This window comes from Chlorocebus sabaeus, unplaced genomic scaffold (genome assembly GCF_047675955.1).
Source record: "Chlorocebus sabaeus isolate Y175 unplaced genomic scaffold, mChlSab1.0.hap1 unalloc_scaffold_255, whole genome shotgun sequence".
In the NCBI taxonomy this organism is placed as follows: domain Eukaryota; kingdom Metazoa; phylum Chordata; class Mammalia; order Primates; family Cercopithecidae; genus Chlorocebus; species Chlorocebus sabaeus.
The window spans coordinates 79,518-337,098 of record NW_027327543.1 but is presented as its reverse complement, the minus strand read 5'-3'; the positions used below and the strand labels follow the sequence as shown (position 1 = coordinate 337,098).

At 49.4% G+C, this 257,581-nt stretch overlaps 4 protein-coding genes, 3 long non-coding RNA genes and 2 pseudogenes across 30 annotated transcripts; 4 read left to right on the top strand and 5 right to left on the bottom strand.

The window, feature by feature from the left end:
* Nucleotides 1-44,993: 44,993 nt before the first annotated feature.
* Nucleotides 44,994-51,200, bottom strand: LOC140711181 (uncharacterized; annotated as a pseudogene).
* Nucleotides 51,201-53,541: 2,341 nt separating this feature from the next.
* LOC119622944 (uncharacterized) lies at nucleotides 53,542-210,838 on the top strand. 12 transcript variants are annotated; one of them, XR_012092324.1, is made up of 11 exons: nucleotides 53,542-55,210; nucleotides 62,895-62,967; nucleotides 64,370-64,521; nucleotides 64,847-64,968; nucleotides 65,116-65,233; nucleotides 70,856-71,085; nucleotides 99,430-99,514; nucleotides 101,309-106,862; nucleotides 107,797-107,914; nucleotides 124,606-124,807; nucleotides 159,256-164,311. It is a non-coding gene; the product is annotated as an uncharacterized lncRNA (long non-coding RNA). The 12 variants fall into 12 exon arrangements; XR_012092325.1 differs by lacking the exons at nucleotides 101,309-106,862; nucleotides 124,606-124,807; nucleotides 159,256-164,311 and adding an exon at nucleotides 115,196-124,599; XR_012092333.1 differs by lacking the exons at nucleotides 99,430-99,514; nucleotides 101,309-106,862; nucleotides 107,797-107,914.
* LOC140711177 (uncharacterized) lies at nucleotides 70,801-75,425 on the bottom strand. Its single transcript, XM_073014086.1, has 4 exons — nucleotides 75,397-75,425; nucleotides 73,600-73,763; nucleotides 72,864-73,349; nucleotides 70,801-71,712 (listed from the first exon to the last, which is right to left on the bottom strand). Exons 1-4 carry the CDS (start codon nucleotides 75,423-75,425, stop codon nucleotides 71,438-71,440), a joined length of 954 nt encoding a protein of 317 aa, XP_072870187.1. The 3' UTR covers nucleotides 70,801-71,437.
* On the top strand, nucleotides 172,769-176,855 carry LOC140711180 (uncharacterized). The gene is made up of 2 exons (XR_012092314.1): nucleotides 172,769-175,496; nucleotides 175,696-176,855. It is a non-coding gene; the product is annotated as an uncharacterized lncRNA (long non-coding RNA).
* LOC140711183 (SH3 domain and tetratricopeptide repeat-containing protein 1-like) lies at nucleotides 193,142-198,324 on the bottom strand. Of its 2 annotated transcripts, XM_073014093.1 has the most exons (3): nucleotides 198,088-198,324; nucleotides 196,214-196,389; nucleotides 193,142-193,537 (listed from the first exon to the last, which is right to left on the bottom strand). In XM_073014093.1, the coding sequence occupies exons 2-3, from the start codon at nucleotides 196,244-196,246 to the stop codon at nucleotides 193,184-193,186; spliced, it is 387 nt and encodes a 128-aa protein (XP_072870194.1). In that variant the 5' UTR covers nucleotides 196,247-196,389; nucleotides 198,088-198,324; the 3' UTR covers nucleotides 193,142-193,183. The 2 variants fall into 2 exon arrangements, with proteins under 2 accessions (XP_072870194.1, XP_072870193.1); XM_073014092.1 differs by lacking the exon at nucleotides 198,088-198,324 and having other exon boundaries at nucleotides 196,214-196,514.
* LOC140711184 (SH3 domain and tetratricopeptide repeat-containing protein 1-like) lies at nucleotides 197,942-200,062 on the bottom strand. The gene is made up of 2 exons (XM_073014094.1): nucleotides 199,705-200,062; nucleotides 197,942-198,161 (listed from the first exon to the last, which is right to left on the bottom strand). The coding sequence occupies exons 1-2, from the start codon at nucleotides 199,897-199,899 to the stop codon at nucleotides 198,084-198,086; spliced, it is 273 nt and encodes a 90-aa protein (XP_072870195.1). The 5' UTR covers nucleotides 199,900-200,062; the 3' UTR covers nucleotides 197,942-198,083.
* Nucleotides 201,038-237,046, bottom strand: LOC140711182 (SH3 domain and tetratricopeptide repeat-containing protein 1-like). 12 transcript variants are annotated; one of them, XR_012092315.1, is made up of 4 exons: nucleotides 228,240-229,572; nucleotides 207,305-207,346; nucleotides 204,490-205,743; nucleotides 201,038-201,212 (listed from the first exon to the last, which is right to left on the bottom strand). XR_012092315.1 is itself a non-coding variant. In XM_073014088.1 (4 exons), exons 2-4 carry the CDS (start codon nucleotides 228,277-228,279, stop codon nucleotides 205,220-205,222), a joined length of 606 nt encoding a protein of 201 aa, XP_072870189.1. In that variant the 5' UTR covers nucleotides 228,280-228,404; nucleotides 236,837-237,046; the 3' UTR covers nucleotides 204,413-205,219. The 12 variants fall into 12 exon arrangements, 3 of the variants coding, with proteins under 3 accessions (XP_072870189.1, XP_072870190.1, XP_072870191.1); XR_012092316.1 differs by having other exon boundaries at nucleotides 204,863-205,743; XM_073014088.1 differs by lacking the exon at nucleotides 201,038-201,212 and adding an exon at nucleotides 236,837-237,046 and having other exon boundaries at nucleotides 204,413-205,743; nucleotides 228,240-228,404.
* On the top strand, nucleotides 218,673-224,945 carry LOC140711185 (uncharacterized). Its single transcript, XR_012092336.1, has 3 exons — nucleotides 218,673-218,779; nucleotides 220,894-221,183; nucleotides 224,846-224,945. It is a non-coding gene; the product is annotated as an uncharacterized lncRNA (long non-coding RNA).
* A 6,999-nt stretch (nucleotides 237,047-244,045) lies between the features above and the next one.
* On the top strand, nucleotides 244,046-247,043 carry LOC140711179 (uncharacterized; annotated as a pseudogene).
* The last annotated feature ends 10,538 nt before the right edge of the window (nucleotides 247,044-257,581 follow it).

The following is a 257,581-nucleotide window of genomic DNA, read 5'->3' as shown; positions in this document are numbered from 1 at the left end:
AGTGGCCGCATATTTTCACGTGTATCACCTTTTGGGCATCTTCTAGGTTTGCTAGAGCCGGCGGCTACTTTTATTCCCCACAAAACACACAGAAATGCATGAGCATTATCTCCTCTCATGGAGCATCTACACTAATAGGAAGAAGAATGTCGTGCTCCAAGTGTACCTGCAAACACGGTTTTCTTCTGAAAACCCAAGTGCATGCAAAGCAAACACGGCATATCACTAAAGCGCACAGGAGAGCAGAGCACCTCTGAGTAGAAAGCATGTAAAGGATAGCTAGTTGGGAACCTTATTTTAAAACGTTTCTATGGATATGAGTTATCCCAGGGAGCCCGTTTGGTACCTGCATTCAAAGGCAATTCATTATTCGACATCCAACCTTTAACAGAAGGTTCACAGTAAGATCCCCGGAAACGGCATTCCCCTGGTGACTTTTCAATGCTCAGATTTCAGTATCGATACAGCTTGGTAAGCAGTCAGGAGAGGGGCGGCTCAGAGGCTGAAAGCACACAGGTCAGGGCCCTCCTGTGTCCGACAGCCTCACCTGGGCCTCGCTTTCTGCACTGCCCAGGGCTGCTCATGAGATTGTGCCGAAACGGATCTGTGCACGCCAAACAGCTCTCAGCAGGGGCTCAACAGCCAGAAGCCGTTCCACCACACCGTCATCCCCCTTCTAACCAGAGAACACCCGATACAGAAACAGGAGAAACAGGTATTAAGTGAGTTGGCAAAGCCAAAATCCACCCGGATCTACCACTCCAAAACAAACATACACCACACTGCCCAATATTGATGGGAGCCAAAAACATGGAAGTCCTGAGAGCCCACACTGACCACAGCCAGACACCACTTCTGCAAGAACCAAGCACGCGCCTAGAGATCGCCCGTGATGACCCAGGAGAGCAGCTTGGAGCAGAGACAAACGTGAAGGAGAGGCACAGGGGCCAGGGTGCTGGGTGTGCCCGTCTGTGTGACCTCACTGAGATTGCTGACCTCTGGCCCTTGGTGTCCGTCCTGTGGAGGAGGTAGCCCCCAAATCCCTGCCTCCCTTCAGCGCTGACGGAGGCTGCCCTGAAGCCTCCCCAGGGCTGAGACCGCTTCGAAATCCTGTCAACTGCACACCCACATAAGCACACAAATAAACAAAGTGTCAAGTACGCAGACAGGAAAAGAAAAGTATGCCAATCCTCCCCTATCCAACAGGCATTGAAAAAGGAACAGGAAAATTGTGGTAGTCTTGAAACCACCACCAGCTATCACGTCCTGTTGAGATGTTTTAGCCAATCAGGAACATCTCTTTACCAAGCACCTGTGTGTTTAGGAAGTCCGTTGACAGATTCCAAACAACCTCGGAGCCTGCGACCTGACCCCCATTCTACGCGCATCACCTCTCCGGCGGAACAAGCCCTGGACACCATTCAGATGGCGAGGAACAGGAACAAGGGTAGCTTGCCCTGACCACCACCAAACAAGCTCGACCCCGAGGAGCCCGGAGAACAGCGACGTTTGCTTAGACGCTTTCCCACTGACCTTGTCAGAGCGAACGTTCCCATCCCACGCCACCCAGTGTTTGACTCTCCCTGGGATGCCAGCAGCCGCCAACCCTCACAACTCACAAGCTGGAAACAGAGGCCAAGCTGACAGGAGGGAGGCCTCTCTCCATCCCCTACTGAATTCGCTCAGGACACAGAGGTTCCCAAACACACACGGCCCCGGGTATTCCACACCTGGAGAACATTCTAACAACAGACGCTGCAAAGACGTTCCCCCTAAAGAGAAACTCTGTTTCTAACTTCCCTTAGGGAAAAATAGGAGGCCCAGAACTTTCCAGAAAATCAAGCCTGGGAGGAAGCCCCTCACCTCTGGCACTTCCTAAACCTGCCTTCCCGCAGGTGCTCAGGGATGTCCCCGCGCCAGCCCCGTCCACCCAGGACGGCAGCAGGGCTCAGGCAGCCAGCACCTGGGCAGCAGGCGAAGCAACCCCAGGGTGAAAACGTCATCCCAGGCACCACTTCCCGGAGCCCCTCAGCAAGAAAAACAGAGGCGGGACCAGAACCGGGGGCTGACTCGAGGCTGGGGAGCCACAGACCCGCACAGCTCAATCATCGGACACGCTCTGCTGTGGACAGAGGAGCCCAGCACAGAGATCCTCGTGCCGGCTCCACGGGCCAGCGTCCCCCAGGGCTGCAAGTTTGCGATCACAGCTTCAGAATCGGGTTCCAGAATCTTCCGGAATCAAAGACACACCCAACTGTAAAGCTGCCAGGACAGCAGGGCCCAGGAGCAGGCTCAGGGGAGGAGCAGGTAGAAACCCCACACACAGCACACACGTGTGCATGCTTACTCCACACATGCCACCCCTTCACCCGATACTATACACGCAAACGCCTCTATGCACTCCATACATACCCTCAAATACACTCACCAAATGTGATGCGTGTACACACTCCACACACCCTCCAACATACACGACACACGCATGAACACGCTCACTCCACACACACCTGCTAAATACACTCACCACACACGCACAAACGTGACACACGTGCACACTCATTCCAGACCTCACGCCCCTCACCAAGTACACAGGTGCACACATCCCCAAGTCCAGCACCTGCAGACTCCACAAGCTTTGGTTTCCCCCACTGTTTCTCTCATCACATGAGATCCACACACACACGTGTCATTTACTGACATCTAACACCCGGGGAGGCCCTTAGACAGAACTGCAGTCACAAGTCGGCTTCATTCAGGCATTCATCACCAGCCCCCGGAAGCCACCTCTCCTGTCCCCATGGGGAGGGGGGGGCCGAGACCGCAGGCGTCGCTGGGCTTACAGATCCCCAGGCTGGCAACCCAGCGAAATCAGGAGGGCTCGGCCACGGCCCTGGAGGGAGACGGGTACTGGCTCAGGTATGCGGCACACGGGTCCTCATTTCCATGCGGCGTCACCTACGACAGCGTCGGGTGAAAGCCAGTGGGGCTTGGCATTCCTGGGATAGACGGTCCTGGAATTACAAGGGAAGCTTTTTCACTTCTCCCCTCCGAACACATGAGGTCCATGGTCCCCGCTCACATCTAACCCTGGGAATCGGAATCGGTGACTCCTTGTCCACCTGAGGACCACCCAAGAGGATCCACACACCTGCTGCAACAGCAGCACTGCACCTGGTCCGCAGGGTAGCAAAGCAAATCCCACCTTTTGACGAAAACTGGATTACCCCGACACTGGCAGCCTGCAGTGTGTATATATCGTCAGGCCCCCACATCTGCGGCGCCACCTGCAAGAGGAACACAAACCCTTAGTCCCGGGTTCTCACGATGGCCTGTGAGGTGGATGCTGGCACCTTCTCTCCTCCCAGTGGAGAGGAGAGAAGGCCAGGGCCAGAGCTGGCGTGTCAGGAGGGTCAGGGTTCAAAAACCCCATCATCCACCTCACACAGCAGCCCTGACCGTTCAAGTGACTTCTATCATCAGCCTGAAAATGGACCACAGTTACCAGTAATTCTGAGTGCTGTTCCTTCTGACGTCAGACATTTCGCTAGAAAGATTTTGCCAGATCTGCTTTCAAAATCCTATGCTATGAAATGTCTAACGAAAATCTGAGCTGTGAAATAAAGCACACATTTCAATGAATCCCAAAATGACTATCCCGAAGGAAGTTGTAACTTGAAGTGAAAAATACCCTCTAAAAGACATCAGCCAGAATTACCTGCCATCATTACTGATCCCATATGATTAATGAATTCTACAGCATCCTCTCAGATATAAACTTAAAACCATGAGCTGAATGCACATGTTAGCACAACCAAAGTTCTGCTTTCATAAGCAGCACAGGCGTCTCTGGAGAGGATTTTAATTGGGACTACAATGCGCACGGTGGTGGTAAGAGGTTTCATGCCGGCTGTTCTCCAAGGTGCAACACAGAAACACCACTAACCTCGAAGACACCTTTGTAACGAGATGATGAGAGACGATGTGGACAGAATACTGGAAATATTTGAAAAGGAGAAACAATGCAAGGAAAGAATCTTATCAGTTACCCTTTAACACGCTTAGAAAAACCCGATTTCTCTTTTGGGATGATTAAAGAAGAAAACGACATTTCTGGATTTTTCTTTTTCTTGTCTTTTTTTACATTTTCCTTTCTGAGACAGGGTCTTGGCTCTGTCACCAAGACTGGAGTACAGTGGAGCAATCACAGCTCACCGTAGCCTTAAGTGTTCTTCCCACCTCGGACTCCAGAGTAGCAGGGACCACAGGCACGCACCACCATACTCAGCTAATTTTTCTGTTGTGAGAGAGATGGGGTGTCTTGCTCTGTTGTCCAGGCTGCTCTTGAACTCCTTGGCCTCACAAAGTGCTGCGATTACATTACAGGCATAAGCCAGCGTGCCCAACCAACCTTTTTCTTAATTCTATAACAATTACGCCGCATTCAGAGGAAGGATAACTATTAGTGAGAAGAGACTTGGCGAAGCAATATGTTGATACGAAAACAAAATGGTAACAATTCCTCCTTGTGACATTTGAGTTTGAAACTGTTAACATACCAAGCAAAAATGATAGCTCAAATCAGGTTTTACAAAGAAGTCCAATAGATGATGATTCCAATTGTATGTTTGTTTCTAGATCTGAGAAAGTCAGTCATAGCCAACTTCTACAGTTTTGTTGCCATAGACCCAAGATTAAATCACAATGTGCGTGCGAACGTGCCCCAGGGTGCGGCAGGGAACCCCACGCCCACCAAGCACGCATATGCAGAAATATTTTGCCCAAATCTATTTTCCAACATAGAATTAAAGAGGTCCCAGATATACTTCTCTCTCTCCCCACCAAGTATGTGAGGTCAAGTTTATCCTAGTATTCGATAAAAAGGCTCATGTGAAAAAGGGAACAGCAACGCTCAGGCGACCCACGCAGGCCCCGGCAGACGCTCTATAGCAGAAGGGACGCGGCACCGGCAGGGCTGTGGGTGCACCTGCACCCTCGCTAACCTCATGGTGCAAGCACCCGAGGCTCTACAGATTCCACTCCCAGAGTTAGTGGGGAAACTCCATCCTAGCACCGGGATGCTCTGCGTTGCTAGATGTACCTGCTTTAAGATATGCATGAACTGTCCTTACTCTACACACGAGACTCACTAGGAGATACTTTCAGATTTATCGGAAAAGAGACATTCCAGCAAATGCATTTCTGTAAGATTCTCTACCTCTTTTCACTGGGGGGGGGGGGGGGGGTGGGGGAGGGGGGAGGGGGAAAAGGTAACTTGCCTCCAAGGGTTGGAGACAAAGCCGTTACTGCAAGACAAGAGTGCTGCGCACCCCGGGAACCGCTGCGCCACGAGGCACGAGGCACGAGGCACGGCCGTGCACCCCGGACGCAGGAGTAGCACACGAGGCTAGCACAGGTTGACGCCAGCCCTCTCCAGAAGCAGGCCTGTCCCTTCCTCCTCCCCCTCAGCCCCCAGCTCCCTCCAGGCCTCAGTGGCTGCTGACAGGGCAGAGGCCACAACTAGAGGAGGCTCTCAACTCCACCAGGGACAGGAGCCCCGGACGCTGGGGACTCCGCTGCTGCCCTCCGCGCCCACCTCCCTCTGCTCCGCCCTATCTCAGGAGCCAGGCGTGGCCACTTTGACCCTCTCCTTCCCTTCTGTGACTCCTACAAAAACCAGTCCAGCGAGTCCAGGCTGCCTCGCACGCCACGGATGCCCGGCACAGGCCACATGTCCTCATCCAAGCTCCTGGGGCAAGAAGGCTCTTGCAGTATTTCGCTTTCTGGTTGAGCATCCCCAGCCTGAAATCCAAAGTGCTCCGAAGAGCATTTCCTGCAAGTGTCATATGAGGGAGAGCTCGGAATGTTTCAGGTTTCAGAGCATTTTGGAGTAGGGACGCTCAGCCTGAATTTGAACGTCTTTTCAAGGAGGCCACACACTGAAGCCCCCGATGTCCGCCCCACACAATCCCAGCACACCCTCTGAAGTCCCCAGCAACAAGATTTTCTTTCTTCAAAAAAAATAAAAAATAAATAAATAAATAAAAAACCCCAAGTCACATAAACTCACACGCAACCACTGAAGGGGGTTGTGGACACCTGCACAGACTGGATGAAATGGAACTGTCACATCTTTACCAGGGTAATTTCAAGTCATTCCTCAAAACACACACCTGTTTTACTGAGCTGCATTTTAAGGTGAACACACACAAATCATTTCGGGGAAACAAATGTCACTTTGGGCCGTGTGTGGTTTCTTGACTCCTGGGAATAACTCAGCGTTCACACCCTCACTTCTGGATAAGGGAGAAGATGCAAAGAAATCTGTTAAAACAAAGACATGGAAACAAGTTTAAGAAGGGTTTGAAAGGTTCCTCCTGTCCCCCTGGAGGGGAGAGGAGGACGCCTGGAAGGCTTACGGGGGACAGGAGCACAGCCTCCTCGGTGTGCCATGGACGTCGCCTCGCTGAGGGGAGAGGACGATGCCTGGAAGGCTCACGGGGGTGGGAGCACAGCCTCCTCAGTGCTTTCTACACTCAGCAGCTTCAGAGATTCCCGTAGAAGCAGAACGCGTGAGAACCGAGTCCGGAACACACCCCAAGGAAAGGGGATGAGGGGTCAACAAAAGCATTCGCTCATTACCAAGGAGCACGGGCATGACGCCGCTTCAAAGAACGTGTGAAAAAGTCACTCACGGGTGTTTCAGAAAATAAGGGTAGCGTGAGATTGCTCGATCAGTTCAAACAGGCTGCCATCCCCCAGGCCATGAAGCCCCTGAGATGAGCCTCTCACAGTGAACAGAAGTCACTCGCACCTCTGCCAGAGAAAGTCCTACAAGCCGACACGTGACCTCACGAAACCTGGCCTACAGCCCGTCGACCACAGTGAGTCTGACACGGTACATCCCTCCAGATGGTTAAGGACCCCAGCCTTCTCGGCACCAGGGATGGGTATCGCGGAAGACAATTTTTCTGAGGGGTGGTTTTGAAATGCAACTGTTCCACCTCAGGTCAGGCATTGGATCCTCATAAGGAGCACCTCCGAGATCCCTTCACATGCCGTTTACAATAGGGTCCCAGCGCCTAGGAGAATCTAAATGCTGCCGCTGATCCAAGAGGAGGCAGAGCTCAGGCGGTCATGCTCACTTCGCCCGCCACTCACCTCCGGCTATGACCCCGGTCCCTAACAGACCATGGACCAGCACCAGTCTGCAGTCCAGGACTAAGCCCTACTGGCCAGCACACACACACCAGCCCAGGTGGAGACACTACTCGTGACCCTGGCTGGGCAGGAAGGAAGCCTGAGGGCCATTTCCTGACCAGGATGCCACACCCCCGACCCAAATACAGAGGTTCCCCATAAAAACCCACTGTACACTCACCAGAAAACAGAGCCACCCCTGGGCAACACAACAAGACCCCCCCCATCCCTGCAACAAAGAAAAGAAAAATTAGCCAGGCATGCTGGTGCGCGCCCCAGGTCCCAGCTGCTCGGGTGACTGAGCGGGGAGGATCGCCTGAGCCAGGGATCACGCCACCGCATGCCAGCCTGGGTGACAGAGCAAGACCCTGTCTCGGAAAATATAAATAAACTAAAAACCAACAGAAACTGGGTGCATGTAGGGTGGAAGAAACGCCGCAGGAGACTAGCGAACGGCACCACAGGGTTTCTATCAGGAAGAACAGCACGTCTCCCAACCAAGTGCTCCCGCCCTCATGAGACCCTGTGCTTGGGAAGCACCAGCGAGGCCACGTGGCTGGCCTCTTCCTGCTTTAAATCAAGTGGAACCAGACGCTGTGATGACACACAGGGACTATGACAAACCCTGGAGGTTCTAACTGAGAAAACAATGACATGTGTGAGTTCCTATGACAACGTCTCAAAACAATGGAAGGAGGGTACCGTTTGCAGATAAGACAACTTCTGAAGTCTATTCAAGTGTTACCTCTTGGGAAAATAGGGAAGACTCATTTTCTCCATAGACAGCGCACACACAGCACTTTGCCACACATAATACAAGGCGGTTTATGGCAGTGGCCGCATATTTTCACGTGTATCACCTTTTGGGCATCTTCTAGGTTTGCTAGAGCCGGCGGCTACTTTTATTCCCCACAAAACACACAGAAATGCATGAGCATTATCTCCTCTCATGGAGCATCTACACTAATAGGAAGAAGAATGTCGTGCTCCAAGTGTACCTGCAAACACGGTTTTCTTCTGAAAACCCAAGTGCATGCAAAGCAAACACGGCATATCACTAAAGCGCACAGGAGAGCAGAGCACCTCTGAGTAGAAAGCATGTAAAGGATAGCTAGTTGGGAACCTTATTTTAAAACGTTTCTATGGATATGAGTTATCCCAGGGAGCCCGTTTGGTACCTGCATTCAAAGGCAATTCATTATTCGACATCCAACCTTTAACAGAAGGTTCACAGTAAGATCCCCGGAAACGGCATTCCCCTGGTGACTTTTCAATGCTCAGATTTCAGTATCGATACAGCTTGGTAAGCAGTCAGGAGAGGGGCGGCTCAGAGGCTGAAAGCACACAGGTCAGGGCCCTCCTGTGTCCGACAGCCTCACCTGGGCCTCGCTTTCTGCACTGCCCAGGGCTGCTCATGAGATTGTGCCGAAACGGATCTGTGCACGCCAAACAGCTCTCAGCAGGGGCTCAACAGCCAGAAGCCGTTCCACCACACCGTCATCCCCCTTCTAACCAGAGAACACCCGATACAGAAACAGGAGAAACAGGTATTAAGTGAGTTGGCAAAGCCAAAATCCACCCGGATCTACCACTCCAAAACAAACATACACCACACTGCCCAATATTGATGGGAGCCAAAAACATGGAAGTCCTGAGAGCCCACACTGACCACAGCCAGACACCACTTCTGCAAGAACCAAGCACGCGCCTAGAGATCGCCCGTGATGACCCAGGAGAGCAGCTTGGAGCAGAGACAAACGTGAAGGAGAGGCACAGGGGCCAGGGTGCTGGGTGTGCCCGTCTGTGTGACCTCACTGAGATTGCTGACCTCTGGCCCTTGGTGTCCGTCCTGTGGAGGAGGTAGCCCCCAAATCCCTGCCTCCCTTCAGCGCTGACGGAGGCTGCCCTGAAGCCTCCCCAGGGCTGAGACCGCTTCGAAATCCTGTCAACTGCACACCCACATAAGCACACAAATAAACAAAGTGTCAAGTACGCAGACAGGAAAAGAAAAGTATGCCAATCCTCCCCTATCCAACAGGCATTGAAAAAGGAACAGGAAAATTGTGGTAGTCTTGAAACCACCACCAGCTATCACGTCCTGTTGAGATGTTTTAGCCAATCAGGAACATCTCTTTACCAAGCACCTGTGTGTTTAGGAAGTCCGTTGACAGATTCCAAACAACCTCGGAGCCTGCGACCTGACCCCCATTCTACGCGCATCACCTCTCCGGCGGAACAAGCCCTGGACACCATTCAGATGGCGAGGAACAGGAACAAGGGTAGCTTGCCCTGACCACCACCAAACAAGCTCGACCCCGAGGAGCCCGGAGAACAGCGACGTTTGCTTAGACGCTTTCCCACTGACCTTGTCAGAGCGAACGTTCCCATCCCACGCCACCCAGTGTTTGACTCTCCCTGGGATGCCAGCAGCCGCCAACCCTCAACTCACAAGCTGGAAACAGAGGCCAAGCTGACAGGAGGGAGGCCTCTCTCCATCCCCTACTGAATTCGCTCAGGACACAGAGGTTCCCAAACACACACGGCCCCGGGTATTCCACACCTGGAGAACATTCTAACAACAGACGCTGCAAAGACGTTCCCCCTAAAGAGAAACTCTGTTTCTAACTTCCCTTAGGGAAAAATAGGAGGCCCAGAACTTTCCAGAAAATCAAGCCTGGGAGGAAGCCCCTCACCTCTGGCACTTCCTAAACCTGCCTTCCCGCAGGTGCTCAGGGATGTCCCCGCGCCAGCCCCGTCCACCCAGGACGGCAGCAGGGCTCAGGCAGCCAGCACCTGGGCAGCAGGCGAAGCAACCCCAGGGTGAAAACGTCATCCCAGGCACCACTTCCCGGAGCCCCTCAGCAAGAAAAACAGAGGCGGGACCAGAACCGGGGGCTGACTCGAGGCTGGGGAGCCACAGACCCGCACAGCTCAATCATCGGACACGCTCTGCTGTGGACAGAGGAGCCCAGCACAGAGATCCTCGTGCCGGCTCCACGGGCCAGCGTCCCCCAGGGCTGCAAGTTTGCGATCACAGCTTCAGAATCGGGTTCCAGAATCTTCCGGAATCAAAGACACACCCAACTGTAAAGCTGCCAGGACAGCAGGGCCCAGGAGCAGGCTCAGGGGAGGAGCAGGTAGAAACCCCACACACAGCACACACGTGTGCATGCTTACTCCACACATGCCACCCCTTCACCCGATACTATACACGCAAACGCCTCTATGCACTCCATACATACCCTCAAATACACTCACCAAATGTGATGCGTGTACACACTCCACACACCCTCCAACATACACGACACACGCATGAACACGCTCACTCCACACACACCTGCTAAATACACTCACCACACACGCACAAACGTGACACACGTGCACACTCATTCCAGACCTCACGCCCCTCACCAAGTACACAGGTGCACACATCCCCAAGTCCAGCACCTGCAGACTCCACAAGCTTTGGTTTCCCCCACTGTTTCTCTCATCACATGAGATCCACACACACACGTGTCATTTACTGACATCTAACACCCGGGGAGGCCCTTAGACAGAACTGCAGTCACAAGTCGGCTTCATTCAGGCATTCATCACCAGCCCCCGGAAGCCACCTCTCCTGTCCCCATGGGGAGGGGGGGGCCGAGACCGCAGGCGTCGCTGGGCTTACAGATCCCCAGGCTGGCAACCCAGCGAAATCAGGAGGGCTCGGCCACGGCCCTGGAGGGAGACGGGTACTGGCTCAGGTATGCGGCACACGGGTCCTCATTTCCATGCGGCGTCACCTACGACAGCGTCGGGTGAAAGCCAGTGGGGCTTGGCATTCCTGGGATAGACGGTCCTGGAATTACAAGGGAAGCTTTTTCACTTCTCCCCTCCGAACACATGAGGTCCATGGTCCCCGCTCACATCTAACCCTGGGAATCGGAATCGGTGACTCCTTGTCCACCTGAGGACCACCCAAGAGGATCCACACACCTGCTGCAACAGCAGCACTGCACCTGGTCCGCAGGGTAGCAAAGCAAATCCCACCTTTTGACGAAAACTGGATTACCCCGACACTGGCAGCCTGCAGTGTGTATATATCGTCAGGCCCCCACATCTGCGGCGCCACCTGCAAGAGGAACACAAACCCTTAGTCCCGGGTTCTCACGATGGCCTGTGAGGTGGATGCTGGCACCTTCTCTCCTCCCAGTGGAGAGGAGAGAAGGCCAGGGCCAGAGCTGGCGTGTCAGGAGGGTCAGGGTTCAAAAACCCCATCATCCACCTCACACAGCAGCCCTGACCGTTCAAGTGACTTCTATCATCAGCCTGAAAATGGACCACAGTTACCAGTAATTCTGAGTGCTGTTCCTTCTGACGTCAGACATTTCGCTAGAAAGATTTTGCCAGATCTGCTTTCAAAATCCTATGCTATGAAATGTCTAACGAAAATCTGAGCTGTGAAATAAAGCACACATTTCAATGAATCCCAAAATGACTATCCCGAAGGAAGTTGTAACTTGAAGTGAAAAATACCCTCTAAAAGACATCAGCCAGAATTACCTGCCATCATTACTGATCCCATATGATTAATGAATTCTACAGCATCCTCTCAGATATAAACTTAAAACCATGAGCTGAATGCACATGTTAGCACAACCAAAGTTCTGCTTTCATAAGCAGCACAGGCGTCTCTGGAGAGGATTTTAATTGGGACTACAATGCGCACGGTGGTGGTAAGAGGTTTCATGCCGGCTGTTCTCCAAGGTGCAACACAGAAACACCACTAACCTCGAAGACACCTTTGTAACGAGATGATGAGAGACGATGTGGACAGAATACTGGAAATATTTGAAAAGGAGAAACAATGCAAGGAAAGAATCTTATCAGTTACCCTTTAACACCCTTAGAAAAAACCGATTTCTCTTTTGGGATGATTAAAGAAGAAAACGACATTTCTGGATTTTTCTTTTTCTTGTCTTTTTTTACATTTTCCTTTCTGAGACAGGGTCTTGGCTCTGTCACCAAGACTGGAGTACAGTGGAGCAATCACAGCTCACCGTAGCCTTAAGTGTTCTTCCCACCTCGGACTCCAGAGTAGCAGGGACCACAGGCACGCACCACCATACTCAGCTAATTTTTCTGTTGTGAGAGAGATGGGGTGTCTTGCTCTGTTGTCCAGGCTGCTCTTGAACTCCTTGGCCTCACAAAGTGCTGCGATTACATTACAGGCATAAGCCAGCGTGCCCAACCAACCTTTTTCTTAATTCTATAACAATTACGCCGCATTCAGAGGAAGGATAACTATTAGTGAGAAGAGACTTGGCGAAGCAATATGTTGATACGAAAACAAAATGGTAACAATTCCTCCTTGTGACATTTGAGTTTGAAACTGTTAACATACCAAGCAAAAATGATAGCTCAAATCAGGTTTTACAAAGAAGTCCAATAGATGATGATTCCAATTGTATGTTTGTTTCTAGATCTGAGAAAGTCAGTCATAGCCAACTTCTACAGTTTTGTTGCCATAGACCCAAGATTAAATCACAATGTGCGTGCGAACGTGCCCCAGGGTGCGGCAGGGAACCCCACGCCCACCAAGCACGCATATGCAGAAATATTTTGCCCAAATCTATTTTCCAACATAGAATTAAAGAGGTCCCAGATATACTTCTCTCTCTCCCCACCAAGTATGTGAGGTCAAGTTTATCCTAGTATTCGATAAAAAGGCTCATGTGAAAAAGGGAACAGCAACGCTCAGGCGACCCACGCAGGCCCCGGCAGACGCTCTATAGCAGAAGGGACGCGGCACCGGCAGGGCTGTGGGTGCACCTGCACCCTCGCTAACCTCATGGTGCAAGCACCCGAGGCTCTACAGATTCCACTCCCAGAGTTAGTGGGGAAACTCCATCCTAGCACCGGGATGCTCTGCGTTGCTAGATGTACCTGCTTTAAGATATGCATGAACTGTCCTTACTCTACACACGAGACTCACTAGGAGATACTTTCAGATTTATCGGAAAAGAGACATTCCAGCAAATGCATTTCTGTAAGATTCTCTACCTCTTTTCACTGGGGGGGGGGGGGGGGGGGTGGGGGAGGGGGGAGGGGGAAAAGGTAACTTGCCTCCAAGGGTTGGAGACAAAGCCGTTACTGCAAGACAAGAGTGCTGCGCACCCCGGGAACCGCTGCGCCACGAGGCACGAGGCACGAGGCACGGCCGTGCACCCCGGACGCAGGAGTAGCACACGAGGCTAGCACAGGTTGACGCCAGCCCTCTCCAGAAGCAGGCCTGTCCCTTCCTCCTCCCCCTCAGCCCCCAGCTCCCTCCAGGCCTCAGTGGCTGCTGACAGGGCAGAGGCCACAACTAGAGGAGGCTCTCAACTCCACCAGGGACAGGAGCCCCGGACGCTGGGGACTCCGCTGCTGCCCTCCGCGCCCACCTCCCTCTGCTCCGCCCTATCTCAGGAGCCAGGCGTGGCCACTTTGACCCTCTCCTTCCCTTCTGTGACTCCTACAAAAACCAGTCCAGCGAGTCCAGGCTGCCTCGCACGCCACGGATGCCCGGCACAGGCCACATGTCCTCATCCAAGCTCCTGGGGCAAGAAGGCTCTTGCAGTATTTCGCTTTCTGGTTGAGCATCCCCAGCCTGAAATCCAAAGTGCTCCGAAGAGCATTTCCTGCGAGTGTCATATGAGGGAGAGCTCGGAATGTTTCAGGTTTCAGAGCATTTTGGAGTAGGGACGCTCAGCCTGAATTTGAACGTCTTTTCAAGGAGGCCACACACTGAAGCCCCCGATGTCCGCCCCACACAATCCCAGCACACCCTCTGAAGTCCCCAGCAACAAGATTTTCTTTCTTCAAAAAAAATAAAAAATAAATAAATAAATAAAAAACCCCAAGTCACATAAACTCACACGCAACCACTGAAGGGGGTTGTGGACACCTGCACAGACTGGATGAAATGGAACTGTCACATCTTTACCAGGGTAATTTCAAGTCATTCCTCAAAACACACACCTGTTTTACTGAGCTGCATTTTAAGGTGAACACACACAAATCATTTCGGGGAAACAAATGTCACTTTGGGCCGTGTGTGGTTTCTTGACTCCTGGGAATAACTCAGCGTTCACACCCTCACTTCTGGATAAGGGAGAAGATGCAAAGAAATCTGTTAAAACAAAGACATGGAAACAAGTTTAAGAAGGGTTTGAAAGGTTCCTCCTGTCCCCCTGGAGGGGAGAGGAGGACGCCTGGAAGGCTTACGGGGGACAGGAGCACAGCCTCCTCGGTGTGCCATGGACGTCGCCTCGCTGAGGGGAGAGGACGATGCCTGGAAGGCTCACGGGGGTGGGAGCACAGCCTCCTCAGTGCTTTCTACACTCAGCAGCTTCAGAGATTCCCGTAGAAGCAGAACGCGTGAGAACCGAGTCCGGAACACACCCCAAGGAAAGGGGATGAGGGGTCAACAAAAGCATTCGCTCATTACCAAGGAGCACGGGCATGACGCCGCTTCAAAGAACGTGTGAAAAAGTCACTCACGGGTGTTTCAGAAAATAAGGGTAGCGTGAGATTGCTCGATCAGTTCAAACAGGCTGCCATCCCCCAGGCCATGAAGCCCCTGAGATGAGCCTCTCACAGTGAACAGAAGTCACTCGCACCTCTGCCAGAGAAAGTCCTACAAGCCGACACGTGACCTCACGAAACCTGGCCTACAGCCCGTCGACCACAGTGAGTCTGACACGGTACATCCCTCCAGATGGTTAAGGACCCCAGCCTTCTCGGCACCAGGGATGGGTATCGCGGAAGACAATTTTTCTGAGGGGTGGTTTTGAAATGCAACTGTTCCACCTCAGGTCAGGCATTGGATCCTCATAAGGAGCACCTCCGAGATCCCTTCACATGCCGTTTACAATAGGGTCCCAGCGCCTAGGAGAATCTAAATGCTGCCGCTGATCCAAGAGGAGGCAGAGCTCAGGCGGTCATGCTCACTTCGCCCGCCACTCACCTCCGGCTATGACCCCGGTCCCTAACAGACCATGGACCAGCACCAGTCTGCAGTCCAGGACTAAGCCCTACTGGCCAGCACACACACACCAGCCCAGGTGGAGACACTACTCGTGACCCTGGCTGGGCAGGAAGGAAGCCTGAGGGCCATTTCCTGACCAGGATGCCACACCCCCGACCCAAATACAGAGGTTCCCCATAAAAACCCACTGTACACTCACCAGAAAACAGAGCCACCCCTGGGCAACACAACAAGACCCCCCCCATCCCTGCAACAAAGAAAAGAAAAATTAGCCAGGCATGCTGGTGCGCGCCCCAGGTCCCAGCTGCTCGGGTGACTGAGCGGGGAGGATCGCCTGAGCCAGGGATCACGCCACCGCATGCCAGCCTGGGTGACAGAGCAAGACCCTGTCTCGGAAAATATAAATAAACTAAAAACCAACAGAAACTGGGTGCATGTAGGGTGGAAGAAACGCCGCAGGAGACTAGCGAACGGCACCACAGGGTTTCTATCAGGAAGAACAGCACGTCTCCCAACCAAGTGCTCCCGCCCTCATGAGACCCTGTGCTTGGGAAGCACCAGCGAGGCCACGTGGCTGGCCTCTTCCTGCTTTAAATCAAGTGGAACCAGACGCTGTGATGACACACAGGGACTATGACAAACCCTGGAGGTTCTAACTGAGAAAACAATGACATGTGTGAGTTCCTATGACAACGTCTCAAAACAATGGAAGGAGGGTACCGTTTGCAGATAAGACAACTTCTGAAGTCTATTCAAGTGTTACCTCTTGGGAAAATAGGGAAGACTCATTTTCTCCATAGACAGCGCACACACAGCACTTTGCCACACATAATACAAGGCGGTTTATGGCAGTGGCCGCATATTTTCACGTGTATCACCTTTTGGGCATCTTCTAGGTTTGCTAGAGCCGGCGGCTACTTTTATTCCCCACAAAACACACAGAAATGCATGAGCATTATCTCCTCTCATGGAGCATCTACACTAATAGGAAGAAGAATGTCGTGCTCCAAGTGTACCTGCAAACACGGTTTTCTTCTGAAAACCCAAGTGCATGCAAAGCAAACACGGCATATCACTAAAGCGCACAGGAGAGCAGAGCACCTCTGAGTAGAAAGCATGTAAAGGATAGCTAGTTGGGAACCTTATTTTAAAACGTTTCTATGGATATGAGTTATCCCAGGGAGCCCGTTTGGTACCTGCATTCAAAGGCAATTCATTATTCGACATCCAACCTTTAACAGAAGGTTCACAGTAAGATCCCCGGAAACGGCATTCCCCTGGTGACTTTTCAATGCTCAGATTTCAGTATCGATACAGCTTGGTAAGCAGTCAGGAGAGGGGCGGCTCAGAGGCTGAAAGCACACAGGTCAGGGCCCTCCTGTGTCCGACAGCCTCACCTGGGCCTCGCTTTCTGCACTGCCCAGGGCTGCTCATGAGATTGTGCCGAAACGGATCTGTGCACGCCAAACAGCTCTCAGCAGGGGCTCAACAGCCAGAAGCCGTTCCACCACACCGTCATCCCCCTTCTAACCAGAGAACACCCGATACAGAAACAGGAGAAACAGGTATTAAGTGAGTTGGCAAAGCCAAAATCCACCCGGATCTACCACTCCAAAACAAACATACACCACACTGCCCAATATTGATGGGAGCCAAAAACATGGAAGTCCTGAGAGCCCACACTGACCACAGCCAGACACCACTTCTGCAAGAACCAAGCACGCGCCTAGAGATCGCCCGTGATGACCCAGGAGAGCAGCTTGGAGCAGAGACAAACGTGAAGGAGAGGCACAGGGGCCAGGGTGCTGGGTGTGCCCGTCTGTGTGACCTCACTGAGATTGCTGACCTCTGGCCCTTGGTGTCCGTCCTGTGGAGGAGGTAGCCCCCAAATCCCTGCCTCCCTTCAGCGCTGACGGAGGCTGCCCTGAAGCCTCCCCAGGGCTGAGACCGCTTCGAAATCCTGTCAACTGCACACCCACATAAGCACACAAATAAACAAAGTGTCAAGTACGCAGACAGGAAAAGAAAAGTATGCCAATCCTCCCCTATCCAACAGGCATTGAAAAAGGAACAGGAAAATTGTGGTAGTCTTGAAACCACCACCAGCTATCACGTCCTGTTGAGATGTTTTAGCCAATCAGGAACATCTCTTTACCAAGCACCTGTGTGTTTAGGAAGTCCGTTGACAGATTCCAAACAACCTCGGAGCCTGCGACCTGACCCCCATTCTACGCGCATCACCTCTCCGGCGGAACAAGCCCTGGACACCATTCAGATGGCGAGGAACAGGAACAAGGGTAGCTTGCCCTGACCACCACCAAACAAGCTCGACCCCGAGGAGCCCGGAGAACAGCGACGTTTGCTTAGACGCTTTCCCACTGACCTTGTCAGAGCGAACGTTCCCATCCCACGCCACCCAGTGTTTGACTCTCCCTGGGATGCCAGCAGCCGCCAACCCTCAACTCACAAGCTGGAAACAGAGGCCAAGCTGACAGGAGGGAGGCCTCTCTCCATCCCCTACTGAATTCGCTCAGGACACAGAGGTTCCCAAACACACACGGCCCCGGGTATTCCACACCTGGAGAACATTCTAACAACAGACGCTGCAAAGACGTTCCCCCTAAAGAGAAACTCTGTTTCTAACTTCCCTTAGGGAAAAATAGGAGGCCCAGAACTTTCCAGAAAATCAAGCCTGGGAGGAAGCCCCTCACCTCTGGCACTTCCTAAACCTGCCTTCCCGCAGGTGCTCAGGGATGTCCCCGCGCCAGCCCCGTCCACCCAGGACGGCAGCAGGGCTCAGGCAGCCAGCACCTGGGCAGCAGGCGAAGCAACCCCAGGGTGAAAACGTCATCCCAGGCACCACTTCCCGGAGCCCCTCAGCAAGAAAAACAGAGGCGGGACCAGAACCGGGGGCTGACTCGAGGCTGGGGAGCCACAGACCCGCACAGCTCAATCATCGGACACGCTCTGCTGTGGACAGAGGAGCCCAGCACAGAGATCCTCGTGCCGGCTCCACGGGCCAGCGTCCCCCAGGGCTGCAAGTTTGCGATCACAGCTTCAGAATCGGGTTCCAGAATCTTCCGGAATCAAAGACACACCCAACTGTAAAGCTGCCAGGACAGCAGGGCCCAGGAGCAGGCTCAGGGGAGGAGCAGGTAGAAACCCCACACACAGCACACACGTGTGCATGCTTACTCCACACATGCCACCCCTTCACCCGATACTATACACGCAAACGCCTCTATGCACTCCATACATACCCTCAAATACACTCACCAAATGTGATGCGTGTACACACTCCACACACCCTCCAACATACACGACACACGCATGAACACGCTCACTCCACACACACCTGCTAAATACACTCACCACACACGCACAAACGTGACACACGTGCACACTCATTCCAGACCTCACGCCCCTCACCAAGTACACAGGTGCACACATCCCCAAGTCCAGCACCTGCAGACTCCACAAGCTTTGGTTTCCCCCACTGTTTCTCTCATCACATGAGATCCACACACACACGTGTCATTTACTGACATCTAACACCCGGGGAGGCCCTTAGACAGAACTGCAGTCACAAGTCGGCTTCATTCAGGCATTCATCACCAGCCCCCGGAAGCCACCTCTCCTGTCCCCATGGGGAGGGGGGGGGCCGAGACCGCAGGCGTCGCTGGGCTTACAGATCCCCAGGCTGGCAACCCAGCGAAATCAGGAGGGCTCGGCCACGGCCCTGGAGGGAGACGGGTACTGGCTCAGGTATGCGGCACACGGGTCCTCATTTCCATGCGGCGTCACCTACGACAGCGTCGGGTGAAAGCCAGTGGGGCTTGGCATTCCTGGGATAGACGGTCCTGGAATTACAAGGGAAGCTTTTTCACTTCTCCCCTCCGAACACATGAGGTCCATGGTCCCCGCTCACATCTAACCCTGGGAATCGGAATCGGTGACTCCTTGTCCACCTGAGGACCACCCAAGAGGATCCACACACCTGCTGCAACAGCAGCACTGCACCTGGTCCGCAGGGTAGCAAAGCAAATCCCACCTTTTGACGAAAACTGGATTACCCCGACACTGGCAGCCTGCAGTGTGTATATATCGTCAGGCCCCCACATCTGCGGCGCCACCTGCAAGAGGAACACAAACCCTTAGTCCCGGGTTCTCACGATGGCCTGTGAGGTGGATGCTGGCACCTTCTCTCCTCCCAGTGGAGAGGAGAGAAGGCCAGGGCCAGAGCTGGCGTGTCAGGAGGGTCAGGGTTCAAAAACCCCATCATCCACCTCACACAGCAGCCCTGACCGTTCAAGTGACTTCTATCATCAGCCTGAAAATGGACCACAGTTACCAGTAATTCTGAGTGCTGTTCCTTCTGACGTCAGACATTTCGCTAGAAAGATTTTGCCAGATCTGCTTTCAAAATCCTATGCTATGAAATGTCTAACGAAAATCTGAGCTGTGAAATAAAGCACACATTTCAATGAATCCCAAAATGACTATCCCGAAGGAAGTTGTAACTTGAAGTGAAAAATACCCTCTAAAAGACATCAGCCAGAATTACCTGCCATCATTACTGATCCCATATGATTAATGAATTCTACAGCATCCTCTCAGATATAAACTTAAAACCATGAGCTGAATGCACATGTTAGCACAACCAAAGTTCTGCTTTCATAAGCAGCACAGGCGTCTCTGGAGAGGATTTTAATTGGGACTACAATGCGCACGGTGGTGGTAAGAGGTTTCATGCCGGCTGTTCTCCAAGGTGCAACACAGAAACACCACTAACCTCGAAGACACCTTTGTAACGAGATGATGAGAGACGATGTGGACAGAATACTGGAAATATTTGAAAAGGAGAAACAATGCAAGGAAAGAATCTTATCAGTTACCCTTTAACACGCTTAGAAAAACCCGATTTCTCTTTTGGGATGATTAAAGAAGAAAACGACATTTCTGGATTTTTCTTTTTCTTGTCTTTTTTTACATTTTCCTTTCTGAGACAGGGTCTTGGCTCTGTCACCAAGACTGGAGTACAGTGGAGCAATCACAGCTCACCGTAGCCTTAAGTGTTCTTCCCACCTCGGACTCCAGAGTAGCAGGGACCACAGGCACGCACCACCATACTCAGCTAATTTTTCTGTTGTGAGAGAGATGGGGTGTCTTGCTCTGTTGTCCAGGCTGCTCTTGAACTCCTTGGCCTCACAAAGTGCTGCGATTACATTACAGGCATAAGCCAGCGTGCCCAACCAACCTTTTTCTTAATTCTATAACAATTACGCCGCATTCAGAGGAAGGATAACTATTAGTGAGAAGAGACTTGGCGAAGCAATATGTTGATACGAAAACAAAATGGTAACAATTCCTCCTTGTGACATTTGAGTTTGAAACTGTTAACATACCAAGCAAAAATGATAGCTCAAATCAGGTTTTACAAAGAAGTCCAATAGATGATGATTCCAATTGTATGTTTGTTTCTAGATCTGAGAAAGTCAGTCATAGCCAGCTTCTACAGTTTTGTTGCCATAGACCCAAGATTAAATCACAATGTGCGTGCGAACGTGCCCCAGGGTGCGGCAGGGAACCCCACGCCCACCAAGCACGCATATGCAGAAATATTTTGCCCAAATCTATTTTCCAACATAGAATTAAAGAGGTCCCAGATATACTTCTCTCTCTCCCCACCAAGTATGTGAGGTCAAGTTTATCCTAGTATTCGATAAAAAGGCTCATGTGAAAAAGGGAACAGCAACGCTCAGGCGACCCACGCAGGCCCCGGCAGACGCTCTATAGCAGAAGGGACGCGGCACCGGCAGGGCTGTGGGTGCACCTGCACCCTCGCTAACCTCATGGTGCAAGCACCCGAGGCTCTACAGATTCCACTCCCAGAGTTAGTGGGGAAACTCCATCCTAGCACCGGGATGCTCTGCGTTGCTAGATGTACCTGCTTTAAGATATGCATGAACTGTCCTTACTCTACACACGAGACTCACTAGGAGATACTTTCAGATTTATCGGAAAAGAGACATTCCAGCAAATGCATTTCTGTAAGATTCTCTACCTCTTTTCACTGGGGGGGGGGGGGGGGTGGGGGAGGGGGGAGGGGGAAAAGGTAACTTGCCTCCAAGGGTTGGAGACAAAGCCGTTACTGCAAGACAAGAGTGCTGCGCACCCCGGGAACCGCTGCGCCACGAGGCACGAGGCACGAGGCACGGCCGTGCACCCCGGACGCAGGAGTAGCACACGAGGCTAGCACAGGTTGACGCCAGCCCTCTCCAGAAGCAGGCCTGTCCCTTCCTCCTCCCCCTCAGCCCCCAGCTCCCTCCAGGCCTCAGTGGCTGCTGACAGGGCAGAGGCCACAACTAGAGGAGGCTCTCAACTCCACCAGGGACAGGAGCCCCGGACGCTGGGGACTCCGCTGCTGCCCTCCGCGCCCACCTCCCTCTGCTCCGCCCTATCTCAGGAGCCAGGCGTGGCCACTTTGACCCTCTCCTTCCCTTCTGTGACTCCTACAAAAACCAGTCCAGCGAGTCCAGGCTGCCTCGCACGCCACGGATGCCCGGCACAGGCCACATGTCCTCATCCAAGCTCCTGGGGCAAGAAGGCTCTTGCAGTATTTCGCTTTCTGGTTGAGCATCCCCAGCCTGAAATCCAAAGTGCTCCGAAGAGCATTTCCTGCGAGTGTCATATGAGGGAGAGCTCGGAATGTTTCAGGTTTCAGAGCATTTTGGAGTAGGGACGCTCAGCCTGAATTTGAACGTCTTTTCAAGGAGGCCACACACTGAAGCCCCCGATGTCCGCCCCACACAATCCCAGCACACCCTCTGAAGTCCCCAGCAACAAGATTTTCTTTCTTCAAAAAAAATAAAAAATAAATAAATAAATAAAAAACCCCAAGTCACATAAACTCACACGCAACCACTGAAGGGGGTTGTGGACACCTGCACAGACTGGATGAAATGGAACTGTCACATCTTTACCAGGGTAATTTCAAGTCATTCCTCAAAACACACACCTGTTTTACTGAGCTGCATTTTAAGGTGAACACACACAAATCATTTCGGGGAAACAAATGTCACTTTGGGCCGTGTGTGGTTTCTTGACTCCTGGGAATAACTCAGCGTTCACACCCTCACTTCTGGATAAGGGAGAAGATGCAAAGAAATCTGTTAAAACAAAGACATGGAAACAAGTTTAAGAAGGGTTTGAAAGGTTCCTCCTGTCCCCCTGGAGGGGAGAGGAGGACGCCTGGAAGGCTTACGGGGGACAGGAGCACAGCCTCCTCGGTGTGCCATGGACGTCGCCTCGCTGAGGGGAGAGGACGATGCCTGGAAGGCTCACGGGGGTGGGAGCACAGCCTCCTCAGTGCTTTCTACACTCAGCAGCTTCAGAGATTCCCGTAGAAGCAGAACGCGTGAGAACCGAGTCTGGAACACACCCCAAGGAAAGGGGATGAGGGGTCAACAAAAGCATTCGCTCATTACCAAGGAGCACGGGCATGACGCCGCTTCAAAGAACGTGTGAAAAAGTCACTCACGGGTGTTTCAGAAAATAAGGGTAGCGTGAGATTGCTCGATCAGTTCAAACAGGCTGCCATCCCCCAGGCCATGAAGCCCCTGAGATGAGCCTCTCACAGTGAACAGAAGTCACTCGCACCTCTGCCAGAGAAAGTCCTACAAGCCGACACGTGACCTCACGAAACCTGGCCTACAGCCCGTCGACCACAGTGAGTCTGACACGGTACATCCCTCCAGATGGTTAAGGACCCCAGCCTTCTCGGCACCAGGGATGGGTATCGCGGAAGACAATTTTTCTGAGGGGTGGTTTTGAAATGCAACTGTTCCACCTCAGGTCAGGCATTGGATCCTCATAAGGAGCACCTCCGAGATCCCTTCACATGCCGTTTACAATAGGGTCCCAGCGCCTAGGAGAATCTAAATGCTGCCGCTGATCCAAGAGGAGGCAGAGCTCAGGCGGTCATGCTCACTTCGCCCGCCACTCACCTCCGGCTATGACCCCGGTCCCTAACAGACCATGGACCAGCACCAGTCTGCAGTCCAGGACTAAGCCCTACTGGCCAGCACACACACACCAGCCCAGGTGGAGACACTACTCGTGACCCTGGCTGGGCAGGAAGGAAGCCTGAGGGCCATTTCCTGACCAGGATGCCACACCCCCGACCCAAATACAGAGGTTCCCCATAAAAACCCACTGTACACTCACCAGAAAACAGAGCCACACCTGGGCAACACAACGAGACCCCCCCATCCCTGCAACAAAGAAAAGAAAAATTAGCCAGGCATGCTGGTGCGCGCCCCAGGTCCCAGCTGCTCGGGTGACTGAGGGGGGAGGATCGCCTGAGCCAGGGATCACGCCACCGCATGCCAGCCTGGGTGACAGAGCAAGACCCTGTCTCGGAAAATATAAATAAACTAAAAACCAACAGAAACTGGGTGCATGTAGGGTGGAAGAAACGCCGCAGGAGACTAGCGAACGGCACCACAGGGTTTCTATCAGGAAGAACAGCACGTCTCCCAACCAAGTGCTCCCGCCCTCATGAGACCCTGTGCTTGGGAAGCACCAGCGAGGCCACGTGGCTGGCCTCTTCCTGCTTTAAATCAAGTGGAACCAGACGCTGTGATGACACACAGGGACTATGACAAACCCTGGAGGTTCTAACTGAGAAAACAATGACATGTGTGAGTTCCTATGACAACGTCTCAAAACAATGGAAGGAGGGTACCGTTTGCAGATAAGACAACTTCTGAAGTCTATTCAAGTGTTACCTCTTGGGAAAATAGGGAAGACTCATTTTCTCCATAGACAGCGCACACACAGCACTTTGCCACACATAATACAAGGCGGTTTATGGCAGTGGCCGCATATTTTCACGTGTATCACCTTTTGGGCATCTTCTAGGTTTGCTAGAGCCGGCGGCTACTTTTATTCCCCACAAAACACACAGAAATGCATGAGCATTATCTCCTCTCATGGAGCATCTACACTAAAAGGAAGAAGAATGTCGTGCTCCAAGTGTACCTGCAAACACGGTTTTCTTCTGAAAACCCAAGTGCATGCAAAGCAAACACGGCATATCACTAAAGCGCACAGGAGAGCAGAGCACCTCTGAGTAGAAAGCATGTAAAGGATAGCTAGTTGGGAACATTATTTTAAAACGTTTCTATGGATATGAGTTATCCCAGGGAGCCCGTTTGGTACCTGCATTCAAAGGCAATTCATTATTCGACATCCAACCTTTAACAGAAGGTTCACAGTAAGATCCCCGGAAACGGCATTCCCCTGGTGACTTTTCAATGCTCAGATTTCAGTATCGATACAGCTTGGTAAGCAGTCAGGAGAGGGGCGGCTCAGAGGCTGAAAGCACACAGGTCAGGGCCCTCCTGTGTCCGACAGCCTCACCTGGGCCTCGCTTTCTGCACTGCCCAGGGCTGCTCATGAGATTGTGCCGAAACGGATCTGTGCACGCCAAACAGCTCTCAGCAGGGGCTCAACAGCCAGAAGCCGTTCCACCACACCGTCATCCCCCTTCTAACCAGAGAACACCCGATACAGAAACAGGAGAAACAGGTATTAAATGAGTTGGCAAAGCCAAAATCCACCCGGATCTACCACTCCAAAACAAACATACACCACACTGCCCAATATTGATGGGAGCCAAAAACATGGAAGTCCTGAGAGCCCACACTGACCACAGCCAGACACCACTTCTGCAAGAACCAAGCACACGCCTAGAGATCGCCCGTGATGACCCAGGAGAGCAGCTTGGAGCAGAGACAAACGTGAAGGAGAGGCACAGGGGCCAGGGTGCTGGGTGTGCCCGTCTGTGTGACCTCACTGAGATTGCTGACCTCTGGCCCTTTGTGTCCGTCCTGTGGAGGAGGTAGCCCCCAAATCCCTGCCTCCCTTCAGCGCTGACGGAGGCTGCCCTGAAGCCTCCCCAGGGCTGAGACCGCTTCGAAATCCTGTCAACTGCACACCCACATAAGCACACAAATAAACAAAGTGTCAAGTACGCAGACAGGAAAAGAAAAGTATGCCAATCCTCCCCTATCCAACAGGCATTGAAAAAGGAACAGGAAAATTGTGGTAGTCTTGAAACCACCACCAGCTATCACGTCCTGTTGAGATGTTTTAGCCAATCAGGAACATCTCTTTACCAAGCACCTGTGTGTTTAGGAAGTCCGTTGACAGATTCCAAACAACCTCGGAGCCTGCGACCTGACCCCCATTCTACGCGCATCACCTCTCCGGCGGAACAAGCCCTGGACACCATTCAGCTGGCGAGGAACAGGAACAAGGGTAGCTTTCCCTGACCACCACCAAACAAGCTCGACCCCGACTAGCCCGGAGAACAGCGACGTTTGCTTAGACGCTTTCCCACTGACCTTGTCAGAGCGAACGTTCCCATCCCACGCCACCCAGTGTTTGACTCTCCCTGGGATGCCAGCAGCCGCCAACCCTCACAACTCACAAGCTGGAAACAGAGGCCAAGCTGACAGGAGGGAGGCCTCTCTCCATCCCCTACTGAATTCGCTCAGGACACGGAGGTTCCCAAACACACACGGCCCCGGGTATTCCACACCTGGAGAACATTCTAACAACAGACGCTGCAAAGACGTTCCCCTAAAGAGAAACTCAGTTTCTAACTTCCCTTAGGGAAAAATAGGAGGCCCAGAACTTTCCAGAAAATCAAGCCTGGGAGGAAGCCCCTCACCTCTGGCACTTCCTAAACCTGCCTTCCCGCAGGTGCTCAGGGATGTCCCCGCGCCAGCCCCGACCACCCAGGACGGCAGCAGGGCTCAGGCAGCCAGCACCTGGGCAGCAGGCGAAGCAACCCCAGGGTGAAAACGTCATCCCAGGCACCACTTCCCGGAGCCCCTCAGCAAGAAAAACAGAGGCGGGACCAGAACCGGGGGCTGACTCGAGGCTGGGGAGCCACAGACCCGCACAGCTCAATCATCGGACACGCTCTGCTGTGGACAGAGGAGCCCAGCACAGAGATCCTCGTGCCGGCTCCACGGGCCAGCGTCCCCCAGGGCTGCAAGTTTGCGATCACAGCTTCAGAATCGGGTTCCAGAATCTTCCGGAATCAAAGACACACCCAACTGTAAAGCTGCCAGGACAGCAGGGCCCAGGAGCAGGCTCAGGGGAGGAGCAGGTAGAAACCCCACACACCTGTGCATGCTTACTCCACACATGCCACCCCTTCACCCGATACTATACACGCAAACGCCTCTATGCACTCCATACACACCCTCAAATACTCTCACCAAATGTGATGCGTGTACACACTCCACACACCCTCCAACATACACGACACACGCATGAACACGCTCACTCCACACACACCTGCTAAATACACTCACCACACACGCACAAACGTGACACACGTGCACACTCATTCCAGACCTCACGCCCCTCACCAAGTACACAGGTGCACACATCCCCAAGTCCAGCACCTGCAGACTCCACAAGCTTTGGTTTCCCCCACTGTTTCTCTCATCACATGAGATCCACACACACACGTGTCATTTACTGACATCTAACACCCGGGGAGGCCCTTAGACAGAACTGCAGTCACAAGTCGGCTTCATTCAGGCATTCATCACCAGCCCCCGGAAGCCACCTCTCCTGTCCCCACGGGGAGGGGGGGCCGAGACCGCAGGCGTCGCTGGGCTTACAGATCCCCAGGCTGGCAACCCAGCGAAATCAGGAGGGCTCGGCCACGGCCCTGGAGGGAGACGGGTACTGGCTCAGGTATGCGGCACACGGGTCCTCATTTCCATGCGGCGTCACCTACGACAGCGTCGGGTGAAAGCCAGTGGGGCTTGGCATTCCTGGGATAGACGGTCCTGGAATTACAAGGGAAGCTTTTTTACTTCTCCCCTCTGATCACATGAATAAGGTCACCTGACGCCCGCCCTTCGCACCAAACATACAAACTGTTTTTCACACAAGACTGTGATGGAGCTAGCTCTCAGCTGAAAGCAAATACGTGAAACTTTATTTTCCCCATTTTGGATGGAGTGTGAAGACTGTCAGCAATCCAGGGCCCCAGTGTGAAGCAGAGAACAGGTGATCTGACTCCCGCCTGAACATTTTCTTCCCTCCCCTCTCTTGGATATTGAACACCCTCAGAGCTACTGAGTCACCCACATTTGCAGGTCATTTATCCAGCCACCAAGATAACGTAATTATGCAAGAAAAATGCCTTCTCAGGGCTTTATCATACTCAGGAAGGAAGCTCAGAAGGCTAGGGAAGGCCAAGAAAGGGGGAGCGTCCTCCAAACAGACAAAAACCGAGGAAACCTGTGCAGAGACTCTCTCAAGAGAGCAGAAACAGAGCCCGCGGTAGCCTTTTAGGCCCTGTTGGCCGCAGCCCTGCATTAGGTGACACACTTTCCACAGATGCATCCTGCTGGACCCATTTGAAAAGTCCCGCTGGCGAGACACTGACACCCACTTCCAGCTCCTGCAAGACCGGCTGCAGCCCCACTCCACCCCGGGGCCAAGTCTCATTGGTTGGGAAGGGGATCTCACTGCTCAAACACTCCCTGCAAACAAAAAATCCAAAACCCCTCTTAAAGAATGTTTACTATAACCTCAAAAGACGACTCATCCCAAGACCATGGAAGATACACACACCTGACATCTGGTGGGCATCAGTGTCCAACGCCACGGCTTCCGTGTGGCGTGTGAAGCTGGAGTCCTGTCACGGTGACTCAGGCTGGGGTCTGAATAGGGGTCTTAAAAGCAACTAAGCAACTAGGACGTACACCCCAAAACCCAAGTCCCCACACTCATGTACCTGTCAAATGCTGCGTGGCCATCACCACCAGATGTGAACCAAGATCGATCTGTATCCTGTGGCCCTCATAACCTCCGTACATGCCTGGGCCCAGCACAGGCCTGCACGGTACCCTGCTCACCTCCAGTGGGGCTCTCTCCTGCCAAGGGGGATGGCCCTGAATTAAGTTGAGATTTCCAAAGCTCTACAAAAGTCATCCTTCCTCCTGCTGGTTCAGAAGGCCTAAAGCCCTGAAGACACCAGTGAGAATTGAGCTAGCCTCTTAAGACAGCTCAAACACCTACACACAGGAACGCTGGACCTCTCTGCCCTGGAGAGCAGCCGATAACCCACTGGGCTAAACAGAAGGCACAGACATCACACACCCAGAAGCAAGTGGTGCTCACGTTTGCATTCCAGGAGCCGCCCATGTGAGTCCCCCCCTCCAAGGCTTCCAAGTCCCACTTGATTGTTTTCATCATATCTCTATAACATCAGAGACATTATATCTTGTGGTATCTATGAGATCGCCTCTAGTTTTACGAGCACATATGCTCCCTGAGTTACCATGGGATGAAACTGTTCCAATAAACCCAGCGTAAGCTGAAAATATCCTAAATAGAAAGTGCATTTGACATAATAGTTTCAACTTACAACGGGTTCATCCAGAGGCAGCCCATCTCGATTCGAACAATGCACCGAGTGTGACTAGTTCACACCATCACAAGGTTGAAAAACAATCACAAATGTAACCATTGTGAGCCAGGGACCATCTGTATTGTGGCTCCTGTCTTCAGAGACAACAGAAACCTCTTCTTAGACAAGAATCACGATTTATAATCCTCAAAATGTTTAACTAAAATTAGTTTAACAATCTACAGGTTCAAACAAAGCCGAAGTAGGCCCACAAGGCCGTTTGTGCCATTCACTAAGACACATGACTCTGTAGTAACCCTCACCACAGCCCCTCATGGTGGGTCCCACAGGTGGCTGAGGCTTGTGGCTACGGACACTAATGAAACCAAAATCAGTATGCAGGTGCAGTCAAGTCATATGACTTCTCCACTAGAATATGCACAAATATTCATCAGCAAATCTGATCTTTGCTTTACCTCCCCCTCCCATGACCTAAAAAGGAGTCCACCACACACACACCCCACTTGAAAAAAAATTCGTCCTTGCATTCAATTCTGGGCATTTGGAATAGACCTAATGGGGGATTAAACCTTTCCTCCAACCCATTGATTAGTCTTCTTAGAGGATGAAGGATTTTGCATAACACAAGTCAGCATGTAAAAGATCTTGTATAGAAACATACTTTCGAGTGGTCGTCATAGTGATTCAATATACAAAGGACCCAACACACAGCACAATGTCTATTAGAAGAATGATTAATTTGTTCCCCTAAAAATCCTAATATCTACATAGAAAAAATACCCTACACACATTTTATCATTCTTTACCAGTATAGTCATACAAAGGAGTATCACAAAAGCAAAAGAACACATTTGGTTTGACTCACAGTTCTAAATTTAATATAAAATTGCAAAAACCACCAAGACAAACATGACTATGAAGTATTTAACGATCTTCACCTAAATTCAAGTCACCATTCAACCACCAATACCTCTGCTCTCCTTACAGGAACTTTCCAAAAGTCAATTCTGGAATTAACAGGACAAATTTTTCTGGTGATAGAAATTAGGAAGAAATTGGTTGAAGACTGTTCCTTGGCTGTCAAATTTTTCTCAATAATATTTTGTAAAATAAAAGCGTCAAACAGATCTTTACATTAACTTACAATCTATCAAGCAATACTGGAGCAAGCTTTAAATATTAGCCACATTCTCACAAGACAGGGATGCCCTCTCTCACCACTCCTATTCAACATAGTGTTGGAAGTTCTGGCTAGGGCAATTAGGCAAGAGAAAGAAATCAAGGGTATTCAGTTAGGAAAAGAAGAAGTCAAATTGTCCCTATTTGCAGATGACATGATTGTATATTTAGAAACCCCCATTGTCTCAGCCCAAAATCTCCTTAAGCTGATAAGCAACTTCAGCAAAGTCTCAGCATACAAAATTAATGTGCAAAAATCACAAGCATTCTTATACACCAGTAACAGACAAACAGAGAGCCAAATCAGGAATGAACTTCCATTCACAATTGCTTCAAAGAGAATAAAATACCTAGGAATCCAACTTACAAGGGATGTAAAGGACCTCTTCAAGGAGAACTACAAACCACTGCTCAGTGAAATCAAAGAGGACACAAACAAATGGAAGAACATACCATGCTCATGGATAGGAAAAATCAATATCATGAAAATGGCCATACTGCCCAAGGTAATTTATAGATTCAATGCCATCCCCATCAAGCTACCAATGACTTTCTTCACAGAATTGGAAAAAACTGCTTTAAAGTTCATATGGAACCAAAAAAGAGCCCGCATCTCCAAGACAATCCTAAGTCAAAAGAACAAAGCCAGAGGCATCACGCTACCTGACTTCAAACTATACAAGGCTACAGTAACCAAAACAGCATGGTACTGGTACCAAAACAGATATATAGACCAATGGAACGGAACAGAGTCCTCAGAAATAATACCACACATCTACAGCCATCTGATCTTTGACAAACCTGAGAGAAACAAGAAATGGGGAAAGGATTCCCTATTTAATAAATGGTGCTGGGAAAATTGGCTAGCCATAAGTAGAAAGCTGAAACTGGATCCTTTCCTTACTCCTTATACGAAAATTAATTCAAGATGGATTAGAGACTTAAATGTTAGACCTAATACCATAAAAGTCCTAGAGGAAAACCTAGGTAGTACCATTCAGGACATAGGCATGGGCAAAGACTTCATGTCTAAAACACCAAAAGCAACAGCAGCAAAAGCCAAAATTGACAAATGGGATCTCATTAAACTAAAGAGCTTCTGCACAGCAAAAGAAACTACCAGAGTGAACAGGCAACCTACAGAATGGGAGAAAATTTTTGCAATCTACTCATCTGACAAGGGGCTAATATCCAGAACCTACAAAGAACTCAAACAAATTTACAAGAAAAAAAACAACCCCATCAAAAAGTGGGCAAAGGATATGAACAGACAGTTCTCAAAAGAAGACATTCATACAGCCAACAGACACACGAAAAAATGCTCATCATCACTGGCCATCAGAGAAATGCAAATCAAAACCACAATGATACACCATCTCACACCAGTCAGAATGGCAAACATTAAAAAGTCAAGAAACAACAGGTGCTGGAGAGGATGTGGAGAAATAGGAACACTTTTACACTGTTGGTGGGATTGTAAACTAGTTCAACCATTATGGAAAACAGTATGGCGATTCCTCAAGGATCTAGAACTAGATGTACCATATGACCCAGCCATCCTATTACTGGGTATATACCCAAAGGATTATAAATTATGCTGCCATAAAGACACATGCACATGTATGTTTATTGCGGCACTATTCACAATAGCAAAGACTTGGAATCAACCCAAATGTCCATCAGTGACAGATTGGATTAAGAAAATGTGGCACATATACACCATGGAATACTATGCAGCCATAAAAAAGGATGAGTTTGTGTCCTTTGTAGGGACATGGATGCAGCTGGAAACCATCATTCTTAGCAAACTATCACAAGAACAGAAAACCAAACACCACATGTTCTCACTCATAGGTGGGAACTGAACAATGAGATCACTTGGACTTGGGAAGGGGAACATCACACACCGGGGCCTATCATGGGGGAGGGGGGGAGGGATTGCATTGGGAGTTATACCTGATGTAAATGACGAGTTGATGGGTGCAGCACACCAACATGGCACAAGTATACATATGTAACAAACCTGCACGTTATGCACATGTACCCTACAACTTAAAGTATAATAAATAAATTTAAAAAATAAATAAATCATGCTGCTATAAAGACAAAAAATATATATATTAGCCACATTCTGTCAGGGCTGACATTAAATCAGCCTCAGTCTCATGTCTTGCAGCATCCACAGCTCATTTTCTCAAAACCACTTAAGATTTCAAAATTAACTCAGTTAAACAATGTAAGTCATCTCCTTGATCTTTGACATGAAGGGGTAATTTTCCCCCAAAATAGTACCTCTTTCCTTGACATGATTTAATCTGCAGTTAGAGTATTTAACAGGGTTTTTTTCCTTCATAGAAAATAAAATATACACCTTTCCAATATGAAAAACACTAACTGATAACACTTTTGACCTGGTTCAGCTATAGTTTGTTTTTTTTTTTTAAAGTTTAAAAAAGGAACCTAACTACATCTTTGGACCTTATGTGAGGTCGTGTCCAGGGTCACTGGGACCCCCGCTTGGTTAGTGCAGCCAGGTACCAATTGAAGACAGAAACCCAAGAGTTCACTCAAAGCCCCTTCCCAGTGGTTCATCCTAGTGGAATCCATGGGCACAAAGGAATACAGCATTCCACGGAGGGCTTTGGGGATAGGCTGCTTGAGAACAAAGAAGTGGCTCACGTCCCCCAAGTATAAAAGTCAGTGACTGCTCCCAGCTTCAATGCAGCATCATCCACATCAGCCAAGGTCTGGAATCACCCGAGACCCCATCAACAGGGGATGAACGGAACGTGGCCCGAACATACACAGAAGCAATACTCCACCACACAGCAGAGAGCCCTGTCATCTGCGGCAGCATGGATGGAGCTGGAGTACATTACGTTAAGCAAATGAGCCAAGCAAAGAAACAGCGCATGTTCTCACTCAAGCAGGAGCTGAGAGATCTCATGGAGGCCAAGAGTAGGTGGTGAACAGGGCCCAGCAGAGCCCACTCATAAGCAGGATGGGCAGAGGCTGGTAACGGGCACTAACAGCCTAATGGGAGCACAAGACCTACTATTGACAAATCAGCAGGGGGATGGCAGTGGGTCATCTACTGTGTATTTCAAAACAGCTAGGAGAGAATAATTTGAACATTACCAGCACAAGGAAAAGAAAATGTTTGAAGTGAAAGACATCCCAAGTACCCAGATTTAATCAATATAGGGATGAATCAAAATATCACATGCATTCCGAAAATATGTATATATATTATGTATCAACAAAAAGAAAAACTAATGACAGAACCATTTGCGAAGCACGTGCAGGAGAAGAATGGGAAGCCTGACATGGTGGCTGTGTGTCCCCACCCAAATCTCATGCTGAACTCTAACCCTGTGTTGGAAGTGAGCCCTGGTGGGAGGTGATTGACTCATGGCGGTGGTTTCTAATGGTTTAGCAAAATCCCCCCCAAGTGCTGTCCTCGTGACAGTTCTCCTGAGATCTGGTTGTTTGGAAGTGCATGGAACCTTCCCCTTCCAGCCATGTGAAGGCATGCCTGCCTCCTCTTCACCTTCCACCCTGATTGTAAGTTTCCCCAGATGTAGAAGCCTGTACAGTCCACAGAACTGTATGCCGATTAAACCTTTTTTTCCTTATTACCCAGCCTCAGGTAGTTCTTTTATTGTAGTGGAAGAACAGTACAGTTCTCAGGACCAGCAATGTTTTCCTTCTACCCAGTGGCCAACAAGGTCCCACACCCTAGCTGGTTTTCTGAAGCCTTTGCCAGAACACTGAGGCTGTTTTGGGGATACTAACTCCCCATCTCTGGCAAACCAGATGGGGCATCCTATTTCCCTTTTACCACCTTTGAGAGAGACCCCACCTCTGAAATGACCTCTGCCAGGGGCCTCCTTCAGCAGCAGCAAAGCTGAGTATTCCTTGCACTTCCCTTCTTCTGAACAAGTGAACATTTTAAGCTTGTTTTTCCATCTTCCCAGCTCATTGGAAAAAAAAAAAAAATCTTATGCTTTTTATACACACACACACACACACACACACACACACACACACACACACGAGAAATGCCATGAGGGCAGGGGCTCTTGTTTTCCCAGATCTGAGCCTGGCCCTCAAACACTAGCTGAATTCCTACTAACATGATATCCAGAGGCAGAAATGCAAATATCCCCACGACTTCAAATACCCTAAGGATCTAACAGGCCTAGTGGCCCATGTAACTATGGTTTGTGCAGGGCCATTCAACTGGTGTCCAAATCCCTATCCAAGTGAGCTCTTTAATTTTAGGACTTTTCAGACAGCTTTTTTTGGTTGTTCTGTTTTGTTTTTGTTAAAGGGATCTATTACAGTTACAGTCAAGAATATCCCAGGCCAAGTATGGTGGCTTATGCCTGTAATCCCAGCACTTTGGGAGGCCAAGGTGAGTGGATCACCTGAGGTCAGGAGTTCAAGACCAGCCTGGACAACATGTTGAAACCCCGTCTCTACTAATACAAAAATGAACCAGCCATGGTAGCAGGCACTTATCTCAGCTACTCAGGAGACTGAGGCAGGAGAATGGCGTGAACCAGGAGGTGAGGCTGCAGTGAGCCAAGATCATGCCATTGCATTCCAGCCTGGGCAACAGAGTAAGACTGTCTCAAAAAAATAAAAATAAACCAATATGCCCACTTACTTCTTCACCAATGTCAGATATATCAGTTAAAACAAAAATGTGAAACATGTTTTTAAATTTCAGTGTTGAATTTAACCATATCTTTTGAGATATGGAGATAGAAGTTCCCCAAGGATCAGGGGAGAAAAAAGTTAAGAAAATTTCAAAACCTCAGGAGAAAAACAAGTATGGGGTAAGACCTCAAGGCAAAACTTTTTCTTTGTACTTTGATTTCAAAAGAACAGAGATACCAAAAATATGAAGTCTCCCATCTGCATTTTATACTCCTCTATGTCCTTTGAAAAGCTGGAGATGGGATCCCAGGTTCCAAAGTGCCCGGCCACGGCTCACATCAGGTGGATCCCTCTACATCCTTTGAAAGGATGAAGATGGGATCCCAGGTTCCAAAGTGCCTGGCCACGGCTCACATCAGGTGGCATCTTTCACAGCCGTTTACTCCCCTGTGTCTAGAGAGCTCTGTGGCCCAATTTACACAAAAAGGTCCTAATTTACACACGTTCATCACTTTGAACAAAGTCTCAAGAAATGAGACAAATATTGATACTCCACAGAAGTATTCTCTTCCGAAAAGTCAAGTGTCAGGCTTCCATGAGCCAGGCAGCTTGGTTACAGAAAGCACTGGCTGACTTGCTGGTTTAATGTTAAATGCATTTAAAATGCTAAGTGATCCGGCCCCCCCCAGTGGGTGTGTGTGTTGAGCTGGCTGTCGTAGTGATGCACACAGGACCATGTTCTTTCCTTTGGTTTTGCTTCAAGCAGAGCACCCCACACCCAGGAAGAGGCCATAGGATGGCATTGAGGTCTAGGACAGTTCTAAGGAGAGCTGCAGGTTGACTGCCTCATCCGTAAATAGTCTCTCATTTCAGAGGAAATCATTGAACAGAGTTCATAACACGTGAATGTTAAAATTTCTTATTTCTAATTTCATCGCATTAGAACTTTTGAATAACAGATGTGCACCTGCTCCAAGTCAATGAGGATGCTCGGACAGTCTCTCACAGGTCCTCCGCCTCTACATCCCACCTAGAAAACGTCAGCTCAAGCCGATCACAGCGCAGTGCGATTTTCTATAATGTGCACGCCTGCATCTCAGCAGAGATGTGAATGTCTAGAATGTGCCTGACAGGCCCAGGAGGAACTGCAGCAGCTGTGGGGACACACTCCGCTTAGGAATCCGATTTGGAGGGAACTCAAGGCAACTAAAACTAGTTCCACTGTTTTTTCTTGGCAAGGTTTGACCAGGGAAACTTATCACTGTTGCTAATTCATGGTAATTGGGATGGGGACTTAACAGTAATTAGAGCAATTACAGAATTTGCTAGTCAATTACAATGGCACAGATTCCTGAGAATGGAAGAACTGTTGCCCAGGAATAGAGTTCAAGATGTCCTCCCCATGCCCCGGGAAACATGGCATTTCCATGCACCCCTGCTTTGGTCCCCCAGCCACCACCCTCCTGATCTCAGCCATCTGATGGCATCACTCCCCACAGCTGGAAACACCTGACCTCTTGTCACCCTCCCATCTCCCCTGCCTTCTTCCAGCCCGGGGTCTTCAGGGATGCCCACAGAAGGGACCAGGAAACCAGGGCCTGCATTCAAAGTCCTCCACGGCAGGACAATCACCAACGGCCAATACTCCCAGAACCTTCCACCTCTAAAACGCTGCATTCTGTTTGCTATGTACACACGGAAGCATGTCAGGTTCCACCTAAAGGTATCATCAGGTTCCACGCTGGTCAGGAACCCAAGCCTAGTCTCTCTGCGTGACTCAATTCACCATCCACCGAGAAGCCTGCAGTTTGGATGGTGGATGCATTTCCCCTGAAGACTCAGAGACGGGAGCCTGGCCAAGGAGACCCATCAACCCCAGTCCCTACAAGGCCCGGATATCCCCTCTGCTGTCTGCACAGAGTACCACAAGTCTAGCAGTGCTGGCTCTGTGGTGGGATCCATCTCAACCTGCAGAGGACCCGGGGCAGAACCGTGCAGCCTAGCTGCAGCCAGAGGCCTAAGGGATTCCCACAAGGCTCTCCAGCCAAGGTGCCCTCACCACAGGCAAAGCCATGCAAGAGAACAGCCTGCTGAACTGGAAACGTCCCAATCTGCTCAGCCAACACAGAAAGACAACAGCCACCTACAGCTGCTGAGCCCCGAAACGTGGCCACTGGGTCTGAAGGGCTGAATCTGGAATTTAATCTGTGAAGTTCTTTTCAAATGTGTTTAGCTATGTAATCAAATCTTTATTCTAATTAAATTTAAAGGAGCCTCTGGATATGGGCTCCCTTGTCAGGCATCACAGCTCCAGGGAATAATGGGAGAGAGAGGCCCAGAGCCTCTCTGCATTCTCCATGCTAATTCAACACGTCATCATAAGGAAAGGCACTCCAGCAGGAGAGGTGTGCACAGGAAGAAATGGATTGGCCCTGACACAAGCATGACCCCCATGGCATCACAGCTGCCTCAGCCAACAGGCAAAAGACAATGATGCCCACCTGGACAGGCCACCGGATGTGATGACGCAACCCAAGCCCTAGGCCCACAGCAGCCAGAGACCACCCGCTGTTCGTCCCGGGTGAAACACAAGCCCTGGTCCCACAGCAGCCAGAGACTACCCGCTGCTCATCCGGGTGAAATAGGCAGAGCTGCCTGAGCCCTCAAAAGCAGGAAGAATTAAGGAGGCAATTCCCGCGATTCCCAGGACACACATGACACGCCTCGGAGACAGACACAGGCTTCGCTGTGAAAGTGCAGAGGATGGTGCAGTCCCTAGGTGGGCTGCTTCTTCCAACGATCGGGGAAGAAACCAGATCCATTTCCTTGTAGGAGAACCATTTGTACCGTGATTAGACAGGAGACAGAAGGTGGCTGATGTTATCAGATCACCAAGCACCGCACGGCTGCTTCTCCAAGGAGAGCCTGGAAACTTGCAGCCACCCGTGTAGGGGCTGCAGTGTTTACAATGGAGACATGGGTGACTGAGGTCTGGCTTCCTCAGGGAAGCTAAATTTGAACTTTCACCACTGAGGAATCGGTCATTTACAGTCACTCTCCCTCAGTGCAGAAGAGGGCTCAAGACACTGCACCAGACTTCAACACTCAGGGACAAATTCACAAGTTTTACAAAATGTCTATTTACTTGGGATGCCAGAAGAGATGTAGCTTCACACACACACACCCCCGGGTTTGCTTAGCCCCTCCACCAGTGGACCTCACCAACGGATGACACATCTACGCCTCATCCATGGCAGCACAGAAAACCACTTGGAAGACAGCCACTCCCACCAATCTTCCTGGTTTTGGTGTTTAAAACCTGCATCTCATACGTGAGATTACACTTCTCCGAACAACAGACATTGCGACTGTCATTTCACCCAAAAGGGCTTTAAGAAATGACACACGGCCCAGATGCCACAGGTCGCAGGCCACCGTACTCTAGCCTAATTCCTTTGTACCTGTATGGAGGCTTCACAGATACAGCCCCATCACATTAATGACCGTATGAGAAGCTCAGGGCAGAGACTAACTCAATGCTGAATTTTTACATATTTATCGCCCTTTTATCCAGAAGACAATGGAGAAAGGCTGGGGCAGATCACCTCATTGAGTGTAATGACTCCAGCCACTTCTCTTCATCCCAGGTCACTCCCTCAAATCACACGCTTTTGAGAAACCAAAGTCATTCTGTTCTCTTCACTCTGGGTTCCAAGTACTAAATTCCTCCATTTTATATCTGGACTGCAATCTGATACAAAATTTAAAGCTAATTTAGGTTGCGGTAATAGCTCCTATTTACGTTATAGAAAAGGCATGAATGAAAACTTTAATCTGTTCATAGGACCAATTTTGTAAACAAACCAATTATTCAAGCAATGATTGTCTACAGTTAGATGCAAATTACTTTGCTCATAAAAGATTTTCCAATAGGCATTTTTAAATCCATGGTCTGTATTTCCTGAGCCTGTCTCTGCACCTTCCCGAGTGCACAGGACTTCTCAGGGCATCCCATCAGCAGGCCCACTGAAGAGAACAAGCCCGCAGCCCCCAGCCCAGCAATCAAGTCCGAGCCCCAGCAGCCCCTCATCCAGCTGGGGCTTCCTCACCAGCACAGCACCCAGAGGACTCCAGGTTTAATGCCACGTGTGCATGGAAAGTCGAGTGCTGGAAGGACCACAGTGGACATTCTACAAATGCAAATTCCCTCCTCAAACAGCCCAGCAACCCTCTACCTTCCTCAAAGTACCCATGCCAGGCAGGCATAGAGTCTAATGGGGTGCCTAGGAATCAGCATTTAATATGATTCTGATGAATAAAAAAGTTTGAGAGGCCGGTCAGCGAGAGGCTGCCATGGTCTCCACTGATTTGCAGGCTCTGAAGAGACACATCCAGGTAACAGGTCAGACAGGACAAGGATGGGGAGGTGGAGGGCAAATCCCATAGGCCACCAACCACCCCGCCATCCCCAGAGACTCCGTGATTTAAGGAGAGGCAAAACCAGGGAGAAAAGATGCCTGCACCACTCGAGGGACTGAGCTTTCACCTAAAGCATGCAGCATGTGGCTGAGGGTCAAAGTTGGGCAAGCCAGGAGCACAGAACGGGGTTCACAGGCCCAGAGGTGCCCCCCACACCCAGACCTCCCAAGCACTGCCTGTCTCCTGCTCCCCTCTATTGTGTTGGTTTCTCAGCTGCCCCCCACCACCTTACACCTCTCTACAAGCTTGGTGAACTGAAAATAGCACGGGGGTGTAAGAGCTGGGCTCTGGGGCCAACATCCTGCCTGAGACATTAGTTCCACCCTACCCAGCTGTGATATGAGCCCGAGATTTCTCAAATGTGAGATGGGAAGGAACTGAACCCACTTCCCAGGGCGGCTGTGGAGACTGAGATCACATATAGCCACACCTCGGCGTCCAGCACACGTGGGACCCCAGCCGCGTTGACCCTGATGGGAATCCCTCTATGCCCCCTCTGCTACCAGAGCCAACTCCCACCAGTAGCTGTGGAGGGTGCGTCCTCTATTCCCCCGCCACTCACCTCCCATCACTCCACACAGTGACCTGCCGCGCAGCAGCCACCAGCAAACCCAGCCCCACTATCCAGGCTCCTGTGGATAACCGAACCCTCACCTTGGGGCGTCTTCTACTTGCGGTTCCAAAGGGGGCCGAGAAACCGCCCTCAAGGGCACTCACCTGTTCCTTATTGCACGTAATGACGTGTCACGCAGGTCCACCAGCAAACCCGGCTCCACCATCCAGGCTCCTGTGGATAACCGAACCCCCACCTTGGGGCGTCTTCCACTTGCGGTTCTGAAGGGGGCCAAGAAACCGCCCTCAAGGGCAGTCACCTGTTCCTTATTGCACGTAATGACCTGCCATGCAGGGCCACCAGCAAACCCGGCTCCACCATCCAGGTTCTGGTAGGTAACTTCCCCCACCCCGGCTTCTTCCTAGGTGTCTGGGAGGCTCAGAAACTGCCCTCCAAGGGCACTCATCTGTTCCTTATTGCACTAATACCTCGTTTACAGAAACCCACTTTGACTTCCAGCACTGCAGGTGTGACAATTTAGGAATCCTGCTTGCTTGCAAGCTCCAAGAGCTTGAGATCATGTCCACCCCACCAGCATCCCAGAGACACAGCACTGTCCCACTGTTTAAAATTCCAAAATACTCTTTCAAAATGCTAGTGGCATTTGGTTTGCACATAAAATGCTAAACACCTTCAAGTGAAACAAGTATCTTCAACAGTTTGATTCAATCATAACATGTGAGTTACACATCTGCGAAGTTGTAAAGCCTCATGCATTTATAACATTTTATGCATGGTCAAATGATTAATATAAATTATGAGAATCTCTAACAGGTTTTTTTTCTGACATTAGATGACCAAAGGAAAACTGGGTTCTGGCTGGCTTGTGGGCCTGTAGAGGCAGACATCGGCTGACACAACCAAGCTCCTTCCCACTGACATGGCCTCATCCCAGGCCCCTCACCCGGACGCCCGTAGGCCCCTGGAGGAGCAAGCTGACCTGCCCACATTTCTCAAATGCACAGCTGTTGCTCACACTGCAGATGGAGCTCAAGGCACGAGCAGGCCACCACGCTAAAACTACCACGCAGCGTCCACGCCAGGTGATGGCGGTTTTCACTCCATCCCAAAGCCCCATATTTGAGTTTACAGCTATGACTACTAAATGGATTTTTAGACCCTCAAAAACATACTTTGTTTGCTTTTATGCAACAAAGTTAAAAGATTATCCCTCAGATACAGGCTCTGAAACTGTGGAATAATTATTTCGGAACAGAGCCTCTGCCAGATCAGGATAAGCACTTGGGACAACACCCCGTGACCTCAGCCCACACAAACCCATCCAGAGACCTCCCGCACTGCTCTGTAATTTCTGTGGATTTCTGTAAACGCGGTATTAGTGCAATAAGGAACAGATGAGTGCCCTTGGAGGGCAGTTTCTGAGCCTCCCAACCACACGGCCATGTTCAGGCTGAAGCCGCACCACCTGCAGAAACACTGTCCCTCCCCGAGGTGTGCCTGGCTTCTCCCTTTTTCCAGAACTTAACAAAATCTGAAAGGACAGGTCTGTGTAGAAAAACACAAACTACTTGCGATTTCTTTTCCCAGTTCAGGCTGTAGGAAGCTCCTTTCAGCCCTCACCGTTTTCTGACTGTGGCTTGGTTCCCATAAGAAATAAAGTCAGAAGCCGGGCGCAGTGGCTCAAGCCTGTAATCCCAGCACTTTGGGAGGCCAAGACGGGTGGATCACGAGGTCAGGAGATCGAGACCATCCTGGCTAACACGGTGAAACCCCATCTCTACTAAAAAATACAAAATATTAGCCAAGCGTGGTGGTGGGCGTCTGTAGTCCCAGCTACTTGGGAGGCTGAGGCAGGGGAATGGTATAAACCCAAGATCCGGGCACTGCACTCCAGCCTGGGCAACAGAGCGAGACTCTATCTCAAAAAAATAAAAAAATAAAATAAAGTCAGAATTCTAGTCCCCGTCTCCTGGGCGGTGTGGCAGGCATACATACCTTCAGTTACATGAGGAAAGGCGTGGCAAGCCCCCTTCCTTCAGTAAAACTGCACAGTTCCCAGAACCCTGATGCCATCCCCCTCAAGCCACTCTGAACACCTGGACAGAGCACATTTCAATGCGTGCACCTTTGTAGGCTAGTTTTCTATTTCTCCACTAAATCACCCCAAATTTAGCGCCCTAAACACTGACTTATTTTCTCACAATTCTGGAAGCTGGAGTCCAAAACAGGTCCCACCAGCTAACGCCCAGGTGTCAGCAGGGCTGGCTCTGGGGGAAGCGAACATCTCCTTCCCTCCTGTGGCCTCTAGAGGCTTCACACATCCCCTGGTCCATATGGCACCCACCAGTCTTCAGAACCCACAACAGCCCTGATGGCCCAACAGGAAGACGCAGAACGTCAGGAACCCAGGCTCCAGTGCTATGGCCAAGCCTCCACAACCTCCCAGCATCTCACGCACTCCCGTGCGAGCTAGTATAGATTCCACTTTAACTAGTGTCACCTGTGTAAGGGGTAAGTGCCCAGCTGTGAACTGGTTAACCTCACCCACACAGACGCCGGGAATAAACTCACAGGCCATGGACCACTGCACAAGCAATGAGCGACCACCTGTTCGGGGACCTCCATGGCCCAGCAGAGCCCTCCGGTGCCTCCCCATGGGCTCAGGGACCGGCGGCCAGGGTCTGCAGAGCCAGAGGGCCCTGGATTTAAAAAAAAAAAAAAAAAAAAAAAAAAAAAAAAAAAAAAAAAAAAAAAAAAAAAAAAAAAAAAAAAGGCAGCTCCTATGTTGGGACGCACCCGCCCGTGGTTCAGTTCCCGGTACTTTAAGTAGCCCAGGTGGACAAGCCGCTCCGCGTGCAACCCCATCACCAGAATAACGCCTGCACGTGGCGACTGCACGGGTGTCCACCCCTCAGCCCAGCTGGCCGCGCTAAGCACATCGCCGCCGTGATGCCCAATCAGACTCAGCTGCTGGCACAGCCCAGGCATCGGACCCCAAGAACATTCCGGATCACAATTCACAGTAGTGATTGCGATCAGGGCCACATGTGGCTGAATGTATTTACAGGAGGACGCCACAGCCGATCTATCTGGACTGAGAGCATTTCCCACTGTACATTCTTACAACACCATTTTATTTGCACTTTATTAAACTTTTATGGCTTTTTCTGCCTATCTACTTTATGGGAGTGTTCTTGTTCTTATGACTGCAGTGATACTTCAAGCTACAGCTATCAATGTGTAAAATTAGTTTGGAAGGCGCCTTATCATTAAACATTTCACAAGCAAGCAATCAGAGGCACCTAACCTGGAGGCCCGTTTTCTTCTCTGAGCCAAACCTACGTTGGACTCAAAGAAAACAGCACACGGAGAGGGGCTGGATCTCCAGCACTCATTTCTAGGGGGCCTCCTGGGGAGCAGATATGGAGGGAGAAGCCCTGGGCTACGGCACTGTTGTACTAAAGAAAAGTCCATTTGGGTAAATGCAAGCACCAGACTTAAGAGATTAAGCAAACCATGAAAAGAAACCACTAACTACAGCTTCTCCAAAACAGAACTAAACTCCCTTTAGTTTGAATTGGAAAAGCAGAAGTGATGATCAGGATACAAAAGAAATGACAAAGTATCTGAACACAGGAGAATAAACAAGGGCCACTGTCTCTTCCTGTGTCAGTGGGAGCCTCACATCTAAGCTGGATTTAGAAGGTTGCTACTTTGGACTGAAAGTTATCCCCAACCCTAGGTTGTAAGCAAGTGGAGTAGAACGCTTCAATTATTTCAAAGTTTAGAAGTAAAGTTCTGCAACTCTCACAACCATTTTAAATGGTGTGAATTTTAAAGTGACTCAATCTGTTGGCTGGAGTATCTAACGGCTTAACCACAGGGTCATGTTGGAAAATTATTCCAGTTGCTTTTGTTTTTCCTACTGAAGATGTATTTGAACGTTCTTGTAGTTTGCAGTTGGCTGGTTCTGATGTTTGGTCCTGAGGAGGCCCAAGTACCCAGAGAGGAAGAATCTGAAACCTCAAGACACTCCAGTGCTATCTGGGGAGATGGAGACCCCAACCTAAGGGCTACTGACAGACTCAGCATGGGCGCAATCCCGCCTGACGCAATGGGCCACATATTTTCCGCTTACAAAACAACATAAGCACATACCCCCAGGTGTGCACCCATGCTCTGTACACGCTCATGTCTGTCCATGCCAATACCAGTACACACCCCCAGGTGTGCACACACGCTCTGTACACATCTGTCCCCGCCAACACCAGCACACACCCCCGGGGGTGCAAACACACTCTGTACACGCTCACGTCTGTCCATGACAACAGTACACACCCCCGAGGTGTGCACACATGCTCTGTACACATCTGTCCCTGCCAATGCCAGCACACATCCCCAAGGTGTGCACACACGCTCTGTACATGCTCACACCCCTTCCTGCCAATATAAGCACGCACCCCCAGGGGTGCACACACGCTCTGCACATACTCACATCTGTCCCTGCAGTCTGAATTAAACAGTCACGGAGAGGCAGAAGAGGAGGAGGAAAGATGCAATGGGCACTGAGGTCCTGGGCCGGCTCCCCTCCCTACCTCGGGAGACACCCCTCATGTGATCCTGCTGTCACTCACCCTTCTGCCTCCATCCTCCATCCTCCCATATGGATCAGGAGGACGCCCACTGCACAGAGCTGTGATGAGCATGAACAGAAGATGGCAGGAGCTCATGCCAAGGTGCTGAGCACGGGGCCTATGGAGTGCTTCTTTCTGCTGTGGCTGATATCATTAAACAAGAGGCTGACACAGCTTCCGGAGAGAATGTCACTCACTGAGAAACTGAAACGTGTGACCTAGGAGCCTGTGAAGGTCTAAGAACCAACAAACCAAATGATTTTGTTTGTTTTTCAAACACTGTAGCCTGTTTTTTCTTTTTTTAATGCTCTACCTTGGGTATCATTTAGTTTAATTTCAAAGTAAGTCCAATAAATACACAAAATCACAGGACTGAGCATGGAGCATTGTTTCACTTCATGTCCTCCAGCCTTTAGGACACATTAAGGAAAGACATGATTCCAGGATTCCCATTAGAAAGGCTGCCCTGAGGCACCTGCTGGGACAGCCAAATTGCAGCTGTTGATGTTGCCCCCAAGCTGCTTGGATGAAGCAGAAGATTCCTGAGGTCTCTTCTCTTCTGTGCCTCACCCAGGAGAGAAGGTGGAGGGAGAAAGGTGAGAGAAGACAGGAAGAAGGAGGGGGGAGGGAGGGAGAGAGGAGGGGGGAGGGAGGGAGAGAGGAGGGGGAGGGAGAGAGAGAGGAGGGGGTAGGGAGGGAGAGAGGAGGGGTAGGGAGGGAGATAGGAAGGGAAGGGAGGGAGAAAGGGGGGGAGGGAGGGAGGGAGGGAGGGAGGGAAGAGGGGCATGTTCCATCCACCAAGGCAGCTGCACTGCAGAGAGAATGGAGGGTGTGTTGCCTCTCAGGACAGCAAGTTCAAGCTGTTTATAATTGTTAGTGTAAACAGTGACCAGCTGAGGACAGGGCTGTAATTGGAGTTGACAACATTTTATTTTCATAGTTGATATTGCGGACCTGGATCTAAAGCACCGTGCCTTGCCCTTTTGCCAGATGGGCCAATGCCTCTCTATACTTAAGTCTATTTGACTAAATACCTGATATTGACTAGGAATTATGTTGTGTAGGATACCCCTTACCACAGTAACGTCAAACTCACGTTCTCAATGCAATTTGCTCAGGGACTGGCTTCTAACTCTGGGTGGGAATGTTAAACTCAGTCCAGTTCAATTCAATAAGCATTTATCAAGAAAATCCTAGACCAAGAGCTGTGTTAGACACTGGGTAGGGGGTAATGGGGATACGAAGATGTAGAATTAGGACTCAAGAAGCTCAAATGCTCTCATTTAATTCCCTAATGCAATTACCCAGCTTCAACCTGAGGGCTGTAATGTCTAAATTCACTTTTTCTTCATTCCAGTTCTACATAACAAAGCATAAATAATAATAGAGGAATGATTCCGTGTTGGACTATTCAGTGGACAGAGAAGAGCCTTCTGACCGGCGTGAGACACTGTCTCCATTTCCAGGGAGCCTGTGACGTGGCTGCACGGAGCACACGCGTGAAGATTCAGGAGCACGAGCGTCAGGTGACGGGAGGAGCACGGAGGCAGCACCAGACAGATGCCTGCCGAGGGGCCGCTGCAGCCGAGCTGGCCGGGAAGGTCACGGGAGCGGGCGCAGGCGTCTCCCTCCAGCCACACTTGGTTTTCATGAGGACGCGTGCAGGGAAGGGGATGACACCGAAATGCTGTGGCGCTGAGGGGAGGAGGGGAGGAATGCAGGGTTGAGGGCTGGCCACCACCCCTTGCGTCCCTGCCCCTATGAATGCTGCCAAAATCAGCCCCAATGGGGAGAAGTGAGGTGGCTGAAAGAGGTGGACAGACTTGGCTTCCATGGAATTCACAGATTCCAGTCATTAAAATTACCTTCTGAGTTTTCATTTGGAAAACTTTGCAAAGGTACTTAGGGACAAAAGGCAGAAGATGAAACCAACACAGTTGGGCTCAAACCGCCGCCCTTCTCCTCTCTGCATCCAACACCCACCCTGAGCCCCTGAGTGCGAGGACCCGGAGCTGCCCAACCCAAGGGCGCGGCCCCTGACCAGAGGAGGGAGCGGCACAGCGGGGCCCCCAGCATGTGGATGGCAGGATCTGTGCTATCTCAGTTCCAAGGCCCCAAGCAGAGAAGGCCTGGGGCTCCCAGCTGAAGCTTTGCTGTCTCCTCTGTCACCAAAGTCGAGAAGGACTGAGTGAGACCAACGCCGGACCTGCCGGCTCCTCAGTGGCTGCCGATGTGGCCCTCAGGCTGCGGGTGAGACTGTCTAGGGGAGCCCAGACAGCGGTGAGAATCACAGCCACGAGTGCTCCAGGGGACCCAAAACACAAGCGCAGCCTGAGGAAGGCAGCGACCGCTCAGATCCCCGTCCAGGCTTGTGTGCCACACTCCAGAGGCACACGGCATCAGAACATGGCGCTTTAAGTGGCTTTGTGGGGTGCAGGAACACAAAGTGGGGCCTCGAGTGGCTCAGAAGTCACTCCCACCAGACAGCGGGGACCTGGGCGGCCCCTCTGGACGTGGCTGGAGTCTCTCCAGGGCGGGCTCCAAAGTTCCACGGAGGAGGTGAGAGTCCGTCTTGCTCTGACCTGAGAAAGGCCCCTAATAGGTATCCTGAACATGCAGGCACACAGCTGGCTGACTCATCTGAAGGGACCTGCTGTTGCCACAAGCCAGGGAAGGCTGGAGAGAACTCGACTAACACAAGAACCTTGCCCAGGCACCCACCTGGGGCGCCCACGAGAAAACTAGGGAAGCTGTGAAGACGGAGGTCTGCACGGGGCTGGGAGAACACAGGGAGGAGCCGCACTGGGGACCAGGTGGGACGGAGGGCTGGGCCTCACAAGCAAAGGACGGAGGCGCTCAGTGCCATGAGGATCCCGCTGCACCCACAGCTGCAGGCGTGGCTGGCAGCACGAGCTTGGTTGCAGGGGCCCAGGAGCACGTGTGTTTGGCAGGAGCTGCCCTCCTGGAGCCGCACTACGGGTACCGTCATTTTAGAGGCAGGCACCTGATATCAACGATGACAATCAACCATGCCACCCTGAATTATAGCCGTGTCCTCAGCAGGTCACTCTTTACGCTGACAATTACGAAGAGCTTGAACTCGCTGTCCCAAGAGGCGACAAGCCCTTCATTATCACGGCGGCAAGCCTCTGTGCGGCCCTCCACCCCCGCCGCTTCCCGTTGGGGGCAAGTGAAGTCCCGTGACGGTGACTCAGAGCCAGCCCAGTAGCTTCAGTGCAGGAAAAATCACAAACACTCAAACACATCCTAAACATGGGCAGTTGGTAGGAGCCGATTCCTCAATTCAACCTGTTCGGAGGCTTTCTGGGCTAGCACAGCTCTGATCACAGGCTTGCGCTTTCTGCTCCCTGTGAAGGGCGGCGAGGAGGCCGGGCTCTGCCATTCTGCAGGCTCCACTACGTGAAGTCTGCCCGGTGGCCTGTGCCAGACAGTGTGACCGTTGCCCGCAGCGAATACTCGGCACAGCAGAGCCGGCGTGGGGAAGAACAGAAAGTGCCCTGTAAACCCGCAGAAGACGCTAAGCCACGCACGGCCTCACGTGCACTGCGTGTCAATCACGGGAAGCAGGAAGGAGCTCTTAATAGTTCCAGTAAATGCAAAGGCCGCCCTGGAAAACTGCGTGAAACTTTCTGACGACTCACAGGTGAGGAGCCACTGCCTGAGACACAAAGGTAAAGAATTAATCTGAAACTGCATATTATAAAACTTATTTTTAAATGACGGTGCTTAATTGAAAAGACTCCCAAAGAGTACTGCATTAGAAAGTGACAGAGTGAAACCGTGAGGCTGACCACAGGAGTCCCTGGAAAATTCACCAATGGGGACATTGTTTCCCAGTGTCAAAACTAGGAAACAGAAGAACCGCACCTGATAAAACATTCAATTAATCACTTGAGTCCTCCCCACATACGAAGCTATGTTAAAAAGTGTTCCCAGAAGCTAAAGTGAGCAGGAGGGCTGTGAACACACAAAGAAAGAGCCACTTCGTCTGCGGACCACGACAAAAGAAACGCTAATGAGTGCCTATGACATGCTGGAGTCCAGGGCTCTGGGTACAGCTGTGACGGGGACACTCAGGGTTCCACTGTCCAGATGGGAAAACAGGGTGGAAACACCAGGGAGCCTGTCCCAAGGTGCAGAGCCAGTGAACGGTGGTTCATACTGGGCCAATCCCAGCTGCCAGGCTCTGGGGCTCCTGGGGACAGAAGCCTGTTGACTTCACTCTGGTGTGTGAGAGGCGGCAGCATCCCCCAAAGGAGCCTGGAGAAGTGGTGTTACCCTCCATCCCTCCATCCCCTGTCCCCGGTGTTACCCTCCGCCCTGTTCCCAGAGTTACCCTCCGTCCCCCCATCCCCGGTGCTACCCTCTGTCCCCTGTCCCCAGTGTTGCTCACCATCCTCCTCACCTCCGGGCCCCTCTCCCTGTCCTCCCTCATTTTCCTGTTCACCCAGAGCACGTCACATGACTCTTCCCTTTTCAAGAGGCTCAGCTATACCCAGAGGCATTCCAGCCTATTCAGGACAGGACACACACCCTGGGGAAATGCTAACACAGGGTCGGAAGGGCCTGAGACCCTCACTGTCACCCAGGAAGGATGGAAGAGCCCACGGTCATGCTGCTTGTGAGGCAGGATGAAAACATCTGTGTCCAAAATATTATTTTCACTAGAACTGTTCAGACCATCCGTGAACGAATCAGTTAAATACCAGCAAGGGCCATTCCCACTTATTCTCTGGCTACAGTTTTCCACCCACCAGCAACCACACTTCTAGGAATTATCCCTAATGCAGTATCAGCGCCTTGTGCCTTTAGGAAAACCTCTTTCTCTCCAGCTTTGTCCTCCTTCCACAAAAGGTGCCTCTGACTGCCTCACTCACCGTACCAGGATTTCGCTCGGCTACAGAGGAAAATCTGCATGGGGCTCAGAGGTGGGTGGTCCCCTCATGGGCAGCAGCTCTGTGACATCCTCCGAGGAGCCTGGCCCAGGCCTGCCCCACACACCAGGACTCTGCCTTCTGGCCCTCGGGCCCCCGAAGCTGCTTTCCCTCCAGGGGTCATGCCTCGGGCAAGAAGGCCGGACAAGAGCCCAGGGCTGCTGTGGGTCGGGAAAGTCTCCTGACACCTCCCACTCCAGGACCCCCCATCAGCATCCCAGCATCTGGACCTGTGTCACCAGCCGCTCTGCCGTGCAAGAGAATTGGATTTTCAGCTGGGTGTGCTGCTTCCCTAAACAAAGTAGGGTGTTGTTACTGAGGAAAAAGGAAAAAGCTAGCATCTTCCTGGCAACCCCACGACATCCAGCCACTGGTTCTCACCACCCCAGAGATGTCCATCCAGGGCAGATAGTGTCTTCAACCAAGCGCCACTGACCCAGAAGTGCAGTAATTAGTACACTTTCACCAGAATCACCCACTCCTTCACCTTTACACCCAAGAAAAACATGTTTGCCAGGCAAATTAGATGTCCAGGAGGTGTAAGGAAACCCCAAGCCTGCTTTAAGCCTCAGACTTTTGAGACCGTTGAGGGCTGTGCGCACAAGAGCAAGGCTGCACCCGAAAGCTCTGCTCCTGCCGGACGTCATGGACAGACCACACGGCTCAGCCACATGGACCCTTCCAGGACTTCACGAGAGGGACCTCCGTGGTACATGCAATGATGTGCACTTCGTTCAGCCTCGAACAGACCACGCCCTCGTTACAGGGTCGGTGGTCCACCTCCTGCCATCAGTCCCCCACCTCACCGAGGGTCTGTGTCTGCATCTGAAATAACTTTGCTGTTTTACCTGGGTACCAAAATGCGGCATCGCGATGTTTAAAGGTCTTTAAATATCAACACTCCGGGTGCAGTCCTTGTCACTTTAATGCGGTCACTCGATGCAGGCCTCACTCACAACTCTGAGGTAGCTCATACCTTCCCTACCTAACCAAGGAAGAAACGAAGGCATGGAAGGTGCAGCTCCTAAGGAGCAGATTAGGATTCAAACCAGTGAACTTCGTCACATGCTGACCTACCTCTCAGGCTGAGATAACGTTGAAAATTAACCAGGTAGAACAGCGTTCCATAAATCAGCCAGAAATGGTCCTTGTGGATGGGCCTCTGGTTATTCCCTGAAGAACAAGACCATTCGCCCAAAAATCCACCTGTGTCACACTCAAATGTTTACATATCCAATTATTTTTAAAATACCCCAATCAAGCATGTTCACAGCCATTTAGAGCCATACAAATTGTCTGCTTTGCTTACAATCAACCCAAGACCTCTGTCGGCAAAGGGCACGGTGCCAGGTCCAGAGAAGGTGGGACAGAGACACAAACAGGAACCGCTCCGTTTCTTTGGGAGCCTCGCTCTGATGGGCCCGCGAAGACATGGCGCAGACGGCGGGGCACAGGCAGAGGGCAGGCCAGGAGAAGGGGCTGCATTGCCGGGAGGCAGTGCTTTGAGCTCTAATGGATGGAACACTGCTAACCAGCGAAGGTGGAGAGAGGGCAGCCGTCTGACAGGACGAAGAGGCAGCAAAGCACAGTTGGCCTCGGGGAACCGGAAGCCACAGGGACATCAGGCTGGGTGCTGCTGTCTGCTGGCCACCGGCTGGGAGACTGTACTGGGCCTGGAGGGACATCCCTGACACTCCCCACTGGATGCCAGGGGCACCCCCAGCCCCAGGTGAGAACCACGGATCCCATGGTGAATGAGGACAGCCTGTGGGAAGTAGGGCTGGGACAGCTCTGCACGGCTTAATAGGAAAGTTGGGTTCTATTTTGTGGGGTTTTGGTCACGCCAATGGCCGGTCAGTGCTGTCCATCAGGAAGTGATTTGAGGATAGATTAGAGAAGGGGCTGCCAAGGCCAGCTGGGCATTCGCTGCCTGGGTCCAAGGAAAAGGAAATAAAGGCTGGCGATGTGACAGTGTGGGGGAGCACAGAGGGAAGGAACTGGTGGAGACACAGGACTGGCTCCGCACAGGGCCACGAGCAGCTACCCGGGGGTCGTCCTATTAATTCTCCTTAGGGTCCAAGAGGCGGCTGTGAGGATCCCTCTCCTGAGGACAGAACTGCTCCAGAGCCACACAGCGAGGATCCAAAGAACCAAGATCCCGGCCAGCTCCAAAGTGGGCGATCTTGACCCCTCACCCGTGGTCCTGAGGCAGGGATCAGAGCCCCCTGGACACACAGACCCTCCCAGGAACTGCAGGAAGGGGAAGCAGACGCCCCGGACCAGCGGCAGGACCCAGGGTTTCTGCCCTCCAGGGCACATTTGGACCAGCCACTGCACAGGTGGACACACGGTGCTTTAACCCGCGCTGGGGAAAGGAGCCCTCGCTGTCAGGATGGAAGGGTGGAGACCCCACCCTCGATGGGGACCGGCCTCCCTACTTTAACCCGCGCTGGGGGAAGGAGCCCTCACTCTCAGGGTGCAGACGGCAGCTCGATCGGGCTGGCCTCCCTGCTAGGCACAGCCTGAGCCACATGACGAAGTCCAGAGAGGATTACCATTGTACACCTGGCCCAGCTTCCGGCAGCCCCCGACCAGGCCACTACCCTCACTCCAACAGCCCGGTCCATCACCAAGCCCCACCCTCTTCTGCCAGCCCTGCCCCCACAAGGCCCCTCCTCTCGCTGCAAGTCCCGCCCCCAAGGCTCAGCTTGCCTGCAGCCCCGCCCCACTGGCTCCACCCCATCGCCTGCAAGCCCCATCCCCAAGGCCCAGCTCATCCCCGCCTACGAGGCTTCACTCCTCACCTGCAAAGAGCCACCCCTTACTAAGCTCCTCCCATCACTTGCACAGCCCCGCGCAACATAGCACTACGCCCTCCAGGAACCCCTCTTTTCACCCGCGCAGCCCCGCCCTTCACCAGGCCCCACTCATCTGCATAGACACGCCTCTCGCCACGTCCCACTTCTCCCTTGCCCACTTCCCCCTCCTTCTACTGTCCACATCCTGCTGCTGGCCCCACCCCGCCCCTTTCGTCAAGCCGGCCGCGCCCCTTTTACCCGTGAGCACGCTTCTCCCCTTGCCGCCTCCTTCGGCATGTCGGCCCCGCTCCTCCCGCCCATCGCCCTCTGCACCGCCCTCCCGCCCGTCCCAGAGCAGTGGAGGCCCGCCCTTTTCATCTACAGCCTATCGCAGAGGACGTTGCCGTTCGCGCTGACCAATAGGAGTGGTGGCCGTCACAGCAAGCCCCGCCCCACGCCCTACGTCGCGTTAAGTGGGGTCCCTCGCCAGCCCCGAGCTGGTCTTATGCCATGTGGCGCTGTGGCGCGCGGAGGGGGTTGAGTTCTCTGAGGCGGCTGGGCGGCGGGTGAGGCGCTGCGGTCGGCGGCTAGAAGTGCTCGGCGTGCTGGCTCCCGGGAGAGGAAGGTCCAGGGCGGGCCGGAGACGTAGGGGTCCCTGCGCCCAAGCCTTGCAGCTCCCCGCACTGTGGGCGCCCCGCACCCCGAGGCCCTGCCGGGGCCTTCCTTGGGCTCCCACATCCGGGGTTCTGAGGCCGGAGGACCCCGGGGCCGATGCCCCGGGCTGGGGGCCGGGTCTGCCCGTGGCGCTCCCGGCAGGGCCCTCCTTTGGAGTGGGCTTTAATGGGGGTAGTAAATGGGGCCGGCAGTTGCGGTTCTCGCTGGTGTCTTTGCTCCTAGTTCATTTTTGTTGGAGGCCGAGTCCTTAAGAGACCCGAGGCGCCCACAGCCCACTCTTAAAGTCCGGCTGTGTTCAGAGAACTGAAGCCTCCCGGAATTTAACTTTTTTTGGTTTTTTAACGACTCAGTTTATGGGGGAAAAAATTGACGAAGCGGTTTAGTGCTCATGGTAATCCACGAGCCAGTATTTAATGTAACAGTTCAGCGCTGCCGGCCCAGGCCGGGGGGAGACACGGGGCGTCCGTGGCGTGAGTTTGGCAGCAGGTTACTGGAAAGTTCGGGGGAGACCCTGGCCTTACCGCTCATGGGTTTCCTATCATGTCCTTGCTCATAAGTAACTTCTTAAAATGCGTCTCTGTCCCATAATTCTGAAATTTGCTAAATCAGTAAGCAAATGTTGACTACAGCATATCTTCATAATGTTGACAGTGACCGAATAGGTGTTTTCTTTTCCCCTGTATATATCTTTAAAATATTTTGGTGGGATATATTAATGTAGAAAAGCCCGTAAGACATATAGTACAATTTGAGAAAATAAAGTGTTTTTTTTTTTTTTTTTTTTGAAGAGACGGGATCTTGCTCTGTTGCCCAGGCTGGTTTTGAACTCCTGGGCTCAAGTGATCCCCCTCCTCAGCCTCTCACATTGCTGGGCTTACAGGCGTAAGCCATCTCATCCAGGTGAGAATAATTAGAAAATAAGTAGGTTGGGCGCGGTGGCTCACGCCGGTAACCGCAGCATGTTGAGAGGCCAAGGCGGGCGGACCACTTGAAGTCAGGAGTTTAAGACCAGCCTGGCCAACATGGTGAAACCGCGTCCCTACTAAAAATACAAAAATTAGCTGGGCGTGGTGGTGAGCACTTGTCGTCCCAGCCACTCAGGAGGCTGAGGCAGGAGAATTGCTTGAACCCAGGAGGTGGAGGTTGCAGTGAGCCGAGATTGCACCACTGCACTCTAGCCTGGGCAACAGAGCAAGACTCTTGTCTCAAAAAAAAAAAAAAAAAGTGTCCGCATGACCAAGCTGAAGATTTCCCCTAACTGCTCATAACCCTCTCCCTCCCGCTTAGATTAGCACTATCATACAGAAATGTCCTTGCTTTTTAAAAATATTTTACCATCTCTATGCATTCTGACAGTATCTTGTTACCTGTTTGAATAATACCTGTTTAGGATAATACTGTATCGTGTGTATCTTTTGTTTAACATTATGTGACCTTCATCTTTGTTATATGCAGTTGTAGGCACTTTTGTTGGTTAGTTTTTTTTTTAATTGAATGATTAGTCTGCAGTTTATCCATTCGCTGTCGTTACACCTCCAGGTGAGTTGAGTTTGGGACTATCAGAGTTTGTGCTGACAATCTTGTCTGTGAGTGCTGGTGCAGCAGTGTAAGGTGTGGAGGATGTAGACCAAGAGGTGAACGGATTTCCAGTATTCAGATTTTTTTTTTTTTTTTTTTTTTTGACGCCCAGGCTGGAGTGTAGTGGCGTGATCTCGGCCCACTGCAACCTCTGCTTCCCGGTTTCAACGATTCTCCTGCCTCAGCCTCCCAAGTATCTGGGACTACAGGCACCTGCCACCACGCCTGGCTAATTTTTGTATTTTTAGTAGAGACTGGGTTTCACCATATTGGCCAGACTGGTCTGGAACTCTTCGGCTTCCCAAAGTGCTGGGATTACAGGTGTGAACCACCATGCCCTGCCTGCTTAGCTTTCTAAAGAATGCCAAGTGTTTTTCCAAAGTTGTTCCACTTTGTACTCCCTGTGGGACAGGTAGCAGTGTACGTAGCAGTATGAGAGCAGTATGACTAGCAGTGTGTGAGAGCTCCTGGTAATATTAGGCTTTTTAAAAAGTTTTCACCAATTCGGTAGGCATGTAATGGGATTTAACTGTAGTGTGAATTTCTTCCAATATTTTGAAGGCTTGTGAGGATTCTGTGAGGAAAAGAAGCCCTTTTGTTTAAGAGTTTCTTAAGGGGAATTTAAACCATAATTGTATTATAGTTATTTTTGAACATGTATAAAGAAAAGGTTTCCAACACTGAAGCTTTAGGTAAGATAAAAGGTCATTAAAATGGGAAGGGTCTTACCAGAAATTAGTTTTCTGGAATGTGCAAGATTTTGGAAGATGCAGTATTTAATTTTTATCTAATTAATGATCTTTATCATGTAAGAGTATTTTCACTATGTGGCTGAATAATGTTAGCCAGATAATTTTCCTGCAGCTCATCTAACTTAGATGACCTTTAGTCTAGACATGCACACCACAGAGCGTGGCGATGGAACAGTAACCGGGCTTGTGAGAGGGCTCTACACTATCAACTAGGAGACAAGATCCACGGATTCACCATAAACCAGGTATGGGTCCTTCTCGGCACCTCCTCATAAATCCACATACATTGCAGGTGTGGTTTCTGGCATAGGTACGGGCCCTTTAGGGTGGAGACTAGCCTTGTCCTCGTGTCCCAAGGCCCTGGCCCAGCTCCTGTTGCATGATGGCTACTCGGCTGAACAAAGCTTGTAAGAGAAATGACCCCCGGTCCCTTCCTGGAATCCCGCGAAGCCTGATTCTTGTCAGATTTGAGAGAGTAACACTTCCAGCTGGGTCTGTCATCAGACACACTCAGGTTTCTGCAGCCAAACCTGATGATTCGCTGAGTGTGAGCACGAAGACTCAGTGCCCTGATCTGTTCAGTCAGGTTTTGCCATCAAATAGTTTGCTCTAAACTTCTGCAGAATCTTTCAGTTTTCTGAGCCTTTTGGGTTTCAAAATTATAAAGAAGAAATTGTGGACTTATACTTACTTGGGTTTATATTAAAATGGATTCATTTTTGTTTTGTTATTTGCTTAAGTCTTTTCCTTTTTTTTTTTTTTTTTTTTTTTAGCATAGTAACTAAAAATGACCACACTTCACATATTTGGCCAGCTGTTGGCTCTGTGCTATGCTTGATGTTGTAGCAAATTTAAAAAACAACTTACCATCTAGAAAGACTGATGCAGCTGTGACTGGAAGCACATGGTGGATGCCATGCGGAGGGCCAAGGACAAGGGTGGGAGCTGCTGCTGCTGCTGCTGCTGCTGCTGCTGGGGGGAAAGGGAAGAGCTCCTGGAGAGGGTGGTGTAAGAAAGCAGCTGCCTCTGGGCAGGGCTCCAGCAAGGGAACCAGCGCAGTGACTAGGGGGTCCCAGGCAAGGTCCAGGCATGGGAGTCCTGACAACAGACTCAGAGCATTTGTGAAATCCTGCAAAGTGAGGGCAAAGACACCTCACTCTGGGTGAGGTCCTTATTAATAGTAGCCAGTACTATAAACTCACTCCTTTATTTTTCAAATTTTATAGAAATGTACTTATTTTTGAGACTGGTACTCACCATGTCACCCAGGCTGGAGTGCAGTGGGATGATCTGGGCTCACTGCAGCCTCAAACTTCTGGGCTCAAGCGATCCTCTCACCTCAGTCTCCCAAGTAACTGGGACAAGGTGCCCCCACGCCTGGCTCATTGTGTGTGTGTGTGTGTGTGTGTAGGTGGAAACTTGCTTTGTTGTCTAGGCTGGTCTCAAACTCCTGGGTTCAAGTAATCCTCTTGTCTTGTGTATTAGTCTAATCTCACACTGCTATGAAGAAATACCCAAGACTGGGTAATTTATAAAGAATGACCTAAAGAGTAAAGAGGTTTAATTGACTCACAGTTCTGCATGGCTGGGGAGGCCTCAGGAAACTTACAATCGTGGTGGAAGGCACCTCTTCACAGGGTGGCAGGGAAGAGAATGACAAGTGAAGGGGAAAGCCCCTTATAAAACTGTCAGATCTCGTGAGAGCGTACTCACTGTCACGAGAATAATATGGGGGGAACCGCTCTCATGATTCAATCACCTCCTACCAGGTCCCTCCCACAACATGTGGGGATTATGGGAACTACAATTCAAGATGAGATTTGGGTGGGGACGCAGCCAAACCATATCACCTTGGTTTTCCAAAGTGCTGGGATTAAAGGTGTGAGCCACTGTGTCCAGCCATAGAAACTTACGATAAGTCATGTTTCTTGTTTGAGAAATAGCTACCATGAGCGCTATTATTATTAAAGCTATATATTGTTAGAAAGCAGACATCTCACTGTATCTGCTGATTTTAAATGCATTGATCATCTGTTACAAAGTACGGTAAGCTTGGAAACGAGTAATTTAACAGCGGTAGATGATGCAGGTCGTAGTGGGCCACTTATGCATGGTGGTTGGATGGCAGGCTCCCTAGATTGGGCTGAGGAGACCCGAGGTCTCACCTCTGCCAGCGACTTGCTGTGTGTGCTTGGCCAGGTGACTCATGGCACCCGGACGGAGTGGGTGGCAAGTGTTGTGATCACAGGGACGTGGTATGTGATTGAGGGAGAGGGCCGGCTGGCATGACTGAAAGAGAAGACAGTTTCTTTCATACCGAAAAGTATGGACACTTACCAGGAGGCTTACCTAAAGTAAGGTCGGGGGCCAGAGTATGGAGCCACTGCCCCATCTCAAGAATAGCTACAACTTACTGTCCTAGGACAAAGGGGAAATGAGGCTTGAGACTCAATAATTTTAGTAGAAATCTGTTATATTTTACAATTTCACTTTTCATTTGTACCCAGCTAGTGATTATACTCTGTATCCATTTTCCACACAAAATCCCAAGGACCTTCAGAATCTCCTCTCAGTGTATTTGGACGCCACCTTTTTCCCATGTTTACACGAGCTGGATTTCTGGTATGTCATGAGTGATTAACTAGTTGATGCAGACTTTAGTATTTGAGTCACTGTCAGCTTATAATTATTTGTCCTCAGGCAGGAAGGATGGCGGCTGGAACACGAGAATCCTAGCGACCCCAGACACCCTTGGTCTTTAAAGGAGTCGTCTTTAGTGAGATGAAGGGAGGGTTTGTAAGTTTTCTTTCTTTTTAATGTTGTGTTCAGCTTACCTTACCCATGTACAGAACCATGATACAGACACATCTGTAAGGTGGTTGATTTTTATATAATATTCTCATTATAGGTGACATGTTCTTGGATTAGCTAGGTCAGTGCTGTGAGCAGAAGCCAGGGGATTAGCGGGGCCAGGATGCTGTCTCAGACCATGTCTGACGACCCCCGTGTATGATCTGCAGCGAGAGAAAAGCTCTTTTCATACCACTATCAACACATTGTCTTTTTCACTCATTCTTGCCCAAGTACATGGTGTACTTTCTAGAGGCTGCGTGGCGAGGTGTGTGACACGCACCAAGCTGCATACAGAGCAGATGGGGGAGTCCAGCTTCACCTCTGACCCAGACACTACAGAGGTTTGCAAAAAAGGCAACACAGCATCACTCTAAGTAGTCAGTTTTTTACTTTGTTATGAGAAATATTTTTCAAACATATTTATATTATCATGTAATGATGGCTTACCTTAATGCATAAGTAGTTTGTAAATGTCTCAGCTTTAATTTAGAATATAGAAAAATTATATAAACACACACAGGCACCTACACAGGCAAAAAAGCCCACATAATCAAAAGCTGCTTGGGTCCTCATTAAAACCCTTTTATGCCTCGTGTTCCATTATTGGAATCCTAAGCTTGTGGGAGTTATTTGTATCCTACAGCTCAAGGTCATTGCCAAGGTCTGAATTTTTACAAAAAAAATTGCAACCTCAGGCATAAATGGGTTAATTTTTCAGAGTGTAAAGGAGCCTTGAGACCATTCTGGATTAAGAGCTGCTGTCCTGGGCCCGTGTCTTCATGTCCCCTTGTGACTTTGACAACCTGCCTGTGCTGGTGTCCCTGGGGCTCGTGGGTGGCCTGCTCTCTGACTCCCGTAGCCCCCCTCAGCTGGTGAACTATTTCTTACCTTTCATTCTCAATTTGGTGGTCTTTTCTTCCAAGGAGCCTTCTTAAAACTCAAGTTAGGGTGAGAGCTTCTCCCCACTTCCCTCCTGGCTGGTGGGCAGACCTGGTGATCCCTCCAATTTGCAACACACATCAAAAAGTCCATTGTTCTCAATCCTTGGGTCCTGTGCATGGGTGATGAGTGATTGAATACGGTGTTAAACAATGCCTGCAGGGGTGTCTTTTTTTTTTTTTTTTTTTTTGTTACCATTAGAACAGTTTTATTTGCAAAGTATTACAGGCATATGCACCAGAATGTGATCAATTGGCTATATTGTAAGTAATGTAGTATGTGTGTATTATTTTAAATGTATATATTCTTATTTATTTCACATTTCAAGACAGACAATGAGAGGATATTCCCCCAGCACCTTCAAAATAGACTTCTTCCCGACCACACGTACTCAGTGGTCTCCAGGGGTGACCCACTGTGCATCCCGGAGCTTATGTGGGAGAAGCTTAAGCAATTTCATACCACTCACTATCACCCAAGCAATGCTAGCTAATATTTTGTTGGAAAAGTTTGATGGTGGATTGTGGAAAGTTAACTTGTTTGTGTTCTTCCAATTTCATGACATGGCGTCTCTCACATTTAGCAATGCTTAGCTTCGAGCCTCTCCTTGGCATGGAGAAGTGCTCTTCCGATAGTGGATGCAGTCACAGAACCTTCATCACATCCTCACTTTCTGATCTATCGCTTGTTTCTTATGTCACTAGTATAAGGTCATTATAGTAATAATATAGTTATACGTATCCTATAAAACACTAATAATTTACATATAAATGCTAATGTAAAAACATATTTGCAAGGTTAGTTTATATAAAAACAATTATGAAAACTTTCAAGTATACAGAAAAGTAGACTAGGATAATGAGCCCCTAAACACTTATCACATAATAGATATCCTTTTCCTTGTGAAGTTTTTGGAAGTAAATTATAAATGTCATCATTTACCACTAAATATTTGAATTTGTGACCTGAAAACATGATTTTTTCTTACATGAGCTAATGCCATTTTCAGTTTTAATAGAATAAAACATACTTTCATAAAACTGCCTATTTCTTATTCCATATTCACATTTTCTAGTTGGCCCCAAAGTGTTTGCTGCACAGGGTCCCACAGATCACACCTGATCAGCCCGGGTCTCTCCTGGGCACCCTCTCGGGGACGGCAGAGGAGTGTGCAGGCCGGGTTTCCTCCAGGCGCTCTCACTTTCCAGGTGTCCTGGCTGCTCCTGTGTGGTGTTGGGTGCCATGTTCCTGTGTTTCCTGAGAACTGGAACTTAGATCCAAAGCCTTAGTTTGAGTCAGGCTGCGCCTTTTTAAGCAGAGTCCCTCGTGGGGAGTTCTGCATTGATGGCCACATCCTACCATCGTGTGAGGCCTGCTTGCCTCCACCGGGGGGTCTCACACCAGCAGGGTGCATGCTGAGAGTCGGCCACCGTCTTGTGAAGATCTGCTTTCTCCCTTCAGCCACAGACCATCTGGTGCACTTGAGTTTCTGGTGTCCTGTGATAATTCCTCATCAACCTATTAATGGTTTTCATATTCATTGAGGATTATTGCCTGAATCATTTATTAGAGTTTGTGAAGTTTTCAAATTCTGTAATTCTTCATTCGTTTGCTGGACTTCTTCAAAGAAGAGTTCCACATCAGCTGGGGCTCTTGGGTTATCTTGAAATATGGTTCTGTGGAAAAGGCAGGGGCGGCTGCTCTCCCTGGGAAGTCCAGTTTGAGGAGGAGGGGTGGTGCAGGAACTACCTCTAATGTTGACAGAAGAAGCTGTCTTTTTTTTTTTTTAAAGACAGGGTCTGGTTCTGTCCCCCAGGCTGGACTACAATAGCATGGTCTTAGCTTACTGCAGCCTCAGCCTCCTGGGCCACCTCAGCCACCTGAGTAGCTGGGACTACAGATGTGCACCCCCATGCCCAGCTAGTGCTTATGTTTTTTTGTAGAGACAGAGTCTCGCCGTGGTGCCCAGGCTGGTCTCGATCTCCTGAGTTCAAACAGTCTGCCCACCTTGACCTCCCAAAGTGCTGGGATTACAGGTGTGAGCCACTGCGCCCAACATGGAGAAAAGAGTTCTTTCTTTTCTTCTTTTTTTCCCCCCAGTCGTCTTTGTTTTGTTTTTTAGTACCACTGTGACCTCACAAATATTTCTGTATATGTATATATTTGAGACCATGTGATCAGATGGAATTTATTTATTTTTATGCCGACATTTGCCACAGCTGTTGGCCCATTTTGGTCTCACTTCTTTGGTTTGTATGCCCCCATCCCCACCTCCCTAACGCAGGCACAGCCAGGCCTTCCTCCTCCAGAGGCTCAACTGTCTGTTTCCCAGGGAGCTCTGATTTCTGTGGCTAGTGGGGAAGGGCCTTTGGAGAGTAGCATCGGGACACTAGGGGTGGTGATTGCTCCTGGATTCTCTCAACCCCAAGAGTGTAAAATTTGTTTCTAAATTCTAGAATGAGAAATTTCTGAAGGTTCTTTAAGATACTAGTTCCCCAAACCTTAACCATAGCTCAGACAACATAGTAAAGAAAAAGATAAATTCTGTCATTGTACCCTTTTTCTTCTGGTTGAATAAATGTGTTATCTTTATTAACATGTATAACCTTGAACTTGTTGCCAAAAATTGACTTTTGTGAAATTGTCAGTTGGATTACTCTATTACTGTACCTAGGGTTATAAAGTATTTTAACAAATACTTCGTTTGGTTTTTGTCACATCTCTAGATGAAGTTTAAAATGAAAGATCAATTTCTGGCTAGGTGTGTTGGCTCATGCCTGCAAATTCAAGCACTTTGGGAGGCTAAGATGGGAGAATTGCTTGAGGCCAGGAGTTTGAGACCAGCAAGAGTAACCGTGAGAACCCATCTCTAAAACTTAAAAATTAGCCCACTGGGCATGGTAGCTCAAACCTGTAATTCTAGCACTTTGGGAGGCCGAGGCGGGGAGATCACCTGAGGTCAGGAGTTCAAGACCAGCCTAACCAACGTGGTGAAACCCTATCTCTACTAAAAGTACAAAAATTAGCTGGGTGTGGTGGCAGGCGCCTGTAGTCCCAGCGACTCAGGAGGCTGAGGCAGGAGAATGCTGTGAACCCGGGAGGAGGAGCTTGCAGTGAGTGGAGATGGCGCCATCGCACTCCAGCCTGGGCGATAGAGCGAGACACTGTCTCAAAAAAAAAAAAAAAAAAAAGCTGGACATGATACACAAGGTGACCCCAGGAGACTCCTGTGCAGAGTAGAAACACACCCCAGCACTAAACTCAGTCCCTGAAGTCCCTGTGGGATTCTCCCCACCCCCCACCCCTGGGTCCACCTGTACCCACCTGGAAAGAACAGTGACACCGCCCCACAGCAGGAGCACCATCAGCGGCCGCGGCACCCCAGGTAGCTGGGCCACCCCCAGGGTTTCACAGGTGGAGAGGGAGCCTGGGAACCTGCATTTCTAGCAATTTCCAGGTGATGGGGCACCACACTTTTAAAAATACACAATACTAGGTCTTGAAAGGACTTCTATTCACTTGCACGTTGGTGGGATGGAGCCCTACATTGCAAAGGGCTTTTCTTCACGTGTCCTCCTTGAGCTCAGGGGCTGGCAGCACTTGGTGGGACCTAGTAGGGCGTCCCTTGCTGACTGCACACCCACAGCTAGAGCCCAGGCCCGGATTATTCTCACAGGAAGCCCGCAGAGCTCCTGACACCTCCCTGGAGGTATGAGAAAGCTGAGGCTCTGAGGGGGATAAACTGATTACTGGAAGGTAACGACCTTAGTGAAGTGGTGAAGCTACAGGGTAAACCCTAGTTTTATTTCCTTTTAACTTTCAAGACTTCCTGATTTCCTCTATTATGATACCTGTGCCTTAGAGTCACCAATGGGAACTTGAAGGAAAATAATGCCTGCTGAGGCCAGATGCTCATTTAATTGCCTGGGGGTGGAGCCTGTTTGGTTCTAAGCCCTCCCTCTGAACTTCTGAATGGTGAGGACTGCAAATCAGCTGCCTCCTGCTGGGCCCTGCAGGGTGAAACCTGATGAAGCCCCAGGAACATTCAGTGAGGGGTTAGGAGGGAGGAGAACACGGGTGGATGAAAAGCAAGAAGGAAATGCACCAGCATTCACTGGCAGGCTCTGTCACCCACAGGACAGGGATAAAGACGTGCACACCTGCAGTGCGGACTTTCACAGCCTGGCAATGAGGGCTTTCAGCCTCACAGGTAAATGTCACCTGTTTCACCACCTCCTTAGGGCTGTTCTAGGGCCCCGGCACACAGCCATTTGGGACAAAGGGCAGTTTCAGTGTCTTTCACTCCACGCTCAAGCTACAGATTGTCCTTATAGCTCAGGTATCCTGGGGATAATCCATCTTGTTTTGTTTTGGTTTTGGGAGCCCAACCCAAGAATCAAATAACTTTCCTAAGGATTTCCAGGAGAAAACATCTTCCCACCAAAGAAGAACCTTACCATTTGGAAAAACACCTCCTGGTAATTTGCAAAAAAACCCAGTTTTCTGGGAAGTGATAATCTTGTCATGAGAACCAAAGATAAAGTTGGAGATAATGAGGGAGTGGTTACATAGGAAATATGTGGTCATTACTCTGATCAATTAGTAAATCACTTTCTTCATATGATATACTTTTTAACAGCTTCTTCCTTGAGTCAGTCATCCCCGGCCCACACCAGGGCCTAGCAAGAATGACTTAGGTCACCTGGCTTATTTCCTGGCTACTTGGAGGAGATGGATTTCCCAGTTTACAAATCTCAGCTTCCTAGGATTCTATTCTGATAAAATCTAAATTGTATTTTTTTAAAAAAAGGAATAGGCTGGACACGATGGCTCACGCCTGTAATCCCAGCGCTTTAGGAGGCCAAGGCAGGCAGATCACGAGGTCAGGAGATTGAGACCATCCTGGCTAACAGGGTGAAACTCCTCTCTGCTGAAAATACAAAGAAAACTGAGCCGGCCGTGGTGGCATGCGCCTGTAGTCCTAGCTACTTGGGAGGCTGAGGCAAGAGAATCGCTTGAACCCGGGAGGCGGAGGTTGCAGTGAGCCGAGATTGCGCCACTGCACTCCAGCCTGGGTAACAGAGCGAGATTCCCTCTCAAAAAAAAAAAAAAAAAGAATAGATGAACTCTAGTGAAATAATCTAGGTCTATCCTTTTACCTCCTCCGTTGTCTGGAGTAATAAAGCTCCCTGCCTCGCCCTCTCTCACAGCACTGAACTGCTTTTCCTGAATTTTCCCACACTGCTGATCACTCACTTGCTAATTTCGATGCATACATTCTTTTTGAGAAAGTCGGTTTGCCAACTCCTCCCACTGGTTTGTCAGAAAATGAGCTTACACTGCGCTGATCTCACTCCTGCTGCCAAACCTCCTTCTAGGGGTCTCTCCTTTGATAATGCAGGGATTATGTAGGCATGGGGAGGTGGGATACCAAGGGGGGTTTCTGTCGACGGTGCTGTTCCCCCCTCCCCACCCCCGCCGGTTCAAAGTCATCGAGCCGGGGGGCCTCTCTGACTATCTGGACTGTGCAGACCACCGTGTCTTCCGGTAGGGTCAGGGGAGGGCTTGAGATAAATCTGTAGGGCTCAACCACCAGCCACTGTCCACCTCAGGTGCCCCAAGCGCCATCTCTGCCGGGAGCTATGTGGATGCATCGGTGACAAAATGGAAAGCCTCTGGTCCTGGCGGAGCTTGTTCCAATCAGGAGAGACCCGAAAGCAAGAAACACAGTGAACAAATGCATGATGCCCAGGGGTGGATGGCCGTAAGCACTGAGGAGAAAAATAGCAAGTGGGGTGGGGGGTGTTAAGAGGGTGGAGGATGGAGATGGGCTGCCATTGACAATCGGAGAGCCTGCAGACCTGCCTGAGAGTGACGTTTGGGGAAAGAAGGAAAGGGAAGAAGGTGAGGGAGGTTAGCTAAGTGGACATCTGGGAAAGAGCTCAGGCAGCAGAGCGGCTGGGGTGGGGGCGCGCTGGCAGCCTGCTGCATTCCAGGGTCCTCTGTGTGGCTGGGACGGTGTCGGCCCTCCCCTGCCCATCCCTCAGGGCCTTCGCAGAAACACTCACACGGGGACCTTCTATGTACAGGCAGCACACGCCACCCATCGCCGTGACCACACTGTCCCTCAGAGGAGCCGCTGGCCACGTGTGTCCCGTCCACATGGAGATGTACTTGAAGATTCTTTACACACTGGGTTTCAAAGACTTAAGTATGGAAAACAGTGTAAAATATTAATAACACAATAACTGATTGTTATCAAAATAGTGGGCTGAATAGAAAATATAGTTTGTTTATTTATAGATAGGGTCTCACTTTATTTATTTATTTATTTATTTATTTATTTATTTATAGATAGGGTCTCACTCTGTTGCCCAGGCTGGAGTGAACCGGTGCAGTCACAGCTCACTGAAGCCTCCAACTCCTGGGATCAGGCAATCCTCTCACCTCAATGTCCCACGGGGCTGGGACTGTAGGTATGCACCGCCACATCCGACTAATTGTTTTGTATTTTTTGTAGAGACTGGGTCTCGCCATGTTGCCCAGGCTGGCCTCAAACTCCTGGGCTCAAGTGATCCACCTGCCTTGGGCTCCCAAAGTGCTGGGATTACAGGCGTGAGTCATGGCACCCAGCGTCCCCCCCTCCGGACCTGCCTTTCTTTAATGTGGCAACTAGATCATTTAAAATTGCATATATAACACAGGCCACCCATGCAAGCCTCAATCCTGGGAGATGCTCCCGTTGGAGAAACCTTCAAGAAGCGGATCTGCCTGGATTTGCAAACGGCCCCTCTGGCCCCAGGGGGATCTGCTGTGCAGAGCTGCTCTGGACTCAGCTCTTCAATACTGCCCTTGAGTGTACTGGGCACCTCCTGACTTTCGACCAGCACAAAGCTCCTTATTAAACGCTGACAAAAATTCCTTCCATTCTAGGTGCCATAATGGATTCATTAATCTCCTATTGATAGCTTTTTGCTGGTTTTCCCACTTTTTGCTATTCTAAGCACTGCTGCGAAGACTCTCCTTTTACCCCACCTGCCTGTGTCTGCTGCAGCTCACATGCTCCGCCTTCCAGCTGTCATAGCTGAGTCCCTGGGTCTCCTCGGCGGGGTGTGTCTGTGGGCACAAGGCTGCCCTGCCACACGCCCCACCCCATAACCTTGCATCTGTGGCCGCTCCTTGTGAGACCCTAAACTCACGACCTCCCCTCCTGTCCTCTCCTCTCCACAAAGCCACCCTTATCGGAGACAGTCAGTCTGCTTCCCAGTTCCCCCAAGGCGAATCCAAAGTCCTCCACTGGCCCACCCACCTCTACCGACTCCTCCCTCACCTTCCGGTCAGGTCAAACGGCCCCAACCAGAGGCTCCCCGGGCCCTTTCATAAGACAGGAGCTTTTCTTCTCAGGTCCGGCTACAGGTACATTGTACCCGCACCTCACCGCAGGAGTGAGAGCCGCAGGGGCGGAGAGGGCTTAGTTCTTTTGCCTAAAGCCTGCCCTGACTCACCGAAGGCGGTCGTTAATGTGCGCAATGATTACAGAAACACAGAAATAAGGCTGGGGGTGGTGGCTCAAGCCTGTTATCCCAGCACTTTGGGAGGCCGAGGCAGGTGGAGCGCTTGAGGTCAGGAGTTCGAGACCAACCTGACCAACATGGTGAAACCCCATCTCTACTAAAGATACAAAAAAAAAAAAAAAAAAGGTGGGCATGGTGGCACATGTCTATAATCCCAACTACTTGGGAGACTGGGACAGGAAAATCACTTGAACCCGGGAGGCAGAGGTTGCAGTGAGCCCAGATCAAGCCACTGCACTCCAGGCTGGGCAACAGAGCGAGACTCCATCTCAACGTCCCCCACCCGCCCCGCCACACACAGAAACAAAATCTTAATCGTAGTAAGACACAGCTGAAAAGATATGACGGAATGACTCCCCGAGGCTACTGGATGCCACTCCTTCAATCATTTTCCATTCAGAAAACTTCAGATCAGATCATTTACCTATGTACGTTAAGACAAGGGGTCCTATATTAATGAATCTTCTCCGTCAAAATCCTGGTCAAAGTCAGAAAACAATCCCACCGGACTCCTGGGAGCATCTGATGTTGGAGAAACCTGGAGAAGTGGAGAAGCTGATCTGCAGGATTTGCAAACCGCGGCACTGCCCCCAGGGGGACCCGCAGCACCGGCGCCTCCCCGTGAGAGTCGGAGCCTCACTGAGACCCACACAGTCAGGATCTGCACCTCCAAAGGCTCCCCCAGGCGGCTCTGGGCACACGGAAGCTGGGAAGACAGCAAATGGGCCCCGGGGTTGGGGGGGCCCAGCACAGTCCAGCCTTTTCTCTTTTGCCTCCTGAAGACTTTCACTGTGGATGTGTGTTAGGGAAGGGGGGAGTGAAGAAAGAGACAGGGAGAGAAGATAGAGACTGAGTGATGCCTCCATTCTGCAGAGAAAAACACCGAGGCCCTATCTCAGCACTCGAGACAGTGGGGCCACGGCGGGACTTATTAAGTCTCTGCCTCTCAGTGCTCTGATCTGCCATGTGTCTGGCTGCCTCTTCCATCCTGACAAACACAATGACTGTAATTCCAAAGTACTGGGAGTTGGGGGTGAAGATGCAGAGAACGGAGGAGTGGGGAGGGAAACGGCAGCCTCTGGGCAGCTACTCTCTAATAAACACAAACACAACACCAGAAAGGGCTTGTAGAAAAGAAACATAAAATGCAACCCAACTACTGACACATGGCCCTCTGTTCCATATTCACCCGCACGTTCTTAACAGAAACGCAACTGTGAACATGCAATCTGGTATCCTGACATTTGCCCTGACCAGGTTGTTACCGCATCTTCATCTTTCTAATTTTAATTGCTTCTGACGGCCCATCCGACTGGTCGAGCTTATTTAAAGAGCCCTGATTCTCCCTGATAAAAGGTTGGAGTCCTGTATCAAAAGCTTTTAGTTTTCTGTAACCAAGGGGGAAAACATGCTTCTTTTGAAAGATGACAAAATGTCTAGCTTCGAAGGGTCATCCGAGTATGGCACAGAAGGTGGTCTGCATTCATAGAAAATGATGCCATCATATAAATCTCCCACTGTGTGACGGGGTGACACCATCACTCATCATCTGCCTCCCAGACCCAGTAAGTTTTGCAAAATTAATTACTGCACTTTACACTGAAAAGATCCCATCAAAGAATGTGTGTGCACAGGATGGTGAGGGGCGCCGGAGCTGTGTGAGGAGAAATGGCACTGTTCTCAGTTTCCTCTTCCATCCTACTGGGCTCTGAAGCATTGCTTCGGAGATTTTCAATTTTATCTTATAATTAAATAATATGAACTCTACTGGGGGAAGAAAAGCAGCCCATCACATTGGTATTAAGCCTTAATATCATTTTTGCCATCTTGACTCCTATCGCTATAAAAAGTCATTTTCTATTCCCCTCACAAAACCACCCAAGGAATATTGCTTCAGATACCAAAGGTGCCCATGTGGGGCTCAAGCCTGGTGTCCAATAAATATGTGTGTCATTGACCTAATGCATGTCCAGTCAATTGAAACCTCACACTTCTGACTTCGGTTTTTAGGTTGTGATCTTGAAGTCTTAACAGTTTATACGCATTGATCTGAGGATATTGGAAACTTTTGATTAGAGAAGGTTGAATTCCTCTAAAGGACTTCATGAATGAAGAAGACAGCTAGAACCCCTGGTTTCCTGCTCCTCAGTGGAGATTCCAGGCGGGAGGCAGGCAGCAAACGCTTGTGTTCCTGTCAAGCGCCAGGCGTGGTGCTGGGCACGGGATGGACACCAGTGAAGACACAGCTACACGCAGCCCTGAACATCCCTGCAGCAGCCACAGGGCCTGGCCACACCAGGGAGCTCTGTGAACTCAGGGAAGCCGGTACACCTCGGGCATCCCTTGCTCATGTGTAAAGTGGGGATAAGTCAGTGCCCAGGATCACTGAGGGCCTGCCACATAACAGAGTCACTAAACGCTAGCTATTCTCACTAGGATTGGAAAGGTTGAAGCTTACTACATTTCTGTGAACTTTCTATAAATACTGTATTGATGTTCACGTCACCACAGGCAAAAAGGACGCCGCTTTCGCATCCAGCCCACCCTAAGAATGCCCCTGGACTTCCCAGTACACTCAGCTCCACCAGGCACCAGGCCCTGCAGAAGCCACAACCTGTGACGAAGACAATGAGTCACTCTTGGTGTGTGGCACAGCGTGATGTGGCGGTGGGTACTTAGTCATGGTCAGTCCGCGATCCAGAGCTGTGGAGCTTATTTTAGGTTGGGTGAAAATCAATTTAAGTTTCCAGATATGTCTTGGGACAACAGAAGATACCCAAAGAAGCAGGGAAAAAAAAAAATAAAAAACAAAAACCCACAGCCTGAGACAGAAGATACCCAAAGAAGAAGGAAAAAAAAAAACAACAAAAAAAAACAAAAAACCCAGCCTGAGAAATACTTTCTTCATTCAAGGCCTGGGGAGTCAGGAATACAGGAAAGATATTTTCAATTTTATATTATAATTAAATAATATGAACTCTACTGGGAGAAGAAAAGCAGCCCATCGCGTTGGTATTAAGCCTTAATATCATTTTTGCCACCTTGACTCCTATCGCTATAAAAAGTTATTTTCTGTTCCCCTTACAAAACCACCCAAAGAATATCTGTGTAATTTTGAGCAAGTTGGGTTTTGCTCACTTTTGAGCATTAACTAGAATAAGGAGCTCCACCAAGAAAGGCCCCTGAAAAGCATGGTGGAGGCCTGACATGACGGCTCAGGTCTGTAATTCCAGCTCTTTGGGAGGCCAAGGCAGGAGGCTCACTAGAGGAGGCCAGGAGTTCAAGACCAGTCTCAGCAGCATAGTGAGATCCTGTCTCTACAAATAATAATAACAATTAGCCGGTCATGATGCTGCATTCCTGTCTTCCCTGCTACTCAGAAGGCTGAGGCAGGAGGATCACTTGAGCCCAGGAGTTTGAGGCTGCAGTGAGCTGTAACGGCACCACTACACTCCAGCCTGGGTGACAGAGCCAGACATAAGTACTCTTCGTGGTCTAAGGGAGAGTACAATATTTGGAATTAGGATCTGTTTTGCTCCTACCACAATCGCGTATGCACCTCACTCCCTTACCTAAGTTATTTTTCTTTGTGAGTCTTTCTCCCCACTTCCAAAATGAGGGCATGCCTCTCTTGGGACCATGTATCTAGGCTTGGAGATAAGAATTGTAAAGCTCCTAGTATACAAAATATTTTCAACAAATGGTAGCTATGGTCATTTTAATATATTGAATTGTACCATAATTTCACATCTGACAGATAATTCCCCTGAAATTGATACTTGAATGTGAATGTGTTCTCTGACCTCCAGCTACAGGCAATAGTCTTCTATGTCAGGGAAAATCAAGTACTAATATAGAATCAGAATAAAATGGCAAAAAGAATGGGGGCACAACAGATAAATTCTCGAGGAATAACTTACTTAAAGGATTTGTAAATCTGTGGCAGCTAAGACCAGGCCCTCTAAGCACATCTGGAGGTGAACTTCCTTAAAAGAAATGGGTCCAAATGCTCCAACAGGTTCAAGATCATACCTCGGAAGGGTAAAGCTCTTTACAGAGTTTACAAAAAAATTGTGACTTCGGCTCTGCCAGGGAAAGAAAGCCCAGGCGACCCGCCATGGCGGGCTTTCCCAGGGACAGCCCAGGTGTGACCCACGTGGGCTCAAGGCCACCGTATTTGATGCCATCTGCAGAGCTGAGAGCAGCTGTCTCCCATTAACCCGAGGCTGTACCAACCAAGCCACGTTCCCACATAATACTGGTTTCCAAAGTACCTTTTTCCCCAGAAGAGAAGAGGCGTGGACTTACTAACCTCCAATATGTGTAACTCCTCCCAGGTGGCAAAACCAGGGCAACAGAGAACACGGAGATTCTGCCAATGTATCCTAATTTCACGTACCTGTACACAAACTCCCAAGCATTTTAGCAAGCTTTTGGACATGGAGCTCAAAAGAATGACCCATAAATACTTTCCAATACATACAGCATCTTAATGTGTTTTTCTTTCTTTTTTATTTTTTGTAGACACAGAGTCTCATGATGTTGTCCAGGCTGCTCTGGAACTCCTGGGCTCAAGCGACCCTCCTGCCTCAGCCTCCGAAAGCACTGGGATGACAAGCATGAGCCACTGTGCAGGACCCACAGCACTTAAATTCCAAAATCACCTTGAAACCCTGACCTTCCACCTGCCCTGGTGGCTTCCAGAGGTCAGTTCCTCTTCCCGTGCCGAAGGTTTCTTGTCTTTCGCGGCCCAGGTAAGGTCACTCCAGGTGCTCCCTCTGCTTCTGAAGGCCTTTGACTGAGAAGCCACTCTGGGTCCTATTAGGACCCCAAGGCGGCTCCATTCGTACTCGCACATCTCCCGGCCGGTTTAAGTCACGCTGGCCAGGCTATTTCCACTTCACTCTCCTAATTTCTCCAATCCCATCCTCTGCTGCATCACCTTTTCTTTCTCTGAGAACCCAACCCTGCAGGAGGAACGCTGATGCTGGGGTCCTTTAACTAGAACGCTAACGCCAGAGCACTTCCCCGGGCGCTGGGGGGCGGGCTGCCGGGCGGGGCCTGGCGCTGCCACCGGGGTGTCCCGCGGGGGCGGGGGCGCTGGGCCTAGGGAGGCTGCGCTGCTGGCTCGGGGAGCGCGCGGCGTACTGATGTCAGGGCCAGGGCGCATGGAGACGACGGGCCGGGCATCACGTAGGCGCTCGCGGCGGGCGGGGCGGCGCTGACAGCGCCCCAACATGCAGCACCCGTGCCGCCCCGCGCGCTCAAGGGCGAAGGGAAGGTCACCGGGACCGAGGGCGGGGGCCCATTCCCGCTCCATCCTTGTGCAGTGCGCGGTCCCGAAACGGGAGGAAATCCGCCATCCGCGCCTTTCCACGCATCTGCGGCAGGAGGAACCGGGAAAATAAAAATCAAAACCCAGCCCCGGGCGCGTCGCGTCTCCAGCCCGCGCTATCACTAAGGCTCCCAGGTGGCGTTCGCCTGGGAAGCGCCGATCTACCCGCCAGGGGCTGCGCGGCCTGGGGCGCTCCACCGTCCGGGCACCGGCGCCCTCACGTGCACCCGGGGCCTGGGGCGCGCAGTCTCCACCACCTCCGGCTCTTCAATGTTAAATGTCCTCCTGGCGCGCCCGCGTCGTGGACCCAGACTCGGGTCCCTCCTGGAGAGCCGCTTCCACATTGCAGGGCAGGGGAAACCCAGAGCCCGCGCCGCGGCGCCGCTGACGTCCCGGAGTCCCCGCTTCCTGGTCCTTCTCGTCCGCGGAGGTCTGCGGGGAGGGCCTGGGACCCATTTTAGTTTTCGGTTTTCTCACGAGCCGAAAGGCAACAGCACATGCGAGCGCAGGAAACCCATTTTTAAAATCTCCCAGCGGAAACGCGAGGGGCTGCCGGACCGCCTCGGAGACGCCAGGCGGGAACCCAGAGCACTCCCTCCGCGTCCCGCATTGCAGCAGCCAGGACCCCGCCCACGCCGCGCGGGGCACGAGGCGACAGGAGGCGCGCGGGGACCCGGCCGTTTCTTCCTCGACATGCTGGGGGGCGGCGTGGGGCGGAGTTGAAGGGCGGGGGGCCACTTAGGAAGTGATCGCGCTGTACCCACGCTTCGGAGGGGAAGCCCGGCCGGGTCCTACAGCTCAGAGGCAGAACGACTCCCGAGGGTCCTCCAGGCGACCCCCTCTGTCAGGCTCAATTTAAAACATAAACCGGAGGGGGTGGAAAGCTCACTATCTTCCGGATGGAGGTTCCTACCGCCATGTCCCTTCCTCCTCCGCCCCACCCGGCAAGGACCCGGGGGCTGCCTTGATGGCTCATGCCGCCCCGCAGGTACCCCTGCCGCTGCCGGGCACGGGCTTCTCCCCAGTTCTCCCCATCGCTTCCCCGCTCTTCTCCCTGGTTCTTCCCATCGCTCCTCCACCTTTCCCCGCGTCCTCCCATCGCTTCCCCCCTCTTCTGCCCCATCCCCCAAATCCCCTTCGCCTTGTTCTCCTCGGCTCCGTCCGCCCCTCCCTCGCCGCCGGGAGGGGGGTGCGCACCTTGAGCATCCTCGCCTCTGGTCAGCACGCCGACTGCCTTGCCGGCCCCGGAGAGGTGCTCCAGGAACTTCCGCAAGGAGCCCTTAGGGGCCTGGGAGTCGTTAGTGTCCATGGCGAGGAGGTCGAGGGGAGCCGCTAGTCCCGGTGCGCAGTAGGCAATGTGGACCCTGCCCGCGCGCGCGGGAGTCGGAACTGCTGCCCCGCCCCGCCCCAGGGCCAATGGGCGGTGACGGGCGGGGCCCGAGCGCACGGGAGGGGCTGCGGGAGCGGGGGCGTGGCTAGGTGCAGGGAAAGGGGCAGGTGCGGGCGGGGTGCGGGAGTGGGCAGGAGCACCTACGCCGGGGTCGTCGTAGGTGGGGGCCGTGCTAGCGGTGAGGTGGGCCGCAGACGTGGGGATAGCGCCACAGGTAGGCGGGGTCCCTGCGGGTGGGGCCGCGTCTCTGGTGCTCGAGACTCGCGGGTGGGCTGGAAGGCTCTGGTTGGGGACTTCAGGGATACCCGGAGTGCCACAGGTGGGGGCAGGGGCAGCGTCCGGGGGAGGGGAGACCACAGGGGGGCGGGGGTCACATCGTTTGGGGGGCGCGCCAGGGTGGGGCGGGATAGAACGCGGGGAGCATCTCCCGGGCCGGGTGAGGGAGACCTTGAGTGGGCGCGAACGTCTGGGCGGGGGGAAGCCCTGCACTTGCGGGGAGCGCCGATGGCGGGGCGGGGTGGAATTGGGGCGTGGAGACCCCACCTGGATGCGGAAGTTCGCAGCAGGCCCGGCCGCTCCGGCGGTTGTTGGCGCAGAGCCCCGCTGCGCGCACAGCTTCTAGTTGCCGGCAGGATTCCTCCTGGGGCTGCGCTGGGAGCCTCCGGGCGTGGCTTCCTCGACCTTCGCCCCCAGGTATTCTCTGTAGTCTGAGGTCGGGAAGGACGAACGGAGAGTAGATCCTCCAGGTGGTGGGAAAAACTGAGCGCGGCGGGCTTAGCTATGACGAAGCTGCGATTTCCCGGGCCCACGGGGGCTGTGGCGTCCACTCGGTTCCTGCTAATCCCACTGTATTATAAGGTGGGGAGAGTCAGCTTGCATAGTGAAACCAAAGAGAGCTGCGAGATGGAGAGTGAGAGTGAGAAACCAAGAGAGTGAGACACACACACACACACACACACACACACACAAACACACAGAGAGAGAGAGGGAAAGAGAGGGAGAGTGAGAGAGACAGAGAGAGAGACAGAAAAAGTCAGAGAAGCAGAGACACAGAGAGACATAGAAAGATAGAGAAAGATGAGGGGAAGAGAGAAACAGAGACACACAGAGTCTTAAAAAGAGACACAGAGAGACAGAGCAACCAGGAGAGAGACACAGAGAGGGAGAAACAGAGACAATTTAAACCAAAAGAGAAAAACAGACCAGAAAAGAAAAACAACTAGTAGAGCTCGGAACTGCGAAGGTGGCATCATTCCGTTAGTCTCGGGTTTTGCTTCCTGGGTTTGTGACATGGTCAGAGTCCTTGTCTTTGATTTCCTAACACAAGTTGTTAAAGTTGGAAGTGAGTGTGAAATTGAGTTAGTCTAGCTTTATTCTTTCACGGATGAGAAGTGAATTATCTTCAGCAAGGTGGGTGCAGGCGTGGTCCCCGGGGGTCACTGTGGTGAACAGGCTGCCCTTGTGGGCAGCCAAGTTCGTCATCACTGGGACAGAGCCCAGGACACTTCCCCGGCTGGCCAGCCTTTTCCTAGAACCCCACACATTGCAAAGGATGGAGTCCAGATCTATACCATAAAGAAACGAGGGTGGTTACAGAAAGCACCACGATCTCAGCTGAGTGGCTCTGAGCACCCCAACGTTGGGGCACCTCAGTACAGGTTGGGGCAGCTCAGGCTGTGCCCAGCAGGGAGGCCGGCCCGATCAAGCTGCGGTCTCCACCCTGAGAGTGTGGGCTCCTTCCCCCAGCGCGGGTTAAAGCATCGTGTGTCCACCTGTGCAGTGACTGGTCCCAGTGGCCCTGGAGGGCTGAAACCCTAGGTCCCGCCACTGGTCCAGGGCATCCGTTTCCCCTTCCTGCAGTTCCTGTGTCTGTGTGTCCAGGGGGCTCCGATCCCTGTCTTAGGACCATGGCTGAGGGGACAAGTTCACCCGCTTTGGAGCTGGCCCGGATCTTGGTTCTGTGGATCCTCGCTGTGTGGCTCTGGAACAGTTCTGTCCTCAGGAGATGGATCCTCACAGCCGCCTCTTGGGGCCATGAGGAGAATTAATAGGACGACCCCCGGGTAGCTGCTCAAAGCCCTGTGTGGGGCCAGCCCTGTGTCTCCACCAGTTCCTTTGCTCTGTGCTCCCCCCCACTGTCACATCGCCAGCCTTTATTTCCTTTTCCTTGGACCCAGACAGCGAATGCTCCGCTGGTCTTGGCAGCCCCTTCTCTAGTCTGTCCTCAAATCACTTCCTGACGGACAGCCCTGACTAGCCATCAACGTGACCAAAACCCCACAAAATAGAACCCAACTTTCCTATTAAGCTGTACAGAGCTGTCCCAGCCCCACTTCCCACAGGCTGGCCTCATTCGCCATGGGATCCATGGTTCTCACCTGGGGCTGGGGGTGCCCCTGGCATCTGGTGGGGAGTGTCAGGGATGTCCCTCCAGGCCCAGTACAGTCCCCCAGCTGGTGGCCGGCAGACAGCAGCACCCAACCTGATGTCCCTGTGGCTTCTGGTTCCCCGAGGCTGGCTGCGCTTTGCTGCCTCTACATGCTCTCAGATGGGTGCCCTCTCTCCACCTTCACTGGTTAGCAGTGTTCCATCCATTAGAGCTCAAAGCACTGCCTCCCGGCAATGCAGCCCCTTCTCCTGGCCTGCCGTCTGCCTGTGCCCCGCGGTCTGTACCGTGTCCTCACGGACCGATCAGAGCGAGGCTCCCAGGGATGGAGAGGTTCCTGCTTGTGTCTGCTTGTGTCTCTGTCCCGTCTTCTCTGGACCTGGCACCGTGGCCTTTGCCGACAGAGGTCTTGGGTTGATTGTCAGTGAAGCAGACAATCTATATGGCTCTAAATGGCTGTGAACATGCTTGATTGGGTTATTTTAAAATAATTGTATATGTAAACATTTGAGTGTGACACAGGTGGATTTTTGGGCTAATGGTCTTGTTCTTCAGGGAGTAACCACAGGCCCATCCACAAGGACCATTTCCAGCTAATTTATGGAACGCTGTTCTACCTGGTTAATTTTCAACGTTATCTCAGCCTGAGAGGTAGGTCAGCATGTGACGAAGTTCACTGGTTTGAATCCTAATCTGCTCCTTAGGAGCTGCACCTTCCATGCCTTCGTTTCTTCCTTGGTTAGGTAGGGAAGGTATGAGCTACCTCAGAGTTGTGAGTGAGGCCTGCATCGAGTGACCGCATTAAAGTGACAAGGACTGCACCCGGAGTGTTGATATTTAAAGACCTTTAAACATCGCGATGCCGCATTTTGGTACCCAGGTAAAACAGCAAAGTTATTTCAGATGCAGACACAGACCCTCGGTGAGGTGGGGGACTGATGGCAGGAGGTGGACCACCGACCCTGTAACGAGGGCGTGGTCTGTTCGAGGCTGAACGAAGTGCACATCATTGCATGTACCACGGAGGTCCCTCTCGTGAAGTCCTGGAAGGGTCCATGTGGCTGAGCCGTGTGGTCTGTCCATGACGTCCGGCAGGAGCAGAGCTTTCGGGTGCAGCCTTGCTCTTGTGCGCACAGCCCTCAACGGTCTCAAAAGTCTGAGGCTTAAAGCAGGCTTGGGGTTTCCTTACACCTCCTGGACATCTAATTTGCCTGGCAAACATGTTTTTCTTGGGTGTAAAGGTGAAGGAGTGGGTGATTCTGGTGAAAGTGTACTAATTACTGCACTTCTGGGTCAGTGGCGCTTGGTTGAAGACACTATCTGCCCTGGATGGACATCTCTGGGGTGGTGAGAACCGGTGGCTGGATGTCGCGGGGTTGCCAAGAAGATGCCAATTTTTTCCTTTTTCCTCAGTAACAACACCCTACTTTGTTTAGGGAAGCAGTGCACCCAGCTGAAAATCCAATTCTCTTGCACGGCAGAGCGGCTGGTGACACAGGTCCAGATGCTGGGATGCTGATGGGGGGTCCTGGAGTGGGAGGTGTCAGGAGACTTTCCGGACCCACAGCAGCCCTGGGCTCTTGTCCGGCCTTCTTGCCCGAGGCATGACCCCTGGAGGGAAAGCAGCTTCGGGGGCCCGAGGGCCAGAAGGCAGAGTCCTGGTGTGTGGGGCAGGCCTGGGCCAGGCTCCTCGGAGGATGTCACAGAGCTGCTGCCCATGAGGGGACCACCCACCTCTGAGCCCCATGCAGATTTTCCTCTGTAGCCGAGCGAAATCCTGGTACGGTGAGTGAGGCAGTCAGAGGCACCTTTTGTGGAAGGAGGACAAAGCTGGAGAGAAAGAGGTTTTCCTAAAGGCACAAGGCGCTGATACTGCATTAGGGATAATTCCTAGAAGTGTGGTTGCTGGTGGGTGGAAAACTGTAGCCAGAGAATAAGTGGGAATGGCCCTTGCTGGTATTTAACTGATTCGTTCACGGATGGTCTGAACAGTTCTAGTGAAAATAATATTTTGGACACAGATGTTTTCATCCTGCCTCACAAGCAGCATGACCGTGGGCTCTTCCATCCTTCCTGGGTGACAGTGAGGGTCTCAGGCCCTTCCGACCCTGTGTTAGCATTTCCCCAGGGTGTGTGTCCTGTCCTGAATAGGCTGGAATGCCTCTGGGTATAGCTGAGCCTCTTGAAAAGGGAAGAGTCATGTGACGTGCTCTGGGTGAACAGGAAAATGAGGGAGGACAGGGAGAGGGGCCTGGAGGTGAGGAGGATGGTGAGCAACACTGGGGACAGAGGACGTAGGGTAACACCAGGGACAGGGGGATGGAGGGTAACGCCGGGGACAGGGGCATGGAGGGTAACGCCGGAGACAGGGGATGGAGGGTAACACCACTTCTCCAGGTGCCTTTGGGGGATGCTGCCGCCTCTCGCACCCCAGAGTGAAGTCAACAGGATTCTGTCCCGAGGAGCCCCAGAGCCTGGCAGCTGGGATTGTCGCAGTATGAACCACTGTTCACTAGCTCTGCACCCTGGGACAGGCTCCCTGGTGTTTCCACCCTGGTTTCCCATCTGGACAGTGGGACCCTGAGTGTCCCCGTCCCAGCTGCGCCCAGAGCCCTGGACTCCAGCGTGTCGTCGGCACTCATTAGCGTTTCTCTTGTTGTGGTCCGTGGATGAAGTGGCTCTCTCTTTGTGTGTTCACAGCCCTCCTGCTCACTTTACCTTCTGGGAACACTTTTTACATAGCTTCGTATGTGGGGAGGACTCGAGTGATTAATCGAATGTTTCATCAGGTGCAGTTCTTCTGTTTCCCAGTTTTGACACAACATTTGGTGAAATTTCCAGGGACTCCTGTGGTCAGCCTCACGGTTTCACTCTGTCACTTTCTAATGCAGTATTCTTTGGGAGTCTTTTCAATTAAGCGCCATCATTTAAAAATAAGTTTTATAATATGCAGTTTCAGGTTAATTATTTACCTTTGGGTCTCAGGCAGTAGCTACCTACCTGTGAGTAGTCACAAAGTTTCACGCAGTTTTCTCTAGGCATCCCTGGCTCGTAGCTCAGCAGGTCCCTTCAGATGAGTCAGCCAGCTGTGTACCTGCATGTTCAGGATACTTGTCAGGGGCCTTCCTCAGAGCAAGACCGACGCTTACCTCATCCTTGGGACTTTGGAGCTCACCCTGGAGAGACTCCAGCCACGTCCTAAGGGGCCGTCCGGGTCCCACAGGCTGGTGGGAGTGACTTCTGAGACACTCCAGACCACACTTTGTGTTCCTACACCCCACAAAGCCACTTAAAGTGCCGTGTTCTGGTGCTGTGTGCCTCACCAGTGTGCCACACAAGCCTGCACCGGGATCTGAGCGGGCGCTGCCTTCCTCAGGCTATGCTTAAGTTTTGGGGCAACTGGAGCACTCGTGGCTGTGATTCTTGCCACTGTCTGGGCTTCCCTAGAGGGTCTCACCCGCAGCCTGAGGACCACATCGGCAGCCACCGAGGAGCCGCCAGGTGCGGCCTTGGTCCCACTCAGTCCTTTTCGACTTTGGTGAGAGAGGAGACAGCAAAACTTCAGCTGGGAGCCCCAGGCCTTCTCTGCTTGGGGCCCTGGGACTGACATAGCACAGATCCTGCCATCCACGTGCTGGGGGCCCCGCTGTGCGGCTCCCTCCTCTGGTTAGGGGCTGCACCCTTGGGCTGGGCACCTCCTGGTTCTCACACTCAGGGGCCCAGGGAGGGTGGTGGATGAAGAGAGAAGGAGAAGGGTGGCAGTTTGAGCCCAATTGTGTTGGCTTCGTCTTCCGCCTCTTGTCCCTAAGTACATTGGCAAAGTTTTCCAGGTGAAAACTCAGAAGGGATTTTTAATGACTGGAATCTGTGAATTCCATGGAAGCCAAGTCTGTCCACCTCTTTCACCCACCTCATTTCTCCCCGTTGGGGCTGATTTTGGCAGCGTTCATAGGGGCAGGGACGGAAGGGGTGGGGGCCAGCCATCGGCCCTGTGTCCCTCCTCTCCTCCCCTCAGCGCCACAGCATTTCGGTGTCATCCCCTTCCCTGCACGCGTCCTCATGAAAACCAAGTGTGGCTGGAGGGAGATGCCTGCGCCCACTCCCGTGACCTTCCCGGCCAGCCTGGCTGCAGCGGCCTCTCGGCAGGCATCTGTCTGGTGCTGCCTCCGTGCCCCTCCCATCACCTGACGCTCGTGTTCCTGAATCTTCACACGTGTGCTCTGTGCAGCCACCTCACAGGCTCCCTGGGAACGGAGACAGTGTCTCACGCCGGTCAGAATGCTCTTCTCTGTCCACTGAATAGTCCAACACAGAATCATTCCTCTGTGATTATTTATGCTTTGTTATGTAGAACTGGAATAAAGAAAAAGTGAATTTAGACATTACAGCCATCAGGTTGAAGCTTAGTAATTGCATTAGGGAATTAAATGGAAGCATTTGAGCTTCTCGAGTTCTAATTCCACATCTTCATATCCCCATCACCCCATACCCAGTGTCTAACAGAGCTCTTGGTCTAGGAGTTTCTTGATAAATGCTTATTGAATTGAACTGGACTGAGCTTAACATTCCCACCCAGAGTTAGAAGCCAGTCCCTGAACAAATTGCATTTAGAATATGAGTTTGACGTTACTGTGGTAAGGGTTATCCTACACGTCATAATTCCTAGTCAATATCGGGTATTTAGTCAAATAGTCTCAAGTATAGAGAAGCATAGGCCTATCTGGCAAAAGGGCAAGGCACGGTGCTTTAGGTCCAGGTCCCCAATATCAACTATGAAAATAAAACATCAACTCCAATGACAGCCCTGTCTTCAGCTGGTCACTGTTTACACTGACAATTATAAACAGCTTGAACTTGCTGTCCTGAGAGGCAACACACCCTCCATTCTCTCTGCAGTGTAGCTGCCTTGGTGGATGGAACATGCCGCTCCTCCTTCCCTCTCCCTATCCCTCCCTCCCCCCTCCTCTCTCCCTCCCTCTCCCCTCCTCTCTCCCTCCCTCTCCCCTCCTCTCTCCCTCCTTCCCCCCTCCTTCTTCCTATCTTCTCTCACCTTTATCTCCCCACCTTCTCTCCTGGACAAGGGGCAGAAGAGAGGAGACCTCCGGAATCTTCTGCTTCATCCAAGCAGCTTGAGAGCAGCATCAACAGCTGCAATTTGGCTGCCGCAACAGGTGCCTCAGGGCAGCCTTTCTAATGGGAATCCTGGAATCATGTCTTTCCTTAATGTGTCCTAAAGGCTGGAGGACATGAAGTGAAACAATGCTCCATGCTCAGTCCTGTGATTTTGTGTAATTATTGGACTTACTTTGAAATTAAACTAAATGATACCCAAGGTGGAGCATGAAAAAAAAGAAAAAACAGGCTATGGTGTTTGAAAAGCAAACAAAACCATTTGGTTTGTTGTTTTGTTCTTAGACCTTCACAGGCTCCTAGGTCACACGTTTCAGTTTCTTAGCAAGTGACATTCTCTGCAGAAGCTGTGTCAGTCTCTTGTTTGATGATGTCAGCCACAGCAGAAAGAAGCACTCCGTAGGCCCCGTGCTCAGCACCTTGGCGTGAGCTCCTGCCATCTTCTGTTCATGCTCATCACAGCTCTGTGAAGTAGGCATCCTCCTGATCCCTGTGGGAGGATGGAGGATGGAGGCGGAAGGGTGAGTGATGGCAGGATCACATGAGGGGTCTCTCCCGAAGTAGGGAGGGGAACCGGCCCAGGACCTAACTGCCCATCGCATCCTTCTTCCTCCTCCTCTGCCTCTCTGTGACTGTTTGACTCAGGCTGCAGGGACAGACATAAGTATGTGCAGAGCCTGTGTGCACCCCTGGGAATTTGTGCTCATATTGGCAGGGAGGGATGTGAGGTTGTACAGAGCGTGTGTGCATACCTTGGCGGTGTATGCTGGCGTTGGCAGGGACAGATGTGAGCGCGTATGGAATGTGTGTGCACACCTTGGGGATGTGTGCTGGCATTGGCAGGGACAGATGTGTACAGAGCGTGTGTGCACACCTCGGGGTGTGTGCTGTTGTTGGCATGAACAGACGTGAGCGTGTACAGAGCGTGTGTGCACACCTGGGGGTGTGTGCTGGTGTTGATAGGGACAGATGTGTACAGAACGTGTGTGCACACCTGGGGGTGTGTGCTTATGTTGTTTTGTAACCGGCAAATACGTGGCCCCTTGCGTCGGGCGGCCCTGCGCCCATGCTGAGTCCATCAGTGGCCCTCGGGTTGGGGTCTCCATCTGCCCAGACAGCACTCGAGTGGCTTGAGGTTTCAGATTCTTCCTCTACGGATACTTGGGCCTCCTCAGGACCAAACATCAGAACCAGCCAACTGCAAACTACAAGAACGTTCAAATGCATCTTCAGTAGGAAAAACAAAAGCAATTGGAAAAATTTTCCAACGTGACCCCGTGGTTAAGCCGTTAGATACTCCAGCCAACAGATTGAGTCACTTTAAAATTCACACCAATTAAAATGGTTGTGAGAGTTGCAGACCTTTACCGCTAAACCTTGAAATAATTGAAGCATTCTGCTCCACTTGCTTACAAACTAGGGTTGAGGATACCTTTCAGTCCAAAGTAGCAACCTTGTAAATCCAGCTTAGATGCGAGGCTCCCACTGACACAGGAAGAGACAGTGGCCCTTGATTATTCTCCTGTGTTCAGATACTGTGTCATTTCCTTTTTTTTTTTTTTTTTTTTTTTTTTTTTTTTTTTTTTTTTTTTTTTTTTTTTTGTATACTGATCATCACTTCTGCTTTTCCAATTCAAACTAAAGGGAGTTTAGTTCTGTTTTGGAGAAGCTGTGGTTAGTGGTTTCTTTTCATGGTTTGCTTAATCTCTTAAGTCTGGTGCTTACATTACCCAAATAGACTTTTCTTTAGTACGACAGTGCCATAACCCAGGGCTTCTCCCTCCATATCTGCTCCCCAGGAGGCTCCCTAGGAATGGGAGCTGGAGATCCAGCCCCTCTCCATGTGCCGTTTTCTTTGAGTCCAAGGCAGGTTTGGCTCAGAGAAGAAAAGAGGCCTCCGGGTTAGCTGCCTCTGACTGCTTGCTTGTGAAATGTTTAATAAGGCGACTTCCAAACTAATTTACACATTGATAGTTGTAGCTTGAAGTATCACCGCAGTCATAAGAGCTAGAAACACTCCCATAAAGTAGATAAGCAGAAAAAAAGCCATAGAAGTTTAATAAAGCGCAAATAAAATGGTGTTGTAAGAATGTACAGTGGGAAATGCTCTCAGTCCAGCCAGATCCAGCTGTGACGTCAGTCCAGCTGTGGTGTCCTTCTGTAAAAACATTCAGCCACATGTGGCCCTGATCGCAATCACTACTCTGAATTGTGATCCAGAATGTTCTTGGGGGCCGATGCTGGGACTGTTCCAGCAGTTGAGTCTGATTGGGCGTCACGGTGGTGATGTGCTTATCGCAGACAGCTGGGCTGAGTGGTGGCCACCCGTGCACTCGCCACGTGCAGCCGTTATTCTGGTGATGGGGTTGCATGCGGCGCGGCTTGTCCACCTGGGCTATTAAAGTACAGGGAACCCAACCGCGGGCGGGTGCCTCCCGACATGGGAGCTGTCTTTTTTATCCAGGGCCCTCTGGCGCTGCAGACCCCTGCCGCCAGTCTGAGCTCACAAGGAGGTACCGGAGGGCTCTGCTGGGGCATGGAGGTCCCTAAGCAGGTGGTCACTTATTGCTTGTGGAGTGGTCCATGGCCTGTGAGTTTATTCTCGGGGTTTGTGTGGGCGAGGTTAACCAGTTCACAGCTGGGCACTTACCCCTTACACAGGTGACACTAGTTAAAGTGGAATCTATATTAGCTCACACAGGTGTGTCTGAGGAACTGGGAGGGTGGGGAGGTTTGGCCCTAGCACTAGAGCCTGGGCTCCTGACATTCTGCGTCTTCCTGTTGGGGGGCCGTCAGGGCCGCTGTGGGTCCTGAAGACAGTAGGTGCCATATGGACCAGCGGATGCAGAAGCTTCTAGAGGCTGTTGGGGGTAAGGAGACGGTCGCTTACCCAGAGCCAGCCCTGCCGTCACTTCGACGTTAGATGGTGGGAACTGTTTTGGACTCTAGCTTCCAGAAATGTGAGAAAATAAGTCAGTGTTTAGGGTGCTAAATTTGGGGTGATTTAGTGGAGAAATAGAAAACTAGCCCACAAAGGTGCACGCATTGAAATGTGCTCTCTCCAGGTGTTCACAGTGGTGTGAAGGGGATGGCATCAGGGTTCTGGGAACTGTGCAGTTCCACTGAAGGAAGGGGGTTCACCACGCCTTTCCTCATGTAACTGAAGGTATGTATGCCTGCCACACCGCCCAGGAGACAGGGACTGGGATTCTGACTTTCTTATGGGAACCAAGCCACAGTCAGAACACAGTGAGGGCTGAAATGAGCTTCCTACAGCCTGAACTGGGAAGAGGAATGGCAAGTAGCTTGTTTTTTTCTACACAGACCTGTCCTTTCAGGTTTTGTTAAGTTCTGGAAAAAGGGAGAAGCCAGGCACACCTCGGTGAGGGACAGTGTTTCTGGAGGTGTCACGGTTTCAGCCTTAATGTGGCCGTGTGGTTGGGAGGCTCAGAAACTGCCCTCCAAGGGCACTCATCTGTTCCTTATTGCAGTAATACTTCGTTTACAGAAATTACAGTGCGGGAGGCCTCTGGTCTGGATGGGTTTGTGTGGACCGAGGTCACGGGGTGTTGTCCCAAGTGCTTATCCTGACCTGGCAGAGGCTCTGTTTCCAAATAATTATTCTACAGTTTCAGAGCCTATACCTGAGTGATAGTCTTTTAACTTTGTTGCATAAAAGTAAAGTATGTCTTGAGGGTCTAAAAACCTATTTAGTAGTCATGGCTTTAAACTCATACATGGGGCTTTGGGATGGAGTGAAAACCACCGTCACCTGCGTGGACGCTGCGTGGTATTTTTAGCGTGGTGGCCTGCTCATGCCTTGAGCTCCATCTGCAGTGTGAGCAACAGCTGTGCATTTGAGAAATGTAGGCAGGTCAGCTTGCTCCTCCAGGGGCCTGCGGGCATCCGGGTGAGGGCCTGGGATGAGGCCACATCAGTGGGAAGGAGCTTGATTGTGTCAGCAGATATGTCTGCCTCTACAGGCCTGAAAGCCAGCAAGAACCCAGTTTTCCTTTGGTCATCTAATGCCAGAAAAACCCGTTTCTTGGAGATTCTCGTAATTTATATTAATGAACCATTTGACCATAAATAAAATGTTATAAATGCATGAGGCTTTACAATTTGGCAGATGTGTAACTCACATGTCATTATATCAAACTGTTGAAGATATTTGTTTCACTTGAAGGCTTTTAGCATTTTATGCGCAAACCAAATGCCAGTAGCATTTTGAAGGAGTATTTTGGAATTTTAAACACAGTGGGACAGTGCTGGGTCTCTGGGATGCTGGTGAGGTGGACGTGACCTCAAGCTCTTGGAGCTTGCAAGCAGGATTCCTAAATTGTCACACCTGCAGTGCTGGAAGTCAAAGTGGATTTCTGTAAATGAGGTATTAGTGCAATAAGGAACAGATGAGTGCCCTTGGAGGGCAGTTTCCGAGCCTCCCAGACACCCCAGGAGGAAGCGGGGTGGGAGGCAGTTACCCACCAGAACCTGGACGGTGGACCGTGTTTGCTGGTGGCCCTGCTTGGCAGGCCATTACGTGCAATAAGAAACAGGTGAGTGCCCTTGAGAGCGGTTTCTCGGCCCCCTTCAGAACAGCAAGTGGAAGACGCTCCAAGGTCGGGGGTGGGGGTTCGGTTATCCACAGGAGCCTGGATGGTGGAGCTGGGTTTGCTGGTGGTCCTGCGTGGCAGGTCATTATGTGCAATAAGGTACAGGTGACTGCCCTTGAGGGCGGTTTCTCAGTCTTCTTCGGAACTGCAAGTGGAAGACGCCCCAAAGTGAGGGGGGGCTGGTGGTCGGTTATCCAGTGGGGCCGGGTTTGCTGGTGGCCACTGCGTGGCAGGTCACTGCGTGGAGCGATGGGAGGTGAGTGGAGTGGGAATAGAGGATGCACCCTGCACAGCTACTGCTGGCAGTTGGCTCTGGTAGCAGAAGGGGCATAGATAGAGGGATTCCCATCAGGGGCAACACGACTGGGGTCCCACGTGTGGTGGATGCCGAGGTGTGGCTATATGTAATCTCAGTCTGCACAGCCGTCCTGGTGAGTGGGTTCAGTTACCTTCCCATCTCACATTTGAGAAATCTCGGGGTCTCACATCACAGCTAGGTGGGTTGGAACTAATGTCTCAGGCAGGACGTTGGCCCCAGAGCCCAGATCTTACCCGCCCCCATTCTTTTCAGTCCACCCAGCTTGTAGAGAGGGTTGTGTGGTGGTGGGTGGTGGCTGAGAAACCAACACAGTAGAAGGGGGGGAGGAAATAAACCAGGCAGGAGACACAGGCAGTGCTTGGGAGATCTGCACGGGGTGTGGGTGTGGGAGGCACCTCTGGGCCTGTGAACCCCGTTCTGTGCTCCTGGCTTGCCCAACCTTGGCCCTCAGCCACATGCTGCGTGCTTTAGGTAAAATCTCAGTCCCTCGTGTGGTGTGGGCATCTTTTCTCCCTGGCTTTGCCTCTCTTTAAATCACGGAGTCTCAGTGGGGATGGCGGGGTGGTTGGTGGTTCACGGAATTTGCCCTCCACTTCCCCATCCTTGTCCTGTCCTGTCTGGCCTGTTACCTGAATCTGTGTCTCTTCAGAGCCTGCAAATGAGTGGAGGCCACGGCAGCCTCTTGCTGACCGACCTCTCAAACTCTCTTATTCATCAGAATAGTGTTAAATGCTGATTCCTAGGCAACCCCATTAGATTCTACGCCTGCCTGGCATGGGTACTTTGGGGAAGGTACAGAAGGTTGCTGGGCTGTTCCAGGAGGGAATTTGCATTTGTAGAATGTCCACTGTGGTCTTTCCAGCACTCTACTTTCCACACACACATGGCATTAAACCTGGAAGACCCCTGGGTGCTGTGCTGGTGAGGAAGCCTCGGCTGGTTGAGGGGTTGCTGGGGCTCAGACTTGATTGCTGGGCTGGGGGCTGCGGGCTTATTCTCTTCAGTGGGCCTGCTGATGGGATGCCCTGAGAAGTCCTGCTGTGCGCTCAGGGGAAAGTGCAGAGACAGGCTCAGAAAAGACAGACCATGGATTTAAAAATTCCTACTGGAAAATCTTTTATGAGCAAAGTAATTTGCATCTAACTGAAGACAATCATTGCTTGAATAATTGGTTTGTTGACAAAGTTGATCCTATGAACAGATTAAAGTTTTCATTCATGCCTTATCTATAATGTAAATAGGAGCTATTACCACAACTTATATTAGCTTTAAATTTCGTATCAGATTGCAGTCCAGATTACAAACGACTGCTTGATAATCTAATTGATAAAATGGAGGAATTTAGTGCTTGGAACCCAGAGTGAAGGGAACAGAATTGCTTTGGTTTCTCAAAAGCGTGTTGACTGAGTGGTGACCTGGGGTGAAGAGAAGTGGCTAGAGTCATTACACTCGAGGAGATGATCTGCTCCCGCCTTTCTCAGCTGTCTTCTGGACAAAACAAAAGGGTGATAAATGGAAAAAAATTCAGCACTGAGTTCGTCTATGCCCTGAGCTTCTCATACGGTCATTAATGGGCTGTATCTGTGAAGCCTCCATACAGGCACAAAGGAATTAGGCTAGAGTAAGGCGGCCGGCGACCTCTGGCGTCTGGACCGCGTGTCATTTCCTAAAGCTCTTTAGGGTGAAATGACAGTCGCAATGTCTGTTCGGAGAAGTGTAATCTCACGTATGAGATGCAGATTTTAAATGATGCAGATTTTAAACACCAAAGTCAGGAAGCTTGGTGGGAGTGGCTGTCTTCCAAGTGGTTTTCTGTGCTGCCATGGATGAGGCGTGGATGTGTCATCTGTTGGTGAGATCCACTGGTGAAGGGGCTAAGCAAACCATGGAGGTGGGGGGGTGTGAAGCTGCATCTCTTCTGGCATCCCAAGGAAATACATTTTGTAAAACTTGTGAATTTGACCCTGACCCTAACCCTGAGTGTTGAAGTCTGGTGCAGTGTCTTGAGCCCTCTTCTGCATTGAGGGTGAGTGACTGTAAATGACCGATTCCTCAGTGGTGAAAGTTCAAATTTAGCTTCCCTGAGGAAGCCAGACCTCAGTCACCCGTATCTCCATTGTAAACACTGCGGCCCCTACGCGGGTGGCTGCAAGTATCCAGGCCTTCCTTGGAGAAGCAGCCGTGAGGTGCTTGATGATTTGATAACATCAGCCGTCTTCTGTCTAATCACGGTACAGATTCTCCTACAAGGAAATGGATCTGGTTTCTTCCCGATCGTTGGAAGAAGCAGCCCGCCTAGGGACTCTACCGTCCTCTGCACTTTCACAGCGAAGCCTGTGTCCGTCTCCAAGGAGTATCACGTGTGTCGTGGGAATCGCCTCCTTAATTCTTCCTGCTTTAGAGGGCTCAGGTAGCTCTGCCCGTTTCACCCGGGATGAGCAGCGGGTGGTCTCTGGCTGCTGTGGGACTAGGGCTTGGGGGTGCATCATCACATCCGGTGGCCTGCCAGGTGGGCATCATTGTCTTGCATGTTGGCTGAGGCAGCTGTGATGTCATGGGGGTCATGCTTGTGTCAGGGCCAACCCAGTTCTTCCCATGCACACCTCTGCTGCTGGAGTGCCTTTCCTTATGATGATGTGTTGAATTAGGGTGGAGAATGCAGAGAAGCTCTGGGCCTCTCCTTCCCATTCTTACTCCCTGGAGCTGTGATGCCGGACAAGGGAGCCCATAGCCAGAGGCTCTTTTAAGTTTAATTAGAATAAAGATTTGATTACATAGCCAAACACATTTGAAAAGAACTTCACAGATTAAATTCCGGATTCAGCCCTTCAGGCCCAGTGGCCACGTTTCGGGGCTTAGCAGCTGTAGGTGGCTGTTGTCTTTCTGTGTTGGCTCAGCAGATTGGGACGTTTCCAGTTCGGCTGGCAGTTCTCTTGAATGGCTCTGCCTGTGGTGATAACACCTTGGCTGGAGAGCCTCGTGGGGATCCTTTAGGCCTCTAGCTACAGCCAGGCTGCATGGTTCCTGTGTCCCGCGTCCTCTGCAGACCCAGAACTATCCCACCACAGAGTCAGCGCTGCTAGACTTGGGTACTGTGTGCAGACAGCAGAGGGGCACGTCTGGGCCTTGCAGGGGCTGGGGTGACTGGCCTCCTTGGCCAGGATCCCGTCTCCAAGTTTTCAGAGGAAATGCATCCACCATCCACACCGTGCACCAGAGGAAAACTGCAGGCTTCTCTGTGGATGGTGAATTGAGATCATGCAGAGTGACTAGGTTTGGACTCCTGACCAGCGTGAAACCTGATACCTTTCGGTGGAACCTGACATGCCTCCATGTGTACAATGCAAAGAGAATGCAGCGTTGTCAGCTTGAATCCAGATGTGCTCCCGTTTTGAAGTGGAAGGTTCTGGGAGTATTGGCCGTTGGTGATTGTCGTGCCATGGAGGACTTTGAATGCAGGCACTGGTTTAGGATAACCCTGGTTTCCTGGTCCTGTATGTGGGCATCCCTGAATATCCCGGGCTGGAGGAAGGCAGGGCAGATGGGAGGGTGACAAGAGGTCAGGTGTTTCCAGCTGTGGGGAGTGATGCCATCAAATGGCCGAGATCAGGTGACCAGGGACCAAAGCAGGGGTGCATGGAAATGCCATGTTTTCCGGGGCATGTGGAGGACCTGTTGAACTCTATTCCTGGACAACAGTTCTTCCATTCTCAGGAATCTGTGCCATTGTAATTGAGTAGCAAATTCTATAATTGCTCTAAATACTTACTGTTAAGTCCCCATCCCAATTACCATGAATTAGCAACAGTGATAACAGTTTGCCTGGTCAAGCCTTGCCAAGAAAAACCAGTGGAACTAGTTTTAGTTGCCTCAAGTTCCCTCCAAATCGGATTCCTTAGCAGGTTATGTCCCTACAGCTGCTGCAGTTCCTCCTGGGCCTGGCAGGCACATTCCAGACATTCACATCTCAGCTCAGATGCAGGCGTGCATACTATAGAAAATCGCACTGCACTGTGATCAGCTTGAGCTGATGTTCTCTAGGTGGGAGGCGGAGGCCGAGGACCTGTGTGGGACTATCCGAGTGTCCTCTCATTGACTTGGAGCAGGTGCACATCTGTTCAAGAGTTTTTTTTTTTTTTTTTTTTTTGAGACGGAGTCTCTCTGTCGCCCAAGCTGGAGTGCAGTGGCCGGATCTCAGCTCACTGCAAGCTCCGCCTACTGGGTTCACGCCATTCTCCTGCCTCTGCCTCCCAAGTAGCTGGGACTACAGGCGCCGGCCACCTCGCCCAGCTAGTTTTTTGTATTTTTTAGTAGAGACGGGGTTTCACCGTGTTAGCCAGGATGGTCTCGATCTCCTGACCTCGTGATCCGCCCGTCTCGGCCTCCCATAGTGCTGGGATTACAGGCTTGAGCCACCGCGCCCCGGCCTCTTCAAGAGTTCTAATGGGATGAAATTAGAAACATGAATTTTTAAATTTCACGTGTTACGAACTCTGTTCAGTGATTTCCTCTGAAATGAGAGACTATTTGCAGACGAGGCAGTCAGCCTGCAGCTCTCCTTAGAACTGTCCTAGACCTCGATGCCGTCTTTTGGCCACTTCCTGGGTTGGGGTGCTCTGCTTGAAGTAAAACCACGTGGTCTGTGCATCACTACTGCAGCCAGTTCAACGTACACACCCACTGGAAGGGGGGCCGGATCACTTAACATTTTAAATGCATTTAACATTAAACCAGGAAGTCAGCCAGTGCTTTCTGTAACCAAGCTGTCTGGCTCATGGGAACCTCACACTTCACTTTTCGGAAGAGAATACTTGCTTCTGTGGAGTGTCAATATTTGTCTCATTTGTTGAGACTCTGCTCAAAGTGATGAACGTGTGTAAATTAGGACCTTTTTGTGTAAATTTGGCCACAGCTCTCTAGGCACAGTCAGGGGAGTAAATGACTGTGAAAGATGCCTCCTGATGTGAGCCGTGACCAGGCACTTTGGAATCTGGGATCCCATCTCCAGCCTTTCAAAGGACGTAGAGGAATCGGCCTGATGTGAGCCCTGGCCGGGCACTTTGGAACCTGGGATCCCATCTCCAGTCTTTCAAAGGACATAGATTAATATAAAATGCAGATGGGAGAGTTCATATTTTGGGCATCTCTGTTCTTTTGAAATCAAAGTGCAAAGAAAAAGTTTTGCCTTGAGATCTTACCCCATGCTTGTTTTTCTCCTGAAGTTTTAACATTTTCTTAACTGCTTTTTTCTCCCCCGATCCTTGGGGAACCTCTATCTTCGTATCTTCTTAAAAGATATGGTTAAATTCAACACTGAAATTTAAAAACATGCTTTCATATTATTTTTCTTTAAACTGATGTATCTGACATTGGTGAAGAACTATCTGGGCGTATTGGTGTATTTTTATTTTTTGGAGACAGTCTTGTTGTGTTGCCCAGGCTGGAATGCAGTGGTGTGATCTTGGCTCACTGCAGCCTCACCTCCTGGTTCACGCCATTCTCCTGCCTCAGCCTCCTGAGTAGCTGGGATTATAAGTGCCTGCCACCATGGCTGGTTCATTTTTGTATTAGTAGAGATGGAGTTTCAACATGTTGGCCAGGCTGGTCTTGAACTCCTGACCTTAGGTGATTCGCTCACCTTGCCCTCCCAAAGTGCTGGGATTACAGGCATGAGCCACCACACTCGGCCTGTGATATTCTTGATTGTAACTGTAATAGATCCCTTTAATAAAAACAAAATAGAACAACAACAACAACAAAACAACTGTCTGAAAAGTCCCAAAATTAAAGAGCTCACTTGGACAGGGATTTGGACACCAGTTGAATGGCCCAGCACAAACCATAGTTACATGGGCCACTCGGCCTGTTAGATCCTTAAGGTATTTGAAGTCATGTGGATATTTGCATTTCTGCTTTTGGGTATCACGTCAGTATGAATCCGGCTAGTGTTTGAGGGCCAGGCTCAGATCCAGGAAAGCAAGAGCCCCTGCCCTCACGGCACTTCTCTTCCTTGTGTGTGTGTTTGGAAAATAGAAAGCATAAGATATTTTTTTCAATGAGCTGGGAAGATGGAAAGACAAGCTTAAGATGTTTACTTGTTCAGAAGAAGGGAATTGCAAGGAATACTCAGCTTTGCTGCTGCTGAAGGAGGCCGTTTCAGAGGTGGGGTTTCTCTGAGAAAGGTGGTAAGAGGCAAATAGGATTCCCCATCTGGTTTGCCAGAGATGGAGAAAGTTAGTATCCCCAAGACAGCCTCAGCATTCTGGCAAAGGCTTTGGAAAACCAGCTAGGGTGTGGGACCTTGTTGGCCGCTGGGTGGAAGGAAAACATTGCTGGTCCTGAGGACTGTACTGTTCTTCCACTGCTATAAAGAACCACCTGAGGCTGGGTCATAAGGAAAAAAAGGTTTAATCGGCATACAGTTCTGTGGGCTGTACAGGCTTCTACATCTGGGGAAACTTAGAGTGGAAGGTGAAGGGGAGGCCAGCATATCTTCACATGGCTGAAAGGGGAGAGAGTGAAGGGGAAGGTGCCATGCACCTCCAAACAACCAGATCTCAGAACTATCATGAGGACAGCACTTGGGGGATTGTGCTAAACCATTAGAAACCACCACCATGAGTCAGTCACCTCCCACCAGGGCTCACCTCCAACAGAGGGTTAGAGTTCAGCATGAGATTTGGGTGGGGACACACAGCCACACCATGTCAGGCTTCCCATTCTTCTCCTGCACGTGCTTTGCAAATGGTTCTGTCATTGCTTTTTATTTTTGTTGATACATAATATATGTACATATTTTCACAGTGCATGTGATATCTTATTCATCCCTATATTGATGAAATCTGGGTACTTGCGGTGTCTTTCACTTTAAGTATTTTCTTTTCCTTGTGCTGGCAATGTTCAAGTTATTCTCTCCTAGCTGTTTTGAAACACACAGTAGATGACCCGCTGCCATCCCCCTGCTGATTTATCAATAGTAGGTCTTGTGCTCCCATTAGGCTGTGTGTTTGTGCCCGTTACGAGCCTCTGCCCATCCTGCTTATGAGTGGGCTCTGCTGGGCCCTGTTGACCACCTACTCTTGGCCTCCGTGAGATCTGCTCTCAGCTCCTGCTTATGAGTGAGAACATGCTCCGTTTCTTTGCTTGGCTCGTTTGCTTAACGGAATGTCCTCCAGCTCCATCCATCCTGTCTTGGATGACAAGGATCTCAGCTGTGTGGTGGAGTATTGCTCCTTTGTATGTTCAGGCCACGTTCCCTTCATCCCCTATTGACGGGCACTCAGGTGATTCCGGACGTTGTCTGCTGTGGATGGTGCTGCATTGAAGCTGAGAGCAGTCACTGGCTTTATACAGGGGGGACGTGAGTATACTCGGGGGACGTGAGCCACTTTGATGTTCTCAAGCAGCCATTCCCCAAAGCCCTCCGTAGAATGCCGCATTCCTTTGTGCCCATGGCTTCTACTAGGATGAACAGCTGGGAAGGGGCTTTGAGTGAACGCTTAGGTTTCTGTCTTTAATTGGTACCCAGCTGCACTGGCCAAGTGGGGGTGCCAGTGACCCTGGACACTACCTCATATAAGGTCCAAAGATGCAGTTAGGTTCTTTTTTTTAACTTTAAAAAAAAAAAACAAAAAAACACTTTTGACCTAGTTAAGCTATAGCATTATCGGTTAGTGTTTTTCATATTGGAAAGGTGTATATTTTATTTTCTAAGAAGGAAAGAAATCCTGTTAAATACTCTAACCACAGATTAAATCATGTCAAGGAAAGAGGTACTATTTTGGGGGAAAATGACCCCTTCATGTCAAAGATCAAGGAGATGACTTATATTGTTTAATTGAGTTAATTATGAAATCTTAAGCGGTTTTGAGAAGATGAGCTGTGGATGCTGCAAGACATGAGACTGATGCTGATTTAATGTTAGTCAGCCCTAACAGAATGTGGCTGATATTTAAAGCTTGCTCCAGTATTGCTTGATAGATTGTAAGTTAATGTAAATATCTGTTTGATGTTTTTATTTTACAAAATATTATTGAGAAAAAGTTTGACAGCCAAGGAACCGCCTTCAACCAATTTCTTCCTAATTTCTATCACCAGAAAAATTTGTCTTGTTAATTCCAGAATTTACTTTTGGAAAGTTCCTGTAAGGAGAGCAGAGGTATTGGTGGTTGAATGGTGACTTGAATTTAGGTGAAGATCGTTAAATATTTCATAGTCATGTTTGTCTTGGTGGTTTTAGCAATTTTATATTAAATTTAGAACTACGAGTCAAACCAAATCTGTTGTTTTGCTTTTGTGATACTCCTTTGTATGACTATACTGGTAAAGAATGATAAAATGTGTATAGGGTATTTTTTCTGTGTAGATATTAGGATTTTTAGGGGAACAAATTAATCATTCTTCTAATAGGCATTGTGCTGTGTGTTGGGTCCTTTATATATTAGTTGAATCACTATAATGAGGACCACTTGAAAGTCTATTTCTATACAAGATCTTTTATATGCTGACTTGTGTTATGCAAAATCCTTCATCCTCTAAGAAGACTAAGCAATGGGTTGGAGGAGAGGTTTAATCACCCATTAGGTCTATTCCAAATGCCCAGAATTGAATGCAAGTATGAATTATGTTTTTGAAGTGGGGTGTGTGTGTGTGTGTGTGTGGTGGACTCCTTTTTAGGTCATGGGAGGGAGGTAAAGCAAAGATCAGATTTGCTGATAAACATTTGTGCATATGCTAGTGGAGAAGTCATATGACTTGACTGCACCTGCGTACTCTGATTTTGGTTTCATTAGTGTCCGTAGCTACAAACCTCGCCTGCCTCTGGGACACACCCTGAGGGGCTGTGGTGAGGGTTATGACAGAGTCGTGTATCTTAGCGAATGACACAAACGGTCTTGTGGGCCTACTTTGGCTTTGTTTGAACCTGTAGATTGTTAAACTAAGTTTAACATTTTGAGGATTATAAATTGTGATTCTTGTCTAAGAAGAGGTTTCTGTTGTCTCTGAAGACAGGAGCCCCAATACAGATGGTCCCTGTCTCAAAATGGTTACATTTGTGATTTTTTTTTCAACCTTGTGATGGTGTGAACTAGTCACACTCAGTGCATTGTTCGGCCCGAGATGGGCTGCCTCTGGATGAACCCATTGTAAGTTGAAACTATTATGTCAAATGCACTTTCTATTTAGGATATTTTCAGCTTACACTGGGTTTATAGGAACAGTTTCATCCCATGGTAAGTCAGGGAGCATATATGCTCATAAAAGTAGAGAGGATCTCATAGATACCATGAGATATAATGTCTCTGATGTTACAGAGATACGATGAAAACAATCAAGTGGGACTTGGAAGCCTTGAAGGGACTCACAAGGGTGGCTCCTGGAATGCAAACGTGAGTGCCACTGGCTTCTGGATGTGACATCTGTGTCTTCTGCTTAGCCCAGTGGGTTATTGGCTGCTCCCGAGGGCAGAGAGGTCCAGCGTTCCTGTGTTTAGGTGTTTGAGCTGCCTTAAGAGACTAGGTCAATTCTCACTGGTGTCTTCAGGGCTTTAGGTCTCCTGAACAAGCAGGAGGAAGCACGACTTTGTAGAGCTTTGGAAATCTCAACGGACTTCAGGGCCATCCCCCTTGGCAGGAGAGAGCCCCACTGGAGGCGAGCAGAGTGCCGTGCAGGCCTGTGCTGGGCCCAGACGTGTACGGACATTGTGAGAACCACAGGACACAGATCGGTCTTGGTTCACAACTGGTGTCGATGGCCACGCAGCATTTCTTCCAGGTACATGAGTGTGGGGACTTGGGTTTTGGGGTGTGCGTCGTGGTTGCCTAGTTGCTTGGAAGACCACTATTCAGACCCCAGCCTGAGTCACCGTGACAGGCCTCCCACTTCACACGACACATGGAAGCCGTGGCGTCGGTCACTGATGTCCACCAGCTGTCAGATGTGTGTGTGTATCTTCCCTGGCCTCAGGATTGGTCTTGTTTTGAGGTTATAGTAAACGTTCTTCAGGAGGGGTTTTGGATTTTTTATGTTGTTTGCAAGGAGGCAGCAGGGAGTGCTTGAGCAGTGAGATCCCCTTCCCAACCAATGCAATTTCAGATCACAGCAGGTAATTAGGGCTGCGGAGCTGTGGGATCACCTACCCAACCAATGAGACTTCAGATCACAGTAGGTAATTAGGGCAGCCGGGTGGGTGGCAGAACCCTGAACTGTGGCTGTTTCTGGTGTCTTGCCCCGGGCAGAGAGTGTTGGGGCCTCCGTGGTCCTCTGTGGGGTGGGTGGAGCACATGAACTGGGTGCTGCAGGGCCGTGGCTGGCTCCCCAGCCTGGGGTTTATGCAGGACTCGTTCTGAAGACAACTTGGAACCCAGAAAGCAGCACGAGGAGAATGGGTTTGTGCGTTTCTGGATCCTGGGTGCTTCCCAGTCTCAGACGCTGTGCAAGCTCTGAGGGGTCTCGCCAGGAAAACTTGCACAGTCGGCCCCCAGGGTGGAGTGGGGCTGTAGCAGGTCTTGCAGGAGCTGGAAGTGGGGGTGAGTTTCTCGCCAGCGGGACTTTTCAAATGGGCCCAGCAGGATGTATCCGTGGAAATGGTGCCACCTAATGCAGGGCTGCGGCCATCAGGGCCTGAAAGGCTACAGCAGGCTCTGTCTCTGCTCTCTCTTGAAAGAGCCTCTGCACGGTTTTCCTTGGTCTTTGTCTATTTGAGGGACGCTTTCCCCTTTGTTGGGCTTACCTAGCCTTCTGAGCTGCCTTGTTGAGTATGACGAAGCCCTGAGAAGGCATTTTTATTGCATAATTATGTTATCCTGGTGGCTGGATAAATGACCTGCAAATGTGGGTGACTCAATAGCTCTGAGGGTGTTCAGTATCCAAGACAAGTGGGAAGGAAATGTTCAGGCAGGCGTCAGAGGATCTGTTCTCTGCTACACACTGGGGCCCTGGTTTGCTAACAGTCTTCACACTCGATCCAAAATGGGATAATGAAGTCTCACGGATTCGGCTTCAGCTGAGAGCTGCCTCCAGCACAGTCTTGTGTGAGTCACAGTTTATATGTTTGGTGCAAAGGGCGGGCATCAGTTGATCTTATTTGTGGTGGTGCTTATGGTGGCTTTTCCGTAAGGAATTTAGACTTTATTAGCTTTGGCAAGGGAATCCTGAGTGATAAATTGGAAGAATGTTTCAGGAAATTCTGGAACCTGCAGTGAATCTGGAATCTGTATGAAATTGAGATTTGGATTCTCACGATTTCCTAATGCTACCCCGAAACCCAGTAGTTGACATAGTCGTAGAGCTTCAGTTGTGCTGCACCAGTTCCCCAATTTGAAAGGAACACGTTGCTTTCATCTAGAATGTTCTGAGCTCTGAGTGCTGCCGGCGGAGTGACCAGCTCTCTGCATCAGAGGGGAAGCCAGGGCTGCGTTCACGGCGTCGCGGCAGCTGGGAGCTGACCCCGGACCTCAGACACGTGTGATGTTGACCATTTTCTGTAAACTCCAAGGGTGTAGTGGTCTCCTTGGTGTTTTACAGTCTTCTGAAGCTTTTGATGTGTCTGCACTTTATAGATTTTTCAGAAGTAGATGGCCTTTTCCCACACCCTTGGGCTGAGTTTCATCAGAGGCTGGTGTGTGGGAAGCACCACACCCACATTCTGACAGGGAAGACTCTGGTGCCCAACTGAGGTCAGAGTGGAAATTTGTTTTTCCTTCCCTCCAGTCTGGTCCAGCTGCTCCCTGCTTGGCCAGAAGAAAATCATGCTTATCCAAGTCGTAGGCAAACCCCTAAATCAAACATTTGTCTTTTTTCTTTAATATGCCCATTTAGTTTATATGGGATAATAGATAGAGAAATGTCTTTTAGGGAAAAATTAATTTCTTTAATTACAGAGAACTTTGGATAAAAACTGCAATCAGGAGTCTATTTTGTAATAAGATCTAGTTAAATACCACAGTGGAAAGCTCCTTATATTTGATCTTATACTTGGGCCTGGTGTGTGTGGCCGCACGCTCGTACTCATGACGCCACGCTCAGCTGTGAACTACAGGCACGGTACATACTTTGTTGTTGCTTTTTTGAAAGTCTTATTGCTTGGCCTCTCCAACTCAAATGTTGAGTTACGTTGATTCTGTTCAGAATGTTCATCCCTCCGTCTAGGGTCCAGTCGTCCATCTCAGAGGAGGAGACCTGAGGATGAGATAGAGGCCAGAGGGCTGTGGGGTGAGGGCGGGTATGGGGTGGGGGCCAGAGGGGCATGGGGCCAAGGGTGGGGCAGGGGCCTGAGGGGTGCAGGGCTGAGGCCGGGGCAGTGGGAGAAGCGGTGTTGGGCTGTGAGCCAAGCTGCATGGTGGCCTCTATGAATTGGGAGACTCCAGGCAGGAACACAACCTACTGACCCCTTGACTTCAGCCCTGGGACTCCTGAATTCCTGGGCTGAGAGGAGGTTTGCATTTGTGGTAATTTGTTGCAGCAGCAATAGGAAGTTAATGCATTGTATCTGTTCTTCACCTCCAAACCTTTGAAAGGTAACCCTGTTGTATCGGCCTTTTGTGTGCCATAAATTCTAATGAGATGGTTTGTAGGAAATAATGGACACAAACGATGGCAGAACAAAAAGTTGAACAGAAGCAGTGTCTTCTGTGGTTCTGTAGTTTGGGTCTGTGAAGTTAGATTTCGGTCAGAGAGTGTGTGGTCTTGTTCAGTGTATACCTGGAGTACTTGTTCAGAGCTCCTGGGGGAGTGGTCTTTAACACTGTTAGCATTAAAACTCCAAGCACATCAGGGCCAGAGTTCCTGAGTCAGTGTTAGGCGACCTTTGAAGAAGAGTGGGCATGTAGAATCTGCCCACTTTACTAGTATGAAGCAGCAAAATCTTTTTTTTTTTTTTTTGAGATGGAGTCTCGTTTTGTCACCCAGACTGGAGTACAGTGGTGCGGCCTTAGCTCACTGCAACCTCCGCCACCTGTGCTCAAGTGATTCTCCTGCTTCAGCCTCCAAATTGCATGATTTATTTTCCTGTTTTATATACTTAGTATATGCAAACTCTGCAAACTTTATTAATACAAATGACATGCCAGAACTTATGAGAATCCAGCATTTTCCCATGCAAATTAGTAGTGATGTGGAATTCCTGGGCTGGTTTGGTTTTATAAGACATAGGGGTGGATTCTTTGCCTAATTTCTGTGGAACTAACAATTGTTAATCACCCAGCACTCTTACCTCCCCCAACAGCTCAGGTGAGGGTGGTGTTACCCCCGCTGTCATGATGAGAGGCAGGAGACTGAGGCTTAGGTAAGCAGGTGACACATTACTGTCCAGCCCCACCCACCCCGTAGTTTCCTGCCATGGCTCAGCTATCTTCCCGCAAGAAAGGATAGACACCCTGATGCTGGGTAGAATTCCTTGTGAACCCCTTTGCATCCTCCAGGGAGTTCTTGTTTCACAGTGGTGGCTCATGGGAAGGCCTCTGGCCCACTGAGAAAGTGACTTATGTTGTGACATTACTGTCTCTCTGTCCGGTTGCTGTCGATTGGGTGATTTGTAAAGAAACATTTATTGCTCACAGCTCTGGAGGCTGAAAAGTCCAAGGTCAAGGCAGTCCAAGGTCAAGGCACCTGCACATCTGGTGTCCCGGGGCCTGTGGCTTACAGACGGCAGCATCTCACCGGGTCTTGCGTGGCAGCAGACGTCTCGTCAGGACTCACATGGTGGTGGAGCAGGAGGGCTCCTCCAGACCTCCAACAAGGATACCAACCCCAGTCCTGAGAGCAGGACCTCCCAAAGTCCCCATCTCTTAATGTATCCCACCGGAGATGGTTTCAGCATGAGGTTTTGGGGACATTCAGGCCAGAGCCATTGCTCTGCTGTGGTGTTAGGGCTACATGGCATCATTACTGCAGCAGAGCCAGCTTCTCATCTGTATTTGCTGCAGGAGGAAGACGCAGGTGCCTGTGCAAGTTGTAGTTCGGTGCAAGAAGTGGAGACCCTCTGGGAAATCTTAGCAGGAGGAACTTGAGGTATTGAGAACTGACACCTTAGGACTGTAGTTTTCTTCAGACTGTAAAAACCTTGGTGTGTGATAATACTGAACATTTCCTGAGCCCTGTGATCCTGTAAAACAGTGGTGGTTAAGACATTCCCCCTCCCCACAACTGCGCCCGCACTTTTACTGCAAGAAGCCCCTTCCCACGTGGTTTAGGCTGACTTGCAGATGATCATTTACCGAGGACAAGGCCAGACACAGGCCTTCAAACCCCCGTTCTGTGCCTTATAAGTGATTAGCTAAACTGCCTGTTCCCACTGATCAATCACCTCCCACCTTGAAATGGTTCTTTGTGGTGCAGTTGTGCCTAGGGGGGTGGACTTGTCTTTGACTGTTGCCTTCCACAGAGGACGGTTAGGGTGGGCAGGAAAGAATTCTCTGCTACAGGTCTGCATTCCAGGCTGTTTCCAGAAGTGGGAATTCTTGCGCCCTGGAGTCTGGGAATGGATTTCTAGTGTCCCAGCTTCAGGTGGAGTTGAAATTGAGTGAGACAACCCACCACACCCATCTGGAGCCAGGAACTAGAGCCATTTTTAAAGTGGCAGTTTCTCCATAAGATTACCCAAAAAATGCACTCAGTAGGTTTCTTTCTTATATGCATTTGGCCATCTAAAATGGGAATGGTGGTTTTTTGAAGCATAGATGTAGTTTTAAATTTTGAGTATTGTAAACCTTAATGTAGCTTCTTAAAATGTTTGCCTGATGATCTGGAGATTTACTAAACCTTTGGAGTAGCAATAATGAGTTGATCTATATGACTTTGCTTACTATGATGCAATGAAAGTACTCTAATTAAAACCTCTGCAGTTGGGTCAGCAGACGATTGGCCAAAACAAATTCTGCCTTTTGAGTTTCTTTAACCAAACGAGGGAGTAGAGTGTAGGCTGAAGTGGCAAATTCATTTCAGAGCACGCCAGAGCCCTCAGTGACTGAGCAGCCTTCTCAGGTGAACGTGTAACGTGCCGTGAGTCTTGGCAAGCCTGGCTACTGATGTGTGCACCTGACACCACAGAGCCACACCTAGGAAGATGTGGTTTCTGTAACAAGCTTTGGAAAACCAAAGTTCAACTTAATTATCCAACTTTGTTACAGAAAAAGCTTAGACCAGATGGCCAAAGACCTGATTGTTTCATGGTTGAGACATGGTTATAAAATTGCCCTTACTTGGTGCCAATCAGTGTTGGTCCACAGTGATACTCCTCCAACCTCACTGAATAGTTTGGAGACTGATATGAGACTGTGAAAATCTCCTTAAGATGAAAAGGGCTCTGGGGCACCCGGGAATATCCGCACACCCGTGGCCATTCCCCTATAAGGTGGAAAGGACGGCTGGGTCACGCGGGAGCATCCGCACACCCGTGGCCGTCCTCTTTAAGATGGAAAGGGCTGCTGGGGTGCCCTGCAATATCTGCACACCCGCGGCCATTGTTCCTGTCCCCCTTTCTGCTCAGTCACCTCTGTGTTCCTGCTCATGAATAGCTCGTCCCCTGGGCTGGTGAGGAAGGAGTGGGAGGTTGTTCTGAGGCTCTGTCACTGTCTGCCATGTCATGAGCTGGGCAAGGCAGTGGCAGTGACCCTGGAGGAGTCTGGTCAGTGAGAGCTCCGGCAGGAAGTGCCGAGGCTTGAGGTGGCTCTGCCAGTCGTAACCAAATGTCTTCCCTCTTATTTCCATGATTTCTTCTAGTTCTGCACCTTGCACTGCAGGGTCTCTGTGTGTCTATAAATACACATGAGTTATGATACAGTGTCTCTTTCCCCTCTGGAGCAGGGCCCGGAGAGTGAAGTGCAAGAGCCCCTTACTGTTGGATGCCCACCAGCACGAGGCACTGCCTGCCCTGCTAACGAATGCCTACAGCGAGTCCTGGAAGCCCTCTTCTGAGCACCTGGCCTGTTGATGGTGTACACAGGAGACAGATGAGCTCCCCTTGCCCCACCCTGAGCAGAGACTGGGCAGGCGGTGGCAGCACTGTCCGCCATGGTGCATCCTTGGTGCATGGAGGAAAGTGTGTTCACCCTTAAAACACAGCCCATCCTCTCAAAGGCAGGGTGACAACCACATTTACATCTGGAATCTTAAAAAAGGGCCCGTCTCCCTGAGAGAAGAATGTGGATGCGTGTGTGTACCTCCTTTTTTTTTTTTTTTTTTTTTTTTTTGAGACAGTTTCCCTCTGTCACCCAGGCTGGAGTGCGGTGGTACGATCTCAGCTCACTGCAAGCTCTGCCTCCCGGGTTCATGCCATTCTCCAGCCTCAGCCTCCCAAGTAACTGGGACTACAGGCACCTGCCACCACACCTGGCTAACTGTATTTTTAGTAGAGACGGGGTTTCACCGTGTTAGCCAGGATGGTCTCGGTTTCCTGACCTCGTGATCTGCCCAACACGGCCTCCCAAAGTGCTGGGATTATAGGTGTGAGCCACCGCACCGGGCCGTATGTGTGAACCTCTTTACAAGTCTTGCTTGACCTTTACATTTAAAAATTATTGAAAAACTTAAGGATGTAACTGACAAGAACTTTATAGGTTTCTCCAAGTAACAATTTGGAAAAGTTAAGTGAACCCATAATGTGTTTTATTTCTGTGAGTCCCACACTTGGATTTTTAAATGTGGGCAAAACATCTGTATGTTCTTCAGTCTGATTTCCGTGAAATCGTGAATGAAACGTGCTGAAGTTGCCGTGCGGATTTTGTTATGTGGCGGTGACATATGGGGGCTGGTCATTAAACAACTGGAGGGATCCCTGTCCTTTCTGTACTCCTGTTGGACACTAGGCACGTGCTTGGGTGTTTTCTGTGTGTGTGAACAAGATGAGGACAATTTCCAGATTCACACGGTGGTATCTTCTCCCTTTTCTGTTAAAACGTGTCTTCTGCTGCTTCTACATAGACAAAATGTTTCTTTCTCTTGCCTGTCTACATAAACGCTGTTTAACAAAAACTGTATTGTAGACATGTGAAGCTGAATTCCACATGATAAAGCAGATAGAGATGACTGAGTATACTGTTTTGTGGGAGGAAGGTTTAAAATGATTTTTAGCTTTTTCCCTGAAACAGGGAATAATTTTAACTTTTTCCCTGAGATAGGAAATAATAAAATGGGAAAATAATTAAATTTTCCCATTTAATTGTTAGACTATATTTAATAGATTATTCATATATTGCAAGGGAAAAAGGAACTCGATCACCCCATGTACCCAAATGAAAATTTAAAGGGTATGGGTGAATTCATTTGAACTCCTTTAATTTGTTTTTATTTGTTTGTTTTTGACAGTCTCACTCTGTTTCTCAGGTTGGGTGCAGTAGTACAATGACAGCTCACTGCACCCTCAACCTTCTAGGCTCAAGTGATTCTCCTGCCTCAGCCTCCCCAACTGCTGGGATTTACAGGCGTTAACCACCACACACAGCTTATCACCTCTTGGAGACTAGCTTTGAGTTTGGGCATTCACTGAACTATATTTTGGTTAATTCTCAAAGTTTGTCACTGTTTATCTTTAATTTGATAAAAATCTACATGTGTTGTGAAATGCATTACATTTCCTTAGCATTTATGGATTCCCTGTTAGTGGGGCAGAGACATAGAAGGGCAGAAGGCATTCGGGCATCATCAGGGTTGCAGTTGAGTGCTTGCCCCGAACACACTGGGGCTCTGGGCTCTGTGGCCCTACGGGGGTCCTCTGTCCACTGAGGGGCCGGGTTACCTGGAAGGTCCCTCCAGCCTCTGCCATTTTGCCCTTTTCAGGTTAACATCTCATCGTTGTCCTGGACAGCACTGCCATTCATTCACTGACCCACGAGTGAACAGCTGGTCAGTGGCCAGTGCTGCTTCCTGCAGCTTGGAGGTGGTGATGTGATAACACTTCCTTGGAACTTGGTTCTTGGTGTGTATTAAGGGTTCAGTTGTATGTTTCTTTTTAATCTGCACCTCTGAATTGGTCTTTTGATTGCAAAGAGATTGCTTAATGGATTTGTTTCTGAATATTTCGTGGATAACACGAGAACCTTGTTTATCTGCGTGTTCATTTAATGTGTTTTTGCCAGGCATTTAAATGGGTGTGTTAGCCCTTAGCCCACTTTCTGTGTGTGGTGGAGTCATTGAAATCATTTATGTGAAGTCTCTCTTCTATTAAGGCCGGAGGACGTGGGGTGGTGTCTCCCTAAACTAGGGGGAAATGACTTGTTCTGCCCTCCCCACTGGGAACGCTGGTGTTTCCAGGTCTCTGAACTTGGCTCCCACACTGGGAGAGTGGCTGTGGCTTCTGGAGCCCGTTTTGTGTGGGACTGACTCCTTCACTTGCTTTGTTCCCCACCGTCTTTGCTGCTTTATGATGCAGGGATGAGGAAGTTGGGCCCGGGGGCCTTGCCTGTGCCTGAAGGGCCCGATGCAGAAACACCTCGTGGGAAGGATGTTCCTTGAGGGCAACTTTTGGAGTCTTTTCCTACTTTTAACTGAGAAGTAGCTATTCACATGGTTCTTTTCTGCTAGTGTGTTTCAAAATAATTGGTGTAGAGTTACGAAGATGTCCGAAACACCCATGATCCACTCCGGGCCAGTGCCAGACATTGAGCTCAGATGCATTCAGACCACATTCAGATGCCAAAGATTCTTGCTTGGTTATTCTCAAACTTATGAGAATCTAAAACGCGAGCCACGGTATGGATTTTCTCTTGAGCCCCCATGACTTTGCCTTGTATTTTGGGCATGAATGACTTCATCAAGGGGAAAGAATTTGAGGAAGGAGCCTCTGAGGCTAGGAGGGGGTGGGAAGGGGTGGTGGGAAGAGGAGGGAAAAGGAGCTGTAGAGGGAAGAGCCAGGCTGGGGCTGCGGCATCTCCTCATGTTGCTCCCCCATCCCTGGCGCGAGGCCCCAGGGACTGACTGATTTTCCCACAGGAAACGTGTTTGATTGCGTGTCTGTTTTGTGGGCTGGCCATTTGGATTGAGGGAATGTCCGTGTTGTGATTCCTTATTGATTCGAAGGTTGAAAAGGTTTGTGCTCAGTACACGGGTCTCTTGGTGCGATGAGAAATGTGATCGCAGCCGCCTTCAGGGTGGGGAGAGCCCTTGAGGCCCTCAGTGGTGGCCGGTGTCGGCCTTCGTTTCCCTGGGTGAGCTGCCCTCAGGGTGGGAAGGGAGGTCCTCGGTGGTGGCCGCTGTTGGCCTTTGCCTCCGTGGGTGAGTATTGCTCCATCCCCGCCTCTCCGACTCCTTGCCTGGCATCTTCTTCGTTGGAGGCCGTGATCCATCAACCTTGTCCACGCGTGTCCTGTAGACTAGTGCTGACTGTAGGTTCAGGAGTGGTCAGAGAGGCCCTCGTGATGCGAAGCTAAACGTTTAATGATGGCGCTGCTGAGTGCATTAGCCGCGTCACCCCAAGTGTCTGGGTAGGAGGGAACCGCGGGGTGGAGGGAAGACTGGACAGATGCGTGCTTTCCTCGGCCCCTGGGAGCACGGCCAGGTCCGTGCTCAGACCTCCTGGTTTCTCCCATATTTCCATAAATAGCAAGGGAAGGACTCAGGGCACCCAGGGACCTCAGGGGGTGTAAGCTGTGTCCTCGCGTGGCCCCAGCTGTGACCAGTGATGTTATTCTCTTTAACCTCAGGCTTATTTTGTATAAAAACACAAAGGGACACAAGTAGTTCAAGGGCCTCTGAAGACTTATGTAGTTGTTAATAGGCCTACTTTTATGCTTTCTTATGTATTAAGAGCAAATCATGAAACAAACTCATTTCTGTTTGAAGAAATCTTGACGATTCTCATTTTTGTGGCAAGCAACATTGATTCTTTGCTTAGTGAGCATTAGTGCCCTCCTGCCCAGTGCTGCTGCCTGGCGTGTCCTCGCACACACCTCTGTCCATTGGTCTCCATTCACCTTTCCGCCTAGAATTGTAGGAGGGGCGCTAGGATCTTAGGGCTAGAAAGAAACTCTGAAGACCACTTTTAGGGGTGGCTTCTGGTCAGGGCTTTCCAGAGAGACAGCCAGCCGGGTGTGTATGTGTCTCCAGCGGGAGGGCTGTTGCAGGGGCTACAGAGTCCAAGAAGCCCCAGGACCCACAGCCTACAAGCTAGAATCCTGGGAGAGTGTGGCTTGAAGACTTGAGAAGCGGAGGGTGCAGATCCCACCCGGGTCTGAGGAGCTGAGACCCAGGAGCACGGGCTGCAGAAGACAAATGTCACTGGCCCGTCAGCCAGACAGGTGGAGTGAACCCAGTTTTCCCCGCCTTGCTGTTTCACTCGGGCCCTGGGTGGATAGGGTGGTGCCCCCCACACTGGCGAGGATGGGTCTCCAACTCAGTCCAGAGGCAAACATGCATCTCACAGAAATAATGCAGAACCAGCCATCTGGGCACCCTGGGCACGCTCAGGTTGATGCACAAAACCAACGCCGCGCGTGGCCCTGACGTCTGCGTGTTCGCATCACTCCACGCACATTGCTCGGTCATCGCCTCGGTGAGTTTGTAAGCTCGTTGTGTGGTTCTGGGGCTCTTGGTCCCGGTGGTGGTGGTGGTGGTGATGACAGGCTCCCCACTACCCCAGCTCAGGTATGGAAGGTGATGGCATCAACGGCTCCTTGTTTCTCAGACACTTGAGCGGGTGCTCTGTGCAGCCATTTCCACCTGCAGCAGCATCTGTTCCCTATGCCGATTCCATTCGGAGTGTGCGCCTCCCTTCTGTTGAGGGTGCAGCCTTCTTTCAGGGAAGAACTGTGTCCTGTTCGCCTATATCTCCTGTGGTATATCTCATGGTTGAATAAGTAGCTATAGTAAACCTCGGTGGCTGAATGATAGGTTCATTAGAAGGAAAACTTTATAATTTTTTTTTCTTTTTGGGATGGAGTTTCACACTCAATGCCCAGGCTGAAGTGCAATGACATGATCTTGGCTGATTGCAAACTCTCCCTCCCGGGTTGAAGTGATTCTCCTCCCTCAGCCTCCCAAGTAACTGGGGCTATAGGCGTCTGCCACCATGCCTGGCTAATTTTCGTATTTTTGTTAGAGACGGGGTTTCACCATGTTGGCCAGGTTGGTCTTAAACTCTCGACCTCAGGTGATGCACCCACCTCGGCCACCCAAAGTGCTGGGATTACGGCCATGAGCCACCACACCCAAGAACTTAATACCTTTTTTTATTTTTTAATCATAATGGGCTTGTTAAATGCTTACGTTAATGTTTATTTTTAAAAATATTATCTGTGACCTTTCAGCTTTTCATAGCACTTCTTGTGTGAATATTTAAAAAAGGCCCTTTACTCGTGGAGGAGAAGCGGTTATCCCTTTCAGCAGAGGGAGATGGAGGAATACGCCCTGGTGGGTCTGAGCACAGGTAGTCACCCCAGCCTTGGTGCTTGCTTAGGTCTGTTCTCCGTTCACCGTAGCACATCCACTCTCATTGTCAGCTTAAAAATAAGCTTTTTTCTCTTTCTAATCAGAACAGTTAGTTTGTTAACCATCACGTTAAGGTATCGAGAATGATAGCTTTCAGGCCTCAGATATGATACAAGTAATAAATGCAGCTGACCCTGAACAACATGGGTTTTGAGCTTCGAAGGATCACTTATGTTAATTATTTTCCAACCAATCCTTACTGAAAAAACCTGGCTTTGTGGAGGGCTGATGTTTCCTACATGCGGTTCCATAGGGTGGCCGCCGAGTCCTGTGGATACGTAGATTTGGGTAAACTCGGGGGGTGTTCTGGAATCCATGTCCCTGTGTATACAGAGGAACAACTGCAGCTTTTTAAAAGTTTGTGTCCTGCCTTGTCCTAAAAAGGCTCCAAGGTGGATGCAAAATTATTTCATCCTTTTGGTTTTCTTGGTGGGATACTGATGTTTATTCTTCAGTGTCTAAAATCCTGAGTGAACAGAGTTAGTGCTTCAGGAACAAAGCCAGTCTGGAAACACATATTGAGATATCCACCTTTTTGTCATGGTTTCACAAAAGGCCATGATCATATTTTATTCGGTTGAACTGTAGGAAACTGCCAGTATTTGCTGTTTTTGGCCTACAAAATGTCAAGTTTGTACGATATTAAAAACCAAGGATTCCTGGATGGGGAAAATAGGAATCGGTGAGAACCTGAAGTTGTCTGTCATGGCCTCTGAGTCACAGGTAAATAAACCTGTGTGAGGGGAAGTTGGCTGTACAGTATTTTCCTTCTGTTTTTGAGACTGTCAGAAAAAGGAAAGTTCCATTGCGTTGGGTCCCTTTTCCTCACCTTTGCTGCAGAGGGGACTTGCCATTATTCCTCTTGTTTCCAGTGCTCAGGAGGCTGATGCCACAGAGAAGACCTGCAGGTCGATGGATGTGAAACAGGCAACGGACACGCTGTGCACCTTGGGACGCATCTGAGAAGTACGTGCTTGCAGCAGGTCTGAGGTGAGGGCGTGTTCCATCTCCTCTCCCTTCTCTGGCTTTGCAGGCCTTTGAAGTTGGTCCTGGAAAGTGAAATTAGTTAATGCTGATTAGCTCCAGGTCAAAGCCAGGGGGCCGAAGAGACCCGCCCTTCACTCGGGGCGTGAAGCATTGGGCCCTCCCATCAGGAGGCAGCAGGGACTCAAGAAAGCCGCACATGCCCTCAAGTTCCCTTATGTTGAAATTTTTTGTACTCGGTCATGCAAAGTCATTTGGGAGGTAAAGGGGGTTTCACATGGGGGTGTGCAGTACTGTTAGGTGTCAGGTGCGAGAGTTGAATTTGTAGAAGCTGTGCGGATAGGAAAGGGCCTCAGGGAGTGCTGTTTACACGGAGCCAATTTAACGCGAGATCTGTGCTCTGCCTGGGTCCGTGTCTGACTGGTGTCTCCCAGTCTGCAACAGGACGTTGACGTGACTCGGCGCCATCGTCCCACTCTGTGTAGACGTCTGAGGATCTGTGCGCTGCTGCTCTGTGAGAATGAGTTGTGATAATGAACTGAGAAACAGTGAACAAACCCTGAATTGGTTAGCACTGGTTCCACGGCCACTTCTGCCGTGGTTGGAGTCATTCATAATAAAGTGTGCTGGACTCCTATGCAGAGTTCTGAATTTCAGAGGCCCTTTAACTCGGCAGCTAACCAGCCGCTTCCTTCAGAAGACATTTGAGTCCCCTTTACCTACCAGGGTGACTCTGGGAGTTTGAAGATGAGTGAGACAAGCCCTCCCTGCCGTGGATTTTACTGTCCAGAGGGGAGACAGATGTGGATGGTGAAGGGGGCCCTATCAGAGGTCAGCGCACGTCAGTTTGATTTCCTCAGCACTTGCTGTGTTCAGGCGGTGCCCCGGGCCACGTGCAGTGCATGTGGGGACACTGCCCATGGCATCCCAGGCACAGCTAGCATCTGCGCCATCTTCATACTTGGCTTGAGTTTTGGGGAAGTACCGAGGATGGCTTCTGCCTTTGCTGGAGAGAGTTGGAAGTCAGGGCAGCCCTCCACAAGGAGATGATCGCCAGCTGATTCCTCAAGAAAGAGAGGTGGTCCCTACATGGGCAGAGCAGGGCAGCATGCACAGACCAGGGTGTGGGGTCTGGGGCATGTGCATCTGAGTGGGGTCTGCTGGGAAATAGCAGGGGTGAGGTGTGAAGGCAGTTGGAATTGACGGGATAAATTATCACTAAGGCGATGCTGGGAAAATATAAAACTGGGACTCTGTGGTAAACGTGGACTTAGGGTGACCCTGGGCGTGGGTATTTTCAGGCTCTGAAGGCAAAGATTTAGGAAATTGGGGCAGAGCTGAGTCCCAGATGAGGATGAAGACCACCCTTGGGATGTTGAATGAGACAGGGGTGGAAACCCAGTGAATGTCGTGGAGTCAGTCCAGGAGGAAGGCAGTAGAGGAGACCGGTGTCCTCAAAGGCCCCGTGGGGCCTGCTTCTCAAAGTGCTGGGATTACAGGCATGAGCCACTGCTCCCTGCCAATACTTTTAAAATTTCTAAGCTACTCTCTCTCATACCCACTCCGGTATTTTTTTTTTTTTTAGACTAGGTTTATGGCTATATTTTTTCCAAGGGAACCAAACAGTTACCTGTTTGAAGTACAAATAACACCGTGTTTAAAAACCGAAAATGCCAATTTGCATAGAAGTTTCCAAATACCCAGTTGGTTTGAGCCTTGCATTGCAGTGTCACTACCTGCTCTTAAATTTCTACATGATGTGTAGATAGTGAGGCAGGGACGGCTCGTACATCTTCAGGTTTCGATTCTACTAACTTGGGCTATATTTTCATTTATTTTGGCACATCTGTGGGTGTGGCAAGCAAGGCCAGGGTATTTATTTTGAAGCTTGTCCAATAGCAGTTGGGAAGATTTTCACATTTTTAGAATTTTCATAGTAATAGTTATAATTTACAAAGAATTTAAAATTGTGTAGTCATTATTTTGCTTTTTTCTAGATATGCCCTGAAACGGGGTTGCTAACTATCATTCTACATCACAGGATTCAGAACAGGACCATTTTGGAGCAGACGCCTATAATCGAGGAATTCCGCCTAGTCAGTTCACTTTAAACTTGTTTAAAAGGTTTTCTTTATCCTAGTTGGCACCTGTGGCTATAGTTTGTTTTCACTGCTGAGGAATATTCCAGGATGGAAACTGTAATTCATCTGTTTTTCATATCGGTGGACATTTGGATTATTTTGGGAGGGTGTGTTTGTCTATTCAGCCTTCGTTTTTTCAGGATTTTTTGTAGAAGATAACGTAACAGTGTAACATCCTCTGCTACGGAGCCAACACGAACCCTGATTACAGCCACACAGACTCTCACACAGACTCTCAGGCCTTGTTACCAACGCACAGAATCATTTTCTTAAGTTGAAGCACAGTAGCAGAACCTGAAGCCATGTGAACGGGTCCTCCGATCTCACACTTGGAATTCACTTTTTATTACTATGTCTGCTAATTAGGAAGCATATCAATTATACAGAAATCTGAGAATATAAAATTATATGTTTATGACAGAAAAAAAACTTATTTAATACTCCAGAACACATGGCTATGTTTTTCCCTCATGGCCCACCACTGTTTTCTTTGCTTGAAATCGGAAATGACACTTGAAGGCGGTTTTCTAGCCACTGTTAGGCTGGCATAGTTCTTCAGAGACAGAGGATGTAAAGCACATGGAGAATTTCTGTCTGTGGAATGTGATTTCCCGGTCACCTCATTCAGGCTGCCGCGGCTTTCCCCTCTGGCTGCCTGCATCATGGGACGTCTGAGGAGGTCCCTGTTTCATCCTCTGAAATTCGGAAAAGGAAGGGGAGAGGAGGGTGTGCAGGGTGTGGTGCATTTGTGTCGGTCCTTCGAGGTTTTATTTGGAATCTCGGCTGCCTTGTTGGTTCCTGCCTTTATGTCCCTAGCTCGTGGCTTTGTCCTTGTGTCTAACTCACAGGCAGACAGATGGAAAGGGAAGTTGTATTCAGCCAACAGCTTGATCTTATTCTCAAGGCTCAAATCGACTGGGTATTTGGAGACTTCTGTGCAAATGGGCATTTTTGGTTTTTAAACACGGTGTCTTATTTGTACTTCAAATGGGTAACTGGTTCTCTTGGAAAAAATATAGGCATAAAGCTGGTTCTTTTAAAAAAAAAAAAAAATGGGAGTGGGTGTGAGAGAGTGGCTTAGAAATTACACCAGTTATGGTTGGGCGTGGTGGCTTACGCCTGTAATTCCAGCACTTTGAGAGGAGGACGCAGGTTGATCCCCTGAGGTTAGGAGTTCCAGACCAGCCTGGTCAACATGGTGAAACCCCGTCTGTACTGAAAATATGAAAATTAGCCTGGCATGGTGACAGGTACCTGTAATCCCAGCTACTTGGGAGGCTGAGGCAGGAGAATCACTTGTACCCGGGAGGCAGAGGTTGCAGTGAGCCGAGATCTCGTCACTGTACTCCACCCTGGGCGACAGAGCAGAAACTCCATCTCAAAATAAAAAAAAAAAAAAAAAACAAAAAAAACCCAAAAAAAACAAAAAAAACCCGGTAATGGAAACCTGATTGCGTCATCTGTGATGGAGATGGCAGATTATTTCATTTTTAGTGGCAGGATGAATGGGATATGTTTGCAGTATTGATCTTGACAAGGGAAATGGTGAGAACCAAACGTGCCTCCCAGCTTGGGCCTCGCCGTTGGCAGAAGACCCTGGCGGGCAACAGACTGGAGACTGGGAGAGCGAGGGGAGAATTCTCACGCTGTGACGCTGGTGCAGTGTGTGCTTCTGGACTCCTGCTGGAGGGAGCGGCCCCTTTGCCTTGCAGGCTTTGGTGCTGTGGAGATCTTGGGACGTGCCCCTCCTGGCACACCTGTGGGTGTGGCGAGGAGTGCCAGGGCTGAGGCACAGGTGTTGAGCCCGGAACGTGGGACGGGAGAGGCTGCACATGCCGGCAGGCGTCTGCTGCAGCGGCCGGGGGTTTCCGCAAGGGGGCGGGGCGTTGGTTTTCCTCCTTGAATTTGGGTGGGGAGGGTGTCCTGGGGTGCTGTGTCTGCACTTGTGTTGCTCTGAGGTCAAGTTGTGGCCCCGAGTCCCTGTCCCTCTGCCAAAGTGAGGGTTTGCCCATTTTCAGGTCAGATTTCCCTTGGGTCCGGGCCTCTAGGAGTGGGGGGAATTCCAAGGGGACGTGAGCACGGTGGACGCGCGTGGGCCTCTTCCTCTTCCCCCAGCTCCTGGGCTGTGTGTGAAGAGCTGCCCAGCGGAATCACCCTCCTGCCTGGTGTTTCATTCACCAGAAATCGTTCTCACTGTGGACTCTTGAGTCAAATGTGATCCAGGAATGGAACGTGCTGTTGCTGGATGCCACACACAGCATCAGGAGCCTAGTTGGGGATTATATGGTCTTACCCCACACCTTAAAAGTAAAGACTATAGTCGTCAGGCCTGTGAGCCCAAGCCAAGCCTTCGCATCCCCTGTGACTTGCACGTATATACGCCCAGATGGCCTGAGGTAACTGAAGAATCACAGAAGTGCAAAACTGAACTCACACAAACGTGGGGCCCGGTGACCCCAATCCTGGGTATTTACCCTAGAGAAACAGAAGCTGATGTTTAAGAAAAACTGTGCCCAGATATTAATAGCGCTGTCTATAGTTGCCCAAAACAGGTTACAATGTGCCACAGCCATACGTGGAATAATAAACACCCAGCAGCCCCGAGGCCTGGCTGTTGATCACAGGACACCCTGGGTGCACCTCCAAGCACGATGCCTAGGAAATCATGATTTTGCAAGTGTTTTGCCACAACACTCGCAAAAGACAGACCCGGAGGATGGGAGAACACAGAGAGGGTGGTTGCTGGGAATGGGAGGGTATGCTTATGAGGCCTCGTGAGTGGGTTTGGTGCTGTTGGACTGTTCTGTTTGTGTGATGATTATGGGAATATTTGTGCCGAAATTCACAGAACTGAACACTGTCCGCTCTACAGCAATTTTTAAAAAGCAGTAACATGTTCATTTTCAGTACTGTTTTTAATGGAAGATGGAGTTTGCAGATGATTCATTAGGGCAAGCCTGTCTCAGGAGTTGCTAGATGATTCGTTAGGAGCCTGTCTCAGGGCCCTTGGGTTGGGTTGGGTTGGGTTGAGTTTTGTGGGGTGGAAAAGCATTTCCTATTGTGGACAGTAGCATGGGGCATGAAAAGGATATCGCCAAGGAAACATGTAGAATCCTTTGAAGAAACATGTGTATTTCTAACTTCCTATAAGATAGAATTGGAATTTATAATGGTTTTGTTTTCTAGAGTCTTGGTAGAATAGGGAAGACAGTGTAATAAAAGCTAATTTTGAAATGAAGAATTTTAAAGATTTTTAACAACAATAGCTCTAGGAAGTCAGCCTGGAAATGTTTTTAAAGATGTTCAGTAGCAATAGCTCTAGGAAGAGTCACCCTAGAGTTACTTCTTGAGCATTGGTTTCCTGGCTGTATCTTCCGACTTTCACTTTTAAGTTTTGCTGTGAGTTGGGGATGTGTGGGAATAGCCATCCCCAGGTGTTGGGTAGGAGTGGCCCTGCAGGGGGGTGCATGTGCCCCGAGGCCTGAGGCACTGTTTCAACCTAGCTTGAAACATGGGGACTCTTGTCAGTGGCTGGAGTAAGAGTACCAGCCTGGCAGGCTGGGGAAGCCCCGGGGTGGTCTGGGCACTGTCCTCCCTGCCTGCCGGATGGTAGCTGGAGGAGCTCGAAGGCTGCCTGCCTCGTGGCTGTCAGTGCAACAGCCCCTCCTGGCCCTGGAGCAAACTTTAGGTCTATGAGTCTCTGTGCAGGGACTTGCCTCCTGGGATCTCTGCCACTGTCCTGAGGGCCCTGATGCCACTTTCCCGGTGGGACCCAAGTCTCAGGCAGCTGCGACCCCAGATTCTGTTGCTTTCTCTGCCGTCTCATTCCAGCACGAGTGCTCACCTCACTCAATGCAGAGCCTCAGGTTCCCTCAAGATCCCCAGAGATGGAATCTCCCAATTTAACAAGATAGTTGGTGACAAGATTTGAGCGACACTGATTTAACTCAGCTTCCAGAGTTTAAGTTCTCAAGACACAGTCCTGCTCCTTCCCCGGCCTCATCCTGTGTGGCTGGTGTGGATGCGGGGTTTCCGGAGGGTGGGGCTGAGGCAGGTCAGCAGAGGGGGATGGCTCATTATTGATCGCTCAATGCCTTGAGGATAACTAGGATTAATGAGCTTTATACGGTTGTAGGTTTGGGGTATATATATGTATGTATATTTTCAAATGAATTGGATTTCACGTGGGGCAACCTACAGCAGTGTGGCCTCGCCTGGTGCTCAGCAAGCCACCTGCTGACATTGTTACTGTGTGTGTTCCCGTCATCCCGCGAGGTGGACACGGTTATCACCACATTTTTCTGACATGAAACTTGGAGAGGAGAGGGTTTAGGAAACTCCTGAAGCCACACTGTCAGCAGGACCCAGGTGGTCTGGCCTTAGACCCTGCACTGTTTGCCCCTCACCACGCTGTCAGCAGACCGGGTGGTCTGGCCTTAGAACTCACGCTGGTCGCCCCTCCCTGCCACGTTGTGGGGTTTTTCCTGCTTCTGGGCAGCATTTCATAGCTTGTGAAACAAGACCAAGACTTACTATGAGTGGATATGCCATTATCTGAGATCCAGAACGTTTCCTGGACCTGGCGTTGCCAATGTCACATAAGGGAAGGTAAAAACATTTTCATTGTGGTCACTGGGGCTCCTGAAATGGTATTTTTCCCAGTGAAAGTTTACTCCTAAAAATCTTTTAACTCAATACTATGTGAACAGGAAGAAATGTGTTGGGCTCTAGTTAAATGTCTCAGAGCCACAGAAGTAAATAAGGGCACCTTCTGAGCACAGCCTCCCGGAGGAGGCCAAGGACGTTTGCCTGGAGGGTTTGCCATGAAGCAGGACTTGGGCAGGGCTGGTCTGCCTAGGGAGGCCTCTGCCATGATGTAGGTTAGTTGAAGTAGTTGAGGGGTGGTGGCGTGAGGTCAGTGGTCCCCGAGGAAGCCCCTAGCAAGGCCGGTTTCCGTGGGATGGAAAACTACCGTTCAGTGGCTTTAATCCTGGCTTCACGGGTCTGACATACAAGCCTGCACTTGGATACTTGGATCCCAGCCAGGTCAGATGGCCCTGAAAGGACATTCGGACTGTGATGGCTGCACCCATTCTCAGCATCTGTAGGGTCTCGTATGTATGTGTGTGCTTCCATTTTCTTTCAGCACAATTTCTGCCAGTGAAGTCGTGAGAAATAGAAGGAAAGGTGGAATGAAGATGTGATTGAGGAAAGTGTGGTGTGGTCTTCGACCTTATTTTGCCTTGGTTGGTGCTCAAGAACTCCACCTGACCTCAGAGCTGAGCGTTTCTGCCAGGAGGTCCTGCCTTTTATCCTGCCTCGAGGCCTGTTGAGACACTCCAAGAAGCTTCATTAACAAATTGCCTTTTCCTTTTACAGCAGTTGGATATATTTGCAGCAAAACAAAGGAATAACCCCCCAATATGGTGATGAAATGCATTTAAGTATAGATAACATTCAGTCTTGAAGGGCCTGGGATTTGAATCATCTTTGGGTCATGTAACAAGTGGTGTCGGTGATTAAAATCTCCTGACAGCTTTGTTCTGCCGCGTTCCTCAGTTTTGAATGATGATCTTCCTGGTTGTACCTTGGAGGGGCGTTTGTGTCAGTAGAGAGCAGAGTGCTGGTTCCCAGAGGCTGGGAAAGGACAGAGGTGAGGCCCCTGAAGGACGCTGGTCTTCCTAGTTTAGGGGTTTGGGGCTCAGCTACCTTCCTGGGTCCGTGTAAATTATACCCAGGATCATTTTCACTCGCCCCACTTTAGTTGAGCATTGGAGCTTCAGGATATGTGTGCCCACGTCACCTGGGCCGTGATCCTGGAGTTGGGTGAGACTGATTCCCAGGTTTATAGAATTACTCTGGGATTATTGAAAACAGAAGCACTTGAGGCATTCATAATGCTATTTCCTGAACGTAATTTATGTTCAGTTCTTCAGAAACATTTATCTGAGGAAGCATCTATAATTTTTGTTTTCTGCCACTCAGTGCTAGAAAGAACTGTGCAACACTCAAGTGAGTGGCATTATTCCTCTCCCTCCACCATGCAAGCAAGATTAATGGTACCTCTGGCTCCCCTCAATCTTCTCATCTGCGGGGCACCTGGTGTGGCAGTGTGCTGCCTTCCGTCTTCTTTTTGGGGAGAATTAGTTGTGTTTGTGTGTGCTGCTCAGCTCAGCCTGGTGCAGTTGTGTGGGTGAGGAGCTTGGATGCTAGGTGACCCTCCCAGGCCTGCCTCCCACCTCCCTAGGCCTAGTTTTAACTGACAGATAACCAGTGTGTTTTGGAAGAGGACAGCAGCAGGGCAGGAGAGAGTTTGTTCAGACTTTCTCCTTGCACTGATGTTTGAGCCTTCATCCAGCCTGGGCCCTTCTACAGAGCTGTGTTTGTGTGTCGCAAACCATTCCCTCCCAGTAACTGTACTTTCAGAGGTTTTGAAATGTGACTTAACTCATCTTCAATTTAAGCGTACTATTAAATTTTAGTGTTGAAACTGATGTATTTTATGGCCTTTATTTGATTTCTCTTGATTTTTTTTCCCTATATGAGACACAGCATCTTAAGGGAGACAGCCTGGTGTTGGCCACCTTTCCTAAGGATGGAAGTGAATTCTGAAAGCCCTTTATGTAAGCAGTGAAATAATCAGGGAATCGTTATTATAGCTATGCCTGTCCATGTAAAGCGAGCACGACTCATAAGCAGAAAAAAGTGCAGCCCAGGGCCAAGGTGAGCCCTAATGCTGCCTGTGCCTCGCCTCCCTGCCATGAGGAACGGAAGTGCAAGCGCAGGTGGTTGAGTTAGCCTCCAAGCCCAGCCTGCGCCCCCCTCACATCCCTCTGCATCTGCAGGGGCACAGGCCGTGCTGCCACCCCTCGCTCAGTGCCAGGGCTGATGCGTCAGGAACAGGGGGTACTGTCCGCCCCTTGCTCGGTGCCAGGGATGATCTGTCGGGATCCCTCGTGCTCATCTGGTCCTCATGTCTTCATCACCAGCCTCCTGCTGGTAACGGGCTTGTTATTTCCTTGGTATGGGTAATAACATACCCATACCAACGTATGTAATAACATACCCATACCAAGGTGTTGTGGGGCGGTGCTCAGTCCTCCGAGGGAGGGAATCGGCCCTTAGCCGATTCATATTCAACAGGACCGGGAAATGGGTTCTTGTTCCATGTCCTGGATCCCAGAAAGCCCTTGCCCTGGACCCTGTCATGCCCGGGGTCTTCCTGAGAAACGCTGGTGCCACTGGAGCACAGCCCAGCCCCTTCTAGTTTCTCCGCTTTGTAACTGCACTTGTGTTTAGCAGGTCTTCCAGGACTTAGACGCTGCTTGGTGTGAGCCAGGTTTTGTGTGGAAAGAGGACAGATCCGAGCTGGCAACCAACCAGCCCAGGACCATCTTTTATGCTTCCAGATTCTGTGTCCAAAAACTCACCCGTGGACATTGAGGGTGATGCATTTCTGCCCCAAGACATCTGTGGACTCAGCTGGAGGGATGGAAAGGATGTGGAGCCTCTTCACTCCTGACCTGGGCTTGGACCTGCTGTGCAGCCTCTCAGTGGCACCAGGGCTCCCTTGTGTCACAGCGGCCTCGGGTTGGTGGCACTGCTCTGACGGACGTCCCAGGCTTCATGATGGTAGGGCCTGTTTGTGCCATGGCAGCCTCCGGATGGTGGCACTGCCCCAGGGTGTCCCAGGCTCCAAGGCCAGTGTTCTGTCCAGCGAAGGGAAGTTGTACTGTAAGGTCTAGTCTCGGAAGGTGCCTGGGGTTCTATTCTTCAGAGCGGTCCTACACTTACCACAAAACAAGCCAGGGGAGGCCCTGCCAGAATTTGCAGCTGTGTTTCAGGTTGTTCCACAAGGCCTCTTTTATTTTGGCCTACTCAGGTATATAATTCTTTTTCTCTTTGGTTTTTTTGAGACAGGCAAAAAATACCTTTTTGTTGCCCAGGCAGTGGTGTGAGCACAGCTTACTACAGCCTCAACCTCCCAGGCTCAAGCGATCCTCCTGCCTCAGTCTCCTGAGTAGCCAGGACCCACAGGCACATATTCCACGTGTCCCCATGCCTGACTTATTTTTGTATTTTTTGTAGAGATGGAGTTTTGCAATGTTGCCCAGGCTGGACTCAAACTCCTGGACTTAAGTGGTCCAGCTGCCTCAGCCTCCCAAAGTACTGAGATCACAGGCATGAGCCACCGTCCCTGGCCAAGTGTGTTTCTAATTTCAAAATTAAGAGGACCCAGAGTCAGTTAATGACGTCTCTACTGGAACATGCTGCTTATAGTGCATTAGGAAAAATCCAGAACTTGGTAAAGGAGCTGGACAGACACAGCCCTTCGAGGTTGTCTGATGAACCCCTGTGGTGTTTAACCATGTGGAAGGATGTACCGTGTCAGACTCACTGTTGTCGGCGGGCTGAAGCCCAGGTTTCATGAGGTTATGTGTCAACTTGTAGTCCTTTCTCTGGCAGAGGTGCGAGTGACTTCTGCTCAGTGAGAGGCTCATCTCAGGGACTTCATGGCCTGAGGGACGGCAGCCTGTTTGAGCTGATCGAGCAATCTCGCGCTACCCTTATTTTCTGAAACGCCTATGAGTGACTTCTCACACGGTCTTTGAAGCGGCATCATGCCCGCGCTCCTTGGTAACAATCAAATGGTTTTTTTGACCCCTCGTCCCTTTCTTTGGGGTGTTCCAGTCTCAGTTCTCATGTGTTCTGCTTCTGCAGGAATTTCTGAAGCTGCTGAGTGTAGAAAGCACTGAGGAGGCTGTGCTCCCACCCCTGTGAGCCTTCCAGGCATCATCCTCTGCCCTTGGCGCGGCAGCGTCCATGACACACTGAGGAGGCTGTGCTCCTGTCCCCCGTGAGCCTTCCAGGCGTCCTTCTCTCCCCTCCAGGGGGACAGGAGGAACCTTTCAAACCCTTCTTAAACTTGTTTTCATGTCTTTGTTTTAACAGATTTCTTTGCATCGTCTCCCTTATCCAGAAGTGAGGGTGAACGCTGAGTTATTCACGGGAGTCAAGAAACCACACGCAGCCCAAAGTGACGTTTGTTTCCCTGAAATGATTTGTGTGTGTTCACCTTAATATGCAACTCAGTATAATAGGTGTGTTTTGAGGAATGACTTTAAATTACCCAGGTAAAAATGTGACAGTTAAATTTCATCATCTGTGCGGGTGTCCACAACCCCCTTCTGTGATTGTGTGTGAGTTTGTGACTTGTGGTTATTTTTGAAGAAAGAAAATCTGCTACTGAGGACTTCAGAGGGTGTGCTGGGATTGTGTAGGGTGGACATCGGGGGCTTCAATGTGTGGCTTCCTTGAAGAGGTTCAAATTAAGGCTGAGAGTCCCTACTCCAAAATGCTTCAAAACTTGAAACATTCTGAGCTTCCTCATGACACTCGAAGGAAATGCTCTTTAGAGCACTTTGGATTTGAGGCTGGGGATGCTCAACTGGAAAGTGAAATATTGCAAGACCCTTCTGGCCCCAGGAGCTTGGATAAGGACATGGAGGGGGCCTGTGCCAGGTATCCCTGGAGTGCGAGGCAGCCTCGGCTCACTGAACTGGTTTTTTGTAGGAGCCACAGAAGGGAAAGAGGGTCAAAGTGGCCATGCCTGGCTCCTGAGAAGGCTGGACCAGAAGGAGGTGGATGCGGAGGGCAGTAGTTTAGTTCCCAGCGTCCGGGGCTCCTGTCCCTGGTGGAGTTGAGAGCCTCCTCTAGTTGTGACCTCTCCCCTGTCAGCAGCCACTGAGGCCTGAAGGGAGAGGGGGCTGAGGAAAGGAGGAAGGATAGGCCTGCTTCTGGAGAGGGCCAGCATCGGCCTGTGCTAGCCTCGTGTGTTACTCCTGCTTCCGGTGTGCACAGCCGTGCCTCGTGGTGTAGCGATTCCCGGGATGCACAGCGCTCTTGTCTGCATTAATGTCTTTGTCTCCGACCCTTGGAGGCAAGTTACCTTTTTCCCCAGTGAAAAGAGGTAGAAAATCTTATAGAAATGTATTTGCTCTAATGTCTGTTTTCCGATAAGACAGGAGGATCACTTGAGGCCAAGGGGTTGAAGACCAGCCTGGACAACATAGCAAGACCCCATCTGTATAACAAAAATTAGCTGAGTGTGGTGGTGCGTGCCTGTGGTCCCTGCTACTCTGGAGGCTGAGGTGGGAAGATCACTTAAGGCTACAGTGAGCTGCCATTGCTCCACTGTACTCCAATCTTGGCGACAGAGCCAAGACCCTGTCTCAGAAAGAAAAGTTAAAAAAAAATTCAGAAATGTCATTTTCCTTTTAAATCATCCCAAAGGAAAAATCGTTTTTTCTAAGAATGTAAAGGGTAACTGACACAATTCTTTCCTTGCATTGTTTCTCCTTTTCAAATATTTACAGTAGTCCGTCCACATCGTCTCTCATGTCATTACAATGTCACAGGTGTCTTCGAGGTTAGTGGTGTTTTTCTGTGTCGCACCTTGGAGAACTGCCAGCATGAAACCTCTTACCACGATTGTGCACATTGTTTGTAGTCCCAATTAAAATCCTCTCCAGAGAAGCCTGTGCTGCTTATTATAGCAGAACTTTGTGCTGAAATGTGCATTCAGCTAATGGTTTTAAGTTCATATCTGAGATGATGCTGTGTAATTCCTGAAGCGTATGGGATCAGTAATGATTGAAGATAATTCTGGCTGATGTCATTTAGAGGATATTTTTCACTTCAAGTTAAAGCCTCCTTTGCGATAGTCATTTTGGGATTCATTTAACTATGTGCTTTATTTCATAGCTCAAATTTTCATTAGTCATTTCATACCACAGGATTTTGAAAGCAGTTTTGGCAAAATCTTTCTAACAAAATGTTTGCTTATGACGTCCCAAAGAACAGCACTCAGAATTGCTGGTAACTGTGGTACATTTTAAGGCTGATGATAGAAGTCACTTGAATGGTAAGCGCTGCTTTGTGAGGCAGATGGGGTTTGAATCCCGACCCTCCTGATACACCAGCCCTGACCCTGGCCTTCTCTCCTCTCCACTGGGAGATGAGAAGGGTGCCAGCATCCACCTCACAGGCCGTCCTGAGAACCTGGGACTAAGGGCTTATGTTCCTCTTGCAGGTGGCACAGATGTGGGGGCTCGACGATATACACACTGCAGGCTGCCAGTGTCAGGGTAATCCAGTTTTAGTCATAAAGGTGGGATTTGCTTTGCTCCCCTGCAGACCAGGTGTGCTGCTGCTGTTGTAGCAGGTGTGTGGATCCTCTTGGGTGGTCCTCAGGTGGACAAGGAGTCACCGATTTGGATTCCCAGTGTTAGATGTGAGGGGGGACCATGGACCTCATGTGTTCAGAGGAGAGGAGTAAAAAGCTTCCCTTGTATTTACAGAACTGTCTATCCCAGGAATGCCAAACCACTGGCTTTCACCTGACGCTGTCGTAGGTGACACTGTATGGAAATGAGGACTTATGTTCCGCATACTTGAGCCAGTACCCATCTCCCTCCAAGGCCGTGGCCGAGCCCTCCTGATTTCGCTGGGTTGCCAGGCTGGGGATCTGTAAGCCCAGTGACGTCTCTGGTCTCGGCCCCTGCTCCCCGTGGGGACAGGAGGTGGCTTCAGGAGGCTGGTGATGAATGCCTGAATGAAGCCGACTTGTGACTGCAGTTCTGTCTAAGGGCCTCCCCGGGTGTTAGATGTCAGTAAATGACACCTGTGTGTGGATCTCATGTGATGAGAGAAACAGTGGGGGAAACCAAAGCTTGTGGAGTCTGCAGGTTCTGGACTTGGGCGTGTGTGCACCTGTGTACTTAGTGAGGGGTGTGATGCCTGGAATGAGTGTGCACGTGTGTCACGTTTGTGCGTGTGTGGTGAGTGTATTTAGCAGGTGTGGGAGGAGTGAGCATGTTCATGTGTGTCGTATGTATTTGAGGGTGTGTGGAGTGTGTACACGCATCATACTTGGTGAGTGTATTTGAGGGTGTGTATGGAGTACATACATGCATTTGTATGTATAGTATTGGGTGAAGCGGTGGCATGTGTGGAGTAAGCATACACACGTGTATGCTGTGTGGGGTTTCTACGTGGTCCTCCCCTGGGCCTGCTCCTGGGCCCTGCTGTCCTGGCAGCTTTACAGTTTGGTGCGTCTTTGATTCCGGACGATTCTGGAACCAAATTCTGAAGCTGTGATCACAAACTTGCAGCCCTGGAGGACGCTGGCTCGTGGAGCCGGCACGAGGGTCTCTGTGCTGGCCTCTCCATGGGCTGGGCCCTGTCCACAGAAGAGCATGTCTGATGATTGAGCTGTGCGGGTCTGTGGCTCCCTAGCCTCAAATCAGCCCTCGGTTCTGTCCCACCTCTGTTTTTCTTGCTGAGGGGCTCCAGGAAATGGTGCCTGGGATGGCGTTTTCACTCTGGGGTTGCTTCGCCAGCTGCCCAGGTGCTGGCTGCCTGAGCCCTGCTGCCATCCTGGGTGGACGGGGCTATCGGGGGGACATCCCTGAGCACCTGCGGGAAGGCAGGTTTAGGAAGTGCCAGAGGTGAGTGGCTTCCTCCCACACTTGATTTTCTGGAAAGTTCTGGGTCTCATATTTTTCCCTAAGGGAAGTTAGAAACTGAGTTTCTCTTTAGGGGAGCATCTTTGCGGCGTCTGTTGTTAGAATGTTCTCCAGGTGTGGAATACTCGGGGCTGTATGTGTTTGGGAACATCCGTGTCCTGAGCAAATTCAGTAGGGAATGGAGAGAGGCCTCCTGTCACCTTGGCCTCTGTTTCCAGCTTGTTGAGGGTTGACGGCTGCTGGTATCCCAGGGAGAGTTAAACACTGGGTGGTGTGGGATGGGAATGTTTGCTCTGACAAGGACAGTGGGAAAACATCTAAACAAACGTTGCTGTTCTCCAGGCTTCTTGGGGTCGAGCTTGTTTTGTGGGGTTGAGGGAAAGCTACCCTTGTTCCTGTTCCTCACCATTTGAAAGGTGTCCAGAGCTCATTCCTCTGGAGAGGTGATGCGCATGAGTGGGGGTCAGGTCGTAAGCTCCGAGGTTATTTGGGACCTGTCAACTGATTTCCTGAACACACAGGTGCTTGGTAAACGTGTTCCTGATTAGCTAAAACATTTCAACACGACGTGATAGCTGGTGGTTGTTTAAAGCCTATCACAATTTCCCTGTTACTTTTTAAATGCCTGTTGAATAAGGGAGGATTCACATATTTTTCTTTTCCTGTCTGCATACTTGATATTTTGTTTTTTGTTTTTTATGTGGGTGTGCAGCTAACAGGATTTAGAAGCAGCCTCAGCCCTGGGTAGACTTCAGGACCGCCTCAGTCAGTGCTGAAGGGAGGCAGGGATTTGGGGGCTACCTCCTCCATAGGATGGACACCAAGGGCCAGAGGTCAGCAATCTCAGTGAGGTCACAAAAACGGGCACACCCAGCACCCTGGCCCATATGCCTCTCCTTCACCTTTGTCTCTGCTCAAAGCTGCTCTCCTGGGTCATCACGGGTGATCTTTAGGCACGTGCTTGGTTCTTGCCGAAGTGGCATCTGGCTGTGGTCAGTGTGGGCCCTCAGGACTTCCATGTTTTTGGCTCACATCAATATTGGACAGTGGTGTATGTTTGTTTTGGAGTGGTAGATCCGTTGGATTTTGGCTTTGCCAACTCATTTAAAACCTGTTCTCCTAGGCACGGGGACCCTCTCATAAGCCACATGTTCTCCTGGGTTCTGGGACCCTATCATAAGCCGGTGTTCTAGGCGCTGGGACCCTATCAAACTGCATGTGAGGGATCTCGGAGGTGCTCCTTATGAGGATCCTATGACTGACCTGAGGCGGAACAGTTGCAATTCAAAACCACCACCCAGAAAAATTGTCTTCCATGAAACCCATCCCTGGTGCCAAAAAGGCTAGGGGACAGCTGGCCTATCGAGGGCTAAGATGTCAGTAGATTTTTGGACTTGGGCCTCAGTTGAAGAGGATTAGATTTTGAAAGGTGGGGATTGAAGGCTTCTAAAGGGCAGGTTTTCATCTCCAGTGGGGCCTGGGCAGAACTGGGTAGAACTGACCCAGAAGCTGACAACTAGTTAGGCTGGCTCACTGCCTGTGTCCTGTGTGTGTAGCCTTGCTGTTTATTCAATTGTCTCGTGGTGTTGTGGATTCCATCCACAGCCTCAGAGTAGTGGAACCCATTACTTCAAGGCTGACCTTATTTAACTTTATCAAAAAGACATGAAAATCATTTAGTATGAACCTTCCAGATACCTGTATCCTTTCTTTTCCCAGAGGCTTTTAAGTATTGCAACTTAAAAATCTTCAAAAATAACTTGAAAGGAAAACCTCTAAGTACACTTTTGATGAGGACCCTTGACAGCTTTAATATGTGAAGTAAATTTCCTTGACTTTTGTATTCCTAGAAACTCGTTCTTGTTCGCAGAAGACTTTGTATTTTGTCAACAGTGGCCACTGTTCGGTGACCATCATACCTGCCGTGTCTCATTTAGAAAGTTGGATGTGGATGTATTAACTTTTCAGACACACAAACACTTGGGCTGTTTGTTTTTGGTTTTGATTTTTTGTTTTTTTTCCCCTCCAGCTGAATTCAAAAAAGGGAAACGAGCAGACAGAGTAAGTACCCGAAAGCGTCTAAGTGGCTGGGTGGAGGATCCTACTATGGTGTTGGATTGTGTTCTGTCAGACATCGGTCCTCGAGAAGCTGACTCTGAAAGGGCTGGCATTGCCCTCACCATGGGACATTCATCTGTCTCACCAGAAAATGAAGAATCTGCCAGAGCACAGTGAGTCAAATTCAGTCAGAAATCGATTAAGAGGCTTTGTCTCAAAGGCCAAAACATGAGGACACATTTTTAATTTTTAAGGAGCTCTTCATCGTGAGTCAGTCCTGATGTGTATTGCATTAGGAAACCTCTGAACTTCCACGGTCAGGCCCAGAACTCTGAGGGAAAGTGGTTGTGCCCTTCCCATTGTTTTTATTTGAAAAAAAATTCACTTAGGTAGAACTGGAAGCCTTTCTGCAGTGTTAATACTCATGACCTGTTCTGGGTCTCGGTATATGTGTACTGTATAAATGTACATGTTTGTATGTGGTGTACCTATACGTGCATTTCCACTGTGCATGTATTTACAATGTATAGGTATGTACACTTCATATGTGTCCTACACACATGCATGCTGTAGGCATGCATGTACACGTGTATATGTGTGTATGGGCACTATGGTTATATGCACACTACTTGGACACCTATCTGTTCTGCATGTGTACATACATGCATGTATTTAATGCCATATACATACCTGTGTACGTACACCGTGTGGGTATGTGCACATTATTTCTGCAGATGTATATATACATATGTGCACACAAGCATGCATGTACACTATGCACACTGAATAAACTTCTGGATATGTACACACTGATACATATACATGCTGCTTATGTATGTACACTATTGCATATGTGTATATGCTGTATACGTTAGTGTACTGATGTACATTGTATACATGTGCCTATGTGTACACTGCGCATGTGTATGCATGCTGTAGTGCAGCTACGTACATTGGATAAGAATGCATGCTATATGTATGTGTATACATATAGCAAATAGCATACCTGTGTACATACGGATGTGCATGTGTATGCCATATGCATGTACATACAGGTTATAGTATACCTGTGTACACTGTGTGCATATAGATGGGTGTACATGCTATGCGTGTGCATACACTTTAGCGTACCTGTGTACATTTGCTATATGGACTAGTGTATGCTCTATGTTTGTACACACGTAGTGGACTTGTTTGTACACTATATATATTTGGATGTACACTCTATACATGTACACTACATGGATCTGGATGTGTGTGCACTCTGTACACATGTAGTGCACTTATGTACACTATACATATTCGGATGTGTGTACGCTCTATGAAGGTACATGTGTTACAGTGTATCATATACGTACACTAAGTGGATGTAAATGTGTGTGTGCTCTATGGCACCAGGAAAAGGGCTCCCGCAGGGATCCAAGAATGCACCATCTCGTTGGCATCGGAGAGTGTAGGATGAAAACAGTTGTTTGTTGCAACCTAGTTGAAATTTGGCAGGTTACTCTACCCTTTGCAATGATTTAGGAATAGTCACTTCATTGATGTGTGTGTTCCTGAAATCATAAACAGCTCTGTGAGGTGTGTCTCATCCCCAGACGAGAGAGGGAACCGAAACAACAATGACTCGGTCACTTAAGTGACATAGAACTAACAGAGCAGCTGTCTAGCTTTCTGTATTATAACTTTGTCAGCAGCTCAATGAGAAATCGGTACTCATCAGGAAATGTGTCCACTTTCTACTGTTCTTTATTCGTGGCGTATTTCCTGCCTCGTGTTATTCCTCACGATGTAGCAAAATCCGTCCTAGAGTTGTGAATATAAACAGTTCGTGACAAATGCAGTATCTTCTTTGTTAACATTGGAAACGATATGTAAGTTCATCTTCAGATACTGTTTGGAAGGACGAGAAAGAAGATATTTAGGACAAAAGAATAGAGAGCTTTCAAGTAAACAGGGAAAATAAGGACTTTGTGCAAAATATTTCCAAATTTGGAATTTGAGAACACTAAATCTCACATCTAAGATCATAGGTAGTTTTTTGGGGGGGTTTTAAAATTAGTACTTGGTTTTCCATGCCTTTGGGAATTTCAGTCCTGATGGAGGATTGCAAGAATAATCTGATTTTTCAGAACAGAAGGACAGTTTGTCTCAAAGGTAAATTCCAGGTTCTACCATAGAGAAATAGAAATTGCTGTCAACTTTCTGTAAGGTTCTTCAGTTCTTTCCTCTTCTGTGGTTAAAAAACCATCTCTGGGTTTAGTCTCAGCCAAGTTCCTCTTATTAGGTTGCCTTACATTTTGCACAGCTGTTGAGAGTCTTCATCATTCGTAGTTAACTTGTCAAAAGCAAAACTTTGTACTAGTTAGATCTGAGCACCTTGAAGGCAGGGCTTTGTTTTATATTTTTAATAAGCAGCAGGGTGATGGCAGGACTGAGGCCCTTCATCCCATCATGCGTTCCTCAGAGCTTTCAGAGTTCTCACTGCGTGCCGAGTGTGGTGTTGGCTGTGTAGCGTTTAAATAGGAATATGAGGTTCTGCGACTTGGTACGCTCTTACCACCTTCATAGAGAGCTTGGTGACAGCTTAGCATGACAGCTTGCACACCTGTTGTGTATACTTTATTACGGCCCCACAGAAAGGGTATTGATTTAAACGTGACTAATTTCTCGTGTTTATTTTTGCCTTTATTCCTAGTTACAGTCCCGATACTTTTTCTTCCTTTAAAATCTTGCTAATCGCTGGTGAATTAGTGATAAACTATATTTATGTGTTCTGTAAATCTAGCGATTTAATTGGAGGTCATTATTCTTGTACCATGTGTCAGTGCTATGTCAGGATGGTTCAGTTTTACGTTGTCAAAGGATTAACTAGAGCAGGATGCAGTCTTACTGGAACTTGCTCATTTATGAAATATAGGCACTTTATTTTTTGTTATACTCGAGGTGTGCTCAAATGTAAACATTTTGAGCCGTGTTAGAAGGATATACAAGATTGTAATGAAGAAATCAACAACTTGATCAAGTACCAGCTAATGAACTTTGTTTGAAGTTTATGGAACATGGACCTTGGCAATCAGTTTTCATCTTGACCTTTTATTTTTTTACTAGAATCTTGGTCTGTCACCCAGGCTGGAAGCGTGGAGCACAGTAGTACAATGTCCGTTCACTGCAACCTCTACTTCCCAGGTTCAGGTGATTCTTATGCCTCAGCCTCCCTAGTAGCTGGGGTTACAGGGTGTGTGCCACTATGTCTGGATAATTTATTTTTAGTAGAGATGGGGTTTTGCCATGTTGGCCAAGCTGGTCTGCAACTCCTGACCTCAAGTGATCCACCCACCTCAGCTTCCCAAAGTGCTGGGATTACAGGTCTGAGCCACAATCGCTGGCCTGATCTTCTGTTCTAATATTGGTTATTCAGTCTCAATGATAGCGCCTGGTTGTATTAATTTGTTGTAGAAAGCACAATTGCAATGAATCTGGTTGTGTATGTACGTGCTGACTTAGCGATCATGGCTGCACTGTGAGGTGGGCATTGTTCCTGAAGGAAGGCTGGATGGGCAAGTCGGGGCTTAGATACGGGACTTGTGGGCAGTCACTGTTGTCCCATGACTGAGATCAGGCCTGTCTGTCGCCTGTACCCTGAACTCTTAACACACGAACAAGCAAGTGTCAGTCGGTGCTCGAGTGTGATGTGGCCTGTGGTGTGTGCCTCTCAGCCTTGTTTGGCTCGGGGTAACAGGGCAACAGCTCCGTCCCTCGTGCGGCTGCCTGGGAGTCCCAGGAGAACCCACTGATACCGTTTATAAATGCCAGACATTGAACGTTCTCCTTGGTACCAGCACATCTGGAATCGGACAGTGCAGTTAGATTCTCGGCCAACAAACCTGTACAGGAGTGTGTGAACTCTGCCTTTGCTTCTCCCGGACAAAGGTGAATTCCTGGTCACTAGTGGATGGCAACAGGTGTGGCCTCAGGAGCAGCACGGAGACAGGCACCCGGGTGCAGGAAGAGCATCTGCAAGAGGGGTCGGGGAACGTGACAGACGCACGTGCGAGTTTAGCTGCTACCGTAGGGGGTATGGGGTGGGTGAGACCAGATTTTCTCATTGTTGCCCCTTTCTGAAAAGGACCCTGAATTGACTTCTCTGTGGCTCCTCGCGCCTCCTTGTCAGGTTGGAGGAGACTGGTCTCCTGGCTCAGGCCCTGCTTGTGGCAACACAGAAGCTGCTGTTGCTTGCCCTGCCCTCCCTGTGATGTCCTCTGTGCTGTTGTCCGGGAACAGTTCTGTTGAGCAAGCTTGGACTCTGCTCCCTTCTGCTCTTGGATTTCATGTCTGGAAGGCTTGTGTTCTTTCCTGATTTTTGATGATGCTGAGCTATGATTTTGCAAGGATCACACGTGCCCATACAGGGAGAAGCTCCTTTGCAAATTTAACATCTTGTCGCTCTCAAGCAGAGCTTGCTATCGAAGTTGACAGACTCCTGTGTTTTTGTTTTGGCAGAAACTGAATTTCAGTCCTAAGACAGCTTCAGCACACTTGATCCTAGCTCTTCTCTCTCACTGCTCCCCTCGTGTGTGGCAGAAATCATATGCCCTGAAGTTTACCAGTCCCTTCATTTGAAAATCAGTTAATGTATGCGATCCTCATGAGAATTTTACTTTTTATAAAAGCAATCGCAAAGACTGGGTTTTGTGAAACCAGTGTTTTATGTGTATATTACTTGCACTCACAATAAACTTTGTCTTCTAAATATTTCATGTTTCAGATTAGCACTGGAATCATGCCCTGGAGTAGTTTTGCTTTTCTGCTTTTATTTTTGGCTAAGGTAAACTTGAGAACATTGTGATATTAGGTGTAGTGAGCCCTTTTAGCTGCTTCTATGTCTGTTTTCCTTTAAGCCAGAACCAGCAGACGGATACCAGTTTGTGAGCACCTGGCATCTCCCAGGCCTTTTCTGGGTCTTCCCTCCACTGTCTCGTGGACAGAACAGTCACTCGTGGAAGGTGAACCTGAGAATCTGTGCGTGGAATTAAGTAAATGTCATAGCTCTCTTCTGTGATGAACTGAATCACATTAAGCCCAGTAAATTGTAACAGCAGGTTTTGCACATACAAAGCATTGAACACCAGGACAGGTAACCAGGCTGCGACACTTCTGGTCCTGCACAAGACCTCCGGTATCACAGCACATTTAACAAATTGGATGCATTGAGTGTTTGAAAACGTTGTGTATGTACCATGTCCGTGATTTTCGAGGGCCTGGAAAAACACCTCTGTGGTTATAGCAATCTTGATCGATGGGAGCTTAAGGTTAGTACTGGGGCAGACTGTGTTTTAAAGAATCAAGGTCTCTCGAGTATGTTTCGGTTTTCCCATGAAGAAGAAAGATGTTAGCTGTTCTTTCCTGGACTGTGGCTATCAGAGTGCCTCACCACGGTCACTCACACGTTTAGTTCATTTCCATTTAACCGGGCTGGACTTGGGCCAGAGTACTTCGGTTGTCAAATGTCATATGAGGCTGAGGAATTGTCTTCTGCTTCATCGTTGGCATATGGAAATACTGTTTTTCAAAGCATACTCTTTCTTATTTGTGTTTATATAAAATAATAGAATGGTTATTTTAACTGTGCAGTTTCCTATGCTTGCTTATTTAATTGCGGAAAGATAATGGTTTTATTTTGCTAAAATCTGTGCTAGGAATTGTGCAAAATCTTTGTGAAATACCCAGTTTACTAGCTTAAGTTATAGATCTTTGTATAGAAAAGAAAAAGCCTATTGCTAAAAGGAGCATTGTCTTTATCGATGCAAAAAGTTTTAGGCTTATTGGCCGTGTAGTCAGTAAAATGCATCAGAATGTGGCGAAAATTGAGAAAAGCGTTGAAGTTTTAAAATCTGCTATGCAGTTTTCTTCAACTCCCTTGCAAGATACTTAATTTGAATAAAAGACAGAATAAAGTGTTCCCATTGAGGAAAGTGGCAGGAGGACTGTTCAGAATGTGTTCTGAATCTGAGCAGTCCTGCCACGCTTGTCTGTGATGTGGTGGTGTCCATGGTATCACTTTTACAGAACTTTAAGAATGCTGCTTCTGTGAATAAAATACATTTATTCTTAGCATTTCAGTTTTGAGTTTTGAGAAGTGTAAAACGTGTTAATGCTTTCTTTCCCTTACAGAATTTGCTTGTTCTTTTTTTTTTCCTTTTTAAATGCCTACAAGACTCTGAAGCACATTAATCACTTAAAAAGAAAAGAAAAAAAAAAAGTCCCGGGCGTGATGGCTCATGCCTGTAATCCCAGCGCTTTGGGAGGCCAAGGCGGGTGGATTGCTTGAGCCTGGGAGCTTGAGATCCAGGGAACCAGCCTGGGCAACCTGGTGAAATCCCGCATCTACTGAAAACACACAAATTAGCTGGGCGTGATGACTGCACACCTGTAGTCCCAGCTACTCCAGAGGCTGAAGAGAATTGCTTGAGCCTGGGAGGCGGACCTTGCAGTGAGTGGAGATCATGCCCTTGTTGTCAAGCCTTGTTGACAGAGTTTGGACCCTGCCTGATAAACAGCAACGTTCATAACGTATGGGTGAACTGCCCGGCTGCTCTGTCTAGAGTAGAATAAATCCAATTACGTTTTTGTCTTTTATTAGCATTGAAATTTTCTTAATCATCCCTTCGTTTTCATTACATTGTAGCAATATATTGCTGCTTAGAGTCTGGAACAAGTAGGCTTCTCTGGATCAGGTTCTTACTGGATTTCTAAAACTTAGAATGATTTTTCCCCTCCTTGGATGTGACTTACAGAATTTTGCCTTTTGAGGTGATGTGTTGCATTTGATAGCGGACACAGGAACGCCCGAAGAATTCACTTACGGGGCTAAAATATACGTACTTTGTAGTGTTTCCCTCCTAGAATGAAAACGGTACCTCTCATTTGGGATCGATGATGCTATTTGCTGAAAACATTTTAAATTGTATTTATTTTAATTTTTTGAGACAGAGTCTTGCTCTGTCGCCCAGGCTGGAGTGCAGTGGCACGATCTCGGCTCACTGCAAACTCCACCTCCCAGCTTCACACCATTCTCCTGCCTCAACCTTCCGAGTAGCTGGGACTACAGGTGCCCGCTGCCACACCTGGCTAATTTTTTTATTTTTGGTAGAGACGGGGGGTTATCACCGTGTTAGCCAGAATGGTCTCGAGCTCCTGACCTTGTGATCCACCTGCCTCGTCCTCCCAATGTGCTGGGATTGCAAGTGTGAGCCGCTGCACCCGGCCGAAAACATGTTTCTTGACTGCCTCAGTCCTCATTTGGGTAGTCTGTTCTTTGTAGGACATTCAGGGAGCGGGGACATCTTGAGTCTTGAAAGGCGCGCTCTGTGAGATGGGAATCTTCCGGCTGCTTTAATCACATTTAATGTGATTTAGGGAATCCTGCCGGTTGTCATTTACTGGAGAGCGCAGTTTCCTGGCTGCCCTGGTCTTTGAGGGGAGGGAGACTGAGGGGTCATTTTCCCACCTGGACCAATGTGTTTATTAAACCTGGCTTGTGTATCCTTTGGATCTTTTTATGAAGGAAAAGCCACATCTGTGACTTTCAGATGAGTGGAAGTCATGTTAAAAATATATATATATATGTGTGTGTGTGTGTGTGTATATATATATATATGGCTACTATGGAGAAGTTTTGTCCTTGTGACCTGTGAATACAGTCACAGGAGAGCAGAATGTTCACGGTGTGGGTGCCTACAGTGGACATGCAGAGTCACATTCTTCACTAGTATTACGTTAAAAAGTGACAAATAAGAGAAAAATATTTTGCTCATTACAACCTTGGTAAGAAGCTGGCAGCACTCTTGTTTTTGGAGGGGTGTGAAGGGAATATTGAGAAAGTGTCATCAACATTAGACTCACCCACTCTGCAAATCCTGTGCCAGCTGGAGTGAGGACCCCGTGATGGAAAGATGCACCCCTCTGCCCCGAAGGAGTTGAATCTTTGTGACGCTCAGGATGCATGGTTCATCTCTATATAAAGGCAGAATGTGAAATGCCGTGGAGGCTGAGAGAAGCGATGTGGTTAGCAAGTATGAGTGAGACGTTTGGGACTTGTTAGCACCTGGCGTGTGTGCAGCAAGCTTTGCTATCTGCACATGTGTGATCCTTAGAACACTGGCGTCTGGAGCCGTGGGGGCTGTAGAGGGCCCCAGCTCCCGGCGGGCTGAGGAGTTCCCTGTTACCACCAGGATAACCGTGATTTTGAAGGCTGTCCCCAAGTCCTGGAAGGGGCTCCTTTCAGAGAGGAAAACACCCCAGAGCCTCGGGCAGAATTCAGTGATTTTTATTATAATGTTGCTTAGATTTCGCAAACATGAAACCGAGAACGTATTTCAGAATGCTTATGATTCTTTTGTAACCATGGAAACAAAGTAATTTGCAGTCGATGGACAGTTTGCAGAAGCTGAACGGCCAACATCATGAGCACGGCGCTCTCCCTACCGCCCTGGGCCTTGCTCCGGTTTGCTGGGGAGGCTTTGCAGGGCCTCTTGGCTGGGATACCTCTCTCATGTCCCATGTTGCTACCCCTGGTCACAGCCATACTGCTGGGCACCTGCGCCATGAGGACACTGAGTGGACACGGAGCCGCGGGGCAGCAGTTGGTCAGGAGGTGGCATCCACATGGTCCGAAACAGGTTTCTGTTCATTAAGAATGATCATTGCAATAGAAACAGAGTGAAAGAAAACTCTACTGACCTGAGAATGCGTCAGCTGAGTTGCATAGGGAAGTGCAGTGAAGAAGGTGAGGGCTGAAAGGAAATGAGGGAGGGAGAGGAAAGGAGAGAAGGGAAGCAAAAGGGGGAGGGCGGATGGGAGTGAAGAGGGAGATGTGGAGGAGGAAGAAGAGAGAGAGGGGTGGGCAGGAGCCTGGGAAATGTGTCCCAGAGCCGGTTCCTGACCGTCGTGGGTGCATCAGAGCTGATCTTCCAGGAGAGGTGGCCTGGGAGGGCTGACCCTTAGGAAGTAAGGGCCAGGGGGAGCTGATTTTTTGGCCCTCAGCGGGGCTGTTGTTGACCTGAGATACAGTGGATAGTTTTCCTGAAGAGGTCGTCTGCACAGCCACCATTAGCTGCCAGGTTGGAGAGAGAAGTGCTCCTCCCCATGGGTTCTATTTTGTGGATTTTTCCCAGTTTACCTGAGCAGCCTGTCAGTGGAAATGTCGGGGATTACTAACATGTCTCCATTCTACAGAGCAGTCGACCAGCTTCCGATCCTGTAGTTGTTGGGGGCACCATTCCCGTCCTGTCAGTGCCGGCCCAGCGTGGAAGCCGCAGCCCGAGGCGCTGGGAAACCTGCGGGGCTCTCGCTGCCGGGGTTCTGATGGGAGTCGTGCGCTGGAATAAAGATGTCCTTAGGGCAGAGCCTGGCGAGGAGGGGGTGCTGCTGTTGCAGCAGTACATGGAATTTCAAATGACAAATGAAACAAGCTTTTAATTATGACCAGAGTCCTATGCTCTGCGTTTCTTCAAATGGAAAAGTTGTGCTGAAATGAATTTGCTGTTAATCGGTTGTCTCATGCAAGACGCAAGACGGAGGGCTGGGAGCAAAGTAGAATGTGGACTTCTCTACAAAGCTTCCTCCTCTCAGACTATAATCAGTTGCATGGTGCTACACAGGAATACGTGAGAATTCATGTGAGAAAGGTGATGGGTGCAGACCTGTGTGACCGGCAGGTGTGGGGGTAGGTTTGAGAGAAGCTTTTGGCTGAAGTGGTGTCAGGTGCAGGTGCTGAAGTGTGATGTCTGTCTGGATGGAAGAGCACACGCCTCTGGGCTGCGGGAAACAGATAAAGGAGGAGGTGAGCAGACGTGAGTCGTGTCTTAGGAATGGTAGCAATTCAGGCAGACCCAGGATCAGGCTCCCACGGGGGAGGAGTGGATATCAGGACCCAGGGAACGTGGGGCGGGGGTCATGCCCAGGCCTCTGCGGGTCTTGCTCTTGTGTCAGCAGGGCCCTGTGCTTGCCCTCCTTAAAACTTTCCTGATCCATAAAATGGGCACGACAAAATCCACCTTGTGACACTGAAGCTTAAATGAGATGATGTACATGGTGTCTTCCTTCCCTTCCTGACATATCATAGACTCACAGCTATGGTAGCAGCGACAGACTGGATGGAATGCTGGAGCCGCTTTGCGCCTGGTGAAGCCACATGGATTTGTGCAGTGCTGGCGACTGTCTGAAAGCCTTTGGTCATGGAAGTGGCAGCCTGGAGTGGCTCTTGGCATACTTGAGTCTGTGGAGTGTAAGGTTGACTGGAGCTCCAAGGCCATTGATACTATCCAGGGGTGAGCTGATGAGGCCCTAAAACATGGGGGAAGGCCGAGAGGACTTGGCTGCCAGAAGCATTGTAGATTTCTGGCTTTGAGAACTTGCTGACTTATGGACATAGGAAGGTAAACCCAGATGGCTCCAAAATTGTAAGTCCAGAAGAAAGGTGGGAGGGTACAATTGCTGACTAGGTCATGGTTGCCCTGTCCCTTTGTTTCTGGCCATCGTTTCTCCTCCCTCCCCCTGCCTTTGTGGGCTGGAGGGCCTGAGCCTGCACAGCGGTGTATTTCATGATGACAATGGCCGATTATTACCCTGCAGTAAGAAGTCTCTCCATTTTATTTGGCAGCAGTAGTTAAATAAATTTAAGGAGTGATGGTGTAGTAGTATTTGTTTTGTTTGTGCTTTTTTTTTTTTTTTAGTGTCATTTAACTGAATGTTATTTCCAATTTCGCTGATCACTTTGAGAGGCCAAAACATGCTTTGATTTGTTATTTTGTGTTTGAGCTAGTTTATTGCCTCACAGGAATGCCAATTCTGTTGTCACACATCTTTAAGTATCTCAAATTGTGTTACTATAATACTTACCTGAATTACCTCCCTTATTTTGGCTTTTAAAAATCTAAAATCTGTGTGAAACACAGGATGGAGCATCTCCATTGAGGGTTGTTGGGAAGTGTGACTTTTCCTGGCATGCTTGAAAATCAGTGACATTATTTTATAGAAACACTTTGTAACTGACACCAAAGCTAGAAGCTCCTGTAAAGGGCAGAGTAGGCAACATGTTATACTTTGAGGGCCACAGAAGTCTCTGCATATATTTCTTTTGTTAAAACTTCAAAGTGTAAAAATCACTTCTGGTTCCCTGGCCAAGGCTCGGTCGGGGATCATGGTTTGCAGACCCTTGACAGCAGCTTAGCTGAAAACTGGTCTCCCATGCAGTGAGCAGGAGCCCACCTCATTGCTTCAGCCAGAAAGATGCTACCCTCATGCTGGAATTTACTTCAAACAAACTTGAAAGCTCTGGCACCGCTGCTCATTTCCATACTGTTGCAGGCTATCTAAAATACGGAGGATGCCTTGGCGTTTTGATTTTGTTACTCCTCTGGAAGGGCTCTGAGATGGCTCATCGCGAGTTAGACATTTGCAGAAATGATCAAGCAGAGCTGCAGCCATCTTGCAGATCAAGTGAAGTTTTTTCTGAAAGCTTGTTATAGGCTTAAATTTCTGATCCCGTTCCATCCACTGATCTTGTATGATTGGTTTCTTTTTGCACCCATTTGGGTCTGTGAAGCATCTCCCCACCGTTGTAGAACTTTAGCTGTGATTTCATTCGTGAGTCGGTATCCTCACTCCTCTTCTGTGAGGAGAAAGCGCTGTAGCTCCTGCGTGGTTTCCGGCCCCTCCCTGCACGTGGATGGATTGGGAGGTATTTGTGGTGTGTGAACTTGCTACCCCCAGAGGCTCCTTGTTCACTCCCCTGGACCATACTCTTCCCTACTCCCATGGACTGCACTCCTCCCTCCTGGTTCATTCCCCAGAACACATTCCTCCCTCCTCCTTCCTGGCTCACTCCCCTGGACCACACACCTCCCTCCTGGTTCACTCCCTGGACCACACTCCTCCCTCCTGGTTCATTCACCGGACCGCATTCCTCCGTCCTCCTTCCTGGCTCACTCCCCTGGACCACACACCTCCCTCCTGGTTCACTCCCTGGACCACACTCCTCCCTCCTGGTTCACTCCCTGGACCACACTCCTCCCTCCTGGTTCACTCCCTGGACCACACTCCTCCCTCCTGGTTCACTCCCTGGACCACACTCCTCCCTCCTGGTTCACTCCCTGGACCACACTCCTCCCTCCTGGTTCACTCCCTGGACCACACTCCTCCCTCCTGGTTCACTCCCCTGGACCACACTCCTCCCTCCTGGTTCACTCCCCTGGACCACACTCCTCCCTCCTGGTTCACTCCCTGGACCACACTCCTCCCTCCTGGTTCACTCCCTGGACCACACTCCTCCCTCCTGGTTCACTCCCTGGACCACACTCCTCCCTCCTGGTTCACTCCCTGGACCACACTCCTCCCTCCTGGTTCACTCCCTGGGCCGAACTCCTGCCTCCTGTTTCACTCGCTTGGCCGAACTCCACCCTCCTCCCTCCTGGTTCACTCTCCTGTGTCCCCACGCCTCTCTCCTGGTTCACTGCCCTGGGCCCCCACACCTGCCTGCTGGTTCACTGCCCTGGGGCCTCATGCCTCCCTCCTTGTTCACTCCCCTGAGCCTCCACTTCTCCCTCATAGTTCACTCCCCAGGGCCCCCACTCCTCCCTACTCCCCTGGGCCACATTCCTCCCTCCTGGTTCACTCCCCTAGGTCCCCACTCCTCCCTCTTGGGGGTGTGGTAGTTTCTGCTGTGCTTGTGCCAGTACGATAAGGCTGAGTGGTAGCTCCAGGGCTATGGCTGCTCACGCAGCTGTGGCGTTAGTGCAGAGAACTGCGGGGATGCAGCTGCCCTTGTTGTGATGCTTCGAGTGTCACAGTCGGTATGGGAAACTGGGTGGGACGTGGATGTCCCAGGAAGGGACAGGAGCCTCCCCTCAGCCTCTGTCAAACACTTCTCAGCCAGGCATGGTGGCTCATGCCTGTAATCCCAGCCCTTTGGGAGGCCGGGGTGGGTAGATCACCTGAGGTCAGGAGTTGGAGACCAGCTTGACCAATGTGGTAATTTTTGACACATTAAGGATTAAGGAAAATGACTCTCACTCGTTTGCCTTGCTTTTTAATTGATGATTGGTGTAGCCCAGTAGTCTGAACTTGTTAAGCAACCATTCTTACTGAAAGACTAATGTTTAAAAGTCTCTTCCTCTGGACACGTCTTTGGCTGCTGTAATCAAATGCAATGTAATCAAATGCAATGTAATCAGCACTGGTTAATGGCTTTCCTTGTTTGGCTAACAAATGCTCCTCAGAAACTTTGGTTTCTTGTTATTTTCATTTATAATTATGTTTTAAGCCTTCTAATTCTTCTAGCTTTCCTGCGAGTTGGGAATAACTGTGATGGGTGCTTAGTTTGGGATGTTGACGTATACTCTATGCCCAGCTACTATGCCATTGTGTGAACACTGATTTGTCACTTTCTCATGAAGACTGATTTCACCTATTTTGGTAAATTCTATTAATTTTAAGGAAGGGGGTGGAATGCAACTGCTGTTAGGAGGCTCTTTTAACGATCGGGGAAATGTTGCCATGATTATTACCGTTACAGAAGGAACATACAAATACGTGCTGCCTTCAGTCATGATGAATATGTAAGTCCGCGTCTGTGACTGCAGAAAACAGCAGCCCCAAATCTTAAAATCGTGTGGATGCACCAAGCCCATGTGCAGGGCACTGTGGAGCAGCCTGGGTTAGCCGAAGTTGGCCCACAAGCCCTGAGGGATGGTGTCTGAGTTATGATAAGGCTCTGACTTGGGATTAAACAGACCTCCAAATACTGTGATATTCTAAACAAAGACATAATACTGCCCAGGGAGCCCAGTGGGCACCTGTAGGCAGTGTAGGTGAGAAAAGGTTCCAAAGAAGATTCCTGCAGCTCAGCTAGGAGGATTCTGTAAGGCAGTAGACACATCAATGTTCATATGGGAGTGTTGAGCTATATTCATTCCTTTTAAGCAGCCAGGCTTGTGTGTGTTTTTAGGGGCACTCACATGGTGCCCCTTCCACCCTCACTGCTGGTTGTGCCTGTTTGATGTTGCGGATTTCTGTGTTAAGTGTGTCCACTCTCCAAATGTATCTCTGTCTCTAGAATATTTTAGAGTAGACCATTTATTGTTTAAACGCTTGCATTTAGTGAGGAAGAAATCTTTAAAACGGGCCATACAGACCCTGCTATAAATGTTGAACAATGGAATGTGTAATGTTTAACACGTAGTGTTTAAAGTAGAAGACAGTTTAATTTAGAAATCCTGTTGGAATGCCAGTTTAAATTACCACCATCCATATGCATATGGAAAAGAATGAGAGTGAATGTACAGAAATGGAATTTTCTCTGTTTTGTAGAGATTCTGTAATGTATCAGGTACAAGCCTCACTTCATGATTTAAATGCATGAAGCTGAAATTACAAAACTTGACAAAAACATGCCTTTGAATAGTGAGCCTTTATCCTCCTTGAAATAGTGATTCATTCACTAAAATGTCCACCTGCAACTTTGTCAAACACATTTGTTGCATTAGTTCTCAAGTGAGCTCAGTTTTCCAGACAGGGAGATTATTATTGCTTAAAGTTTGTCCTGATGATGTTGGTGAACAGGGAAAATCCTATGATGTGGATCCTCTGCGTGTGTTACACATCAGATGCGGCCTGCCCAACCCTCTGCCTGTAACTGGGAACCTTGACTGTCGGGATCATTGTAGAGAACCTTGAGGAAAGCAAAACAAAGAGCCTCTGGAGTAGCAAAAGATGTAGCTGATTTCATGCAGTAAAACTTACACATTTTTCTTTAAAATGCATCCTTCGGAACCTCAGTTTGCTGATTATTTTAGAATCACTGTAGTCTGCTGACAGCAGTCGTGGGAACAGGTGCGTGGCCTGGCTGGTGCAGGAGGGTCTCAGAGCGGAGCCACACTGCTGACACCAAAGGAGGGACTGGAGCCATCACGCTCGTGACTCATGCAGATGGCCTTGGCTGACCTCCAGAAGAGGAAACGTCAGTATCCAAGGAGGAAAAAGTCTATTAATTTCATGAGTGTTTGCCTTCACAATGGCTACAACCCTGAGTTTGTGGCACCTGCTGTCTCTGGAATGAGGAGTCTTCCCTTCCTGGCAGATAAGCTCTAGATGGGAACAGGAGCTGTGGTTGCTGGATTGAAGAAGTTTCCTTCTTGGGGAGGTGGCCTTTGAGCCTGACATGAAGGAAGCTGTGACTGGCGGGAAAGGGCCTTGGAGACAGTGTATTTACCAGGAGGGTCGGTGACTGAGAACCATCCTGTTCCGAGTGTTGCCATTCTGGTTCTAGAGTAAACTTGGGGAGAAACAACAGCCAAAAGCCTCGAGAAATATTCTGTGATGTTGATCACGTTTGGTAGATTTGTTGCTGAGACTCTGAAATGAGAAGCCCTGGAGGTGCAGGTCTATCAGGCCGTGGGACGTGGGACAGTTGCTGCTTCAGGGGTTGGAGTCCCCGTGCCAGAGGCTCACTCCTGCAGAGACTTTTGCACAGTAGGCAACTGCTGCCTCTGGTTGACTGTGAGTCCCCCAGATGAATACCCATGAAAGGTACCATGTCAGTAAAGAGTCAAACTCTGTGAAGCATTTGGAGATTTATTCTGAGCCAAATGAGTTACCATGGCCCTTGATACTACCCTCAGGAGATCCTACGAATGCATTCCCGAGGTGGTCAGAGCCCAGCCTGGTTTTATAGCTTTTAGGGAGACACGAGACAATCGATCAAATAAATGTAAGATGTACATGGGTTTGGTCTGGAAAGGTGGGACAACTGGAAGCAGGGGTGTCCAGGTCATAGGTAGATTCGAAAATTTCCTGATTGACAGTTGGTTAAGAGAGTTGTCAGATAAGGGGTTGTGGAGACCAAGGCTTTGTCATGTGGAGGAAATCCTCCAGGTAGCTTCGGAGAGAATAGATCGTAAATGTTTCTCATCAGACTAAGCGTCTAAGTTCTGTCTAATTCCAGAAGGGAGGTGGGGTGATGAGGCAAGTCCGACCCCCCAGCGATCATGGCCTGGACTAGTTTTTCAGATTAGCTTTGGAATGCCCTTGTCAAAAGCCGGGGCTGTTCAGATGGCCAAAGTGGTTTCGAATTCTAATGTTTTCACATCCAGAAAGTGATTGTGTTTTTTTCTGTGGATGACAGCCAGTGTGGTAATTAATATTTTATTAGCAGACTAATTTGAAAGTCAATGTGTTTTCAAGTGTGTTAATTATTAAATCATCAACAAACAGAGAAGGGCTTACTTTGAAACCAGCCTGAGACTCAAGAGGCTCGGCAAAGAAAACGATGGACTTGGGAGAACTGATTCACGTGTTTACTGCGCCAAGTTTCAGGCATTATGAGAAGTCTGTGCTGATACATTGTGACTTGAGAACTTAAATCTTTTTTTTCCTTTAAACGGTCAGCATTTCTGTCTCCTGTGTTTTGTCTTCCTGCTGTGGAGCACTTTAGGTTTGTGTTCACGTGGCGTTGTTCCCTGAACCACCGGCTTTGCGTCTCCTCCGTCCTGTCCGCCTTGATCGCGTCTTCCCCGCCCCGTGGGTTTTATCCTGAGGACTGTTCTCCGCTGTGTGGAGTGGAGGATCAGTGGACAATGGCTTTACCGACTCATTTTCTATGTAGCTCCCAGTTTCTCAAAATCATAATTGTCTTGGATTCCCTGTGAAACTGGGAGTCAGGCCTTGGGCACAGTGCTGGGTGGCCTTGGGTGCAGTACTGGCGCAGGAGGGAGAGATGAGAATAGGAAGGACGGGTTTGTCAGGGGAAGGAACCCTTTGCCGCATTCCTGTGTCTGTTTTAGGTTAAAGATGAATGGCCGGGTGGTGGGTGTCTCCCCTGCTGTGGCTGGACCTCGCTGTACTGAACCCTGAGCAGGGGCTCCAGGAGCTGCCTCCTGCCAGGCCGGGGCCACAGGGCTGGGCTGCTGCCTGTGGGGTGGGTTGTGAGGGCTCGTGCCAAGTTGCAAGGGACTGCACTGCTCCTGTGTGACCTGAGGGGCATGGGGGAAGCTGGTCTGTGCTCGTTACCTGGGAGAAGTTGAGCTCACCTGGGCCAGAGCCTCTGTGGAGGTATTAAGGCAGAGGCCTGGAATTCCTGCTTTCCCCAAACAGCAAGAAAGCTCAGTGTTGCACCTGCTCTGAGATGCCCTCAGCAGCCATATATAGTTGACTTGAACATGAGGGAAGGTGCCAATTAACCCGGCTCTGTGGAGAGCATTGAGGAGTCCAGGCCCTGGGCCCCGGGCTTTGTAATATGTTCCTTCCTGAACAAAAAACAACAAAAGATCCCTGTGGTTGATGCCGACTGCGTGGGGTAGGACATGCCGAGCTTGCGTGGGGCTTGCCCCTGAGTTTCCTTGGTGCTCCTCCCAGCCCCCACGGACACCAGCCTTTCCAGGCCGAGGCTTGTCCTGTTTAGACCCTCGTTGGTGGGGTCTGTGGTCCTGGATCGAGGGCCCAAGCACTTCTTTCATGATTATAAATGATTCACCAGAGACACACGGCTGCCCCCAAACATCTCACGAGCATGAGATACAGCCAGTGTCGCCGCCGCAAGCTCATAATTCTCGTGGAAAGAGGAAATTTTACTTTTAATGTGCTCGTGAGACTCAGATGCAAATATTTAATTCCCGTTCAACTTTCAAGACCTTGAGAACCTCTGAGATTCCTTGAAAGCTGTTTCTTTGCCCCACGACTAACTCTCTTGTGGAAGGAGGCTGGGGTGGTCCGCGGGGTCTGGGGTCCTGCTGCGTTCTCCAGGATTCCTTAGGTTTTCAGCAGGTGGAGCTGATTGACTCTGACATTTCCATTATATTGTTCTTGTGTTGCCTCAGTTAACTTAGAATAATCAGTATTTACCAGAAATAATTGATGGTGAGATGGGAATTATTGGTGATTCCCTGACATAGACAGCCTGTATAGATAAGTGTGTTACACAGTGTCTGATTTCTGAGATGTTGGTCCAAACCTTCTCAGCAACACACTTTGAAGGGTAGATTCCTGTGCAGGAGAAGCTGCTTTTCCCCGAGACGCGGTGGCGGCCCCTGCACTAGCATGGCAGGGTGGGTCTGTGACTGGGCAGGGCTGGACATGCTCCTGTCCGCCCCGGCGCCGGGCGCCCACCTCCGCACCACGTGTTTGTCGAGGGTTGCCTGCCTTTGTTCCCCCAGCTCGAACTCATAGAATGGTATACCTTCCTTGACACATTCCTGCATAGAGATGATTAGATCTGGGGGCTGAATCTCAATCTGACATGCATGTAGGTAAATTATTCACGTGAATGACTTGGGTCCTCCACGTTCAGGGTCAGGAGGCCCGGGGTGGGTTTGGAGACAGCTGCCTGGCCTCAGAAAGTTTCTCTCAGGGCCTGTTTCTTTCTCTAGCAAAGTAAATGATGCCTACCTCACAAGGCTTGACACACGCTCAGTACTCAGAGGCTGTCTGGTCTTTATTATAGTTAGTATTTGGGGAACAGCGTGGCTGGTAAGAAAATGCATTATCTTTACAATTTATAGAATGTCACACAAGGCAAGCGTGAAACCGGGACTCTACCCTAATCTGAAGATGCTGGTGCTTACTCTTCTCCTTAAGCATTTTGTTGCAATTCTGGCGTGTGTCAGCCAAGTCATATGACGGCACCGCATGCGTGATGCCAGCTCAGTTACCTTGGAACGGGGAGCCTGAGGCTGCCAAGGAGCATCCCTCCTGCCTCCAGCCTTCGGCGGTTTCTCTCTCTCCTTCCCTCTGTCCCTCCCTATCCCCCACTCCTCCTTACCACTCCTGATCCCCTCCCTAGCCCCCTCACTTACTCTACAACAGACACCCAGACTTTGACAAATCCCATCTGGGCCTATTTATCACTCGGCTGGGAAACCAGAGGGAAAGGGGCCCAGTTACTACAAAAATAGAGAATTGAAATAGAATGTGAGCTACTTTTGCATATTTTTTATTTTAATCTGAATATAAAAGGCAAGTATCAACACAAAATGGGTGCTAACTGCGCCACACAGCTCCAAGTCTGCCTTGTCAGGGCTCTGTGGCTTCCCACGCCCTGGCCTTCTCTATGAGCGTCTGGACATGCCGTGGCTGCGAAAGGAGCATTCAGTTATGGTCCTTTGAATGTTGCAGAGTCACGTTTAATAAAAATCTTCACGTTTACCCACAACCAAGTCTTCATTTAATAACAGGTACTGCAGGTCTCTGGGTGGCCTGAGCCTCTGTTTTAGAAGCAGCCACACCATCCCTGAGGGGCAGGTCTGTGTGGGCTGGCAGGCGGCTTGGTCCTTGGAGCACAGGGTGGACCTAACCCAGTCCTGGCATTGGGGGGGCCTTGCAGTTCTAGAATGTAGTGATGCAATCTGTGGCATAAATAAAAAGCCTCATGTGCCCCCATGAGAAGCTGGGGCTTCCCCTCAGTACTGTGGTGTGCTGTGTTTGTGATCATGCAGATGTAAAAGTGTGAGGGAGATGTCTAAAAACTAGGCTCCCAAAGACAGCCCTTCATGTCTGGTGCTTTCATGTGTGTATGTACACCTGTTTGACGAGTGTACACCTTCACGCGCGCACCTGTTTCATGCATGTACACCTGTTTGTGCATGTGCCTGTTTCGCACTTGTGCCTGCTTCGTGTGTGTATGTGCCTGGGCATTCACCTTGTATTGCATCATACGTTGTATTTTATAGATTTTTTTTTTTTTCAGTTTGTATCGTGAGCTTGTAACGACTTCGTGAAGAAAAGAGGGGATCCTGGCAGCCTTTGGCTCTGAGAAACGTGATGTCACGGGAACAGATGAGACAGCCCGGGTGAGGCCGGCAGAGGCCATCGTGGCCTGGGAGTCCGTGCACATCCACTGTCTGTCGCTGTGTGACAAGTGACCCCAAAACCTAGGGGCTTAAGGCAAAGTACACGTACGACTGTACAGCTTCTTCAGGTTGCAAATTCAGGGCAGCCTTGCTGAGCGGCTCTGGCCCAGTCCCCTGGTCACCGTGAAGATGCTGTCGAGGGCTGCAGCCATCTGTAGGCTCAGCTGGGCTGGAGGTTCTGCTCCAGGATGCTGTGCTGACGTGTCTGCAGGCAGAGGCCTGGTCCTCCACACCTGGCCACTCCCTGGGGCTGCCAAGTGCATTCCTGCCCAGGGCCGCTTCTTTCCCCAGAGACGTAGCAGTGCTGGTTTTATGCCCAGCGTCAAGGTGGCCGGCTCAGGAGCAAAGACTTGTTTCCCCTACTCAGCGGCTACTCCTGCAGGGCTGGGCGACAGTGGAGGTCGCGCAGGAAGGTGTTCGCTGAAGACCGTGCTCTGTGACTTGATGGGTGTTCCTCCCAGGAGGGTGAAATGGAGACTGGACGCTGGGAGCGGCGTCCTGCGCGACCCCGCATGTAGTGGGCTCACAGCAGAGCTAAGTACTTCCTTTACAGATACTTTTCAGAGTTTGCCCGCCTTTAGATTCTCTGATTAACGTGTCTGAGGAGGGTCCCAGGAGTCTGCCACCTGCCAGGCCAAGGAGGTTCCCTACATGTGGCTTGTTCCCTGACACCCTGAGAAACGTGACTCAAGAGGATCACCCGAGTTTCCTAAATGGGTCACCTGCCTTCTCTTCCCTTTGCTTTCATGCCTCCCCCAGGGTGGGTCAGTCCTGTCAGCCGCAGCGATACCTGCATGCTGGGGTTACAAGGAGATTGGGGGTGTGTCTGGTCCCCCAGGGAGATTCAGTGACTGAGGATGCTGTCATAGCAGCCAACATGTCCTTATTGTTTTCACTTTTAATGAAGTTCAGTTACTAGGTTTTCTGAGGCACAATGATGTTGTTGTGAAAAATTGGTGATCAGGGAAGCAAGCAAGTGTGGGAAAATGATCCTGCCCTTAAATCTAAAAAATGATGAAACAGCAAAGCGCCTTGAAGAGCCCATGAACCTCCTCATGGGGCAGTGAGGAGACACTTCAGTAATGGCTTTAAAAAAAATGAGATCATACTGAAGAAAAGGTACACTAAATTTTGGGTCTCCTATGGGTAAAGAGATTGAGGTTTACATTTTGGAGGCATGCTTTGACATACTTATTTATTTTTCTTTGTTGGATTTAGAATTAGTTGAAACAATTGTGGTTTTTTAATTTTAAAAATTGGGGTATATGAAGTCTAAACTCTTTGTGACATTTCTGTACTGTGAGACTCCACATACAAAAGAGAAGCCCAGACTGTCTCTAATGAACCAGAGAGAGGTGGTCATCTCCTGCAGGCCGGTCTGGTCTCCAGGCATCTGGCCATCCTCGCAGTCTTGGGCACACCTGCATCACTGGTGCTTCCTGCCAGACTGTGACTCTGCCCAGGTTTCAGGAGCACCCGGAACAGTTTTCCTAGGGGCTCCTGCTTTGTCCCGGCTCCTGGAAGCACAGGCTTTTGATGAAGGACTCTCCCCACTGCCAGGCAAATTGGTGATTGCCCCACAGTCTGTATTTCTTGCATGGGGCGCAGAGAGTCTGGGCGTGGTGTCGTGGCCCTGGAGCCAGCTCTAGGACTGCATGGCGGCCTTGCCTCCGCCCCTCATCTGGGAACAGGGCGGTGGGGAGGAGAAGGGAAGCAGGGTCTTGCCCCTTCTGCGTCTCGAGAACACGAGAACACATCGTCCCATTGCCTCGCACCATTCACAGCCCAAGCTTGTGTGAAGTAGTATTTTATAACCTCCCCTGACAATGATGTATTTTATATAAGCAGCACATAAAGTGGTAATTTAATACCCTATCGAGCAAGATTAAACAATAAGGAGCAGATATCGCTTTAGAAAAGTTACTTTATCCAGGAAACATTTACCTACTGCAGGTGAATGTGAACCATGGCTTCCTCCTCGGTGGCTCCTGACGAGCCTGTGAGATTCTGTCCTGTTCACCACTGTTAGTTATAAGCTACACCTTTCCTTCTATGATGTTAGTTACAAGCTCTACCTTTCCTTCTGCGATGTGTATTTCTTGCCTGCTCACCACTGTTACAGTTACAAGCTCTACCGTTTCCTCTGCGATGTGTATTTCTTGCCTGTTCACCACTGTTAGTTACAAGCTCTACCTTTCCTTCTATGATGTTAGTTACAAGCTCTACCTTTCCTTCTATGATGTTTATTTCTTGCCTGTTCAGCACTGTTACAGTTACAAGCTCTACCTTTCCTTCTGTGATGTGTATTTCTTGCCTGTTCAGCACTGTTAGTTACAAGCTATGCCCTTTCTTCTGTGATGTATATTTCTTGAAGGCATGGACTAAATCCTAATTCCACAGTATTCGATGCACATACTCAAGAGATATTTGTTTGAATGAATGGATTAATAGAAAATAGAAGTGGTGACTTCACTTTATTTCATTATGTCAAAGTTTGTTTACATGGAAAATTTTATGGTCCTTTGGAAAAACAGGGCCTCTGTGCAGGGTTGGTAGAGATTGTGAGAGTGCCTCAAATGGCTCTGTGGCTCTAGGATCACAAAGGTCTTCAGGGACTTGGTGGCGGCACCTGTGTTGAAAACTGAGTTCTGCAAACCCATTCGAGTGACCTGCCAGCACACACAATCCTACTTCCCAGTTGATTTCTGCACAGAGGCTTCTCCTGAATGCCCCAGGTGAACGTGGGTTTAGCCAGCACTGCTGGGCTTCCACAGCAAGCCAGGGTGCTGCAGGGATGAGAGAGAAGAGGGGCAGGACCAGGATCTTCCTGGGCCCCAGTGCCCGTGTGGGGATGCTGCCTGGCCTGGCTTTTCTGGGGGGAGGTCAGGGAAATGATGGCATGGAAGGACTGTTGGCATGAGCTGCTTGCTCAAACATAGATCCCCAGGCCTGTGTGGGAGGCAAAATAGAAATTTATGTGGCTATCATCAGTAACATAGCAAATATGGGCTTCTTCCCTAGGGTGACTGACCCTCTTGCTCATCTGCTGAGCAAAGGCCAGGCCCGGCCTTCTGGGCCTCCACAGTGAGCTTTTCCCAAGCTCTGTCCACTCCGTGGAGATGACTGGAGCCAGGGCAGACATGGGGTGTTTGCTACTTTTTTTTTTTTCTTTTTCGAGACGGAGTCTTGCTCTGTTGCCCAGGCTGGAGTGCAGTGGTGTGATCTCGGCTCAGTGCAAGCTCCGCCTCCAGGTCATGCCATTCTCCTGCCTCAACCTCTCGAGTAGCTGGGACCACAGGTGTCCGCCACCACAACAGGCTAGTTTTTTGTGTTTTTAGTTGAGACGGGGCTTCACCGTGTTAGCCAGGATGGTCTCCATCTCCTGACATCGTGATCCACCCGCCTCGGCCTCCCAAAGTGCTGGGATTACAGGCGTGAGCCACCGCACCCAGCCAGGTATTTGTCAGTTTTTGAAAGCTACATTTAAAGAATGAAATGGACCGAACAGAATTACTTCCTTTGAATATTTAATACTTAGTCTACCAGAACACTTAAATATAGTCAATGTATTCAAGTAATAAGGAAGAACTTTCCCTCTGTTTCCAAAGCAAAAGTATAAACAACCTTTTACTTGGCAGGGATTTCACTATGTTTCTGAAAAGCCAGGAAGCACTTTTCCTGAAATAGACCCGTCTCTTCCTCTGCATAGACCCTATGAACATTTTAGCTACATTTCTGCTGTATGTGGATGTGATAGATTATAGAAAATTCCTTGCTACTGGAACTTCATGATGCTTTCCTTTTAAACGTCAAATAGAACGTATGGATAGTAAATCTCAGGCTAGTTGCGATTATCAGTCTTGATAGAGCTTCCACCAAGAACCTCTGTCAGTTACAACAGAAGGTGTGTCCCCAGCAACCCGGCTTAGATAGCAGACTGAGCCAGGCTCACCCAGGATTCAGTGCAACGTCTTCCAAAGCTGTAGCCACTGCTCTTGGAGGAGACTTGAGAAGTCCTCCCTTTGATGCCTGTGCATGGCTGTTTTCAGATCACAGCAGCTGCAGCAGCATCTCGGAGGATGCCGGCAGGGGTGTCCTGAGTATTGACACCACGGCAGAGGCCTGCAGTGTCTGAATGAAATAGGCCGTGACACTGAGCAGCCTAGAGGAGTCCACAGCCACGTTTCAAAGGTGCAGTGGCCCGAGGTGAACCCCAGAGCACTGAGGAGCCTGGAGTTGACCTGTCACGATTCCATTGAGAGAGCTGGTTGAATTCTGTACCTGTGCGGGCAAAAGATGGCTATTTGCGCTTGGCCCCTTCGCAGGCCAGGGCTAGGGAGGTTGTCTGCATAGCTAGTGGGAGCTTAACTCTGTGCACACTCGGGTCCGAGTCCCGCTCCTTTCTGTGAGCCCAGGGAAGGTAGACATGCCGAGCTCTCCTGGAAGAGGGTCCTGATGAGTCAAGCTGAGCTTCAAGATGGTCGGCGTTGTGGTGTGCCTGGCGGGATCGGAGTCGGTGCATGCTGAGTGGGGGCCCGGCTGCTGCTGTCGCTATTGGGCTCAGCAGACGCTGAGGGGGACGTGGCTCCTGTTGTACTTGGTGTTTTTCTCCTCACAGGAGTGGGTTTCCCTGCAGTGAAGGTGTCGGTGCTGTGACAGGTAACCTGGCAGGAGGAAGGCGCTCATGGGGTTGTGCCCCGAGGCCCCCTTCCTCTTGAGGAGCAGGAAGGGGGTTTGGGATCCTGCTTCCGGCTGCACTCCCTTGCTAGGTTCTTGGCCTCCGGGGCCGGGAGAAGCTGAGTGCAGGCCTGAAGCCTGGACCCTTTCCATAGCCTCTGTGGCGCTTGTGGTGCTATGCGGGACGTGGCCCTTGGAACTCCAAGCCCTACCCTGGCATGCTCGCCCATTGGGGCGTCTCGGGCACCTGCTGTGTGCTAGGCTCCGTGGTGGGTGGGCGGTAGCAAGGGCTGTGGGGTAGAGGCGACACAGTACGCGGATGATGATGAGAAGCATCAGGGAGGCAGTGAGAGCAGAGCTGAGACCTGCAAGGAGGGGACTGGCTGTGGGTGTTGGGGCTCAGGGAGCTGCCTCTACCCAGAGCCACAGTGGCCAGTGAGGGCAGAGCAGGGGACCGAGGCCCAGGGAAGCCGTGTGTATGGTTCGCATCAGGTGTGCAGGTCTGCCGGGCTGGGCCTGGGGTCCCAGAGGGAACGGAGGGTCCTCGCATCTCCCTCCTCGTGTTTCCCTGTTGCTTCCTGGTCAAGGGATGCTTCTTTATTGCAACTCTGGCAGTTATTCTGCATATTAAGAGAAGTTTCACAAAATCGTAAGGGGAGAGGCTGACTAGGGATTCATTTTTTTTTTTTCGCCCCCTGATTTTACACGGAGGATTCTACTATCCCTTAGTGTGGAGGCAGAGTGCAGATGCTCTACAGTTTTCTGTCTAGGAAGATAAGAGCTGCTGGGAAGTCACAGATCTGATCATTGCAATAGCACTGACATTTTTAAGTGACAGAATGCTGATGTCTATAATAATCAGAGTAAAACTTCAGTAGCTTCAATATAAAGATGTCGAGATGATCTTAGAGCCATTTCGTCCTTAGATCCTTCTGCAGTGTGGAGTGTGACATCTCTATCAGCTTCTGGTCAGCGGCCACCTGTGGGTAACTGAATGCTTGCAGTGTAAATGAGAAACTGAACTTCTAATTTTCTTTAATTTTAGTCAAATTTAAATAGCTATATGGGCCGGGCACCGTGGCTCATGCGTGTATTACCAGCAGTTTGGGAGGTCGAGGCAGGTGGATCACGTGAGGTCAGGTGTTCAAGACCAGCCTGGCCAACAAGGCGAAATCCCATCTGTACTTAAAAGTATAAAAAATGAGTCTGGCATGGTGACAGGCGCCTGTGTTCCCAGCTACTCGGGAGACAGAGGCAGAAGAATCACTTGAACTCGAGAGGCAGAGGTTGCAGCAAGCCGAGATCAAGCCACTGCACTCCAGCCTGGGTGACAGAGAGAGACTCTGTCTTAAGAAGAAAAAAAAAGATTTTAAAAAAACCCTACATGCCCCTAGTTGCTTCTGTAGGAGATGGCATGGTTCCAGAAGGTAGACTTTGTGTTGAGGACTCTGCAACGTCAGGCTGGAGACAGTCTCCCTTCCTAGCAGCGTGGGCCCGTGGGCTGCTCTTCTACCAGAAGGGATGGTGGAGTCTCTGGGAGGTATCTGTGGACTCAGATCTGTGTGGATTAGTGACTTGTGTTACTCACAGATACTTAATTTTATGGGTAAATGAATACCTGGACTGGCTGCAACTTCAGGGCGAGATTCGAGAGTAGGGAGTGAAAAGTGACGACGGAACCCTGGGCTTGTCCTGCCGCCCCCACGACTCGGTAGGGGCCCCTTCTAGTCTGAAGTCCCAGCACGTGGTTAGGGTACCCCTCCCCTCTGAAGCCCCCAGGAAGTGATCGGGGCACCATTCCCCTCTGAAGCCCCAGCACCTGGTCGGGGCCCCCCCTCCCTTCTGAATCCCCCAGCATCTGGTCGGGGCGCCCCTCCCTTCTGAATCCCCCAGTACCTGGTCGGGGTGCCCCTCGCTTCTAAAGCCCCTAGACCCTCCTGGCCTGCGGTGCTGCTTCTCCAAATGCTGCCTTGGCTGTTTTCCAGGAGTCACCTGCACCCCAGCAGGTTGCGTGTGCTACTTCTTTTGGGATCTGGGGTGTCGGTGAAGCTCATTTATCTTGTCTTCCTCCTCATGTGCCATATCTCACCTATTGTCTGTCCGAGTTCGTGTGAGTGCGTGTTGTGCGTTCTCAGGCTGTACTCGGTGCTTAGGTGACAAGATCGTCTTAGAGCAACGGACTGTGTACTCCAAAGGACGCTGTGCATGAATTGAGACACAGTTTACTTGTGGGGTTTAAATTTCCTGGGTGTTGGAGGCAGTTACGGGGAAACAAGGTCTAAAAAAGCCCTTGGGGATGAGGAAGGAAATAATTAAAAAGATTACTTTATACACACTTAACAGTTGATTTAATTTGTAGGTGAATCTCGCATTTTGGGAACTACTAAAGCTACTGTTTGTGGGGATTCCTTGATGAGTTTGTTTTCTGTCAAGTAGAAAGTAAAGTGGATCGGTTTTGCTTTTAATTCTGACTGACTAGAATCTACTTCCTTTTTCACCCCTTTCATGTTAGGATGGGGATTGGACTAGAAGAGCTGTAGTATCTCTTTATTTCTGATCTTAAATGAATTTTTTCTTTGCTCACTGTTTTTGTTGTTGTTGTTGTTGTTGTTGTTTTTGGTGAGCTACTGTTTTTTCCTTCAATACACTGTTCTACGGGTTGGGAAATGTGCTCAATTTGTACCGTGCTTTAAATGTGCACAGTGGTTCTAAATTGCTACTTTTCGTTAAAGTTAGATATAACATCTTAATTAAAATGTCATCTATAAATCAGGTACAGTCTGAGGCCTGGAGACCCCTCTTGTCACTTCCTTCCCGCCGTGTCTCCTTCCCTGGCCACGTTGCCCCTGGCCACGTTGCCCCTGGCCACATCTCCTCCCCACACCACGCCGTGTCATCCCCCCACCACGTCACCTCTGGTCACATCACCTCCCTCCCGGCCACATCACCTGTGGCCTCACTGCCTGCTTCCTTCCCTCCTTGGTGGCCACCATGGCTCCTGCTGTCTGCCCTCCTGAGAGTCTGTTCGAGACTCCTTCCCCGTTTTCTGCTCCTAAGTGGGTCTTGGGGCCTGGATGTTTCACAGGATGCAAGTTTCTTCCCTTCCAGCAGCGGGTCTCTGAACGTCAAGTCCAGAGAGTGCACTAAACTATCCTTACCCACCTGGAGGCCCCGAACCCTGATCACCGACCACCAGGGCTTTTCTGCAGGGTGTGGGGCAGACTCATGCGTGAATTGGACTCAAAAGGTGCTTCCAGGAATCCTTGTTTTAAGTGCACTGGAGCAGAGATGGGGAGAGGGGACCTCCGGGTTTGCTCAGAATTTGGCCCTGATCACAGCCAACGAGGCAACATAAGCTCCTCCTAAATGAAGCATTCCATGGACTGATTTTACACATGACAGTTGTGATGGCTGGAAAAGGCTTCACACAATGAGTGAGTTTGAGCTGCATTTGAAGGAAGAACAGGTCTCTGCAGGTGGAAATGAAAGATCAGGGTGACCCAAGTCATCAGCTGTAGCGGGGGGTGGGGTGGTGCGGACTCCCCATGGATGGTGGGCATCGCTGTAATTCAGGAGAAGGCAGGGGTGCGAAGCAACAGCACAGCAGCATTAAAATTCCCCTGCAGAGAGGAGACTGAGATATTATCACATGTATACAACTGAGAGATGATTTGAGGATGATTTCTGGGAGCCTATGGGAAGATCACGTGCTCATCATCAGTTCTCGGGATCTCTTTATGAAGTGAAAACAGTCATGCCTCTGCCTATCTTGTAAGCTGTTAAGATCAAATCGGATAATCTTCAGCGAGCCTTGTAAATGCTAAAGGTTATGACAGACTGTTCCAGCACCTTTGTCTCTATCCTCCTTTCCTCCTCGGAACCCTGCTAGGTACCTCACTATCTGCCTGGCTTCCTCCTCCATAACGTGAGCCCTGAGTACTTGCTGGGTACCTCGCTGTCTGCCGTACAGCTGGCTGTAGCCTTGTCAAACGCACTTGGCTGGCACATAAGCAGAAGTGCTCGCCGGGCCTTGGGAGGGCTTTCTGACATGTGGGTGCCTGCTTTTCCCTGTTAGGCTGGAGCTGCAGGAGCCCTCCTAGACCAGACAGAGGACCAAGGCTGTGGCCTCGGGGTGGGGGTTGGGGGAGCTCCCTGGGTTTATTATGTGGGTGAGAGCAAACTTCAGTCCCGCTGCGGCATCGGGATTCAGGGTTCCTTCTGGAATGTTCTGAGTGAGAAACAGGAAGTGTGCACAGGTGCGTCTTTTGCGGATTTTACGGTTATCTTGAGCGAGCACTGGTGCCTCTGAGCTTTGAACCTGCAGAACCACTTCTTCCACTAATGGCCGCCTTTATGGAAGGAATGACTTACAAACGATGCCACTTCAGATGGAGGTATTTGCAGGTGTGGCCTGAAAAATGAACAAAATGACTTTCATCTCAAGGAAAGTTCCTTACATTATTCCCAATGATAGACATTTGAGCTTTCCAATGAGTATTAAAATATAAAAATCTTGTGTCCACCACTTTCTCATGTGACCAATGGTGATATTGATGTGTTTTTGTTTGTTTGTTTGTTTTTTGATATAGAACGAAATGTGGAAGTTGCTCATAATTCTGAACCAGTGTTTTCTAACCAATGTGTGATTACAAAATCGTGTGCTGGTAAAAGTCATTCAAGTGTAGGATGGACCAGTTGACTCAGAAGGAATTGGGGCAGAAAGGCCCGTCGACCAGAGCACAGACTCTGCGTTGCAGACAGCCTGTGCGGAAGTGCCACTTATTACATTTTGCAGCAGAGAATACCTAAAATGATCTGAAAACACAATGAAAATACTGCTTCCTACTTGTATATCAGCATGGGGTCGGACTTCCTTCATAAACTTGAGCCACGGCTCTGCAGCCCACTGAATGCAGATGCAGGCATGAGAACCCTGCTGTCTGAGGTGCAGAGATGTTAGGTGTTTTCACAGCAGCACAAACTGTTGCCACGCTGCTACTTATTTGGGAAAATGGTTTCTTCTTGAAGACTGTGTTAAGATGTAATGACTTTATCGTTGTAAAATAAACTAAATTGTTACCTTTTTTTTTTTTTTTTTTTGAGACGGATTCTTACTCTGCCACCCAGGCTGGAGTGCAGTGGTGTGACCTCAGCTCACTTCAACCTCTGCCTCCTGAGTTCAAGCGATTCTCCTGCCTCAGCCTCCCTAGTAGCTGGTACTACAGGTGTTAAGCACCATGCCAGGCTAATTTTTGTATTTTAGTAGGGACGGAGTTTCACCATGTTGGCCAGGCCGGTCTCGAACTCCTGACCTCAAATGATCCGCCTGCCTCTGCCTCCCAAAGTGCTGAGATTACAAGCATGAGCAGCCTGGGATCAAGGTGCAGGCAGGTTTGGATCCTCTGGGGCCTTACTCCATGCTGTGTAGACGGCGTCCTCTCTGTGTCCTCACAGGTTTCTCTTATGTGCGTGCAGCACTGAGGACTGTGTCTAAATTCTCTCAAAAGAATACCAGTCATACTGGATCAGGGCCTACTCTTAAGATCTTAGGTGACCTAAATTTCCAAGTTAAAGACCTGTATCTAAATACAGTGATATTTTGAGTTTCCGGGGTTGTGACTTTAACAAGGGAATCTTGAGAGGGGGGACAGTTCAGCCCATGACACCTTTAGGGAAGAATCGTGGTGAAACCGCTACGTTGGATCAGGTAATGTTTCCTTGGCTGAGACGTTTAAAGCTATAACAAGCAACTGAAGGGAAAAAGATGGTATCAAAATTTAAAATGTTCATTTCAGAGGATACTATTAAAGTAAAAAGACAACCCACAGAACAGGATAGATTATCACGATAAGGACCTGATATCATGAATATATTTAAAAGCTCTTAGTAAAAATCCAATTTAAAAATGGACAAAGGATTTGAATAGACATTCTCCAAAGAAAGACATATAAATGCCTTAAAAAGCACATGAGATGTTTAGCAGAATTCATCATCTTAGAAATGGAAATCAAAACCACCGTGAAATACCACTTCACAACCACCGGGATGGATAAAACCCCAGTATTGGACAGTGACATGGAGGTGAATTTGGGAAAAGTGAAATCTTGATATATTGCTAGTGGGAGGGGAAGTAAAATGGTACAGTTGATTTGGAAAAGTCTGGCAGTTCCTCAGAAAAGTTGAGCATGAAATCACCGTACAACCCAGCAATTTCACTCCTAGGCATATGCCCAAGAAAATTGAAAATATTTTGCAAGAATCTTCATAGCAGCATTATTCGTAGTAGTAGAAACAGTCCAGGTATCTGTCGACAGGTCACTCACTGTGAGATTCCACTCACCTTGGACGTGAAAGATGTCAGCACCGAAGGTCACGCACTGTATGATTCTCCTCACAACAGGTGTCCAGAATGGGCAAATACAGAGAAACGGAAGTCGGCTGGCGACTTCCAGGTGCTGGCGGAAGGAAGGAGCAGGTGCTGACTCTTAATGGGTTCAAGGTTTCTTTGGCCCGTGGTGAAAAAGTCCCAGAATTACATACTAGTGGTTGATGTGCAGCTTTGAGAATATGCTAAAAAGACTGAATTGTATCCTTTAATATTGGGGCTTTTATGATTTGTAAATTCCTTTCAATTTCAAAAGGAACTCAAGAACTTCTTTGGTGTTGATATTTGGATTGTGAAAGAGACAGTATCCAAAACAAGTTACTATGTAACTCACGTCCCCAGAGTTAAACTTCATTTTCTGAGGATCTTAAAGGAAGTGTTTGAGCCTAGGAGACACAACGATCCTATACTAGATGTTACACCCCATCTTACTGATTTCTATCTCACATAGCCGTATTCAGGGAATACCGACACGTAAACGTGAGCTGAATGCTATGCAGAGGCACATTCCTCTTACCCGGATGATCTTTAGTGGTGCAGTAAGAGATGGGGTCATAGCAACGTTAGTTTAGCTAGTTTAATTTCCATGGCAACAGGAATTTGGCACATCTGATGAGTTAGATGTCCCTGCACAGCTCCTAACGAGGTTGCCCATTTCTGTGTGGTGTCTGTGTATATTCTTGCTGTGGAAAAAAGTGATAGCACCTGCACAAACAGTTGCCCGGAAACACGCACGAAGCTGGTGAAGGCAGAGGACAGGTAAGAGGGAAGCATGGCTCAGCCCTGGCAAAGAAGATCGTTATTCCGAACGCAGTCAGGTGGAGAGTCTTGCTGCTGGTGTCTGGGAAATGTGTTGTGTTTGCTTCTATCTGAACAGCTGGACCTGAGCGTGTCTGTGCTTCAACATTTAATCTGTACAGTATCCTCGGCAGGGCGTGTAGCTCTGTGGCAGAGGACACCCCGGCCACAGTGGATGTCAGCGGCGGTGGCTGGACTCAGGGTCCGTGAATGTTGCGTGATCGAACATGTTTGGTTCATTCTCAGCTCCTGCCCAGGTGCCTCCTGAGCTTCGGGTGCTGTGGCTCCCCAAACCCTTCCCATCTGTGTGTAGCATGCCCACCACCTTCCTACCATGTGTTTGTCCTACCACGGCTGCCGTGTCTAACGGACACTTTGCTTTCCAGCTACTTTCCTATAATCAAAACCCTTGAACGACTTTGCCTGCGTTTCAGAGATGACAGGGTATTAGTTTTTCATGATTACTCTGAGGATTTCCAAAAGCAAATGAAACTTACGGGATGTAAGATATTAGAAGTGACAGTAATTATAGATGGCTTTTCTCAGTTAGTCTTTTGATTGTGGTAAAATTACATAGCACTCTAAGTGTATGGTTTGGTGGCATTAAGTGTGTTCACACTGTTGTGCCGCGGTCACCGCCATCCATCTCCAGAACTTCCTGGTCTCCCCACGCTTGAAACTCGATCTACCAAACACTAGCTCTCTTTCCGCCCCAGCTCTGGTAAGCAATACAGATTGCTTACAAAATAGGCTTTTTCAGTAAGAGAAGGGGCAAGGAAAAGAGCTCTAAAGACTGTCTTGAGATTTGAGGAAGTGTTTTATTTGTTGCTGTCTGGTTCCCAGTGTAAAGGAACTATTGAAGACATGGGAAGGCGAAGGTCTGTGACCTCAGGAAGTGCTGGACTGGGCAGCTTTCCTGCTGTACCGGGGGCACTTGTCTTCAAACCTACCTGAGATAATCGCATGAGGATGGTGCTGCCTTGTGACAGCTCTGAAATTGGTCTCCTTGAACGTTGTCAAGTACATAAGCTTTGGCGGTTACCATCTAGTGTCTGCGGGAGACCTAGAATTTGAACATTGTTGACTTTAGAACACACTCATTTGTATAACACTCTACCTGTTCTCATCAATGTGTTCTCTTTTTTTGCCTTAATATTCTGTGTTGCGGTAGCAGTAGTTGCAGCGGACGCTACTTCTGGTTCATGGTCATTGTCCAACACAAGCTTCTGGAAACCATGTGAAAAATGAAGGGGAAAGTGCTTTTCTGCAAAGGCTTTTTTTGAATATCTTGTTTTTTCTAGAATATCTGTTGTGGTGTAAAACGTTTTCATATTTACGGTTTTGTAACGTGTTTTACACTAGTTAGCTTTAAAACCTCCTGTTTTTGCATGTCATGGGGCTGCTTTGTCCTGTTATTCTATGATATAGCTGGTTTGCAAAACTATTGGTTATTTCCCTTTAAAAACCAAAGCAGCTTACAGATAGAGTGTGATTCCTGTAAGAATTTAATTGTAAAATTGATTTGTGTTCAATAAGCTTACCGAAATGACTAGATCAGTGGACAAAAAGATAAGAACATGTCAAGTCTCTGGGCCATGAAGGACTTCCAAATAATACACATGATGCACAGTAATTTCTTAACAAAAGATTAGATTTAGTACATAACTATTTAAAACCTCCACATTTTCTATTACAGCCATTCCACAGTGCCCATGGGGGTGGGCTGCAGGACTGCCTATGGCATCCGAGGTCTGTGGGTGTTGAGGTCCCTGCTCTAAAATGGCATGGTGTTTGCATATGACATACGCACATCCTCCTGCAGACAGTCATGTCAGGGTTGCTGGTATCAGCTATGCCATGGACATGCCATGGGAGTAGTTGTTTAATGAATAATAAATTCTGAATGCTTAGTACAAACACATTAAAAAATATTCTTGATCTATGATTGGTTGAATCCACAGGCCTGGAACCCCGGGAGAGAGTACAAACTCTAGAAGCAAAACAAACAAAGAAATTGAGGTCAGCAGTGACAGGTGTGGGATCACACTGAATCTCATGTGTTTTGCTGTGTGTGTCACTGTGTCCCGTGTAAACAGGAATCATTTGTAGCTTAAGGTAAAATAGGTAACAGGAAACATTACAGAATGGGCACGAAGGCGCACCCCTCATTACCCCGTGTTACAGCCAAGTGTCTGCCTCCTGGGGAAGGATCTGTTCTGTGGGGAGACTTCCAGATGTGTGAAGTGAAATGCCCTCCGAGAAGCGTGGCTTTGGCCGGAGCACATCAGACGAGAGTTAGCGTGGCATGGAGTTTCCACAGTGCCCCTCAGGCCTGCTACTTCTCTCCTCTCCCCCCACCCCTGGCCCTGACTCTTACCAAGGGAGGAAAGTTCAGCTCCAGTTGAGCCCCGCGCAGGGCTGTGGATCTCTAGGGCAGATGCCACCTTCGCCTGAATAGGCTGTGTCAGAGGAGGGTCTGGCTGTACTTGAGCTGTGAGAGATGCTCTCAGAGATCCAGCATCCTGAAAACCCAGGTGCTGAAGGTTCCTCCTCCACCGTCCTGCGGGGAAGGGGGTCTTATCCTGCTTCCCCTCAACCCGAGCTGACTTTTGTCTGTTCTGTACACCTAGTTTTTCAGAGCAGTTATTGTTAATCATCTAGCAGACAAACACCATAAGGTGACAGCCTGGGAGGGTAGATGGGGCTGTGGAAGATAGTTTCCTGAATAACAGTGTTCAGATTCCTGTTTTGCCGTCATTTGACCCAAGGCCTCCAGATAATTGAAATATTGTCAGCAAAACACCCATTTTGTATCTGAGTTTTTTTTCATGTTTGTTTTTGTTTTTGTTTTGTTTTTAAGGAATGGCTGCAAACTTCTAACCAGGGACCTGACAAAAGAGAAGGATTTCTTTTCAAAGTGAAGGTCGGGGATGGTTGGCATTTGCCATCTGTGACGAGCAGGGACCCAGGCTGCTTCCCTCCTGCCGCCCGACTCCTGCTGCCCGACTCCTGCCGCCCGACTCCTGCCCCTTCAGCTCCTGCCCCTCCAGCTCCTGCCCCTGTTCCCACCAGCAGGAAGAGGAGCAGGAAGGTGCCTTTTCCCCTTTAAGGGGATGAGGTGAGAGTTGCACCTGCCATTTCGCTAGTCCCTGGGGTGATTCTCCAGCATGGGTGGGAGTTGGGTTTGGAGGCCTGAGCCCCGTGAAGCCGGGATTGCTTTTCCCTGAGCAGTGGGAACCTAGACTCTGGGAAGTGGGGTCAGAGGGTAGCCTTTGCTGCATCTGCAGGAGGGGCCTCTCGTCCCAGTTGACATCTTCACTGCAAAAGGGGGTGTGGGCTTCATGGTCCATTGACAGAACGTTACTTGTTTTTGTTTGTTTTTTAAGCACATTGAACCCTAATTCCTTTGGCCTTTACTAAAGTGGCACTTTGTAATTCCACATGATTTCATCGTTATACTCGCAGGAGAGAATGCTTCCTGTAAACCAGAAGGATCTCTGAGACGGTTCTCGGCCCATAGAGAGTTCCTTTTCCCAAGGTTAAAGACACAGCCTCAGGCGGGGTTGAGGACACACTGCGACAGCCTCAGGAGGTCCTGGACATGTGCCCAAGGTGTTTGGGGCACAACTTGGTCTTACACATCTTAGGGAGATGTGAGACAACAATATATGTGAGATGTACGTTGGTTTGGTCCAGGAAGGGAGGGACGGCTCGAAGCTGGGAGGGGTTTCCAGGTCACAGGTAGATCAGACAAATGCGTTTCTGGTGTACCTTTCCAGAGGAAGCAGTCAGATCCGCATTTATCTCCGTGTGCAGATGGTGACTTTGGGTTCTCTCCTCTGTCATGAGGAATTTCCTTGTGGATCGATTGTGAGGGAGGTACATGGCTTGTTTTTTTTCTCCCCCAGTATCTGTCTCTGTTCAGAAAAGCATGGGAGGTAGGTTTGCCCTAAGCTGTTCCTTACGTTGAGGTCCCTTTAGCTTAGAGATTTTGGGGTCCTGAGATGTATTTTCAACTTCATGTTTCTGAACACACTGGCACTCTAAACAGTGTTGTAGGAGGCATCTAACTTACTTAGAAGAAGAATCTATTTGGAAGGACTTGAGCACCTTCATCCGTGAGAGAACCAAGCCTTTGTTTAGTTTGCTTTGCCCCGAGGCTGTTACTCTGCCCTGGGCTGTGCGGCCTTAGAAAGCTGTGCCCCTCTGAGCTCCTGCCTGTGGAATCGGTGGCTTTGAAGTTAATCCAGCAGCTACATGTTTTGGAAAGCAGATTGCCTCTGAAAGTGTTGGTGATTATGATTCTAACACTAGAATTTCAGTGTGTATTTTCCACCCTTCTTACTTTGTCTCCTCATACACTGAGATGCTGCTGCATTTGCCCTTAGGCTTCACAGAGGGAGGGTCAGTTCTGACCCTATCTTAGATATTGACCTTTGAACAGACAGAATCGGGATTCAGAAAAACCCTTGAGCTGTGAGAGTGTGCTGATATCTATGTAAGTGGGGTTCATGTGTCAAACTCAGGTTTAAGAAAAAACAATTCTAGGCTGGGCATAGTGGCTCACACCTGTCATCCCAGCACCTTGGGAGGCTGAGGTGGGCAGTTCACTTTTGAACCCAGGGATTCGAGACCAGCCTGGGCAACATAGCAAGACCCTGACTCTACAAAAAATTAAATAGGAGTGGTGATGTGCACCTGTGGTCCCAGGTGCTCGGGAAGCTGAGGCTGGAGGATCACCCAAGCCTGGCAGGTTGAGGCTGCAGTGAACCATGATAGCACCACTGTGTTTATGGTGCACTGTGCCTGAGTGACAGAACAAGAACCACCACCCCCCAGACACAAAGTATCAATTCATGTAGAGGCCAGTTCTGCTGGGACCACCTGTTAAGGCTACTCTGGGCCTCACGGTTTTAGAAGGGTCTGTTCCGGGGGCGAAAGGGAGTGGCTTGAGGGCCTAGAAGCCAGTTCTTGTGGTTCAGCGTGATTGCGGATGTGGAGATGGGGGCAGGGCTCTCTAGGGCATGAGTGGGTAAACGGATGGGCTTCCAGGATGAGTCCCTGTGATTTTGCCTGGTTTACATCTGTCCAATACAAATCCACAGTTTCTTACTCTAGAAGCTTCTGCTGGGGCTGATGGACTGGCCTGGGGAGAGAGGGTACCCTCAGAGCCTCAGGGTGCCATCTGGTTTAGGCAGAGCACTTAGTCACCTAGATCTAGGATTTATGGCACTACAGGGGACTCATCACACTTGGAGCAGCAGCCATCTGCATTCTAGACTTGGTTCTAGGCGAAGTGCTTTGGAGTCTGTTGGTACCCTGTGTTCTGTTTATCTGTAAAACAAGTTAGAGTTATAACTAGTTACAACCTATGATTAAAATTTTACTACAGAATATGGCAGTTGTGGTGGAGCCTGGCCAGAGACCCCCACTCTCGTACGCTGCCGCGTGCTGGGGTTGCAGGCGTTGCCTGCATCAGCTGCCCCTCCTGGCGTGTCTGTGTTCTTGACACTGGTGCCCATCGAGGCTCGGCCTGTGGGACTTGTACAGCCATTTGTCTCTGTGTTCCTCTGAGGTTTCGCAGACTTCACTGTCCCGTGGCAGAGCGTACAGTATCGGCTTGCATCCTGATCTCCCCAAACCCCAGGACCGGTCAAGAGTTCCTGACACACAACTGCAGAGGGCCCCGTGGTGTGGATTTGCGGGTGACACAACCTTTCCCCAGTTCGGCCTTCATCTCCAGAGTTGGCTTTAGGGTGATAGAAGCTTCCTTCAGACTGGGGGGCCCTGAAGCTTTGGTGCTAGGAATTCGGTGACCGGCACGGATGATACCTCGTTTCTCTGCATTTGTAGCAATAGTTGTTAACATGACCACGAGATGTACAGAGGAAGGAAAAAGGAGGTTTTCTTTTCAGAGGAACACTCTGTGCTTTGGGAAATGTGGTCTCGGGGGAGCTGTAAGCACGCGCCCCTCAGGAGGGGAGGAGGCCGCGGTGTTACACGTTCCGGGGTTTGTTGGCTGTGTGTGTTCATCGGGCTCATGGAATGTCGGAACGTTTACAGGGAAAGTGGGGTTTGTTCATCCGGTTCGTGCAATGTCTGAACACCTATAGGGAAAGTCTAGCACACATGCAGTGAGTTAACCTGTAACATCCATGTTCGCCTTGGGGCAAGCGTAACATTTGAAATGAGGTTGACTGGGCGTGTCATGTACAAAGGTGAGCTGTTGGGCGCCGACGTTTATGCGCAGCCTCAGTCACAGCCAGGACTGGCTCAGGGTCTGCAGCTTGTGGCGGGAAAGGACACCCACGAGGTCATTCTGTCCAGTCGGGGCTGCCAGCAGGGTCCCAGGGTGGGGCTGTGTGGTCAGCCAGCGTCTGGAGTCCACCCAGGTCCCGTGGGCAGCGTTCCTCTAAACCAGGCTTCTGATTGTGGAGGAGTCTTCATGCTGGTTAACAGACTGTACAGGAGTAGCGCCGTGGAGCTTTGGGGTCCACCTTCCCTATGATGCCGGTTACATTTCTCTCCGGACCTCATCGTAGCCACAGAGAGTGCACCTCGTCTGACAGCAGGGGTTGCCGTGTTGATATAGTAATTTATTGTATTAACCTTTTTATTACTATTTTATTAACTTTTTTTTCTTTTTAAAGAGATAGGATATTGCTGTTACTCAAGCCAGTCTTGAACTCGTGGCCTCAAGCAATCCTCCCACCTCGGCCTCCCAAAGTGCTGGGCTTATATACGTGAGGCAGTGCACCCAGCCTACAGCCATGTTTTTAAAACTCAGCACTTTAAAAATCCTACTCCTTTCACCCCCTCAAGCACGCTGGTTAGCCTTGTGCAAACTGGGGTGTCAAGATCTTGGCCCCCCTTTTATTTTACCCTTTGACCTCAAGTTCTGATGAGAACAACAGTTACAAAATGGGCATTAGGTGATTCTTCTGTTACTAAAGCCAGAATTCTCACCAGTTAGAGATGTTTGCCCCCAGAGTCCCAGGAAGCTGTTTTGAATCAAGCTGGTAGCAAATAAGTAAGGAACTAAACTCTTGGTCCTCTGCTTAGTACCAGGGGAATGGGTTAGTTACTGATACCCTTTGATCTGTGCTCACGTGCTGCATCTCGTCACGGGAAGCAGAGTCACCCTGTGGAATAAAGTCCGGCTCACGGTGGCACGTCGAGACCCTCTGGGCTGTCAGTCCCTTTTACAGCGGCAGACTTGGAGACTCAGCATCGCGTGCAGAGCCCGGGCAACCGGAGTGCACCCACCTTAGAGACCACACGGCCGGTTGGCAAGGTGGACGTCCGGGCATATGGCCCTGACAGGCCGGCTGCGAGGTGAATTAGGAATTCGTTAGCAAAGAAATCAAACTCGCCTGTGGGTCCCAGCTACTTGGAAGGCTGAGGCGGGAGGATTGCTTAAGCCAGAAGGTCAAGGCCGCGATGAGCCATGATTTTAATACTGCACTCTGGCCTGGGTGACACAGGAGACTCCGACTCAAAAAAAAAAAAAACAAAAAAGCCAAACCTTACTCTTCATAGCAGGAGGGATAATTTATCAAAGTAACTGCCACAAAATCTTAGATGATGTCGGCCTCCATCAGCTCCTTCCTACCTGCAAACTGCCTGCTTTGACGTTGCCATCATTGGAGATATGTTAGGGACTTAGTATGGATTGACACCCATAGGACAAGCAGATCGTGGAAAGGTGGGAACCAGGGCTGGGAGGATGGTGACCACGGCCAAAATAAGAACCGTGGTGGGCTGGGAGGTCCATCTTCTGTCTAAAGTGTTTTTAATAATAACAAAAATAGTGTCTCAGGAGCATGAGAGGGCAGGCCACAGACGCGGAGAACATATCTGTAAAAGACTCATCTGATAAAGGCTGTTATCCAAACCATGCAAGGAACTCTCAAAACTCAACAAGAAAATGAATAACCTGATTAAAAATGGACTAAAGACCTGGACAGATACCCCAACAAAAAAGATTCACAGATGGCAAATCTACACATGAACAGATGGCCCACGTCTTATGTCATAGGGTGAGGCGTCAGAGTACACCCATCAGCCTGACCAAAATGCGAACTCCGACACCACCATGTGCTGGTGGGTGTGTGAGCATCAGGACCCTCACTTATCTCTGGGGGAAGTGGGGCAGCGGCTGTGGGAGGCAGCGTGGTGGTTTTCCTTGGAACTAAGCTCTCCGACCACAGGAGCAATCACAGTCCTGGACGTTTACTCAGAGGAGCTGAAAGTTTACTTCCATGTGGAAATGTGCACACAGATGTTGACAGCAGCTTTGTAATTGCCAAAACTGGAAAGCAACCAAGATGCCCTTCGTAGGTGAATGGATAAACTGTGGTATGTCAGATACTGGGATATTATTCAGCACTAAAAAGAACTGGACCCCTAAGCCATGAAAAGACACGGAAGGATCTTAAACACATGTTGCTAAGTGAGTCTCCAACCTGGACAGGCTGCCTGCTGTCTGAGTCCAACCACAGCACAGTCTGGAACAGGCAAAGCTGTGGAGACAGTCAAACAGTCAGCGGCTGCCAGGGGTTGGGGAAGGGAGAGATGAATGGGAGGAGCATAGGGGATGTGTAGGGTGGGAAACAACTCCAGGTGGGGCTTTCATGAGAGATCAATGCCGTTCCACGTCTGTGAAACCCACAGAGTGAGCAGCAGCAGGCCGAGTCCTCGTGTGAGCTGTGGACTGTGGGTGGTGGTGCCATGTTGATGCGGGTCTGTCGGTCGTACAGGCATGCTGGTCTGGCGAGGGCAGGAGAATGATGGAGGCTGAGCCTGTGCTGGGAAAGGAGATACCTGAGGACTCTCTGTACTTTCCTCTTGATTTTGCTATGAACCGAAAATTGCTTTTAAAAACGTCTATTGAAAAGGCAAACAAAAGAGTACTGGCCAGACAGCATCTGTGTGAGGGTGTGGCCTGTGTTCTACGTTCAGAATTTCCCTGTTAGAATACACATATCTAAATTATTCAAAGTTAAACCTTTGCAGTCAGTAACTCACTACAAAGTGACAGTATCAGCTTGAGCGCTGCCAGGATGGCCAGGATCCTATATCCTGACCAGCTTCTCCCCTTACAGGTGCAGTTGACGTCCATGGCCACATCCCAGAAAGCAGTAGGGCTGGAATCAGGAGTCAGGCTTTGCGGGACAGAGAGGAAGTGAGATCTTGTAAGCACGTGGCTGAGGGTAGGCAAGGAGGAGCCCGTGGCAGGGAGCTGGCAGGGATGACTTTTTGATCAGTTGTCCTTATCGCTGAGGCCTTCTTAGACTTGGGGAGTTGGGAGTCCTCACTCTTGGGCGCCTCAGAAACCAAAGGCTGCTCGTAATCCTCAAGTTCCAGATGCCTCAGGGGAGGTACCTGGGTTGTTGGCTGCAGTTTCATTATTTGCTGCTCAGTGGGATTTCCCCGCAGCATTTCTGGTTGTTTTTAAGAGCTGATGTTTGAGCTATTTAAAATCACATATGGATGTCGATTTATCTATAAAAGTTAAGAATGGAATTTGAGTTCAAAGAGTTGTGAAAATGCTCAAGGTTGTGTACTAATGTATACATTACATTTGTGGAAATATCTAAAAGTCTAGGATTTATATTAAACACTTCTCTTGATTTTTGTAATATCTACCTGTCATTTTTCCATTTGATTCATAGATGTCAGAGGGCTTAAATTTTGAGTGTCTGAATTCACTGAAATTAAAACTTCTTACATCAAATGTAATTAAACTGAATGTAGCCAACAGTGCATGTTTTTATAAGTATTGATTAAAATATATATAAAAACACATATCCATCAACATGCAGATGGGGGCAACATATTAAACCATGGAAGTAGAATTAGTATTCTTTGTTTTCTCAGAAAACAAATTTTTAAAAAGCCAGGGGTCTTATAACTTTCTAGTTTCCAACTTATTTGCCCTAAAGTGGAAGATTAACAGCAGCAGAAGAGGAGATCCTGGGCCAGTGCAGGCTCTGGGAGCAGCGGGGTGAGTGCTGGAAGGAGCTGGCTGGAGGCAGAGCAGGGAGGTGATCAGGGAGGCCAGGATGGCCTGAGGGCATGCTGCTCAGTGAGTGAGAAAGGGTTCACGTTTCCTGGAGAACCCTTGTCTCTGCCCATGGAAAACCCAAACTCCTTCCAACTGGGATGTGCATCTCATGTAAAAGTTGTTACTCCCAGAAAGAAAGCCAGTGGATGTAGAATTTTTTTGTATACAGAAATTACTTGAAATTTGTTTCTAACCTTATCCTTTTCTTCCACCATCTTAATGTCCAGTAACTTCCTACAGGTGACGCACACATCTTAGGAGAGCGCTGTATTTCAGTTGCTGTTGGCTCCGATGTGACTTTGTGGTATCTGAGGTTCTGGCTCTGAGGTTCTGCCCAGAACGTGGCTCCTCCCTGCTGAGCGTTACTTGTTGAAGGCCCGTGTGGAAACTTTCCCTGTCAGCTCGTTGACCGCAACAGTCTTGGTTCAGAAACCTTGGACCTCCTGAGACTTCACACAGCCTTCTAAATTTTCTTGCGTGACCTTTTCATTTTAGTGTTCCCCATTAATTCAGCTGTTTTCCAGAATGTAAGTAAGCTGCTGGATGCAGGGTGGGGGGTGCCCTCCGTTGGCTCTGGGGAGAAGCATCGCTGTTTCTCCGGGTGGAGCTTCCCGGCCATCATGTTGTGCTCCAAGACGCAGCAGGGTTCTTTGGCAGAAGCAACCGTCGAAGGCCCGCGTCTCAGTGGCAGGGTGGCTGAGGGTATGCAGCCTCGCGGCCATACCGGCCCCTCCCCATCAATGGCACCACGGAGAGAAGCAGGGGGAGGCCTGGGATCTGTCTCCAGAGTCACAGCTATGCTTCCGAGACTGCGTCGTCCGTTTGTAACTAGACAAGCAGAGAAAGTGTTGGAGATAAGCAGGAGACGGTGTCTGTCCCTAATGTGCTCAGGCGTGCCCTTGAGAGGGTCAGGTTTCTGTGCAGTTGATCCGGACTCAGCCTGGCTGTGGCAGTGCAGGTGACTGCTGGGCTTTGGCAAGACTGCAGCCACTGTCCGTCTGAGATGGCCCCCTTCCCAGGTTCACGGTGCCAGCTGGGCGCCCAGGCCTGATTTCCCGCCAGGACGGAGGCCCTGTGTATGTGTTGGGGGAGGGGGCGAGGAAGGGGAAGGTGGGGTCCTGCTTTATTGCCGTATCCAATGCCACGCGGGGTTAGCACTCAGGAAACACGTGCTGTGTGCGTCAGCGATTAAGTTCAGAAACCTGGAAAATTCAGCAGTGTAGTCTTTGGGCATGCAAGACCCGTTCAGCCCTGGGGCTCTTTCTCAGAATTTCCTTCCATGGCATCCTCCTCATCCCGGGGGCCTCTGTCCCCGCATGGCTGTTGGCAGCTTCACAGCTTCCTCTGCCTCCCCTCCCAGGCCCTGGTGTGGCTGGGGCGGCTAGTGGCTGTGTGGACACCATAGCCAGTAGATCGTTGGTGCCAACGCCTTGGGCCTGGGTTACCTGAGCCAAGGACTCCAGTGCACGGCTGAGCTCACCCCGAATGCCTGGATCGGAAGGCCTAGGCTTGCAGAGGGCTGGGAGTTGGATATCGAAGGACAACTGCAAAGCGGAAGGGGAAATGGGTGTGTTGGATGGGCAGCTGGAGGAGTCTGTGCAGAGCCTGGGACCCGGAGTAGACGCAGAGCTGGCATAGGGAATCCGGTGACACAGCCGCCGTGGAAGTGGACAAAGTTACAGGCCTCAGATCGATATGGAGGGGCTGGTCTAAAACGATCCTCCTTTTCCTTTAATCCTAACAACTGCTGGCTTACAGGGTAGGGGAGTGAGATCTGTGGTGGTGGCGAAGAGAGACAGGGATTTTAATTAAATCCCTCTTTCTAGGAGGGCAAGTAGCCATCTCTGTAGGACAGTGAGCATTTTCATCTGAGTCAGCTCAGGCTGTTGTAACGAAACACCATTGACTGAGTGGCTTACGAACAACAGGAATTTGTTTCTCACAGTTCTAGAGGCTGGAAGGCGGGATCAGGATGCCGCAGGAGGGGGTTCTGGTGTGGGCCGCTTCCTGGTTAGCACACACCTGCCTCTCTGGCCCTGACACAGTGGGAGGGTGAGGGATTTGCTGAGCCCCTTTCTGAGGCACAAACCCCATTCACGGGGCTCCAGCTTCGGGAACTCATCACCTCCCAAAGACTTCCTGACAGCATCGCATTGAGGGTGAGGATTTCAACCTGTGTTTTGGGGGACGGGTAGGCAGTTTGTCACCGTCACCTTCTTTGTGAACTTCTGACTCAATATTGAGTCTGTATTCGGCTCTCCAGGGGACAGAGCCTATGTGGACACTGAGCAAGGTCAGAGCTGCAAGCATGTACACATTGAGGGCAGGGGAGCTGCCAGGGGTGCAAGAACGGGTCTTCAGAGTCAATCGGAGCTGCTTTCCTGGCAAATGTACTCATAAGCTATCCTGGCAGCATTTGCTCTTCACGAAGAGTCGATCAGGCAGTGCGGGCAGCAGGCAGTGTTGCCAGAAGCTTGGAACAGATGGGCAACGGAGAAGGGGCAGAGGCCACGACCTTGGGGTGGTCAGCAGCGCCAGGTGTCTGCCCTCCAGGCCTCACGCCTGTGACTGTGCAGAGACCGAGCCGACCGGGGCTTGCCAGCCAGTGTGGCTCTCATGCAGGTGATTATCGGGGTGTGCTTTCTATGTAATGTTCCCCCAACTCCATGCCCACCCCACCAATTTCTGTGTTTAGCAGAAATCATGCTGCGTTTCCTTGATGAAGTATTGAGTTTTCTATGGAAGTGTAGGAATAGCACAATTTGGCTCACGTCAAAATACTTTGCAGTGAAGCTGCATGGAAGAGGATTCTAGGCTTCCATTTGACGTTTTAGAGAATGCCTGAGTGTTACAGGACCCTCTTGCTTGTTAAAAACCTCCAGATGAGAAAGGCTACTGGTTAATAAAGGAGATTTTTTACATTAGCACAGAGAGGGTGGCTTGAGATAAATTCAGGGTAACGTAGGTGTGTTTGTAAGTCGTCAAAAGCACCATCTCTGTGCTGGCGACACATGTTTTCTAGTATTGATTTTCTGGAAAAGGATGACTGGCATTCGGTAGAATCATTGCAAAATTCACCTGAAAGGCGTCCACATGGTGCCTTGTTTTCTCCTGACATTCTGGGCACCACGAGGAATTATTGTTGTCCTCACCACTAGCGGGGGACTTTTCCTGAACACCTGCTCCTCTTTGGCATTGTGGGTGTGAAGGGGTCAGAGTGATCCTGTCTTCATGGAGCTTTCAGACACCACAGGGACAGTGTGGCACGAGTGTCAGGCTCGGGTGGGAAGGACGCTTTCCCCAGAAAATAGCTGCCGATTCCAGGATGGCCTTCAACCCCTCCTCCCTCTGTTCCTCCGCCTCATGTCTGAATTAAGGCTGTTCTATTGTAGCGGGGGTGTCATGTTAACTGCAAGTGTGCTTTTGTTCTGGGCAGCAAGTAAATTAATGGTATATTTGCCAAGGACAGCGAGGTTTGATTTGATGAACCCAGTGGGGGAAAAGGAGAAGGGACGTGGCTGTGTGGGGATGTGTGTGATGGGAGCAGAATGGAGTAGCCATGCAGGCTGGTGGGATGGAGGGACCACGCCCGCATTTCCATGGGGTCCGTCGATGTTTGTGCCACTATACCTGAACCTCTGTCTCTACTTCTAAAACCTGCATAGTGAGGAAACTCCTGATGGGCCTGAGTTGTTACTTCCTGTGACCATTGCTGGGAAGTGCCTCGGACGCCTCTCTTGGCTGGTGACGGCCCCAGGCCTGGACAGTGGGTTCGTCCTGGGCTCTGCGAGGGGCTTGGGCTCCACACACAGCAGGCACCTGCTCATTTCTTTGGACGTGAGATGTTGGCGCTCGGCTTGGAGGCCACCGCGATCTGGGTGTGGTCAGGACTGGTTCATCCTTTGGGGAGAGAGCGCCTGCCCGGGGGCCCCTCTGAGGTGCGTAGCCCTGCACTGACCTCACAGGATGCCCTGTCCTCCGGGGACTTCCGGCCATTCCCCTGGACCCTCAGGTGTTGGGAGTCAAGTGTGGTGTGTGTGTGTCACGGGCGGGGGTGCTGAGGACACCATGTGTCTGCTCATTCGAAGACACGAGATGCTGCGTGGGCTCATTTCCAGGGCGCCGTTGGCATCTAGGGGTGTGTGGGTGTCTTTCCACTGGCAGGAAATAACTGGTGGCCCATGTTACCTTTTTTGTCTTTTTTTGCCAAAAAGTCCTAATGCCAACGTTGCTGTCCCGCTGTGGGAACTTCCCGTCTCAGGCTCACTGGTCCTCCTGTTTCTGGGCTGTTGCAGGGTTGTGTTGGGATAACTGTGTTAACTTCGTTTGAATTTTCTTCATGTTCTTTTGGAAGAAGTGTTGACAGCTTGTGCTGCTTGTTCACCCCAGAGGCGAGGGTGTCCTTTAGGCCTGGAGGAGCACAGCCCGTGCAGACAGGTGCTCAGCCTCGGCCTCTCCTGTCATTCGCAGCCCTCACAGCACGTTTGCTCTTCGCTCCTCGTGCACACGGCTGGGGTTACAGGCTGCTCGCTCTGCTCTTTGAGATCCTCGGAAAAGGTGGTGTTTACACTGAAGGAGATTGGGGGTGTGCGGCTGATTTTAAATATGAGGAAATGACGGTAATAGAATGAGCAATGCCTAGCACTTAGTCTTGGGCTTGAGAAATTGTGTTTTAGAAGCAAAGTATCCCCAACTCCAGTTTTTTTCAAATGAAATCTTTTAAAGAGTTCACAAATATAAAAAGCCTAAAACTATGCAACAGAGGGCCTTGAGCCCAAGCCACTGCCACCTCTGTCTCCAAGACACCTCAGAAACTTGTTCTTCCTCCTCAGAGAACACCCCTTCTGCTCTCCCCTCCACATTCCCCCTCCACACTCCTCCCTCCACAGCCCTCCCTCCACAGCCCTCCCTCCACAGCCCTCCCTCCACAGCCCTCCCTCCACAGCCCTCCTTCCCCCTCCTTCCCCCCTCCTTCCCCCCTCCTTCCCCTCTCCTTCCCCCCTCCTTCCCCCCTCCTTCCCCCCTCCTTCCCCCCTCCTTCCCCCCTCCTTCCCCCCTCCTTCCCCCCTCCTTCCCCCCTCCTTCCCCCCTCCTTCCCCCCTCCTTCCCCCTCCTTCCCCCCTCCTTCCCCCTCCTTCCCCCCTCCTTCCCCCTCCTTCCCCCCTCCTTCCCCCCTCCTTCCCCCCTCCTTCCCCCTCCTTCCCCCTCCTTCCCCCTCCTTCCCCCTCCTTCCCCCTCCTTCCCCCTCCTTTCCCCCCTCCTTTCCCCCCTCCTTCCCCCCTCCTTCCCCCCTCCTTCCCCCCTCCTTCCCCCCTCCTTCCCCCCTCCTTCCCCCCTCCTTCCCCCCTCCTTCCCCCCCTCCTTTCCCCCCTCCTTCCCCCCTCCTTCCCCCCTCCTTCCCCCCTCCTTCCCCCCTCCTTCCCCCCCTCCTTCCCCCCCTCCTTCCCCCCCTCCTTTCCCCCCTCCTTCCCCCCCTCCTTTCCCCCCTCCTTTCCCCCCTCCTTTCCCCCCTCCTTCCCCCCCTCCTTCCCCCCCTCCTTCCCCCCCTCCTTCCCCCCCTCCTTCCCCCCCTCCTTCCCCCCCTCCTTCCCCCCCTCCTTCCCCCCCTCCTTCCCCCCCTCCTTCCCCCCCTCCTTCCCCCCCTCCTTCCCCCCCTCCTTTCCCCCCTCCTTCCCCCCCTCCTTTCCCCCCTCCTTCCCCCCTCCTTTCCCCCCTCCTTCCCCCCTCCTTTCCCCCCTCCTTTCCCCCCTCCTTCCCCCCTCCTTTCCCCCCTTCTTTCCCCCTTCTTTCCCCCCTCCTTCCCCCCTTTCTTTCCCCCCTGTCTTTCCCCCCTCCTTCCCCCCTTTCTTTCCCCCCTCCTTCCCCCCTTTCTTTCCCCCCTCCTTCCCCCCTTTCTTTCCCCCCTCCTTCCCCCCTTTCTTTCCCCCCTCCTTCCCCCCTTTCTTTCCCCCCTCCTTCCCCCCTTTCTTTCCCCCCTCCTTCCCCCCTCCTTCCCCCCTCCTTCCCCCCTCCTTCCCCCCTCCTTCCCCCCTCCTTCCTCCCCTTTCCCCCCCTCTTTCCCCCCCTCTTTCCCCCCCTCCTTCCCCCCCTCCTTCCCCCCCTCTCCCCTCCCTCCTTCCCCCCCTCTCCCCTCCCTCCTTCCCCCTCTTTCCCCTCCCTCCTTCCCCCCTCTTTCCCCTCCCTCCTTCCCCCCTCTTTCCCCTCCCTCCTTTCCCCCTCTTTCCCCTCCCTCCTTTCCCCTCCCTCCTTCACCCCTCCTTTCCCCTCCCTCCTTCACCCCTCCTTTCCCCTCCCTCCTTCACCCCTCCTTTCCCCTCCCTCCTTCACCCCTCCTTTCCCCTCCCTCCTTCACCCCTCCTTTCCCCTCCCTCCTTCACCCCTCCTTTCCCCTCCCTCCTTCACCCCTCCTTTCCTCTCCCTCCTGCACCCCTCCTTCCCCCTCCTTGATCTCCAGGGTAAGCAGATCGATAACGGGTTATAAACACGGAAAGGTTTTGGAAAAGCCGTCGTCCACTTTTCAACTCCATCTCTCCTGCCCGGAAGATGTAGGGAGAACCTGCCTTCAGCCCATCCTCATCCCGTAACAGGACAGAAAACCAAGAGGCAGAGACCCAAGTCCTGTCAGTGCCCTCAGGAAACCCCCCGTTTCCTCCTCATGGTGGAAGTGGAAACCATCCCGCTGGACTAGATCTTCCCGGAAAGCCCCTCCACCCTGAAAGCAAGGAATCTGGTTTGAACGCCCACACCTTGTTGGGGCCATCACTTTCTGCAGCTGAACCCTGTGTACGTGGCCCATTAGTCTTGCTAGTCCGGTGTTACTGGGTCCTGGGAGTTTCTGTGGGCTGATGGCAGGTGTTTACCATTGTGTTTAGAGAGGAGAATAGAACTTTATTGTGTCGAAATCAAACGATAACCATTGCCATGTGATTCCTTGGGTTGGTTGGGACCGGGGATGCTCACAGCTTTTTCTGAGGGTTAAGTTATTTTTTGAGACACTCTCGCTTTGTCGCCCAGGCTAGAGTGCAGTGGTGCGATCTTGGCTCACTGCAACCTCCGCCTCCTGGGTTCAAGCAATTCTCCCTGCCTTAGCCTCCTGAGTAGCTGGGATTATAGGTGTGTGCCACCACGCTCGGCTCATTACAAAAATGTTTAAAACAGGCAGGGTTTTGCCATATTGGCCAGGCTGGTCTCGAACTTCTTACCTCAAGTGATTGGCCCACCTTGGCCTCCGAAAAGGCCGGGATTACAGGCTTGAGCCACTGCGCCCGGCCTGATCCTGACATCTTTGAAAGCTGCCTTCATGTACCAAAAGCCAGTCTATGTTTGAAAATCAGACTTGAAGAGCCTAGCAGAAGACGGATATACTTCAGCTAGGTAAATAACTATGCATATGTTAAACATATGGGCCAAAATCTACCCCAAATGTTAACTCTTCTGCTTTACGTTTTATATCCATTTATGGTTATTCTTTCAGTATTAAGATTTTTAAAGATTCTTTTGATAATTATGGACAAATTACTAAAAAACCTCAGCTGCATTTGTAACACTTTAAAGTACTAATTGGATGATATTATTTTTCTCAGAGGCATTTTGGATAGCTACATAATTAAGGTTTATCTCTTTGCCAGAAATCTTTTTTTTTTCTAGATCAGAAACCTGAAAAGAAACAGTCCTTTGCATTAAGTGCTATTTCACTGTGTGACAATCTATTGTTGAATGTGAGAACAAGATCATCATGTATTTTTGGGATAATTCTTACTTCATAGTGATAATGCTAAGTGTTAAAATTATGGAACAATTTGTTTCTTTGAAAATTACTGTTTGCCTGCTCATCAGGTGGGAGCTGATGAGAACGTGAATGTAGAAATTAAATTGTATTTAGCTTGCAAAAAAGAAGTTTAAAAAAAAGCTTTTTTGTTTTGTGCTACTACTGAAATTGCTTAGCAGTGGAAATGAGGTAATTGCAGGCACCTAGAATTTTATATCCTTCACTTCCACGCTGGGAAGAAATTCTCCAACAAGCACAGCAATGTGACATTCTGATATAGAGACTCCTAGGCATCAAGCCCCATGGAAGGGGTGGTGATTACATGAGCGTTGGCGTTGATGCGGGGCACCCTCCAAGTTGGACGCAGGGAGCGAGCAAGGGCAGAAAGAACAGGCCCCTCAGGTGCCATGAGAAAACAAAGTGTTGGCAGCAGTGGTCGTGAGGGTTGGTGCCAGGGACCAGGAAGACGTGGCGGAGGGAGCATGTGCCTCAAGGCAGCCGTGGAACCCGCGGTCCCTGCAGTGAGGTCTGGTTTGCAGAGGACGTGGACGGCCACGCGGCAAGGCCTACAGACAGCTTGGACTTGGTTGTCTCAGAACTCTGGTGGGTGTTGAAAACGGCCCCACAGAGTTGCAGTGCACATTCTACGGACAGAAAGACGACGCTTGGAACTGTTCCCGGCACGAAACCAGCGCCCTGCGAACACTGGCCACTGCTGTCGTGACTGAGTGCTGTCCTCACTCAGGACAGTTCTGAACCTTGCTCTGCTCAGTTCACTTAATTGGGCCAGGAATGGGGTTGCCCTGCCTTCAACAAGTTTGACGCATTGCACGAGGACTCAGTCGATAATGTATTCTGTAAACACGCTCTCCCGCCAAGAGTGAGCGAAGCCCAGGGAGTGGGTGGTTCTTCAGTATTAGCCAGTTGTTTGTGTCGGGGCCAGTTGTGCGGCTCCCAGAGCGAGTGTGACCAGGAAGCCTCTCCCCCCGGAGGTGGCCAGCGTTCCTGTTACACGCGCCGTAAGCAGAAGGTGGGCACTGCTGGGGAACTTGCTCATGTTCCTGTTTTCTGATTGGAAATTCAAGGTTTCTGAGCATCCTACGTCAAATTTGTACATTGCTGAGACTGTACACATTTCAATACTTGTTTTTTTTCTGCTTTTCGGATCTATACAGTCTGGCATTTGGCCGTGGCTTCCAGGACAGACTGGATGCAGAGCGAAGTCCTCTCCTCACTGTCAATGTTTGCCGATGTCTTTTTGTATAAAGTTTGTATTTCTTGAGACTTTCAATTAGGTTTTTGCTTAACTAGACTTTTAAAATTGCCATGCACATAATTCTACCAGTTACAATCATGAGCTGACATGGGTTTTTGGTTTTACTTTGATGAATGTTTCACATTTGCATGCTGGATGTGGGGGCGGAGGTCATTTATCTGCTTTTCATTTCCTTCTTGGTTATACTTAGTGACTTTCAGGTAAGGTGTGGAAGGCGTGGTACAGAGTGAATTGCAGGCCGCACTGTGGTTGGTGGAGGACAGGCGTGGGCTGCAGCGGCGTACACAGTGGATGAGAGAAAAGAGGAGACTTCCATCCTCGAGGGAAACACACAACAATTTAAAACACTGATCATCTAGCTTACATGAGGTCCAACAAATTCAGTTTGCAAAGTTTAACTTCCAAGTTAATGTAGTAATTTTTCCCCTAAGTCATTAATTTAGTATCTTATGTTTAAATACATTTTTTTGTCTAAAGCAAGTCATAAATTCTAAAATGAATGACTAAACATGGAATAATTTTGGCATACAGCGCCTGAAGAGAAAACTGCCAGTATGCTAAAATATTGCATACAGATGCTTAAAAAATCGAATGCAGCATTCTTACAATGCATGTGCTTTCAGCATGTAACTTGGTGAGTAGTTTTAAGCTCTATTTGTAGGAATGTGTATCTTGAATATTTCAGGGCACCACTGCAGATGTGTGCGTGAGATGTACAAATACTGAATGTCCTTCTTCCTTCCCTTAAATAAAAATTAGCTCCTTTTTTTAAAATTTAAATTTAAATTTTTTTTCAAGTAAACTCTTGCTCTTGTTGCCCAGGCTGGAGTGCAGTGGCACAATCTTGGCCCACTGCAACTTCTACTTCCCGGGTTGAAGTGATTCCCCTGTCTCAGCCTCCTGAGTAGCTAGGATTACAGGCACCCACCACCATGCCCGGCTAATTTTTATACTTTTATTAGAGATGGGGTTTTGCCATATTGGCCAAGCTGGTCTCAAACTCCTGACCTCAGGTGATCTGCCCACCCCAACCTCCCGAAGTGCTGGGATTACAGGCGTGCGCCATCGTGCCCAGCCAATTCCCTTCTGTACTGATTTATACAGTTGTTTTTACTTTTCGTTTTTTTGAGACAGGGTCTCACTCTGTCGCCCAAGCTGGAGTGCAGTGACGCAAATCTTGGCTGACTGCAGCCTTCCCCTCCTGAGCTCAGGTATCCTCCCACCTCAGCTTCCTGAGTAGCTGGGAATAGACACATGTCACCACGCCCAGCTAATTTTTTTTTTTCTTGTATTTTTTGTATTTTTAGTAGAGACAGCGTTTTGCCATGTTTTCCAGGCTGGTCTTGAGCTCCTGGACTGAAGCGATCTGCCCGCCTCAGCCTCCCAAACTGCTGGGATGACAGGTGTGAGCACCACATCTGGCCCAATTTTTTTTCCTTCCAGGATTAGAAGGAGACTTTCAGAAAACCCTTCAACCTTACAAACTTAATTTTCCATAATAATATGCCTCTAGGATAAAAACAAGACAGAAACAAAGAAGTGTGTGTGGACTACAGTTAAAAATTTTTAAGGCAATGTAGCTTAGGAGAGTTGACATTTACAAAGAGCAGGAGGTCCATTCAGTGCCCTCTAGGCATTGGGAACGGCGGGCTGTGGGCAACCCTAACGTGTGCGGCGTCCTGAGACGTGATCGTGGCGCTCACGCTTTTACCGAGGGCCTCCCCCCGGAGTACCCGAGGCCCTTCTTCTGCAGTCGGCCAGCTAGGCAGCAGCTGCTGGAGAAGGAACACACAGTAAAAGACAGATGTACACGGTGTTATTGTGGCAGAGAGGTTAAAACCAGGCTCACTCTGTTCTTACTGTTTTAAAAAGCTACTAATGAAGTCCTTAAATATGTATTGCATTTCAGGATTTTAAAGCAGTGGTGGATGTGTCTGTGTTTCTCTCTAGCTCCCGTTCGGGTGCTCCCTGCGAAGAGAGCTCAGAGATGCCACGTTTTCTTGTTGAGAAGACGGGGCCTGGAGAGGTGTGAACCCCGTGATGGGGGTTGACTGACCTGTGGGGAGGCTGGGTCAGCGTGGGGATCCACCCCCACTCCAGGTTCCTGTAGGAAATCCACAGTTCTAAGTCTTTCTGATATGGGTAAGATGAACCTGGAAGAGGTGTTATTTTTTAAGAAGTAAGTGCCATGCTCTTTTTTCCTCATACTTCTCCGTGTTTAAGCAGCATTGAAGGATAAGGCACTACTAGCATGTTGGCTTGGAAACAACCTTGTTGGTTATTTTACGTTGAATCTGATATTAAGGTTGTCTGGTAACAGAAGTTTTCCTTTAACAACATGGAACTCTGTTGAATCTGTTGCCCCATTGGCTGAGCCGTCTGAAGTCGGTGCGGTGGCAGCTGAAAACGCCGCTTCCCCTTGGAGGAAGCCTCTGGCTTGGCAGGAGGCACCGCCCTTGATTGAGGGAGTGAGGCGCCTTTGCAGGGCCCCCCACACCGCACCTGCGGTTCTCTCCTGCCCCTGTTGGCTGGCCAAGCAGCCTCGCGACAGTGTGCTCAGCGTGAACGTTCACGGGGCAGGTCAAGGCTTTTGTTCCAGAAACACTGACTTTGGAAATGGCCAGTCGTGTGTGTTGAGCATGGCGAGAAAGACTTAACGTGTGTTTCAACTTCTTGAACAAAGCAAGTTGATGTTTCGAAGGCTAATGACTTTGCTATGATCAATATTCAGGAGAAAATAGGGTTTGATGAAATAGAAAGACAGGAGTGGCAAGTGACATGCTTGTGCCCCGTATGACTAAGCGATGACCTGGCCCTTCCACACCATGGCCTCTGAGCAGCCAGCATTGCAGATACTGGGTCAATTTAGATGGGACTCCTGGAACTGTCAGCCACCCGGGAGAAATACGAGTAGTTCTGTGTGCCCACGATCATGGTTCCCGCTACTGTGTCCAACAATGTGCCAGGTTCCGATTTCAGCATCGGGGCAGACACAGCCCTGAACGCTATCACCGACGTAAGTCCGTGTGTGCCTCAACAGACGGGCGCCGGCTGACGCCAACCCGAGGGCCCCGGCCCTTTTTATCTACCAGTGCGCTAGAAACAGCCTTTTACAAATACCATGAATGAGAGCTTCTCGTTATTCCTCCTCCGCTAGAAAATGTTTTTAGACTCTGAGCATTTTTTATCTCATTCTCAAAAAATTTTACCGCCTCTTCTTCTGTGTGGCCACCAGCGGGGACGTAGCATGGCCAATACCCCGGGAGTGCCCGTGAGTACCTGCAGTGCTGAGGAGGGCTGGGCCGCAGTCTCCTGTGATTGCACCAGCATTAAAATCTGCTTTTTTTTTTGTAAATGCTGAGCCTAAATTTTCTTTAAACCTCCAATACCCATTATGATGAACCCCTGCCTTGATGCTGAGGGTAGAAATTGAACTGAATATTTTATAATTGTAGTCATTGTCCTGAACGCACCATTGCATTTGTTATTTCTTCGGTCTTGGCTGTTGACCTCATTTTCCCCTGTGTAAACCGGGGATGTTAAATTACATCTAAGGCAATATTGGGGCTAGTTGAGTATTTTGCCAAGAGACAATAATAAAACATAGAAATATATTCTTCTGGTTTTTTTGTTTCGTTTTGTTTTGTTTTGTTTCTTTGTGAGACAAGGTCTTACTCTGTCACCCAGGCTTGAGTGCAGTGTTGTGATCTCGGCTCACTGCAGCTTCAACCTCCTGGACTCAGGTGATCCTCCCACCTCAGCCTCCTGAGTACCTGGGATCACAGGCACGTGCCACCATTCCCAGCTATTCACGTGGGAGTCTGAAGATCCGTACCTAATGCAGGAAGCATTTCATTTTTTTTTTAAATTTTAATGTCTAAAATTTTTCGCTAATTCTCAAGTTTTAATTTTTCTTGTCCAACTTAGTTCTCACGAATATTTTTCAGTTTTTCTTTGCCTTTTTTTTTTTTTTTTTTTTTGTAAACCCTTGGCATGAAACTTATTTCTAGCACTGGTAAATAAAAAAAAGCATTTAACATACAGCACCTGTAGTAAGTAACGTTTAGCACTCGTTTCTTGCTTTTCTGAGCGTCTTAAACTCTCTTCACTTTCTTTGCGAAGGAAATCTGCCCAGGTTTTCCCGTGTTCACTGGCTTTGGGGGCAACTTTCACCTTATTTTTGGCAGTCACTAATCTCTGACCTAGACGTTGCTTCTGTTCTCCTGGTGATGGGTGTCACGGCTTTGCTGCTGCGGGGCCGGCCCGGCTCTGGGCTGACCTTCACGCTGGGAACATGGACATGAGTGTCTTGTTTCAAAGAGGGGATTCCAGCATGGCTTTCGCTGCTCTTTCTCCAGCTTTAGCTGGATTTTTGGGTCTGTGAAAGTTGGGTGTGCAATGGGAGGGATTGAAGCTTCTTTTTTTTTTCTCCTAATTGTTACCTAATTGAATCTTACCCAGAGAGAATGGGTGAATTTGAGAGCAATCACTGCAGTTAGTTGAGCATCTGAAAGATGTGGGACAAAGCTGGTGTTGCGCTCCCTGTGACTTTTTTATTTTCAAGTTTCCACACAAAGTAGAGGTCCTTGTGGTATGTGATGTACACTTCCAGGCTTGAAAAAAATCTCTCTTTAATTCCAGGGTCCTCTGCTATAAATAACTTTCTATTTGTTGTTTTTCAGTTTGTAAATATGTAACAAATGTGTAGGGTCAAAATTTGAAAACCGAAATACGTGAGGCAAACACCCCACAAATGATCAGTTCCACCCACTTTGACTTCCCTTGGAGGGACTGTGTGATTTATTACGTGATTGTTTTAAATTCAGTTTTTCATTCATTCGAGTTACTCAAAGCTAGGTTAAACAATTTCATTTTCTTTCTTTTTTTTTTGTTTTGTTTTTCTTTTTTCTTTTTTTTTTTTTTTTGAGACAGGTCCTCACTCTGTTTCCGAGGCTGGAATGAAGTGATGCAATCACGATTCACTGCAGCCTCCACTTCCTAGGCTTAAGCGATCCTCCCACCTCAGCCTCCTGAGTAGTTGGGACTACATGTGCATGCCTGTAGAAATAGAATAATTTTGTAGAATTACAAAATTTTAATTCTGTAGAAATAAAATAATTTTTTTTATTTCTACAGAAACGTGGTCTCCCTGTGTTGCCCAGGCTGGTCTGAAACTTCTGGGCTCAAGCAGTCCCCTTGTCTTGGCCTCTCAAAGCATGGGGGTTACATGGATGAGCTACCGCGCTGGGCCTGAAGTTAACTGATTACAATAGAGAAAGAACTGGAGCGTGTAGTTAGTTGAGGCTTCCGTTGGCCAGGCACAGTCACCTTGGTAAGGGTATGTGTGTGTCCTCATTGCGCTTCTGATCCTGAGCTCCGAGGAATGAGGCTGTCTTGGGAGTGCTGTGCTTCTAGTCTCGTGATGGGTGAGTGACGCCGGCCGATCGAGGTCACCCTGGCAAATGCAGCAGCTGCTCAGGAGCCGGGACAGGGATGAAAAAGCTGCTGAGGGTCCCTCTGTGGACGCCTGAAGGGAGAGGGACGGAGATGTGAACATGGCAGCTGTGTTCTCCAGAGTCCTGTTTACTGACGGCAAAACAGGATGAAGCCTGAGAAGGTTTGGATTTGGGTCTGAACTGGGCTCGTCTGGCCATAGAACAGGAGCTGGTGACGAACTCAGGATATGAGGGTGTGAGGCGACTTGATGTGGATGGCTCCGGGTCGCTCCAGCCACTGTCCTGCAGCCGTCGGAGGCTGAGGATGTGTGGGAGTGAGCGTCTCTTCCCTGTCCGGCCACACCCTCTGTGCCCCATGACTCATGGCCTGGTCCTGGGCAGCATTTATGTTTGGGGTCTGTGGATGGCTCCAGTTGTTCAGTAAATTCGGTGATTCTCATTGGGATGATTGTGCCCCAGGGGATGTTTGCACCGTCCAGGGAGGTTTCTGGTTAGAACTGGGAGAAGGGATGCTCCCAGCTTCTGGTGCTGGAGACAAGGGACACTGTGGAAAGTCCCTCCAAGCACAGGGCGGGCTCCATAGTAGGAGTCTGGCTCAGGACGTGGCCGTGTTGTGCTTCAGAAGCCCTGGGCGGATCTGATACGGTGAAGTCGTCATTTTCTTTGGACACGTGTGTCCTCATCCTCACTCGTGATTTCCTTCTTGCCAGCATTGATGCTTAGCTGACGCCACAGCCCCTCAGAATCTATGCAGTGCTGGTGAGTGGGTCTTCTGGGCAGAACAGAATGAATGAAATACCTCAGAGCAGGTGCTACACATTCTCAGGATATGGCTGCAGGGAGTTTCGGTTGGACTCCTTTCATTCCCTAGCGCTGGCTGGTGCATTACTCTGTCCTGTAAGCTTGATCAGGTCACATCAGAAACACAGTAGGTGGGTGCCACGCTGCCGTCAGGTGTCGCGAAGGTGGCGGTGACCACAGCATTGAGAGTAATTCCTTGTCATAGTGGCCCCCCCCACCCCACGTACCCAGGGGCCCGGCTGTGTTCGGTCTTGAGAGTTTTATGCTTTTCTGGGCAGGGTCTCCCCCGTCTTGAAGCTTCCCTCCCCTTTTTTGGAGACTGAAGGAAGGAGAAGAGGAGCGATAGGGAAGGAGGGGAGAGAGGATTTGCAGCAATGGGTCCATTCCCACAGATTTCAATGTGGAGTTAAGGAGCCGAGACCTCCCCCACCTGCCCTCTTGTGTGCCTCAGGCACCAGGTTACACACACCCTCTGGCTTCCAGTGAGGGCTTCTTGGAGAAGCAACCAGCTCCCCGCAGCCAGTCTTGGTCAGTCCTGAGCTAGGGCATTCCACAGTAAAGGAGTGACATCACCTGTCTGAAAAGCATAAGGAGCCCCCCACGTGATGGTGCTGACGGGGCCACATCCTGGGTACCAGGCCAACGAGTATCTCCAGATAAGTGTTTCTGGCTGGCAAGCAGGCTGGCATTTGGATTGAAGTCCTGCACAAACTGCCATGGCCAGAGCCTGCAAGGCAGAGCCTGTACAGAGCAGCCCAAGAGCTGGGCATGTGCTGGGCCTGGGTGGACGTGGAGGCCATGCCATGGGGCGTGGGGGACCCTGCTCACAGCTCACCTCATGGTCGCCCAGCACTGACCCATCCACCTTACCCTCCTACCCACCACTCTGTGAACTCACCTGCCACAGATCTCCACCCACTGTCGGAAGCCCTCGGCCCACACGGACTCCTGGCCTTGGGATGCTTTGGGTTGCACCAGGGCTGCAGAGCCTGGGTCGCTCACTGTCCAACTCTCCTGGGGCGATGTGGGCCCCGCCCTGCGTCCCAGCAGTAGCATTTCTGCAGCAGATGTGGGGATATTCACAGGAAGAGGGACACGTCCAAGTCCATACACAGTTGGTTTTGCCGCCAAGTGGATGACAAAAATACCTTGCTGTGTGGGGCCGCTTGGAGGTGGGAACAGTGAGCGTGTAGACCTGTCCTGCTGTTACCTTGGTTAACACCTTGAGGTGGAGTCTGGGAAACCCCGGTGCACATGGGCTCCAGAACCGCTCCCCTTTCTGACACCAGAGCCCATTTCCCAGTGGAACCCCAGAGCAGCAACTCGGGCTCTTGCTCGCCTGTGTGGCTTTGTGTGCGGCTTCCTGCCGGTGAGCAGAGATGTGGCGTGGGGCTGAGTGTGGCCCGCCGGTAATCCAGCTGCCTGCCTCCTTCCCTGCCTGAGCGTGGAGGCTGCCTCTGCACGATGAAGGCTGTCACTTGGTGTGGTTCTTACAGCTGTGTGCCCATCCCACTGATCGTGGCCTGCCTGCAGGAAGCTACAGGAATGGCTTTGCCTTTAAACCTGCTGACCGCCCCGGCCTCCCTTACCCACGATGAGATGCCGAGAGCTGAGCTGTCCCGCTCGTGACTAACTCGCCACTGCCTGCAACCTGCTCTGCTGCCTGCCTCACCCCCACCCTGCTGTGGTGCCTGCAGGCCTCCCCTTTCACGAGGACCTGGGCTGTGCCCAGGCAGTCCCCTGTGTCGCTGAGGCCTGTCCTGCTACCGCACGGCCTCCAGAGCTCCCCTCGGCCCCTTGACCCGCATGAACCGGCTTCCGCTGGTGATTCAGGCCCCTTCTGTCCCTTCCTGGACCTCAGCGCAGGCCCTGGGGCTGGCAGGTGAGCACCCAGCACCCCCCGCTAACCGCTTGGCCCTGCTGCTTCAGGCTTACGAGAGCGCGTGCGACATGGCCGAGGCGTGAGGCCGCCACCAGGAGCTTTGCATCCACCTGTGTGTGGTGCCGGCCACGATTAGCAACAATGTCCCGGGCACAGAAATAAGCCTGGGCGCTGACACTGGCCTGAATGCTGTTGTCCAGGTAAGAGAACCCAGTTTCCTCCCATTGCTTTCTTTCATTTATTTTAGCAATTTGTTTTTTCTGTGCTAAGAATGAGCCAGATTTATTATTACTCTTCTCCACCCACCCCCACTCTTTATTAGCTTGACTTTATGTCGATCACACTGGCCAGAACAGGGTAAATTTTTTAGCTTCTCTGCCTTAGGGAGAATCTGTCTTTACTGACTAAAAGTGAGATGATATATTCAGTTCTAGGGGTCATGTTTCTATCCCACCTAGACTAGGGGAGCGGTGAGCACCATTTCTCTGGAGCCTGCCTCTCCTGCCTGCATTGACTAGCGAGGCTGCAGGGCCAGCTGTGGGAGCCTGCAGGAAGGGGTTTGAGTGCGTGGTACGTAAGAGCTCTGGGACACAGCCGTGTCCACTGGGGGCCGCTGCCTGGAACCACAGCCTTCCTGGTGAGATGAGAGGTTCTTGAGAGAGCTGAAATCAAGTCCTCCTGGGCAGGCAGCTTCACCAACATGTGCTATGGGAGGAGTGGATCCTGCCGGTGATGGGCGTGGTGCTGACAGCCACATGGTAGCCCCTCAGGTCCCTGATAAGCTGACCCACCTCTATGGTCATGAGCTGGACATGAGGACCTGTGGGAGTTTCACAGGCCTTTGCTGCGGAGAGGGTCCTCACTCAGCTGCAGACGGGACGGTGGCCACCTTGGCAAGTAGGGTCACATCAGTGGCTTGTCCGCCTTGTGCCTTCTGAAGAGCAGCCGCTGTCCTTTACCTTAGATCTTCACGTCCAAACCACCTCCGGAGTTTGCGGTGAAAACTCCCAGCCCTGTTGGAGACTCCTTAGTTCAGCTTGGCACAGAACCTCGGAAAACAGCAGTTCTGTTCCGGGTTCAGCCTCCTGTGCCTCCTACTCGAGCTGAGGGCCATCTCTCTCCTGGGCTTCTCCTTGTCGTGTTCCCTGGTGCTGTGCTGGCCTTGCAGAGGCTGGCCCAGGCTCGTTCCCTGGACTTTCTTGGGCCCCGTGCTTGTCCCCTGTTCATTGAATGCCGTTAGGTTCGGGCCATCGCTGGCTTAGCTCTCCTTTAGCACCTTGTAGATGTCCACACATGCTTCCACCCTCGCACCCCACACGTGGCGCAGCACAACCCCGGCCAGCGGCTGTGCTTTGCTGCGGGTCCCTTGCTGTAGCAGGGACGGGACCCCCACCCCCTGCCCTGTCTGGCCACCGACTTCAGTAGAGGCTCGGCTGCCGTGAGGGATAGCAGTCATGGGAAAACTGGCCTCCCTGCAGATTCACAGAGCAAAGTGGTTCTCACAGAGAAGTCAGTGGCTTTTTTCTACCTTAACGCTGTAGCAAACGCCACCTTATCTTTCACCACCAATTTATAGTTCTTTACACCCACGGAGCAACGTGCCGGTGATGTTTGAACTGTAGCCTGGGCTCTCGCTCCCATGGGACTCCTTAGGGAATTTCCTAGCAGGATCGTGTGTGTGCCCTTGCAGGGGGTTGTGTCTGCCAGGCACATCCCATTGTGTGGCAAGAATGGCTGAGGTCACAGGCTCTGCCTGACGAGTGCGGCTCACAGCTGCTGTCCACACAGGGCCACGCTTGGGATCGGCTTTTTTCTTGTCAGTGCTACTTTGACTAATTGCCTGAGGCACGGCTGGAGTGACTTGCTATTTTTAGAGGCTAATTCAGGCTTCAGATGCCATCTAGGTAATGAGGAGAGAGTTCAGGAAAGCTGTATCTAAGCTCCAGCAAAGGCGGGTTCTTCCATCCCAGCTTTCACTGCGTTTACAATGAGAGGAGCACACGGTCGGGGGCGTGGCTCAGGTGTCAGGGCTGCGCTGTTCCACGCACCCACAGCAGCAACCTGGCGGGAGCAGAACTCAGACACTCTCGGGCACAAATCAGCCTCTTGGGAGAGCTGTTTTGCCTGCGGAATTCTTTTGCCATTAAGTGGTTGATGTCATTCTTTGAATGAGTGACAGTAATTCCCCACCTCAGGGTGGGCTGCGGGGGAGATTCAGTTGGAAAAATAACCCATGAGGCTTTGTGCCTCTGGGGGTCCTGACGCCCCACCCACATTTTCCTTCCCATGCCCAGGATTCTCTAACACCAAGGGCAAGTCTTAAAGCCTTATGGCATCTTAAGTCTTAGATCGCAATTAGAGAGAGAGCCGGTACAGGTGGAACAGTGACACCCTCAGAATTCTGCACTGGCCCTTCAAGAAGGCAGTTGTGGGCTCTTTGGACCCTTGACGGGCTTCTGTCCTCTGTCCTTCCTAAGCACAAAGACAGGAATTCTTCCCATTGCCTGTTTCTCTCCCCACCTCGGCTTCTACACAATGCAAAGTGGCCCGCTAACTAGAGCCCGTGTTCAGTTTTGAATACATCAACCAATTATTTTGGGAGAAAAAGAATCTGTCAAACGAAGTATAGGTTGGAATGGTTTAATCAAGCCTGTGTTTATTCAACAAAGTGCGCTTTTAAATTTCATCCGAGGCACTCAAGTGAAAATTTCCCAGTGGGTGTTAAACTTTCGTGCACAGACTCTCATATGGCTCCCAGTCTCAAGTCCACACCCCCACTTCATGCTTTTACTCTTGGCTGAGTCCCATGGAGGCCGGTTAGGGAATCCTGCAGGATCAGCCCTTGACCTGGACAGACGGATGGACAGACGACTGGCTGGGGAATACTGTGCTTATGTCATTCAGTGACAAGTATTTCTTGAGCGCCTGCTGTTTGGGCTCGGCCGGGTCCTGCTGATGGTGCAGTGGTGTGAGCCCAGCCCACCGTTCCTGCCCTCATGGAATTTGCAGCCTAGTGAGGACTGCAAGTCAAATAACCACGAGGTAACTGCAGGGAGAGACACCGGGGTGATTTCTATGAAGAGAGAACATGAGGTGCCCCGAGAGCCCATGACAGAGGGAACTTTGCGGTCCTAGAAACCAGGCGGTGTTTTCCTGAGGAAATGGCATTTCCCTCTGGGTCAGAGCTGAGGAAGGTGCCTGTGTGTGTCCCGTGGCCGCTGTGACCCTGACCATACACCTGGGGCTGGAAAATAATACTCCCTCTCCCACAGCTCTGGAGGGCAGGAGCCATGGACTGAGACCGGAGTGTTTGCTCCAGGAGAGTCCCTCGTGGCCCATTCAGGTGCCCAGAGCTGCGGGCCTTGCACGCCTTGTTCCCTGGCGCCGCCTCCTCCCATGTGGGTGTGCAGCATCCTGCTCCAGGGCCTTCAGCCTCTGCACCCCTCATCTGCCGATGCAGGTCGTGGCACTTAGGGCCCACCTGGGTAGTCATCAGAATTCACCTTTATCACCGCATGAGGGAACAGTCCCAGGTTGCAGGGATTGGGACCGGGATTCCTTTGGGGGTCGCTCTCTCGCCCACCACTGTGCCTGAATGTGACGCACACGGCGGCCAGCGTATCCAGAGGCCCCAGGAGGACCTGGGGTGGCTGGAGCTACAGTGGGACCTGGTGTCAGAACCAGGCGAAGCAGGGATTCTCGAGAAAGGCTTGACGTGTACTTGAAGTGAGCAAAGGGTTTTGAATGACTGGATCAGATTTATGTTTTTTATAGATGGGTCTCCAGTCTGTGTGAACAGATTGGAGGGTGCCGGGGTGGGAGCTGAGGCACAGGTAGAGGCCCCGCGAGGTGGGGTCCAATAGCCATCCCCTCTCCCCTCCTTGGCTATTGGGAGCCATGGTGGACTCATAGCCTGTTTAAGATATTGTGAGTAATATCGTCTCCCCCTCTGGAAATAATGAACTCTTTCACAGACGGGTGTACACCTTCAGTGTATTGCTCAGGGAACAGTGATATAATTAATTATTAAACGTCAAGAATCGATTGTAATAATTATCAGTAATACTATCAATTAAAATTTTACCATTAATATGGATAATTATTTTAAATAGATGATGTCAAATTACCGTTTAATAATTATATCATTTATTAATGTTACTAATTTTTAATATTATCGTTTTTTGCCAGCATCACTCAGTATTGATTTAAGATTAATTGTTGATATCTTTATTTTATTAATAGTGTTAATATTAATACTCATCGTTAATATTTTTAATCAGTATTAATATTTAGTATCTTTATTGTCATTATTAATCTCGATGATTAACATTAATTTGTATTATATTTATTAATATTAATAATAGACTTGTTCCTCATATGCGGTGGGTAGAAGATGATATTCCTCCCAATATCGCAGAAAGTGTACATTCCTCTATGATGTTTTTCCTAATAACCAGGGGATAGAAGATGATATTATTGAAACTACCGCAGTGTGTGTACATCCTTTCGATCATCTTGTTCCTTCTATCCAGGGTACGAGAGGATGATATTACTCCCAATATCGCAAGGGACCTGGACCTCCACTGTGATATTTTCCCTCACATCCAGCCGGGGAGAGGAAGATATTACCCCTCATATCACAGGGGTGTACATCACCTTGTGATGTTGTTCTGTATATCCTGGGATGGAGAAGATAATACTAATGGCAATATCGCAGGGGTTTTACACACCCACTATGCTATTGTTCCGAACAACATGGTATGACTCCCAGTATCACAGGAGGGGTACATCCTCCTGTGATATTGTTTCTTATATTCAAGGGGAGAGAATGATATTACTCCCAATATCGCAGGGGTTGCACACACCTCCTGCGACATTGTTCCTAATATCCCGAAGAGGAGAGCATAATATTACTCTCAATATCTCAGCGGGTGTACACCTCGTTTGTAATATTTTTCATAATATCCAAGATGGGAGAGGATGATAAGACTCCCAATAGGCCAAGAAGTGTACATCCGCCTGTGATATAGTTCCTAACATCCAGGTGGGGATAGGATGGTATTACTGCCCAAATCGCGCGAGTTATAAAACCCCTTCGATATTTAGTCTACGATCCTGTGGGGAGGGGATGATATTACTCCCAATATCAAAGGAGGTATACACCCCCTTGAGACACTGCACCCAATATCCACGTTGGGTGACGATGACAATATGCCCAATATCGCAAGGGATGTACACAAACCCTGGGATATTGTTCCTTATATCTAGAGTGGGAGAAGACACTATTACTTCCAATAACACAGGGACTGTGGCTGTGCACCCTTCCTGTGATATTATTCTTAATATCCTAGGCAAGAGAGGATGATACTACACCCAATATCGCAGGGGGAGTAAACCCACCCCGTGATGTTGTTCTTAATGTACTCAACCTCCCACCTCCAGGGATATCGTTTCTAATATCCAGGGGAAGAGAGGATAACATTATGCCCAATATTGCAGGGGAGTGTGCACACCCTCTCTGATGTTGTTCCTAGTATCCAAAGGTAGAGACAATGATGTTACTGGCCATATCGCAGGGGGTGTACACCCTTCTGTGATATCATTTTTGACATTCAGTGGGGGAGAGGATAACATGAATCCCAATATCGCTGAAGGTGTACAGACCCCTGTGCTGTAGTTTCTAATGTACAGGGATGAGACAAGAATATTGCTCTCAATATCACCGGGGGTGTAACCACCCTGCCCCCTGTATGTTGTTCCTGATATGCAGTGGGGTGGAGGCTGATAGTACTCCCAATATCCCAGAAGGTGCACACACACCTGTGATATAGTTCCTAATATTCAGCGGGAAAGAGGCTGATTTTACTTTCGATATCGCAGTGGGTTTACACCGCCCCCAACCCCGGGGTATCTTTCCTAATATCCAGGCGGGAAGAGGATGACATGGCTGACAATATCGAAGGGGGTGGACACCTCTACTGTGATATGGTTCCTGATATCCGGGGGGTGAATGGATGATATGACTCCCAATAACGTAAGAACCGTACAGCCACCCTGGGATTTTGTTCTTAATAACCACAGCGGAGAGAGGATATTACTACCAACATTGCAAGGGGTGTACCCCCCTCCTGTGATACTGTTTCTTATATCCAGGAAAGAAGATGGTATTACTACCAATATTGAAGAGATATACAACCCCTATGGGATATTGTTCTAAAGATACAGGTTGAAAGAGGATGAGACTCCATCCAATATAACAAGGGGTGTACACACCTCCTGTGATGTGAATCGTAAAACCTAGGAGAGAATGACATTGCTTCCAAAAACACACGGGGTGTACACCCACCCTGTGACTTCGTTCCTGTCATCTAAAGGAAGAGATGATGATACTAGTCCCACTACTGGAGAAGGTACACACCCCTCTGGGATATTGTTCCTCATAACTTGTGGGGGAGAGCATGATATTATTTCCAGTACGACAGTGGCTTGACACCCAGTCTGTGATATTGGTTCTGCACACCAAATCTGTGCCCCTCATTTCCCATGCATTCTCTCCACACTTTTGGAACCTCGGGGGAGGCTTTGTCTTTGGTTACAGATGAAGAGACGAAGGGTCTGAGAGGTTAAGCAAGTTTGTTACTGGAAAGCAGTTCCGATCCAGACCCCAAGAGAGGTTTCTTGGATCTCACGTAAGAAAGAATTCCGGGCGAGTCCATAAAGTGAAAGCAAGTTTATTAGGAAAGAAAAGGAATAGAAGAATGGCTACTCTGGCCAGGCGTAGTGGCTCACTCCTGTAATCCTATAACTTTGGGATGCCGAGGCAGGTGGATCACCTGAGGTGAGAAGTTCGAGACCAGCCTGTTCCAACATGGCAAAACCCTGTCGCCACTAAAATACAAAACATTAACTGGGCGTGGTGGCAGGTGCCTGTAATCCCAGCTACTAGGAAGGCTGAGGCAGGAGAATCACTTGAACCCAGGAGGTGGAGGTTGTAGTGAGCCAAGATCACGCCACTGCATTCCAGTTCAGCCAATAGAGCGGGACTCCATCTCAAAAAAAAAAAAAAAAAAAAGAAAAGAAAGAAAAAAAGAATGGCTGCTCCATAGGCAGAGTGGCCCCAAAGGCTGCTGGTTGCCCATTTTCATGGTTATTTCTTGATCATACGCTAAACAAGGGTTGGACTATTCATGAGTGTTCCAGGAAAGGGGTGGGCAATTCGCAGAACTGAGAATTTATGCCCTCCCTTCTGAGACCACGTAGGGTAACCTCCAGATGTTGCCATGGCATCTGTAAACTGTCGCAGCGCTGGTGGGAGTGTCTTATAGCAGCTAATGCATTATAATTAGCATATAATGAGCCGTGAGGAGAATCAGAGGTCACTCTCGTGGCCATCTTGGGTTTGGTGAGCTTTGGCGGACTTTACTGCAACGTGCTTTATCAGCAAGGTCTTTATGACCTGTATCTTGTGCCGACCTCCTATCTCATCCTGTGACTAAGAATGCCTAGCCTCCTGGGAATGCGACCCAGCAGGTCTCAGCCTCCCTTTACCCAGCCCCCATTCAAGATGGAGTCGCTCTGGTTCACGTGCCTCTGACAAGTTGGCCTGGGTTGAGTGTTCCCTAGTGTGTGGTTGTTGGAGCTGTTCCTAGGAGTAAGAGGTATTGCCAGTAGGAAACAGGTCTCTGTTAGCCCGGGGGCTGGCACTCTGCACCAGTATGTCGGCCTCATTTTAGTAGTGACAAAACTGGGGCTCAGAGACATCAACTCCCTCATCCCGACCCCCAGACTGTCAGTGGTGGGCTGGGGTTTGAATGTGGGGCTTGAAGACCCATCATCTCCTCTGGTCCCCCAGTCTCTTCTGCCCAAGAGGAACAGGATCCCAGGATCCAGGCCCCTCATGGCACCAGCCAGGGTGGGTGGAGATGGGGAGGCAGAGTTCCAAAGCCCCCCGGACTCTGAGGCAGGTCGGGGACCAAGAGCAACCCGGACCTACGGGCCCCACCCCGAGAAGAATGGCTGCAGGCCCGGCCCAGCGGGCAGGAGGTCTGTGTCCTCACTCAACGTGACGACGCTTCCGGCTGCTCCAGCCAGGCCGTGCTGTCTTCAAGTTTCCAATCATGCGGCGGCCTCTCCAATTCCCAAACCCAACCCACAGAGACAGCGATCTGGGGTCTTCGTGAGGTTTGTCAGCAGCTCTGACCCGCTGCTTCCCACCAGCCCCGCGGCCGGTTCTGGAAAGCTCTCTGCTGCCCCCTGCTGGGGAGGCTCAGGGTAGGGCTCTGGCTGCAAGCATGGGGTCCCAGAACCTCCTGGCTCTGTCACCTCTGCTGGGTGGAAAACCAACCCAGGATTGAACCAGCAGATGGGTGCCTGATTCCTTATTATCAGAGCTCCGCCCACTGGCAAGTCTCTCTCGGGGCCTCAGTTTCCCCTTCCATTAAACGAGGGGCTTGGGGGATACCAAGGAGGGGTAACTACTTACTGAGGATGGGAGGTTTCTTCTGGGGAGATGAATACATTTTGAAACTAGATGGCGTGAGTGGTTGCACAGGACTGTGAATGCACAAATGCCACCACATTATTCGCGTTGAAATAGTTGCATGCGATGTGAAAGTCACCTCATTTGAAGTGTTTAAAAGAGGGGCCTGGGAGAGTGCAGTGTACGTGAGAATCACGTGGGACACCCATAGTCTCTGAACCTCTGTTTTCTTGTGTAAACTGGCAAATAGACCGTGTGAACTGTATTCCCTGGGGCCAAGAGATTCCAAGAAGGAAAACCTGGGATTCCTGGCTCTGGGATGAGGTCCGGGGGCCAGAAGGGGAGGGGCATGTGGGGATGGATGGGGTCAGCCCAGATAAGGCTTTCAATACTGGGTAGCAGCGTCTACACAGGTGGAAATCCCTGCATCTCACTTCCCGCAGGGCTGACCAGTGGCCAGAGGTGGGACTGGCCAGGCTCGGCCCAACCAAGTCTGGGAGCAGAGGAGACTAAGTGAGGGATCCCCGTCGCCACCCTCACTGGCCTGTGGCTCTCCTGACACCACAAGAGAGCTCCAGGAGCTGACCTTGGGTCCTAATGGGGGACACCTTCCTCGCTGCAGGCTGGCAGGGTGGTGTGGTGGTCAGTGTACTGGGCTCTTCGTTTCCACCCCTACCTGCTGTGTGACGGTGGGCCAGACACCTAACCTCTCTGTGCCTCTATTTCTTCAATGGAGCCCCCACATTTGGGCATAGTGGCCTGAAGGTTAAAGGCAAGGGCAGTACGAGACCTGCAGTAAAAGCTCTGAGCAGGGAGAGCAGGGAGCTGCCCAGGGAGTTCCACCACCATCTCCCCTCTGGCCGCCGAGGAAACCGAGGCTCATGGTGACCTGGCCCAGGTCTGTTGGACTCAGGGTCCTTCTCATCCCCAAGATCAGAGGGCTGCCACAAGGGAAGGAGCTGGCCCCTAGACCCAGCCCAGGAAGCACACAGGGAAGGATGCCCTGGGGACTTCGGTATGTTATTGCAAAAAAAAATTTATTGCTATATGAACCCTGCTTTCATTCCTCCATTTCCCAGAAAATGAGCCACGGGAGACACCAGGAGAGGCAGGAGACCATCCTCCTTGCACAATACCCACTCCCTTGGATGCTGTCCTCAGCGAGGGTGGCTGGGGTCAACCAAGGGGCCCACCCGCAGTGTGGCAGAGGAGGTAGGTTGACCCTGTGGACGTTGAGCTCGGTGGCAAAGGTCCTGGCCTTCTGGTAGAAGAAGAGCGACTTCTCGCGGTCCAGGAGGAAGTTGTGGGAGATGGTGGCCAGCTGCGTATAGATCTTCAGCTGTGCCTTCTTGTTGCCCAGGTCCACGGCAGCTGCCAGTGCCAGCTGGTAATACCCGGCTGCATCAAATGGGTTCTGAAGGGGACAGGCCATGCTCAGCAAAAGGGGGACTCGGAGCCCATCTTCCCAGAGGCCATTCCTGTCTCCAGGTCATTCCACATGTCCAGCCAATGCTGGCTCACCCCATGAACCCCGAAGCCTGTGACACTGCTGTGGTCTCAGCTGCAGGAGGTGGGGACGACCCTGATACCCCTGGAAGCCTTCCTGACTGTCCCTACACCCCACTCACCCCAAGCCTCCTGCCCCAGTGCCACCCTCTCTGCCGGCAGTGGCTGCTTTCCCCATGGGCTGAGGTCAGGGCAGATCGTGCCTGCTCTGAGAGTTCCATGCAGGACCCGTGGCTCCAAGCCACAGCAGGGGCACAGTGTTGAGTGACCCAGGCTCCCTTCTGGCCCCTGTCCATGCTGACCATTTCCAGGCCCTCCAGGGGCCAGGCCAGGTAGAAAACCATCTCACAGGTGTCCACTCTGGCAATGTTCCCTGAAATATTGACGGAGTGTGACTCCCCAGACATCCACTCTCATTGTCAATGCATCTTTGGCTCAAACTCACCATCGCTGGGATGGGATGCCGTCTCCCAGACCTCCTCCTTGACCCTCCCATCCCCCACCCGGCTTCTCCCCAGGCTCCTCCTCCACATGGGGGTCACCTAAGGGACCTCTCTAAGACCCATGCCTGGCCTGTCCCTCTTTACCATCTCAAGATGGCTCCCAATGACAAAGTCCAAGATGCAGCAGTCCATTCCCTCACTGTCCCACCCCACACACACAGCAGGGGCGTGAGAAGGCCCCAAGTCACCGCCACTGCTCATCCAATGCCCCCAGCCCAGCCGAACACTGGACTCTGTGCTGGGTGCGTGGCTGAGCCTAACGTCCTTGCTCCCAGTCTGAGGGCCTTGGGAGTGAACACTGACCACACAGGGTGGTCCGGGCTGTGGCAGAGGGAAGCCCAGGAGGTCCCAGACTCAGCCAGGGGTGAAAGGCAAAGGCTTCCTGAAGGGGTGGGGACTTCCCAACTAAACAGGAAGGAGCCAGCCAAAGCATATGTCTCTACATGTGCCTGTGTGTACGTGTCCCTGTGTGTGTGCGCGCACCTGTGTGTGCCTGTGCCTGTGTGCATTTTCATCTGCCTGTAGTGTGTACAGCAGCTACTGAGTGGCAGGCTGAGCCAGGACACACCTAATCCACCCTATTCCAGGGCTCACTCTCATGTGTAGACTAAAGGGGACACCATTTTAGAGGCAGTTGGCAAAGATGCCCATTTACCCCTGCTTCTCTGCCAGCCTTCCAGGTCCCATCCAGCCCGGCTTTTTCTCCCACTCCTCTGGGCCCTGGGTCCAGAGCCTCCTATACAAGGAGGAGGGTGTAGCCTTGGAAAGACAGCCGCCCTTGGGGAATTCCAAGGGGGCCTCCCTGTGGGAAGCTGGCCTGCGCTGACAGCATACTCACGATGAGGCCCAGAGGGCTGTGCATGGGAAGGAGGTGAAGGAGGCCACTGTCCCCCGACCCCAACCATGGACTTTGGCCTCTCAGGTACTACTTGGCGCTTTCCTTTCTCCTGGACAGGCGGAGTGGGCGGCAGGCTTGACCAAGAGAGAGAAAGGCCTCTTCTGGGAGGCCCGTCCCCCTGGGTCCCAGGCAAGCCCCTGAGCAGTGAGCAGCGTCCCCCTGGGCCTGACACCTGGCACCTCCATGTCTGGCTGGGACTTGGGAGGCCACAGGGACCACATCTGACCACCAGGTGTCGCCAGCACTGGGCTGAGGCATGTCGGGCCTCCGTAGGCCTGCAGTGGGGGATACAGGGCAGGGTCTTAGGGCTGCCCCGCTCCTCAAGTTGTTCTAAGGCCTCCAAGATCTCGGCCCCTGGACTGGAGTGCCCTGGCCCCTCAGCCCATAACGAGTACTGACGCGGTGCCGGTGTGATGCTAAGGAAGGGCGGTGCCTGCGGGGCAGAGGGGTGGAGACAGCCCAGGTCTGAGTCTGCCAGTCCTAGCTCTCCAGCCCTGCAAGGCTGGGGCAGACAGAGCACAGCACGTCCCCTCCAGACACACCCGACCCAGCAAGGCCTCAGCCTGGCTGGCTGGGGCCCCGCCCCACTGCACCTGCCCTGAGCTGGGGTTTCCCTGTTTGTGAACCCAATGGTAAGATACTGGTCCCACCCCACCCTTCCTGGGTGATGTGAAGATTCAAGGTGTCTCGGGACTCCAGGAAGGAGTTGCTCCGTGCAGGCTGGCACCCTGCGCAGGCTTCCTAGAGGAGGTGCCAGGATTTGGGTTGGATCTTGCAACGTGGATTCAATGTGAGGATGATGCTGTCCTCCGAAATGTCCTTCTCCCGACCCTATTTTCTTTGTTAAATGCACCTTGACACTTGACTGTCAAGACTCAGCTTTGATGTCACCTCCTCCAGGAGGGCCTCCCTGACTACAATCCTCCTTCTTAACCCAGAGGCCACCATTGCCCACTCATGTGTCAGCCTCCCTGGCTGAGACTGAGTTCCTGAGGGTGGGGCCTGGCCATCTTGGGAGCTGAATTGTATCTGCTAACCTTGCTGGCTCCTCCAGCCGGGCATAGAGCTCCAGGGCGGCCACTGGGCCATTTCTAAGGAAGGCTGGAACCCAGGCCTCGGGTCTGGGTGGAGATCCCACTCCAAGGGGACTGGGAACACCCCGAGCCCTGCCCCTCCCTCCCACCTTCAGGTCGTAGAAGATGATGTCACGGAGCATCAGGTACACCTTCACGTAGTAGAGGGTCTCCTCGTCGAACCCCAGTGGCAAGTTGCAGAGCTACAGGGTCTTGAGGTAGAAGTGCTCCGCCAGCTTGTCATGGCCCAGCCGGTGGTAGGCCATGCGCTCATTCAGCCGGTCCCCTGGGGTGCAGGCCAAAGGGGCAGGTGTGAGGACGTGGCTCCCTGGGGCAGGCAGGGCACAGGCCCCTCAGGAGCAGGTATACAGACCCCAGGCAGCACTCGTGGCTTGCCTCCAGGCACCTGTGGTCACCAGACTCACTTTCCCGTCTGGAAAGCAGAATTAATAAGGCCTGCCCCTGTCTACTGTGAGGCTTTGGCAAAGTCGGACCTGGATGGCCCAGCTCTGTGTCTACACATAGCCACCTGCCTCTGCTCACTGGTTTTAACCAGGGGAGCCCATGCAGTTCAGGTGCTCCCGGGTACCCCAGCTGCAGGCAACCCACAGATGTGACATCTGACTCCTCCTGGGTGTGTCACGATCAGATCCCCCTACCTTGGGAAGTCAGCTGCACACCTACTGTGTACTGGTCCACAGGACACAAGGCACTGGCACATGTGGCCTGCCTAGGGTTCGCTGTCTCTGGAGGGGGACAGACGACCCTGGCACAGCACCAGGGGATGCCCGGCCTTAAGGGGCAGACTGCTGGAAGGGGAACTGGGATTTTATCAGCCAGAGAGCCGTGTGGTTGATGACGGTGGGAAAGGCACAAGACAAAGGGAATATGCCACTCAGCCTGGCACATACAGGGACCAACGAGATGCCTGGCATGTCTAGAAGGCAGAGGGCACACTGGGCGGCCCTTGTGGTCAGCAGCGGGAACAGGCAGAGGAAGCAGAGCTCAGTCAGGCAGGGAACTCTGCACTGCGTGAGAGACCTCGGGCTGTTCCTCACAGCCGGACGGGGAAGCCAGTTGGGCAGATCTGCCTGCCTGGACAGGAGACCAGGAAAATCCAGCAGCTGTTTCAGCTCCTGGCCTGCAGACCCAGAGGCTGGGCTCTGGCAAAGTGTGGGTCCTGGCAGGGTGGGGGCTCAGGGGACGTACCCAGAGTGATGCTGAGTGCTAGGACCATGTGGGCAACCTCCAAGCCCTCCTGTGGCTTCTCCATTGTGACCAGGAGTGCCACCAGCTTGCTGCACAGCTGTAGCTGCGGCTCCACCCTGCGGTTGTCCGTAGTCACTGCCAGGGGCAGGGCCTGGTCCTACCACACAGGCAGGTGGGGTCAGGTTTCCCACAGCACCCACCTTGCGCAGAGTCCTCGTCAGAGCTCAAACATGTGCTTGGAGCTTCCCACACCCCAGCTACTCCTGCACCTCGACACAGCTCTGTGCTGTGGGATAACACATAGTTCAGACACCCAAGTTGGGGGCTGAAGAGTCACCTGAGGCCCATCCAGCTACTCCCGACAGCCTCAAACCAGCCTCTCCCACCTGAGCACTGGGGGTCTGACTGGGGGGAGCCAACCTCCTCTCTGCTCTAGAAACACCACACTGATCTGTGCCCAGGGCTGAGCCACACTGTGAGCTCAGAGGAAAGGAGAAGTCGTCCCACTTCGGGGTACATGCAGACCTGGGCCTCCCACTGATATGCTGTGTGTCCTTTGACATGTCCCTGTGCCTCTCTGAGCCTCAGTTTCCTCATCTGGAAGATGGGGACAGGACTTCCCGCTCATGGTTGCTTGAGGTCATCAGGTACAAGGGTAGAGCAATTGTCACGTCCAGGCTCCGAGCGTTTTTCCCGGGCAGCGGCATGGTCATATGCCTCAGACCACCAGGTGCCCCACTGAGGCCCACCCACATCAGCCCACAGGCCAGCTCACTCGGTAGAAGGACATGCCTTCCTCCTGCTCCCAGGGCCCGAGTCGCCTGTGTGCACGTCCACATTCTGTGCCACCTGAAAGGAGACAGAAGTTCGCTCCAGACCCACACCTAGCAACGTGGCTACGCGCACCTTTGCCAGCCTCTTTTCTCCCACACACTACAGGTACACCTGAGCATTTTTCAGACCCTGTGCATGGAGGCTGCCCCCACCACTGGCATGAGGACAATGAACTGATGCACCTGAGTGCCAGGAGGTGACTGAGCAGCTGCAGCCCAGGAGCCCGACACCTGTGAATCCTACCACCAGGGGTAGCCCTAGCCCACTCCCCCTGCACTCAAACCAGTCTCCGTGGCCCCTAAATTGCTGGGAGCCCAGCCCCTGTCTCCTTTCTGCGTTGTCACATCCCTGCCACATCAGCAGTGTTTCAGTGTTTGTGGGTGGGCCTGGTCCCCTCTTGGCCATGAGCTCTTGATCCCTCTCCTCAGCTCAAGGAGGTATACAGCAGGTGCTCAATAATGAAAGCTTCACCAGGCTCCTGGGCTTCACAATTTGTACCAGATCACACAGTGTTTCGGAAAGCCTCTGAAAACAGCCACTATGATAGATTCATTTTGTAAGGAGGTGTGCCACGTGTCGCTTGGAGCAAGTTCTTCTGTGTGTTAACTGAGTGGTCACATTATTTGAGGATGTGCTGTATACCAGCAAGTGCTGTGCACTGTGAGGGGCCGTGCCTCTGCCCTCAGGGAGAAGATGCTGGCCACCGGAGGAGGATGTGAGGGAACCAGTTGGAGGGAGGGAAAAGGCACACAACAGGTGCTCAGCAGTGGCTTAGGAATGAGTGGATGGATGGATGAATGGATGACGAGATGAAGACACATGGATGGATGGAAGGGTGTGTGGATAGATGAATGCTTGGATGGATGGATGGATGAATGGATGGATGGGTGGGTGGGTGGAATGATGTGTGTATGTATGGGTGGGTAGATAATGTATGGATGGGTGGAGGGTAGATGATGTATGTACATGTGGATGGATAGATGGTGGACAGACGAATGTATGGATAAACAAATGGACAGATAGATGAATGGAGGGATGCATTAATAGGTAGATTGGTGGGTGGGTGGATGGACGAACGGTGAATGGATGGATGGGTGAGAGGATGGATGAATGGAAGGATCAATTGGTAGGTGGATGAATGATGGATGGATGATGGATGGATGAACAGGTGAATGGATGGATGATGGAAGGATGAACGGACGAACAGATGGATGGATGGTGGCTGAATGAATGGATGATAAAGGGACGGATGGATGAACAGGTGAATGGATGGATGGATGGAAGGATGAGCAGGCGAGTGGATGGATGATGGATGATGGATGGATAGAAGAATGAACAGGTAAATAGGTGATGGAAGGATGAACGGATGGGTGGATGGACAGGTGAATGGATGGATAGACGGGTGAATAGATGGATGATAAAAGGATGGATGAATGATGGATGGATGATGGATGGATGGAAGGATGGACAGGTAAATAGATGATGGAAGGGTGAATGGATGGGTGGATGGACAGAGAGTGAACAGCACAGGAGTCCTCCTGCATCCCTTGCCACTCACCTGGATGTACAGGTCCACCAGCTCGCTCTGCCGCAGGAGGTAATAGATCTTCCCTGCTTGCAGCCAGGCATGTGCCTCCTCTCTCCTCTGGAGGTCAATGAAAATCCCCAGACTTCGTTTGGTGTAGTCCAGAGAGGATTTGTAGGCCCTAGAATCACTGGAATCAGACACAGGTGTCAGAACAAGGGCTCTCATCCTCCTGGAACCAGTCTGCCTCCTCCCGTGGGTCTGGTGACAGATGAATCTGGCATGTGGGGACTGGGAACGGCCCTCTTGTGTGTGCAGTGTTCTGCCCTTCCCAGGCTGCTGGGATGGCCAGAGTGAACACACACGGCATGGAAAAGATGAAGGACATCCTTCTGAGGGAATCGAGCATCATGCTGCCCTGTGGCAGGAGGAGTGTGCTAGTCCATCTCCCCTGCCTCCCAGTCATGGCCTGTGTCTCCTCCAGACGCACCAGGAGCCGTTAGTGTTCAGAGGCTATCTAGGCCGATGGTTCTCAAGGTGTGCAGGCATCACAGTCACCCGGAGGCCTGTCCTTATAGCTTGCTGGCCCTGCCCCCAGAGCTTCCAACTCCACAGGCCTGGGGCAGGCCCTAGAACTCCCACTTGCCACAAGCTCCTAGGTGACATGGATGCTGCTCTACTGGTCCAGGGACTACACTTTGAGAAGCATGGCTCTAGCACACTAGCCCATTTTCCTTCTGTGAACTTGAGGCCAAGACTACAGTCAGTCTCCCAGGTCCCTATGGAATCTGGCTCCTTCTCTGCTCTCTCAGTAAGTCCAACACTCAAGGGGCTGGGACTGCAGCAATGTCACTGGGCCCTATGGGTGGGGTGGTCAGGGCCATGGTTACCCCACCAGGTCAGGATGCTTGGGGGAAGCTGACTAGGCCAAATATGGGATGTGAGACCTTGAAACCCTGCCCCAGGGAAGCAGGTGACACAACTGTATCTGTCTTCTGTGGGAGAGAAGCCACAGGTGGCTGCTGTGGTCACATTTAAGGGGACAGACGAAGCCCAGGAGTGAAGATTCGGGGCAGGCACAGGTAAGATGACAAAAGCCACCATAGTAGGAAGAACAGCCCAGAGTGCACCTACTGCCTCTGCTGGGGTTGAGGTGACCTTTGCCCCAACAAGGGAGGCTCAAGCTGGGACTCATGGGCCAGCAGCAGCCCTGGGATGACCCCAGGCCGGCCAGCTCAAAGCATCTGATGCCAAAGCACCAAATGATCAAAAGGAGAGGGGCTGCTGGGCCCTGGGCCAGCTTCCCTGTGCCCTTCTCCCTGCCCGCCCCCACCTCCACCACTGCAAAACCAGCCCTTACCGCTCCGTGCCCAGGGACAGGTACAGCTGACTGATGGTCTCCAGGAGCTGCCCCTCCAGCACCTTGTCGGCCACCTTGCGGGCCAGGGAGAGCTGGAGATCGTGGTAGATGACATACTGGGCCTCGCTGGGCATGACGGCGCTGTAGAAGTAGCACAGCCACTGGACGGCCCGCAGCTGGTCTGGGCAGAAGACAAAATGGAAGACGTTAGTCTCCCAGCATCGAAGCGAGGCTGGCTGGGCTCGGAGGCCCCTGCTTGCCTCCTTCACACCTCTGTGAGCCTGGGCCCCATAGGCGGGGCGCCTGAGCGCAGACAGGCCATGCACCTGTGCCAGGGCAGACGCCAAGCACACTGTGACATGGGCACATCTTGGTGCAGATGCTCATGGTACAGGCCGGCCTTCTTTACAACTCCCAGGGCCGAGGTTGTGGATGGACACAGAGTGAACAGCAGGGGCTTGGCACCTGCACCAGGCCATCTATTTCTGCTTCACAAAGACCCTCTGGCCAGGATCAGGGCTGCCTTCAGCCTGAGCTGATGAGGCCAGGGGCACAAGTGGCCCCTGTCACAGATGGAACCCTGAGAGAGCAAAGCCAAGCATCACGTCTGCCACACATGGCATCATGTTGGGGGAATGGGATTCAAAGCTGGCCCCTGGCGTTCCCACACATGCTTCTCTCATGCAACCAGGCTCCCTAGCCACAGGCTCACTGGCCTCTCCCAAAGCCTGATTTTCTAGTGTCAGAAACATTCCGGAGATTAACATAGGAAACCAGGTACGCCGAATGGACATCTGTCACACACGCCACCCAACAACAGCCGAATACACAGTCCTCTCGAGCACCCATGGGACATTCCCCATGACAGACCATGTGCCAGGCCACAAAACGAGCCTCAGTGAATGGAGAAGGACTGAGACCAAAGCAGAGGTGTTCTTCAGCTGTACTGGCACAAAACTGGAAATCGACAGTGAAGGAAATGTGGGAAATTCAAAAAATATGTGAAAACTACACACTCCTAAACAACCAGTGAGTCAAAGAGACCAGCAGGGAAACCAAAAACTAATTTGAGAAGAATGCAAACAAACGCACAGCCCCGGCCAGTGCGGTGGCTCACGCCTCTCATCCCAGCACTGTGGGAGGCCGAGGCAGGAGCATCGCTTGAGTCCCGGAGTTTGAGATCAGCCTGGGAAACATGGTGAAATCCCGTCTCTATATTTAAAAAAAATACAAAAATTAGCCGGGTGGAGTGGTGCACATCTGTAATTCCAGCTACTCGGGAGGCTGAGGCATGAGAATGGCTCTAACCTGAGTAGAAGTTGCAGTGAGCCAAGATTGCACCACTGCACCCCAGCCTGGGCAATAGAGCAAAACTCTGTCTTTAAAAATAAAAACAGCACAACGTATCAAAAATTCCAAGATGCAGCTAAGGCAGTGCTGAAAGGGAAATTTATAACTGTAAATGTCTACATTCAAAGAAGAAAAATCTCAAATCAAAAACCTAACCTTCCACCTTGAGAAACTAGAAAAAGAACTAAACCCAAAGTGAATAAAAGGAAGAAAATAATAAACGTGAGAGTGGAAATGGAAAGTAAAAATACAGAGAATGGAAAAACAAAAGAGATAACAGAACCGAAGGTGGGTTTTTTGAAAATAACACAATTCACAAATCGTTCACTAGACTGACCGAGGAAAGAAAGACGGGACACAAATGACTAAAATCAGAGACTGAGCACCATGGCTGACGCCTGTCATCCCAGCACTTTGTGAGGCTGAGGTGGAAGGATCGTGAGGCCAGCATTCAAGACCAGCCCGGGGGAACATGATGAGACCCCATCTCTAATAAAAATGAAGAAATAAAAAATTACAAACCCAAGTTTCTAAAATCAGAAATGAAAGAGGAAACATTATTGCCGACCTGACAGAAATAAAAGGATTCCACGAAAACACTACGAACAATTGTACACCAACAAACCAGACCATCTAGACACAACAGCCAAATTCTTAGAAGGACACAAACTACCGAAAGTGACTCAAAAATGACCCCAAGGAAGCATGTGGGGTATCAGCCCCGCCCTTGGTCTCCTCGATCGTTCAGCGCAGGGTGGGGAGACAGGGAAGCATGATCCCCGTTCCCTGGCCTGCATTTCCAAGTCTGAATCCCCCAGCACCCCGGGGAGGGCCTCGTAGGAGGAGGTACCACAGGCTATTGTGCCAAGAGCCACTGGAGGCTGCAGTGGGGGCTGGGGCACTGGGTTCCTGGAGGGTCTCCTTCCAGTAAGAGAATGTCCCTGGGGAAGAAGCCTGGGTCTGAACCCCCCAACCTTCCTTGGGCAGATGTGTGGGACCGGGGCCCCTTCACACGGTCCTTTCCAAAATCTTATCCCTCCTAGGGCCAGGAGTGGGTGCCAGGCCTGTGCTGGAAATGGGCAGCTTTGGTCACAGCCCCTGGGGCTCTGGTCCAGGTCACAGGAGGCACCTCTGAGTGGTCTCACTATGCCATGACAAAGCGCTGCAAGACAGAGGGTCCCACAACAGTATCCCTTGTCTCAGCCATTTCCCTGGACTCAACTTCCTCATCTATTCTCTGTGGCCTAGATTTCGGACAGCCCTGCCCACCTACTGTCCGTTCACTGCTCAGTCTGCAGTGACTGTTCGATAGCACTCCATGGCTCCCCAGTGCTCTTGCGGAAAAGGCCAAGCCACAGCCTGAGGCCCCAGGCCCTGCTTAGCTCTCCAGAAGAGCTTCTCACCATCCAGCACCCAACCCACTCCCTCCCAACTCTGCACCTCCCTGCATAAGCCCTGTTCACTCATCCCCGCTCACACCCCACTCAACCCCGCTACCACTCCCGCTCACTCACCCCCATTCACACCCCACTCACCCCGCTCACTCTCCCGCTCACTCACCCCATCACACCCCACTCATCCCCGCTCCCACCCCACTCATCCCCGCTACCACTCCCGCTCACTCACCCCCACTCACACCCCACTCAACCCGCTCACTCACCCCATCACACCCCACTCATCCCCGCTCACACCCCCCCACTCATCCCCACTCACTCCATCACACCTCCACTCACTCACCACCACTCACCCCCACTCTCTCACCCCTAGGCCTTCACACAGGCTACACCACCAGCCTCTCCTCCACCAACTATTACTTGACTAAATGCTCTCAACCCTCTGGTTCTAGACTAAAGAGGCTTCCCTAACCCAGGGCCAAGTGCTGCCCCGCCATCACGCCATTCACCCTTTTGTGGCTTCTGTGGCCTGAAGCTCACATTCCCACGCTCAGTCTCTGCCACCCGAGGACCCCACAAGCCCCATTTGTGGGTGGGGCCTGGCACACTGCACAACGAGCTGCTTTTGCATGAACTGCTCTGCGGCTTTGGGCAATCACCCGCCCCCGTGTCCTCTGTGAAGTGGGATGACAGGTGCGCAGGCTGCCAACATACCAAGCAGATAACACGGGCACAAGAACTGGTGTTCAGGGCCTGGCTCATGGTGGGGCCCGAAGTCCCAGCGCAGCCGAGCCTGCCTTGATCCCAGGGTTATGTCTAGGAATTCCCAGCATGCAGGACTTTCAGTGCCCAAGGCAGGATGGTCCCTGGGCAAACCAGGAAGAGCTGGCTGCCTCAGTAGGCCACAGAGGGCCTGGCCCTGCATGGGAACCGCCTGTCTCCAGGGCGCTTGCCAACATCTGCTGCTGGACATGGCTCAGCACTTTCGATGGTGCAAAAACCACCACTTGTTTCTGAATCATAAACCCCAGGTGAGCCCTGACCCGAGTGGCCCCAGAAGGCTCACAGGAGGAACTAGGGCACTCACTCTCCACATGGCCTATTTCTACGGTGACCAGAAGGGCCCACTCATAGTAGCCCTTGCCCTGCTGGGCTGGGCCCTGGCGGGTGCAGAGGTGGCCCAGCTGCAGGAGTACGTGGGTGAAGTCTCGGCCACACTCCCTGCAGGGCAGCCTCGAGAACAGCTGCATGGCCCCCAGGAGGTAGTGCTGGGCCAGCCTGCTGGCACTTGCATGCAGGCACAGGGTCCCGAAATTGGCCAGCACCACTGCCTGGTTCCTCCAATGGCCCAGGTCCCAAGCCGCTCATAAGGCGCAGTAGTAGCCCTCAGCTGCCTGCCTCGTCCGGCCTGTCCTCTTCACAGCCACGGCCAGCATGTTGGCCATTACACCCTCTGGTCCTCTCTGGCCACCACTGCATCCTGGACAGACTGCAGGATGTTCAGGGTCACCAGGCTCTGTCCATGAAGCACGTGAAGCCAGGCCAGGGCCACCAGGCAGTCCACGATGGCACGGACTCTGGTCATGAAGAGGCCAGCTTTCTTGGCCGCCCCTCGGGCATGTGCCAGGCACTCAGTCAGCTCCTCCTCATAGCTAAAGCTGCAGAACATGCTGCTCAGCCATGGCAGTGCCACGTCGTACAGGCCACAGAAGCTGGCCTTGTACCCGGGGGCGTTCAGGAACAGCAGCAGTGAGCTCAGGGCCTCTGGGTCCTCCCAGTCGTCCTCAGCTTCCAAGAAGAAGGAGGGGTCCTCGGGGTCCTGCAAGCTCACGTTGCTGGATGCCGCACAGAGACCCCAGGACGCTGGCTCCAGGGGGCAGCCTGGGCAGGTCTTGCATTGTTCCAGAACATTCTTCACCTTCGACAGGGTCTCCTGTGGATCCAGGCCCAGACAAGATGGAGGTATTTCTGCAAGTCACAAAAACACCTAGACATATTAGAGTCCGGCAGTGAGTCCTTGGTCCACTGGGGGCAGGGTCCCCCCATCCCTGCCCTCTGTGTCCCCGGCGCAGCTTGCCATGAGCCCTTTAGAATTATGTGCAACGCAAACTCGGGGCCTGGAGCACGTACGAACTCCGGCACTACGGGGACAGAGAGAACACGCAGGCCCGTGGCCCGACTCTCCTACAAAATCACCCTCCTGTCCTGTTTTGTCGCCCACCTGACAGCAAGGTTTTAGGAGACTGTGTCAGAACAGTGACCCCTCAGAGATGCCTTTCCCTTTAGAAAGAATCAAAGCCTTCTAACTGGACCCATGAATATGCAGCACCACAACTACAAATGTAACTTCTGTCAGCATATTGGGCCCCCCGGTGGGGTACAGGAATCCATGAAATCCTCAACAGCCAATCAGAGCTATGGATCAGCTCAAAAGCTGCTATGCAAAATTGGTAAAGCCACCGACGGCACAGGACAGGGGTGTTGTACCCATGTGCCCAGCTCCGTGCAGGGAAACGGACCATCCCTGCAGGAAGGATGGGAAAGCTTCCAGGCCCCTGTGGCCACCTTCACCGTGGATGGTCTGAAAACCTGAAGCCCACGGTTCCTAAAGGGTTAACAAAGGCCAGACTGCTCCAGCAGCCCACTGGTGTCTGCTGGCTTTGGTGGATTCCTAGCCAAAGCCCCCTCCCAGAGGTGAGCAAACAAGCGCATTTCCTGTTGGAAAACCTGGGATGAAAGGAGGCATTACTGGGAAGAGAAAAACCTAGATTTAAACCGACCCTCTGTTTCAAGCTCACATGCAAAAAATATGTTCAATACAAACTGCCTCCTTATTCATCTGTAAAGCCTTAGAATTAAATAAATAAATAAATATGATTTAGAGGCAAATGTCTGACTTGACTACACTAGATTAGCTAAGAAATCGCCCCCACCCAGCAGAGGCACACAGCCCCTCCCAGCCACTACCCTGGCCTCCGGGGCAGCTGGAGAGCCACGTGCCTTTGCTCCAGTGACTTTGGCAGAGGGTGGAACCACCCCCTCCCTGAGGCAAACCTACAACAGCCTTCCCTTCCCCCCTGGCTCCCCTCAGGAAGGAGAAGACCCTTCAGGGACCTCAGTTGAGGCCCCTGCAACCTAAGGCTCTGAATTCTGCTACCCGCTGAGGGCAGTGTGGCCTCCCATCTCTGAGGCAGAGCACAGGGTGAACTGCAGCTTCTCCAGGTCATGAAAAAGGAACCCACAGCTACATGTGGGTCCCAGCAGTGGAAAGGATGCCCCATCTCGGTTGGGGACCAGGCGGGGGTCAGCATGTTCATTGGAAGAAATGTGGGACCTCAGGGCCTCCAGTGTCAGAGTAGACGGGAGGTTCAGGCCCACCTCAGGCGATGTCTCTCAAGTCCCCGGCCCACACCACAGAGGGGTGACAGCCGCATCCAATGCCCACCGTACTCACCTCTGTCCCCTCCCCTGCCATTACTCCAAAGCCCAGCTCATAACCAGAGAAGCCTGAGCCACGGACAAAACCTACCTTGTTCCTGCGGCTGCTCGGTCTCAGCTTCCTCTACTGAGTCTGGCAAGGGAGAACAGAGAAGCAATGAACACCCCCAGCCAGCACCTCTGGTCCCATGTCAGGTTGAGCTGGTGTCGGTGTTGCAGGATGAGAGCATTGCAGGGTGCAAGGGTTGAAAGTCATATCGTCCTCTTCCCTCCTGGATCATGGGAACAACATCACTGTGTGGTGTACACTTTCTGCGATATTGGGAGTAACATTGTCTTCTGTGCCTTGGAATATTAAGGACAATATCACGGGGGGACGTGTACATCTTCTGCAATATTGGGAATAATATTATCCTCTCTCTCCCTGCATACTAAGAAAGATATCACAGAGTACGTGTTCACCTCCTGCGATATGGGGATTGATACCATCTTCTCCCCTTCCAGATATCAGGAAGAGTATCACACGGGGGTGTACGGTGTCTGAGATACTAGGAGTAATATCAACCTCTCAGCCTTGGAATATTAAGAAGAATATCACAGGGTGGATGTACACCCCCTGCCATATTGGGAGTAACATCAGCCTCTCCTCTCCATGGATATTAGGAACAATATCCCAGGCTGGGTGTACGCCTCCTGCTCTATGGGGAATCATATCTTCCTCTCCCAGGATATTAATAACAATATCACAGGGTGGGTGAACACAGCCTGCGATACTGGAATTATTATCATCCTCTCCCCCTCCAGATACTAGGAACCATATCACAGAAGAGCTGTACCCTCCCTGGGATATTGGGAGTAATATCATACGCTTCTTCCATGAATATCAGGAGCAATATCACCGGGTGGCTGTTCATTCATTGTTATGTTGGGAGTCATGTCATATTCTACCCCTCTCAATATTAGGATCAGTGTCACAGGGTGAGTGTATACCTACTGTGGTATTAAAACTAAAATCATGCTCTCTGTCCCTAGATATTAGGAACAACATCACAGGTAGGTGTTCACCCCCTGCAGTATTAGAAGCAATAATATGATTAATTAGCAAACATCAATCATCGATTTTAATAATTATCAGGCTAGTCTCGAACTCTTGACCTCAGGTGATCTGCCCGCCTCAGCCTCCCAAAGTGCTGGAATTACAGGCGTGAGCCACGGCACCCAGCCAACACTACTTGACATCCCTTTTTTGACCTCAAATTTAGCATGCGGAAAACACACTTTTGATTCCCCCTACTATAACCCACTCCTCCCATAGTCTTCCCGATCCCAATAACAGCATCTCTAGTCTTCCAGTTACTCAGGCCAAAATCCTTGACATCATCCTTAAAACTTCTTTTTCTCTCTCTTGTCATCCAACCCATTTAAACTCTCCTTTCAAAATATGTGCCAGACCTAACCACTTCTCACCTTCCTCATCATTTCCAACCAGGTCCAGCCCTCATCATAGCGCTCTGGGTTACGGCAAAAGCCTCCCAATCGCCAGGCACAGTGGCTCACGCCTGTAATCCCAGCACTTTGGTAGGCCAAGGCAGGTGAATCATCAGAGGTCAGGAGTTCAAGACCAGCCTGACCAACATGGTGAAACCCCTCTACTAAAAATATAAAAAATTAGCCGAGCATGGTGGTGGGCGCCTGTAATCCCAGCTATCCGGGAGACTGAAGCAGGAGAATCACTTGAACTCAGAAGGCAGAGGTTAGAGTGAGCCGAGATTGTGCCATTGCACTCCAGCCTGGGTGACAAGAGCGAAACTCCATCTTAGAAGGTTTAAAAAAAAAAAAAAAAAAAAAAGCCTCCCAACCCACCTCTCTCCTTCCACCTTTCACCCTGCCCTGCATTCTACCTTCCTCTCTCAAACATTTCAGAAAAAAAAAAATTATATCCACAGAGAGGGAAAGTACAAATGGGGTGAAATGTTTGGGGAATCTGAGGGAAGAGTATATGGGAATTGTCTGTACTATTTTTGCAACTTTTCCATAAGTCTGAATTATTTCGAATTCAAGAGTTAAACAAAGAAAAAAAAAAAACATTATCTCCCTTTGTGAATCCATCCTGTCTTTCCCCTGGCAACTTAAGGACACTCTCAACTAACACATCTATTTTTTCATGAACACTAAAAGAACCCTTGCCGAGTTTTGACTTTCTGTGCTTGTCAGTAGAAGTGTGTGTGTGTATGTGTGTGGTGTGTATGTATATATAGAGAGGGAGAAATATATATATGAGTATATATATAAATATATACTATATTTACAATGGTAATGTATATATATATAAATATATGTGTGTGTGTAGATATATATAATACGTACCCCATAGCCTGTCCTTAACCAGTTCTAAACTTAGTCCGAAAAACACACATCTAAGCACAGAATTTCAAAATAATACGATGAATATTTTGATAGAGGGATGTGTTGCTATGGAACACGCTGCTAAGACACAAAACCTCCTAGATGGGACAATGAATGAACGAAGTTTGCACCTATAGGCACCCCCTCTGATATCCCCTCAAACGTTTATAGTTATATGCATTTGCTTCCGCCAGGACCCCTATTTCATAAGGGTTAGTTCTAGAGTCTAGCAAGTTCCTACTACAGCTGGCACACATATGCCATTCAAAAAACAGTGGTGGAGTGAATGACGAGTTAAGAACCGTTTGTCAGCCAGTGCTCAGTAATACAACATGCACTGGTATGCAAATGATATTTTTGTTGAAAGCAACAGCAGGATCACAAATTATCTTTCCAGAGAAAGCAAACCTCAAAAGCTTCTTTACCCTACTAAAGCACATTATAAGAAGCTCCCCTTATATAAAAGAAAACCTCCTCATTCGTTATCAATGGCATGTAAACCTAATAAGCCTCCGTCTCTGATGACATCTCTTCCATCCCCAGGGCTAGATAAAGGAGGTTCTGGAAACCCTGGGAGTTGTGAAGGTGGCTCCCAGCTCTGACAGTCTTGAACCCTGCATGCGTGGAGGTCACACAGCAGAAGAACAACAGAGGGAAGCATCATCAGACTTCGAATATGTTTGAACCAGAGATAGCAAATAGGCTGCAGCCAACTGAAAACACCAGAGATTCATGGTGGCCACCTGAGGGGTTGTGCTCTTAAAAAACAAAAATAAAAAATAAAAATTAAAAAATTAAGAAAGGAAGGGGTCAAGAATCCATCAGGTCTGACTGAGACGTGTATCAGTGACTAACACCCCGTATGGCAAAAGTACTCCGGTGCGCTTTGGGTACTTACAGCTTCAGCAGTATTCAAAGGCGTGTGCTCCCCTAAGACTAAGCCATGGGAATACCCCCAGCAACACTGCCAGGAGAAACGTCTCCCATGGATTTGGCTAGAAATACAGTTGTCTTTAACAAATTCACACTGAATAAATCCTGACTTATTAGAGCCTGTGAGAATGGCATTCTCAATGATAACAGTTATCACTACAATCTCCAAACATCTGCGATCCTGCAGGGAGGAGCTGTGACAGTGCAGGCCACAGGCCACATGTCCAGAATGTTTCCCAGATTGCCTGTTACAGAATAAAAGAAATGAATCCCCCCCCCAAGAATGTCTTCACTCACATTTAGCCAGTTGTTCCTTTGTGTGCATCTCTGTGCTAAAATGGCCATTCTTCCCCACAGCCTGAAGTCATATGCTAAAATAAAAGAGACTCACATGAAGTCAGAACCATGCAGATGCAAGGAAACCACCACAAAGGAAATGGGCTGGAGAGTGTGGCCAGGAGGATGGTACTTCCCAGGAAGCAATTACTTCATCTCTGCCCATGAAGCAGGCAGCTGTTATTGTCCCCCAGGCCCACGCCAGCCACTCAAAGTAGGTTCTAACCAAACTACCTCCAACAAGCAATATAAATACACCACACAATTGGCTTCTGAAAGGACACCTTGCAACCAACAAGAAACTGTTAGCACAACTTTGACAAACTGTACAACTAAAAACCTTGGAAAGGGATAAACACTGCCACATTTTGACTCAAATACTGCTACGTGGTAGCACCGCAATAATTCACTGAAACAAAAGAATGAATGAGGAATACGTTTATATAGGAATCAGAGGAAGCATGACTAATCATTTAAAGAAATAGGTCAAGAAACTGCTAGGTTCAAATGCTACCGTGAGACACTGTCAGGGCCTTAGGCAAATTCACTTCTCTTGGTCCTGTGTCTAGGTTCATCAAAAACCAGCTTTGGATTAGGGAATCTATTGCTTCCCCAAGTCTTCCTTCTGTGATTCCAGCCCAGATTTTAGGACTGCTCTCCCACTTGGTATATGAAAGCACTTTCTATGTATAAAAGCAAGAGTGCATTTCTGTGTTGAATGCGGTTTGGGACCTACTCTATGAGGCAGAATATCATCATGTAACTTTAAACGTGACGACAAGGCGCACTCTAGATAAGGATAACACATAAGATGTGGCCATACACCTGTGCATGCCTGACAGGGAGATGGGGAAGTCTCATTTAATGTTCCTGTTGCACCTGAACATCCTCAGTCCACGTCAAGTTCACAACGTCCTTCTGACATCAAACCACAGGTATCACATACTTTTCCATACTTTCCACCCAAGATTAAAATATGCAGAGCACCGTGATAAAGACACCTCCATTCCCAGCATGTTGGCTTTCATTCCGTAGAATTACATACTTTCGGTGCAAAATGGTGACCAGGTTCCAGCGGCAAGCAAGACTGGGCTCAGTGGGGACAGCAGGCCCTGCAGGAGCCACCACTCCTGTCGCCACAGTCTGATGCAGCTGCAGAGAAGCTGTGGCTGAGGCCATTCACTTTGTGAGAGAACCGCACAGGAGGGAAAAGGTAGGGAAGAGGGCAATGTCATGCTTCTGAGCCCAAGCCAAGGAATCGCATCCCCTGTGACTTGCACTTATATGCCCAGATGACCTGAAGTAACTGAAGAATCATGAAAGAAGTGCAAATGCCCTGTCCCACCTTAACTGATGACATTCTACCACAAAAGAAGTGAAAATGACCGGTCCTTGCCTTAAGCGATTATATTATCTTGTGAAATTCCTTTTCCTGGCTCAAAAACCTCCCACACTGAGCACCTTGTGACCCCCACTCCTGCCCACCAGAGAACAACCCCCCTTTGACTGTAATTTTCCTTTACCTACCCAAATCCTATAAAACGCCCCCACCCTTATCTCCCTTCGCTGACTCTCTTTTTCAGACTCAGCCCGCCTGCACCCAGGTGATTAAAAAGCTTTATTGCTCAAACAAAGCCTGTTTGGTGGTCTCTTCACAGGGACGCGCATGACAGGCAGGTGCAGAGCCAGGGAAGGACCAGTGATGAGAACAGAAAGGAATGCGTCTCCCTGTACACACACTCGGATTTTATGACAATGTGCGCAGGGGGCTGAACTGGATGCCTGAGAACATTCCTCCAAGTTCTTTTGCTGATTTTCTAAATATTGGTGTAAAATCTGAACTCAGACAAAATTTTTTTAAATCGCTTCAATCAACATCTTTGTCTAGTGCTCAGCATCATATCTACATGATCATCTATAAAACCAACTTCTGTTCTAAGGCTCACATCTTCCTATTAAGTCCCAGGGATTTTACAAGGGAATGCACCTCTCATTCGCATCAAGAACACACACAACTACTGTTAAAGAAATGATTAAATTGCTTACATAATTTTTTAAACACCCAGATTTGAAATACAACAGAGACAACTTTTTGATAGCTCTGCTTTCCAACTGCGAACTGCGAGTGGAGAAAATAACCTACCATGATTTCTAACCAGTCAACAACCTGTCTTCCCTGGCTGCAGTAGGGGCAATCTTTCTGAGCTCAGGATGAAAAAGAACCCAGCTGGTTAGGGGACAGACAATCATCAGTTCTCAGTGGACTTCCCGGGTCCCAAATCCCCATGTGACACGTGGAAGTAAACAGCTATCATTGACCAAGCATCTGAATGCTTATCTCACCTCGCCATCTGATTCTCCTGCCATGCAAATTTAAAATTAATAAGCCTGCTATTAGAGAACAGAGTTGGTGCTACATCTGTCTTCCTAAAATTATGGATAATTACCAGCCCACAATGGCTTCTAATCAGATTTGAGTAGTCCCTTAGACAGGAAGCTAAAGTGCCTCAGCCCTAAACTGAGAAGAAAACAGAAACTGGAATGCTCTAGGTTTGATTTTTTCCCCCTTGTTCTAAAGTTGCTGTTCACGAATCTCCTTCTACTGTCTTGTTTATAAAATGTATGAGAAACAGGGAAATTCAAAGACATGATAGAAATGGCCACGTTTTCTAGGTACAAACTTTGTGAACATTATTTTTAGGTGCTGGGCTTTTTCTACACAAATTGTGAGCCTGGAGTACATTTTCTCCCTCGTGGTTACACATTCAGAGTCAGGGAAAGTGGCTTTAGGAGTAAAGAGGGGAGTGCAGTGAGAAGTGACCGGACACTGAGAAGGACAGACAGGGACTCTACCTTGGTGGCCTACAGCATTCCTGGGCCTCCGACTTTACTTTTCTATCTGTACAAGGGATCTAAAGGCCCGTGATTCTAGGCCATGACAGCTCTTCATACACACATACGCAAACATCACACGCCTGTGTGAAAAGCTGTGACACTTGGCTGATTTCCTGAAGAAGTTATCTTGTATCATTTCTACTCAAGTACTCCACCTCCTTCCAGACAATTATCTGAGGATGATGGGCTATCCCACAGCCATGTGTGTAACCTCTGCTGCTTATGATCCCTGTTCATATAGCATTTTCCAAAAGCATTTGGTGTGAACTGACAGAAGAAAGAAGAATAAGGTTCTTTCAGCCCATTCATTCATTCATTCATTCATTCAACAAATATTGACTATCTATGTGCCAGGCACTGGTGATATAACAGCGAACATATATTTTTGTAGGTAGCGACAGACAACCAAAAAGTATGTTAAAGAGTGATCAATACTGTAGAGGAAAATACACCAGGAAACAGGAAAGAAGAATACCCCTAGCCACCCTACACTGGGGTGACGCTAGTGTTACAAAATGGAAACAGCGGCCGGGGGCGGTGGCTCACACCTGTACTCTCAGTTCTTTGGGAGACTGAGGCAGGCAGATCACCTGAGTTCAGGAGTTCAAGATCAGCCTGACCAACATGACGAAACCTTGTCTCCACTAAAAACATAAAAATTAGCTGGACGTGGTGGCACACACCTGTAATCTCAGTTACTCAGGAAGCTGAGGCACAAGAATCACTTGAACCTGGGAGGCAGAGGTTGGAGTGAACCGAGATCGTGCCACTGCACTCCAGCCTGGGTGACAGAGCAAGACTCTGTCTCAAAAAATGTAATAAAAAAAAAATGTAAACAGAGAATAAGATACCAAAAGAAAGAACATGAACGATTAATTGTAACGAAAGCCTTTGTAAGCTGATTCTTTCCTTCCTGGATCCTTGTCCCTTACAAATGGAAAAAGAGGGCGAAGAGGGGGTAGCATCCAAATGATGTTGTAAGATGGCTTCGGGTTTCAGATGTCTGACAGCCATACTCATGTACTTCAAGGAAAAAGCTCTAGCTCTATAAGCAATCTGGGCAATGGTTTAATGATCCTGTAAGATCAGTACCATATTCTCTCATTTTTCATAGATGAGGAAACTGAGGCATAGAAAGGCTAAGTAAATTGTCCATGGTCACAGGTGATTTAGAAACTTTTCTTCAAACTTTCAAAAGTTAACTACTGCCACTATTACACATGGGTTTTTGTTTGTTTGTTTTTGTCTGTTTTGAGACAACGTCTTGCTCTGACCAGGCTGGAGTGCAGTGGCGTGATGATGGTTCACTGCAGCCTCGACTTCCTGGGCTCAAGTGATTCTCGCACCTCAGCCTCTCCAGTAGCTGGGATTACAGGCATGAGCCACCACACCTGGCTAATATTTTAATTTTTATTTTTTGTAGGGATGGGCTTTCACCATGTTGCCCAGACTGGTTCCAAACTCTGGGCTCAAGAGATCCTCCCAGGTTGGCCTCCCAAAGTGCTGGGATTCCAGGTGTAAGCCACTGTGCACAGCCCTACACATGTGACTTATACAAAGTCGGAGCAATGAGCAGGAAGAGAACAGAGACTTCAGCGAGTCTCCTGGCTGTGGCAACGCCATATCCCTCCTCCATACCGTAATGTGTCTACACCCACCAAGCTCCTAGACGTTGAAGGCAGGTCAGCTCAGAGACGAAACAGCAGTCAAGAAAGAGAAGATGCAGACACGCGTCTTGATTTCAGCTCGAGCGTGCCTCTCTGCCCTGCAGCTGCACAGGCAGAAACCAGGGGCCGTGAGTCTGAGGCAGTGTGTTCGGTTCGTGGCAGGTAATCTTTTGGGAGACCATTCCATACAATTAGTGTTACACTTCTCAAAAAGGAAGTGTGAGTTTTATAGAAAAATCGATTCCATTTGGGAGAAAGGCCTAATAAAACCACAAAAGGATAACACATTCATACAACAACAAATTCAATTCATCTGTCACAAACTGAAATCCCAAAGCCATCTGGGCACACAGCTGCTTTTTCTGAGCTGAAATTCAACTCCAGTTGAGAAACAGGTCAACTTTTCTAAAAAGATTTCTTTTTCACATGCCTTCAATAAAAATTCCTTTCCCTCACTTGTCATTTTCCAGATTTAATGACTCTGTTGGCCTTTCTCTCATTTAGGCCGTGAACACTGACTGCATGTCTACTATGGCCAGGACTCCAAGGGAGGCACCCTAGGGAACACAGATGACCGCAGCACAGCGACAACCTCAAGGAGCACACACGGGGAAGGCAAGATGATACAATCGAAGACTTCACACAGAAAAGAACTTGGCATCCGTACCCCGTCCCATTTCTAGAAAACAACGATGCTGACTTAGGAACATTTACCGAACAGCCTACAGTGTGGAGGCAGCACGAGGGGGCTCCATGCGGGGAAGAGCACCTTCAGAAGGGGGCGTGCAAGCAACGTGGAGGCAGGAGACGCCCCCACGCACAAGGACCAGCCTGAGGGCCTGCAGAAATGCCCATGCATCTGGGAAGAGGGAGAGAGGACAAGATACTTAAATGCTCCAAAATGAATAGAAGCCTCCCAAGAACCTCCCCCGAAATGGGGCAGGGATTTACAAAAGACCAAACCGAGCATGCGCAGTTACCTGATCATAGCGCCACGAGAGTGAGCTATCAAGGAAGAAACAGGGTCACTAGAAGCCTGAGCCTCTACTCGCAGCTCTGCGACTCATTCACCCTATGACCTTGGTGAAGGCTCTTAGCTTCTGTGAACCACAAGAGAATCACAGGAAAACAGAAGATATGAAAACTGCTCTGCCTTTTTCACAGAACTGCTGAGGGAATGAAATCAGATAATGGATTTTAAAATTCTCTGTGAATTACAAAGCAAAATGCAAACATACGAAATCATTCCTACCATTAATAACAGCACTATCAAATTAAGAGCAGAGTTAAGACCACTGCATTTTCCACCCCCCGACTCCCAAGAGAAATAGTGAGACCAGCCGATGTATTTGGGCAACCCCAGTATCTAGGCTTTGAGAGCCTCACATCGCTCATGAACTCTGACAGTATCACTCCAGCCCAGTGCTCATTAAGTTCTCCAAGACAGCCAACTGACAGAAAATACTACAGCTTTTTCAGCTGGGCTTGAAGCCCTCCAAGTTCACAGCACAGCTAAACAATGAAGAAGAGGTTTTCTGCCACTAGACTCAAAACCTGGCTTTTGTAGATTCCCACAGAAAGAACATTCAAGGCCAGGCGTGGCAGCTCATGCCTGTAATCCCAGCAATTTGGGAAGCCGAGGCAGGAGGATCACCTGAGGTCAGAAGTTCAAGAACAGCCTGGCCAATATGGCAAAGCCCCATGTGTACTAAAACTACAAAAATTAGCCGGGCATGCTGGCGGGCACCTGTAATCCCAGCTACTCGGGAGGCTGAGGCAGGAAAATCGCTTGAACTCAGGAGGCCGAGGTAGCAGTGAGCTGAGGTCACGCCACTGCACTCTAGACTGGATGACAAGAGGGAAACCCCATCTCAAAAAAAAAAAAAAGAAAAAAAGAGCATTCTTTTTTGCTGATGTTAAATTTCCTGTGCTTAACACAGAGAAATCATACAACACTGAAATCCTGAAAAACATATCATAAAAAGCATTTAGTGACTGAAAAGACATTCAATATAACCTGCAACAGTGAGTTCCCCTCCTCTTTCCAGTCAGCTCCACTAACGCTGTGACCCTTAACAATGCTTCCACTACCACAGAGGAAAATTAATAGAACCGCTTACCCCTCTCAGCTGACAGCTAAACCACTGTTTCTCCCTGGGCTCACTAAAGATGACCTTTACCCAAAACCAGGCTGCAACGACCCTGTAGATGTTGACTAACAATTTCAAAATTCCCATATTCTTTGTCCACTCCTAAGGAAGATGAACTGAAGCCAGGTGTCTCCAAGTCAGAACTAACAGAGGCCTTAAACATCAGATGGCCCATTCCCTTCTTTGACAACCGGGGGATCTAAAGCTGAGCTTATGGAAGAAAACAGCCTGTTTAGTAACAAAGTGAAAACTAAACCCTAGTCACCCAACCTCTGGTCCGGAACTCCTGCGACAATCCACCGCCCATACAGGATGAGTCTCCCTAACCAGAAACTCCAAAATCCACAACTTTTGAGTGCCGACGTGACACTCAACGAAATGTTCATTGGAACAGCTCAGACTCTGGATTTTTGAATTCAGGAGGCTCAACCAGCAAGTATAGTACAAATATTCAAAAATCCAAAAATATAAAAAAATCTGAGACACTTCTGGTTCCAAGCAGTTTGGATGAGGGATATTCAACCTGCATTTTTTTTTTTTCTCTAATGAAGGAAATTAAAAACGAGGCCCGAGCAAAGTCATTCAATCCATACTAAAGTCATTCAATAGTTTAATTAGTACCCATTTAAAGTTAAGTGCTACCCGCAGATATTTAAAAGGATGAATACTTACATGCCTATAATCTCAGAACTTTGGAAGGCCGAGGCGGGAGGATCACCTGATGTCAGGAGTCCAAGACCAACCCGGCCAGCATGGTGAAACTCCATCTCTACTATAAATGCAAAAATTAGCCGGGCATGGTGGCGCACACCTGTTATGCCAGCTACTCGGGAGGCTGAGGCACGAGAATCGCTTGAACCTGGGGGGAGCACGTTGCAGTGAGCCGAGATCACACCACTGTACTCCAACCTGGACCACAGAGCAAGACTCTATCTCAAAAAAAAAAAAAAGAAAGAAAGAAAATTTAAATTGTGTTTTCACATGGAGCCCATGTTCCCAGAACACAAGCCCTGCTCTATGCTCCAAGGGCACACAGGGTGCCCCTTTATCTTAATGCTCACCATATTCCATGGCAGCCATTGGCACGTGTCTGTCCATCACACTAGACTTCCTGCGCATGAGGCAGGGATCATATATTATTACCTTTCTGTCCCCAATGTCTGGCCTAGAAGACACTCAGTAAATGATTCCTGAACTAAGTCAGTTACTAAGATATGTTAAACTTGTATTAACAAAATTGATTTAATAAGTTTGCCAATGCAGCGCTCATACCACTCAGCTTAAATCTCAACCTGCGGATTTATCTTGTGTTCTGCTAGATTATCACCTATTAACATTCAGGAGGCACCTAGTATATGCTAGGCATTACTAATTGCTGGGGACCTAGTAGTGACAAAACAACATTCCTTGTTCAAAGGCAAGTTCTAGTATAAAGAGGAATAGAAGGAACAGGCTAGATTGATGAGAGAGCTAAGAAAAGGACAGGCTGCCATGGGAAGCACCTGGTCTTGTCTGGATGGTACACAGTTAACAAAGTCTGAGTGCTTCATATAGCATAAGATCATCTCCTCCAAATCAGCGAATGAAGCTTTGATTCCCCAGTACCAGAAGTCACCATAAAGGTGTGCACAGCCCCAAGCTTAGAGTAGGAAGTGAAACCAAACAAACAAACAAAGCTCCAAGTTCCAGAGGAAACGGTCCAATTATGAAATCCTCTGGCTACGTTCAATTGAAATTCAAGGTATTCAAGAGGCCAATATTTAAGTGATAAATTCACCCAACCGCTTAAAACTAAAGTAGTCTTTGATTCAAGGGGTAAAGGTATAGTACCTTTTACAAATTTATTAGCTCTTAATATTTACATTTAAATATGATGATGATGGTGTAATAATAACTTTACTGAGTAGTTACTATGTGTTAGGCACCAAACTAGGCACTTTACACACACATTTGCACGATCATGTGAGATGATAATTACCCCTTGTCATTCCATTTCATAGATGAAAGTCAGGTTTATATATGCTTAAAAACTTGTCCCAAATGACACAGCTAGTTAGCAAATCCCAGGCAGCCTGACTCCATAGGCCTTGTTTAAAGAAGTAATATTTATAATCTGTCCAGCACAGCGGTGGTACAAACAAGAGTTCAATAAATGCCTAAAAGGTACTTCATACCCAAAATCGTTTCCTGCCAATCAAACTGGACTTACAATGGTTCTGCATAACCAACTGTCAAATCATTGTTCCATGAAGAAAAGGTGGAATGGGTAGAGATCAGAATAGAGTGAATAACTGGTCAATGTACTTCATGACAGGTAGTAACAGGATGTGGCATTTAGGCTATTTCCACACTTGTTTGCATAACACTTTTTCACAGTTCTAAAGCACAAGAACCATTCTAAGCTGGTGAAAGCATAAGGCATGTCTATGATCCAGGACTCCAATTCACTGTGTATCAGTGGATCTCAACCTTTACTCAACCTTTAGGGTATATCAGAACCACCTGGGGGTTTTTAACGGCATTATAGCTGCCCAGGCTCCATTCCTGCAGATTCTATTTCAACTGGTCTGGAGTAAGCACGCCTGTGTTTTTCACAGCGCCCCAGATGCAGCTAGGTTTGCAAACCACTGTCCAAGATGCTCTCACACTTCCGCTCGGTTCAACACACACTCACTGAGATTCTAAGCACTATGAATCGGATTAAGTTAACAAGTCAGGCTCCACTCCCTAATAATATTGGCAAAGAAACCAATATCAGAGATTTATTCCAGTCCAAACCAAATAAATTACCGGGTGAAAAAAATGCCCTGGCATAGTTTTTCCTACAAAACAACTTCCTGCGTCTTCCTGGTCCGTAGCCTAGAGACTGACTCTGAGCCATGAGAATTCAGAATCAGGGGAAAATGCCAGTTTGAGGCATCTGCCTGCCAGTTTGAGGCATCTGCCACACTCCTAGCACACCCCCAAAAGCGTCCAGCTACATTTCACATCCACTGTCCTAACAGGGGTCGAAATAGGGAAGAGCAGTGCAATACAGAAAACAGAGCCTGCTCTGCTGGGCATCAAAAGGCTGGAGAATTCCAGTCCTAGCCCTGCTACCAATCCATCTGGTCACTTCTCTCTGGTCCTGGTGTGGCCAACAGTTACGCGAGAGGGTGAGGCATAAAAACACAGATGTCAGGCAAGCTCCAGCATCCAAAATACATAGAAATTAAAAAGCATTAAGGTGATATCAAGGAAAGTATGCCATCAACCAGAAAAGTAACTGAAGTATTCCTTTTCCCATTCTTAAGAAATCAAAAGTGGAAGCAAAAAATTGAACAATCAGCCTACCAAGTAGACTGGGGCAACAGAATACACTCACGGATTCTGTTCACAACAGCGGGAGTGACAGACCAAAAGGAGAACGGCAGAGCGTCCCTCTCCCCTCTGTCCACTCATGCAACCAGCACGTGAGTGCGTCCACATGCAGCTCCCAGTCTCCTGTTCCACTGACGCCAGAGTCCACTCACTGCAAGCCTACTAAGTGCCACATGTGCTATGATGCTCCCTCATCTCATCACCATAGACGTCCCTGCTGGAGGTGAGTATGTGACAGACGAAAATCACGGAGGCCTAAGGAGGTTGAGACCCGCATTCCCACTGCGGTGAGGGTGTGCTTGAGAGGGACCCCACGGCTGAGCCCTCCATGCCGCTCTCCTCAGGAATCACTCCCAGACCAGAGCAACGAGGGTGGATTTTCTTCCTCTCACTATTTTCAGCCCCTTGGCTAACCCACCGTTCCCCAGAAAGCTATCGAGTTCTGGCAGCTCTGAGTCCACAAAGCCATAAACGCACGGGACACACAGCCCATCTGTCTCTAACGGGTCTTTTACTTGTCATGCTGGTCATTTCAAAGAGCAGATGAGTTAAGAAAGACTTGGCAAGTTACCACGAAATGACCCCTCCACTCCTTCCTGGGGAAAGGGTGACTAGTTAGCAGTCAGGCCGGCTTTCTTCCCCCACTCCCTGCATTCCTGTCCCCAAGGAGCCACAGACAATCCCACCAAATAGAGGCAGGAGACAGCCGCCTCCTTCCTACAGCTGGAGGGGGGAAGGGTCCTCTCGGGCCTTTCTAACTGCATGAAAACCAAACTGTGAGCTGTACTGACCCGGGCCTCACCCATGTTGCAGTCACGTACAACACAGGTGCCCAGTGGTATCATCAGGCAGAACTACGAATGTGCTTTCCATCGTTTTCATACAATGATTCCAGAACCGTTATCCACACAGTTCCACTTCTCACACATAAGACGTACTTCACGGATTACACAGCATGTTCACCATGCCCCTCATCTGCTCCTCCCAGCAGCCTTGTGTGATCCCTTGAGTATGCTTCCTCATACTGAGGTTTGAAACCAAAACTTTCTCAAGAACATCCAGCTAGTGTTAGAACCAGGATATGAGGGCTTCTGATTCTAGAACCAGTATTTGTGCCACTGTTCCACATGGGCCCCTCCAGGGATTTCTGCCTGATCTTAAAATGCAGACAGCAAATCTGTCTCTCTACAGTCCTCGGGATCCCTATAGGCAAGAAGTCAAACTTCTAACAGAAAGCTTATACTTATTTGGAAGGCTACCTGGGATATTTCTTTTAAGTTAGTTTGTTCATGTTTTGGAAAGATTGTTCCAATGACAATGCGGGACATGAAGTGTAGAAAGGATTCCATGATGAGGCAGATAAACAATTCGGGGGCTCTTACAACGGTTCAAATGAGGCATGAGGTGCAACCAGAAAGGACAGAGGGAAAATGCATTGGAAAGAAATACAAAATGAAGTCCACCAGGATGGAAAAAAGGGGAGTAAGCACGATGGTGGTTTCTAGTTTGAAAGACTGATGAACAAGGATGTCATTAACTACTGCAGAGTGGTATCTGGGGCCTGGGTGCACCAGTTTGTTTAACCATTCACCTGCTGAGCAGTCTCCAGGCTGTTTCCAGTTTCTAGCCTTTATAAATAATGCTGCTATGAACAGATACATATAGGCTTTTGTGTGAACATAAGTCTTCATTTCTCTGGGATAACTGCCCATGAATGTGAGTGCTGCATCCTATGGCAATTGCACATTGAGTTTTTTAAGAAACTGTCAAGCTGTTTTCCAGATTGGCTGTACCATCTTCCATTCCCAGCAGCCAAGTGTGAGTGATCCCGTTTGCCTGCATCCTCACCAGCATTGGTCTTGTTACTACTTTTTATTTTAGGCATTCTGATAGGTGTATAGTGATGTAGCTTTAGTGTGCATTTTTCTGATGGCTCATGATGGTGAACATCTTTTCATGTGCTTATATGTTATCTGAAATGTCTCTTAAGGTCTCTTATTCATTTTCAAAGTAGATGATTTGGTTTCACTGCTGAATTTGGATAGTTCTTTATATATTATAGATATGAGTCCTTTATCAGACATGTAGTTTGCAAATAGTTTCTCCCAGTCTCTAGCTCCTCTTTTCATCTTTATTTTGCATTTTACGTTCTAGTCCACGATCCATTTTGAGTTAATTTTTGTACGAGGTATGAGGTTTAGGTCAGAGTTCAGGTTTTTTCCCTATGAATAATCAGGTAGCCAGTAACTTTTCTTAAGAGACAACGTATCACTCTGTCACCCACGCTGGAATGCAATGACAAGATCAGAGCTCACTGCAGCCTCGACTCCTGGGCTCAAGTTATCCTCCTGCTTCAGCCTCCTGGAGTAGCTGGGACCACAGGCAGGTGCCACCATGACCAGTTAATTTTTTTAGTTTTTGTAGAGACAGGATCTTGTGCCATGTTACCCAGGCTGGTGTGGAACCCCTAGGCTCAAGTCATCATCCCACTTATATGGGGCCAGGCAGTGGCACAGGACGGTAATCACAGCACTTTGGGAGGATGAAGCAGGAGAATCACTTGAACCCGGGAATTCCAGACCAGCCTGAGCAACAGAGGAAGGCCCTGTCTCTGCAAAAAAATTTTAAACATTAGCTGGGCATGGTGTTGTACACCTGTGGTCCCAGCTACTTGGGAGGCTGAGGTGGGAGGATCTCTCGAGCCTATGAGGCTGAAGCTGCAGTGAGCCATGATCGCACCACTACACTCCAGCCTGGGAGAAAGTGAGACCCTGTCTCCAAAAAAAAAAAATGCTAGGGCATCACCCATATTAAAGACAGGTATTGTCTTTTTGAAAATTTAATTACAGTTATAAAATGGACATGCAAAATGTCCACTTTGAAAGCTTGAAAAATATATAACTCTAAGTATTCTTACCTTAAAATTCTGATTCCTACCTAAGATATCGTATACTGTTTACATAAGTATCACAATGCCTGTACAACAGCTGAAAATGTGTACAAGGGAGAAAAATGAGCATGTATGCCTATTAATTAAGGTATATTTCCCCCTTATTACATAAAAAAGTCATCACGGCCAACCCCTGTGACTGTATCTAAAGTAAACTTACAGTTTTACTGCTCTGTATTATAAAATGCAAGGCTAAAATTCAAATACTAAACATTTCCTAAAGCCAACGGTAGTTTACTTAACATAAATGCCTAGGGTCTATACCAAAAATATGAAAAAGCTAGCTACTTCATAGCCATTCCAATCTAAGTTCAGCTTTTTCTTTTTTAATTGACACATAATTGTGTACTGTACATATGTATGGAGCACACAGAGTGATGTTATAATACATGTAATGTATGTGATCAGTGTAATTAGCATATCCACCATCTCAAACATTTATCATTTCTTTGTGTTGGTAACGTTCAATACCCTTCCTCCAATTATCTGAAACTACATTTTTTTTTTTTTTTTTTTGAGACAAAGTCTTGCTCTGTTGCCCAGGCTAGAGTGCAGTGGTGTGATCTCAGCTCACTGCAACATCTGCTTCCCAGGTTCAAGCTACTCTCCTGCCTCGGCCTCCCTGGTAACTGGGGTTACAGGCACCCACCACTATGCCCGGTTAATTTTTGTATTTTTAGTACAGATGGGGTTTCACCACGTTGGCCAGGCTGGTCTCAAACTCCTGACCTCAGGTGTTTCACCCACCTCAGCCTCCCAAAGTGCTAGAATTACAGGCATGAGCCACCGCGCACAGCCTGAAACTATATATTCTTGTTAACTATAGTCATCCTATGTTATAGAACACTAGAACTTATTCCTATCCAGCTATAATTTTGTATCCTTTAACAAATTTCTCCCTATCTCCCTCTCCCCCCACCCTTCTCACCCTCTAGGATCCTCTGTCTACTTTCAACTTCCATGAGATCCACTCTTTTTTACCTTCCACATAAGAGAACATGTGCTGTGTGACTTTCTGTTCCTGGCTTACTTCGTAATATCTTCCAGTTCCATTCACGTTGCGGAGAATAACAGGACTTCATCCTGTGTTATGGCTGAATAGTACTCCACTGTGTATAAAGACCACATTTTCTCTATCCATCATCTGCTGTTGGACACCGAGGCTGATTCCATATCTTGGCTATGGTGAACAGTGCTGTAGGAAACAGAGGTGTGGATGCCCCTCCGACACTGATTTCCTTTTCTTTGGGTATCTACACTGTAGTGGGACTACTGGATCACACTGTAATTTCATCTGCAGTTTTCTGAGGAACCTCCATACTGTTTGCCATAGTGGGTGCCCTAGCTTACTCTTACTCTTTCTCTTTTTTCTCTTTGCGACAGAGTCTCACTGTTGCCCAGGGTGGAATACAATGGTGCAATCTCGGCTTGCTCACTGTAGCATCCGCCTCCCGTGTTCCAGTGGTTCTCATGCCTCAGCCTTCTGAGTAGGTGGGATTACCGGCGCCCGCCACTGCACCTGGCAAATTTTTGTATTTTTTAGTAGAGATGGGGTGTCGCCACGTTGGCCAGGCTGGTCTTGAACTCGTGGGCTCAAGTGACCCGCCCACCTCAGCCGCCCAACAGCACCGGGATTACAGGTGTGATCCACCGCTCCCAGCTAATTTTTGTGTTTTTAGTAGAGGCGGGGTTTCACCATGTTGGCCAGACTGGTTTCAAACTCCTGACCTCAGGTGATCTGCCGGCCTCGGCTTCCCAAAGTGCTGGGATGTCAGCGTGCGCCCTGCGCCCAGCCAGCTGCTCTAGTTTACACACCCCTACAGTGTGTAAGAGCTCCCTTGTATCCATATCCTCGCCAGCACTTGTTATTTTTTGTCTTTTTGATAATACCCATCCTAACCGGTGAGATGATACCTCACTGTGGTTTTGACTTGCATTTCTCTGATTATAAGTGATACTGAGCATTTTTTTCACATATTTTTTCGCCATTTGTAAATCTTCTTTAAAGAAATCTCTGTTCGCTTGGATGTGGTGACACAAACCTGTAAGCCCAGCACTCAGAACGCTAAGGCAGGAGAACAGCTTGAGCCTAGACCAGCCTAGGCAACATACTGAAAACCTAGCTCAAAAGAAAAAAATGAAGAAGAAGAAGAAGAAGGAAGAAGAAAGAAGAAGAAGAAGGAAGAAGAAGGAGGAGGAGGAGGAGGAGGAGGAGGAGGAGGAGGAGGAGGAAGAAGAAGAAGAAGAAGAAGAAGAAGAAGAAGAAGAAGAAGAAGAAGAAGAAGAAGAAAGAAGAAGAAGAAAGAAGAAGGAGAAGGAGAAGAAAGAAGAAGGAGAAGAAAGAAGGAGAAGAAAGAAGAAGAAAGAAGAAGTAAGAAGAAGAAAGGAGAAAGGAGGAGAAGGAGGAGGAGTAGAAGGAGGAGAAGAAGGAGGAGGAGGGGGAGGAGGGGGAGGAGAGGGAGGAGAGGGAGGAGAGGAAAAAGAAGAAGAAGAAGAAGAAGAGGAGGAGGAGAAAGAAAATGAAAGAAAGAAAGAAAGACAGAAAGACAGACAGAAAGACAGAGAGAAAGAGAGAAAGAGAGAAAGAAAGAAAGAGAGAAAGAAAGAGAGAAAGAAAGAAAGAAAGATAGATAGATCTGTGTCTGTTCAGCTTTTTGACCTCCAAAAAGTAAGAGCCCATTTTGGAATCTGATGACCTGCCTGATTCAGAGACAATCTGTGTTTGGTTCTACTCTGCTACTTCCTATGTGACTTTGGGAAGTTCCCTTAGCCACTTTGAGCTCAACTTCCTCAACATTAACCAGGAATAAGTATCACCTGCCTCTGCTGGTTAACGCTGAGGACTGAAAGGAGAACCTCCACAATGCCACTTGATAATGCCGCCTGGTGGAAGCCCCTCAATGCTGGGCTGGTAGGATCATCTGAAGCTAAGTACAACTTTCCTTCCCATTGTCCCAGGCTCACTCTGCATAAAATTAGCAAGGAATAGTGAATAAACGAAACCAAAATAATTGCTTAATTTTTTATAAGAAATTTTTAAAAAGTGGGGGTGGTGGAAAAATAGGAGGGAGAGGAGGGGAAGGAAAAGCAGCCGGTGACAAGTTCTAGTCCAGGGCTCATCCCCGGCCTCCTCCCTCAGGCAATCACCAATCCCCACCTCCTGGGGAGGGATACTTTCTCGGCTGGCTTCACCCACATGGAAGGCACTGCCACAGGTGTTCAGAAACCAGGAGCATCTTGAAATGGGCAATGTGCTTTGGGTAGGAGACCTACAATTTCCGCAAAGAAACCACAGCACAAAAGTGACCCACATAGGAGGCACCGACGGCTGTAAATACTTGGTGGCAAAAACTGATGTCATACCTTCTGTACAGGAGACACACACCCAAATAAAACTTGCCAAAATAGTAGAGAAAAAAATACAGCAGACATCCAGTACCATTCTGTTACAGAAATATTTATATCCCAAAGCCAGGGACCTCTCTGGAACACTGTTTATTTCCCCGCTTCATGGAAGATGTTTGAGTGCACTCACATGTGTCTCAACAAACTTCCAGTCCCTGCTCTAAACCCTGTGACTCTTCAGCAAAACCCAAAAACAAGTATCCGTTTTCCTTCCAAATGGGAAATTTCCTGACCTAGCGAAACCAGCATCAAATCCACTTATTATGAGATAGCTGATTACAGGCGAAGCCCTCTAGTCCCAGGATGACTCCCCTCCTGCAGGAGCGGGAAGGATGGGCATAGCACTGGCCTTCCAGACCACATCTCCAGGCAGTTTGAAACCATGGCTGCTCAGGTGAGCCATGATAAAAATCAAAACCAAGTATCTCTGAAAAGTGTACATGTCAAGAACCAGACCTCGGGCCAGATTCGGCAGAAATGGATGTTGCAAGGTTTGTTCAGAGACCTCCTCTCCATGCCCCCTCTCCCCGGGACCTCCCTCCTTGCACTAGGGTCCCAGGGCCAATGGACCGTTCCCTTACCTCTAGCCCAGTACATTTTCAGGAACAACTCCCAGACTGTACCAGACCCTGAAATCTATTCACTGAATGCACTATTTCTTGAAATGATCGTGAATCACCTGGCTATAACAACAATTGTTTTAAAAGTGTTCTCTCTCTCGGGAATCGTGCCATGAGTTTGAGCAAGCAGCTCTGCTTCTCTCTACTGCAATTCTATCATTTGCAAAATGTTAACAATCACTGTGTTCACCCATAGCATTGTTGTAAAAAGCCTTAAGACCCACTTCATGTAGCCTGCCTGGAGCACAGACCCTGCCACATGCTAAATGCCCGCTGAAGGTGAGTTATCTGTTGCTATTATTACCTGTCACTCCAGCGAACAAAAGGAGTCGATCAGGTCTCATCGTATCACCATGAAAGGATGTCCACGTAGACTGCGCAGTGGGAGTAGGGAGACTCAGTGTTTATCAGGTACTATTTTGTTCTTTACAAAGTGTACATACATATTTGTAGGTACACTGGAAAAGATCTGGAAGGAAATACACCCAGTGTTAATAGTGACTACCCCAAAGACACATTCATCCAAACACACAACAGAAAAACATTCACTATCTTTCTGTCTTCTATATCATTTGAACTATTTTCAATAAGCATCTATGGCTTTTGTAAAATTTTTGAAAAGAATTTATTGCAATTTTTTCTGGAGAAACAAGCAGGAGCATGAAAAAGGTGGAAACAGAAGGTAAAATGGAATTGAGTCCCAGCCAGGCTCAGCAGGTACACGAACCACACACCTCTCACTACAACTCAACACCAGCTCTCTCTTCTCTTGGTCCAATGGCCCAAGACTTAGAGATAAAATGTTTATTGTGATCACATCAATCACACCACGGAGCTTGGAACCACCCTTCCAAACTCCTCTGGTTCTGTGTACCTGCCCGGGGCTGTTAGCTTTCCTCCTGTGTCTTTGCTGGACTGTAATCCCCTAGTGGTGGAAATGCACCCTGACACTTAGCCATCATCCCCACAACACTCAGCACCGCAGAGAGACCAGGGCAGTGATGCCCACTCGGACTGTGATTCTACTTATAAAGCAAAGGACCAGGGGCCAGATGCGACTTGTCTTTGGTAACTCACCAGCTGTTGCTTGAACCAGAAAAAAGCCAGGTCTGCTGATGCCCAGAAAAGAGCTAGCACATGTCCCACTAGAAACGTGGTGAAAATGTGTTGCTTGCTGTGAAATGATGCACTACTGGAGAAGATGGGTGCAACTTCTCATGGAGGCACTCAGCCCAGATCACCAGGAAACAGGGCTGCCGGATGAGACACTCGGCCCAGGTCACCAGGAAACAGGGCTGCCAGATGAGACACTCGGCCCAGGTCACCAGGAAACAGGGCCATCGGATGACACACTCGGCCCAGATCACCAGGGCACAGGGCTGCTGGATGAGACACTAAGCCCGTCCACCGGAAGGGAAATCTGGCTGGGCAGTGGAGGGAAATTCACACAGCCCAAGGACAGCAACAGCATGAACAAAACAAGAAATACCTGACTGGAAAGCCATAGCCTGGCTAGCAAATTCGAAACAGAGCCACAATCCTAGCAACACATATCACTGCAACACAGAGCTTCAGTCAGTGTGCGCACACTGTAAGTAGAAATGTAAAATGTCCATGCTTTTGGAACAAGCGGGCTATTTGTGTGTGTGTGTGTGTGTGTGTGTGTGTATGTGTGTGTGTGTGTGTGTGTGTATCTGTGTGTGTGTGTGTGTGTGGGTGTGTGTGTGTATCTGTGTGTGTGTGTGTGTGTATCTGTGTGTGTGTGTGTGTGTGTGTGTGTGATGTCAAACAAAAAAGTTGAGAAGAAGCTGTTGGCAAGGAAATAGAAACAGGCGCCCTTACACATTGACAGTGAGATAACGGTATGGCCCTAACGGAAGGGAATCCGGCAACACCCATCAATATTTAAAATGCACAGAACCCTGGATCCCACAATTCCATTTCTAGCAATGCATCCTATGAACATATTCACGCAAATATGCAAGAATTATGTACATCTCAGCATTGATTAATGCAAAAGGTTGGGAACAACCTAAATACTTACCGGTGGACCACCGTGTTTATCTTATGCCAACATCTGTGTTTTTAAAAACAAGACACATAGGCTGGGTGCAGTGGCTCACGTGTGTAATCCCAGCACTTTGAGAGGCTGAGGCAGGTGGATTACGAGGTCAAGATATCCAGACCATCCTGGCCAACATGGCGAAACACCGTCTCTACTCAAAATACAAAACTTATCTGGGCATGGTGGTGCACACCTGTAGTCTCAGCTACTCAGGAGGTTGAGGCAGGAGAACCGCTTGAACCCGGGAGGCGGAGGCTGCAGTGAGCGGAGATCACACCAGCCTGGTGACAGAGCAAGACTCTGCCTTGGAAAAACAAACAAACAAACAAAAACTGGCAAGAGTGATCACAGGGCAGTGATGGGAGTAGAACTGCCTTTCACTCTCCAGAACCTTTTGATTGTCGCTCATATTACCTATTCCAAATATGTGACTACAGCAAATATTTTCAAAGTAACTATGAAAAACTGGGAGAATAATAATATCTAACACACAGGACTGCTGTATAATTAAAGGATGAAAAACATAAAGCACTATCAGAGTTCAAAGGAAGAAAGATTAATTCTAGTTTGGACGTCAGAGCGGGGATCATGTAACAGAAGTATTTCAAGTCTTGAAGGATGGAGAAGATTTAAAGAGGCAGAAGTGTGGAGACGATGTCCCAGATGGAGATAAGAACATAGGCGAAGACGATGAAGAGATGAGAAGGTATAAATTCTAAGTGCAGCTCTCAGTCTGGGCTTCAGAAGAGGGCTTAGACAACAAGCTGGAGTGCAAGGCTGATGGTGTGAATGGAAACACGAAACCCAAATTTGCATATCACGCCCCGATCATGAGCCTTGAATGCCAAGCCAGAGAATCTGTCCTCGATCTTAACAATGAAAAATCACTGGGCCGGGTGTGACAGCTCATGCCTGTAATCCAGTGCTTTGAGAGGCTGAGGCGAGAGGACTGCTTGAGGCCAGGAGTTTGAAACCACTCTGGACAACACAGCAAGACTGTCCTTACAAAAAATTTAAAAATTAGCTAGGCAGGATAGCACACCTGTAGTCCCAGCTACTCAGGAGGCTGAGGCGGGAGGATCACTTGAGCCCAGGAATTTAGGGTTACAGTGAGCTGTCATGACACGCCTGCATTCCAGCCTGAGCAACAGAGCAAGGGCATGTCTCAAAAATCAAATCAAATGAAATAAAATCACTACAAGTTTGTATATACATAAAGTATAAAATCATACCATATATGATTTAATCCAGCGATATAATATAAATTAGAGGGGGAAAAGAGAAATTAGGAAGCTATTATAAGAAAACAAGACTCAACTAAGACATGAGCAAAGGCACTCGGCTCACAGCACTATCTTTATATAAAGGAATGAACTACCACATTTATTTTCATGGCATCACCAACTCAGATACAGGCTACAGTATTCTGGAACCATCTCTGTATCAGTCAAATCAGATGGCCATAATACCATAGGCAAATACCATCAAAAACACCATAGGCTGTGTGGTTTAAGCATTAGTTTATTTCTCACAGCTCTCGAGGCTGGAAGTCCAAGATCAAAGTGTCGGCCGACTCAGTTCCCTGACAGGGACCTCTTCCTGGCTTGCAGACAGCCACCTTTCTTCTTGTTTCCTCACACCAGGACAGTGCGAGCTCTCTGCTTTCTCCTCTTCTTCTTCTTTTTTTTTTTTTTTTTTTTTTTTTGGAGACAGACTCTCGCTCTGTCACCAGGCTGGAGTGCAGTGGCAGAATCTCAACTCACTGCAACCTCCGACTCCCTGGTTCAAGCAACTCTCCTGCCTCAGCCTCCCGAGTAGCTGGGATTACAGGCACGTGCCACCACACCCAACTAATTTTCGTATGTTTAGTAGAAACAGGATTTCAGGATGGTCTCAATCTCCTGACCTCGTGATCTGCCCACCTCGGACTCCCAAAGTGCTGGGATTACAGGTGTGAGCCACCACACCTGGCCTAGTTTCTCTTCTTCTAAGGGCACCAATCCTGTCAGACCAGGGCCTATGCTCATGACCTCATCTAACCCTAATCACCTCCCAAAGGTCCTATCCCCTAATACCATCACACTGGCAGTTAGGGCTCCAGTACAAGAATCTGGGGGAGACATAAACATTCAGTTTGTAACAATGTCTTTTCAATCCTTGAAATCCTTGTTGTTGTTGGAAAAAAACCCAAATGAGTAGGTGACAAAGTACCTTGTATGTAAACAAGTCAGGACTTTTCATATTTCTGCTAACACATTTAGGTCAATTTAAAATGTCTGATAACAAGAGTCAGAAGCAGAGATAAATGAAAGTTAGTTACTCTGCATTTTAGGCCCACATTGAGCTGTCTTCCAATGACATTGTGGCACAAAGAACACTGCTTTCTATTCCTGGTTTTGTCACCAAAAAAGCTGGAACATTTCCCTGTATTTCCGTTTATCTCTAAAATCACTGGGTCGACCTAGCAGACCTCCAAGGTCCCTTCCATTCACAAATTCCACAAATAACTTCCTACCAACAGAGGCTACACAAATAAACTACACTGACGAAGGGGAAAGCTAACACTAGCAAACAATGAGTTGCACACAAGACAAGACGTATAGAGAAGTGGATCAACCACAAACTGGTGGACGATGAGCCGGCGGTGGATAAAAACACATTCCCTAACGATGGACAGAGAGGCAATGGCGCCGAGGTAGTATTGTTGAAGATTTCCTATTTTACATCTTCAAGATAAATGGCCCAATTGTTTACATTCATTCTGATTAAATGTGAACGTCAAAACTTCCTCCAGGGGACACAGACATCTAAAAACTTCCCAATGTGTCCAATTTGTCACTTGATATTTTTACTGACAAGAAAAATGAGGGGCTGAATATACAAACAGACCATGCCTGATCATATGTAGAAAGACAGAACTCAGATCACAACCTGTAGCTGCCCACCCAGGAAACCAATCCCCTATCTACAGTCAACAGCCAGGAGGCCAGCCAGGCTAGCACATCAGACAGGAAGCCAGACTGCTCTCTCTCCACAACCCAGAGACTAAACCACAACTCTGTCCACGTGGCCAGGACTTGACTCAAAACTGACAGCCACCCTAATTTTGGCCCCTGTTTCCAGTTAGGATCATTCAGAGAAAGCCAAATATGCCCCTAACCAATCACATAGGACACCCCACTTCTGCACAGCCGCCTCCAGCCCCCACAACAGCCTCCACTGGGAGCCGTTCTTTCCATCCTGAAGCTTCCCCACTCCTCATCCGCCACTCACTTGCATGTCAGTCTCTGCCACACGCAAGTGTTGGTGCTGACTTTCTTGCCACAGCAGCTCTGAGAAAGTCGCCTCTGCCTATCTCATGTGGGCGGCTTTCCTTTATTTCCCCCGAAGAATAAGTCTTAAATGAGGGGCTTCTCTATATGGTCAAGCTATACAATTCAGAAGCCCAGCATGGCAGATTCCAAGCCTGGAAAGACCATACACCCCTCAGGTCCTCTTTCCACAAAACACAGCTTCCTTGAGTTCTTCAGTCACTCCCACCAACCAGGGAAGGAACCATGTGTTATGGAAATATCAAGGGCCTTGAAGTGAAACTTCTGGGTTCATCAAGTACTTCATCTTTGCACTTAAGAAATTACATGGCCTTGGTCAGGCGTGGTGGCTCGCACCTGTAATTCAAGCACTTTGGGAGGCCGAGTTGGGCAGATTAACCGAGGTTGGGAGTTCAAGACCAGCCTAACCAATATAGAAAAACTCCGTCCCTACAAAAAATACAAAATCAGCCTGGCATCGTGGCGCATGCCTGTCATCTCAGCTACTCGGGAGGCTGAGGCAGGAGAATCACTTGAACCTGGGAAGCAGAGGTTGTGGTGAGCCGAGATTGCACCATTGCACTCCAGCCAGGGCAAGAAGAGCAAAACTCTGTCTCAAAACAAAACAAAACAAAGCAAAACAAAACAAATGACGTGATCTTGAACAATTTTCTTAACTTCTCTAAGCCTCTATCTTCATCTTCAATAACATAATTTTACCTCCAAGATTGTATTAAATGGAATCTCACATGTAAAACAGCTGACAAATATTAGGGGCCCAACAGCTGTGCGCTCCTACTGCTGCCCCACTTTACCCCAAGGGAGAAGCACAGATGTCCTGAAAAAGCCTGTTGATCCCTACACCTCAGCATCCTGGGTTTACACAAGGCACAGTGGCATCCGGAATTACCGGGGTCACCCAAATACAAGACATGTTTTGATTTTTCAACTTAGGTACACGTGGCTTTTAACGTTCACCATATATGATCCATAATTTAGAAGAGATTTTCCTACACTCCCCCGTGGTTCTATTTTAGCAGACTTAGATGTGCCATAATAGCTCACTCTTTTAAGCCCTCTTCAGTGTCAAAAACAAAACTTTCATCTGTAACACAGTTATCAGCAGTGAAAGTGGAAAAGGCACCTATGAGTCAAAATGACCCTCTGCCCCACCCCACCCCACCCTACAAAAAGCTGTTCAGGAGGATTTGGCCTGCTTATGAGAATGCTGTCTGTATTCCCAGGGACAGAAAAATGCCTACCCTGGTTAGAAGCTGCGCTGCTCAACCTCCAGGGTAGAAAGCTCCCCACACCCTCTACCCAAGGAGAAGAGAAGCAAATGGGGTGGCCAGGCTCCAGGATGTGGACTGTTTAATGTGGTTTCTGCAGTCCAGGTCACCGCCATGGGTGAAGCTCTTCCTTCCTTCTTTTCCACCCAAGTGGCCAAGGTCCTACGGCTGCTGCAGGGCCTCTTCCCTATGAGTCAGCCCAGCCATTCCCCTTCCCCCTTCTTCTTCTTCTTGTTTTTTGAGACGGAGTCTCGCTCTGTCACCCAAGCTGGAGTGCAGTGGCATAATCTTAGCTCACTGCCACCTCTGCCTCCCGGGTTCAAGCAATTCTCCTGCCTCAGCCTCCCAAGTACCTGGGATTACAGGCACCCGCCAACACGCCCAGCTAATTTTTATATTTTTAGTAGAGACGGAATTTGAACTTCTTGGCCAGGCTGCTCTTGAACTCCCGACCTCAGGTGATCCACCTGCCTCAGCCTCCCAAAGTGCTGGGATTACAGGCATGAGGCACTGCGTCTGGCCAAGTCAGCCCAGCCATCCTGACTTTTTGTTCTGGTAAAATTACTCTCTTCCACATCTACCTTCCAAGTAGCTAAATCAGAGATCTGGCCCTTGGGGCAGGCTTGAAGAATCCCTGTTTTTGGTCCTCAAGAGGTCCTACCAGGGTCTGCGACAATTCCAAGACTTCTGTTCTTAAAGAGGAAAGAAACCTCACATACACGGCGCTCGCAGAGCTCAGGCGAGCCCGTATCGGAGGCAAGGCTTGGGAGGGCCCTAAGGTTTGGGTGTGCCGTCTATGATAACAGCTAAGAGATCTGAAGCCAGCTGTCTGGGTTCAAACCTCAATTCCAACACCACCGGCTGTGTGATGTTAGACAACGTCCCCAGCCTCTCTGTGGTACGTTTCCTCACTGTAAAAGGGCCACAATAATAGAGCTGCTCTAAAAATTAAGTGAATTGGTGCATATAACGTATTCAGAACAATGCTTGGCACATGGGGGAGTTCAATAGCCACGTATTGAACAGAGTAACTTAGCAATTAGTAAATATACTCATGCAGGCCAGGCGCGGTGGCTCATGCCTGTTATTCCAAAACTTTGCGAGGTTGAAGCAAGACGGTCACTTGAGCCCAGGATTTTGAGACTAGCATGGGCAACACAGCAATATTCCATCTCTAAAACTGTGTGTAACATACAGGTCTATATACACTCAAATGTTCACAGTGTATTTATAGTATACAAAATAGCTGGAAAACAGACTTAACTATTGACAATGGTTACTTCTAGAGAAGGGAGAATGCAAATTTCAGCTTTTTACCCCACACATATATTCTTGTATCATCTGAAATATTTAAGCAAATTGTATGTATACATTTGCCCCGAAACACATAGCAGAATAATGTAGTTTTGACTCAAAATCTTCAAATCGTGATGGAATTGTCCTGTGAAAGTAAAGTTATAGAGATGAAAAGCCTCCCTCCAGCCTAAATGCTCGTTCATATGACCTATATTACACAAAACAATGCAGACACCCCAATCCTTTCCGCACTGTCATAAGAATTTTTCAGTGAACTGCATTCCCCTTTACAAACTAGATGATACTTAGAGTTACCAGGCAAGAACGTGGATCCAGTTCTGCTTTTTCAAAGCCCAATGTTCCTCCCATAATAGCAATGCATTCTTCAACCGGTCAACTGCCCCCAACACCTGAGCTCTCTGTTGTACACAACTCAACGAGGCCTGGGAGAAAACAGGTGCAAATTTCACTTACTCAGTAACAACACATCCCACCTGATTCCTCTGCTGGGCTAGTTCTCAAGTCGTCTTTTTCTAAGCTTTCATTCGGCTCTACCACACATACCTAGGCTGGGTAAAACACTTTACCAAGTTTTTTTTTTCCGAGACGGAGTTTCACTCGGTCGCCCACGCTGGAGTGCAGTGACGCCATCTCGGCTCAGAAGCCAGCGCCCGGGTCCATGCAGCCCCTTCCGCGGCAGACGCGGGGAGCCGGGGAGCAGTGGGGACCGGCCCCCACCCGCAGGGCGACCGGGACCCCCGCGCAGGCCCACGCGGTATCGCAGTAGGCGCGAAGCCCCCGGTGCCACCCGACGCCGAGACAAAGCCCAGGCGCAAGGACCTCGCATCCTGACTTCGGACCCTGCGGAATCCAACTCGGAGCCGCCACGCCCGGGGCAGAGACCCCCGCCCGGTCCGGAGACCCCGTCGCCCGGTCTCACCTCAGGCCACCGGCTCACAGCGCCTGCTCCTCGCCGCGGCGCCTGGGCCGACTGGAGCGCAGCTGAGTAGCCTACAGAGCGGAGGCAGCCTCAACAATGGAGTCCCGGGGCGGGGCCGCCGCTGCCGCTTCAGCGCGTGTTCTCCGCTCAGGATCCGGCTCGGAGCAAGGAGCTGCAGCTGGCGCGGGGCTGCGGCCTGGACACACACCGTGCAGGTGCGCAGGGCCCCGCCTGCCGCCCGCCGCCCCGCCCGCCGCCCCACTCCCAGCGGAGGCAGGCGCCCAGGGCCCGCCCCCCGGCCAATGGAGAGCGAGCTGCACGGAGAGGGCGGGGCCTGGGGGAACAAATGGAGGTTGGGCGGGAAGGCGCTGGTACTGGGCATACCGAGTCCCGCGGGAGGACTGGACCCAAGAGCTGACCGGATCCTGGCCTTCTAGAAGACCCAGCTCAGCGTCCACCTGCAGTCTGGTCTACAGGACGCGCTCATCTCAAGCCCAGAACTCAGGCTTTTAGGGCAGAGAGCGAGAGACAGGCTTGCTTTACAAAAAGTGAAACAGAGGTCCAAGGAATAGGATTGCCTGCTGCCGGAAGTCACATAGTCCCATTCACTCGTTCACCTTGCCATTCAGCAAACATTTGGAAGCACGTATGGTGGGCGTTAGGACTGAAGAAGGTCCGGGCGCTGTGGCTCGCGCCTGGAATCCCAGTACTTTGTGGGGCGGAGGCAGGTGGATCACTTGAGGCCAGGAGTTCGAAACCAGCCTGGCCAACAAGATGAAACCCCACCTCTGCTAAAAATACAAAAACTTAGCCGATCGTGGTGGCGTGTACCTGTGGTCCCGCTACTGGGAAAGCTGAGGCAGGAGAATCGTTTGAACCCGGGAGGTGGAGGTTGCAGTGAGCTTAGATCGTGCCACTGCATGTGCTCCAGCCTGGGCCACAGAGTGAGACTCTGTCTCCAAAAAAAAAAAAAAAAAAAAAAATTAATAGATGGGAAGTAGAAGTGAACTTAGGCCTTCCCTGAAGGAGCTCGGCTAAGGAGTACCTGAAATGTCTCTGCATCTCTTTAAGGTCTGATAAAGGAACCAGGAGCGAGCACTAATCACTTCCCTTTCCTGCCTCAGAGCTTTCATGTGTTTGCTGTTCCCCACCCGAAATGCCAAGTACCAATGGTATTTATTTATTTATAGAAATGGGATCTCCCTATGTTGCCCAGGGTGGTCTCAAACTCCTGGCCTCAAGCTATCCTCTCGTCTCATCCTCCCAAAGTGTTGGGATTACAGGCATGAACCACTGTCCCCAGCCCTGATCGTCTTTAAAACCTCTTTCCTCATCTTATTTGAGATTCCTGCTTCATGTGCCCCCACACCGTTGGTTTTTCTGTACTTCCGTAGCTGCTCTGCCCAACTTGTATATGTCTGGGCTCAGGCCAAATGCCCTTCCATTTGCAGTGCGCACTGCCACAGGAAATCTCATGCCCTTCCGGGCTTCACAAACCATCCACATGCTCTGCTGCCAGCCAGAGACATCCATCCCAGTCAGATGCCCAGCCCTGACCCTTCCCAAAGCCCCAGCTGGACAGAGGGAAGCATCTCAAATTTTCCAAAACAGAGTGCTTTATTAGTGCCCTAACCTGCTCATCCACATTCTTGTGATTCTCTGTAAACAGCCCCTCCATCCACCCAGCTGCTCAGGTGAAAATCTCAAATCCTCCTCCAGTCCTTCCTCCCTGAACCTCTCATGCAGCCCTCTGCCTTCCTAGGACACTGAGCACCCCTCACTCCCAGCACCAGCTGGGGTGCTGTCTGAGTCGCTGCCACCCACTTGGCATGGAGTGTGACCTCTCGCCCAGTGTGGTGGCTTACGCGTATAGTCACAGCGCTTTGGGAGGCTGTGGCGGGCAGATCGGTTGAGGCCAGGAGACTGGGACCAGCCTGGTCAATACAGTGAAACTAAAATACAACAATTAGCCAGGCATGGTAATGCGTGCCCATCGTCCCAGCTCCCCTACCCAGGAGGCTGAGGCAGGAAAATTGCTAGAACCTGGGAGGCAGTGGTTGCAGTGAGCCAACATCACACCACTGCATTCCAGGCTGGGCAACAGAGTGAGACTCTGTTGTAAGCTTAAAAAAAAAAAAAAAAAAAAAAAAAAAAAAAACACACACACACACACACACACAAAAACAAAAACAAACAAACAAACAAAAATACAAAAAATGAAGAAGAAGGAGAAGTGTGACATCTCTAAGGCAAGGCAGTGTCCCACTCTGATTCACTTCTATGTGCAAAGCAGGACCTTCACCATGAAGGCACTCACTCAGGGATGCTGCTGGGATGGGTGGATGCACAGTTAAGGTCTTCATGGTGGCTGGGGCTAACCCCATCCCCATCGCTTATTCCCACAGACACCTGTACACTCATCACTCCCACGCTCACACCCACCACTGAAAGCCTGGCCCCTAATCTGATTTGCCTAACAAGCTCCCCAGATGAACAACACATGCTTCCCTACCTCTCCCCTGCTAGGGCCCCACTGTGTTCTGGGATGTACTCAGGGATCAGGAGAACAAAACCTCAGGGAGTGAAAGGACATTCCAGGGTGCAGGCCTCTGCATCCCCCTCCATGCCCTCACCCCTGCCTGACACACCCTCACCCCTGTACCTGGCCAGCTCCTACCAACCCTTAAATTCTCACCAAGTTCAGTGGTGGCAGCCACACCCTAAAGTGACTGACCCCCCAATAACCTATGCCCTTGCATAGTCTTCCTGACCTTGGGTACGAGCAAACCGGTGACTGGCTTCTAACCCATAGAGCCTGGCAAAAGCAATGGGATGTCACTGTCACAGTGCATCACCTTCGCACACTAGAAAGGAAGGTTCCACCTGCAGGCGCTCCAGGAAGGAGATGCTGTGCTGAGAAAGGACCTTTGGAGGGGCCCCGTAGGCAAGGAAGCAAAAAGCTGGGCCCTTGCCAAGCGGGTCTGAGGAAATGAATTCTGCCAGTAACCTCAGCGGGCCTGGAAATGGATTCTGCCCTGGTGGAGCCTCAGATGAGGATGCAGCCCAGCTGCTTGGCTGAGATCCCAAACACAGGATCCGCTAAAATATGCTCAACTACTAGCTTGCCAAAATTGGCTTAAAGGTGTGTGTTGTTTTAAGCTTCTCAGTTGTTAGTTTTTGCCTACGAAAGTGTTAAAATGTGAGACAATAACTTAGGTCCCCTCCCCATCACACACATTCTTCTTTCTGGCATTCATCATAATTCTACTTATTGATTGAAAATCTCCCTCTTGACTGGGTGCAGTGGCTCAGGAGTTCCAGACCAGCCGGGCCAACATGGTGAAACCCCATCTCTACTAAAAATACAAAAATTAGCTAGACGTGGTGGTGCAATCCTGTAATCCCAGCTACTCGGAAGGCTGAGGCAGGAGAATTGCTTGAATCCAGAAGGCAGAGGTTGCAGTGAGCCGAGATGACACCATTGCACTCCAGCCTGAGTGACAAGAACAAAACTCTGTCTCAAAAAAAAAAAAAAAAAAATTGTCTCTTGCCACTAGCATGAAGGTCCCATGAGAAGAAAAGTGGAAACTTTTGCTCATAACAGTGTCCCAAATGCCCAGCACGGTGTAGTTCTAGGGCAGTGGGTCGATGGTGGAAGCTTCTGGTTGAAGGGCCCAGCTGGCCCTCCCAGCTGCCTTCTCCCTGGTGAGGTTCCGTTATAGAGAACAGAATAGTTTCTTGCCTTTCCAGAGTCCCTCTTAGTGGGGATCGGCCAAGTGACATTGTCTTGCCCCGGGAGACATAATTGGAAGTTGGCTGAAAGGTTTCTAGCCATGGTGTGCTGGGGCGATTTGAACCAGGACATGAGAGCTGACCATCCATTGTTCAGGAATTCTGCAAGTTGATTGTTCAACACATTCAGTACTTAAAAATATCAAATAATATGAACTCGCAATTTAAAAATGCATTAGACCAGATGCAGTGGCCCACGTCTAACACATTGGAAGCCTGAGGCAGGAAGATCACTTGAGCCCAGGAGTTCAAGCCCAGCTTAGGCAAAAAAGGAAGACCCTGTCTCCACAAAAAATGATAAAATTAGCTAGGCATGGTGGTGTGTGCATCCAATCCTAGCCACTCAGGAGGCTGACGTGGGAGGATCCCTTGAGCCATCTGTTCAAGGCTCCAATGAGCTATGATAGTGCCACTGCACTCCAGCCTGGGTGACAGAGCCAGACCCTATCTCAGAAATAAACATATTTCATATATTAATAAATTTATAATAAATGTATATTTATATACACATTTATGTACTGTAATTATATATTTAGACATAAATACATATTTCTTGCTTTATTTATTTATTTATTTATGTTGAGACGGAGTTTAACCCTTGTCACCCAGACTGGAGTGCAATGACGCAATCTAGGCTCACTGTAACCTCCACCTCTGGGGTTCAAGTGATTTTCCTGCCTCAGTCTCCTGAGTAGCTGGGATTACAGGCACGCACCACCACACCTGGCTAATTTTTGTATCTTTAGTAGAGATGGGGTTTCTCCATGTTCTCAGGCTAGTCTCAAACTCCTGACCTCAGGTGATCTGCCTATCTCGGCCTCCCAAATTGCTGGAACGACAGGTGTAAGCCACTGTGCCCAGTCTATATGATATATTTATATATTATAATTATGTATATTAATTTTATATAATTATATATAAATATAAAAACTTCCTTGCCTTCTCTTGTTTCTACCTACAGTCAGTCCCATGACTTCAAATACTATCTACATGTAATAGTTTTAAATGTATATTTTATATATATATATATATATATATATATATTTTTGAGACGGAGTCTCGCCCTGTCGCCAGGCTGGAGTCCAATGGTGCAGTCTCAGATCACTGTAACCTCTGACTCCCGGGTTCAAGCGATTCTCCTGCCTCAGCCTCCCAAGTAGCTGGGCTTATAGGCACCCACTACCACGTCCAGCTAATTTTTGTATTTTTAGTAGAGACAGGGTTTTGCCATGTTGGCTAGGTTGGTTTTGAACTCTTGACCTTAATTGATCTCCCTCCTCAGCCTCCTAAAGTGCTGGGAATACAGGCGTGGGCCACCTTGGCCAAAATATTTTTCTGTTTCCAAGCATTTTACATGAGAGGAAAGTGGAGAATAAATCATCTGACACTCTACTGTAAAAGAAATATTTGTGCCTCCCTTCTTTTCATCTTTCCTAAGTGTACATATTACCAAAATGTCTTTAGGTTGAGGTCCCTCCGTGAAAACTTTACAGGGTGTTGTGTCCTCAGCCACCCTCCTGTCTTTCCCTAGTCCTGGAATTTTAAAACTGCCTGGGGATGACCCAGGATACCCACCGTGGCCATGTCTATTGGAGGGTCTAGTGACTATCAGCCCCGGGGTCATCTCATCGCCAAGGACAGCCTGAGGTAGGGGGTAGAGTCGCTCAGGGGAGCAGCTGGATGCTCTTGGCCTTAGAGGAATCTCTTGGTATAGTTTTATCTAAAATGATGACCCCTTAGGATTATTAAAATTTTAGGACATTAAAATGAATGGACAATTCAACGTAATGTCATTAAAGTTAGGTCATTAAAACTGTTCCTCCAGCCAGAGCTTTTATTCCTTGGAGACACAATGATGGTCTGCCAATGGGATACTGATATTGAGAGGAAAAGGTAGAAATGATTTCTGCTCTCTAGATTGTCTCAGACTTGTGAAGAGAGAAAAACTGTCCCAAAGGACAAGGAAAACCCACCCCAGAGAGGATGTGCAAGAACCTGAACATTAAAATGCACTGAAGGCGCACAGGAGGACAAAGAGCAGTGCCAGTGCCTCCTGGGTGATCACTGAGCACTTTACTGAACAGGATGGGTGTCCCGAGGGACAGAATGGCCTGCCGTGACACTTACAAAGGTCTGTGTTGGAGTCAGCACTGCCTCTCCCTGAGTTTGTTACCTTGAAAAGGCTTGTCTGCTTATTTGTGTTCCAGTTTTTCATTGGCTGTAAGATACATTTTATCAGTACAGCTTGAAAGATAAACATACTATTTCCAAAGAGGCAAGGTAAAATGGTGTATTTTATTTGCTAAAAATTCATATTTATTTCTTCCCCAGAGTGAGTGTAGTAAGTTTTAAAGGTGTGTTCTTTTTAAGGGTAATTTCAAATGGAATTGTAGGACTTAGCTTTATCAACGTTACTGGTGAAATAAAAGTGTGATAGATAAATTGATGATTTACAAAGATTCACCAAAATGTCAGTTTCCTTCTTGTAGCATGGTGAAGAATTTATGACAGTGGACACATCTGTATCCTCTTATCTGGATATTCGAGGGTTTTGTTTTGTTTTGTTTTGTTTTGTTTTGTTTTGTTTTTGGAGACACTGTCTTGCTCTGTAGCCCGGCTGAAGTGCAGTGGCGCCATCTCTGCTTACTGCAACCGCCGCCTCCCGGGTTCAAGTGATTCTCCTATGTCAGCTTCCCAAGTAACTGGGATTATAGGCACCCACTACCACACCCAGCTAATTTTTGTATTTTTAGTAAACAGGGGGTTTTAGGCCTGACACAGTGGCTCAGGTCTGTAATCCCAGCCCTTTGGGAGACCAAGGTGGGCCGATCATGAGGTCAGGAGTTCCAGAGCAGCCTGACCAACATGGTGAAACCCTGTCTCTACAAAATATACAAAAAAATTAGCTGAGCCTGGTGGCAGGCACCTGTAATCCCAGCTACTCGGGAGGCTGAGGCAAGAGAATTGCTTGAATCGGGGAGGTGGAGGTTGCAGTGAGCCAAGATCTTGCCATTGCACCCCAGCCCAAGCGACAATGGGAGACTCCGTCGCAAAAAACCAAACAAACAAACAAACAAACAAACAAACAACAGAAAGACAGGGTTTTGATAAGTTGGCCAGGCTGATCTCAACCTCCTGACCTCAGGTGATCGCCCTCCTCAGCCTCCCAAGCTGCTGGGATTACAGGCATGAGCCACCATGCCCTGCCCATTGTATTTTCTTTTTATTCCCTAAATTTTAATATGTTTGAGTTTGTCTGTTCCTTCATCACTTTTTTCTTACATAAAAGAAATTCTGCCTAATCCTTCATAAAAAAAATCTTCCTGTAACTTCTGAAAGTGTTCTGGTTTTATCTCTCATATTTGAATGTATAATAAGTTGATTATGGCTCATGGAATAGAGAAGAATGCAATGCATTTTCCCAAGTAGATGCCAGCCTGGTTTGCCTCATATTTTAAAGTGCATGTGATTTCTTTTTCTATTCTACAGTGCCTACTCTATCATTCCTCAACTCTCCATATAAATGCTGGGTCATTAAGACTTTCTTTTCCCTTGGTCTGCTTGCTCATCTCTCTGCTAATACTGTGCTGTCCTGAATATTTTCATCTGAAAATCTTAGAAGTATGTTAGACAAGCCATCACTCTTTTTTTAGATGACTAAAAATCATTAGACATTTGTCATTTTTACTACGTATGAAAAAGTACTTTTTCTTGCCTAAAAACAACCTGATTTGGGAATTTATGTGATTTCATAGGAATAGCATCTGGAAGTGATGACATTAATGTCATTTTAAAAAACGTGTGTCGTATTTCCTCTTATTCTTTTCTGCCTTCACATTGTGCAATAGAAATTTTTTAAATTGTTCTATTAGTATTGTCAAATATCAATTATTGGTTTTATTTACTACTCAATTAAATTTAATGAGCCTACTCTGTCTTGGTGTAATCACATGGAATGGGCTCAACTCCCCAGTTAACAAGTGACAGCACGTGTAAAATATTGTCTACCAGGGAAACTCATTGAACACTTAGTGTTCAGACAGTGTTTTGGTGTCTGGTTCCCTAAGCACCACTGCAGTGACACAAAATAATAGACGTTCAGCAGAAAAAGTTTTGGCAAATACATTGCATAAGCCATTTACATGCAGTGAGTCATTCTTATTAGGGTTGGTGGAATCCCTTTCAAAATGTAAGTTACTAATACAAAGATGGAACTTTGCGAGCAGACGTTTTTAAGAATAAGTAGTCTCAGGACTGATAATATTAACTCCCTTATGCACATCAAGTAGGACTTTATTATGACAGATACTAGAATTGTACAAAGTGAAGTTAAAAGGTAACTCCTAGCAGCACATCTTACTCCCTGGATTCTCTAATAAGATGGGTGTTTCTACTTTGCTGTTGCCTTTTTGAATAGTTCGATTCTAGCATTCGTACTGCTGTGTGGGAGGGAGTATGTGTGAACAGAGTAAGAGTTCTGACAATCAAGGCACAAAATAAATGCTTGGAAATTTTAGAATCATGTAAACAGCTTATGGATTGAGTACAGATTCCCAGTGCTGTCAGTCTCACCCATCCTTCTATCCACATGTGTGGAATGTTCTAGGACTCCATGGCTTTTGAGGATGTGGCTGTGAACTGTACCCAGGAGGAATGGGCTTTGCTAGATTCTTCTCAGAAGAATCTCTGCAGAGAAGTGATGCAGGAAACCTGCAGGAACCTGGTTTCTGTAGCTGAGAATGACAAAACATTTCACTTAATTACAGAAGTATTTCCCTATCATCAGTGCTATTTGTGATTTGGAATGGCGCAAGGGAATGATTTGGTGAAGAAATCAGGCATGGGCACTGTGTACAATGAACATTAAATCTAGTAATGTTTCTATAGTTTGTAATAATTCATGATAATTTTGTGGGTCTGTATTTTAGGAAACAAACGGAAAGACCAGAATATTGAAGATCACTTCGAAAAACCTTGGAAAGATATAAGATAATTTGCACGGAGAAGAGGAAATAAAGTCCTCTGAAGGAATCTTAGCTTGTCATGAACTTAAAAGCAAGCGATCAAAACAAATGAGAGTCACTTGAAATTTATTTCTTTTTAGAAAAATTTCACCCAAAATGCAATGTACTTCAGTGTAGCAGTCAGTGTTTGGAAAACAGTTTACTTGAAAATAGTACTACAAAACTGTGTACATGAATGTTACTAATTTGGACATAGCCATGCAGGTGGTAGCTGTGTTTTCAGTAGTAACCCATTTACTTTCCAATAATTCAGTCATGGCAAAAAAAAAAAAAAAAAGCATTTTCCTTGGTATTGGTAGCAGTGTAAGTCCAAGACCTATTAGTAAGTAGAAAGTTATTAAACCAAGCAATAATTATGTGCTTTACATTTTTTTTACAGAAATCATATGATACAGAGACTGTGTGAAAACAAAGACGGTAGTCAGTATGGACAGTTGTCAGCCAAATTCCAATGCTTGATCTGAATGAGAACATTTCTGCTGGATTAAAACAATGTGAATGAAGTATTTGTGGAAAAGTCTTTGTACGTCATTCCCTCCTTAACAGGCACATCTTAGCTCACTCAGGATACAAACCATATGGAGAGAAGCAATATAAACGTGAACAGTGTGGGAAACTCTTCGTTTCTGTTCCAGGTGTTAGAAGACACAAGATAATGCACAGTGGAAATCTAATTATAAATGTACGATATGTGGGAAAGCTTTTTATTTTCTCAATTCATTTGAAAGACATCAGAGAACTCACACAGGAGAAAAACCCTATAAATGTAAACAATGTGGTAAAGCGTTCACTGTTTCCGGTTCTTGTCTAATACATGAACGAACTCACACTAGAGAGAAACCCTACGAATGTAAGGAATGTGGAAAAACATTCTGATTTTCTTGTTCTTTTAAGACGCGTGAAAGGACTCACACAGGAGAAAGACCCTATAAATGTACCAAATGTGATAAAGCCTTCAGCTGTTCCACTTCCCTTCGTGACCATGGAAGCATTCATACTGGAGAGAGACCTTATGAATGTAAACAATGTGGCAAAGCCTTTAGTCATTTGAGTTCCCTTTGTAACCATAGAAGCACTCATATGGGAGAGAAAGCCTATGAATGTAAACAATGTGACCAAGCCTTCAGTCGTCCCAGTTCCCTTCACCTCCACGAAAGAATTCATACTGGAGAAAAACCCTATGAATGTAAGAGATGCGGTAAAGCCTACATTCGTTCCAGTCATCTTACTCGCCATGAAAGAAGTCATGATATAGAGGCTGGGTGTAGTGACTCAGCCTATAATCCCAGCACTTTGGGAGGCCAAGGAGTGTGTATTGCTTGAGCCCAGGAGTTCATAACCAGCCCGGATTAAAACAGCGTGAAACAACCTGGGCATCAAGGTGAAACCCTGTCTCTAGAAAAAATAAAATAATGCCGGGCACGGTGGCTAACACCAGTTACTCGGGAGACTGAGGCAGGAGAATGGCGTGAACCTAGGAGGCAGAGCTTGCAGTGAGCCGAGATCGCACCAGTGCACACCAGCTTGGGCGACAGAGCAAGACTCCGTCTCAAAACAAATAAATAAAAATAATTAGCTGGGCATGGTGGCACATTTCAGTTGTCTTAGTTCTTTTTCAAGGACATAAAAAGCAATGGGGGGTTGGGGGAAAGCCCTGTGCATGCGGATCACGAGGTCAGGAGATCGAAACCATCCTGGACAACATGGTGAAACCTCGTCTCTACTAAAAATACAAAAAGCAGCTGCATGTGGTAGCATATGGTTGTAATCCCAGCTACTCAGGAGGCTGAGGCAGGAGAATCACTTGAACTCAGGAGGCGGAGGTTTCAGTGAGCCGAGACTGTGCCACTGCACTCCAGCCTGGCGACGGAGTGAGAATCCATCTCAAAATAAACAAACAAATAAATAAAGCCCCTTGAATGTAAGAAATGTGGTAAAACATTTACTCTTTCCCATTCCCTCATAAACATGAAAAGGCTCACACTGCAGAGGAACCTTAAGAATGTAGGAAATGTGGCCAAGCCTTCAGATTTTCCTGTTTTTGAAGATTTGGGAGGCCTCAGACTGGAGAAAAGCCTTTTGAATCTAAATTTGTGGTAAGGCCTTCAGTTGTGTTAGTTCCATATGAAGACACCAGCTCATTCCTGAGAAAAACCCTATGAATGTCCAGAATGTGGGAATGTTTCATTTCTCTCATACCCACTCAAGGACCTATGAAAATGCACACTGTAGCTGGCTGGACCTTGTAAATACAAGAACGTACACAGGATTAAGACTCTAATAGTTTAGAAACTGCAAGAATATTTTCAGTTTTCACATTTAATTGAAACGTCATGTGAAAACTCCCACAGGAAAGAAGTTCTATAAGTGAAGCTTTTCTAATTTGGAAAGCCTGATGCAAATTAGTTATCGAGTAGTGCTTGAAAAAATGTATGAAATGTTACACAAGTTACAAGTATATTGTTTTTTCCGTGGCTCATTCTTAAAGAGTCTTGAGTATGTATTTCACCTTGTTTTGCAGGGAACCCTTGAGGTGAGAGTTCTGTAAATGCTCTTTAAGCAGTAGTACTTGAGTTTCATAGATAATGATATTGTTTGTTGGTAGAATTCTTGTCTATTGATTTGATAATGTGCTGGATTCATGGTTGAATTTTGATGTTTTTCTAACATGGAGGTAAGTTTAATTTTTTTCTTTCATTATTAACTTTTTTTGAGATGGAGTCTCACTCTGTTGCCCAGGTTGGAGTGCAGTGGTGCGATCTCAGCTCACTGCAACCTCCACCTCCTGGGTTTAAGCGATTCTCCTGTCTCAGCCTCCTGAGTACCTGGGACTACAAGCGCCCACCACTACGTCCAGCTAATTCTTTGTATTTTTAGTGGAGACAGGGTTTCGCCATGTTGGCTAGGCTGGTCTTGAACTCCTGACCTCATGATTTGCCCTCCTCGGCCACCCAACATGCTGGGATTACAGGCATGAGCCACCACACCTGGCCAGGTAAGTTTCATTTGTATGTATTGCCCTGTGATTAATGGACCAGTGAATAATGATTGGCAATTGTTGGGATAGCCTTACTAGCCTCATTTGGAAAATTTTGATTATCCCTTGTTCATTATACACATTCCACCTTTCCTTGTTAAAGGAAAAACTACTCTTGATGTAAAGATGTTTATTTTTTGCTAATAATGAGTTGGTATTAATTCCTAAGTACATAAAGTTTACCATAGAGTATCATCTCGTGAGTTCTTTGCATCTGTTGCCCTTTATTCTTTATTATTTCTGTCTGTTATTTGGATCGTTCACTTTGAATGAAGGAGAGTGGACTGTCATAGGACGATACATTGTAACCAATCTGAGGGAGGAAGCATTCAGTCTCTCAGTCACATATGATAACATTGGGCTTTTCATCGATGCCTTTGGTATTGTAGTAGATCGTATTACACCATTATGGTATGATGGTTTATATATTGTATTTTAGAGTATTACAGTCTTACCAGTCAGTGTCTCATGATTCAGTTCCCTACCAGCCAACAGACAAACCAATCACATACTCCTGTAGGAACAAAGGAACATCTTCGGCCGGGCGTGGTGGCTCACGGCAGTAATCCCAGCACTTAGGGAGACTGAGGCGAGTGAATCACGAGGTCAGGAGATCGAGACCATCCTGGCTAAAACGGTGAAACCCCGTCGCTACTAAAAATACAAAAAATTAGCCACGCGTGGTGGTGCGTGCCTGTAGTCCCAGTTTCTAGGGAGGCTGAGGCAGGAGAAGGGCATGAACCCGGGAGACAGAGCTTGCAGTGAGCCGAGATCACACCACTGCACTCCAGCAAGGGTGATAGAGCGAGATTCTGTCTCAAAAAAAAAAAAAAAAAAAAGGAAAATCCTCACTTTTTTAATGTGATACCACTCTCTGCTCCCAAGTTAATCCCTGTTTGGGGCTGTGGGAACTTACACCATCCTTCTATATGTAATTAATAACTGATGTCTGGTTTTTCTGTTTAGTAAGAGATGTTATGTGTTTAACGGTGCCAGTAAAAGTAGGGCGCAAATTCCTTCCTCACCAGTGGGGTGCATGAGACGCTATTGAAACAATTGACAACACAAATGGAATGGACCAGCCCTCATGAAGGACACCTGCTCAACTTGACCTACCTGCTGTTGGCTGATGGTTCCATAACACATCAGCAGTCACCTGAGTCAGAACCGTGAGCTGATGATGGGCCTTCCGTTTGGTCTGCACAGCGTTTTGTTTTCTTCAGGTGTTGTCATCTTCTCCCACACTAAAACGCTCTCATCTCCTGGACATGAATGTTTAATTGCACCCCAGCATGACATTTGGCCTGTGCTTAGCAGGCAGTTTTGAGGTCCTGGCTTATTAATGCACAGAAGCACAGCACATAAGCCGACACTTATGTCCTAATTAGCAAGAATCAGGCTGTATCTCTGTGGTCCCTGCATCTACTCTGGTCACCATCTCTGTATGCTAAGAGCAGCCATGTAAACATTATTAATTATTGTACACTCCAAGACAATAGTTATTATGTAGGCAGAAGTAGTGGCCTTGTTTGTTTCTTGTGCTGCTTCTCCCCTTGCCGCTGTCCCATACACCCTCCTGATGAGGAGTACATCCATGGTGCCTCATGGTTCAGTCACTGATGAGTAATGAAAATGGGAAGAAAGAGTTTGATATTAGCCCCTATCGAAGCATATGAAGAAGCATCTCAGCTGCTTGCATTGAAAAATTCCTAGCCAATGTGTGGGCTTTTCTTATCACTGCTGCTTATCAGCATGTCAAAAGTCGAATCTTCGGACTGAAAGTCTTGCCGGCCTTAGACATAATGGCCTTACTGCATGTGGAGCTAACCCTAGGAAGATGGAGTGACAGTCTCTGGAGGATTAGGTGGTCTCCTCCAATGTGGCTTGATGGGCTCCTGAACTCTTTCCTGTAACTATACAGAGAGTCTACACTGCCAGCGATCGTGTGCCTCAACTCTGTAGATGTAGAAATTCAAAATATTCAAAATATTCCGAAACAGTTTCCATTGAAAGGAAAGAGAAAAGCAGTCAGGTGCCACGCTCTGGTCAAGAGAACTAATAGATGACTCACAAGAACACTCTGTTGTTACTGTCTGGGCTTCTTTCACAGCAAATATTCTGATCCTTCAGTTTGAAGGGTGCAGGGCCATTTTGCTCCCTTTCCTACTGGTAATTCTCAAGATAACTGTATGATATGCTGGGAAAGCAATATCCTGATAATCAGGTGACATTAACCAGAACAGCTCAGGCTCTATTAGAGTCCCTGCTCGAAACAGAACGGCCTTTAACGCTTGTGTCCAGCAACCACATCGTGGGAGAAAACCCAAGGTGGGCTGCTTTCTGGGGTCCCTCAGTTGTAGTGCAAGTGAAGGGTTTACAGTCAAAACTCCATCCATCTTCTCTGGGTAGCCTTCCTGATCTTGTGGTAGTGGTTCATATTGAATCCTAGGCTTCTGTTGTCTTTTGTTTGCTATTTGTAAGTAATAAATTCACTTCATGGAATTTATGTATGAATGTGTTTGGTCTCACTGTACTCAGAAAAGTTGGTAGCCATTGCACAGTGAACCCGCTTCATAATTAGTGAAAACACCTATGCCCCCCTTGTGCGACAGGAAGAAGGTTAATTCAGCCAAACATAAACTTCATGTTCATAAAACCCTGTAGCACAATTATTACCATGTGGGAGGCCTTTAACAATGGTGATGCTGATTGGAAGAACTCTGAAGGAAGAAATTTATACAAATGGGTTGGGTACGCAGGAGTCCCTCCTAACTTAAAGCAACCCTTACTCCCCTCCGTTTAAAAAGAGTGGAGAGGCCAGGCACAGTGGCTCAGGCCTGTAATCCGATCACTCTGGGAGGCCGAGGTGGGCAGATCACAAGGTCAGGGGTTCAAGACCAGCCTGACCAACATGGGGAAGCCACATCTCTACTAAAAATACAAAAATTAGCCAGGCGTGGTGGTGGTCACCTGTAATCCCAGCTACTTGGGAGGCTGAGGCAGGAGAATTGCTTGAACCTGGGAGGCGGAGATTTAAGTGAGTCAAGACCATGCCACTGCACTCCAGCCTGGGTTACAGGGCAAGACTCCGTCTCAGGGAAGAAAAAAAAAAAAAAAAAAAAAAAAAAAAAAAAGGGTGGATAAGAACTGAAACAGGTTTAAAATTTCACCTAATTGGAAATGCAAAGTTTACAAAAATAATATTTAAAGTAAAAGGTTAAGTGAGTGCTCACTGAATTTTATGCCTCCACAAAGTAGGTTGTGAATTAACTTCCACATCTGCTGGAAGCCACCAAAGTTGGGCAGCCTCCGTGTCTGAAATTCACATGTGGCTCAAATAAGAATTATACCTGGGGATACCCCAAAGTTTAAATATGGTATCCCCTGTGATATTATGAAGAATTACTGTGCATAAAACAGGTTGTCTTCCTTTAACTCTGAAAATCATATTATCTTGCCTAAATTCTCCAAAACGCATCACTCTGCAGTATCCTATAGTGGACATAGGTTTCCTGACCAGTGAGCACTAAAAGTAAGTGTGTGCAACTCACCTATGTTCTTATCAAAATGGAAATCCCCGAATCCCACCAGTTAGAATAACATGACAGAATATCAGATTTTTGGAATATATAGGTTTTCTGTAAGGTTATTAGGTATTGATTCCATTTTTAAAATAGATATCAATATATTCAGATTACCTATTTCTCCTATGTTTTAGTATTAATAGATTGTGTCTTTTAATTCATCCAGTTGGTCTAAGTTACCAAGTTTGTGACTTATGGAAATTGTAATATTCTTTATTATTTTATCATCCATGGGCTCTCTAATGTAAAGGCCTCTTTTAATTCTTCTATTATTAGGTTGGTGTCAAAGTAATTGTGGTTTTGGACCATGAATTTTAAATTTTTATAACTAGGCTGCAACACATCTTTATTAATCAAAATAGAATCCATTGCAATGGACTGGGCACAGTGGCTTACGCCTGTAATCCCAGCACTTTGGGAGGCTGCGGCAGGTGAATCAGGATGTCAGGAGTTTGAGACCAGCCTGACCAACATGGTGAAATACCATCTCTACTAAAAGTATAAAAAGTAGCCGGGTGTGGTGGCATGTGCCTGTAATCCCAGCTACTCAAGAGGCTGAGGCAGGAGAATCTCTTGAACCCAGGAGGCGGAGGGTAGAGTGAGCCGAGATTGCACCTTTGCACTCTGGCCTAGGCGACAGAGTGAGACTGTCTTAAAAAAAAAAAAGAAAAGAAAAGAAACCATTACATTGAACACATTTTTGCCAATGAGAAATAAACTTGTTTATTCCATGCTTTCAGGGTTCGACGAACTCTTGGAAAGCATTTTCCGCATCCTGCTGGATGTGTAAGTGTTTTCCCTGCAAAAAGTTGTCAAGATGCTTAAAGAAGTGGTAGTTGGTTGGCGAGAGGTCAGATGAATATGGCAGATGAGGCAAAACTTCATAGCCCAGTTTATTCAACTTTTGAAGTCCTGGTTGTATGACATGTGGTCATGCGTTGTGGAGAACTGGGCCCTTCCTGTTGACCAGTGCCAGCTCCAGGTGCTGCAGTTTTCCGTGCACCTCATCGAATGGCGTGGCATACTTCTCAGATGTAATGATTTCACCAGGATTCAAAAAGTGTAGTGGATCAGAAGACCAGCAGCTGACCACCAAACAGTGACCATGACCTTTTTTTGGTACAAGTTTGACTTTGGGAAGTGGTTTGGAGCTTCTTCTCAGTCCAACCAGTGAGCTGGCTCTTGTATGAAATCCACTTTTTGTGGCATGTCACAATCTGATCAAGAAATGGTTCATTGTTGTTTCATAGAATAAGAGAAGATGACACTTCAAAAGGATGATTTTTAAAATATTTGGTCAGATCATGAGGCACCCACTTATCAAGATTTTTCAGCTTTCCAATTGGCTTCAAATGCCAGATGACCATAGAATGGTCTACATTCAGTTCTTCACCAACTTCTCGTGTAACTGTAAGAGGATCGAATTCAGTGGTTGCTCTCAATTGGTTGTTATCAAATTCCGGCCCAGAGCCTGGGGCTGAGGCTGCCATGACCACCCTGTTGTCTTCCTTCTGGGGTCCCCAGGAAGCTCCCAGGACTGAATGATCCCCACAAAATACAGTGGCCAGGATGGGAGGGCTGGAGGTCAACTCCCCCCCGCCCCTACCACCACGACCAAGAGGCCCACATGGAGGTTGGCCCTGAGCTGTGGGTTCCTGTGGGACGCAGGCTCCCATGGAAACTTCAGGGGATGAGCATGGGTCCTCCTGGCTGACAGAGCCTAGTGGGCACTGCGTGTGTGGGGCCTGTGTAGGTAGATTGGACAGCACTGGGCCTAGCCAGGGAACCGGGGACTGGTGTGGCCAAAGTGGGCAGCAATATGTTGCCAGAACCAAAACTACAGTGCAACCAGCCCAGCTGGTAGGGAGAAGGAGGCCTGCCTAGCAGGACCATCCACCCCTGTCCTGGCCCCAAGCCCAGTCTGCCTGCCTGTACTGGACATTGCCTGATCCAGGAGGCCTGGGCATGATGGTCAGGTGGTGTGTCCCTGGGTTCCAGGCCTTGGTGGTCCCTTGGGAGCTGAGCATCCTCTGGGCAGGAGGAGGGCCCGAGGTCCACTGTTTGCATCTGCCCCTGGGGGTGTGCCCCCACCCCAGCTTCTCAGCACACACAGGGACATGGCCAGGACTCCTCACCTGCTCTGTGGCTCCAGCTCTGAAGAGCTCACTGGGTGACTCTGACAGCTTCCTCCCTAAAACTTGGGTCCTCATCTGTGGGAATGGGGTGTCCCAGGCTCCCTGCAGGCAGGAACCCACCCCCAGCTCCTCTGGTGGGCCCTCGTGGGCTTTTTTACCTACTGGCTTGTGAGACCCGGTTGGCCAAACTTAGTGTCCTATTTTTATTTTGGCCTTTTTCTTAGTGTGTGTTTTCTGTAACTACTGCTGTGTAGATCTTCTATATGAGTTTTAGGTAGAGAATCTTGCCCACCCAGAGGTTCCGCACCCCAGAGGTTCCGCACCCCAGAGGTTCCGCACCCCAGAGGTTCCACACCCCAGAGGTTCCGCACCCCAGAGAGCCTCCACTTCGACCCCCCGGGCTGGTCCTGCCTGTGCTCCGCTTTGTGTGAATGTTGAGTGTGATGGATCCACACGGCTGCTTGACCCTGCGTCTCCTTCCTTCTTGTTGCCGAGGCCAGTTCTGTTCTCTCTTTCTCCACCTGAGCTGCACTTGAAGCCAAGTTGAAGGATGAGAAGTGGTTGCTAAGAAGGACCCTCCTGCAGTGAATCCGCTGTGAGGAGGCTGCGCTGGCCCAGCCTGTCCTTTCCTTCTCTAAGTTCATTCCAGAGGTCGGCCAGGGACAGCCTATCCCTGCCTGCTCTTGTGGCCTGTGAATCAAGAACGGATTTTACATTTCCAAAAGGTTGAACAAATAAAAAACTAACACTTCATGACACTGAGAAGCTTCTATGTCCATAAGTAAAGTTTGATTGGGGGTGCAGTCATGTCCATCTCTTCACAGGCCACCTGCAGAAGGCTGCTGTCATGCAGCCATGGCAGAGTTGCATCCTAGAGGCAAAGATCAGTTGGCAAAGCTGAAAATACTGACTCCTGGCTCTTTAGGGAAACAGTTTCCAGTCCCTGGTTTAAGGGCTGTGTGGCAGAACCCCAGGATCTTGGTCAGCTTGTTCCTCACTCAGCGCCTGCTGTGGCCTTTGCTAGTATGTCTGTAAAGTTTGCGTACTATGGTGCCTGTCATGGGGCGTTGAGCTCTGTCGTGCTAGATTTCAGGGTATCTGACTCATGGTCATCTGTCTCACCAACAGAGACCCTGTGGCCAGATTCAAACTAGCAGGAACAGTTGGTCTTTGGCAGCAGGGATACCTTCGAGCTGAGCTGCCACCCACCCTGAGGTGGTCCCATGACACCCACTGTCTCAGTCAAGGTTGGGGCAGAACTGGTGTCCTGAAGTGCCCTGCGATGTGGATCATAATAGCCAGGGGGTAGAGGGGGTTGCTATTACTCCCCATATCGCGGGGAGTGTCTCACGCCCTGCGATGTGGATCGTAATAGCCAATTACTCCCCCCTGCAATGTGTGTCCATTATTAGCAGTGTCTTTTGTTCAGGATATTAGGAGCAATCTCCCATGTTGTGTGTAAACAGCCTGCGATCGGAGAATGAATACCATCCTCTGCACCTCCGGATATTAGGAACCATATCACACAATGGGTGTACACTTTTTGGGATATTTGGGTTAATTTCATCCTGTGTTTCCCTGAATATTCGGAGAAATATCACAGGGTGGCTGTACACCCACTACTCTCTTGGCAGGAACATCATATTTTACCTACTGGAAATTAGGAGCAATATCACAGACTGGGTGTCAAGCCACTGTCATATTGGAAGTAATATGCTCTCCCCAACAAGTTATGAGGAACAATATCACAGGGGGATGTGTACCTTCTCCAGTAGTGGGAGTAGTATCATCATCTCTTCCTTTAGATGACAAGAACAATATCAGAGGGTGGGTGTACAATCCGTGTGTTTTTGGAAGCAATGTCATTCTCTCTTCTCCTAGGTTTTACGACTCATATCACAGGTGGGGTGTACACCTCTTGTTATATTGGATGGAATCTCATCCTCTTTCCACATGTATCTTTAGAACAATATCCCATGGGGGCTGTCCATCCCTTCAATATTGGTACTAATACCATCTTCTCCTTTCCTGGATATGAGAAGCAATATCACAGGAGGGGTGTACACCCCTTGCAATATTGGTAGTAATGTCACCAATCCCCTGTGGTTATTAAGGAAAAAATCCCAGGGTGGCTGTACGGTTCCTACTTTATTGGGAGTAATATCACCCTCTCACCCCCTGGATAAGAGGAACCATATCACTGAAGAGGTGTCCACCCCCTTCGATATTGTCAGCCATGTCATCTTCTTCCCGCCTGGATATTAGGAATGATACCCTGGGGTTGGGGGCGGTGTACACCCACTGCAATATCGAAAGTAAAATCAGCCTCTTTCCCGCTAGATATTAGGAACTACATCACAGGTGTGTGTGCACCTTCTGGGATATTGGGAGTACTATCAGCCTCCATGCCACTGCGTATTAGGAGCAATATACAGGGGACAGGGTGGTTTCACCCCCTGCGATATTGAGAGCAATATTCTTCTCTTTCCTCTGTACATTAGGAACTACATCACAGGGGTCTGTACGCCTTCTGTGATATTGGGATTAATGTTATCCCCTCCCCCACTGAATGTCAAAAACAGTATCACAGAAGGGTGTACACCGCTGCGATATGGCCAGTAACATCATCGTCTCTATCTTTGGATACTAGGAACAACATCTAAGAGGGTGTGTATACTCCTCTGCGATATTGGGCATAATGTTATCCTCTCTTCCCCTGGATATTAGAAACGATATCCCTGGCGGACAGAGGTGGAGTACATTAAGAACAATATCACCGGGTGAATGTACACCCCCTGCGATATTGGGTGTAGTGTCATCCTCTCTTGCCTAGGATATTAAAAACAATTACACAGGAGGGGTGTACAGCCACAGCCCCTGCGTTATTGGGAGTAATAACATCTTCTCCCCCTCTCGATATAAGGAACAATATCCCAAGGTGGATGTACATCCCCTGCGATATTGGGTGTAATGTCATCGTCTCCCAAAGTGGATATTGAACATAGTGTCACAGGGGGTTGTACATCTTCTTCGATATTGGGAGTAATATCATCTTCTCCCCTCAGGATCGTAAGCAAAATATCGAAGGGGTTTTACAACTCGTGCGATATGGGCAGTAATATCATCCTCTCCCCACCTAGATGTTAGGAACTATATTACAGGCGGTAGTACAC

What these genes read in the sequence shown, in the direction of transcription:
- LOC140711184 (XM_073014094.1), bottom strand. Translation starts at nt 199,899, where the DNA reads ATGAGAGCCCTTGTTCTGACACCTGTGTCTGATTCCAGTGATTCTAGG. An exon ending in TGGTGGACCTGTACATCCAG is followed by an intron (nt 198,162 to 199,704) that starts GTGAGTGGCAAG and finishes GTCTCCTTTCAG; the next exon opens with GTGGCACAGAATGTGGACGT.
- LOC140711182 (XM_073014088.1), bottom strand. Translation starts at nt 228,279, where the DNA reads ATGAGACCTGATCGACTCCTTTTGTTCGCTGGAGTGACAG. An exon ending in TTTGTTCGCTGGAGTGACAG is followed by an intron (nt 207,347 to 228,239) that starts GTAATAATAGCA and finishes CTCCCTTGCCAG; the next exon opens with ACTCAGTAGAGGAAGCTGAG. An exon ending in CGAGCAGCCGCAGGAACAAG is followed by an intron (nt 205,744 to 207,304) that starts GTAGGTTTTGTC and finishes TGTGACTTGCAG; the next exon opens with AAATACCTCCATCTTGTCTG.
- LOC140711177 (XM_073014086.1), bottom strand. Translation starts at nt 75,425, where the DNA reads ATGGATCCCATGGCGAATGAGGCCAGCCT. An exon ending in ATGGCGAATGAGGCCAGCCT is followed by an intron (nt 73,764 to 75,396) that starts GTGGGAAGTGGG and finishes TCCCGACCTCAG; the next exon opens with ACTACAGAGAATACCTGGGG. An exon ending in CAGAGGCGAGGATGCTCAAG is followed by an intron (nt 71,713 to 72,863) that starts GTGCGCACCCCC and finishes CTCCTGCCGCAG; the next exon opens with ATGCGTGGAAAGGCGCGGAT.
- LOC140711183 (XM_073014093.1), bottom strand. Translation starts at nt 196,246, where the DNA reads ATGCTCCGTGACATCATCTTCTACGACCTGAAG. An exon ending in TCATCTTCTACGACCTGAAG is followed by an intron (nt 193,538 to 196,213) that starts GTGGGAGGGAGG and finishes TGTCCCCTTCAG; the next exon opens with AACCCATTTGATGCAGCCGG.